This window comes from Lissotriton vulgaris, chromosome 1_1 (genome assembly GCF_964263255.1).
Source record: "Lissotriton vulgaris chromosome 1_1, aLisVul1.2, whole genome shotgun sequence".
Taxonomy (NCBI): Eukaryota; Metazoa; Chordata; class Amphibia; order Caudata; family Salamandridae; genus Lissotriton; species Lissotriton vulgaris.
In genome coordinates, this window is record NC_141685.1 from 1,662,581,087 (window position 1) to 1,662,869,444 (window position 288,358).

At 47.1% G+C, this 288,358-nt stretch overlaps 2 protein-coding genes across 2 annotated transcripts; one reads left to right on the top strand and one right to left on the bottom strand.

Moving 5' to 3' along the window:
* The first annotated feature begins 14,732 nt into the window (after positions 1-14,732).
* Positions 14,733-154,213, top strand: SMO (smoothened, frizzled class receptor). The gene is made up of 12 exons (XM_086918892.1): positions 14,733-16,175; positions 52,883-53,088; positions 67,152-67,361; positions 74,373-74,545; positions 83,290-83,509; positions 84,180-84,303; positions 84,912-85,004; positions 85,280-85,388; positions 91,475-91,660; positions 99,319-99,467; positions 130,681-130,815; positions 150,742-154,213. Exons 1-12 carry the CDS (start codon positions 15,641-15,643, stop codon positions 151,341-151,343), a joined length of 2,742 nt encoding a protein of 913 aa, XP_086775018.1. The 5' UTR covers positions 14,733-15,640; the 3' UTR covers positions 151,344-154,213.
* Positions 154,214-251,181: 96,968 nt separating this feature from the next.
* On the bottom strand, positions 251,182-252,715 carry LOC147751009 (uncharacterized). The gene is made up of 3 exons (XM_086937513.1): positions 251,858-252,715; positions 251,401-251,785; positions 251,182-251,315 (listed from the first exon to the last, which is right to left on the bottom strand). The coding sequence occupies exons 1-3, from the start codon at positions 252,704-252,706 to the stop codon at positions 251,182-251,184; spliced, it is 1,368 nt and encodes a 455-aa protein (XP_086793639.1). The 5' UTR covers positions 252,707-252,715.
* Positions 252,716-288,358: the final 35,643 nt, after the last annotated feature.

Sequence of the window (288,358 nt, forward strand, 5' to 3'; positions counted from 1 at the left end):
AAATCCCGGGACAGAGGTGGCAGAGTCAGCACAAGCAGTGTATGGAGAGCCAGAGGTACCATGAGGACCACAACGCTGAGAAACCGTAAAGTATCACCAACAAGAACACTATGTTCTGATAGTATTTTTACCGTTGTAGTGTGCCTCCCTGACCCACCCTGAGACCGAAGAGGCTAATTGTAGCCAGAACGGAGGTATGTTTTAATGACAAAGAGCAGTTATAAAAACGTGTTCTCGACTGTTAACATCAGTGAGCATGCAGCACAAATGGAGTACGCTGCCGAATGACACAATGTGCTGGCTGTAGAACGAACGCATGTGTGACAACTACGTGAATGAGAATGAATGCGTTTATAATCATCACACGAATGCGTTGAAAAACCGACACTATTTAGTACACGCCACCGGAACCATTACGTGCCATATTTTCCATGTTTGTAAGATCAATGGTATCATTAATAATCACAATGCCCATGACGAGTCCGTCGACCCGACCCTTAGAGTGGGACAGTCAATGCTAAACAGCTTATAATTACTACGCTGAAGAATGAATGTGTGTGTGAATTTTACATAGAAACGGATGAACGCGTTCAAATAAATAATCATAATAAGGCGTCTGTTAACCGATGCCCCACTACTTGCCTCTTAAAATAAACCGCCCATAAAACTTGCAATCTCTATAAGTCCGATGGAATCATCTGTACTACAATGCCAATAACGAGTGAGTTGACCCTATTCCTAGAGTGGGGCAGTCAGTGCTAAGTATTGCCATTTTTTAGTTGCTGCGCAATATTACATTTTATGTGTTCCTGGTGCATTTACCAGTGTGATAGTACTATATGTTTCCCCTTACCCTTACCCTTGTCTTTTATGTCCTTATTTGCAGGTACTTTTAGACCTCATATGGAGCAACAAAATGCTATGTTCCATTGAATCTTATTATTTTTCACTGATAGAGACGTGAGAGGTCTCTATTTCACATCACGGTCCTGAAGAAAGCCCATATGACCCATGAGGCATTATGAAGGGCTGAAACATGTCGACCTTTTTTCACTTAATGTGAACGAGTCATAATAGCTCACGTTCACTTACTCAATTTTTAAATTGTTGCCTCCAAATACAGAATGAATAAATAATTTTTCTGATTAAGAGAGACATTTTTAAGCCATCACTTTTCACATCACAAATCACTAATCACTACTGTTTTAACAATGGGTAATACCTCCTGGATGGAGGTTGCATGACAAAAACAACCCAATGATTATGCACACACGTGCGAGGGACAGCGGATAAAAAGATATACCGCTCTATACCACACCATTTACCAGCACGTGCATGAGGGTTAATATTGGGACTTTTCGGAACAGTTACAGCATACCCAGAGTTATGCAGGACAAGTGATCCTTCCCCCCCCTGATAAGTATATATAATCCTCTGTTTGACAGGCAACCAATGTAGGCTGCATAGATGTGGGGAGATGTGATGGCGGAGTGGTACATTCCTGATGAGCCTGGCGGCCAAATTTTGAATGACTTACAGCTTTCTGATGAAGTAATCTGGGAGACCCAAGTGTAGACTGTTGGTTTAGTCCAGTTGAGTGGTAATTAGTGCGTGCACCACCGTTTTCCTACAGTCCATTTGAGGGAGTTGTAAGAATCTCCTTAGGGTATTCAGCTTCCAGAAGCATGAGGATGAGACTTGGCCTATCTGGGCTTTCCCTGAGAGGGCGGAGTCAAGTTTGAACCCTAAGTTTCTCGCCGACAATATTGGCACAGGAGGAGGATTAAGTTCCGTTGGCCACCAAAGTTCGGCTTTTGGAGGTGATGGCTGGTTAAAAAACAGAACTTGTGTTTTGTCTGTGTTTAATTTGAAACAGTTGTCTGTCATCCAGGATGAAATGTTGATCAAACACTGTTTGAAGTGGGTGGAAGCTGCCTCAGAGTGATTCCTGAAAGAGAACACCAGCTGGGTGTCTTCAGGGTAGGAGACCACCTTGACACCATGTTGCTCGATGAATTAAACGATTAAACGTTCTCTTCTTGCATCTACTAATTGAGTCACAGCACAGATCTATGAGTTTTAAGGTGTAGCTTGACAACGCAGCCTTTGCCAGCAGGGCCAGCTTTAGGGCGCTGCACTGGGAGGAACGCTGTGTTTAAAATAACATGGGTTTAAAAGCACGTCCTGCAGACATCTTGACAGCCCAGCAGTTTTCAGGCAACAATAAAAATGTCAATATATCTATGAGGATTAATGTCCCTGTTGGAGAGAGGTCAACATTTTGTCTGGTGGCCATTTTGATTCATCATAATGTAGCATAGAGGGTTAATGTGCCTTCTGCAAGGAATGTGTACCATGCAGATCACAGAACCGTGTGTAAGTGAACTATGAGTAGCGCTATAAAAAAAATGAAATATATGTCTGGGAGCAGCTATTGAGAGATGAGGGGCACCTTTGGAGTGTGGTAATGAGAGAATCTTTGGAGAAGGTCTTGGGGGGGGAAAAAAGATTGACGCACCATGTGCCACAAATGCCAAAGCTGTACCTGTTTGCGAGTTCCTATTTGCTTACCAGAAAAAGAGGTTAAAAAAGCAACACTGAGAGAGGGGCTTATGTGCTTCCCACATGATGATCATCTGCTCTACAAGGAAGCCTATGAGCTGCATGTTTAGGTTGCCCGTTTTTTTTTTTACTACTTTTATTCTTTTAATGTATATTCCACAACCTTGTAAATTGTGTATGATTGTTTTATTGTGGATGGGTAAGTGATTGAATGCAAGAATGAGTCAGTGATGTGAGGCATATGAATGGTAGGATGCATGCAGGGCCGGACTGGAAACTTACAACAGCCCTGGCAAAAATTAACATTTCAGCCCGCATGGGCAGACATGCTAATGTGCGCTAGAAGTAGAGCAACTCTTTCAAGTTGTGGCCGCGATTGGTAATGAGCACGATCATTCCAGGAGGCTGAAACCGGCCTCCAAGGGTCAATACCGGCCTCCTGGGGCTCCAGCCTCCCGGGGAATTGCCCGCTTGCCCGGCTGGCCAGTCCGGCCTTGCAGGCATGTGTATTGAGATATTGAGTGGCTAGACTCCCCCTATGACTGAAGAAACACATTCAGTAATAAATCAGGCCTGTTGGAAATGGCACTGCCAATGCTTGTTATTGATTGTGTTGATCACCAATGACCTCTTCTAGATTTGGCTTGACAGATGATTTGTGGAGAATTTCTGAACAAGGGAGAGAGCTTGAACGGGGTCTTCCTTCAAACATGGCCAGCTCTGGGTCAGTTAACCAGCCCATATGGCCTCTTTACCCCTCATTCTGGTCTAGGGGTTCATGTTATTGATGTTATGTTTACCAGGAAAGCCTAGTTCCATCACATTGAGTTGAACTTGTTGTAGGAAGGTACCTCCTGACTATGGTTGCCCCCAACTTTTTGCCCTGTGTTTTAGCTGGTTTTGGACATAGTCGACCTGGGACCCTGCCAATCAGGACCCCAGGCCTACTGCTCTCTCTTTAAAATGGATTCCATGTACCCTAGGTGCATTTCCAATTGGTACTGGGCCACCTTATCAGACCCTGTAACTCAGGGCATAGGTGTACCCAGGGCCGCCAGGGGCTGCAGCATGTATTATGCCACCCCTGGCTGGCCTCCTAAATTTGACACAACTGGCTGCATGACAGCTGGGGCGAAGTCGTGTAATCACCCTTTGCTTTAGGTATAGTAGCTCTATATCTAACCAGACGATGGACACCCGAGTTCCTATCAGTCACTCCTATGGCAGGCCTTAACAATCCTGAAGGCAGAGTGCGTGGGCTCGTGTGAGCTAGGTTCAGGCCCGAGCCGAGCCCGGTTGCAGCTTGCGGAATCAAGACCCAATGGCTGTTCCATGATAACGCGCACCACATCGGTAACTCCGGTGTCGCGTTATCCAGGCATGTCGAGTAAGGTGTCATACGAATCGGGGTGCTGCCCTCTCACCAGTTCTGGCGATGAGGTTAGCATCCCACCCTTCTAGAGGGACACGACATGTACGTAACTGTGAACCCCGGTTAAAGTTAACTGAAGCCTCAGCTCCACAAAATGGATGCTGCCACCACAGACACGAGTCTGACCTCCTGCTGCTGGGAGTCCTTCCAGCGAGGAGCACTTGGACAAAGGGTTTCCTGTCGAGGGCGCTGTTCGCACCGTCCCAGACAGGGTTTGTGTATTCTGGGTAGGTAGGGCTTTGGCGAGAAGGTGACTGCGAAGTGGCACCCCGGTGCTCACTACGCATCTGCCGGTTAGAACCAGTTCCAGGGGCGACAGCCCTGGCCTGGGGAAAGTCCGGCAGGGGAGAGAGGCGTAACTACCCCCCTTTCTGGTCCCACCCTTAGGGCAGGACCTAGTCATGTACCCACCCCTTTCTTTAGCATAAAGACCGGAGCGGGGACCCTTCCAAATTAGATCATCTTTGAATCAAGAATACTTTCTACGAAAGGACTTCAAGACTCTTCTCAAGATTTCTCCCTTGTGGCTAAGGAGTAGTCACCCTGCATCAGCGGGCACCATCTAAGAACTCTGCGGTTTGCTGTAAGTCCTTCCTCAAGGAATCCGACGGCCCAGCTCGACGAGAACCGGCTTCCCTGGCACCTCTGACCTCTACCCACGTCATCAGCTCAGCTGTGATCTGTGGGTGCGACGAGACCTCGAGGGACCGACCATCATCAGAACCTGCACGCTCTTAAAAACCAGCACGACCATCGAGGTAACTCTCTGGTGAGTGCTCTGGGGTCCGAGAAGCCCCGACCCTGAGCCGCTCCAGCACCGAAGTGCAGTCTCCCAGCATCTCCACGATCTGCGTGGGGCCCTTCTGCTCGCTGCTCAGCACGTTGTCTGGTCACTAGCCGCTGGCTTGTGTCCTTCTGTGACGACATCCGAGAATCATCACTGCTGGTCTGGTTGCTCCAGACTGGCCCTTGCTTCCATCTTTCCGAGAAGCATCCCGGACCCTCCTGGTCCACTCAAGACGCCATCTTAGGCCCACCACGTGGCCCTGAGATTTGCCAAGGCTTGTTGCCCCATCCTGGGCCCAGCGACGCCGACAGCATCATCCTTCGTGGGACAGCTCGCACCTCCACCGTGGTCGCCGACAACGCCTCCTGGTCCGTGAGACTGCAGAGCCTAGCGTCGCCCACTCACCTAGTCGAGGTGACGGCCAACCGGTGCCTTCCTGGTACCCTCTGACTACTGGCTAGTAGTACGAACTTGGTCCCCTCTGCTTTCAGGTTTCTTCAATCTCCGATCCAGGCTTGGATCCCTACGAACTATTCAGCACTGGTCGCCGGCCAGCAACTCCTTTCTTCCGGCTCCTGGCTCGTCAGCGAAGACCCCGACGCCTGTAAGACTTGTGCAGCCGCAGCCCTCGTGGCTAGGTAACTCGGCATTTCGGTGCCTGCATAGCCTCCTTACTCTAGGGTCCCGAGTCCCTCGCTTCCGACTTGCCTCAACCTTTCCGTGTCCTCGGACACTTGTTTTAATTGTGCACTTGAAGTATTTGCTAAAGAGATTTGGTTTGTGCTTAGTACCCTGTCCTCATAAAGAGTACAGGGCTGTTGTGATTCTTAATAAATATCCTGTTTATTTTCATAACACTTGTGTGGTGTCCTTTCACTGGGTGTTCAAGGGGTACATGTGTGGTAAACAGCTGGCTTAACACGCCCTCTCGAGTCTTTAGCCTTAGACTGCTCGTATCCACGCTACTAGGATAGCTGGTCTATAGGTTGACTTACAACCAAACACCATAAGGGTCGTTGGAACGATACATAGCGGTCGCTAGAATAGCGAACGTTGCATATCGGGCCAACTTCTCACATTGGTGAGCAGCGGTTGGGATTTGAGCTTGCTGTTGTTTTACCACACGTATCCTAAGAATATCTTGTTGAAAGATCGCACAAAGTACTGTTAGTACATATAACTAAAAGCTTAGAATACTCTGAGTTCTACTGAACCAGCTGTTGTAGCTCCTCAAGGCTTAGCACACCTTGGCTACAACTCTTAGCAAGGGTACAGTAGGAAAACACATAGTGTAGGTAGGTGCATCACTTACACCACACTAGAAACAGTATGTCGGGCCAAGGAGGAAACTCTGAGTCTCCCCTTGTGTCAGTTGACCCTCCACAGGTCATCCCTTCAGGATATACTGTGCTGAGCTTCAAGGAGTTAAGACGACTGTGTCACTCCCGGAAGATTCAGCAGGGGTCTAACCCCACAACGTCCTTTCTGATTGGTCTCTTGGAGACTTATGATGCCAGGAGAGCTGAGAAACTTCGTAGCTCTTCTAATCCAGAAGGAGACATGCCTCCCCTCGAGGGAACCCGAGACGATCCTGACCTCATTCACCTCGCAACCGAGAACGAGGATGTGGAGGAGGATGAGGATGAGGATCTCTCAGGGGATGAGGCAGATAAGGGACAGGTAGAAGTCGTCAGACTAAGCAGGTCCAACTTAAGCAAACATGATAGCGGTACTGGGGGACCCCTGGGGCCACTATCCGGTCAGCTTAACATTGGGAATGGACGAGCCCGATCTCTGTCAAGAGGCTCTGGCGGATCCCTTCGAACCAATGGCTCTCACAACTCTTCTCAAAGAGGGATGACATCCCCTCAGAGGAGAGTGTACGAAGCTAAGGAAAGGGCAGCTAATCTGAGGATTGAAAGGGAAGAACTTGCCCTGGCCAAAGAGAGGCTTGCCTTTGCTAGAGAGCAACAGTTAAGTGGGGCAGTCCCCACTGGTGGCAGCATTATACCTAGCAATAGGGAAAGGAGTTTTGATACGAAACACCTTGGTAAGATAGTGCCCCCCTTTAAACAAGGGGACGACATCCACAAATGGATTACTGCTTTGGAGAGGGCCTGCACTGTGCAAGGTGTACCCCAGAGTCAGTGGGCAGCTATCTTGTGGCTCTCCTTTGAAGGAAAAGGAAGAGACAAGCTCCTCACCACAAGGGTAGAGGATGCTAATAATTACCACGTCTTGAAGAATACGCTCGTTGAAGGGTTCGGCCTAACCACTGAGCAGTACAGGGTGCTGTTCAGGGATACCCAGAAAACGCAGTCTCAAGATTGGTCTGATTTTGTCGATTGTGCCACTAAGGCTTTTGAAGGCTGGCTACTGGGTAGTAAAGTTACTGATTTTAAAGGATTGTATAATCTAATTATGAGGGAGCAAATCTTAAATAATTGTCAGAACCAGTTATTACATCAGCACCTGGTAGACTCTGATCTGACCTCTCCACAGGAATTGGGTAAGAGGGCAGACAAATGGGTCAGAACCAGGGTCAGGCCTAAAAACCAGGGTGGTGACCAGAAAAAGGAATCAACCAAGCCTCAAGAGAAGGGTGGGGATAAATCCACAGAGAAGACTTCCCAAGGGCCCCAAAACTCCAACAAGGGTGGTGGGTCCCAGAACACTCCTTCAGAACAGAAGAAACCTTATTGCCATACCTGTAAACAGGTGGGCCATTACAAAAGTGATGCCAAGTGCCCTAAAAATAGCAATAAGGAAAACATACCACCAGGTAATACTCCTAAACCTCCTGTTACCACTAGTGGTAATCCCCCAGGTGGTGGGAGTGCCCCCAAGAATGTGGTGGGCATTACTTTGGGAAATCAGGAGGACTATGGCCTAGCCAGGTTCCCTGACCACACTCTTGTCTGTGAGACTGGCATGGGGTTTGCCAACTTCACTACTGGACCCCACATTTTGGGCAAGTATAGACAATAAGTTTTATTGAATGGTCAGAAAGTTGAGGCATTCAGAGACACAGGGGCCAGCCTCACCATGGTGAGTGACCATCTGGTCCCCTCTGCTCAACTGACCCCTGGTTTTACTTATCAGGTGACGGACAATCATGGAATGAAGAGAAGGCATCCCATGGCAGTAGTCAAGCTCAGCTGGGGTAATGTCACTGGGCCCATGAGAGTGGCAGTGACAGATAACCTACCTGTAGATTGCTTACTGGGGAATGACCTGGAACTCTCAGCATGGGCTGAGGTGGAGCAAGAAACTCATTCCAGAATGATAGGCCTATCCAGACAGGTTAGTGGGGCAGTAATAGCTACAGCCCCAGTCCAAGCACCATACCTCCCTGAAAAGGTTGGAAGGGCAGTGGTAGCCACTGCCCAGGCTCGGACAGACTTTCCAGAGCAGGATAGGAGGGCTGTGACAGTCACAGCCCAAACACAGACTGAGTGCCCTCCTGAAAAGGTTGGCAAGGTTGAAATGGTCTCAGCCTCTACTCAGACAGATACTGAGGTTGTGAAGCCTGAAACAATGGATCACTCCACTCAAACAGAGAGCATTGAGGAGGAAGAAGAGTCTTCCCCCTCCCAGACACTAGGTGAGAGCCAGCCTCCTCAGGGAACTGACTCTACCCCTGTTGAAGGAACTGCCCCAGAGGTAGTCAGGCCTAGCCTGGCAGAGCCCCTGATGGTAGTGGACCCTTCCCAGGTGGGACCCAGTCTGGAGCAGGTAACCTGCACCTCTCTACCCTGCCTCAGTCAGCCCAGGGCTGAAGAGATCAGGGAGGCCAGTGGTGGACCCAAAAGGGCCCCCTGTCCAAAAGAACCCCTTAATCAGAAGATTAGGATCACTGAAGCTGGTAAACCTAGCCAAGTGAAAATAGAACAGACTCCTGAGGGATCCCCCTTAAAAGTAGTTAGGGAACTCCCACAGATGGACACTGTTGGGCACAGCCAAACATGGGGCCTAAAAACCCCAGACCTGACCTGTCCCTCCAGTAAGCCAAACAGAGGGACTCAGCCTCCAGCTTTAGGTAGCCAGAGGCTGACCCTGAGAGCTCAGTGCATCTCAGCTAAAGAAAGAAAGGCACACATGATGAATGGTGATTGGAGGAAGTTGAGCCCAAAGGTAGAGGAGCCTCACTTCAGTACTCCATCCCAGCATCAGCCTTCTTCTTTCCCAAGACACACCAGAGACAGAGATTCCCTATGGTGGAGACCCTCAGATACCCTTAGGGTGAGGGGTTGCCTAGTGGACCATGACACAGGGGGAAACCAAGCCAGAGCTGGTCCTTCCTTATATGGCCACTTAGGTAATAGAGGCTTACCTGGACAAGGATAGCCTTATCTCCTTTCGTTTGGGGGGGGGGTTGTGTAGGAAGGTACCTCCTGACTATGGTTGCCCCCAACTTTTTGCCCTGTGTTTAAGCTGGTTTTGGACATAGTCGACCTGGGACCCTGCCAATCAGGACCCCAGGCCTACTGCTCTCTCTTTAAAATGGATTCCATGTACCCTAGGTGCATTTCCAATTGGTACTGGGCCACCTTATCAGACCCTGTAACTCAGGGCATAGGTGTACCCAGGGCCGCCAGGGGCTGCAGCATGTATTATGCCACCCCTGGCTGGCCTCCTAAATTTGACACAACTGGCTGCATGACAGCTGGGGCGAAGTCGTGTAATCACCCTTTGCTTTAGGTATAGTAGCTCTATATCTAACCAGACGATGGACACCCGAGTTCCTATCAGTCACTCCTATGGCAGGCCTTAACAATCCTGAAGGCAGAGTGCGTGGGCTCGTGTGAGCTAGGTTCAGGCCCGAGCCGAGCCCGGTTGCAGCTTGCGGAATCAAGACCCAATGGCTGTTCCATGATAACGCGCACCATATCGGTAACTCCGGTGTCGCGTTATCCAGGCATGTCGAGTAAGGTGTCATACGAATCGGGGTGCTGCCCTCTCACCAGTTCTGGCGATGAGGTTAGCATCCCACCCTTCTAGAGGGACACGACATGTACGTAACTGTGAACCCCGGTTAAAGTTAACTGAAGCCTCAGCTCCACAAAATGGATGCTGCCACCACAGACACGAGTCTGACCTCCTGCTGCTGGGAGTCCTTCCAGCGAGGAGCACTTGGACAAAGGGTTTCCTGTCGAGGGCGCTGTTCGCACCGTCCCAGACAGGGTTTGTGTATTCTGGGTAGGTAGGGCTTTGGCGAGAAGGTGACTGCGAAGTGGCACCCCGGTGCTCACTACGCATCTGCCGGTTAGAATCAGTTCCAGGGGCGACAGCCCTGGCCTGGGGAAAGTCCGGCAGGGGAGAGGGGCGTAACTACCCCCCTTTCTGGTCCCACCCTTAGGGCAGGACCTAGTCATGTACCCACCCCTTTCTTTAGCATAAAGACCGGAGCGGGGACCCTTCCAAATTAGATCATCTTTGAATCAAGAATACTTTCTACGAAAGGACTTCAAGACTCTTCTCAAGATTTCTCCCTTGTGGCTAAGGAGTAGTCACCCTGCATCAGCGGGCACCATCTAAGAACTCTGCGGTTTGCTGTAAGTCCTTCCTCAAGGAATCCGACGGCCCAGCTCGACGAGAACCGGCTTCCCTGGCACCTCTGACCTCTACCCACGTCATCAGCTCAGCTGTGATCTGTGGGTGCGACGAGACCTCGAGGGACCGACCATCATCAGAACCTGCACGCTCTTAAAAACCAGCACGACCATCGAGGTAACTCTCTGGTGAGTGCTCTGGGGTCCGAGAAGCCCCGACCCTGAGCCGCTCCAGCACCGAAGTGCAGTCTCCCAGCATCTCCACGATCTGCGTGGGGCCCTTCTGCTCGCTGCTCAGCACGTTGTCTGGTCACTAGCCGCTGGCTTGTGTCCTTCTGTGACGACATCCGAGAATCATCACTGCTGGTCTGGTTGCTCCAGACTGGCCCTTGCTTCCATCTTTCCGAGAAGCATCCTGGACCCTCCTGGTCCACTCAAGACGCCATCTTAGGCCCACCACGTGGCCCTGAGATTTGCCAAGGCTTGTTGCCCCATCCTGGGCCCAGCGACGCCGACAGCATCATCCTTCGTGGGACAGCTCGCACCTCCACCGTGGTCGCCGACAACGCCTCCTGGTCCGTGAGACTGCAGAGCCTAGCGTCGCCCACTCACCTAGTCGAGGTGACGGCCAACCGGTGCCTTCCTGGTACCCTCTGACTACTGGCTAGTAGTACGAACTTGGTCCCCTCTGCTTTCAGGTTTCTTCAATCTCCGATCCAGGCTTGGATCCCTACGAACTATTCAGCACTGGTCGCCGGCCAGCAACTCCTTTCTTCCGGCTCCTGGCTCGTCAGCGAAGACCCCGACGCCTGTAAGACTTGTGCAGCCGCAGCCCTCGTGGCTAGGTAACTCGGCATTTCGGTGCCTGCATAGCCTCCTTACTCTAGGGTCCCGAGTCCCTCGCTTCCGACTTGCCTCAACCTTTCCGTGTCCTCGGACACTTGTTTTAATTGTGCACTTGAAGTATTTGCTAAAGAGATTTGGTTTGTGCTTAGTACCCTGTCCTCATAAAGAGTACAGGGCTGTTGTGATTCTTAATAAATATCCTGTTTATTTTCATAACACTTGTGTGGTGTCCTTTCACTGGGTGTTCAAGGGGTACATGTGTGGTAAACAGCTGGCTTAACACGCCCTCTCGAGTCTTTAGCCTTAGACTGCTCGTATCCACGCTACTAGGATAGCTGGTCTATAGGTTGACTTACAACCAAACACCATAAGGGTCGTTGGAACGATACATAGCGGTCGCTAGAATAGCGAACGTTGCATATCGGGCCAACTTCTCACACTTGTGATGAGGCATGGTCAACGGTTTTCAAAACAGATTAGTAGTCCATCAAACCCTGCTCACTGCCATCCACATAAATAGACAGCACCTCCTCTGCAAAATGTATTAATGTATCCACTGCGAGGGTTCATAAGGTTACAATGTAAGTTGCACTCTCTGCTAGAGGAAATGCTGAATTGCTGAAGCATGCTGTGGCATTATCTGTAAAATTCTAAATGTACCATATGTGCCACAAAATCATCACCAGCTGCATAATTCGAAGGTTAAAAAAAAAACGTGTTCCTAGAATCAATCAATCAGAATTTACTTATAAAAATTGTAAATATATACTTGTATAGAACACTACTCACCCGCAAGGGTCTCAAGGCGCTTGTACAAATACCGCTGTGGAACCCATCCTGGCTTTCCCTGTGAGGCGTCCACTCCTGGGCACCCCCAAGGTGGAGGCCAGGCATCCTTAGCGTTGTGGGGGCCGTTGTGGAGATTAAGCAAGCTATTGCCCAGAGTTGCAGAGTGGGACTCCATGATTGGAATAGGCACCGAGGCGAGAATTATCAAGTCCGTGGAATTTTTGAGCCCAAGACCCGCCGAGGCGGGGAATTGAACCCTGGTCCCGGGCTAGACCTCTGCATCAGGGTCTGCCGCCCTAACCATTGAGCCACACTTCTCTAAAAAGCACCACACGCAGTACCAGACCATTTGCAAAGATTGCCCTCACCCACAAGAATGTGGCATGCGTCATCATTGGGCTGCTGAACACACCCCTGCGCACACCAATACCTGGGGTGGAGCAATAGGTTGGGGTAGACAAAACAAACACAAAGAATAGTAGGGATCAAGTGTATAACAAGTGCAGAAAATGTTGTTAAAACTAGCATAGGGATGTCCCAAAGCCTATTTTATTCCTGGACTCCCTGGCCAGGGTTAAGAAGGTCTAACGACCTAGAGGATGGTGGTGAGCACGGTCTGTTATTCACTAATCGCCCCTCCTCTCTGCAGGAAAGTCAACATGTTTCAGACGGCTTTTTGTGTCTTCCACGGCTTTCTTCAGGACTGATAGATCCCTGTCGTCCTGCTCTCCTTCCTACTTTAGAGGGTCTAAGACTACCCCTGTATTTACGTATGGTTCTCGTATTCATACTTTGAATATGATCTGTAAGTGAAAAAATATATAATACAGTGAAAGATATTGTGTGTGTTCGTGATTACATAAATATATTTTTAACCATAAGTAATTATACATTTGTTAAGCAGACCTAATGAATATCTTGAAATCTATATATTTTTAAACCATAATTATTATTCATTTTTGTACAAAGAAATGCACATATCTAAGTGCATAATTATAATCAAATTATACATATTTAAATGCACAGGCATATGCTGTACATGTGTGTTTGAGTGTGGTGGTCATGTAGGAAAGAGCCAGCTCTTGAGTAGTCTTCTGAAGATAAGATAGTTTTCTGTGGCTCTTATGTTTGGGGGTAATTAATTCCATACTTTGGCTGCTTGAACAGAGAAAAATGTACCACCCGTGTTTTTTTTTTCCTTGTATTCTGGGGTTTAGAGGTGAGGGTCGAATCTTGAGCAGAGGTTCTTTTGTTGTATCTTATTCCTGAGGAAAAGTGGTCCTTTTCCATGTATTGCTTTGTTGGTGATACAATGCAGGTTAAATGTGGATCTTCTGGCAACCGGCAACCAATGTTGGGCCCTCAAGGTAGTGGATATGTGGCCTTGTGGCTTTACATGTAGGATTAGTCTGGCAGCAGGGTTCTGAATTTGTTGTTGGTTTTTTCATAGTTGATAACAGTAATGTAGGGTAGAGGCCATTGGCGTTATCACGTTTAGACAGTACAAGAATGATAGTAGCTTGGACCTTGTGTGGAAATCCTAGGTGTGGGAAGATGTGTCACAGAGTTTTTATGGTAATGAAGCTTGATATTGCTAACTTGTCCACTTGGACGTTCATTCATAATTTGGAGTTCATGGTAATTCCGAGGTTTCTTACTTCCTTAGATCGTCAGGCCAGACGCAGAGTGGGTCATAATTTTTCCAGTAGCCACATGTGAGTATTTCAGTTTTTTAAGCATTCGATTTGAGATGGCCCCATTTCATCCACTGATAAACGGCTCTGAGGCAACTTAAGATTTTGGAGTTTCGATGTCTTTGGGTCTTTCCTCCTGCGCAGCCAAGGTGTTAAGAAGTATTTGGGTGTTATCTGCATAGATATAGCATGAGAGCTGAAATTCATTGTTTATTGCCGGTAATGATTTGATGTATTCAGGTGTTAAACTGGTGCTAATGAGTGGTAGCCTTCGCCCAGACAGTCATAATGTGTCTTAAATAGTACAGCACATCCTATGGCCGGATAGCACATCCTATGGCCGGATATACTGCAACAGGATGTTCCACATTATTTGCCTTTTCTTGCTGCATATTTTAGCCAATCCTGCGTACAATTTAGTCCTCCAGGCACTTAATTCCAGTACCCTGACTGAGGAGTCAGGTCCTTATGAAATCTGCGCCATTTACTCCGACGCAAAATAATGGATACAATTAAAAATAATGTTTAGGGGACAGATGTGCACTTTACGTAAAGAAATATGGAACGTACAAATTATTTGTGAAGAAAAAAAAAACATGAAAGCTGAATTTTCATTTGAAAAACGTGGACCTTCAAGAAAGGCTGTGTTCAAAACTAAGAAGTCATAACTTTGGGGCGCTCTGGAGGTGTAAATGCGGGGCATCAGCATTTAAAACTACGTGACGCTACCTACCTATCTGTACTGTACTTACTTAAAACAGGATAGTTGCTCACTTTGGAGACGTCTTTGTGTTCTTCAGAGTTAAAAATCCAAATAAACAAGAGATACCCTTGGGTGTCATCTCTAGCGTATTGCGTTTTTGTTTACTTTTTTTAAAACTTTTTTTTTTTTTAAGTACTTGACGCTGTGAGGCTGACTCCCCTCGTCTCAATGTTTTGCTTTTTTTCCTCTCGTCCCCCTCAATTCCTCCCACTTCTCCTAAAGGGGACGGGGAGGAGCACCGCCAGGGGGAGGGGAAAGGCTGTTTTTTTTGTCTTTCTTTAGTCTGCCTCCAACATGTTGCATTCCTGAGAGAATCTCGCCAAGGAGCGAGGGAGGGAGAGAGGGGAAAAAACACAAGGAGCCACAAAGAGAGCCGCTGAGGAGGACGAAACTTAACTTTCCGAACGTTACGAAGAAACTTCTCTTCAGAAAGTTGGAAATCTCCACTTTTTTTTCCCACCAGAGGCGGAAGATCGGGTGAAATAAAGCCGCGAAGAAGCGGCTGTATCTTGAAGAGAAAGTTGTACGGCGGCGCTGAGGGTTTTTTGGAGGGCTGAGGAGGGAGCGTGGAGAGGCGGACCGCGGGACATTGTCCCCTTCTGTACAAAGGTACACCAGTGGCGGCGTGCAAGATTTTTCTTCTGGATGCTGTGGTTAGGAAGGGGGAAAACGAGTGCTCGTTTCTTGGCTTTTGAAAGCCGTTTCTGGTTCCGTGGAAGCGCCTACGGGCGGACCTGCGAGGATGGCACAGAGGAACCTCTGTCTGGCCCTGAAGTTCCACTGAGCTTGGAAGTGGAGGAGGGGGCGAGCCTACGTGTGACGGGATGGCCGGAGGCCCCCAACCCGCCCTGGAGGGGATATCCTGGCGGGGAGGATTCTCCGAGAGGCCGAGGTTTCCCACGCCGGCCTGTTGAGGATTGTTGCGCCCCCTCGAAGCATCGGATGGCACGAGGATGAGAATCGGCCCGCTGATGGGTAGAGGGATGGAGGCAGCGCAGGCTGTAGACGGCTTTTGGGGTTCCCTTTACACCGTCCTATGGTGAGGGAGGTGGGACGGACTGGGCCCGGTGGGTTGGTAGGATCCCTGGGCTCCAGAGAGAATAGTGACGTTACCAGAAGGCGGAAGGATTTGGAGGGGTCTCCCAGGGACCTCTGACGGGTCGCGAGGAGGTGCGACTGGGGCCAGCTGGACCTGGTGGGTTCATCAAGCCTCCGATGGGAAACGAGGTGGTCCAGCCCCGGAGGCACCTCGGGTCAGGTGGATCCCGGAATCTTCCACAGAAGAACAAGGTGGGACATCATCTGAGGCCCGTATGGAACGAGGGCGCCCAAAAGCTTGTTGGATTTCGGGGTTACTCAGACCATCCAGCAGGAAACAAGGTGGGCTGTTGGGGGTCTGCTGTACTTCTGGTTGAGATGAGCCAGAAACTCTGTACTTTTGCAGTTGTGGACCCCCGGGGTCCTGCCCACGTGAAGAAAAGGACCCCCAAAATATCTAGGGGAGAGCAGGTCCTGGCGAGGGGGTTCTGGCTGCTGTGGGCGTTGATGCTTCTGCTGCCTCGACCAGCGGGTGCCCAAGCTGGCAACGAGACTTTCTACTTTGACCGGTGCAAGAAGACGGCCACCTGCGAAGCCTTGAAGTACAACGCCTGCCTGGGGTCCCACCTGCCCTACGGCCTCACCTCCACCGCCCTGGCCGAGGACTCGAGCTCCCAGGAGGATGCGCACGACAAGCTACTTCTCTGGTCAGGTGAGCCTCCCGCATCAGTGCATGCATGGCATGAGTTGTCAAGAAGGCCACAGCTGCTGAGTGACCTCATACCACGTGTGTCCTTTTAGCCAAAATCAAGAACAGCTTGCATGCTGGGACTTGTAGGCCCTTACTGTGTGCATCCTGAAGGCTGCAGGCCTGAATCGCTCTGCTGGCTCACTAAGGCCATATGTAACAACATATTTCCCCCATAGACACAGAATGGGCAAAACCGTTTGATACATCTGGCCCCTAGTCTCCTATTCTTCAGAGATTGAGAAAAGGATTGCCAATGAGAGTTATACCAGCAGCTTTTTGTTGATGCCCATGGATGCACTTTGTGTAGCGAACAGTGTCAATAAATGTACTCATTATTAGAAGTATGTCGTCTAAAAGGCAACAGAACCAATGTTGTGCGAAACAACAATTGTATCTGTGGGTGCATTGTGCTACAAAACTGTAGTGATTAGTGCCCCTTCACGAGGCTCTCAGATATACCCTAATTTAGCCCAATTCGTCCACTGCATAGCCAGATCCACAGGCCCTCATTTTAACATCACTCACAGGGCTTCCTTCATGTTGCTTGCTCGGGAAGCACCCACATGAAGATGCTTGCACCCCCCCCCCCCGCAAACCTCTAAATTGCCCTGAAAGACTTTGAAATAGCGCCTGACAGTCACAAAGCCTCTATCTGCCCTTCACATAGCTTCCAGAAGCCCCTTAGATGCCAACAGATGCTCGCCTAGTTGCCAGCCTCCCCACAGCTCCCTTGAGACCACCACACATCCCCAAACTTGAGAAAGCCCCGAGTGCATCAGACCACTCGTGATGTCTCACGGCTCCTTACAAGTTGGCTGTTTCTGCTCATCCAGAGGCTCAAAGTTGGCTACTCTTTAAAGAGAGGGATGGCTTAGGATTGACCACTTGCGGTGCCTGTGGGCAGCCTTCAGTTACTTTGCGTCTTTGCTTATTATTCCAAACGTGTGTACGTTAGTCATGACCTCACGTCAAAGACTATAGCCCGCCCTCCAAGGCCATGTTTGTTGGGCCTTGAGGTGCAGCTGAAGTCCCTCTGGCGGTGCTTATCAGGGTATCTGTCACCCAGGATGACTCACTTAGACAAACAACGAGCACTGACAGCACCAACAGCTCTGGCCTAAGCAAACCTGCAGCGTTGTTATTTGTCCCCAACATTTGCCGCCGTTGTCTAAAGGTGGCATGCCTATGCCCAGCCACTGAAATGGGCTACTTTTAAGCAGATGTGCACATGACAAATGCTGTTACACAGTGAAGGGCTCAACACAACTATATGACCTGATGCTTTTTCTTGAACTGGTCTTTTGGATTTCAACGTGTCTTATAGCTCCCTCCCTTTGGTGTGATAGCTGGGCAGTTAGTACATATACTGTCCCTTATCCTGAATCCATGTTCAGTTTAATATTCTGTTCCCTCTTCATACATCCTACTGTCCGGTGCAATGTATAACAGAAAAGCAAACACCCAAAAATGCGCGAAAAGATATGGAGTGCCTCACGGAAGTAACACCATCGGAGTTCATTAGTTGGTTCTCCCCAGTGAGCTCGGGTTCTCGTCATTAGCACTACCATGGATTCATGATAAGGGACAGTATATGTACTAACTGCCCAGCTAGCACACCAAAGGGTGGGAGCTATAAGACACGTTGAAATCCAAAAGACCTGTTCAAGAATAAGCGTCAGGTCATATAGTTGTGTTGAACCAGTGAGTGGGGGCTTGACCTCATTGCTTTAGGACCCCTGTAGCTCCTTGTTGAAGATAATACACAGTAAAGGGCCACAAGCTGAAGTGGGCGGAGCCATCTGCATATGCCCTATGTATGCTGCGGTGCGCTGAGGCACAGTCTGAATGACACTTGAACTGTCGGTGAAGAGGGCTGATGGAAAGCCCTTGTATGTTTGTTTATTTATATGCATGTATCGTATGTGTTAATTGTTTTTTTATTTGTATAACTTTTATTTTTGGGGAAAACAAGAAACTAGTAAGACAGCTAAAGCAGAAAGGTGGTTGAAGGAAAAACTTGAGTTAATTTTTAAAAACTGGTAGCTGTTCTGGGAAGCATTCATTTCCAAGCTGGAATGATCAGTATTTTTGGGAAAATATACTGCTTTGAAGAACCTGCCTTTAAAGAATCCTCAAAACGAAAGTTGTATTTAAATTTGGATGGGGTACAGTAACAAAACGCCTACAGAAATACACGTTATGCAAAAAAATGCATTTCGACAGCCATTACCCATATCTCCCCTCAGTACACCTATCTCTAATACTAAATCTTAACCACTTATAGGAACCCCAAATCTAAATATAGGCAGTAATTCAGCTTCAACCTTGACCTCTACCCTAACCTTTGCCATTCAGTAACCATATTGTTTCCATGCTTACCGCTTCATTTTTGTCTCCTTTTTTTGCTACAGATAATACGAAAAATACATTTCCAATGTTCCTTTTATTTTCGTTATGTTGACCTAAAAGTAAAGGTTCCTGACTACTTTTCTTCATACTATTTTCCTCATAATACTGTGTCTTTATAGTGAGATAATCAAAACATACCCATTTATAACTCACTGTAGTGCCAGAGTGTCTCTCTCATTATTTATGAAGAGTTGTGGTTCTGTAGGCTGCCTCAAAATATGCGATCAGCCAATGAAGTTTGGTTTTACTCGCAGCAACTCGGTTGTTGCTATTGGTTACGAACCACTTCCGGTGCGTGGGAGTTTGAATGGCAAGTTTCACGGAAACCTACTAGGAAATGTGGGATACTTATTCTAGTATTCCCCAACCCTATGCATCCACCTATGGTTCGCACTTCCCATTTCGTGCTTTCTTTCCCTTTATGTTACATAGAAACTCAGAAGTTGACACCGGCTCCGACCCGTCCATTTCCTTTTGACCCGGAAGGATTGCACGAACATTTGCGTGCTCTAACTTTGGTTGTATGTGTGAGGGGTGTTTTTAACTGCATTTTTAAAAGGCCCTGTCAGGCTCGTCCTTTTAAGCCTCCACAGACTTTATACAAATTGCTTAATCACTGAATTCAAATGTAGATACATTTAGGGTGAATTCTAACAAATAGGAACCAATGCTTGACCAACATGTAAACTGTTGGGTTCAGTTGTGTGAAGCCATAAGACCGTAGCAGCAAGGGCTGTGTCCTTTGCTGACATCTTCAGCCTATCTACTAATCACAGCATCCACGTAATTGGAAGGAGAATTTGGTGGATAGAGAGGGTACATTGAAGAGGGTACAAGTGGCACCATAGGGCACTATAATAAGCTGTGGTATAGGCGTAGTAGTAATATCTCATACTAAAGCTTGCCCAGCTAACGACCAACAATATAAGAGGCTGAAGAGGAATTTTGTGACGGTGTGAAGGGATCGTAAGGGGTTGGTTGTTTGTATAGCTGAAAATGTTTGTTGTGCTGAAAGAGATTAGTTGTTTGCGTGGAAGATGCAGCGGCATAACTAGGAGAAATAACTTTTTTGAGTATATCAGTGATTTGATTGTAATATTCTGAAAGATGGTGCAGATTCAGGATCATACAAGATGTTGCCAGATCAGTTTGTCAACAATAAGTGAGGTGAGGAGTGTGTGCAGTTAATTTGGAAATTGATGACTATGTATTATAAAACTGAAGCAGTGATTTTAAAGGGAAACATGGTATTTAATTGCATCCTCTCTGTAGTGTAGTGAGACTGCACTAGGACCCTTGCGGTTCTGGGCTGACTTAACAGACGAATTATGTAACTTGCTGGGATGTGTTAGGTGTGGTTATTAATGGTTATGACATAATCGGAGTGCAGTGAATGACCATATGCTGAGGAATAAAGACTTCTGTTACAGAGCTCCGTGTGTGGCATATTTATTTGCATGCTCTTGGGTAGAGGAGCCTGCTACATCTGCCATCTTGTCTGTGAACCGCTGAATCTTCCTGCCTGTCACAACAGCAGTCATTCTTGCTCATTACCCAGAACACTGATCTGTCCTGCCTGTCAACCTGCTATATTAAATGCTGTTTTAAGTGTAGCACAGTCTTTTTGGTATCTTTGATATGAGTGTTCTGTTCATTGGCTGTTGGGCCTGGTCAGTTGATTATCAAAGTTGTTTTGAGTGTATATCTTTCACTGTCAATTGTTTGTTTGTTCTGTCATATTTGTTTAAGTTTTGTGAGCTTCAGTCTTACTTGAAAATGACAAATACTACCAATCCGCCATTGCATCTCATCAGACACTATCTAAACCCACCATGCCGGTCTCTCTGAAGATAGCAAATCCTACCTGTCACCCTTGCAGCAGCATTGTATTCTTCCTATTATAAGATGCTGTGTGTTACCAAGAACACTGGCTTATACTTCCCTTCAGCTGTCTGTTCCAGCATCAACCAGGCCTGCTGTTACACAGAATATCATCTTGTGCTGCTTGTTACCCTAAGCAACTGTCATTACTGCCTGTTACCCACAGCACCTTTCTTTCTTGCCTGTCACAGCATCAGTTTATACTCCTTGTCACCCAGTCTTGTATGTGTACTGCAGTATTTCCTGCCTGTAACAGCATCAGCCAATTCTGCTTGTCACAGTCCTGCCTGTGACCCAGAGCACGAGTCCGTCTTTTCTTCCACCAATAGCCTTGACCTATCCTGCCTCTCACTTTAGTCTGGGACTTGCATCATGTTCCTACCCTGTGTCTCGTCACATCTATCCTGTGTGGGGTGTTAAGTCCCAAGAGAACACTTGCTATAGGTTTAATATTCTTGACCTGAACATTGACAGACAGAATGATGACCTACACAAGAAGGTTATTATGTGTACAGATGATGGTATAGGAGTATAACCACAACTACCACTAAGTGGTATAGTTTAAGCACTACAAATATGCCTTCAAAGCCTTGCATAAGCTCACCGTAACGCATACCGCGCTGTTGACAGACTCACCACAAAGAAAATAGCGATACTTCATTGGACACAGGGTTGGTGGTGGTGTGTCAGGATTCCCATTCTTAACACATGCTTATAAATGCACATTAGGCAGCACCTTCCACCTTTGTTATGATGCCCTGACATAATTTGTCCATGAACTGCTTAGTGCCAATATACACTTAACAACAATGCATGTCTGTTGGGACAGAAGAGTCCTCTGCATGGTAAGAGAGGTGTACCCCTGCCCAGAGTACCCAACTGTACTGTAGTCTGGATCCTTAATGCAGATTTTTTTTTTTGTTCAAGCTAATACGGATCATGCATGTGCATCGTGATATAGGCCTGTTTCACAGATTGTGGTCTTGTTGGACCAGGAGGGGCGCCCAAAGAACTGTCCTCATAGTGGTGGAAGGCTACCGCCATAACCTGGAGTTAGTGAAAACAAGGAAGGCTTAACCAGGAGTTAGGCAGCTCAAGCGATGCAGTGGCAGCATACCATGTTGTGATCAGTAGTAGTGAACAGGACCTGTTTAGCTGTCTGGTTTGCCAACAACATCTTGGGGACATTCAGAAAGCTTTCCTGGGAATGCATTCTGTCCATTGTTTACCATTGGATTTGTGGTTTGTAACTCAAATTTGCTTGATTTCTATTTGCTGGCTTTTTTTGTTTTAGGCTATCCAGCTTGAGTTAGTCCCTCCCTTAGACCATATCCTATTTACAATATCCTTCCGCTAGAGCTCGATTTCTGTAAATAGGCCTTTAACTCCATTGCCGCGGGGCTAATTCCCCGGCGGCGCGGGGGCGCCACGGTGCCGATGACGAGCTTGGCTCGTCATGCAGCACGGTGGCGCTGTGCTGATGACGAGCTGACCTTGTCATGGCCAGGCCCGCTTAATGGAACACCCAGCACAGCAGGGTAATTATCCCCGCGTGGGCGTTCTGCGGAGGTCATGACGAGCTCAGCTCGTCATCCGCACAGCGCCACCGTGCTGCATGACAAGCTGAGCTCGTCATCAGCACGCAAGAGGTTAAATATTGTTCTTATTGTGTCACATTTGCTGTCCATTCAGAGATAGAGGTCGAATGTCAGACTCTGACTTCCAGGGACCTTAGTGTTTACTTTTCATTTTCTGACTTCAAAGTGAGAGCATTTGTGTGAAAATCATGCTTGCTAGCGAGGATGTGCTAGACAGAGGGCAGTACAGTATTATTTTTTAGGTCTAATCGTAACAGACAGTGTAGCCCCCAGACCCCAGTCCAATCTACCCCAGTCATTCAATTTTACTCCACCTCAATCTCCACTCCACTCTATCGTACATCACTCTACCCCACTCAAGTGTACCTCAGTCTGCCCCACTCCAATCTATCCACCTTCACTCCAATCTACCCTAGTCTATCTCGCTCCACTCCACCCCACTCCACTTCACTCCATTTGAACCCACTCCAATCTACTCCATCCACCCCACTCCAATCTACACCACCCCTTCCTAATCTATCCCACTCCAGTCTACCCTACCCTACTCCAATCTACCCCACTCCATTCCGATCTACCCTACTCTAATCCACCGAGTCTACCCGATTCTATTCTACCCTATTTCACTCTTCCCCCATTTACTCCACCATAATCTGCCCCACTATAGTCTACCACACTCTTAGCCCCAGTCTACACCACTGCAATCTATAAATTCTGCTCCACTCTACCATCCACCACCGCAATCGGACCCACTTAATTCTAACCCAGTCTGCCCCACTCCTCTCTAATCAATCTACCCTATCACTATGTACTCCAATCTACCCCACTCCAATCTACTCCATCGACTCCTCACCCCTAACTTTTAGCCATGCTGAACAGCAGCCACACTGGCGTACAACATGGCTAAAACACATTGCCATAGCTAAGGTCTTGCGTGGGCGAGACCTATTGACTTTGCCAATGCTTAATACCCTGTGTCACTGGAGTGAGGCAGACAGGCTTACTCCCGTTTTTAAAAGGTCCGCTGCTGTGTGCTTAACTCACCCTTGGCATACATCAGGTAAATGTGGAAGGGCGTGCGTGATGGAAATGTGCTGAGTGCTTGTGTGCTCGCAAGAAGTACACCAATCAAGGAGTGAAGTGTGGTACAATGGCACATGGTTAATGTGTGTATGCTGACAGTGTGTGTTTTTAAAATAACACACTTTAGTACAATACAGAAAGGCTCCAGTACTGAACAGTGTGCACAGGATGAATGCTTTTGCTTCTTGTAGTTATGCTTGTGGTGGCATAATACATGAGGATTACATTGCTGTGCAGTAAGTGTGCTGTGGATGTACACTGAGTGCAAGTGTGCCTGCACTGGTACATTACATGGGGGACCTTGGAATCCATTGTTTGAAGCCCAGGTCGTCCGGTGGAAAACATGAGGAGTGGAAGATCCCCCCCCCCCTCCCGATTTGTGTATTGCTGCCTTCCTGTAAGATGGGAGGGACATACACTGGATGATGGGAGAGCCAGGCTCTCTGTGTGCATTACAAAGGGGTCCTGAGTCAATGATAGATCCCAAGAAAGAGGCCTGGACATATCTCTGGAAGAGGGAGATGGGGCTGATAAGGGAATCATAAAGAGAAGGGCTGGGAGCCCAGGATTAACCTTTAGGTGCACATATCACTATGGCTGACATCCAGTCTTGAACTCTGGTCACTCCCATGAATTTTGTTGTGGCTTAACTCCTTCGACGCTCATGACGAGCTCAGCTCGTCATGATGTACACCTCCATACACTCATGACGAGCTGAGCTCGTCATGAACAATGGGAATAAATAATGTTCAGCACAGGAGGAAAATAACACTAGCATCGATGGTGTTAATATGCTTCGGAGTCCTACCTGCTTTGACAGACTTCCTTCAGGAGGAAGAAGAAAGGTGAAAGGTGTTCATTTCAGAGAAGCGGAACCCCAACATAAAACTTCAAACACACAGGTGCTAAATTACATTTTGTGTCTGGAAAAGGACTATGATTAGGGGAGTTTGAGACCCCAAAATTTGTCATCTGCCAAGCAGCCAGACTGGCTGTGCGAGGAGGGGAAGCTCTGCAAGGCTTCTGCCTGTGACCAGAACTGGGGGCCCAGGCCTGCTAGTCTCTCTGCTGGGTTAGATGACACCGCCCAGGGAAACCAAGACCACCTGTTCTCGTGCACCATTGCCTGCCTTTTCACCAAGACTAGTTTGCCCTGTGAGGAAGAGGAGAACATTGGAAAGAATAAGGTCCAGGGGGAGCCCTGTTGTGTGGACCCCCTACGTGAAGTATGAGGAATCAACTCTTGCACCGATCAGGCTATGGCCAGTGTGCTGGATTAATTTGAGCACCCTCTTGTGCCAGGAGGGGCAGTGTGGACTGAGCCAAGGAGCGAGGGTTGGGTGGAGGGCACCAGGCCTGCACGACCTTGTGGTGGGTGGCCTCGTGTGCCAGAGAGGGGGCCACCGTGAACATCAAAGCCAGGTCAGCAGGTCCTTACTCGTGATTGCTGTGATGTTGCCCCCTTATGCCAGGAGGGGCCACTGGAGACGGTTAGGCAAATGATTCAGGCAGTTGGCCAGGAATGAGAAACTGCTGCTGTGACCAAAGTGGGTCTGGCCCGAATACTTCGAACTATGCTGAAGGAAGTCAAAGGATCAAACATCTCCGAACCCTGATGGACCACGGAGATCAGATCCCCTCCTCCGCACCAAGTGTGACTTTTTGAGCAATCACTGGAGCGGGAACAACCCTGATCGCTGGTACCAGCTGGTAGCGTGGCTCAGAAGAGAGAGCCTGCGCCTGTGGGTTGCTTCTGCGAGTGGCCGCGCGCAGCTTGACTTTGCCGGTCCCGAGCAGAACTTTGCTGTGCAGCTGAGGGATTCCATAGCACAGGAGCAGGTAAATCACGAACTGTGCCTATGGGGCCCAGGTGGACATACTGCAATCGGTACTCAACCCCTTAAACTTCTGTGACTGAACTTCCGACAGGAGTCAGAATGGAGAACTCTTGAGTACGCTCTAATAGTTTACATTACCTGAGTGTGGCCATCACTGGATAGGGAATAACATTGAACCCGTTGCACTATCGTTAGTGGGACAAGAAGTGACGTCACACATACAAGAGCCCCAACATGCTTTTGAATGTAGTTTACTTTTGCATGTCTAGAATTAGCATAAAAATACTTCTTTCTATATAAAAACAAGTATTTGACTAGACATCTATTTATTGTTCCTGCCATTTGCATGTTGATATATAAGTTGTGTTCACTCACCTGTATCTGCGCTTCCCTCCCGAAGGAGCCTTGACTACTCATCTGATGCTACCCAACTGAGAGTCGGGTGCAGAAGGTGTGCTTGGCCCAGTTGAGCAGGATCGGTGGTAGGTCAGCCGCCAGGACATCAGGAGTAAAAGGCATCAACCACCGCAGGTGGGCCCAATAACTCTTGCTTGCCCCATGATCCACTGAAGGGGGTTCTGAAAATGTTCTTTAAAAGAAATCAAACCAGAGATGATGTCTGTAGAATGTATGCACTCCACTTCATAAGTCCCCATAATAGCATAAAAGAAATACGTTAATGGATGCAGGAAACCTAGATGTCCAATAAAAGGAAAACGTGTCCCCTAAGTTTTAATTTATATGATCAGGGTACCAATCTTACATTAGTTCTCAAGAATTGTAAGCCTCCAGAAATCTTTAAGTTCAGAAGACAAGATTCCTTTTCAATATAATTTACTTTCTTTTATTCAACACGACTATGAAAGGACTGCTAAGACGGGTCCAAAGGAACAGCCAACACCTATTTTTTGTACAAACTTTTTCAAACCTTTAAGTGTAGGAAAGTTTTATTCATCCCTAAAATACATCACAAATAATGACATCACAAATGAGTGCCAGCCCAGAAACACGAAGGCAAATAGTTTGTGAATAAAACGCAAGCAAAAATGGTATTTTGAGACCTAATAATAATGTGGTTACTGAAAGGTTTGTGAAAGAGGCCATATGCCATAAACCATACGCAAAATACGAAATCATTCAGTCGCGAACTCGAAGAAAAGATTTACATTCGGGGTCAGATTGGCCTATAGGGTAGCCTGGAAGTCTCATATGGGCTGATCTCACAGGTCATTCTGTGGGCGTTCCTTATTTTTTTGTGGGCTTTTGTTATGGGCTGGGGGGTCCGGTTTTGACTGCTGATTTTCCATACATTGCCTGAAGCAAGCACAAACGCATGCAGTCATTCATAACTTGGAAAACACCGATAGAGTACACGTTCAAACCTGCCCTGATTTGCAAATATGGGCCACTTTTTCAGCTATGAGGGCCACTTTTATGCCCCCAGTTTACATACCATGTCACAGTAGTAGTATGACAATATAAACAATACCTATGACTGGGTACCGACAACGGGTTGCATACTTTCAAGTAAAATCAACAACTCAACTCAGTCTTAGACGAAATATTCCCATAGTAGGCCAGAGGTAAAAGAAAAAATCATAGTGTTTGAGAGCTAAAAATAAGGAATATATAAGCATGTTGTGGAAGGGACCAGCTTGAAGACTTAGTTGTTTTCTGCATAAGTTTGGGTCTTTATACCCTAGGTGTCCCATAAGGTGGAGTCCTTATGCCCAGAGTGTTCAGTTTGCACAATCACATGAGATAGACTTGCTAGTTTTTCCACTTCCAAAAGTCCTTTTATGTTGTCAATTAGGTGAGCCCGGGAGTCTCAAATACTACAAAAATAATCATTGGCAAAGTTAACAGTAATTGAGTGGGCATGCAGCTCAGAAACGCCAGTCCAGGAACTACATTGCGATCCTTTTCGGGTGGCTGTGCACGTGAGCAGGCAAAATGCCACCTCTCACAGAGCAAGCCCCCCAGTGAACGAATGAGCGACCCATTGCCTATATGCATACTATGGTGGGTGGAGGCAAAATGTGAATGGCACTTGAACAGACCAATGGACTAAGAGAGCTGACAAAAAGCCACTGTATATGTGAAAAAAATACATCAGTAACTCCTGACAAAAAGTTATATCAATACTAGAGAATCTTATTTCCGGTTATCTATGATGTGGCAATGGTGCCTTACTCTGAGCAAGTGCTGAGAACACCTAAACATGTATGCCATTTTGAGGCTGTTGACGTACAGCCATGGTGTGTTATGCATGCATTACATGCTAGTGTGTGCTGAATATAAGAAGTCTTATACTTGCATAGTGGGCATATTGGGAACGTTATATAATTCCATATTAGTGTGTTCAGGTAGCCTGAACCTAGCGTTGGAAGTTCACGTTCGGGCATTTATATAGCGCACTGCTCACCCAGAGGGTCTCAAGGCGCTTGGGAAGGGGTTCATTATTTGTCGAATAGCCAGGTTTTAAGTTCTTTTCTGAAGGAGGTGTGGTTTTGAGTAAGGCGGAGGCAGGTGGGGAGTGAGTTCCAGGTCTTGGCCGCCAAGAAGGAGAAGGGTCTTCCTCCAATGGTGGATTTTCGGATGCGTGGGACTGCGGCAAGGGCTTGATTGGAAGATCTAAGTTGGCGGGTGGGTTTGTAGAAGGACAGTCGGGTGTTGAGGCATTCGGGACCTAGATTGTAGAGGGCCTTGTGTGCGTGGGTGAGAAGACGGAATGTAATTCTTTTGTTGACGGAAAGCCAGTGGAGGTCTTTTAGGTGTCCGGTGATATGATCTTGGCGAGGGATGACAATATGAGTCTCGCTGATGCGTTTTGGATGCGTTGGAGTCTTTTCTGTAATTTTGCTGTGATTCCGGCGTAAAGTGTGTTGCCATAATCCAGTCGACTCGTGACCAGTGCGTGGGTGACAGTCTTTCTTGTCTTGAGGGAGATCCAGCGGAAGATCTTTTTGAGAATGCGAAGTGCGTTGAAGCAGGAGGATGAGACTGCGTTGACTTGTCTGGACATCGAGAGAGAGGAGTCTAGGATGAAGCCAAGGTTACATGCATGGTCTGTGGGTGTGGGTGCTGTGCCCAGAGCGGAAGGCCACCAAGAGTCGTCCCAGGCAGAGGGGGAAGATCCTAGGATGAGCACCTCCGTTTTGTCTGAGTTGAGTTTTAGGCGGCTGTGTTTCATCCATTCAGCTACTTCTTTCATGCCTTCGTGAAGATTGGTTTTGGCGGTGTTGGGGTCTTTGGTGAGGGAAAGGATTAATTGGGTGTCGTCGGCGTAAGAGATGATGTTGAGGTTATGTTGGCGTGCGATTGATGCGAGTGGGCTCATGTAGACGTTGAAGAGGGTGGGACTGAGTGAAGATCCTTGTGGCACTCCACAGATGACTTCAGTGGCCTCTGAGATGAATGGGGGAAGTCGACTCTCTGAGTTCTCCCAGCTAGGAACAAGGTGATCCAGTCCAAGGCTTTTCCTTGTATGCCGATGTTGCTGAGGCGTTGTATGAGGGTGATGTGGCAGACGGCGGAGAGGTCGAGTAGAATGAGGGCCGCTGTTTCTCCGTTATCCAGTAGTGTTCGGATGTCGTCTGTTGCTGCAATGAGGGCGGTTTCGGTGCTGTGTTTGGCTCGAAATCCGGACTGAGAGGGATCAAGGGAGTTGTTGGATTCAAGGAAGGCGGCGAGCTGGCTGTTGACGGCTTTCTCAAGGACTTTGGAATCCATGCCTACTACCATACAATATTGGTCTGTAACTTGTCATCTAACACTATAAAGAACAAAACAGGCAGCATGTAGCGTTTTAACAAAATAACACCATGAGGGAGCTAGAGGTTTGTCTGCCATACATCCTCTACATATGAAAACAAATCACACAGCTAGTATGGCAAAACCGATATTCTTCTCTGCTCTAATTGCCTGTCTCTTGTTAAAATGAACCTTGTCTTGTGGACTAGCTTATATTGATGCGCCTACCCTGACCTTGAAGGTGACGGCAGGGCTGAATGAATCTGTAGTTTTATATATTTTTTTTACAGCAATGTAAATCGGTGATAGACCGTATCCGACCATGCCTGTGTAAAACCTAAACACCATCTCTTCCTTGCCATTCCTGACCGAATTTCCCTGCACCAAAGGCTGCTGAGAGCTAACCGTTCTTTGGGAAGTAAAGTGCTGTTGTTGTGACGCAACACTAGCAAGGTGTCTGTGACACGGCATGCCATTGGCTCCAATCCTCCAGGCTGATGTGAGATGCTTAATTCTCTCAGCTCACTGGAAAGGCTTTCCTTTGTCTCAGGTCCTGGACTGCTCCTTCAAGTGGTAATATACTAACAGTCTGGATTTGGCAAACCCGACAGTTTGCATTTGTATCACAGGACTGAATTTTAGGGGAACCTGCAGCCTCTGGGTAATCTGCATTACATCTGTGTTAAAATGTATCCATGTAGTCCAGATTATCCAAAGTATGATATGCACACATAAATGAATGATTAGGTTTGCCTTGCAGGATCTATTCTCACTCTTCCCCCTGCACTACATGCATAAATCCTGCAATGCTTTCTGCACCATTTATGGGTCATGACTCTGAACCTCCTGCATCTCAACCAACATCACCCGCATAGGTGACTGCATCTTCTTCGTCATGACTGATGTGGGACGTTTATTCAGTGCAAGCTGCCATCATTCCGATTAATAACCTATTGCTAGCCCCGTCTCCTCTCTCTCTTGCATTAGTCATGTAGACTTTGCATTGTGGAGGGCTTAGCATGCTCTGGCAGGTGTGTGTGAGAGCCGGTGTGCCTCTATCCCACGTGTATACATGGGTCTCTATGCAACCTGCCTTCTCTGAGCCACTCATGCTTGAGTGGGTCTGTCTAGCTCAGTGTGTTCTTCCAGACCGTTGCCTGGAACTAAAGCCTCCCCCTCCTGCATGACCACACATTGATTTGCATGAAACATTATGACCATGCCCTGTTAATACCCATGCTCGGTTCGTCATGAAGCCTCCCTCTCCAGCATGACCACACACTGATTTGCATGAAACATTATGACCATGCCCTGTTAATACCCATGCTCGGTTCGTCATGCATCCAAATAAAAGGAAGCACACTTCAGCAGAGCAAGGAGAAATGTGAAGCTGCCTCTATGTTCCTGCCAGATGGTCCCTTTTAGGTCAAGCCTACATATAGTTTTTAGCTACCTGTTTGCAAAAAGACCTCTTAGCAAAAATGAACAGTGGGCTTAGTGCCTGCCCGTTGGTTACTATAGGACAGTTTATTGGTACTTTCATTTGCTTGCTTGCTTATAGGATGGCTTTCACTCATCTTGATGTGTTTGTCTCTCCCATGGGGTATGGCACTGTGACAACCTTTTAATTGGTTGACCTGTGTTCTTCTTTGTCACATTTGAGAAATCCCCTTTTTCCTTTATTAGGTCTCACCTGTGTGGGCTGCGCACATGCGCAGTCTCGCTGGCGGGATTTTATGTTTTTTAGGAGCTTTCAGTAACAGGCTTTAAGCCCCTCCACTCTTTCCCATTTTCCGGCGTCACCGTTTATGCTGAACGGTGGCCGGCCATTGGGAAAGAGGTTTGTCTGACGTAGACTTTTTTCTTTGTCAGACGGCCCACTTGGACGGGCTCGTCTGCCTTCCTCCCGTCGCAAAAGGTTTGAAACACATGGTCCCATAAAGACAAGAAATCGTTTTGCGACGCGGACCGTGCTTGTTCTTTAGGGCCACCTCGTGAACAGACGTGATACAGAACGATAGAGGACGGAGACGCTTACTGGAAGTCAGCGTTTGAGACCCGTTGTTTCGGAATTGGTTTTGAAAGTGTACAAAACAGGTGTATTGCGGCCATTCAGATTACTGAAGCATGTCTCTGTTTTTCTTAACTAACATATTTTTAATTATATGTAATTTGGTCGTTTCTCATTCCATCATGGCCGTCTTGTCAGGCTTAATTAAACTCGGTCTTTACAGTAGGTGGAATACGAAACTGAAGCTGTCTGCGCAAGTGTGAGAGAGTGCCACCTACTTTAGCACATGCTCTTAGATTGTATCTGTCAGAACCTGTACGCACGGGGAATGTTCCTGATAAGTGGTGCTGCGAGTTGTCCTGTATCCAGCTGACAACAAACGGGGTTACCAGAGGCTCTGTGGGTCTTCTGCGTCAAGGATTACTTTTTAGCAAGTGGTCTCTTTTGTAGCTCCTGAAAGACTGTGATAGAAGAAGCTAACTTCTTTCGTATTAGCTTTTGACACTGGGACGTTAAGAGTTTAAACTTTTTGTCAAGAGAGGAAGTAAAACTCTTTAACTGGGAATAGTCGTTTCCGATAGAGGAACGTGATCTTGGAGATGTCCCTAGATATTCTAAGGTGGACTAATTCATTAGACAAACGCACGTTGGAAAATTTAAGCAAGAAGTTTTTCGGGGGAATTCTGATAACAACTTCTCTGTAGAATGTTTTAGCACATACTCATTTAAAAATAGTTGGGCAGTCTTTCCGCAGCGCCACCAGGACCGGTTAAAAGTAAAAACTCAAATGCGTCAATAAAAGGGACGTTTCTTCAAAATAAACTAAAAATGCGAATATTGTGATACCGTTTATCAGTATCGTAAGACATGCGTTAGTAAGTCTCTGTTATAGCGAATGCAGCGACTCCATTTGAACCACAGTTTCACGGTACTTCAGAAGACTTCAAGTGTCCATCCAAGGAAGGGCAGCACCATGCGCAGCCACATCGGAACCCACAAAGGCAACTTCCACTACGATGAGGGTGGGTCTGGCTTGATTTTTTTGCCTGTAGGGTCTGCATACATCACCAATGAGTTGAAAAGGCAGGGGGTTGGTAGCGGGTATGTGCGGCCACTATGCCATGAACTTACAACCAAGTTTAGACAAATGAAATTAACTGCTTCCGTTTGTCAACAGCTTTTTTTCTCTGCGAAACATTAGAGCAGCTATGAGCATAACGAAGCACAACCAACTGACTGGTAAAAAGAATATTAAAACGTGTAATCCTCTTAATTGACCCCCTAGACAGCGCATTCCCATTGGCTTTTTTTTCTCCAGTGTCATTTGAACATCGGTTTTCCAGATTAAGATTTTTTTTGTATTAATCAGCTGTGTTGGTCCAGTTGTTTCCTTTGAAACAAATCATGACTACAACTCCCAAAAGCACTGATGAATGAATAAAAGTACAGGATGCGAACATCCTGCCTGGTTAGATGAAATTATTTAATCCCCATATGCCTGCCTGACAAACCACTATTATTCAGAAAAGGGGGTGGTGATGGACAGAGTATCTGAATTAAGCAGAACACCCCTACCCAGTCCAAAGATCAGGGCTTGATCCATCACCGTTTTTTAGCTCACTGCACCCAGGGCCGGTCCTAGCCATGGGCGGTATGGGCAGCTGCCCAGGGCCACGCGCTCAGGGGGCCCCCTCTGCCCAGCCACAGAGTGACATGAAAGAGGATAGGGGACACACAGCCCTTTTTGGGGGGCGGGGAGGTTATTTTGAATGTTAACTGCTCCAAGTGTGATGCGAGTGTTTCTTTAAGGAAACTGTCTCTGCTGGGTTTAATGAACTTCTAAAGCTTGGTTAGTTGCTTCTAAGCAGTAACACGGCATCCCCATGTATCTTGACCTTCAAGTCATAAATCAAAGAGATAGAGCAAGGTTACTGGTCTGTCTGTGTAGGGGTTACCAGCGATTGGGAAAATTATACTCCATTGGGAGTAATCAAATGATGAGACAGCCTCAGTATGAAGCGGCCAGGCCACCAGGCAGGTACAAAGCTGCCTCCTGAAGCGAGATGCGGTGTCTGGAGGAGCGCCCTTCATCATGCCAGGCCCAGGAATGTTGACTGTTGATTACGTGAATTTATTCCTCCCTCATGAATGGGGTGAAGCATGTCTGGGCAGAACTACTTTGCGGTCGAGAGGTCAGGCGACATCCCCACCCGGCCTTTGGAAAGTGGGGCAAAGTCATGTTGCAGGGGCTGAAGAAGCAAAGCGTTATTACTGCCTTGGAGATGGGGCAAAACAAACTTGTTGTCTGCAAGGGGGGGCTGCAAAGCTAATGTGATGTCTGGATGGAGCACTTCAAAGCTGGGTTGCAATGCATATGGCCAGGTCCACACGTTGCGCGGCAGTGAAAACATGCCTGGTACTTGTCAATAGTAAATAAAACAGCTGGCTTAGATTTGAGGGGAGCTGCGAAAGCCCACTGGCGTGTGACGAGCCTCGCACTCAGCCCACCTGCATGGGGCCACGCACCGATGTGTGTCCCGTTGTTTCCCTGCCGAAACACCAAAAGAAAGGTGTCTCCTTACAATTAGGGTCCATGGGAGGGGGTCCCCTTCCCTTGCCACTCAGGGATGGTGTCTGGAGGCCTAGGGGAGGGAGGCACCCCACTCTTGTCCCAAATGCAGAGACACTGCGGGAGGCCCATTGTCCAGCATTTTATCGCCCCCACAGTTTAAACTTTTAGCCCACAAGCGATTCTCACATTTATTGGGCTGAAGGTGTGAGAATTGCTCGTGAGCTGAAAGTTAATACTGTGAGGGCACTAAAATGCTGGCCGATGGGCCCCCCACAGTGTCTGAATGGTCTTCTTGCAAGGGGTCATTTGTGTAAATTAGAGGGGACTCGCACATTTCCTTTTGGCCCAGCGCCTCGCAAATCGTAGAACCGGCCCTGACTGCACCATCCCAGCTCAGAACCTGGCTACATGCAAATTAATCTGTTCCTGGCCCAGTGCATCATGGAAACAGGGCAGACCAAACTACCAAGCCAATTCTTTTACTGGAAAGGAAACAAACTTCCGGGGACCGGTTTCTGGCATTACAGCCGTCTTCGGCCCGGCTTGCTTGAATCCTGATGGTGCAGTGAGCAAGGGACTCACATCTGAGCATACCCTTCCACGCTTATGGTGGACAAAACTATTCAGAAATGGGGGTGGTGATGGACAGAGTATCTGAATTAAGCAGAACACTCCTACCCAGTCCAAAGATCAGGGCTTGATCAATCACCGTTTTTTAGCTCACTGCACCATCCCAGCTCAGAACCTGGCTACATGCAAATTAGTCTGTCCCTGGCCCAGTGCATCATGGGAACAGGGCAGACCAAACTACCAAGCCAATTCTTTTACTGGAAAGGAAACAAGCTTCTGGGGACCGGTTTCTGGCATTACAGCCGTCTTCGGCCCGGCTTGCTTGAATCCTGATGGTGCAGTGAGCAAGGGACTCACATCTGAGCATAGCCTTCCACGCTTATGGTAGACAAAACGATTCAAAAAAGGGGGTGGTGATGGACAGAGTATCTGAATTAAGCAAACCACTACTATCAAACGCGTATGCCCCACCCACCCCTCATAATATAAGAACTGAAGCTGGTAGTGCGGTGACTGACGTCTTCAATCAAGCATAAATGTAGATTGTTGCAGTGAATAGATTTTTTTCATATCTAACACTTAAGCGCTGTCACATCATCACTCACGAGGCTTATATACAGCACATAAAAAGCAAAATAATGGCACGCCCACGCAGAACACAATCAGAAGATTTTAGCCGACAACAAGGTAAATAAATACATTTTTTAACACCTTAGCTGCGTCGAACGTTCAGCACCCAGTGCTGAAAGTTCGAACAACGAGCGCTGGCCCGTCTGCCAACGGTCGTGTGCAGCACTGGGGAGGTAGCGCTCGCGACGATCGACCGTTGGCCGACTGCAGCGCTTAAGGGGTTAAACTCGTTTTGGACTTGATTTGTCAACAACTGCAGCTTGTCTCTTTTGCCAGTCACTCAGATGGCACTTGCGGTTTTGGGAGGATTTTCGCACATGCACAGACCAGTATTATTATTATTTTTTATTTTTATTTATTTCATTTGTAAACGCGCTCTATCACCTGACGGCATCCTGGCGCTGAGAAACTCTGGGTACACGGCAGAAGACAGAGAGGTAAGGGCAGCTAATATAGAGCAGTATAGCAGCTAAACTTTAGGAAAAAGCAGAGTTTTTAGGTTCGACTGCAAAAAAGCTGCGCAAGCAGCTTTTGCGCATGAGAAATCTAATGATTACAGTATGTTGCTCGGGAATCCGCCCTCTGTTCCATTGGCTAGCTCCATAAATGGAGGCTAGCCATTGGAACAGAGAGGCGTCCGTCATGGCCTGACCAGATTCGGGGGCGTTCCCGAGAATTTTTGGCTTTTGGCTACGTCAGCCAAAAGCCGGGAACGCCCCCGAATCTGGTCCGGCCGGGCCACAAGCATATCGGCTTTGCCAATGCCTGGTTGCTTAAGATGTGGTTTCCATAACGGAGCCAACTATTATAGTATAAAGGTGGAGGAGTACGAACAGCGCGATGCAAGCCCCCTGTAGAGGATCACACGATGTCAGAGTTAAAGGTGGTGGGCGGAGTTTCGTTTTTTTTTGTAAATGTGTGTGTTTTCGCCATTCTGCGGGGGTGGGGGGAGGAGAGGTTACTTTTGAAGAGTCCCGCATATCTGCATCTGGGGTGTGTGCTCAAACCCAGAATCCACAAGACGAACACACGGAGCCCGATTCTACTCTTTTAAAGATAACTGCCTCCCCGGGTCCTGTATAACCCTGCTGCCTTTTAAGTCAGCAAGATGTTACTCTCTCCTGTGCCGCATATCTGTCTCTGGTGTGTGTGCTCGAACCCCGAAAGTATCCGAATGACGAACGAACGGAGACTTGCTCCTGTCCAGTACCCTCCTGCCACTTCAACCCAACAAGCTGTTACTCCCCACAAGTGCCGCATATCTGCATTTGGGGTGTGTGCTCCAAGCCCGAAACTATCTGAATAACGACCGAACGGAGCCCGAGTCTGCTCTTTTACAAAAAACTCCCTCTTGTCCTGTACCCTCCTGCCCCTTCAACCTAACAAGTTGTTACTCTCTCCTGGTCCGCATAGCTGTCTTTGGTGTGTGTGCTCGAACCCCGAAACTATCCGAATGACGAACGAACGGAGACCGAGCTTGCTCTCTTTTAAAGGTAACGCCCTTGCTCCTCTCCAGTACCCTCCTGCCACTTCAACCCAACACGATGTTACTCCCCACAAGTGCCGCATATCTGCATTTGGGGTGTGTGCTCCAAGCCCGAAACTATCCGAATAACTACCGAACGGAGCCCGAGTCTGGTCTTTTAAAGAAAATTCCCTCTTGTCCTGTACCCTCCTGCCCCTTCAACCTAACAATAGGTTGCTCTCTATGAGTGCCGCATATCTGCATCTGGGGTGTGTGCTCGAACCCCGAAAGTATCCCAATGCCTGAATAACGGAGCCCGAGTCTGCTCTTTTAAAGAAAACTCCCCTCCTCCTGTCGTGTACCCTTCTGCCCCTTCAACCTAACAATAGGTTGCTCTCTATGAGTGCCGCATATCTGCATCTGGGGGGTGTGCTCGAACCCCGAAAGTATCCCAATGACTGAATAACGGAGCCCGAGTCTGCTCTTTTAAAGAAAACTCCCCTCCTCCTGTCCTGTACCCTCCTGCCCCTTCAACCTAACAATAGGTTGCTCTCTAGGAGTGCCGCATATCTGCATCTGGGGTGTGTGCTCGAACCCCGAAAGTATCCCAATGACTGAATAACGGAGCCTGAGTCCGCTCTTTTAAAGAAAACTCCCCTCCTCCTGTCATGTACCCTCCTGCCCCTTCAACCTAGCAATAGGTTGCTCTCTATGAGTGCCGCATATCTGCATCTGGGGTGTGTGCTCGAACGCGAAACCAGGCGAACTCACAAGACGAACTAACGAAGCCAGAGTCTACTCTTTTAAAGATAACCGTCTTCCTTCTTGTTCTGTACCCTCCTGCTCCCCTTTAACTCAGCAAGATTTTACTCTCTGCGAGTGCCGCATATCTGCATCAGGGGTGCGCGATCTAACTCCGAAACTATCCACATGACAAACAAACATCTCGATTCTGCTCTTTTAAAGAAAAGTCCCCCCCCCCCCTCTTGACCAGTGCCCACCTGCCCTTTCAGGCCAGCATACTCTGTACGCGTGCCACATAATTGCATCCGGGGTGTGTGTTTGAACCCAGAAAACACCCGACTCCGAAAAAGGAACGAACGATGTCCGATTCTGCTCTTTTAGAAACAATCGCCCTCCTCTTTTCCTGTACCCTTCTACCCCCTTCAAGCCAGCAAGTTGTTACTCTCCACGAATGCCGCATAATTGTATCTTGGCTGTGTGCTCGAAATCAGAATCCACCCGAATCTCACGACGAACTAACGGAGCCCGATTCTGCTCTTTTAAAGATAACCGCCACCCTTTCCAGTCCAAAACGTGTACCAGTAGTAGCAAATAGTGGACACCGGCACTCATTTTTGGGGAGCGGAACCCCAAATCAGATTTTGACGCAGAACAAGAGGGAATTCAAAGAGGTGGAAAGACAGGCGAAGAGATAGAAGGGAAAACAATGACAAAGGGAGAAAGCGGGGATGAAAAAACATGCAAGAGAACAAAAGGGAGAGAGTGTGGATGAAGGAAGGGCTAGGAAAAGGCGAGACCGGGCTGGGCTAGTATTCAACAATCAGCAGCATCGTAAAACGTTTGCCCCAGCACTTATAATTTTACAAACTGAGCACGAGCACTGTCTTGCCACCCTACCCTGCCCCTTTCCAAGAATTGTATTCTCGAAGAGTGATACATATCTGCATTTGGAGTGTTTGCTCAAACCCCAAACTACTGACAAGACGGTAGAACCAGCATGAGTTCCAGTGGAGGTGGCAGTTACTCCCTCGGCATGCCACGCGCCTGCCTTCTACGGGGGCGTCTGAACCCCGACATTGCCCGAGAGTACAGGGCCTGACCCTGGCTCGCACACTCCACCTGCGACTGTACTGTTCAGCATTACAAGGTCTGTGGGTGCGCTTGAACACCCCCACCCAAACTGCTAGTATGCATGAAGGGCACATTGGCTCTGACCCTTCCAACCACCACTGCCCCTTCCGCCCGCCCATCCGTTTTGTACTGCCCTTTCTTCAGCCCTCAAACAAGGATCCCACAGCCGGAGTATGTCACGCATCAGGAGTACACTATGGCCGCAGTATACGAGTGATCGCGAACCTCCGAAACTGTCCAGATGTGCAGGAGAGGGAGGGGGGTCTTGACGTTGCACCCCACCTCCCCGTTGCACACCCCCGTCCGCCCGTATAGCGCAATGTGACATGTGTGTCGCACACTTAGATTGCGGCATGACCGTTATTTTTCTGCGAGGGTCCCGATTTTCGAAATGATCCGATGTAGCAGGATTTACAAACTTTGTGTCACCCTGACCCACCAGTTCCAACTCCAAGCCCTCAGCACCCACTGTCCTGCAGCGGTCTTCCACGAGTGCCAGGGGAGCTGAAACGGGTTGACGTGGCACGGCGACCCTGGACAGCAAAGAGTGGAGTTCGCAGGATACATGGAGTGGGTTTCACACGTCGTTTCAACGGGGGAGCCGGGCATTCTAGAAGGCACGCCATGGCCACTTTGAACATTGTTACAATATTTGGTCAAAGGAAAAAAACATATCCTTCTTTGAAAACAGGAAGAGTTGGCATTGGTAATCGAGTTCCCCCAGAAACACTCCTAAAATAGCTTACAGTTTAAAGGTGAATAAAACCTGCATAGAACCGGTCCTCGTGCTCCTACTGTGTTTTGTGTGTCACTGCCATCTATGGGCTGTGAGAGCTGTGTGGGCTGTGAGAGCTGTGTGGGCTGTGAGAGCTGTGTGGGCTGTGAGGGCTGTGTGAGCTGTGTGGGCTGTGTGAGCTGTGAGATCTGTGAGGGCTGTGAGAGCTGTGTGGGCTGTGTGAGCTGTGTGGGCTGTGTGGGCTGTGTGGGCTGTGTGGGCTGTGTGGGCTGTGTGAGCTGTGTGGGCTGTGTGGGCTGTGAGGGCTGTGAGAGCTGTGTGGGCTGTGAGAGCTGTGTGGGCTGTGAGAGCTGTGTGGGCTGTGTGGGCTGTGAGCTGTGTGGGCTGTGAGAGCTGTGTGGGCTGTGAGAGCTGCGTGGGCTGTGAGAGCTGCGTGGGCTGTGAGAGCTGCGTGGGCTGCGAGAGCTGCGTGGGCTGTGAGAGCTGTGTGGGCTGTGAGAGCTGTGTGGGCTGTGAGAGCTGTGTGGGCTGTGAGAGCTGTGTGGGCTGTGAGAGCTGTGTGGGCTGTGAGAGCTGTGTGGGCTGTGAGAGCTGTGTGGGCTGTGAGAGCTGTGTGGGCTGTGAGAGCTGTGTGGGCTGTGAGAGCTGTGTGGGCTGCGTGGGCTGTGAGAGCTGTGAGAGCTGTGTGGGCTGTGAGAGCTGTGTGGGCTGTGAGAGCTGTGTGGGCTGTGAGAGCTGTGTGGGCTGTGAGAGCTGTTGGCAATGTAAATAACAATGCCATTTATTTATAAGTAAAAAAAAAAAAGAAATGTCATGAGCAATGCCAATAGGTCTAACTTTTCCAAAGGCGAAACCATTGCATTGTAAATGCTTGTTAACCTTCTAAAAGGCAAAAGATCACTGATCTGTCTTAATTCCAAAGGAAGTCCGTTCCAAAGTCTTGCCGCAGCAACCATAAAAGTTCTGTAGCTTGTAGCTCTCACATAATTATTCAAATGATCTACTTATGCAAACATACTGCCGTCTTGGAGGTGCTCAGTGCTCCGCTCGTCAAAAGTTTTACTCTTTGTCAGAGGGCGACTGAACAGAGGAGAACTTGCACTCTTGGGCCTGCCACTGATCTCGGGCCCGGGCCATAATCGGGTTTTTGCCAACACAAAAAAGTTCTCTGAGATCGTTCCGCTCGGGCAGGAAGCCAGCTTCTTTTTCACCCCTTTTTAATTCCTCTGCTTCACTACTTCTGTGACAGCAACATTACAATACTCTGCCCTCGGGGTTCCTCTCTGGTTTAGATTTGGGTATTTATTAGAACAAGCTTTTGTTTCTTCAGTTCCCTACTGAAGCAGATTCAGCTGGAGGAACTATGAACGGAAATCCCTATCTTTGTTTGAAGTAATGTACCATTAGTATTCTGCTAATGATAAAGCATACCGACCCAAACATACCTATGATGAGTCCAAAACAATTCGAAACGTATCTCTGATTGTTGCATGTTTTTGAGAATCATTAGTCTTTGACAAGGTCATGTTCAAAGTGACGATGCCCTCAAAGTATTACATTTTACTGACATTTTGCTTGGATTCTGGAGTAAAAAAAAGAAAAGTTTTCAAGTGAAAATGTAAATGTTTAAATGTAAATGTACCACAAGTATGGGTTTTATTCAGAATGCATCGATCAGTTATAGAGGGCTCCCTGGCATAAAATGCAAGTAAAGCTTCTAATTTTAGAAAGGGACGCTGCCTTCTGAGGAATGCTGGGATGTCTCCCTTTTATAATAATATGAAGCACTGTGGAATCACCTTGTTTTAGGTCGAGCCTGGGCAGCGCCTGCGCTGCTCTATGAGGCATGCAGTATTATGGTAAGGCATAGAAGCTCCGCCCATTTTCCACCCATCTTTTCAATTGACTCTGATTACTGTCCTTGCAAAATCTTTCATTTGTGAATAGGCTTAGTAGTCCCTCCTTAGCACCACCTTGTCTGCATTTGTAGCCACCCATGACAACTGAACTTTTTACTCGTGTTGTTACACGGTCTGCTTTAAAAGTCAGTGACCACTATTTTCTTAATAAATAATGCGGGACAATGGCGACTGCTTCTTCTAAACATATTAGATCATTTACACACTTACAATCGCATATTCCATGAGTGCATGTCATCGAGATCAAATTAAAAATGGCGGCTGCCAAATTATATGGGTTTATTAGGATTAAAATGATGCTTAAAAAATCTCAGTAATACTCCAAAAACCTGCTTTCTAACCTGGAGACTAAGTTACACGCAAATCTCCTCCTGACAAGCAAGTGGGACCTTTACACTTACCTCAACATTTTAATTGCTGTCAGACAGTGAGACTGGTGACATCAGGGGGCTGTATAGCCTTGCATGTCCAGTCACTCACTAGCTATCTACATTGCGCTCCGATGGTCACCGGCGCTTAGGGTTTATCTACTGTGTGAGGACCTGAGATTCCATTTTGGAAGTGAGACTAATTTATATCACTGGGCGCTGACAAGCAAACCACTTTTATTGCACCTTATTCTGATTGAAATCAAGTTACTTGTTATCCTTATGGGGTCTCGAATCTGATACATCAGCAATGTGGATCAAGCAAGAAAATAAGTGCAACTTTAAACTAAATACCTCCCAGCAGTAGCCCAACACTTAATTCTCTAGCGCATGTGAGCTCTTAACTGCTAGCAGTGTGCCACTGGCATAGGTACGCCTACCAGATCTTTAAGTGCCGCCAGAGCCCAACCTGCTACCCACTAACATGAGCACACAGTGCTAAGGCCTCCCATCAACATGCTCTACTCCATGGCCCAACATAGTACTCCTCTGTGACACCAAAAATTCTAGGATGCAAGGATAATAGATCAAGACTGTGAGACCTGCATTACTATATTGCCAGAAAAAGTATCACTAAGCAAGGCACAGAACTGAAAGTTCAGGGCATCTTTACAATATCAAATCCTGGCCTATGTGGTAGAGGTAAAAGTCTAGTCTGAAAAAGGGCCAAAGCAGAGCCCCCGCTGGTCCTGACCCGCTGATTAAAAACAAAACCGACATTAATTCTATAATGAACACAATCTTAAAACACTGGCTGATGTACTTAAGTTAGCCCTCAGAACTAAAACAATGCAATAGGTCTCGCAGTTGTGACAGTTTGAGCTATTGGCATTGTAAATGGCAATGCCTTTTATTTATGTGTTGGTTTTTAAAATATATATAAAAGGCATTGTCAATTACAATGCCAATAGCGTACACTCTCGCAAATGCGAGACCTATTGCATCGCAAATGCTTGTTTAACTATCCCAAAGCCACTGAGCACAATATTGAAACATCAGGTCTAAGGGGGTAGAGGTTTGAGAGATGAGAAATGGTTCGCTCATGGCGTTGCTGGACTGGTAGTAGATGTGAAGCGAATTCAACTTAATGTAATAGTCATGGGATTTCAAGGGTGTTTTAATTGTGGCAAGGCACCATATTGAAATACCTATGGGTATATATCTATAGGTGCGGTGTAGCTGGCTGGTTGATGAGTGTCTTGAGAGTGACACCAAGGGTCGCGCAAGCACCTATGCAGGTGGACTATGTGCAACACTGTTATTTTCTTGTAGTCTCCCAAGTTAAAAGCTACTATTGTATAGGGGTTTCAGGTCAAGGGATTGTGATGTGCTGTAATGGTGTATTGTTAGTTGAGGTTTGAGAAGCATAGATAGGGTGGGCAAGCGGAAGGGGAAAAGGAATATAGGAGTTGTTTAGCTAGCATGTAACGTGGAACACTGAAAATTGTTTAGAGTCGAGCCAGGTTTAAAAGAGACACGAAAGAGGGTATTACGTCACAAGTTCAATGCCTAACGAGTGGGGTTTTATTGGAAATTCTGGGTAATCAATGGGCTGGTGAAGAAGCTTAGGATGTGGTCTTACATGTGCCGATGAGGTACTCTAGGTCGTGTACTGCAGAAGATACATTTTATTAAAGAGGAGAGTGAGACACTGAATAAATGGAAACGTTAACGTAATTATTCTGCATTTATTTTATCTCCCAGAGGGGTACTAATGTGGGTCAAGGATATTGTACTCTTCAAACTAACCAAACTACACAGACAATGGTAGATATGTGGCGTGTGAGGGACCCGATACAATCTGGATTGGCGGTTAATAAATGTCCAAGGGGGATGAATCCCTAGTCCTCATGTGCACTGGAGAAATTAATTGAAAACACGAATTGCGTCTTCTGGGGTGGGAGTTTGAAGACAGTAGTGGATGTTGAGAAAGACAAACTGAGGAACCCTGCATTCTAGCTTGGATTTTTTTTTTCCAAATTATATTTTATTGGGATTTTACACAATAATGACGAAACAGAGCTCATTGATTCTAAAGGCATGTTGTAAAGGGGACATCTTGCCTTGTTGATGTCAAGAGTTAGATCATACAAGCTGAGTAGGGTGACCAGGCCTCAAGAATCACTAAATGGGGGGGCGTGGCCAAGATGGAGACGTAAGCGGTTGTAGGTCCCGTGAGCTCCCCGATCCCGCTAAGTATGTGTTTCCCCCCCCCACTGAGCTGTACCGGGGGTGGGGAGAGTTGGCGGACGCTGCAGAGTCGCTGAGAGGGGTGCCAACCAGGAGAAGAAGGTGTGGACGAGCGAAACATACAGTTGCTCCTGTCCGCGTAATGGTGCCCGCACACTGAACCCCAGGCGCGACCTGCAAGGAGGCAAGCAGAGTGGCCCTGAAATCCCAGGGCTCGGCGCCGACATCTGGAGAGGCGCAGGCGGCTTCCGTGACCCCACCGGAGGCCACAGAGACACTGAGAGCTGCAGCGGGCGGTCACCGACGGCCTCGCTGCCCGAGAGTGGCGAGCGGACCACGGCGCGGAAAGCGTGGCCAAGATAGCGGCACAGGAGGCTGTCGGTCGAGAGAGCTCTGGGCCCGGGCCCTCCCGTAGGCCGCTCCATATGTGATTTCCCCCCTCCCCCCCCCCCCCCATCCCCCGGAGCTATACCAGGGGTGGGGGGAGTTGGCGGGCACTGCAGGACCGCTGTGAAGAGCGCCAAACTGGAGTGAGATGGAACAGAAGAGCGGCACCTCCACCCGTTCCTGAAAGGAGGCCTGGCGGAGGGGCCCTGAAGGCTCGGGGCTCGGCATTGACGTCGGGGGAGGATGAACAGCTTGCGTGACTTCGCCAGAGGCCGCAGAGACACCAGGAGTCGCGGCGAGAGGAAGCCGCCAGCCCCGCGGCCAGTGAGAGGTGAGCGGGCCGCAGTTGGGAAATCGAGGCCGGGGTCGAGAGGCCTGCAACCAGGTACGAGTCGGGCTTCTCCTGGCATGGCGGACATTCATCATCGAAGAGGCAGATCAGGCCAGGAGCGACGAGATAGAACAGCTCCAGCAAGAAGTCATTTGCCTAAAAGATCAGCAAGTGGACCTGCAGGCACATGCAGAGGACTTAGAAAACAGGCCTTGTTTCGTGACTTTAAAATCAGAATCGATAGGGCGAGGCACGCCCCCCCCCCCCCCCCCCCCCCGACATCCTAGTCTTTCTTCCAGATTTTCCACCTAAAGAAAGAATTTTTAGGGAGGCACGGCGAAAGCAACCCCTTCAATACCAGGGACAGCCCATGGCCTTATATCGGGACCTCTTGGCCATCACGCTCCAGAAAAGGAAAGCATTTAAAGTGGCCACGGACCTCTTGCGGGACGAAGGGATCCCTTACTCATGGGGCTACCCCTTTCGTCTGATTTTCAAGTGGAATGGGGCCTTGCACCAACTACGGTCACTCCAAGACATGTGTGCCATGCTGGGCATCGAGCAGATGGAGGAATGCACGTTACCGAAGACCTCCCACCAATCGCATGGGGAGGATGGCAACGGGGCAGTCGACAGCACTCTCCCGCTGTGACTTTGAAGCCAGACTCTCATACTATCAAGCAGGAAAGGGCCAATGCTATACCGGAAGCTGCTAGAGACACCTCACCAACAGACTGACATTTTATTGTGAGGGGGGATTCTATAGCACCTCTGCATTTTAGGTCAAGGGGGGAGGACGGGGGGCCACGGGGGTCGACACGGCTGCTCGCTGCACAAGGTAACACTACCACAGCCCTGCGGCAAGGGATGGCATGACTGGGACATTGCTTATTTGTTAGGGTATTGAAGTTGGGGTTAGGGAGGAGGGGGGACACGGGGTACGGGAGTTCAGGCGATGGGAGGGTGGTGGTTGGTTGGGGGGGGTTTGGGGGGGCGGGTGGATTCTTGTGTGTCGTGCTACGGGGGCACTGGCAGAGCATGGGGGGGCCGGCGGCTATATTGGCCACATGCACAGCTTGACTCGACTCCACTCATGACTGAGGCTGCCCTGAAGGTTCTCACCTTAAATGTGAAGGGGCTCAACAACCCTATTAAGCGAAGGGCCGTCCTCTCTCTCCTGGAGAACTCGGGGGCTGCAATATGCCTGCTGCAAGGAACACACCTACTCTCCAAGGACTGGCACTGCATGTGCAAATGGACTTTTCCCCAACAATACTTCACCACTGCAGAGAAAAAGGCGGGGGTCGCTCTTCTATTTGCTAAACATTTTAGAGGCCAAGTGGGGGGCAAGATCGCCAAAATCAAGGGCAGGTTCCTGGCGTACAATGTTCACGTGGGGGGGTTGTCCATGGCCATAGGGTCGGTGTATGGTCCTAACACCAAATAGGAACCCTTTCTCACGGGAGCCCAGGCGGATGTCCTCGCATTCCAAACAAAATACACGCTAGTGGGGGGTGATATTAACCTGGTGATGGACCCCGACAAGGATAGGTCAGGCCATCGTTATGGCTCCACAGGGGCAATCTCCCAAGAGGGTAAACAGTGGTTGGCCAGTAGAGGGTTTTTAGATCTGTGGAGGGAGGCCCACCCCAACACCACAGGGTACACATTCTATTCCCATGTACACTGCACATATGCCCGGTTAGATCACTTTTTTGGATCTACCGATTTGGCCCCTTCAGTCACGGACACCGACATAATCCCGGCAGCAATATCGGAACATGACGCAGTCACACTTCACTTGGCGGTCCCGCACAAAATCACACCGAGGCAGGTGGCGCCTTCGGGAGACATTATTACAGCGCCAGGGGGTCACTCAACAATTACACAAACGCATTACCGAATACCTGAGCATTAATGATAACGCAGATGTACCAATGACAGCGGTCTGGGGAGCTCTCAAAACGGTGGTACGTGGGGACCTTATAGCAATAGCAGCAGCTGAAGCCCAGGAGCGCAAGGATAGGCGACAAGCGTTGACGGCGTAGGTTTTAGAATTAGAGCGGGTACACAGTAGAACAGGGACCCCAGAATATGGCGCCAACTGAAAGCAGCTAGGGCTCAGCTTGCGGACCTGGATCTTGACCGCGCAGAGTACGCAGCCTTGCGCCTCCGCCACACATATTATGTGGGCGGTGACAAAACAGGGCACCTGCTGGCTAGTAGGCTCCGAGCTAGGGTCCTCCGCTCCAAAATCTCCGCTATTCAGGGACAAGGGGGGCAAATGCTCATGAAAGTTGAGCAGATAGCAGAAGCGTTTCGGGCATTTTATGCCTCACTCTATGCTGCGGACCCAGCCTTAGACCCAAGGGACTGTGCGAGGGAGAATGGAAGCCCTCTGGGGTGTGGTCACGAGTCACAACCTACAAACAACCCTGCTGTGGTCATGAGCCGTGGTCACAGGTCACCGACGCACACTTCACTGAGGAACAAGGAGCAATGATATGAGGTGACAAAGATCACATTTAAAGTGGCATTTTATTTGTTAAGTCTTAAGTACATCAGAAAATGCATTTATTAATTGATCAGCCTGAGCAATGAAATGTTTGAAAGTCTGACTTTAATCTGTCAGGGTTAAAACTAAACGCAAGTTCACATTCAGAATACATTCAAAGAAACCATAGCGCCTACAAAGGTGCTTTTCTGAAGAGAATTACCCATGCAAGTTTTAACATTCCAAAGAGATCCAAGGTGCAAAAAGGACTGGGATCTTTTAAAAGGCACAATAGAAATTAGTTAGGGAAAGCAGAACACTCTATAAAGTCTAGTGCCTTGAAGCACCTTAACTATGAAGACTATCCCAGCAGGGCCTAGTAGTTTAAGGGAACCTAAAAATGCAAGGAATTGGGTGTGAATGGAAAATACAGAGCAAGGACAGAGATTTAAAAAGACAAAAGTATTATCTGGCTTAGGAAGTCTACCACCTGAGAGAGAGGATTTGAAGTCCCAAGTCAGACAATCGGATAGCCGGAGAGCTTGCATTAAAGGGTCGCATCAGCAGAGCTCTGGCTTCAGATTTGACGTTTGGGCCTGATATACCCAAAATTGAGGAACTAGGGTTCTATGATGACGCTGACCTACGCCCTTTCAGTGCAGGTGGTTTACACCAAAAGGAAATCTTTTCAGTACATTATGTTCTGTATATTTTTAGAACAGAACATCTTGTACCTTTGAAAGAGAACATTTTCAGGACATCTTGTACCTTATAAAGAGAACATTTTCAGGACATCTTGTACCTTAGAAAGAGAACATTTTCAGGACATCTTGTACCTTAGAAAGAGAACATTTTCAGGACATCTTGTACCTTAGAAAGAGAACATTTTCAGGACATCTTGTACCTTAGAAAGAGAACATTTTCGTCACTTATTTCTAAAAAAATGGTTACATGTTGTACATTGCTAAAAAAGGACATTTTTCTGTCACGTACATTTCTACATATCTGAAAGTGTGAACTCCCATGATAGATGCTGTTTATTGCTAGAAATTGCTGCTTATACTTGTGCAAGCTATGTTTCAAAATATAATGTTAGCAAGGGTTTCAGGAAGCTGTACCAACGGGCACCCGTCTGTGTGTGTGTGTGTGCGTTCGTCTTGAAGCTGGCAATGAAACTAACTAATCTTTGAAGGCCTAATTTTACCTTGTTCAGTTCAATGCACAGAAACGTGTGTTTTTAAGCCTTAAGCATAGTGGGCCCTGGGGCCTTTATTTACTAATGAGGAAAGCTAGTTATTTTAGCATGTTTTCAGATTTCTATCACGCAGGGCCATGTAGGGCCTTCAGGCTACCAGGGTCGATAAAAAGGCCCCTCTATCAGGACGGGGACACTTACCTCAGCAGAGCGGCAGTTACGGCCCTTAATGAGGACAGCGCACTTTCTTTAGTTGCCCCGATACGGATGGAGGAGGTGGTATCGGCGATAGCACGACTTAAGCCTCTGAAAGCACCAGGGCCGGAAGGCGGGCTTTTATAAAGCTTTCTGTCCCCTGCTGGCCCCTGTGCTTACCGTTCAACTCCTTCCAGGGACCAGACTCCATCCCTCAGGACATGCTCGCTGCGGATATTATCGTACTGCCCAAACCCAGCAAGGACACCTCCCAATGCACGGCCTTCCGGCCCATTTCCTTGCTAAATCTGGACCTCAAAATCTTTACCAGGATTCTGGCGGCCAGACTAGGTCCTTGCTTGCCGGGCATCATAGAGCCCGACCAAGCGGGTTTCATCCCAAACAGGCAGTGTAGTGATAATACCAAGCGACTCTTGCATGTAATAGACAAAGCCCATTTCAAAGACTGAAACATGGCTCTCCTGTCGGTCGACGCCGAAAAGGCGTCCGACAGGGTGGACTGGAGATTCCTGGACAAAACTTTTACACGTTTCGTCATCGGGGAACGCTTCCGGGCGTGGGTGGCTAGCTGCTACGACGCCCCGCAGGCGACGATTCGAGTCAATGGCATCGGCTCGCAACCCTTTGATATCCGGCGTGGCACCCGGCAGGGGTGCCCACTCTTGCCCCTGCTGTTCGCCCTCTATATTGAGCCATTCGCGCAGAGGATCCGGGAAAATAATGCTTTGAACACATGTATGCTGGCTGTTTATTTTTGATGGGTCGGCCAACTTTGACTGCAAGGGCTAAGATGTTTTGAATCCTGTTTATCCAGCGCTGAGATGCCCAAGGGCCTTCGCTTGCGCTCTATAAATACTATAAATAAATAAATAAATTGCTGGCGTCACATTTGGAGGCGAGCTGCAGACCTTTCGTTTGTACGCAGATGACATACTTGCAGCAGTAGAAAACCCTGCACGCTCTGTGCCGGCTTTCCTACTGGAAATGGAGACCTTTGGGAAAGTTTCGGGCTTTAAGATGAATGTAGGGAAATCCCTGATCCTTCCTCTGGGTTGTAATGCCCGCAGAACCGCTGGCGGTCTGCAGCAGTTTGGGGGACTGTCCTCTCACATGTCTCTGCCTTACTTGGGGATCACCCTGACGCCCCGCCTGACTCAGACGGTTGAGCAGAATTACACAACACTCTTTACACAACTCCAAGGGGACTTGAAGAGGTGGCGGCAGCAACCGCTCTCCTGGCTGGGGCGCGTGGCGGCAATAAAAATGTCCAAGATTCTATACCTGTTCCAAACTATCCCAGTGACCCCTCCGATCGGAATGCTGCAGAAAATGCAGGACGCGATACGGCAGTTCGTCTGGGCGGGTAAACGGCCGAGACTCCGCAGAGACTTGGCCAGGCGAGCTCCCATGGAAGGTGGCTTGGGCATCCCTGACCTTCTCAGATACTTACATGCGACACAGCTTCGCTATCTCCTGGAATGGAACTGCCCTGAGTCGGAAAAACGGTGGTTATTCCAGGACTGGGCTATGGCCCGAATGTCGTTGTGGAAGGTCCCCTTTTTGCAACGTTTGGACAGACCACCATATATCAAGAAATCACCTATTACCCGCACGCTACTCCGAGTGTGGGATACAGTGGCGGTCACCAGAGGCCTTACCACATTCCCCTCGCCAATGACGCCACTGTTTGATAATCCGGCCTTTCTTTCCGGGACGGTCTCAAGGGTATTCCGCCAATGGCGTAGCTCAGAATGTAGGTCTGCCGGGCATCTCTTTGACGCGGAGGGCTTTATGCGACCAGACCCCCTGCAGGAGATGTACACCCTGGAAGCGCCACAGCGTTTTCAATACTTCCAGATACGTCATTTTGTCAAGCATCGTTTACACAGCAGCTCAGGCCTGGGCAAGAATCATTTGTGGCTGTTTGTCCTGACCGAGGCTGCCGTTCAGTCGCCTAGTAGGGGAGAAACTCCTAGGGCATGTGGCCCCCAGAATTAATTTTATGTGACCTCCATTGGCACACTTGCCCCTTACTGGTGGAAGTGTACAGTGAGTCATTAGAGAGGAGAGTTTCCACACACACAAACAGGAAGTGACAGTGGTGGGTTTGTTATATGGTGGGATGACCCGCAGGGCTGGAAATCTTACTGGCTGCTTTCCATGATTGGGGATGATGCTATGAACCTGGTGAAGATTCTTGCTGCCAGATTGAGAGTAATGAAGATATAGGAGAAAAAGAGCCAGGTGTTTTATAACTGAAAATAATGCTTTGAACACATGTATGCCGGCTGTTTATTTTTCATGGGTCGGCCAACTTTGACTGCAAGGGCTAAGATGTTTTGAATCCTGTTTATGAGCAAGCCTTTGGTCCAGTGGACATTTTTTATCCCCTAAAGTAGGTGCTGAGAACATTTGGACTTGGCCCCAGCTTTATGAAAGTCAAAGTTGTCGTATGCAAGCCTGCAGGATAGCTTTAGAACCAAGGAGCCTACCAGGCAGCACAGTTGTCTTGTTTGCTAAATATATCTTGAGGACGTTCAGAAAGCTTCCCTGTGAATGCATTGCCTACCATTGGTTCTGTGGTTTGTAACTCTCTTTTGCTTGGTTTCTATTTGATGGCTTTCTTTTTTTTACGCTGTCCAGCTTGAGTTCAACCCTCCCAGTGCACTCTCTGCCACTACACTATGCCAATCTCTTCTGCTCCCCTAAAGTCTATGCCACTATACCCAACACTCTGCTCTACGCCACTCTAATTTACTCTGTGCTAGTGCTCTCTATGCCACTCTGCTCTACTTCATTCTGTCACTGCACTCCACACCAATGCACTCTATGCCGCTCTATTCTATACCACTGCGTTCTGCAACACTCTACTTACAGCACTGCACTCAATGCCACTGAACTCTACCCCACTCTACTGCACTCTATGCGACTACACTACTACACGGTACGCTACTCTACTCTGCATCACTCCACTTTATGCTACTGTACTCTGGCAGTCCACTCTAATCTGCTCTGTGCCACTGCACTCTACACCACTGCACTCTATGCCACTCTACACCACCGTACTCTACTGTGCGCCACTCCACACCACTGCACTCTACACCACTTTTTGCCACACTGCGCAATTGCACTATATGCCACTGCAATCTATGCTGCCCCACTTCCCTCTGTGCCACTCTAATCTATGCCACTGCACTCTAATCTATGCCACTGCACTCTACTCATAACCTTACACTCTATGCCAATGCACTCTACACTTCTTCATTCAAATTCAATTGACTCTTCACCTTTCTAGTCTGCAGTACGGTACTCTATGCTGCTTCACTCTAGGACACTATACCACTCCACTCTACAACATAACACTCCATGATACTCAACTCTATAACCCTTCACTTCATTAAACTCTACTCTACAACACTGTATTCCACTCTGCGATGCTCTACGTATCTACCTCTATGTCACATCATGCCACTTTATTTTACTCTGTTCTGCAGCACACTACTCCACTCTACTCCTCTACTCTACTCCTTTCTATGCCACTCCATGACACTCTCGGCCACTCCACAACACTCTGCTCCACTTTATGCCATTCCCCTGTACTAGACTACTCCATTCAATGCCACTCCACTCTACAACAGTCTGTTCTGCTGTATGCCACTCCCTCAATGCAGCTCTGTTATTTTACTCCATTCTATGCAACTCCACTCTCCTTTACGCCTCTCCACAGCGCTTGATGCCACTCCAGTCTACAACACTCTACTTCACTCTGTCATTCCCCTTACTACACTTCTCCACTCTATGCCACTCCACACCAATCTACTCCTCTCTACATCACTCAAAGACACTCTACGCAACTGCATTCTGCTTTATGCCTCTCCACCCTTTTGCCTCTTGATGTTACTGTACTCTACGACACTTTGCGCCCTGGCATAGTCCAAAGGACCATGACATAAAGTTCACCTTTCTCTATCCTGACATGATGAGGTTTGTGGACCCGAAGGTTGAAGGAAAAAAATAATCTACAAGCCCCAGTGTGTGAAGAGCGATGGACTTAAATCCAGGACTGGGTGAATTTGTTGCAGATGAAATGGGGCCAGTTGCATCTCTGTGATAACACGCCTGTGCCTGTTGAAAGGCAAGCCATTGGTCGGTGTGGCCTTTGTAGCATCTCTTCTGGGTGGTCTCGCTTGGCCAGAGCTCTAGGTGGTCCTTCAGAAGAAACCCCATCCAGCTCTTGCCATAAATCCCCAGGACCCCCACAGGTTTTTTTTTACTTCCAAGGATGGGTTCACGAGGAGACACACTGGGCGTAGGGTCCATAAATCCCAGGCGACAACAGGTGTGTTCGAAGGACCCCCGGGTGCACAAGCCCTCCACCTGGCGAGATGTGAGGCTGCTCCTGTCACACCCTGACAGCTCGGCCTGCACGGAATTCAGCACAAAACTAAAAGGTCGGTTGCACTATGCATCACTGACCAAATATACATCTCATTAATCAGATGTTAAGAGTGGGAGCGGTGAACTTAAGCTTTACAGCATTTAGGAATTTTGCATGGGAGGTTTGCTGTGCATATTCTTAATCCGTGTGTGGCCTGTGCCGGAGCCCTTGTATGTTTGTGAAGCAGGAGAGAAGTCAACATTTTTTAAATAAGCGGGGAGTTTCCATGATGTTTTCACCAAACTCTTTTAGAATTGGGGCGACTGTGTACTAGGGCAGGTGAAAAAAGTGTGCGAGAGCTTGTTTGAAAGTAGAGGATGGAGTAAAGGAGAGTAGGTAGAGAAAAAAAATCGAAGCGGAGATAAGCATAACAGGAATGAGGATAGGAATAAAAAAAAGATAAATGCTCCCCTCATCAATAGATTTGCAAATCGGATGCCCTGGAACAAAGCTATTATGTTTTGAGGTAGTTTAAGGGGTGCCTTTATTCGCCGGTGGGACCAGGCATCTCTGTCCTTGCTGGGGTGGGCTTAGTCTGTCCAATGCACTCACATCTGAGGTGCCTGTGAGGAACAGGAGCCTAGCTGCCCGCGGTTCTAACAAGGCGCTCTGATGGCCGACATGTAATAACATTGTTTCCGTCTCTGTGCAGGTCTCCGGAACGCCCCCCGTTGCTGGGATGTTATCCAACCCCTCCTGTGTGCTGTGTATATGCCGAAGTGTGAGGGCGGCAAGGTGGAACTGCCCAGCCAGGGCCTGTGCCAGGCCACGCGCGGGCCCTGCGCAATTGTGGAGCGCGAGCGAGGCTGGCCCGACTTCCTGAAGTGCAGCACTCCCCGCTTCCCGGAAGGGTGCACGGTAAGGACGACAAGGAGCCGGGGGGAGAGGGGGCTGGGGTGCTCTGCTGCTTGACTTACAACGCAGAGCAGAGCGACCATGTACACTCACAAAGTGCTCTAAAAGAGCCCATCTAGTTGTTGCAGTTTTAAGAAAACGTTTAAATCATCTGTCCACATCCCTCTGTGCAGGTAAAAGTTAGCTTCAATGCCATGTTGGCTCTTAGACGCTAGTAATCTGTACATATATTTTTGAATTTTGTAAAGTGCTTTATGTATCCTTTTTATGGTTTCTTCTGAGCAATATTTAAAAAAGAAATTTTTAGATGGCAATGAATGGTGCCTGAATAAGGAATGCAATCAAACTCATACGCCCGTATAGTTTACATCAAGGAAGAAAGTAGGGACCTATCGAAAGCTTATCATCTAATGATTATACTATTTGAATTAAAGTAATACAAAATAAGGCGCTGCAAAGAAGAACCAATCGAAATGCAGACTTTCTACACGAACTTTCTCCAAGCAGAAGGTACTAGTGTCGTTACTCAGTCACAAGCCCAGTGCACTAGGTCTAGAGTCTCTAATTGTTCTTTTCATGTTTAAGTGCTTTTTTTATTCAAAAAGACGCCCCAGAGATGTTTGCCTGTTGAATAATAGCTTGTCCTTCCCGAAATAGCAGTTTTATCTGTGTATATTTGCTAATATTTAGGAGAAACTAGAGCCCTTGAAGGTTCAGTGAAAGTTGCAGACTCCAGAAATCCTGGATCATAAACTTTGACAGAAGTACTATTTTAGGGCCATCTGGAGCTGCAAGCTATGAGATGGTTTTGGTTATTTGTCTGGCAATGTATCTGCCCAGGTCAGGGTTGTTTGATTTATGACTGTGACTTCTGCATATGCCAGGATTTGACAGTTACATTTACTCAGGATTGGAGAGGTGTCCTTATTATATCCTAACATTAGTCTAGCAGAAGGACCTACCAGCTCATGTTATGTAAGACATCAACGCACAAAGTAGGTTTTTACACTGTATGAACCGATGTTGCTTCTAATTGCAGCCTACCTCCAAAACTATATCACATATCTTCTGTCTGCTGCAGTTTTAGATGGGGTGCCACCAGAATGGTGGTGCTTGAAGCTGTCCCATTGGAGTACAGAAAATGTACACAACATACAAGGCATACATGGGGCGTGGCCAAGAGGCAGATGGGAGCGGACGCATGAGCACGGAGCTCGGACCCTGAACCTGTAGAGGGGCTGTGTAAGAAGCCCCCCCCCCCCCAATGACCTTAGCGGAGTGGTAAAGGTGCCTGGAAGCTCCGGCGCTGCAATTTCGACGGCCAAGGGACGCCGCAGTGGGGCGAACGGCAAGGGGCTGCCTGGGCCACGGGTCGAACCCAAGATGGCGGCGTGAGGGCTCCGGGCTCCGGCTCCCTGTGGGAGCTGGGCGGCACATGTGGCTCCGCGGGGGACCTGATGCTACGGGATTAGCCTGGCGCTGATAGATATTGTTTCTGGTGGCAGGAGTGAGGAGACGGCGAGACACAGAGGGCTTGGGTCCCGGTGGCTGTAGCGGCCGTCTGCGATTAAAATGGCGGCCGCTCTGACTGGGCTGAAGACTGCAGCGGTGAGGCCCTGAAGCGGCCAACGGGGCTGGAGGACTTGTGTACCGCTGCGGCGCCTGGGCGGCTGACAGGTACCTGAGTCGGAGGAGTGGATCAGGCGGCGAGGGGAGCTCGGCGGCAGGCGGCCCCCCTCCCCCTTCCCTCTACGTTTAAAGAGCAGGAGGGAGGCGCTGTGTGAGCCTGGGGGCGCCGCGGGCATGACCGGGTGTTACCGGTGCATACAAAGGGGCGGGGGTCAGTGCGGGTTGGACCGCAGATCACCCCCAGTACTCTACCTGCATTGCGGAGAGCCCCCTGGAGGTGAAGATAGCAGCGACCATTGAGGGAGCAGCCTGGAGTCGCGCCCGGGCCGGCGGCGCTGCTGAATAGTCACAGGCATTGTGGGGATTTCCTGCTCGTGGTAAGACGGATCGGCCAAGGACAGATGGAGCATGGGAGGCTGATGACCTGAAGCTGAGCACACCTGGTGACATATCTGGGGAGCTAGGGGCCTGTGAAGGTACAGGCCTACGGTTCCAAAGGAGCAATGAGACTGCAGCGAGCAGGCCCTGGATGCGGCCTTGGCACTGGGGCACTAATGTGGCACTGATCCTGAGGAGAGCGCGGGGGGGACTAATATACTGCGTGTGATGTGGACTGCTCGACGGGACTTTATGGGGCAGCTCAGCCACAGCGGGAATATTGCGAGTGCAGTGTCCGGAGAGCGGCGCAAAGCTGGCTGCTGCTGTTGGACTGTGCCCGCGCCCTCCCCGTCTTGGAATCTTGACAGATGGCAACATTGAGCAGAGTGGGAGGATTGAGTGAGGGTGCCTGGTGAGTCGGCGGGGCACTGTGAAAGAGCGCAGCGGAGCCATAGCCTGGAGAAGGCGTGGGGCGGCCGTCAGTGGGAAACCCTGGCAGGGAGTGGAATGAGCGGGGCCACAAAAGAAGACACGGACTGGAGCAGGTAGTGCGAGGAACGACCTGGAGGCTCACACAGTGTCACGACGCAAGGCGGAAGAATCTGACCACCGCTGATACATGAGGCGGAGCACCGCGGGACCCTGCCACGGAAGGGTTGTGGTGGCATTGACGGCAGGCCTCGAGTGAGCTGCACTTCGGGGCGGGGGCCTCGGAGGCCCGGCTGACCACCAACCTGAACAAAGGACGGGATCGGGGGCAATGCCGAGGACCGGCGGAGAGCGGAGTGTAACTTTGATTGGGGTGTGCCTCTGGAAGAGAGGGCTGAGGGACAGGCGGACTGCCGCGCTTGATCAGGCTGAGGAGTGAGATCCAGCTGAAAGATCGTGACTAATAGTGGACCCACCCCTGGGGACGTGTGGGATTAACGACCCGTGAGACCATGGGTAAGCCAAGAGGAAAGCAGGTGGGAGCGCCAACGGAGCAGGACGAGGAGACAATGTCTGAAGAGGCTTCCAAGGGGCTGAAAATACAATCGGAGGGGATGCTCCAGCAGCAGGTTGATCAAATATTGAAGGCCATTGTGGATATCAGGGAAGCTCTGCAGTTGGACATCGCGCATGTAACGCAGGGATTGGGGCTGCTTCTGGCAGACCATGCCAAACTGGCCGATAGAGTGAAACAAACTGAAACGGCTGTGGAAACCTTGGGGCCTGCTCAGAAGTCGATGGAGGCGCAGATGGCGGACTTTCAGGCCCGGCTGCAGACACTGGAGAGGCGGGCAGTGGACGCAGAAGGAAGGAACCGGAGAAACAATATTCGCTTGGTGGGGCTGCCTGAAGGAGCGAAGGGAACCAACATGGTGGACTTCCTAGAGGAGTGGCTGAAGGGAACTAATGCACCGGAGGGTCTATCATCATTCTTTACATTGGAAAGGGCACACAGGGTACCAACCAAGTCCTTATCCCCTTGGAGACCGCCGAGGCCGGTGGTCGCCAGACTGCTCCATTATAAAGACCGGGATCTCCTACTGAATAGAGCGAGGACGGAGGGTCCCTATACAGTGGGCAACAGCAAGGTGACACTGTTCCCGGACTACACGCTTGAAGTTCAGCGCCGAAGGGTGTCGTTTGTAGCAGTTAAGAGAGCGTTGCGGGATGAAGGTATACAATACTCTCTGATGTGCCCGGCACGTTTGAAGATCATGGTGGATGGCAAGATGTCTTTTCACGACAGACCGGAGGGGGTCTGGAACTGGCTGGAGTTGTACAAAGTGGGTATCGGAGGCCCAGGAAGCGGCGTGGGGGCTGTGACGGAGGGACCTCGACCTCGCAGACTTAGACGCAACCGGAGACATCAGCCAGCAGCCCAGAGGCCGACCGAGACACAAACGGAGACGGAGAGGGCAGTGGCGCTGCAGGCTGTCACGGCCATTTCACAGATGGAAGGGGGCACCCCCCCCCCTGGCAAGGTCGGACTCAGGCGGAGGGTCTCTGGAGGAGGAGGATGAGCATTCGGAGGCTGGGAGCATGAAGTTGCCACAAGTGACTGCTGAGACAGCGGATGAGATCGTAGATGGGTAATGTTGACTCTGGCTGGACATGGGAGGGGCTCTGGCTGGGGGGAGTAGGGAGGGGGGCCGGCAGGGGAAGAGGTTGGCACGGACTAGTTTGCTGAGGTCTGTAGCATGTTGGGGGGAAGTGGAAAATGTGCTGTAAAAGACTAGAAGATACGAGGTGCCGGAGCGGACTGGCATATTATGCTGGGGGTTGAGTGCGGGCTGGGCGTCCGGTTCTCTGAAGCTGAGGGCTCACCTCCCTTAAGTTTGGGTGGGAGTAGCTCCCTAAGAGTGTAGGGGGAGTGGTTTGATGGGTAGTTTGGATGGGTTCTAATGTTGTAGCACCTTTTCTGGGGGGGGGGGGGGGTTGGCTAGGTTTGGGGGTAGTTAGAGATACCGGTGTGCTCTTTGATAGAGGGCAGGTGCGGGGGAGGGTCTATCTGACTCATGGGGACATTGCATGACCTGCAATGTATAACTTGGAATGTACGAGGGCTTCACTCCATGCAGAAGCATCATAAGGTGTATTCCTACCTAGTTAGGCGGGGGGTGTTGGTGGCACTCCTCCAAGAGACGCATATCATCCGGTCCGAGGGGGCGGCATTAAGGAAGAGATGTAGAGGGCAGGTATTTTGCATGACTTACTCGGTGTACGCAAGGGGCGCCCTGGTGTGGATAACAGCGGGGATCCTGTTTCAGCCCAAGCAGTAACTGATTGACCCAGAGGGGAGATTTGTGGCAGTGATGGGGAAACTAAACGGAGTGGATGTGACATTGTGCAGTTTGTATACCCCAAATGTTGACCAGTCGTCCTTTTTTGAAAGCTTATCGGGGAGCTTGGCGCCCTGTTTGACCGGGGCAACTATATTGGGGGGGATTTTAACCCTGTAGCGGATATGGGCAAAGACAGGTCCCACCTTCCGCTCTCGTGTGCCCCGATACATCAGAACTCCAAGGAGAGGAGAACGCGGCAAACTAATTGGGGCCTAATCGACACTTGGCGGGCCCAGCACATGGAGGACAGGGATTATTCTTATTATTCTAGCATCCACGACCTGCATGTGCGATTGGACGCCATGTTGTGCACCCCTGATGGCCATGCCAATGGGATAGATAGTGAGTACTAAGGGAGAACAATTTCAGACCAAAATCCACTGTTAGTGCGGATACAATGGAGCGGAGAGAGGTCACTTATACCGACCTGGCGGCTCCGACCGGAGGCGTTGGAAGATCCAGCCTTTAGTGAAGAGTTGGGGGTGGGCATCGCCCAATACTTTGAGGAGAACGAGGGTACGGCGGCGTTGGCGGCAATAGAATGGGATGCCTTTAAGGTCGTGGTCAGGGGCATCTGCATTAGCAAGGTAGCGGGAGTACGGAAAACGTTACTAGCGGACCTGGAAACAGTGGAGGACAAACTGAGGGGAACAGAAAGGGACCGGCCGGGGAGACCTGGGGCAGGCACTGAATTGCTAGAGGCTAAGGAAGTAGTTGCGATGCAGATGGAGAGGTTGCGCTCATTCGATTTACAAGAATTATTGGGCACGGATACATGCAGAGGAGGACAAATCGGGCGCTCTGTTGGCGTGGCTGGCCAATCCGCTACCAAGGTGCGATCCGATCCTAGGCTTGAGGATGGCCACGGGGGAGTTGCTACATACGGAGATAGGGATTAATGGGCTGATCCACGGGTACTATTCAGGTCTATACCACACTCAGCTGGCTGTGGATGCAGAGGACATAGAGGATTACTTGGAAGGGTTTGCAATGCCGCACTTGAGCAAGGAGCAGGGAGATTCACTGGGCGGTGAGATCACGGTGGGCGAGATTAGATTGCGCGATCAAGCACATGGCCCGCAACAAGACACCTGGGGTGGATGGCCTGCCTGTTGAATTTTATTCCAAGTACGTGGACTTGCTGGGTCCATGACTGCAAGTAGTCTATCTGCGTGGGACCACGAAGGAGGCTATTATCATTCCCCTCCTGAAGCCGGGTAGGGAAGCATCGGATGTGAAGGCCTATCGCACAATCTCGATGTTGGCGACCGACTACAAAATCCTGAGTAGGATATTGGCGACACGCCTACTCCCGCACATGACTCAGTTGGTGCACCGGGACCAGTCTGGTTTTATCTCTAAACGCAGCACGGCTATCAATATAAGGCTTTATTGCGAATCTTGGAAGACTGCCAGGAGCCGACATGGGAGGCCCTGATTTTATCGGTGGGTATAGAGAAGGCATTTGGTAGCCTGGAATGGCCGTATCTTTTTCAGGTAATGCGCAGAATGGGATTGGGCGAAACGTTTGTGAAGAGGACCTGTATATTATATGACTCGGCGCGGTTGCGGACAGGTGGGGACGGTATCAGAGCCTTGTTCAGTGGGACGAGGGACGAGAGAGGGCTGCCCGCTGTCTCCACTCCTGTATGAGTTGGCAATCGAACCACTGGCGATGCAAGCCAGGTCGGGGAAGCACTATACTGGGATAGGGGTCCGTGGGGAAATGCATTATGTATCGCTTTACGCGGATGATCTACTGATGTTTCTGGCTGAGTCTGATGAGGTAGCTACGGGGGCGACTGAGCTGTTGCGGATGTTTGGAGAAGTGTCAGGGCTATGTGTGAACTGGGAGAAGACTTGCCTTTTCCCAGCTTGCAGGGCAATGACTCCTCCTGCGGGCCTGGAGAGGTTGAGATGGGAGCCTTGTTGCCTGCAATACTTGGGAACTAACATCTAACATGAACAGGCGGATCTATTGGAGGGCAATGTGAATAGGGCAGTGCGAGGGATCAAAGGGAGTATGTCGTTCTGGGGCACTCTGCCGCTCTCAGTTGCGGATAGAGTGGCGCTACTGAAGATGGTAGCGCTGCCTAGACTTTTATATTACTTTAGAAACTGCTGGTTGGGGTTCCGAGCTCGGTATTCAAGGTGCTGCAGTCCTTGGTTGGGGGGTTTCTGTGGGGAACTGGTAGGCGTCGGGTGGCTCTGACCATGATGATGAGGCCTAGGGGCGCAGAAGGGTGGGCGGTCCTGACTTTGAAGGGTGTAATTTGGCGGCTCAGCTGCAGTGGCTCACGCAGGCAGTAGCTAGAGAATTCAGGGGGCCAGGCGGACCAGAGGATAGGTGGCTGCCGAGGCATATTCTCTCATTTGTGGTACTTGGACAACGATTGCGACTCAACTCCTTAACGAGCGAGGAGAAAACGTTGAGGGCGAGCTGGAACGGGTACAAGTGAAGGATTGGGGTTCCGCGCCCATATGCGCCGGAGATTCCACTGGGCATGTGCACGGCCTTCCTGCATGGGGTGGACTGGTCTGCGCTGGCAGAGTGGGAAGATTTAGGACTGCAGATGATTAGGGACTTATATGAGGAGGGGGTCTTCCTGCCTTTCCAGGCACTGCAGGTCAGATATGGCCAATCTAGAGGTGGCTATTTGCTGCATGCAGCCCTGGTGGCTGCGGTTCAGAAGTACTGGGGGACGAGGCTATTGGAGCCCCAGATGTCGTTGACGTGTCAATATGTTGTAATGGCAGCGGGGACGGTGAAAGCAGTGACATGCCTTTACAGGCGAATGGTGGAGGAGGGACTACAGCCACTGACGCACCTGCGCACAAAAAGGGAAGTGGACTTGGGAAAGGATAGTCCTGAGACGTCGTGGACCAAAATAATGGAGAGGGCATGGAAGGGTACAAGGAATGCCAGGTTTCAGCTCATTCATTTCTATGTTGTACATACGGCCTACTTAACCCCTAAGCGAATAGCTAAATATTTTCATATAGAGACGGCTTGTTGCCCCAGGTGCAGCACGCGAGCGGCAGATTTCGAGCACATGATGTGGAGCTCCCCGTAGCTCGGAACGTATTGGGAGGAAGTGATGGAGGTCCTGGGCGGAGTGACGGACAGACAGGTAGAACCTGCCATGGGGTGTGTATACTGCACTGGTTCCCGCACAGAAAGCGCACCAAGATCACAAGCAAGTTCATGGACTTAGGGTTGTTGCTGGCTAAGCGAGAATTGACAAGGCAGTGGAAATCCAGGCAGGGCCCTAGTATAGAACGATGGAGGGTGGAGTTTGCGAAATGGGGATCCAGTGAGAGTATGGTTAGAATCCAACAGGCCAGGAGAGTAAATAACAAGAAAGTGATGGAAGCGCTCAGGCATGGTATGCATTGGTGGAGCTGCTGACGTGTCCGGAGGCGGATTCAGAAGCAGGCTCACTGGAGGGTTCTCTGGAAACTGTCGGACCACAAAACACGTAGGTAGGTTTGAATGGCCTATGAGTGAGTGGGAGCGGGGGCAGACCCTATGGAACTGGGAGTGTGACTGAAATGAGATCAGGGACCTACATTCCCTAGCACGGAAATACATTTGGTTATTCTTGATTATGTTTTCGGAGCACGGTGGTGGGGAGCAGTTAAGGGGAAGGGGGTGGGCAGGGCAGGAGTTTGTTGGAAGCACTAAGTTGAGGGATCATTGCGCCGTGGGATGACATTGAATGTACATATTCGAGAAGACCTTGATAAGCAGGGTGAACGGGATGCAATATAAGGTGATATGGACTTGAGATACTGATGTCGTCTCAACTATGGATGCTGTATAATCATGCAATGTATTTCAAATTGTACCTTCCATTGAAAATGTGCCATGTAAAGGTGGGTTGTGTGTGTTAAAATGAATACAAATGTATATTTTTTAAAAACATACAAGGCGCACAACTCATAGACCTGTATGGTTCAACCCAATGGTAATCGTACTTAACCAAATAGACAAGTTAAACCATTTCTTGAGATTGTTAATTCATCTCTGTATTAACAATTATGCGTTGACAACTGCATCAACATTTACAATCAAACAATTGTGTGTAATTTGTACAAAAGTACATGTGGTTATCTCTTTGACAATGTTACATCACATTACGAAATGTATAACAGTGGTTTTCCAAAGTAAAAGTATCTTCTTTTTCCCATTGCATTTCGGGTTATCCTAACCCTTCGTCAGGGGTACTGTAAGGAACACATTTCAATAAATGTTCTGATGTGTACCCCTCAAGAACATGAAACGAGCATTTGCAATGCAATAGGTCTCGCATTAATTACGTTTGAGCTATTGGCATTGCAAAATATTGCAACACCGATTGCAACAAAAGTCTATAAATTGTAAGCCAAAACAATTTGTATTTATTTTTGTAGCAATGGTAGCATGCTGCGCTTTAGATGAATATGTTTAAAATTAAAGTGCGCCATATTGTGATTGCTACAATAGTTAATTGTGGATGCGTTAACAACTGATGTGTGCACTGATGGCTGGTGGTGTGTGCCTGTAGAAATTGTGCACTGATGGCTGGTAGTGTGTGTGCCTGGTGGAAGCGTTCACTGACAGCTGGTGGTGTGTGTGCCTGGTGAAAGCGTGTACTGAAGGCTGGTGGAGTGTGCCTGGTGAAAGCGTGCACTGACGGCTGGTGGTTGTGTGTGCCTGGTGAAAGTGTGCACTACCGGCTGGTGGCGTTTGTGCCAGGTGAAAGCGTGCACTGACGGATGGTGGTGTTTGTGCCCGATGAAAGCGCACACTGACAACTTATGGTGTCTGTGCCTGGTGAAAGTGTGCACTGACGGCTGGTGGTGTGTGCCTGGTGAAAGCGTGCACTGGCGGTTGGTGGTGTTTATGCCCGGTGAAAGTGTGCACTGATGACTTGTGGTGTCTGTGCCTGTTGAAAGTGTGCACTGACAGCCGGTGGTGTGTATGCCTGATGAAAGCGTGTACTGATGGCTAGTGGTGTGTGTGGGCCTGTTGAAAGTGTGCACTGACGGCCGGTGATGTGTATGCCTGTTGAAAGTGTGCCGGCTGGTGGCATGTGTGCCTGGCGAAAGTGTGCACTGACGACTGGTTGTGTGTGCCTGGTGAAAGTGTGCACTGACGGTTGGTGGTGTGTGTGTGTGCCTGGTGAAAGCGTGCACTGATGTCTGGTGGTGTGTGTGTTGTGGAAGCGGGCACTGATCGCTGGTGGTGTTTGTGCCCGGTGAAAGTGTGCACTGAACGCTGGTGGTGTGAGTGTCTGGAAGCGTGCACTGAAGGCTGGTGGTGTGTTTGCCTGGTGGAAAAGTGTGCACTGACATTTGTTGGTAGGCGGATATGTAGACACAAACGATAGCCAATTGAGTCTCGAGGTAGCAGGGATAGTAGGGACCCTCCCTGCCGCCTGCACTAGCTAAACGAGAGGTGGAGCGCAGTCCATCGACCTAAGAAGGATCAAGTGCTCAATTAGCCCCTACAGCATTGCAAACCCTGAGCTTTACGTTGCATGCTGAGCTCTGCAGTATGTACATTAACCAATGGTCTGCATTATTGGATTCAGAAGGATTCAAGTCAGAGTGAAACGGTCTTTCAGTCTTTGAGACCGCACCCGTCACGCAAACTCTTTCTCTGATCTCAGCAGCAGGCACTGATAACGGTGATGAAAAATAGTATTTCCCGTTACTTGATTTATCACCGAACTGCCCCCAATACCCCACATTCTCCCTGCAAACAATTTAGTTAATTTATGTTGCCGCTCCCCTTTGACTTCAGAGACAAAAACACCTACTGGCAATGGTCACAATTGTAGAGACAGATGGGCCAGGCTTACGCCACTTTGCAGCAGTGAAAAACAAGCCTCCATTGTGAAGGCACTCGATCTTATGATAGCACAAAACCCAAACACAAGAAAGGCGTGATCTCTATTAATTTCTTCACTTCTTTTGAATGTACAGTTCTGAAGCAGCACTGGTGGCATGAATGCTTGTTTCTCTGATAAGACACTGACTACTTCCACTGCTATTAACTAGTCAAAACTGCTGCAGGGGGCAATGCAAGGCCAGTAGCCTAAGGGATATGATAAACAAACATTTCCAGAAAACGCAGTACTAAGGATGTGCATCTTTCCAAAGTGAGAAAAGGAAACGACTCGTAAAATAAAACATTCGAAACATGAAAAATCCGCTGGTAAACAAGCCCATGTTTTTTCCACAGTAAGAGTTGGGAGGTAAGCATAGCAGGTATGAGTGGGAAAGGTTAAGAGATGGGGAAAACGAGCAAATCAGCCAGTGACTGGTGTATGCTTAATCGCGCAAACGTCTCACTCAGTGGCGGCTGGTGACATTTGAAAGTGGTGTGGCGTACAAGTTGTGGCTGAGTGCACTATGGTGAGGGAGCGTAGCAAGCGTGCCTGACTTGCCCTGCTCTTGGCTGAAGTTATAACAAAATGTGCATCTGACATAAACATGCTAAGATAACTTTGCTCATTTTCCCCATGGGCTTCTTAATGCTGGATAAACTAGAGTCAAAACAAAGGGCTATCTGTGCCGAGGTGATAAATAAAGCAAGATGTGAAGGGACAAGAAGCATCTGTGTGCGTTGTCAGTAGGGATTAAAGGATGTATGTTTGATGGACCTGTCGTGAGAGGAGGGGTCTGCAAGCTTTGCAAGAGGGGAGAGGAGATGTGTACATTTATTTGTATGCTTTGTGAGAAACGAGTTTGTGGCGCCCTGCGGGGCTGTGTGTGTTGGGAAACAAGGAAGGGGCAACAGGGACAATGAGTGATGATTGGGGTTTGTGTGAGTTTGAATGGCGGAAAGCTTGCGCTTCTGTGTGAAGTGTAGGTGTGGTAGCGTTGTTACTGAGGAGGATACATCGTGCGTGCACATTAGGGACCTGCACTTTTCATTAGCAATTTGACGCCGCACTTCTATGCGTTCCAAAAGGCAAGTGAAGCGCAGGGTTGCAAACTCGGCATGCCGACTGACCGTGCCTCGGAGAGAATGATGCAAATAAGGACAGCCCCACGTTACTGCGCAGCCCCGGTTAGGAACACGGAGATTAGAATATGCAATGAGCCAAGGGTACCCCAAGATGCTATCTCAAGAGGGGGCGCGAGCATAAACTGTCCCTGACATCCCGCCTTCCCCCTGCCTGCTGTCACCATGGGAGTGAGGGGGACGGAGACATTCCTTTCTGCTGCGGAAGGCCTTTCTTCATTGTGTCTTTTTTGTGTTTCAGGGATGCCAATTTACCGGCATTCCTGTCGTGGTTTCACAGCATAGACCAGACCAGCCTTTCTGGTGTGTATGGAGATGGGGGAAGCCGCTCTAATGCAATCACCATGGCTATGCCTGTAAAATAATAGAAAGTGCTTCCATGGTTTAATGAAGGTAGTATAAGGAAACAAGCAACCCGGGAAACAACTTCTTGCATGCGTGGGGACGGCGGGCCCTGCTCTACCACACGCACAAAGCGTGAGAACTCTCCTTCGGCTGCCGAGGTCACTTTCCAAGGGGGGTGGGTGTCCTTTTCCAGCTCCCATGAGGCGCAGCTGTCCTGCCAGGTAAGCAAATTCTATCAGCGGTGGCTGGGAGCCTCGAGAACTGCTCGACCGGGCAATCTCTTTCTATAAAACCCGAAGTGAAGTTTGTTCTGTTGCGATAGGACGTGTCAAGCACAACATTTTAACCTGCCAAACAAGCCCCTTTATTGGAAATAAAAATAAAGCCCCCAGAGCATGCATGTGGAAGGCGTTGCTCCGGGGCGTGTGTGCGTAGGGCTGGCTCTGGGCAGCACTGGGAGGCACTGGGGCTCGAGGCATCGTTTTTAAAACTGAAGCCCCCGAAGCATGGATCCCCCCCGGATCTTCATGGCGGCGGCCGTGGTGCATGGAGTTCCTGGATCGCTGGCCGCGAAACTGAAAGCGCGGTGGGAGCGCTTGAGACGCCGTCGCCGTGAGCGTGCACATCGGCTGCTCCGAGTCTGTATTGGAAACTGACTCACTCGCGTGACCAAATCCTATTTACAATCCTGCGCGCGTGGCCATCTCTTATCTCTCCCATTAACAATGCTGCGCGCGTGGGCATCTCTTGTCCCCACTCGTTATCGGCTGAACCGACGACTATAGTTTTTGCAGCGAGAACGTGCTTTGTGCTTTCGCCAGCGAGACCTAAAAAGGCATTTTGTGTAGCTTTGTCTATCTCAAAATTGAAAAATTATCCCCAGTGCACATTTGAATCCAAGATGCGCTAGTGCAACGTGCATGCTGTAAATCATCCCTCCGTGCAATCATTGTGAAAGTGAGCGATACCTTTCCGTTTGAATGACCTATAAAGTGAACGCATAACTGTGTTCACATATGCCCGAACCCTAGTGCAAAATAACTGCAAGCCGCCCTTCTAATCATGCCTCTGTGCAGCTATCTGGAGTTTGTTCTACCATCTCAGTGACTCGTACGGTTAACTGTGTGACAGAATTCACGTGTACCAAACAGTTAGTGCAAGATAACTACAAGCCGACCTTCTCGTGTCCCCATGCAACACACTTACATGTACCTGAGTATTAATGCCACTGATATGATCTCAAAGTAATATCAGCTCGACCAACATTTTTATTGTATTGCCACCTTGAGCCCGCGGAATCTTTTCAAAATTAAGTTCTCTTTGTTGTAAGGGTGATGCCACAGCGACTTTTATAACTTTAAATGGAAGGGGACCCTGTCTCTTCAAAGAAAATAATGCACATTCAACTGTTATTTTTCTGGGACTTGCATTAGGGAAGTGTGGAGTAGAAATAAATAACATACTGTAACTTAAGTATTTGCTTAACTGGCAGTAAGACCTGAGTAGGTAATACTAAAAAGTAAAGGAATCCACACAGTATTGTAGATTAGATGTGGAACTGCCCTTATATCGAATCCAAAATATCAGCTACTTAGCATCTTGATAAATTCATGTGGAGGCAAAAATAGTAATTGATTCTCTACGTATGCTTACCTTGATGACAATTTGGTAGTCATTGTATATGCAGGTTAATTTACTTGACCTTGATATGGTGATATACAATCTGTGAACTATAGCAATGAATATAAAGTAAACTAACCGAGGAAAGGTACACATATGGCTGTAATGGTGGGTGTTCAGATTTTTGCTGTTCTTTGGGTGTCCTATATAAGAATTGTCCCATAACCTTTTACCTTTTTTTCCTTCAGAATGAAGTGCAAAATATCAAGTTTAACAGCTCAGGCCAGTGTGAGTCGCCTCTAGTGCGGACAGACAACCCCAAGAGCTGGTACGAAGACGTTGAGGGCTGTGGAATACAGTGCCAAAACCCCCTCTTCACCGAGCGGGAGCATAGCGAGATGCATGGCTACATCGCTGCGTTCAGCTCCATCACTGTATTTTGTACCTTCTTTACGCTGGTGAGTCCGACCTCGGATCAGGAGTGTTGCTGAGGTCCTCTGTGATAAGAAACCACTATCGTTACTTTTGGATTAATAGCCTCATTTTATTTGACCTTTTTTAGGTCTCGCCTACTAGACCGCTCAAGTTTTCTGTTTGCCAAAAGACTTATTGTCAGCTTTCAGTGGACTTAAAGCCTGCCCATTGCTTGCCATTGGTTACCTTTATTGCCAACCTCATTTGCTTGTTTTTTTTTTTATTTCTTAGTTTACTGTCTTCTTCTTGTGTTTGTTCCTCTCCTGAAGCATGGAGTCAATACTTGTTTTTTAGGTCTCGCCTGTCGATGCGCATGCGCATCGAGCAAGCGAGACTATAGGGGCTCATCGACTCTTTATCTAACTGCAAGGAATCGTGGCGATTCCTTGCAGTGCCCGTGACTTTTAAGGTCAATGCGCATGCGCATTAAGCTTATGCGCATGCGCATTGACCTTAAAAGTCACGGGCGCGTGCACGTCCGTGTTTGTTTACCCTTGCCTACTCTCTCTCTCCCCTCTCCGCCCCCGTTCCGCCCCCTCCCCTTCCCGCCGTGCCTCCCCTACTCTCCTCCCCCCTCCTCCTCTCCTCCCCTGCCTGCAGACAGTCACATTGACCAGGACACCAGAAGATTACGATGTGACTGTGGCAAACATTCAAACAGCAGCACAGGCGGTCCGCCAGCAATCTCCTCGTAGGCTGCACCGCATGGTCCACCGGCGTGTGAGTACTCTGTCAAAGACCGAGGATATGCACCGCAGTAGTTTCCGCGCCTCTCTCACGTGGCCACAGTGTTTGCCACTGTATCAACCGTTTGTGCAATTAGAGGCACGCAGCCCCAGACACTCTCACTCTCTCCGTATGCCGACAGAAGCCAGGCTGCAGCAGTACGCCAATCACCTCTAATGGGCCCTCAGGGCATGCAGCCTCTCGGTACTCTGCCTACCGGTGCCCAGGTAAGCGCTGGTTTTCAGCTCCGGTACCGGCGCCGAGGATATCTGCTCCGCTGTTGAATCCACTATACTCACACGATTTTGGTGCACTCGGCTGGATCGTCCGGCACTCTCCCACGCGGGTCACAGACCCTGACCTGCTCGCTGTCTTGTCTCGCCAGATGAGCACAGGCCGCCGTAACGCTCCACGTTGTTTCGCGCAGCCCAGCAATCTACACGGCTATCAGGGGTGTATAGTGGCTACTCTTTAAGACCGCCAAACCGAGGCCAGCAGCGTCTACCCCGTATGCGCCGTTACAGCTCTCCGCAGCTTTGCCCTGGGTAATCCTCGGCTGCGCAGCAATCTAGCGCGGGGGTGTTAGGCGTTCCTCAGCGAGCAGGAAGAAATCATCTGGCAGCACGGGCGCGGAGCCTTCACCACAGCAGCGATCGCGGAGTCACCACAATTGCCCCGCTTCAATTCTCACTCCAGAGCCCTGCAGCCATGAGTCACCGCCATCATGTCAAAACCCACCCTTAAAAATCGAAGCTTGGTCCAAACCATGTACAAAACTGGCAGCACTAATGGTGACCAATGACACACTCCGCACCTTTTAAAAAAAGCCACTGACGTCATTTTTTTATTAGACCTAACTGCCATGTTAAACATCATCACCGGCCACCAAATTCTTCTGGACACTCTTAAAAACAGGATGCGCAAGTAGGAAAGCATTGTGAAATGGTACCAATCCTACCTCTCAGAACACTCCCAAATAGTGAAAACTGACAATTCCCTTTCTGACCCCACTTTAATTTCCGTCCGCACCCCACACAGTTGGATCCTAGAACAAATCCTTGACAATGTGCAAGTCAAAGAATCACAGAGGGGGGACTACTTAAAGATCTTGGCATCTTATCTCACCAATACACTGAAGACACGCAACTCGATCTCAAAATGGATGGATTTCCTCAAACCTATCTCCAAGAATTAATCTGTCCTGCACAGCAGCCACAAATAGATGGATCAAAAACAAATTAAATATAATGCCTTCAAGACTGATTTTCTTCTCTTCCCCTCCAAATCTGACCCAACAGTCATAGTCTCTAGTTTGAAACTAAGAGATGTTGACTTCAGAATGGTCACTACTGGGCGTCATGCTCGACGAAAATCCGGATCTCAAAGGGCACATCAAAGCTGTAACAGATTCTGCTTCCAAGGTCTCCTCCCCCCTCCTCCTCTCCTAGCACCCCCAGCCCGAGGCAGCTTCCCCTGCACAGACCCGCTCCGCCCCCTCCCCTTCCCGCCGTCTCGCATTTCCCCTGTCGCACTTCTCCTCCCCCCTCCCCTCTCTTCCCTCCAGCTTGTTTTTTGTTTATTTGACCCGCTCCGCCCCCTCCCCTTCCCGCCGTGTCGCATTTCTCCTCCCCCCTCCCCTCTCTTCCCTCCGGCTTTTTTATTTTTTTATTTTACCCGCCGTGTCTCCGATCCTTTCGCTCTCCTCCCCCCTCCCCTCTCTTCCCTCCGGCTGCTCTCCCCCGGCCAGTCCATGGACGAAGAGCCCTCTCACATGCCTCGTCTCTCCACCCCGGGCACGCCAACCATGATAACCTCCTTGTCCACCTTAACTGCTCCATGGCCTTCAGTGAGAGTCCTCTCCTACAGTCACCACCTCCAAATGCCGCTGCTGACCACTTCATAGATTCTCAAACATGCTCAGTCCCCACGCTGTGGTCCCCCATGTCTCCACCCCATGCAGCACTGGTTTCATAAATGCGACTGCTCAGATCCAGCAGCATCGACATACCCCGGTGAGGACTTCCTCTTATGCCGCTAGGGTTCCAACCTCACTCCATTTCAGCAAGAATCCATGTTCCATCCCTGGTCTTGGCTCTTAAAAACTACACGTATCATTTCAAGGCGTGCAGTGCAATTGGTTGAATATCTAAGTAAACCCAGACTACAACTCCCAGAGTGCAATAGGTTTACAGATAAACCACAGAACTGGACATGAAACAAGGTAGTAACTAAATTATCAAATCCCTCCAGCTAGTGCCAACGATCTTGCTCGAATTCTTCGTCCACTTTGTTAGCTCTCAGCAAATTTTCCTTTAAAAATGATGTCCCACCTACTAGCTTAAAACCACACATGTCAAAACCCACCCTTTACTCACCCTCACCCTCACTCACCCTCAACCCCTCACCCTCACTCACCCTCAACCCCTCACCCACACCATCACTCACCCTCACTCGCCCTCACTCGCCCTCACTCACCCTCACTCACCCTCACTCACCCTCACTCACCCTCACTCACCCTCACTCACCCTCACTCACCCTCACTCACCCTCACTCTCACTCACCCTCACTCTCTCACCCTCACCCTCACCCACCCTCACTCACCCTCACTCACCCTCACCCACCCTCACTCACTCTCACCCACCCTCACTCACTCTCACTCACTCTCACTCAACCTCACTCTCACTCACCCTCACCCTCACTCACCCTCACTCACCCTCACTCACCCTCACCCACCCTCACTCACTCTCACTCACTCTCACTCACCCTCACCCACCCTCACTCACCCACCCTCTCACTCACCCTCACTCTCACTCACCCTCACCCTCACCCTCCCTCACCCTCCCTCACCCTCCCTCACTCACCCTCCCTCCCTCACCCTCACCCTCACCCTCCCTCACCCTCCCTCACTCACCCTCACTCACCCTCACTCACCCTCACTCACCCTCACTCACCCTCACTCACCCTCACTCTCTCACCCTCACCCTCACTCACCCTCACTCACCCTCACTCACCCTCACTCACCCTCACTCACCCTCACCCACCCTCACCCTCACTCACCCTCACTCACCCTCACTCACCCTCACTCACCCTCACTCACCCTCACTCTCACTCACCCTCACTCTCACTCACCCTCACTCTCTCACCCTCACTCTCTCACCCTCACTCACCCTCACCCACCCTCACCCACCCTCACCCACCCTCACCCACCCTCACCCACCCTCACCCACCCTCACCCTCACTCACTCTCACTCACCCTCACTCACCCTCACTCTCACTCACCCTCCCTCACCCACCCTCACCCTCACCCACCCTCACCCTCTCACCCTCACTCACCCTCACCCTCACTCACCCTCACCCACCCTCACCCACTCTCACTCACTCTCACTCACTCACCCTCACTCTCACTCACCCTCACCCTCACTCTCACTCACCCTCACCCTCACTCTCACTCACCCTCACTCTCACTCACCCTCACTCTCACTCACCCTCACTCACTCACCCACACCCTCACTCACCTTCACCCTCACTCACCCTCAACCCCTCACCCTCACTCACCCCCACTCACCCTCAACCCCTCACCCTCAACCCCTCACCCCCTCACCCTCCCTCACCCTCACTCACCCTCAACCCCTCACCCTCACTCACCCTCACCCTCAACCCCTCACCCTCAATCCCTCACCCACACTCACCCTCACTCACCCACACTCACCCTCACTCACCCCCACTCACCCTCACTCACTCACCCTCACTCACTCACCCTCACCCTCACTCACCCTCACTCACCCTCACCCTCACCCTCACTCACCCTCACTCACCCTCACCCTCACTCACCCTCAACCCCTCACCCACCCTCAACCCCGCACCCTCACTCACCCTCAACCCCTCACCCTCAACCCCTCACTCACCCTCACTCACCCTCACCCTCAACCCCTCAGCCTCACCCTCACTCACCCTCAACCCCTCACCCTCACTCACCCTCAACCTCATGCTAAAGATTTACAAAAAAACCCTTAAACAATTCTAAAAGCACTAACTCTAATGCTGCGAGACCTATTGCATTTCTAATGCTTGTTTTATTTCTTAGTTTACTGTCTTCTTCTTGTGTTTGTTCCTCTCCTGAAGCATGGAGTCATTACTTGTCCTTTCACTCCTTACTTTTTAAGGTCTCGTTTGTATTTGGTTAAACAGTCCATAGGAGTGCTTGTGTCTTTCAGCTGTCTCCCTCGTGTCTTTCCCCCACCTCCATTGATTTGCTCTCTCACCTATGTTTCTCTACTCCGCCCTCTTCACTGTTGCCCTTGACCTTGTGTGCTTCTTATAAACCCCTTTCCCCCTGCTGGCTTTGCTTTCTCGCCCATGTGTTTTTCCCTCCGCTCCACGTTGTTCGCTCTTTCCCTGTCCCCCGTGCTCCACATTGCTTTCTCTTGCTGTGTCATTTACTGCTCCCTCATCCTCTGTGTTGCTTCCGCACCCTCTGTGTTGCTTCTCCCCACCTACGCCCTCCATGTTGCACCCATGACCTCTGTGATGCTTCCCCCATTTACCTTTGGGGGAAAAAGCCTCTGCGTTACTTCTTTATTTTGTCCCTCCCGTGGAGCCTAGCCTCATTATCTGTGTCCTTCTACTGTTTACCTTCTAAGCACTACTTTTTCTTTTTGGTTGAGCAGTCCATGAGTGCATGTGTTTTCAGCTGTCTCCCTCATGTACTTCTTTCCCCCACTTCCACCGCACTCCATGTTGCTTTCTCACCAGTGTGTTTCTCCATTTCTCTCTGTTGTGCTCGCCCTCGTGTGCTTCTTATGCCCACTGTGGCAAGCGTTGCTTTCTCGCCCATATGCCTTCTACCCCTGTGCTTTACGGTGCTCTCTCATGCACATGTCATGTACCCCCCCCCCGCTACCCCCTCCCACCCTCCTCCCCCACTCGATACCTCTGTAGTACACCCACAACCTCCGAGTTGCTTCCCTGACCTGCGTTTGGGGAAAGAAAAAAGCTTTTATGCTACTTTTTGAAAGTTAGCGATCCAACTCGGATCAGTAAATAAAAAATAAAAAAAATGCGCAGGTGTCATGGCACCTTTTTAGTTTACTTGCCTCCCTTTTCAGCATGTTGCACATCATTGTGGGTGCTGTGCAGCATTGTTAAAATTGTCAGGCTCAACCAATAGCTCTGAAGGCGAGACCTATTGCCTTTGCCATTACTTGTTCTTTTTAGAGTCTTGTGATTTATCCCACTTTCTGTTTGGTAAAAATGTCGTTCTGCAATGTACATAGGTGGAAATAGAAACCTCTTCAATTTGTTAATCCAAATCTCGCATATGAGAGTTTCCTAATGTTCCCAAGAGCGTACTACTCGTGTTCTCGTAGTCACTTTAAAATGCGGGTCTCGTTTGAGTAATATTTTTGTTTTACTCATAGGAAACGCACGATTCAGTTTACTTTTTTCTGTTTTGATGTTAATATAAGTTATTGTTTGTTTTTTGTTTCTGACTGGGATGTTTACATGATTTAGTTTTTGTTTAGTTTGAATTTTGTTGTTTGTTTTACATTCCCTCATTGTTCCCATATAAGGCCAGCTCATTTTATGAGGTTGCTTCTGCCTAAGACCCGGTCCGAATGTGAAGTTCTTACACTGAGGGCAGTCCAGTGTGATGTTACAGCCGCAAGGGTAGGTGGCTGTGTAATACTGCTTAGCAATAACCGCCCAGGTGGAAAGTCCCTGTAGTTAGAGCAGTTTCCAGCATGGTATGACTGTAGAAAGGGCAGTGTATCGGTGCTCTGAAGGATCTCCCAGAATGTCACTGCATTAAGAGCAGCTCTCGCTGCACCGAGGTCAAATAGCAATGTGTTGCACTGCAGTTAGTCAGTATGAGATCACTGCAATATGTCCAGCTTCCTGCTTGACCAGGTTCTGCAGTAAACCCATTTCCCAGTGTGATGGGTGCTACAGTGCGGCAGATTACAGTGGGATTCCCTTCATGTGGGGCAGCTTCCAATGCACAGTAGTGGGGGCAGTTTCCACTCTTGAGGTCTGGACTATGCCACCTGTGTCCTTGTATATTTTGGGGGTAGAAAGTACTGAGAGAAAGAAGTAAACCTGTTCTGACCACAGGTTCTCACAGAGATTACTCAAGTTATACTGCAGAAATCTGTTTACTAACACGTTCTTGGGTCAGATTAGGTGTATTTTTGAGGAATGCCAGGCCCAGCCCTGCCAGTTCGATTGTTGTCCTTCCTCTAATTTCTCGTCTCCCCTTCACCCTCCTGCAGGCCACGTTTGTCTCTGATTGGAAGAACTCTAACCGTTATCCAGCCGTCATCCTCTTCTACGTCAACGCGTGCTTCTTCGTGGGCAGCATAGGCTGGCTGGCACAGTTCATGGACGGGGCGCGTGGGGAGATTGTCTGCAGGGCGGACGGAACCATGAGGCTGGGGGAGCCAACGTAAGTGATGCCCATTTAATTACTTGACTGGTGGGGATGGGGAAGACCCGTGGAATCCCAAGACCAGCCAGAATGTTCTTTTCAGTATGAACCAATGATAATTCGCTTGGTATACTTTAATCTGCAATCTATTAATCGGGCTCAGAAATGTTTTTGGTAAAGTCTGCCTCAGACTGTAGTAAATACTGTGAAAAGAAAGTTTAGTGAGATATTATGTGGCAGAGTTGTTCTAATGGTGTAATGTATTTTCTGTTGTCCATGCTCCCCAAGCTTTAGTTTAAATTCTCGTCCAAAGATATTCTCCCTTCGCTGCCCCTTTATGACTTTTGTCCATGTTCTCCTCCACATTCTCCCAGAATCCTCCCTTTTCCCATCCAGTGACAAACCTACCTTTTCATTTCCTGGCTCACCCAGCACTTCCCAATGCTATAAACCAGTGGCGTTCGGTGGCCTCTGATAGCTGAAGGCTGCTCTGTCCATACAGCAAGCCAGTGTTACCTATGGGCCTTCACGGTTCGTAGAGTAACCAGTGGGCAATTTTGTCTCAGGAATCACTGTGCAACAAAACCACCATCATGTAACATATCTCATTATGCAGAGAGAGTCACAAAAGTAACATCAGTCCACTTCCTTCATCTCTAGTTAGTGTCCTTAATTTGTCATTAATAATATATATTTAGAAGAGCATCACCTTCAAACACACAAGGCTCTAAAAGGCATTATGCTAATTAGTAAGTTATTTTTGTTTTGTGCGGTTCCCATGCAACCTAAGAGGTTGTAGAGAGCTTAGTTTGGGCAGCTGGCACTTAATTACTCTTCACACCGGCGCTTATCATGAGCACTGGCTAAGGACACATTACCTCCTCGTCCTGGTCTCCCCGTCCCATTCCTGATACGTGAGCAGCTAGTCTGCTCTACAGAACCCCTACCTAGCTGAGCTGTTGGCACTTCCCCCTAGGATGATGTCACCATCACGCGACTACAAAAGGGGGAAGTGCCGGAAGAATCATCCTGAAATACCAAATGCAATAGAACGAAACACATACAATCACCCACAGAAAACCCAAACCAGGGAGGGAGGGAAGGGCTCAGGAATGGGACGGAGAGACCAGGAATCGGAATAATGGTTATTACCGGTGAGTAACCGGGCATTCATTTACAGGCAGATTTGGTGATTTGTCACAGTCATAGGATGTTGAGTCAAAACCGAGACATGAACCTCGTTCCCCAGCTCCGAAGTCGGCAGCACGGGCCATAAGGCCACATCCTCGCCCCATTTTCATGGTTGTTAGTTCCATTTTAGGCTGCGTTATAAGGAAAAATAAGCTGGTGCAAACTGTCTCCTAAAGAGCCTAGGCACTTATCCAAAGTAACCACTGATTTTACCTCAAGTTGCCAAAAAACAAAGCTCTCCGTCCCGGGCTTTAGTTTCAGCGGCCTTCTACCGGCCAGCAGTACAGGCCGTAGTTACCGGCTTCTTTCATATGGCTTCTACCAGTGGCATAGCGAAACTTGAGAGGGGGGTCCAGCAGGGTATGTGGAGGGGGGCCCTCTGAACTCCAGGAGCAATCTGGCCAGGGTACTGAGCTGAGGGGGGCCATTGGAGCTCCCCCGCAACACAGGGGTCTATGTTACGTCACTGGCTTGTACCTCAGAATTAAGCAAAACCCAGAGTTCCCCTTTACAGGCAGCTGGACTGCAGCCCTCGCTTGTGTGAAAGCTTAGCTTGTGAAGAGAGCAGCAAGGGGCAGGAGCCCTACACTGATGAAAGTCCAGGAAACACAAGTACACAGAGGTGCGCAAATGGCACCCGAAGTCTCCTTACTCTCAGAACACAGGAGCACACAGGGTCGCAAAGAGAAGAGTAAAGCACACCGAATGCACACAAAGGTGCACCAGAAGGGAGCGGAGGGGAGCTTGGGACACCGAGTTGGAAGGGCGCCAAAAGGTCAAGCCTGTACGTGTTCGCCAGCTGATCAGCTTGGTTGAAACGGGCCAATCAGCCCACAGCAATGAAGGGAAATTAAAAATAAAAGGCACCTGGTCCTCCGTCAACTAGAATCCTTCCCTTCAAAGCAATGGCATTTCCCCCTTGGCCGCATGAAGTATGTACCGCTCCATTGATGCCAGGCTACATCGATACCCTCTTTTAGACTTCTGTTTTTTGCGACAAAGCCCTGGGTGTCAACCTGAGGTCGCCACTCCCCCCACCAGAGAAGAGCCACCAAACCACAGCAGTCAACGGTGCACAATGAAGGAAAAGCAGTGTGTCAGAGTGAAGCCGTTCAGGAGAAGACCAGGGGTCCGGCAATGAAAGGAACCCATGAACCAACGCCGTAGCAGTAAGCAGGGCCAGTGAAGGAACAAGAGTGTGCTGAGAGCGAAGCATCCCAGCAACAACTACAACAAAACATCCCACCAGCAGTGACTGGGTGAAGCTGAAGCCAGCCAGCCAGCCTCAGCTGAAGAGTGTCAGTACTAGACTTGTAGTCAGCCACTTCGCTTTTTGCACACAAACTGAGGAGGGGAAAGTTGTTGGCTCCAGCAACAATATTAAATCAGAGGACAGCCCCTGACCAGGAACCACTTTTCAATAGAGATCCGGGTACCTGGAGCGCAGCGCCATCAGGCAACAGCAGAAGGTACTGGACAGCAGCAACTCCAAATTAGAAGGAAACATCCCTATTCTCGAAAGAGCCTCTTGTAACTGCTCTCTCTCTCCGGAGCAGCAACAGGGTGGTATTTGAGCTGCCTGGTCTAGCAAGGAGCAGATTGTGCGAACGCCATTGAGCCCTGAAGGAGGAGACACCCAAGCAGAAAAATTACTCTTACCAAAGCATAATTTCGAGCCGAAAAAGTAGTTTTTGATCATCGCTTCGGCTCCAGTATGGCTGACGCTCCCTATCACAGCGCTGTGAGCTTCTTTTGTTTTCTTCACTGAATAGCTGATTTTTGCTGAAGAAAGCAATTTGTATTGTGACCCTCTGATCAAGGTAACCTTTTTGGCTTTATCTTCTCTGTGCTGTTTTTCGACCCTCGCGGCAACCGTTCTGGAGATACTGCCAGTAACTGCCTAACTTTAAAATGGTGGCCAAAATTTCCCTTGATCCGCATCCACCTTCTTCTCACCGCAATATTCGTTTCCCGTGTTATTGCGGGCCCCAAAGTTAGACAGCGCTCTCTTCACTGTGTGGCCCCTTAACCCGCTTTAATCTGCTCTCTCACCCATTTTAGTCCGCGAGTGTAACTGCTTTTGAATAAGCTATGATCAAAATGGTTCCCAACACATGTTAATGTACTGGTCTCTACCTGCTTCTGTACCAGCGACCCAACTCTCAATTCCCCCTACTGCAGTGCCGGTCTTTCTCTACCAGCCCGACTGTCCCTAAGATGGCCGCCATCAGTGGGCCCTTCACCAAAGCTCCCCTTCTCCCCTTGTTGAGGAGGGCTCCAGCATTTGTGCTCTGGAGTTTCAGAGTTCCCTCCGAGAGAGACCACAGCGACAAGGGAGTCCCACTCAGCAGAGGATTGGAAATGATCCTACTACCGCTCGGAGCCCAGCTCCGCACACCGTGTCCAGCGCTCACAATGGAACTTTTTGACGATGCCCCCCTAGGCCGAATCTAGACCCTTCTGTATGTACTGCGGTGCCCGAGCAACCTTTTGCCAATGATCGGTGGAACTGTCCTTTTCAGCGCTGGTTGTCTCTGGTTCACCCCTGGGCCGTCACCTACCCAACCGGATGTCGGACACTGTTTTTCCTTGTCTCCCTGGTGTATTTCCTATCCCCTCCCTCCCTCCTGTATTTATGCTATGCTTTTGTAACTCATGTAACTATGCTCCAGCAACTGATGTAACTTTGTAACTATGTACTGAAACTATGTTCTTCCTCATGTAATATAATATAAACATATGGTATCCCAACTGGTATTATTTTAAGGAAGGAAATAAGGAGACTCTTTTGTAGTTATAAATGTGCTCATGGCATCATATTTATCCAAAAACAAGAAATGGACAAGTTACAGTTGTATCAGCACTGTAGTTAAAACAAATAATACAATCCTGATTGTACTTGGTTCTCAAATAGTGCAAGTGATATACACAGTGGCAACGCAAGTGACAATGTGATCAGCATAAACGCCGCAAGGTGACTGGTGCATGAATATATACAGTGAGTCGAAGAAACAATGTGGTTCCGGCTGAATTGAGTTGTTTCGTTCTGCTTTGGACTGGCTGTATTTTTGATGAACCACATTGTGTGTTGCGCCTAGAATTGCGCTGAGTGGTCGACGGCGTTTCGATCCTCCTAAGTTGGGATCTTCATCAGGACTGGGTTGTCAACAGTGCTATATATGGGGGAAAGAAGGGGCGGAAGGTGTTTAAAGGGACGTCTACAATAAATGGTAGGCGCGAGCGGGGCGGGCGCGAGTGGTGGTGGTATTGAGAAGGCATCACAGGTTGAGGGGAGGGCTTGCGAGTTGAGGTGGGGCGTGTAAGTGGTGGGCCCACGTGGTGACAGTAATGTCAACACTTTACTAGTGGCAAGGAACTATCGAATCACATAATCACATAGGCGAGCCCGTCTGCGCCCGTCCGCGACCAAACGGGACCCGGGGCCAGGCATGCTGCCCGTTTGATCCCTTATTCCCGCCATGATCTTTTGACTTACAACAAAGGCCATGGCCACATATCAAGGGATACGTACAGCAAGGCAAAGAGACTAGGGATCTTGGCAGATTGCACTACCCTCTGAGAAATCCCCACCACACCGTGCATTTGCCCCTACAGTCAGGTTGAGTCTGCTTCCCAACCTTGCTCCTTGACCATCTTTTATTTAACCGCATCACTGCTGCGGTGATTTTTGTGCTGTGCTGCTTCCCATCCTTTCCCATTGTTCATGACGAGCTCAGCTCGTCATCAGCACACGCCACCCGTGGCTGATGACGAGCTGAGCTCGTCATCAGCATCGAAGGGGTTAAACACCCGCTCTCTCGTTAAACATCAGCAGGACGTTTTTCTACTGTTGATCACTGAGCACCCTGATATCCTTCTATTAACTGAGACCTGGCTGACCCCAGACTCTGCCCCCGATATAATAGCAGCATTTCCCCCGAATTACTACATTATACACGCGAACCGTGTTTCAGGTAAATCTGGCGGGGGTGGCAGCAATTATTTATTCTACCTTAAAAGTTACCACCCTCACCTGCCTCAATTTGCCGGACACGGATAACTTAGTCTTAAAACTCTAAACCCTAAATACTACCATTTCTTGTGTACTTCTGTACAGACCCCCTAATTCCATGCCATCCTTCCCTTTAATGTTTAGTGAGCAAATTGCTAACTTAGCTATGTAACATGCCAGGATTTTTCTGGTAGGCGACGTTAATTACTGGTTTGATGACCCCTTGGAAGGCCCCCACTCAAGTGAGCTTACTGAGCTTCTTACGAACCTGAACTTCTCACAACAAGTGCTCTCGCCAACCCATTGTAAAGGACATATTTTGGACCAGATTTGGTCCAATTTTTCCGTAACCACAATCCTGGCAACTATTCCTTGCCTTTGGTCGGACCACCTCCTTCTCAAATTTAAGCTTACCTGCTTCCCCATTAAGTCAACTGCTACTCTAGCCGGAAGTAGAGCAAGGAAATGGAACACATTAGACATATCAGAGTTTCTAAATACATTAGCTAACACTGTCCCACTTCCTCACCCTGACATCAATTCATCCGAATCCAACCTTGCTGGTTGGCTTCAAGCAGCAAGCGACATCCATGCACCTTATAAGGAAATCAAGTTGTCTCGGCGCGCAGATTCCCAACGTTGGTTTTCGCAAGAATTAAAAGCAAAGAAACTGTCCTTGCTCCAACTGGAGCGACAGTGGCGTCGCAGCTATTCCCCTGACCTAAAATCCAGATTTATCACGGCCAGGAAAGATGACATGAAGGCCATTCTCGCCACAAAAGCTGCTTATTTTTCCTCCCGCATCCTCAACTCGTCAGATAGACTTAAGGATATTTTTTCAATTCTGAATGAGTTGTCTAGTTTAGACAGAGTCCGTCCTAGTGTGACTCCAACCCAGACCTTCTGTGATGCACTTGATGTTTATTTCATCGACAAAATTGCGGACATCAAAGAGAGTATCCCAAAATCCTTTATTAAAACCTCCTCTGGAACTCATACCACTACCAACACGGTCCTACTTAATAGCTTTCCCACTATTACCTCAGAGCAATTCCAGGAGCTGTTGGTAAGAGTCAAATCTGGTGCCCCCTCGGACAAATGTCCCCCTTACATCCTTAAAGAGTGCCTCTCTGCTCTTCCGACTCCGGCCTACACTCTGCTGAACGACTCCCTTACCTTGGGCCTAGTACCCCTTGCATTTAAGGAAGCAACGATCATACCACTCCTGAAGAAACCCGGGGCCGACCCAACTTGCATGGCAATTATCGCCCAATCTCTCTGCTCCCTTTTTTGCCAAAAGTAATGGAGGCTCACGTCGCGAGATGCCTGTCCAATTTTTTGGAGGGATCAAACTGCCTGGAACCCCATCAGGCAGGATTTCGTCCTGCCCACTCAACAGAGACAGGGGTAGTCACAGTTCTAGATACGCTACGGGACTGCGCTGACAGACGTTCCCCCCAGGCCTTGGTGCTGCTAGATCTGTCGGCCACGTTTGACACGGTCGACCATAACATCTTGATCGACCGTGTCAACCGGGCCGGCATAGGGGGCTTAGCTGCCTGCTGGCTGAAGTCCTTCTTAGAGAACCGATCCCAGGCGGTTCGTCTTGGAAATCTGGCCAGAACTAAACAGACCATCACTTGCGGAGTTCCACAGGGCTCCTCGTTGTCACCCCACCTGTTTAATCTCTATATTCTTCTTCTAATCCAGGCCATAAGAGATAAACAGGTGACAGTGTTTAATTATGCAGACGACCTGCAATTGCTCTTTACCATCGACAACTCTGATTCCTCTATTTCCCATTTTCAGTCTACTATGAGGTTCATCCAAACTTGGATGAACCAAAACCATTTAAAACTAAACCCTGGAAAAACTGAGCTGGTGCTCACAGGAGACAGTGCTAAACACTGGGGCCCACATTATTGGCCATCAGATATGGGTCAAGCTCAATCCCCTCCTCCTCAGCAAAGACACTCTGAGTCATCCTGAATAGTGATCTCTCACTAAAAGCACAAGTGGGTCAGGTGGTCTCCAAGTGCTTTTTCCAGCTCAGGAAAATCCGGAATGTGCGACGCTTCTTCACCCCAGAGTCCATCATCCAGGTGGTGATCGCCACTGTGCTTTCCCACCTGGATAATGCAAACTCCATATACCTAGGCCTACCCCTCTACCTGCTGAGGCGCCTTCAGATGGTGCAGAACTACGCGGCTAGACTGATTCCGGCGCAACCTAGATGGCATTCAGCAACTCCCTTGCTTAGGAACCTCCATTGGCTCCCCATGGCCCAATGTTGCTCCTTCAAAACCGGCTGCATGATTTTCAAGTCTCTCCACTGCAAAAGCCCTAAATTTATTGATAAACTCATCACCAGGCATATTCCTTCCCGTAATCTGCGCTCAGCCCATCTGGCCCTCCTCCAGATACCTGCCTTCAAACGCAAGCGTACTGGAGGCTGCAGATTTGCTGTTCTGGCATCCCGTCTGTGGAATACTTTTCCCCTTGAGATCCGGACCTGTCCGGACCTCATGTCATTTAGGAAAGCATTAAAAACCTGGCTCTTCAGACAAGCTTACCAGTAATCCCAGCATATCCATGACCTCAGGCTTCGTTCTCTGTCTATTATCAGCGCCAGGAAACCAATCGGTGGCAGTGCGCTCAACAAATAATTTTTAACATAACATTTTAACACGTAGTGTTACAGGAGTTGCAGGCACGTGCGGTCCCTGCTGTAATACTGATTAAGCTTGTGCACATGTAGAGCTAGCGCTACCTTGAGAGGTCCTTCTCTCATTTGCATGAGGCGTGGCCATATACAAATGAGGAAGTCACTTTTCCTCTGCGTCCATGCTCTAATATGGATGTGGACATAGAAGCAAACCGGCCCTTAAGAGGTTCACTGACAATGCACCGCAAAGAGGTGGTGTACTGTCAGTGCGCCCCTTGAGGGTAGTGGTCCAGAGGGGGGCCTAGATGTCCCATGGACCACCCCAGGCACCGCCTTGCAAGCAGGTGCAGTCACTCACTGCGTTCGCCTGCAGGGGGATATTTGTCCACTCTTTAAAGTGCAGGCAGCTGCCACCCACACTGTGAAACGCAAGCAGCTTGTAAGTAGCTGTTCCGTCTTCCCCTGAGTGCGCTGGCCCCAGGGCAGCCGCAAGTTTGCAGTTGGCCTGGTGGTAATGCATTCATGATTATAGGGCACACTATCCAGGTCTGCACCAGGTGCACCTTTTGAAAGGTGCACCATGGCTCAATCAAGCATTTGTAAAGCACACACTGTCCCCTCTCCTCCCCCCTCCCTCGGGGTATCTGAGCGCTCAAACTGGCTCAGTGCGCCTATGTGTGTTTGTTGGTATATGCCAAAACCAGTATAGATGATAACACTTGGATCATCAAAATTCTACAAAGTTATTGTCACAACGAGGCTGCAGCTAAATCCAAGTGAAGGAGCACTGATGAATGCGGATGCTTTCGCCTTGTGTGTGAATGGCATATGTGGGTTGTAATGTAGGCATTGGTCACCTCCATGTTCAGTAATGATTTCATTTGTTCCCCACAGATCCAACGAGACACTGTCCTGTGTCATCATCTTTGTTATCGTCTATTACTCCCTAATGTCCGGGGTTATCTGGTTTGTTATGCTGACCTATGCTTGGCATGCCTCATTCAAGGCGCTTGGCACCACCTACCAGCCGCTGTCAGGAAGGACCTCCTACTTCCATCTTGTCACCTGGTCCATTCCTTTTGTCCTCACGGTTGCAATCCTCGCTGTTGCTCAGGTACAGAGTCTCATCATATAAACCATCTTCATGGTTGGGTTGTTCTTCGTTTATTTAAAGATATCTTTATGAAGTAGAAACGATAAGATAAAAACATGAAAGTCCCTATTTTAAGACCAATAGTAAGATGGATAGAAACGAGAATTAGTAGTACTACAGTGACAAATGGGGCCATCGGGTGAATAATGTCACAATGTGTCTGATTTCTCAAGCTGACATGATCAAATAAAGCAACATTGTAAACTTGCTATTGGTGGGTGAATGTTGGTGATGCAAGACTGGGCAAATGTGTTTTTACTGTGCATTGGATGGCCTCGACTCCGGTCTGTCATAAAATGCTCGAGTCCAAGGCCTGAAGGTAAATACATGAATTCTCTGAGCATACCTTGGACAGAATGTGTGCTCTTAAAAATTCTGTAACATAATTTGCACGGGTGTTTGCTGATAATGTTCCCATTTGATAATGTCCTAGTGCTTTGCGTGCATTATAGTATTGAAAATTAGCACCATGCCTGAGCCATTCTCCACCGTTAAACCCGAAGCTCAATGAAGGCAAGGGTTGGGAGGGAGGGTAGGTGACAGGCGATAAAGATATGCATTGATGTTCAACAGGAAAGTGACCCCGGATGCAGTGTATTAGAAAATAACCCTTTGCTTCTGCTTTGTACAGGTCGATGGGGATTCAGTAAGCGGCATCTGCTTCGTGGGATACAAGAACTACCGCTACCGGGCAGGCTTCGTTCTGGCTCCTATCGGCGTAGTGCTGATCGTGGGAGGCTATTTCCTAATTAAAGGTACAGTTACTTTCCTATCACTGACCTTTTACAGATTACGGTGACTGTTATCACCACCAAAATGGCCTCAATGAATAAGTCAATTTTTTCTCTTGTTTGAACCACTGTCTTTATTCAGTAATCACTAAGTACATGTAATGTTTAAATTTTTACGTGGGCAGAGGTTATATTTTGTGGGTGGGTTGTCCCATATGTGCATCATCTCAATTGCTTATTGGTATGATAGAGGGGAAAGCACAGAAGTGGGCATAGGCCTTTTTGAATGAGGGGTGCCTCTATTATCTGTCTTTTAGCAAGTTTTTGTGAAAGTCCACTCTGCATGCGTGCTATATAAGAGGTTTGCGCACAGTGAAATTAACATAATGACATCTGTACTCTGTAAATTCATGTCTGCACATTTTTTGACAAATCAGTCTGAGAGTTGCCATTGTTGTTTGTCCATTGCTGATATTTTCAGTGCTGTAAACTGCACTATCATTTTAACTTGGCACATCAAGAAAGTGAAAATAAATAGACCCCTGTTGTTCAGATTGGAAGCTAGCACATACACAGTATTTGAGTACTTATTTGTTTTCTTATTTATATATTCATTTATTTATCTATTTTAGGTGTAATGACTTTGTTCTCCATAAAAAGTAATCATCCTGGGCTGCTGAGCGAAAAAGCTGCTAGTAAAATTAATGAAACAATGGTACGGTTAGGTAAGTATGTAGCTTGTACACTCCAACTAAAAACAACCTGTAGGACTCATTTGTGATGTATGAAAACGTAGTCTAGGCACATCTGACCTTATAATCTACTGTTGAGTGATGCTGGCTCTGTTCTTTTAAATATGTTGCATATGTGTGGAGAGTTGCTGGTGGTACCACACTATGTGTAATGGTGTCCTTTTGAAAAGTGCCAGTGTTTTTTTCGGTCAAAGTAACCCCTTATTTTGCATTGGTTTCTGCTCACCGGCTGTCCTCCTCTCCTGCAGGTATTTTTGGATTCCTCGCCTTTGGCTTTGTGCTGATCACATTTGGCTGCCACTTCTACGACTTCTTCAACCAGGCTGAGTGGGAGCGCAGCTTCCGGGAATATGTTCTGTAAGTTGGGGTAATTGGAGTATGCACACTACTGCGGATTATTAACCAAACCAATGAATAGGTGGAACAAGAGTTGTTAAAAAGCTTCAGTGAGATTTTGTAGTTTCCACTTGACTAATGGCGATGGCTGTATGTATTTCTCATCGAGCCTGTTACTGAACTGGCCCTGTCTACTTCCTGTGTATGTTCCTTCCTTGAATGCCTGCTCAACATCTCCAATCTGCACATCTACACCTCCTTCTCCTGTCTAAGGTGAAGAAGGTTCAACTTGGGGTTCATACTTTTTTCTTCTTGGTCACTTAACACAGGAATCTGCTCCCCTTTATGAATCAGATGCTCTCCAATCATGTACAGTGACAAAATAGTTGGAAACTTTTTTATTCTCTCTAGGCAATCTATACCTTTATTTTTATTGTGTTGAGTGCTAGAACTCCATAATAAGTAACAGCCACACCTTCGATGACATTGACAAAATTCCATGTGTACATGGTGATTGTGGCATATAGCTCTGGAAAGTCACTGCTTATTGTCACAAGCTTTATATACTCGACTTCTGGCACTCTTTTGGCGAAGTACTAAAGGACTCTCTGTCTTTTGTGATCTCTGATACACTTGACTCTGCTTGTATCTTTTTTGATCTCTGATGCACTTGACTCTCCCTATGTCTTTTCTTATGTCTGATTTTTGATCTCAGGTACACTTGACTCTCCTTCTGTCCTTTCTGATCTCTGGTACACTTTACTCCCCCCTATGTCTTTTCTGATCTCTGATACACTTCACTCTCCCTATGTCTTTTCTGATCTCTGATACACTTGACTCTGCCTGTGTCTTTTTTGATCTCTGGTGCTCTTGACTCTCCCTGTGTCTTTTCTGATCTGTAATATCATTTGAATTTGTGGACTAAAAAGAGAGAGAAGATCCCCTCTAGAAAGAAATCTCTTATCTCAAAGTATAGGCTAGCATGCCTTTTTGAAATCTTGATATTTTTTTAGAAAGGATTTGTTTTTCTAAACTAAAAAATATATATCTTTCCGGACTGTACATCAGAAATTCACGTATTGTCTTGTTGATAACAAATTAGTCACTTCCTAAACTGTAATGCTGAAACAAATTGGTGAAAGGGAAACTTATCTGACAGATTCTCCCCAAGAGCCTATCATTGACTCTTTTTGTAGATTTTTAGAGTGTGCTGTGAATTACATCTTGTTCTTAAATTGCCATAGATTCTGATTTCCTATAGAAACATGACCACAATGTCCTCGTTTATGAACTTCCAATGATGTATTATGTCTCTTTTGGGCACCTGTGTTTTTCTGTCTCCCAGTGTGTACTTTTTAGGGAGCCTTGAATCCGTAAATCTGTACCGCGTATTGTCTCATAAGGCGGTTGAAGTTTATATGACTGAATCAAGTATGCCAGGTGGTACAAGGTTTCTGCTTCAGACTCCTCCTGCAGATGTCTGATACAATGAGCTGAAGTAATAGAAAAAGTCAAGAACATACTTCATGTGTTCCGATTAGTTGCAGTAGACCCCAGAAAAAATGAAATAAGAAGTCATGGCTATAAAGAGTCTATTATCTGAGAGCCACTTTTTTGTCTACCCCTTCATAAAATTTGAGAGCAAGACCTAGCAGGTTAAATCATGGGTCGATTAACTGAGTAGTTTTTAAATACAAAAATGCTTAAATAAAAAAAAAGCTACACATATATTTTTTAAAAACCTATTTTATTGGTATTTTCACAGCATACAACCCACAATTCAAACAGAATCCCCCTCTTCCACATCTTTACAGATAAATCATTGTTCACAAGCATAGAACCTGTACACAATTTAGCACACCAGTTCAGGTCCAGATCTAAAAAAATATATATTTTTAACCTTCAGATACCTTATATCAGATAATTAATATCACATATAACTTAATTTCATCTTATTTAGATTGGTACTTATAGCTTGACTTTGACAACGAAATCCTCCACTTTCCCAAGGAATGACACCTGCCCCGTCGCCATGGCCTCCAGTCGGTGTCTTTTGGCTACCCTCACAGCTATTATTTTAAGAGTCATCAATTTCTGCTCTGGTACACTTCACCACATCTGCTTTCCACAACTTCAATAGAGGAGTCTCAGAAGACTTCCAACACACACCCAATTTTCCCTTGGCGAGTGAGTGTAAGCACCAAATCTACCACCACACTTTTGTGTTTAATTTTACCCCCATGCGGGGCCCTCAGCACACAGGTCTCTGGTGTACTAGCTATTGAGAGTAAATATTTTTATAATTTTAAAACTGTTTTGTGAATAGCAAAGTGGCTATATATTCTTAAAACCAGCAATATCAAAGCCAATAGGTCTGGATTTGGCTGCCAGCCTTTTGGTTTTGTCAGTACTTTGTTTTATCATGTTTTTTGCAAACCCTTATTGTTGACGAAGCTGCCAGGCCCACATCAATATAAAAATAAAACATGGCCTGAAACTACTTTGTGTGTGCATGTGCTCCTTATGAATGGACAGGATGCTGGAACTCATTGAAGTTACCAATTGCTGAAGGGGGCTGACCCATTAGCCAGGACTGTAGACTGTAGTGAACGAAAGATAAATGTGAGCAACAAAAAAACAGCAGTTGCGGCCGGCACAGGTAAGCGCGGTGTGGCTGTGGGGCAGGGCAGGACGCAGCAGGGTGAGAATGGGGGGTAGTCGACGGACTTGGTATTATTTTTTTATTTAATTTTACCTATTCTGTCTGTCAACCTCCCATCCCACCCTGCCCAACCACATTTACCTGTTGCCTGCCGCCGCTGAATAACAGAAAAATGAATGAGGAGGTACCGAGGGGAAATCTGTGAGCCAGTGCCAGATCTTGATGAGGACAGTTCTGATGACGAACTCTGGGATGTATGAGGGAGTGGGGATGTGGAGACGGTCCAATGTTTTAGGTAATGTCGGCCAATTCCATGTGCAAACTATTGTGGAATTATTTACAATGTTATGTGCCGAAATCATATCACATAGCCATGTGTATTATGCGATTCATGCCGATGTTTTGACTGAAATCAATAAAACAGATTTAAAAAAAAAAAAGAATGGATGAGGAGGGGTGGCTGAAAGCCCCATAAGTGAAAATATTATACATAGGATTCTAGTAAACTTAAAAGGTCTTGACTAATGCCAGATATAAACAGGAAATTTGAACATATGAACTGAACTTACACATGAAAGTAGCCTGAAAGTATTCAAACACTCAGGAAAGTTTATAGAAGTGTAACACATATTTAATGCATAAATAGCAAGTAAGCATTAACATTATTTTAACTACACTCTGCACTTTCAACTGACCAGTGCTGATCCGTCTGATCAGATGGAGCACATAACATCTTTACTGTTCTATGCTTCATTTATACATTTTTGTCGATACAATATGCAGAGGAGCAGAACATGTGACAAAATACAAACTTCAGATAAACACTTAACAAGCAGGCGCTCGGCTCTTCTCGTGGGAAGAATGTAAGAAGTCTTGAACAGAGTTAGGACAAGCTTCCATGAAAGGACTTGAATTCACTAAATCTGCAGTTCTTGCTTGGTTTTGCCAATTTCAGAACGATGCTACCATTAGTCAGACAGACAAAATGTGAAGTGTACTGTATGGGATGACAAAATAGTAGTACATTTAAAATTCATACTAATGTCTAAAAGGGTAAGGGCTCTGGTTGTGCTGTATAAAAAATTAATTTTCAAATGTAATTCCAGACAGATCGGTATACAGATGTTATCAAAATTACGCTAGCAACAACATTGAGAATATCTGGCCAGTAATGTCATCTAGCATGGTGCTACATTCAAATAGTACAATAAAAAGAATTGTAAAGCGGGTAGCTAAGCAATATCATTATATTACATTGTCACTTGCTTCTCAGTGTAACATATATCAGGGAGAATCATAAGAAAAAGTTAAGAAAAATTCTCATTAAAGACACAATGCGTATATCACTATGCCTATCTTGTCTAAGCCCCATTGGTGAAGCACACCTTGTGATATCAATGTTTTTTAGTTTTTCTTATAAGCAATTTTATTTAGATATTCAATAAAGTGCAGTGTTACATTGAGTGAAGCACTTATGGTATGGTCTGTATGAGGCACAATTGTTGTGGCTAATAAAATGGCACATATTGTGCGTATATGAGGCTTGATGAACAAAACACAACATTCCTTCTATGGACTTAATATTCTTTGGTGTTTGTCTGGGCATCCCTTCGTTTGGTAAACTATTTTTTAAGTTTGATCACAATAGTCAGTTCTCTTCAGCCATTTTGCAGAGGGAGGGGCTTTGCAAGAATGCCAATATAATTTATTTTATATGATAGGTTTTTTAAAACAGATGTGTTAACCCACTTTGGCTAATTTGGTGCTGAAAACAACAAGACAAAGATAATCCAACTGAAAGAAAAACTGCTGCAAGAAAAGATATGTTCCAAGATTAGATATTCGAGAACAGCCACCTTTTGAGCAGTTAAGAGAACTTCATTAAATTGTCTTCCTTGGGTAGATAGAACAGCAACTGATTCTACAATGTGGCCGCAGCAACTGAGACGACGAAGCAATCCATGGACCTCAAACAGAACTTGGGAATCATGGATTTGTCCTTAGAGCGGAGATCTCTAGTAGGCTGGTGCCACTGAAAGTGCTTGTGGAGAGGAAACTGAGGAAAACTGAATGAATATGTTTTTTAACAGGCAACCACTTGCAAAGAGGCCATGGCTGCAGTATAATGGTACCTTGGGCAGAGACCAAGAGCCAATCTGGCTACATAATTCTGGATTAGTTAAAATTATAGTCAAACAAATCTGGGCAGTCCAGGTAGATTGAAGTGCAGTCATCCGGGAAAGAAGATGCAGATACATTGAGCAGTTGTATCCTAAGAGGCAACAAACAGAATTACATCATGCATTTTAGCAAATAGAAGTTTAAAAAAGTCTGATTTAACAACTGCATTTATTTGAGGGAATAGAGTTAAAGCTGAGTCTATTGACATTGGCACTCGTATTGGTTTCGGACCTAGATGTGAAGGCCAGAAATTTAGTTTCCAAAAAAGAGATCATTTTAATGGCGAAAGGATTTTCGTTTTATCTTTGCTCAGTTTTATAGAGTTATGTTCTATCCAACAGTTAATTTTACAAAGATAATCAAAAAGTTGGTTTCCTGCAGTCTGAGCTAATCAGATGATTTTGATGGTGCATTTGGCTAAAATGTCGAACCATCTGCGAGGCTGCACCGGTGGTAAGCACATCTTTCCCATGGCTTTCTTCAGAAAAGGGTGAGGGGGACAGTTGTGAATTTACTGAATAGCGGGAGGCAAAATCGTTTTTTCTTAAAGACGCTGTCTTGGTTCTCAAGGGGGATTGGAATTTTTAAATATCAATGTCAAATTCCCCACTATCCCTTTAATCAGTTTCGTACCAATAGTAAAAAAAAAGTACAGGGTGCAATTTCTAGATTTAATGACATTTAAATTGTTGATTCAGAATTTATGTATTCATGGAGCATTCACTCATCCACCCTCTTTTTGTTAGCACAGAATTGTGATTTCTATCTTTTTCACTTGATCTGTCTTTTGGCTGCACTCTGTGACAAGTGGGCACTAGAAGTTTTAATTTCCAAGTATAGCTTTTTTTGTTCATCTACCTTAAAATAAATGACATTTCCATTAAAAACCATATTAAACTACTTGTGAGGTTTGGCATCCACGTTATAGTTTGAATTAGTATTAGGGTTATGTCCTTGTGTTTTTGTGCTTTCTAACCTGAAAAAAGTAACTGGATCCGATGTTTACTTTATTCCACCAAAAATAACCATTTTATTTGTAAATTATTTTTTATTACAAAGTAAAAAAAAATGTATTATGTTTTTGTTTAACTGCTAATATGCAAACTTGGAGATGAATCAAATACACCAAAGGATCATGAGGATTAGTTACATAACACAAACACGACGCAGAGAATTTTTTTCTCTTATTTATGTTTTTTATTTCCAGCAACTTAGTAAATGTTTGCCACTTGCCTGTATGTGAAATTGTGTTGTCTTTTCCCAGATGTGAAGCCAACGTAACCATTGCCTCCCAGACCAACAAGCCAATTCCTGATTGTGAGATCAAGAACCGTCCGAGCCTACTGGTGGAAAAAATTAACCTTTTTGCGATGTTTGGCACCGGCATTGTCATGAGTACCTGGGTGTGGACGAAGGCCACTCTTCTTATCTGGAAGCGAACCTGGTGCAGGTAAGCACCCGTTTAGCATCTTTCACCCATGCAGGTCAGTTTGGGCCCATCAGTTCTACTTCAAATGATCCGTAATTGGAGCATCCTACCATGTCTAACTCAGGTATGCTGTTGGAGTGAGTAGCGCATCCAATGGAAGAAGTCAGCTGGGATTTCCACTTCTCTTTAATTGTAATGTACCACTTTGTGACTTTCAACTGGAGATGACTTTCCAGCCCTCTCTAAAGAAAAGCAAATCTCACCAGACATCTGTCCAGTTTAACGTCCTATAATTATTGCCTATTTTACAACCATTGAGCAAAGCTTGTTTTGTATACCTTCTTAATACCTTCATTTATAACGTGTACCTCAGTAGATGTTTGATACATTCCCAATCAATCCTCTACTGACACAGTGGTCAGTTAAAGTTGGGCGAAGAGGAAGTAACTCATTATGAATGGGTTGGGAGGATCTAGTGGTTGTAACAAAAAAGGTTCTGACACAGATACAATGGTGGGCATCCAAGAACATAACACTAGGCAGACCTTTAAAATCACCAACTCCCCCACTGACCATAACAACAGATGCATCCCACAAGTGTTGGGGAGCACATTTAGGATACCTGAGGGTATGGGGTCAATGGAACAATGCAGGCTCCATAAAGCACATCAACTTCCTAGAGATGAAGACGGTGTTCCTGGCATTATGACATTCCCAGCCCACATTGGATGGAAGACAGTATTGATGCAGACGGACAACACCACAACAATGTTTTACCTGAACAAACAGGGAGGAAAAACATTATTTACCATAAGCAAGCTAGGTCAGGAAAAAAAAATGGGTAAACTTAAGGCGAATCAGCCTATAGACAATTCACCTGCCAGGAAAGGACAACACTGAATCTGATCAACTCAGCAGACAGAACAGCACCTCACACGAATGGGAGATAAAGCAAAGGAGCCTGCGACAGTTCTTCAACCTCTGGGGGACACCAGAAATAGACCTATTCGCAACAGTTGTGAATAAAAAATGCCAATTCTTCGCCTCCAGGTTTCAACACCACCTATCAAATGGGAATGTTCTGTCGCTAAACTGGTCAGGGGCATACACTTTTCCTCTGATTCCTCTGCTACAAAAGGTACTGGAAAAAGCCAGACCACCAGGAACAAATCTAATTCTCATAGCCCCTCAATGGGCAAGGCAAACTTGGTACTCAAGCCTACTCAAACTGTCCAGGGGACAGAGTATCAAATTCAAGGCAGAGAAGGACCTCCTCACAATGCAAAGGGGTCAAATGTTTCACCCGGAACCAGTGACCTTCAGCCTAGCAGCCTGGCACCTGAATACGTAGAGTTCAAACATTTAAACTTCCTGCAAAGAACAGTGGAGATACTAAAGGAGGCAAGAAAAACCACAAGACAATGCTACGCAGCTAAATGGAAACGGTACACCATACAGTGTACAGAAAACAATACTCTAAATTCAATTTCCACACAGGAAACCGTGCTCATATAGATTACACACTTGCTTGACAGCAACATCAAGTACTCGAGCCTCAAGTTGCACATGGCAGCAATTGTAGCCTACACCAGGGAAGATTTATGTAAATGTTTCTTCAAAGCACCAGTCATCAAAAGATTCCTAGAAGGGTCCAAAAGGATTGAACCCCCAAGGAAGGCTCCAGCCCCAATGTGGAGCTTAAAACCGTTCTAACACAACTAATGACAGAATCATTCAAGCCCATGCACCAAGCAGAACTCCAATACATCACTATAAAGACTGCCTTCTTAATAGCTAATGCATCTCTACGGAGAGTAAGTGAACTACAGGCATTAACTATTGAGGAATCATACATGCAAATCCACATGGACAAGGTAATCCTAAGCACAAACCCTCAATTCCTACCTAAGGTAGTAAGCAAATTCCACATAAACCAAATCAAACAGCTAGCAGTCTTCTTTGAAAAACCCACAAACACAACTAGAAAGAAGCCATCATACCCTGGGCGTAAAAAGGGCTTTACTATTCTATCTACAGGAGGCAGGACAATTCCGTAATGGGAATCAATTGTTCGTCTTTCACGCCAAGTCATGACACCCATGTCGAAGGGGACAATTATACGTTGGATTGTAGAGGCAATTCAAGTATGCTATGCCTCAGCAGGAAAAACTCTAAACTCATGGTCCAAAGCCCACTCAACAAGGAAAAAAGGAGCAACTCCAGCCTTCATGGCCAATGTGCCTATATGTGCAGCAGCAACATGGGCATCTCCACACACCTTCACCAAACATTACTGCGTGGATTTACAAATGACTCAGGAAGCTCAAGTGGGGCAAAAGGCACTTCAACCCCTGTTCGCAAAATCTTCCTCATCTTACCACAACCACCACAAGGAGCGGGAAACCGCAACATAATCTAATGCACAGCATGTAAGTCCAGAAAAGGATTCATGCTGCAAAACGAAATGGTTAGTTACCAATAGGAGTAATTTTGCAGCTTGAAGAGTTTTCTTGATTCACCTGCGTCCCACCCACCTCCCCTCTGAGGAGGAATGCAAACAGGTAGGGAAAGAAGATCATGTAAATAAAGAACTAACCACTAAAGACAACAAGATTTAAGACATACCCAATTTTACCAAGTTAGGAAAAGGAGTCCAATGAATTTCGGAGATGGCTACCACACACAGGAACTTCCGGGGCACCGTCTAACGTCAAACAAGGGTGGACCTAGCACCAAATGGTGGTCGACGACGCCCCAAAGAGAGAAAAAAACAGAGACAATTCTGGATCCAACCACTAGATGGCAGAATAATGCACAGCATGTGAATTCAGAAAACTCTTCAAGCTGCAAAACTACTCCTACTGGAAAGTAACATTTCGTTCAGACAGTATTAGACTACGAAACAATGAAGTAATGTTCTCATAAAATGTGCCAAATTTGTATATTCTTGCCACACGATTTAGTCGACCCCGCTGCATCATTTGGTTATCCAATGTTGCATAATTCCAGGGCCCCTGATATCGATTTTAGCGCCCTGGTTTAAAAATGTGAATGCAAACCCTAACATTTCTCATGCGCCTACTAAATGGCTCTGAGGGTCATTGATGTACAGCTTGGTATTTTGTAGGCAGAAACCTGCTGGCATATTTACTGGAACAAAGCTTGCATTTCTGTCCTGCTTTTCCCTGGGTCTGCATCTTCTTTCGATTCAGAACAGTAATTTACCCTAATACCCCCAGATCCACTGTTGCTGCATGTGACTCGTCCCAGTGTGCATCACAGCCTTTACAAGGCAAGGATCACACCACGATCAATCTCATCTGTCATTTAATGATGAGTATAATAAAGCCAGCACATGACGGCTAGTGACGCTTGTTCTTTGCTTTTAATTCCAGACCACGGGTAAAGGCTGGAGGGAAGAGCCTTAGGGAAGCTGGGCAGATAAGTGGGCTTTTCTGACATCACATTTGTGGAATTGAAAACTCAAGCCTTGTCAGTCTGCATGTTCATGTTTTATATATCGTAATCTAAATACATATTAGCACTGTGTATTGATCAGTACTATGTATTGATATCCCATTCATGAGACTCGGTCAAAGCCCCCCCACACCCCCCCAAGCTGACACTGCTAAAGAACTCTTAGCACTGCCCCTATTCCCTACCTCATCAAGCATGCACTAATATCTCATTGTTGAGACATTTGCGGACCTTGAGTGAGGCACATCTTTGCTGTAACATTCACTGCTATCCAACCACCAGAAACTGAGACGCCCACAAAGTGCTAAAGTAAGAATTTATTTTTATCCACCACCTTTCCAGTACAGGCTGTTACATCAATACTGGCACATGGCTGAGCTTTTTCTTGCCACCTCTGTTCTCAATTGCAGTGTCCCTTCAGAAATTCCCTTAAGCAAAACATATACCTTTTCTGACAAATGGCGTTGATAATACACAATCTGAAATATTAGTCCAGTATTGGTATCATTTCTCTCTCTCTCTCTGTCTCTCTCCCTCTCTCTCTCTCTCAAAAGATCTGTTGGCCCACAAAACTCTGCAAAGGGCTCCTCACCCCCATTTAAAGCGCTGTCTAAACCTCTGCTTTAGATCTATTTTGAGCGCACATACTATAGATTTATCCTAGGTGTTCTACTATAAACCTATCCATGGTGTATGCACAAAAGACTTATACAGGAAGTACACATGAAAGATGTATTCAGGAGTGACATAGTATAGACCTAACCTGTGTGCACATGCTAAACCATATCCAGGGTGTACCACTGTAGACATACGCAGAGTGTATGCCCAAATTATTCAGAGTGTAAATTAGGTCAGCCTCACCTGTGTGCACATGTATGTAGGTGAGGGTATTTGTATATAATAAACCTAGCTGGATAGTATGAGTTGCTGAGCAGCAGGTGAGAACAGTAGTGTGTGATTCAAGATTGTTTACAGTTAGGCTGCTACATGTTGGGTGTTTTTTTTTTTTTAAGAAATGCGTCTTCAGTTTCTTAATTATTAAAAGGGGAGAACAGGTCTGACCTTGTCCTACATTCTCAGTACATAGATAGAGAAAGTCTGTTGTCTTATTGTTTCCTTCTTGTAGGTGATGAAGCTTGTCTTGGAGATTATGTGGGCCTGCAGGGGCCTTTTGGGATGATGGGATTGAACATAAGTCCCTTGATGAGTCATGTTACATGAAGGGGGGTTGAACCCATGCAGTCGCGGGGACCTGGGCGTTATATGGTATGTGTAGAGAGGGTCCCCGCAAGGGAAAAGTGTTATGTATACCATACACTACAACCAAAGCTTATTTTTACTTTTATCAGCTCTGTAGGCAAAAATCAAAACTACCGAATGAAAGTATTGATATTTATTTTTCAATACCCAGTATCAACCAATTAACAATACATTCATAAATCATTTCAGAAAGCCCCAAAGTCGGGGGAAGAGAGGGGAGGAGAGTGAAGGAGGGGGTGTGCTCAGGGCAGGGTAAAGTTAAAAAGAGTACACGTAATCACAATGAACACAATCAAAATTGATAAACACTTGATGAGTCATGCCACAGTGTGTGGAATGCCTTTCAGGGATGCCAATCTAGTGTAACGAAAACCATTAAGCAAAGCATTGCTGCAGCCAGGTGGCAGAAGATCAGTGTTTTTACTTACATTTTAAAGTCTGTTTCGGGTAGGAAGAGTTTCATTTTTTTACAGGAGGGAAATCTGGTACCATGCTTTCTTGGTTTTCCTTGAAATGTGTTATTTGAGGGAAAGGCTTGCATCCGGGGTGAATTTGAGTGATTTTTATTTGTCTGTGATCTGTGTTTATATTGAACAGCCAAATTTTATTCTGTTTTTCTTGTTGTTAGCGAACAGGAATAATCCAGGTTTTCGTGTGTTGAGCATTTGTTTGGTACATAGCGATCCATTTCTGGATTAAATCAAGGCAGGTTTTGAGTCTCTGAATACCTTGAGTGTTGGAGATTTTGAGATAGAGATGTGTGTTGTGCCATATTGATGTTGCTAGTGGCAATGTATCTAAAGGTCTCTATGTAGAAGTTGAAGATGGTGGGTGAGGGGATGGATCAAGCAAGAGACGTAAAGTATTGCAGGCCTGTGTGACAGAAAACCATGGCTGTTTCCAAAGTGTGAATCAGTATATGGTGGTCAACTGTGTTGAAGGCTGCAAAAGTCGAGCAGTACTAAGTGACAGGTGTCATTTTTGGTGTTTATGAGGAGGGCATTGTCCATTAATTAAAACGTTGCTGTCTATTGTGGCACAGTGAAGCAAGTTGTGTAGTCCCTGTAGCAGGTTGTTATTGGTATCTGCTGCTGCAGTTGGATGGAAAGGAAGGTGGAGGTTGGGGCAGTAGTTGGAGAGATGGCGTGGGTCCAAGGTAGATAACCTTAAGAGGGTAGGATTTGTCATATCTTGTCTTGGAAGCACCTAATAAGGATCTTTGGCTGAGAGTTGAGGTTTATGGCAGCATCTCCTTGGCGGAGTACTTTACTTCTATCCTTCGCTTCCTGGGTGTGTCATCTAGAAGGAGGCTAACTTTTCAGTAACAAGGGATCTGCCTGTCGAGTGGAGTGTTTTGAATAGGGACAGCTTATCAAGGACATTGGTCCATGTTGATTTCATTTATTTTCTGTGAATGCCATGCATGAGTTCTTGACAGTGTTTGGGTGTAGATTATCAAGTTGGCATTAATTCATTGAGTTCTGTGTTTTTCACGGCTGTGTTATATTGATCAAGGAGAGTGTTGATTTGTAGTTTGTGCTCTTAAGGGTTAAATAGGCTGATATCTTCATAAAGGACATCCACAATGAGTTCTTTGGGAGCAGATTATGTGCTTTTCTCTTTTTGGTTGTTCTTGTTGCTTAGGTGTTGTGTGAAAAATGGTGACATGGTCTGTCCAGAACCTGGGTATCAAGCCTTGCAGTGGACTGGGGGTGAGGCTGTCAGGATGTGGTTGAGGGTGTTACCTCTGTAGTGGGTGAGTTTGGTGATATGCTAGTACTAAGAATCATGTAGAGACCTTCTTTCATTGCCTTTGTGCTTAAATCACCAGGGAGGTTTAAGTCTACCGGCATCATTATAGGCTTGGTATATGCCTACTCAACCTTTACAGGTTATAGACCATACCAGGTTGCACTCATTTTAGACCTTTCTTAGCTGTAACCGGTTGTTGCATTGTGCACATTCGGACTAATCATGTACATGTTGTAGTATATAAAACATTGAGAGGTTTAAAGGCTTATCAAGGTTTTACATAGTAGAGATGTATCCAGGCTGCACTCAAGTGAGATCAGGAGTTGTAACTTCATATTAGGTTAATCCTTCACACTCAACACTTCTTGAGTACTTCAACACTACTCAAGTCACTTTCGGACTGGATTGTTTCAATATTAGCCATGAGAGCGGCCCATGAGTTTGGAAGACGCTCGGGTTCTTTCGCTTCCCACACTTTCTCGAAGCCCCCCTCTAAATAACTGATCAAAGCTAGCAAATAACCTACTTAGTAGTTCACTGGACTACCTCAGAATTTTTTTAAATGGCCAAAAACATTGGCTGTCGTGTCCCGCTGTAGTTAGAAAATGAACATTGTTCTGAACAGAAAACAGAGGTTTTCCTTTAATAACAGCATGAGATATAAATTGTGCTTTGTATTTGAGGCAAAAAACACATCAGTAGTTCCTTTTCTGGTACGTGCAATGCTTGCTCGAGTGCCCTTCTATGGCAGTTGTTCGCAGTGCTCCCATTGAAAGATGTTGAGGTAGGAAAGAAAAAACCTTACAGCAGACACTTAGCCTAAGCTCTACAAGACGCCTAGCAATTACTTTGCCTGAGAATGACTAGTTTCTTGCACAACCCTTTGATAGGAACGAGTATGCACCAAATGGGCCCTATCCCCACTCCTTGAAGTGTAGAGACTTGGGAAATACCTCATGTGAACTTCAAACGATGGGAACCTACCATATTCCCTTTACCGAGAGCTCATAATTTAGCAGACATGAAGGACACTGGTTGATCTTATCTTTACTCCTAGGTGTTTTATGTTGGTTTATCTTTTCCAGTTAATGTATAAATTGCAGTTTGTCAGGGTGACTTTTTGTCTGAGGAAATTAAGTTAGAAGTGCCTGCCCTATCAATGGATTAAACCAATTGTAACGTCTCCTCAGGATCATTGGGCGCAGCGACGACGAACCCAAACGCATTAAGAAGAGCAAGATGATTGCCAAGGCATTCTCGAAGAGGAAGGAGCTGCTGAAGGACCCACAGCGTGAATTGTCTTTTAGCATGCACACTGTGTCTCACGAGGGGCCTGTGGGTGAGTTATTGGGGTGCCTCATCTCCCTTCTTACCTTTCTCCTGTCATAACAGTCCTCAATCAGTGTTGCCGGGAACATCTAAATAAATCTCTCTGGTCACCCATCATCCTATTCCAAGTTAGTAGAAGAAAGAAAATTCATACTCTAGTGGTCATCCTGATGTCTGAATGTGTTCCAAAGCACCCTCCCTATGCAAAAATAAAAGCTGTCCCCTGTAATTTATACAGCATACAACAAAAGCATGGGGGAGAAACCGAAAGAGTTACTATCTTTTGTGATGGGCTCATCTGTAAAGGTTTTATGTAGTTCATTGTTATCAATGTATATGTGTTCCTGATGATGACTGACTATTGTAATAATGCATTCATTTACATTACATGAAGCATGTGTAGCCCTTGATGCCCAGTTTATCAGATTGATAGGGGCCATTCTCCAGTTGCTCAGGATTGGTCCAACCTTGACTGCCCCAGGCTCTATCCCAGCCCTGGTGGGACACTTCCAATAACAGACCAGGGGAAAACGCTCTTGAGGGTGCTAACCATTACCGGCCTCACAGGGAGGCTCTCCTCCCAAAGGCTCTCAGCCAACTTCTGACACGTCCACCAAAACATTGAGGTGCACCCCTTCACTCCCATACCCAAGTGTACTCTCACATCATTCCCACTAACGATCAGACGGTGAGGCAGGCTGATTTATTGTCTGTATAATGCGTATGTGATAGGAGTGCCCTGACACCCTATACTCGTAGAGTAGCACTATAAAACAAATTAAATGCATGTGAGAGACGGAGAGATGAGTGGCACTGTTGGAGGGAGGTAGTGAAGGAGTGCGTGGAGAAGGTCATTGGTGGAGCACCAAAAAAGATTGTCGCACTGGGCACCACCAGCGCTAAAGACAGCCCTTCAGATGGTACAGAGTCAAGCTAGGAAGTCTACCTCCTTTTGTTAATCTGAAAGTAACCCTTATCCCGTCTCCTCCTAGGCTGTGTCACAGAGCCTGTCATGGGGCCAGCAAGCGTTTGTACGAGCTACCCATCATTGTTCTGATTAGAATGCTGGACAGCCACTTGATCAGAGCATGCTTTGCAAAGAGAGAATCTTTTACATGTAAAAGCATGATATAAAAAAAAAGGAATTTGCATTTTGAGCATGTTTCCTTGTATTTCACTGTGCTGCAGTAGGTCCACGTGCTGCTGTGGTTGGATCATCAACAAAGGACCCGTTTTTAGGTCGCGCCTGCTGTCGCAAAGCGATCTATTGTAATCATTTCAGTCCTTTTCCCGTTCAAGGACTAGGCAGAGACAACAGACTGTCACGCGCACGCAGCCGGCCGGAATCGGATCAGGTCACGCGCTCCGATCCCGGCCGGCTGTTCACAACACATGCACACATGCACACGCAAGCACAGGCAGGCACACACACAGGCACAGGCAGGCACACACGCAGGCAGGCACACAGGCAGGCACACACGCAGGCACACACAACACACACACAGACTGTAAATGTAAATGTAAATGTATTGGCATTTATATAGCGCGCTACTTACCCGTAGGGTCCCAAGGCGCTTCGACTGCTGCGAAACCCTTCCTGGCTTCCCTGAGAGATGGTCCCTTAATGGGTATCTCCAGGGTGAGACCAGGCATCCCCGGCGGTCTGGTGGGGCCGTTAGTGAAGATGAGGCAAGCTAATGCCCAGAGTTGCCGAGTGTGATCGCTGATCAGAGTGGGCACCGAGGCGAGAGAATTATCGAGTCCGCTGACCCTGGTCCAGAAACCTGCCGCGCCGGGAATCAAACCCTGGTCCCGGGCCGTCCTCTGCTCTCGGGTCTGCCGCCTCTAACCAGTGAGCCACACTACTTCACTCTGACGCACGCACGCACACTCTTCCCCCCTCAAACTCACCAGGCTAAACAGTCACAGAGGACGGACTTAAAAACAAAAATGCTGTCGCACTCGCACCCCTTCTTCTGGGAGCAGTGTAGGCCACTTTTACGTCATTGTAACATCAGAAACCCAAGGCTCGTCAGCTGGGGGACTCCCCGGTTCCTCTTCCATGCCGTGACCACGTCATTCCAGCTCTGACGCAAGGAGCCGCGCCTCTGCTGGCGCCATGCCTGCGGTGGGACTTCAAGGGTTAAGTTGCCAAGTCAAATGAACTCCGCGGCTCCTGCTTAATGCACTCTTATCCGAGCCCGGCTGATCCGGTCAGCGGCAGCTGTTCGCTCAGTTGTGCACTTGGGTGCCGCGTCCTCCGGTCTCATGCAGTGGTCCAAAGAGCCTGTTTCTTTTACTTTGTGTTTTAACATTTCCGTCTGTCTGTTCTGGTTCTCCTTTGATCCGCAGTATTGTCGGAGTCGGCGCAGGGCTAGTGTGAGGAGGCGCAGGTTCTGAGAACCGAAAATCGAGACATTTCTCTCACAGAAATGCACGGCTGTAATTTGGCATCGCCCAGGGGCCCACGGTGGCTTGATTTACAGCGCTCATCGTCAGAGAGCACGCAGACCGTGGGCAATCCATTGCACCTTTTACACACACTGCTAGCGGCTGCTAATTCATTCTGCACTACGGCACGTGGAAAGGGCTCTCGGAAAACTGGGTCTGTACTAAATGTTCTGAAATTTGCTGGAGCCCAGAACAGGTGCTGAAAGGGGAGGACTGCCTTAGCAAATGCGTGGCGCCGTCACCCTAGCTTATTTTGTTTATACACAACACTGTAAATGTACCAAATACAATATCTAATCTTAATTCAAAGCCTGGCTAGTGAAACTTCGGGGAAAATGTAAAAATGTTAAATGGTGGATTTTTTGTTGACATACTAGGTGCAAAATTTAATTTAAAATGATAAACGGCCATAAAATGCACAATTACTCAGACATTCCAAAATAGATTATTATGCGCTGCACAAATTATCAGGCTAAAAAGCGAAGTTCGGGAAGATCGCAATTCAATGGTTATGTACTTGGGGATTCAAAAAGGACACCATTCTTACTGCAACTTGTCCGAGTTGAAGAAGGTGGTTCCAGATGTACAATACTGAGAGCAAAGGGTGGTGTAAAAAGGGCTATCTTTAGTTTTAAAATAAAAATTGCAATAACATGCCGATAAGTATTTAATTAAGGCTTTTCTTCTATGAGGTGGCAGTACTCATTACCAAATCAACATGGTGGTAAAGTAGTGTACCTCAAAAATCAGCATGAAAAAAGTTTCAGAAGCCATATGAACTGCACGAGATTAGATTCGGCACAAAGCGGAGAGGTAGAGCATTCAGGGTTTTACCCGAGGCTAAGGGAAAGACTTTGTCTCTGTGGTTATTGTTTTTTTTTTAAAATAAATACATTCGGTTATGTTTAGTGAAAGCTACAAACCAGAACAAGTATTTGCAATGCAATAAGTCTCGCCTTTGTGAGAGTTTGAGCTATTGTCATTGTAAATGACAATGCCTTTCATTTATGTGTTTTGAAAACCTGCAAGCGGTGCGTAAACACGCACTTTATACTAATAGTCCTTGCTTACGAGAAGCAAGGCTGGCAGTAAAAGAGGCGCAGTTACGGCCAGCCTTGCTTCTCGTAAGCAACGACTAGAAGTACAAAGTGTGCATTTACGCACCGCTTGCAGGTTTTCAAAACACATAAATAAATAAAAAGGCAGTCATTTACAATGCCAATAGCTCAAACTCTCGCAAAGGCGAGACCTATTGCATTGCAAATGCTTGTGTTACCTGAGAACCAAACTGAGGTTTCTGGGTTGCAGTAACAAGACAAAAACAGATCCTTCGTGCTATATCAGAGTTAAAATTCAGGCTCTGTTCCTTGGCCTGTGCTATCCTTCTCTAGGTACAAAATCATCATTTAGCCTAGTTTTCAAACACTGATTTAAGTATTGTTGGATATGGAGACCAGATTAATTCTACAAAACGTGTAGTAATGCCCACAGTATGTAAGGGTTTGAGAAAAGAAGGTGGTTATGGGTTAGGGTTAGAAGATTCACTCTCTTGTAAAAGTGTTAATTATTCGATAATATCTAATCAACAATAATGCATTTCAAATAGCTGAGAAACACAGGCAGATATATAGATGTCAGAGCATGAAATCAGAGGTAGAGTTTTTTTTGTATCTTTATCGATGAATCAACTCGTACAAACTTAGAGTGTTGTGTATACTAATTGTATTCATAAAATGATACCTCCTTTGTATGAAGTGAGTTCTTTTCACATGCATGATGGCTGGTTATGCAATGGGTTTCAAAAGGGTGAAAACCCTCATTATAGTAATTACAATAACATCATCTACTGTTGTATGGTTTATAAGGAAATAGTGTGCACACATTTGTTACTAGGGACACAGTAACTGGTGACACTACACACTGTATACAGTAAATACATTATGCGTATGTGAGAGATTACGATTTGGATGTGTGCTGTACTAGTGCAAAAGCTGAAATAGTAAAACCTGGCTTCAGGCGGTGGGAAGGAGTCTGGGACACAATCTTTGAAGAGGAGCAATGAAAGTAAAGTCAACTTAGAACATGTTGGTGGAAAGTAAGCCTCATGTTATACCTTAAACAAAGTGTGTTGTGTGTTCTTTAAAGATTAAGAAGACTTGGGAAGAGGCAAATGATTGTTAGTGAAGCATATAAAGAGAGTTGGCCAGCGATGCTGATACCTGCGGGGGCTCGAAAGTTGTCCCACAGTGGCTGTTGAATGCAAGTTTGAAGGGATGGGCCTCTGTGGCTGAATCCTGCAGGCTGGTCCCTGAAGAAGGTTCGTACAGGTCTGTAAAATAGTGGACTCCGGGGCGGGCCTATGGCTAAGGCATCACCAGGGTGATCATACGTCCATCCAAACAGTGACTGTTTGCCTTCGATGGCAGCAGCCATTTTGGAGTAGTGCAGGTTTGAGGTGAATGGCGGGCAGGGGCGTCACTAAGCCTCCCACTTCGGCAATTTGAGGGGGGGGCATTTGATAGTTCTGTGTTTTATGAAACATTTAAGCTGTTGTTTATTACTCCTTTCACGTTGATGACAGACTCAGGTCTGCAAGAAGTTCTTAAATACAACCTCTTGCAGTGGAATAAAGGGAGGTAAGATTGTAAACATTAGGGTAGGATGGATGGATAAATGTGGAGATGGATGTAGAGGAGGATGGATGTAGAGAAAGATGGAAAGAGTATGGGTGGCTGGGTAGGAGTATTAAGGGAGGAAAGTAGAGGAGTAAGAATTAAGGATGCATGAAGAGATGGATGGATGGAGAGAAAAGAGTGATGATGGAAGAAAAGAAAGAAGGTAGGATGGATGGAGAGAGAGGGATGGATGGATGGATGAATGGCAAAAAGGATGATAGGTGGATGAAATGGTAAGTCAGGGGGAAAAAGACAAAGAAGAATGGAGAGAAGTAAGGGCTGATGGAAAAGACAGATGGGTGAACAAAATACAGAGAGGGTGGAGAGAAAGACATAAAGCCTGAAAGAAGGATATAGAAAAGGAAGGAATGACATTTCCGAATTCCCTTAGAGGAAGCGATCGCCTAAACAGCTGCCGGGTTCTCGTGCCTCACCTGCTAGCTCAGAGCTATTTTAGACATGGTTCAAAGTGGGGGGTATTCAATTTCTCTGGGTAGTCCCGTTAACGGCTGGACTGAATTGTGTGGGCTTCAGTGGCCATCCTGTGGGACAGAAATAACAGCAGTTTTGGGCTTTCAAGTCTGAGATTTGGTTAAATCATCTTAACGACTATGTGGTTGAAGTCAGTCTACATTCAAATCAATGTAGTAAAGAGAGTAGTATATGTGTCAGTTTTTAAAGAAAGTCTTTATTAGGGTCTACATGAAAACCTAGAGCAGTCTATTTTACGACCATATTGTGGAGAAATGCTGGTGTCCCTAGAATTGATGTGGAAGAAAGGGAAAGGAATCCCCGCAGGGCACAATTATGCAATTATAATATTTACCGAACAGAACATATTGCAGAAAAACAATTTGCATGACAAGGTGGGTTGGCAATAAAAAGAATAAAACAATGAATACTAATTGGAGAGACTTAATTGTACATTGTACTCTTGAGGTAATTTGCAAACAATTCTTAGTTGGATGAGGAGTCCACCACAGAACAAAATTACAATTAAAATGCAAATCAAACAGAATAGATCGAATTCCAGAAAAACATTCTACATGAGAAAGTGGGTGTACAATAAATTTAAAAAATCAATATATGTATAGGAGGAGACTTATTCATTCAATGTACCTATGAAGAAGTATGTAAATAGTTCTCGATTCAGTCTGATTGTTGTAAAGTACTTAAATGGCAATGACATAAGCAAGCATTCTAATTCGTACTACGTGTTTCTGACCAAAGACTTTCATATGGTTAACTTATTAAAGTACATATTATGATATGGATGTATTCAGATGCAAAGGCATCCAAATGATGGAGTCAGGGCAGGTCTGTTAATAGTGCGCTTTATTTAAGGGAGATCACAGTATTACAAGACATGAGGGCCAGGAGAAAGATGTCAAAGAAAGCTGATGACAAATTGTGATTCTAAAGTTAGTAGTGTCATTTTGCCTGTTTCTTGAGGCCATACTCTTTGGAAAGTATAGTGTTGGCACTGCATTCCAATGGCAGTCTTGATAAGCTCGAAACATTTGAGATGATGACTGTGTTAAGGCTGTGATCTCTTACATGCTCTGTGTCTTTGGTTGAGTGTGTTGATCCATTGGCCTACTTCTCAAATAAATCCGAGAGCAGAGTCAGGGCTGAACTTCGACCTCTTCTTGTGTAGTTGAACACGTGTTCGAGGCATATGAGCTGCAGATTGTACACTTTAGCATTAGATCGCCACCTGGTGTTGGACTCAGATGATTGCACGTTGTTGTCGTCTTGGAAGAAGTCTTTTATAGTCACGAGATAGGTGACTCCTCCCTTGGACGATAGTGCGCATGGTCATCGGCTCCATCCTTAGATTGTTTTTTTCCGCCACTGGGTTCGGATGAAACTTTTCCGCTCCAGTTCTAAATCTATTTTTCAAGTACTTCGACGCGTAAAAACTTATTTAAATCTTCACCAAACTACTTTCGATATCGACAAACGTCGTCTCGACTCCATCAGCTCGATTCCGGTCATCGACGCGGGCCATTGGGCCTATCCACGCCGTGAGGCCAACACTCATGGAAAGGACGCCATTCAAAAGATGCCCCAAGTGTGGAGCAAAGTTTCCACACAGTGACCATCACGAGGTCTGTAACCTGTGCTTATCGCCAGAACACGACGAATCCAGCTGTACAGCCTGTGCGTCCTTTCGATCCAAGAAGACCATTCGAGATCAGAGGGCCCGTCGACACGACATGCAGAGATCGGCTCCAGAACCGGTGGATATCTTCGACAAAGAAGTTCCGCTCGTTCCCGAAGAAGATTCAGACGATCTCCAAATCGTATCCGAGGCAGACGATGAGGCAGACTCCGATGACTCCATACCATCGGGTCAGCGCGTGAGTACTACTGCCCCATACCCACCACCCAAATCGAAGGCAAAAGTCAACACTCCGCCTCCGGGGCCCAGTCACGACTGAAAAACACTTCTGAAGATCTGCCATTGAGCCTGGCTCCAAAGAAAATACTCAAGCCTTCCGGTAGCTCCTTACCGAGCAAGCCGCACATGCCGATCCCACCAGCTCCCTCGACACCGAAACCAAAACAAGTCCCGGCTCCAAAACAGTCGACTTCTAAAGACAAAACTATGAAGCCAGCGTCTGACCCCTCGAGGCCGATGAGACCAGCTTCCACGCCGAAGCCAATATCTTCGGTACCAAAACCTACAAGGCCTGATTCCGATGCGCTCAGCCCTCGAAACAACCCACAACTCCGAAAACAATACCTTCGGTGATGAAATCTATGCCAAAGGACACAGTAACAACTCCTAAGGCTAAAGTCAAGCAGCAACCACGCCAGGAACTGAAAATATCGGCGCCAGCAAAGGTTCCGCAAGGAGAAGACCTTTTCCAACCTGATCCTCTACAAAAGAAGATCTACATTGACCCAAAGACAGGTCATGTATCCACTACACCACACAGGAAGAGGAAATCAGACACAGCACCTACACCTGCAGTGCCTGTCAAAAAGGACTCTGCCACATCTCCTATGCACCCTTCTTCTCCTGTACTTCCTTCTCCATCTCCTGTTCCTCAAAATTCTCCTGAAAACTCTCATCCTCATTCTTCACCACATACACTTTCAAATTATGATTAGTATAGCATAGGGGATGGGGTAGACCCAGACAAGCCTTTTCCCTACCATGTTGATGATCCAGATTGGGAGTACCCAAACCCACAAGATGTGCCAGATATTCCTGATGTGCCAGATATTCCTGGCCTGCATTCATATCCATCAAAACCTTCTCCCCAGAAGACAACATTGGTTTTGGGCACTCACTAAATAGGGCTGCCATCTATCATAGGGTCACCATGCATTCAGATGAGGCAGAGGAAGACTTTTTATTAGATACATTTGAACAATCACAAAGGTCTGTTCAAATTCTTCCTATGATTAAAGGGGTCATCAAACATGCTCCAGAAGTATTTAAAGATCCTGTACGTGCTAGGATTCTAAACCCTAGAATTGAGAAAAAGTACAGGCCTGCTCCTGGGGATCCTGCCTACATTAAAGGACAGCTACCCTTAGATTCCTTGGTCGTGTCAAATGCTAGAAAAAGAGCAAACTCACAGACATCAGGTGAAGCACCCTGATAAAGATTTTGAGGTAATAGATGCTTCAGGCAAAAGGATAGCTGCACTAGCTACCAATACATGGCGTATTGCTAACACACAAGCCCTCCCTGCAAGATATGACAGGGCACGCTATGATCAGTTAGAGACATTTCTTCATTAATTTCAAATGCCTCAATCAAGTGTGCACTTGATGTAGCAGACACTGCATCTAGAGCTGTAAATACTAGTGTCCTACTTAGACATCATGCGTGGCTACGCATTTCAGGATTTAAGCAGGAAGTGCAAACTACCATCTTAAATCAGCCATTCAACCAACATCAGTTGTTTGGCCCAGAGGTAGACACAGCACTTGAGAAAATGAAGAAAGATACCGATACAGCCAAATCTATGGGAGCTTTGCAATCCACACAAGCTATAGGATCCTTTCGTCACTCCTTCTATAGAGGAGGCTCCAAACAGACTGGAGCAGACAATACATCTTCCTTCAAATCCAATTCACAGACATCCTCCATTAAAGGATATTTTAGAGGAGGCTATAGAGGCAACAACAATAAAGGAAGAGGTCGAGGTAACAACAATAATCAAACCTCTTCCGCCACAAAACAGCGACTTCCCTCTGCTCCCCCAACAGCACTCCACTCCTGTGGGGGGCAGACTAACACATTTTCTACCTGTCTGGAATTCCATCACAACAGACAAGTGGGTAAGACAAATTATCCAGTACGGCTACTGCCTCAAACTTACAGCTACCCTGCCACACATACCACCCAGGCAGCATCCAATGTCTGCAGAACATCTATTACTGCTCAAACAAGAAGTCCTATCACTTCTTCAAATGGACGCAATAGAAATAGTTCCTTTACAACATCAAGGAACAGGGATTTATTCGCTGTATTTTCTAATACCCAAAAAGGACGGGACACTGAGACCAATTCTCGACCTACGGTCTCTCAATCAATATATACACTCACATAATTTTCATATGATCACTTTATAAGTGCCCCCATTGCTGCAACAAGGCGACTTCCTTACAACACTAGATCTAAAAGACGCCTACTTCCACATTCCCATACATCCTTCTCACAGGAAGTATCTAAGGTTTGTACTGGAAGGACAGCATTATCAATGCAAAGTCCTTCCATTCGGTGTAAAAACTGCACCAAGAGTGTTCACAAAGTGCCTAGCAGTAGTAGCAGCACATCTCAGAAGACAACAGATACATGTCTTCCCATATCTAGACGATTGGCTCATAAAAGCCAAGTCGTTCAATCAGTGTGTCCAACACACACATCAAACAATTCAAACATTGCACAACTTAGGGTTCACAATCAACTACACCAAGTCGCACCAACAGCCCTCTCATTTACATCAATATTTAGGGGCTACAATAAACACGTCTACAGCTCTAGCGTATCCCAATCCAGCAGGGATACAGATCATTCAAGCCTTAGTCACAAAGTTTCAACATCAACACTCTCTCCCAGCCAGAGTGTTCATTAGACTAATAGGCATGATGGCATCTTGCATCTTTATTGTACCATATGCAAGACTGCAAATGCGTCTGTTACAGGAATGTCTAGCACAACAGTGAAATCAGGCTCAAGGACAACTAACAGACCTGGTGTTGGTAGACAGCCGCACACATCGCTCTCTGCAGTGGTGGAACACCAAAAACTTGACAAAAGTGCGGCCGTTACTCGAAACTGTTGCACAAATAATACTTACAGCAGACGCATCTCTCACAGGATGGGGAGCTCATCTCCTACATCATAAAACTCAAGAGCAATGTACCATTCAACAAAGATCATTCCATATCAACCACCTAGAGCTGCTAGCAATATTCTTAGAACTCAAAACATTCCAAGTACAAGTACAAAACAAAGCTGTCTTAATCCGGACGGACAACATGACAGCCATGTATTATATACAAAAACAAGGGGGAACACACTCTCTGCAGCGGTCCCAGCTTGCATAGAACATTTGGAGATGGGCCATTCCACAAAGCATATATCTGTTGCAGAACACCTTCCAGGAGTTCACAATCAGATAGCAGATCTGTTAAGTCGACAGACACAACAAATTCACGAATGGGAACTACATCTGCAAGTTCTTTTACCATTCTTTCACAAGTGGGGTCATCCAGACATAGATCTGTTTGCCACACACGAAAACGCAAAATGCCCAACCTTCGCCGCTAGGTTTCAACACCCGCTGTCCAAAGGCAATGCGATATGGATGAACTGGTCAGGCAGATTTGCGTACACTTTTCCGCCACTACCACTAATACCACTAATAGTGTGCAAGCTACGACAACAGTCGCTCAAACTGATTTTAGTAGCTCCCACATGGGTACGCCAACCGTGGTATACGACACTGCTAGAACTATCCCTACTTCCACACCAAAAACTATGTCTGACACCATCCCTGCTAACGCAGAACCATGGAGACATCGACATCCAGACCCAAGACAACTGAATCTGGCGATCTAGCTCCTGAGGTCTTAGAGTTTGGTTATCTTAACCTACCACCAGACTTTATGAATATCATTAAAGAAGCCAGAAGACCTACTTCTAGAGATTGCTATGCTGCTAAATGGAAAAGATTTGCCATTTACTGCAACAATAGCCAAATTGATCCCCTAGATGCTTCCATCCAAAATATCATTTGCTACCTTCTACATTTACAAATATGTCATTTGGCATATTCATCTATACACCTACATCTGGCAGCAATTGCAGCATATTTACAAAATAGACATCTGTCTTTTTTTAGAGTGCCTGCTATTAAAGCATTTATGGAAGGATTAAAAAGAATCATTCCTCCCAGGTTACCACCCTCTCCAGTGTGGAACCTAAACATTGTTCTTACAAGGTTCATGGGACCCCCTTTTGAACCTCTATACAAATGTGAACTGCAATTTCTCACATGGAAAACAGCTTTTCTAGTAGTTATTACCTCTCTTAGGAGAGTTTGTGAGATTCAAGCTTTCACTATACAAGAACCATTTTTACAATTACACTGTAATAAAGTAGTTCTCAGAACAAATCCTAAATTCCTTCCAAAAGTCATTACTCCGTTTCATTTAAACCAATCTGTAGAGTTACCGGTGTTTTTCCAAAACTCAGATTCTGTAGCAGAAAGAGCTCTAGACACACTAGACGTTAAAAGAGCTCTTCTCTATTATGTAGATAGGACCAAATCCTTTCGCAAAACAAAGCAATTGTTTGTAGCTTTCTCTCCACCACATAAGGGCAACCCTATCTCCAAAGCTGGAATTGCAAGGTGGATTGTAAAATTTATACAAATATGCTATCAAAAAGCAAAACGTACATTAACAGTTCCTCCTAGAGCGCACTCCACACGCAAACTAGGAGCCTCTATGGCTTTCTTAGGGAACATTCCCCTAGAAGACATCTGCAAGGCAGCAACATGGTCTACAAAACACACCTTCACTAAACACTACTGTGTTGATGTGCAAGCCAAGCAGCAAGCTGCTGTAGGCCAAGCTGTTATAAAAACTCTCTTTCAAACTACTGAAACAGATACAGGCGACCACCGCTAGGGGAGACACTGCTGCACAATCTATGCTAAAGTGTGCAATCTGCAGCTCATATGCTTCGAACGGAAAATGCTACTTACCAGTTTGCATCTGTTCTTGGCACGTAGAGCTGCAGAGTTGTACACGCCCTCCCGCCTCCCCGGGACCTGTATCTGTTCAAGTTTCATTTTAATTAGATATACACATGGACATCCTTTCTTTATTTCTACTAACTCCATCATTTACCATCATGGCGAAAAACAATCTAAGGATGGAGCCGATGCCCATGCGCACTATTGTCCAAGGGAGGAGTCGCCTATCTCGTGACTACAAAAGACTTCTTCCAAGACGACGACAACATGCAATCATCCGAGCCCAACACCATGTGGCGATCTAATGCTAAAGTGTACAACTCTGCAGCTCTACATGCCAAGAACAGATGCATACTGGTAAGTAGCATTTTCCTTTTCAAGCTGTAGCTTTATTCGTTCATGGTAGTTGCAGGAGTAACTTTGTAAACATATTAGACCTCTAGTTTTTAGTTCATTTTTAAAAATATTATTTGGACGTTTGTAAGAGATCAGTATATCCTGTGAGCCTTAAGGTTTCTAGCAGGATGGCAAGTAGGGACAGGGAGGGGGCAGTTGAACTAAAATTCTAGCAAATAGTCATGTTTTCAGTTATATCCTAAAAGGTTTGAGTTGTCTTTTAGTTGTTGATGCAGAGAGTGACACCTCGCTTTGCGAATCATCTTCCAGCCAATGTTATAGGATCCAGAGATTGAGGGTGGAGGAATGGGGTGCACCATCAAATTCATTTTGGAGGACAGAGCAGTCTGATTAGGTGGAGCCTAGTGCAGTGCGCATGTGCTGCTCTATGGGGAGGCCTCTTGGAATCACTCCAGACTTTGTCTATGTGGTTTTTTAACTTCCACATATTCTATTGGCCTTTGTGTGTGGCTTTCAAAAATGAAAGCACGCAATTGGCCAAATGCGGGTGCATGTCCCACCTTTTCTCTAAATGTTCACTCTCATAGCGCTTTGGTGTCGGGAGCGAGCAGCGTTGCACATTGTGCCAGCTACATTCCTTGTTTTAATTAGCAGTTTATTATCGCTCCAATCTGTCTCCCTTCACTGGCTCCTTACCTGCCCCCTTCACTCTTCCCCTCTCTCCCTCTCACCCTCTCCTCCCCTCCCTCGAGAACCCCAGGTCGTCATTGCCGTCTTCCTGCTCCATTTAGCGGGGATGCCTCATTTATTTATTTAAGCTGTTTGGGGATGCGCAGCGTCCGCATTATGCAGTTAGTTTCAGAACACGAATTGTGCGCCTCCATCCCGCCATAGTTCCACATTTAGACCTGGGAAATGCAGAGCAAATTGATTTGCACGCCCCTTACAATTTGACAAATAAGGAATAGTGGAATAAAATCTTTCCATGCAATTTCCCTTGCTTGCATGAATGCTCATGGCACCCAAACAACGCCACTGTCCGCCTCAGACCAACCCGGCTCCCCTGCATAAATCACGTGGCATGTAGGGGTGTGCACAATTATCAGAATTTGTTTTACATAATTATGTGAACGTTTGGAATAATCACATGAAATTGCCTGGAATTATGTAAAATGCAAAACTGGCAAATGGTGCTTCATTTGATTGTGAAATGTGTCTTTGCCGCCACTTTTAATTTCGCGTTATTTTAGACAGTCCCTGATACAATCATTCATCAAAACACATAACAGTTTTCAGATCCTTGCGAGCATATCTTATCCGGTCTAGGTCTTTGCTTTGCATGCTGGGAGTTGTAGTTCTGCTTTTAGAATGGAATAAAAAGGAGTAGAGTTCAAAATGCACACTAAAAATTGGTGTATAGGAGTTACTCCCGATTGGAACTGGGAAAATAGAGAGTGCAGAACAAAAGTTGATCTTGAAAGTTGTTTCAAAATGGTTGTTTTGAAAAGACGTACAATCGCGTTAGCCCTTCAGGAAACTTGCACAACTTTCTGAAGCCCCTGCACCATATTGTAGGCGGCCTGTTGTGACCTGTGGTTCCTTTTAAGCTCCTAAACTATTGTATACATTGTATTTCAAATGTCTGTAAATATTATTAGGCTCCCGGCGAACTCCTGTTTGTGCCAAAAAACGGAAGCTAAAAAATAAATAACATTTTCTGAGCAGGCTGGCAGCAACAGGGTACAATGTGCATGGCACTAGAGTGGGTTTGAGGCGCTAGAAAGTGTGCCTTGGGACAGCACAGGGCTGGACAGACAGTGCACAGAATGTACCCCGCAGGCAGCAGCAGAGTACAGTGTGTGCATGGCACAAGAGAAGACTCAAGGCTCGGAGAATTGTGCTCTGAGTGAGGACAGGCCTGGACAGGCAGTGCACAGAATGTATACACTGTCAAGCGCTCAATTGCCCTCATGTCGAGCTAGCGCTATACAACACTACACAATAAACACATAAATAAAAGTGCCCTCGGCCAGGAAAGAGCGAGACAGACAGTGCACAGGCTGTACTCCACAGGCCGCAGAGTATAGTGTGTGCTTGGCGCTAGAGTGGACTCGAGGCGCTGAGAAGAGTGCCCTGAGCAGGGACAGGCGGAGCACAGAATGTATCTACCCTATGACTCTTCTACTGATCCTTGCACTCGCCTGTCTGAGACAAAAAACTATTTTGTATTGAGACCTGGGTTGGGTGGGGGGGGGGGCTCTTTTCCTCCTGGAGGAGCGAGCTGACATGGCAGAAAAGACACCAGGGCCATGCGCCCTAACGCCTTCACTCTCTGAGCCTGCTGCCTGCGGGACCCTCATTCCAAGAAACTGCTTGCTGCCTGCGAAGCCCTCTCAAGCTCACACGTGCTTATGTTGCTCACCTGCCCCAAAGGCGAGACCTATTGGCTATGCCAATGCGTTTTTTTTATTCTCAGAACTACAGTTTCAGCAGTCCAAGGTGCCATTGGCGACTCTAGTGCCTTAAGCTGATGATATTTTTTCAGAGGCTTGTCATGCTCAAGAAATGCAGTGCAGGGAGCCCCAGCTAGCCCTAAAGTCCATCAGTGAGGTGGCGTAAACGAGTACGCAGTATTTGCACTTTGGTTATCAGGAATCTTAGGCGCACTTCTGCACAATTTGCAAGAGTCTCCATCATTTTGCATGAAAGCTCTGGAGCTGTACATGTGGCATTTGGGGGGAAATTGTCAATCAGTTGATTGAAGTCTTATGTACAGTCACTGAATTGAAACCATAAACATTGGGAGGAGTGCTTGAGTCAGTCAATAAAACGGTGCACAATGCTCAGTATTTGTTGAGATTGTTCTACAAAAGCAACAGCAAAACAAACAAGATGATGGATGGAATGTTGCACAATGGCAAAACATTCACCCCCCAGTCACTGATCTGGGTTAAATCCATTGGTATTTTGCTCACCAAGCCACCCCAGTTCAGACATGGCCATATGCAAATCAGTCTTGACCCTGTGCCTCATGGGAACAGTCTAGCTCGAACTGCCAAGCCATGTCTTCCCTGGACCGGAATCAAGCATCCTAGGACGGGTTTCTGGCTATCAGCCATCTTCAGCCAGGATAGCTTGACTCCAGTGGCTTAGTGAGCACGGGACCCACGTCTGGGCATACCCTTTCCACATAGGGTGAACATCAAAAAACACAAGATGATGAATGGAATGATGCACAATGGGCAAACATTTACCCCCAGTCACAGATCTGGGTGTAATCCATCGTTATTTTGCTTACCAAGCCACCCCAGTTCAGACATGGCCATATGCAAATCAGTCTTGACCCTGTGCCTCATGGGAACAGTCCAGCCCGAACTGCCAAGCCATGTCTTCCCTGGACCGGAATCAAGCATCCTAGGACCGGTTTCTGGCTATCAGCCATCTTCAGCCAGGATAGCTTGACTCCAGTGGCTTAGTGAGCACGGGACCCACGTCTGGGAATACCCTTCCGACATAGGGTGAACAGCCAAACAAACAAGATGATGGACGGGATGTTGCACAATGGCAAAATATTCACCCCCAGTCACTGATCTGGGTTAAATCCATTGTTATTTTGCTCACCAAGCCACCCCAGTTCAGACATGGCCATATGCAAATCAGTCTTGACCCTGTGCCTCATGGGAACAGTCCAGCCCGAACTGCCAAGCCATGTCTTCCCTGGACCGGAATCAAGCATCGTAGGACCGGTTTCTGCCTATCGTCTTCAGCCAGGATAGCTTAACTCCAGTGGCGTAGTGAGCAAGGGACCCACATCTGGGCATACCCTTCCCACTTAGGGTGAACAGCAAAACAAACAAGATGATGGACGGAATGTTGCACAATGGCAAAACATTCACCCCCAGTCACTGATCTGGGTTTAATACTCCCTGCATAGTGTGGAGGGGGGAGTCATTTGATGGTGTTGGGAGTGTGGTGCTATGAAGAATAGAAAAGTACTGTGATTGTAGTGTACCACATAAAGGTGGTAATGTAATGCGGTTGGTGGTATGGTAATGTGTGGTGGAGCGGTGCTGGTGGTGATCCAGGGATAGAAATCACGGCAGGATTAGTAATTCAGTCCAGGGACACAATACTGCGCCTATGGGTTGTAGTTTGGTGGCAGAAGTTGTAGAGCAGAAGTGTTAGAGAGACAAAGAAATGTAGCTGTAGTTGTTGGTATGGAAACATCATCATTAGGGTAAAACTAACCTGTCTCATGACGGTGTAAACCCAGCTCACGTTCCCTATTAGTGGGTGAACAAACCAACGCTTGGTGAATTCTGCTTAGGGTAGCAATAGAGGATGACAGTATGGTGCATGAGAGTAGCGTGGTACTAAGGTCACTAACTGTGTGCTGTGGAAATTGTAGTTAAGTGGTGTAAGTTGGTATTGGGATAAAAGTGGTAGAGATGATAGTACAGTGCTTGTGGTCCTGTGAAGTTGAAGTGCAATCATTTTGTGGTGGTTGTGGTGATTGGGCATAATGGTGGGTAGTAGTGAGTGGCTGTGTGATGGTAATGCAGTGGTGGGGGTGGTAATCCAGTGGTTGGGAATGCTGATGTATTACTGGATATGGTAATTCTGCGCTGGAGGGTAGTGCACACTGTGTGTACTATGGGTGGTAGTGAGTGTAATATGGTTAATGGCTGTACTGGGTTTGGTAATTGTGTGGTGGAGGGTGGTGCAGCAGAGTGGTAGTTCAGTATTTGAATTGTGGTAGTGCGGGATGTCATGGCATAATAGTGTACCTGCATTGTCGGTAAGGATTCTCTCCCAGACCCCGGACTATAACAGAAGCCCTGATATAAGCCCTCCTCCCAGCTATTCAACTGCATAAAATAGCACAAGTGCGGCTATGCACTTAGTTATGTGCTCTTTGAGTGGCGCATGTACCTTCTAAAGTGAAGGAAAAATGCAATGCATGCTGTACAAACTTGACTCATTAAGTCAAGGACACATTTTAATAATGTACCTCCGTCAAATATTCCATAATCGAATTCTCTGTCTATATAAAGCACACGGGCCCGAGAGCTTCTACTCCCTTCTATCACCCCTCCCCTTGTCAAGAGACCACTGTGACATCACAGAAAAGCGCCAATTGTAGAGGACCCCGCTGATCTGATGTCATCAGCGATGATGTCATTTCGGAGCGCCAGATTATCTCTTGCTGCTGTGGAAACTGTTTATTTTCAGAGGCCACCCGAATCACCACGACTAGTCGTGGGCCTCTCTCCGTGGTTGCTGCTGAGGCCATATGACGATTTGGTGAGCAGGGAGGGTGAACGAACGGCAGAATGGGGCTTTATTCGGCGGCGTGTAGCGACTAGTCCCTACATGACCTGCCTGAACTCTGAAGGAGTTAAAGGACAGAGCCGGAATCATAAACCAGAGCAGACACATGACTGCCTTTTGGAAAATGTTTTTGAGTTTCTGCAGTTTGTATCATTTTACGGCGATGGGTGGTCCCTAAACCTGGTACAATCCATGTACATGCATTCCTTCCCGAATCTCCCTTTTAGGCCGGTACTTGATTTCATCATCATTAGATTTTGACCCAGAACAATCGAAAGAAAATTGTGGTGCGCAGGTGGTAATGTAGGGCTGGGGGGAGGAGCATGATTTTGGTTCTTTGGGGTGCTAGTTCAGTACTGGAATTGTCGTACTGCGACGGTGTGGGATGTTTTCGCCTGCCTGTACTGTTGTTAGTGAAAGGCGGAAAGTAGGAGGAAAACAAAAACAGGAAACGATGACAAATGGATAAAGCAAAGTACGGATGAAAAAAAAATGCAAGGATGAGAAAAGGACAACGTGTATAGTGAGAATGAGGCAAGAGGTGGAATCAAACCTAGTCCTCCGTATTTAGAAACTCTGCGTTTGGCAGCGCCGACGGCGGGCTCACAAGAAGAACTTTGTGCTCCCGGATTTAGATTTTTTTCCACATTGAGCACAGCATGCACTTACATTGTCGGGTGCACGAGTAGGTAAATTGATGTTGTCATGGAAACGCTGGTCCCGCCTGCTGGGCCCTCACAGCTCCTTCTGCACGATCGCCGTCTCGCGAGTCCCAGAGATAAATCAAGGGCATTTATTGCGCACAAGGCCTTGAACCAGGGGTACTGCCGCGCCCACCCCCTCGCGGTGACAAGGGCAGTGATTGTTGCTTTGTAGAGCGCCCTTTAACGTCATTCGTTTTGCACCTCAGCTAGAGCGGCAGGCTTCACTATCACCTAGTGCACAAAGCCTCCTTGGGTTGCCACCGCATTCTACGCCTACAGTGCTGCTAACTGTCTTGTATAAAATGCGCTCCTTAAATATATGATGCTATTTGCACTTTCTAAAAAACTGAAATTCTGAGTCTCTCTTCCTTTTCATGCGTTTTTGTAATGTTGTGTTCGTACATATATACCTGCCGTTTTACTGAATCCGATTGAGATATTGTTGCCAAATACAATTGTATCTACAGTGGCACAAAAGTCTGTGTACTTTGCTTATAGATCTTTATATCTGTCACAACTTGATTTTTATGGATAGTTATATCTGTAGGTTCCTCACGTTTAGAATATTCTCCAGGCACAGACATGATCCAGAAATTCACAGCAGTGTTTCTGTGCCGCTAAGTGGCGCCATGTGCTCTGCATTGGCCTCATACCACCCTGAAAGTGACAGAACAGAGCCACATTTAAAAACCACCCCTTCTCATGGACGTCAGCTCATTACTTTCCGAGCCTTTGAACACAGATTCAAAATTCTGCTTCTTTTTTCGTCACCTGACACATTCTTTCACATTTGTTTTCCCACTGTGCAAGGGAACAGTTTTCCCATTGAAGACAGCAGGGTTCAGATTGTGCTGCGACTATAGGAACCAGATGTCAGTGACAGACCCGCATGCCATCAGAGACCATGAAGCAAACCTGTATGTTGCAGAATGCAGAAAGAAGCCCGAGACCTAGCGTAAGTACCAGACCTACTCTAAGTCAAGGCTGTGGGCCAGTTTCTGCTCTTCAGGCCGTTCCCATGACAGGTCTTTGCGGTTGAAGTTGTCCAGTAAGTAGAAGTCCAAGCCGAAGAAGAACCATCAGAAGTCCAAGTGGAACTTGACACCATCTCGCCACTCTCTGTCCAAAGAGAAGTCCGAAGGGCATCAAGGTGATAATTGATCTCAGTCTTAACCTGTTTAGTCTCTTCCGAAGGCAACTCCTGAGGATTGGTTTATGGACAATGCCAGGCCCTGCAACCACCACAGAATCCACCCTGTCCTTTTGTGGCTAGGGACTGGGATCAAGCAGACATCGTACAGGTCACAAGGGACACAATTATTCTCTTTCTCCTGCAGCATCAACAACAAAACTGCTTTAGTTTGCCTTTAGTCGCGCACAACCACTCTATGCAAGGCAGGGTCAGACTTTTTATTCCAGCATGGCAGTCCATCACTTCTGACAGATGGCTTCCTCCAGATTGTCCAGCAGGGTTCTGCCCTCCCGTTTCTTTCCAACCTACTGCAGCTGCTTCATCAGAGTAGCTTTCAGAAGATCAGCTATTCATCTTGCTGCAAGACGTGCAGGCTCTACTGGCAAAAAGGGACCATCAAAAGTTGTGACCGCCTCGGAATCAAGGACGGGTTGTTCCTCCTACTATTTTCCTGTACAGAAGAAGGATGGATGCTTTCCTCCTATTTTAGATCTTCACCCTCCGAATGCCTTCCTACAGAAGGACAGTTTAAAAATGTGGACTCTGGAACAGTTCTGTCTGCCCTGGATATGAGTGACTGGATGGTTGCCTTGGACTTTCAGGACATGTAATTCTGTATGCCCATCCTGCAGCCCCATAGATTTTACCTGCGGTTCTAGGTTAGCCAGGAACATTTTCAGTTGCCATTTTCCCATTTGGCTTTCCCAGCACACCTCAGGTGTTCGCCAAATTGATGACATTGGTCACTGCCTATCTTCAGAAGTTGAGGATACCAGTTTTCCCCTACATCGATGATTAGCTGTTGAAGACCGGCTTGCCCGAGTCATTCATAGACCACCTATGGACAGCAGTGAATCTCCTGACATCATAGGCCTTTTCGTTTAACAAGCCAAAGTCACCCCTGACTCTTTCTCAGAGGCTTCCTTTTACAGAAGCTGCTTTAGACACAGTGCAGTTCGGGCCTTTTCTCTGTCACAGCAAGTCAAAGACATTCAGAGCGTCATTTAGCGTTTCAGCCTCAGTCCTGTATCTTGGTGAGAGCCACTGTGAGACTTCTTGTCCTGCTGGTCTCATGCATTCTGCTTGCCCTTTTAGCCAACTGGCATACGCAGGCTCAGCAGTGGGACTTGAAGTCTCAGTGAGCCCAGCACTAAGGAAACCTGTTAGATGTCATCCAGATTTCGGAGGAGACTGCACAAGATCTGCAGTGATGGCCACTGCAACCTGACCGGCGCAAGACCCCTCTCCCTTTCCCAACCAGGTGCATCAATGCTAGGCTGGCGAGGTTATCTGGGAGAGGTGATCAGAGCATTCTGGTCTTTGGAAGAGAACTAGCTCCACATAAATCTATTGGAGCTGCAAGTCATCTGCCTGGCATTGAAGACCTTCCTGCTGACCATGTTGTCATGAACAACACTACCTCCACGAGGTACTACAACAGGTGGGGCATATTGGGGTCCTGTTCCAAAAGGCACGGTGGCTCTGGAGTTGGCTGGAGCGTCATGCCATCTCTCTGATCGTAAACCACCTAGAAGGATTGTTGAACGCAATGGCAGATGAGCTCAGCTGGTGACATCTGGTAGATCAGCAGTGCAGTTGCATCGAAGGGGGGCGCTAGGTTTCTTCCTACAATGGAGAAAGGCTTGGTTGTGGTTTTTTTCGCCACATTTGAAAATACGCAGTGCCGAAACTTCTGCACATTTGAGTTTCCCAGAATGGTTTTCCAACGAGATGTATTCAGGCTTGAGCAGAGCACTGGAGTCCTGTAGGCCTTTCTGCCCCTGCCTTTCCTGCGCTGAGTTCTGAAGTAGATCAGGAACAACCAGGTCCAAGTCATCCTATTGGTTCAGTATTGAGCCAAGAGTGTGGCATCCAAACTTCTGGACATGAACATATGTCCTCCAATCAGTGCTTAATTTGAGCCGGTGGTTTCCGGTGCCGGAATTAATTGGTACCAGCAATTAATTGGTCTCTGCTGCTCGGCACCAGCACTTAATTGTCATCACCACACTTTTGACACTCTGCCACATGTTGGCGCTGCACATCTAATTTAGAGATGAGCAGAACAACAGTTGTTTATGGATACAATATACATTAAAAAATATTAATACCTGTCTCCCCAGCCATTCCTTTAGCTTTGAGGGCCTGTAATAATCTGTACTGTCGCACTTGCAGGTGAGAGAGATGATTAGTAGGTGTTTTGATACTGTCATTGGCAGTGATGATGGGGCAATGGGTGGTGCAAGCTGCAGTGGCCTTCTGATCCGGGTCCTAGCACGTATTATTTAAAAAATTAAGTATTGCCTCCAATCAGGCTACTGCTTGGGGATTTTCTATCACAGAAGCAGGGCAGCAATCTGCACCCAAACCTGCACAATCTACAACTCTTTGTGTGGAGAATGAGCAACAGCAGCTGACTTTGTTCATTCTACCACCTGTGATTGGGGATCCCATCCTCGCTGGCTGGTGTTCCTCCTCAAAGTCCATTAAAGCTGGGTGCTGAGGCTGAGACAGATTTGAGACATGGCATGGAGTCCACAACACAGCCCCCTTACAAACCAAACTTGTTTTGTATTTGGTCCAGCAAGGTCTTACAGTGGGCACTGTTAAAGGGTATTTGTCCTCCTTCTATGCCTTTTTGCATTTGCTGAACCAGCCTTCCTTATTTAAGTCACCTGTTGTGATGTGTTTTATTAAAAGCTTCACACCGATGTTTCCTCCTAAACAGTTAGTAATGCCACCGTGGAATCTTACTGTGGCCCTGACATTACTCATGTGCACTCCCTTCAAGACCATGCACAACCCATGGTCACTGCACCTTCTGGCTCTCAAAAATGTCTTTCTCATAGCGATCACTTCAGCTTGTCTCATGAGTGGGCTCCAGGCTCTGTCCTCCTTACACCTCGTTTTTCCCAGACAAGCTGTTGATGAAGACACATGTTTTTTTTTACTGAAATTCAGGACTCCTTTTCCATTGGGCAAGTCATCACCCCCTCAACATTCTTTGCTCCACCTCATTCCTCAAAAGAGGTGGAGTGGCTCCAAGGGTTGGACCCTAAAAGATCCTTAAGCATTTACATCGATCACACTGAAGACCATCAAGTGGAAGATAAGCTTATTGTTAATTCTCCGAAGCAAAATAATTTAAGGTGGTGCAGAAAAGTACTTTGTCAAGGTGGATAGTCCTCTGCCTTAAGACCTGCTGTGCTACGGCCAAAAAGCAGCCTCCGGAAGGGTTGAGCGCTCATTTCACTCGGGCCATGGCTACTACCTCTATGCTGATTCACAGAGTGCCTATTCTTGACATTTGTCAGGCCGCAACGTGGGCATCAGTGCATACGTCCACAAAGCACTACTGCCTTGACAGTCAAGTCAGACGGTAAGGATATTTTGCACATTCCCTCTTGCAGGGCTGTTTGGTCTGATTCAGCTCTACAGACCTTTCCGCCTTGGTAGTACTGTTTTGCTGTCTATTCTAAAATTGAGGAATCTGCAGTTAGCCATCAGAAGATCAAGTTACTTATCTTCAGTAATGCTTGTTCTGGTGGACAATCTTTTTAACAGCAGACTCCTCACTGCCCTCCCACTTCCCTGCTGCTTTGCGTGACTTCTTTTTAGCATTTGAAAGGGCCCCAAATTAGAGATTTGCAACTTGAACCTCCAATTGTTTTGTGCTCTTAATCCAAGGGCATGGAAACAGGCAAGCAAGACATTTACATCGATTCATTGGGATGACACTTATATAAGGCTCTGCTCTATAACCTTTGAGGCAGAACAAGGCCAACTCTGAGTCACATGGTGCCACCTAGCATTGCATGGGATTAAAGCTGTGAAAATGGGGAGGGCCAGGTAGACGTGTCTCACCTCGTCTCCCGGTCCGTGGCGCAAATCCCGCATTATACTCCACCATCCACCGCCTTTAACCTGGTTCGCGGGACTGCTTCATGGTGGGGGACGACAGCGGAACTCACTGAAGGTGAAACGGAGTTCTCCTGAGGCGCAGTGTCGCTGCATGCTAACTGGAGGCAGCAGGCGGGAGTCCTGCGCAATGGCGGCCACATCGCGGACACAGCGGACCTAAGCCGGCGGGGGAGCACAATCCCAGAGAAGATGCCGAACTGTCTCTCTAGGCTCCCTGAAGGCTATTTCACCAGCGGACCCGAACAGTGTGGGGAAGCTCTGCGGACATGCGACCTCCGCAAAATGACGGGCGGCGCCTTGCTCGAATCGACGTCCGCCCGCTGATGGATCCCCACAATCTCCCCACGGCCCCTCATTGGTACACTGATTCCGAGTGAAGAGCGGGCTTAAGGTGTGATGGCAGCCCAGAAACCATACCCATTCTAAGACTGGCACAGAGAGGCTGCACAGCACAGAGTTCGTGCCCCTCTCTCCCCTCACCCCCCCCCCTCCCCCCCCCTCCCCACTACAGGTAAGCAATTCCAGGAGGCCGATGGGGGGCAGCTGCTGGCGTGAATGAGTCAATGGAGCTGGGGAGCCACAGTGATACCCGTGCATCCTTTCCCACCAGAAGACCATTTGGGAATGCCTGACTTTAATATGGCCGCCGGGGCCTATGCCTGATCCTTTGAATGTGGCACTACTCCTGGGGCTGCTCTCCCTTTACAGCTCTGAGTAGTGAGAAGCGGTGAAAGCGGAGGTGGGGACATTAGCCCTTGCTCCCCGTATGGCGGTTCTACCCTCTGAGGCGTCTGGGCTGAGGCTCACATGAGGTTCCCCGAGAATAGCTCCGCTTTCCATTGGTGCCAGGGGAAAACAAATTTAAGCCGTGTCGCTGCTCCTGGCATGCCAAGCTTGACACTCTTATAGTGGCCCGCAGTCGCTTTTGGGCGCTCTCTGATACCTCCACAAGAAGACAAGTGGATGGTGCATCAATGCCGCCAAAGAAGACACTGCCTAAGGTTTCCAATTTCTTTCTGCCAGCAGAGAAACGACAATTACCAACGCAGGGCGACCCACCTGATATCATGGCGCTCACGTGGGAGGATCTCTGGCTTTGCTGAGGGACTTTAAGGCTGAACTGAGGGCAGAGCTAAACCACGATATCCAGGCCTCTAAGGAATAGCTCAAATCGGACCTGCTGACACTTCAACAGGATGTGAACTCAGTCAGCATGAGGGTGCTGGACCTGGAGGCCCATACTCGAGACCTGGATAAACGCTCAACTGATTCTCAGGAGCAATTGCTTGACCTCCGGAAACAACTACTTCTAGAAAATCTGAAGTCAGTGGAACTGGAGAACAGGGCCCGAAGAGAGAATATAAGGGTTCGGGACCGGGAAGAAGGAGCTGAAGGACATGATCTTGAGACCTTTCTGGAGGGACTTTTTGCAGAAATCCTCAGCCCAAGACAGCTCAAGAATAAACTGGAGAGGGCGCACCGGGTAGGAGCCCCATCCTCGGCGGATCGCCGAAGACCACGAGATGTCCTGGCGAAGTTTCACTCCTTTAAAGTGATGGAAGCCGTATTGCAGGAAGCCCGAAAGAAAAACGATGTCCCCTTCCAAGGGTTACGCTGTGCCGTTTATCAGGACCTAGCCCCGGCTACGTTGGCGAGGAGACAATAATTTCACCCCATTACTGCAAAGCTGCGCGAGGAACGCATCCGATACGGATGTACCTACCCCTTTTGGCTGATCTTCGAGTTCAAGAACAAGGTGCAACACATTACGGAGCTTGAGGAGGGTATGGCGATACTGGGTCTCGAACAGGAAGCGGCTGGGACAGCCATGGACAAATCGGGGGACCCTGATCGGGCCAGTCAGAGACACCGCCAATGGAACACGAGTCTGAATGGTGGGCACAAATAACTGGGGCACTGAGAAAAGCTGGCCTACGGAATGCTGCTGATCAAAGATATTATACAGCTGGGACGGCTAGAGACCACCTCTGTGACTCTGTGCCTTGTGGGTCCATGGGATAATAATCAGCTGTACCGGGGGGGGGGGGGGGATTTGCATCCTACAAAACTCTGACAGAGCCCCACCCAGGGGTTCGAGGCTAATGCATATGACGAATGAGCTCCACAGGCCTGCAAACTAGTATTGGCTAAGAGACAGAGGAAGCCTCACAGCCGCTACATGCACGCTCCTTTAAAGATGGCGTGCCCTACAGGTTTAGCAACCGGGAGGGGCGCAGGCGGGAACTCTGGCTGTGTCCCGTACCAACCTGTCCGGAAACGGAGAATCACGCACTGGCGACAGACTACCTTCTGTCTATCATAAATGGTTATTGGTAGTGTTGGGGGTTGTTAGTTTTGGGTTTTTACGGGGGTGGGAGGAGGGGGGGAACTGTGGTGACTTGAGGAACGCACTAGAGACCGGGGGCAGCTGCATGTCTGGGGAGACAGAGCTGGGGGTGGGCGACTTCTTCACACGTATGGGGGACTTGGAGGTAGGACCGCAAGAGGAGAGGGGTAAATCCCTTTTGATAAGATTGTAATTACGATTGCCTCGTGGAACGTCAGGGGCCTCAACTCGCCGCAAAAAAGACAGAAAACATGAAAGTATCTTCTAGACCACCATTTGGACATAGTGGCCCTCCACGAGACACATCTTCAGCGGGCCAACAAGAGAGGCTCAAACACAAACAATACCCCCTTATCTATAGATTGTTCGCTCCTACAAAACACAGGGGGGTGGCCATCCTCTTCTACAGTTCAATGAAGTTTCAACCTTTAGATATTCACTAAGACAAAGAGGGCAGGATGATTCTGGTAAAGGGCTCCCTCCGAGGCACACTGTGTACTTTCATTTCTACCTATTTCCCTAACACGGCCCAAGTTCACTTTATTACACACCTCCTTGACACAATAGATCACTTTGCTGAAGGCCAGCTCAGTCTAATGGGTGATTGTAACCGTACATGGCAACCAGACATCGACAGCACCCACCCGCATAGGGCACAAACTGGTTCCTTCACTGCGAATTTACAACAACGACTGAAGGACTTGGGGTTCCAGGATGCATGGCAAACGCATCACCCACACTCCAGAGACTACACATTTTATTTGCATGTGCACCACACCTATTCTTGTTTGGACTATACTTTTCTTAGCCAGAGATTTTTGGGTACCCTACAGGATGCTCAGATTTTTCCCATTGCCCTTTCAGATCACTGCCTATTGGGGATTTGCTTACACTGGGGTTGGTTAGCCAACACATCCCATAACTTAGGGTGGCGATCACAGCATTTTTTAATACTAACAAACCGGAGGACACCTCCCCAAGTGCTAACTGGGATGCCTTCAAGGCTGTCCTACGGGGGAAAATGTATTGAACTTAATTTCACTCTTAACAAACAGCGGACACTGGAGAAGGAGGCCCTAGAACAGGTGCTGGAAAAGGCAGAATTGGCACATAAACACACCCCCTCCAGACGTACCTTGCAACCACAGGTGGCCCTTCGTGGTAAACTTAAAACGATCTATACGAATAGGGTAGAGTATACTCTCTTAAAACTGCGCCACACCTCTTTTGCGCTGGGGAATAAAGTAGGTAGGCGCTTAGCACGGCAGCTTGGAGAAAAGCGAGAGGGGGAGTACATAGGAAGTCTACGGCGGAAAAGTGCGAACAGATTTATGGGGACAAAGAAAAGGCGGACCTCTTTGGCTCTTTCTACGAGTCCCTATACACTGCGGAACCCAAAGATTCCACCCTACAGGATAATTATTTACGTACCCTTCGATTCCCCTGTATATCCCAAGCCGTCAATGACCAACTTACGGCCCCAATAACACAAGAGGAGGTGGGTGACGCTATCAAGGCTCTCAAAATGCAATAAGCCCCGGGGCCAGACGGCTCACATCTACAAGACTTTTGCCCCTGATCTCATACCCCACCTCACGAGCCTCTTTAATCAAGTGGCGGATTCAGGAGAGGTGACCCCTTCCATGGCTGATGCAGTCATTACAGTGATCCATAAACCTGGTAAGAATGCGCAGTTATGCTCCTCATACCGCCCCACAGCGCGATTCTTAACTTAGAAGCTAAACTGTACTCCGCCATTTTGTCATATCGCATTCAAGACTTCATGCCCAAATTAATCCATCCCAACCAATCTGGTTTTATTCACGGCAGGCAAACCCATGACAACATTAGACGCATGATACACCTCATAGAGAAACCCACTAAAAGGAATATACCAGCGGTCCTAGTCTGCCTCAACGCCAAAAAGGGCTTTGATCATGTAGAATGGTCATTTCTCTTTCGGGTGCTTCAATGTTTTGGCTTTGCGCACAAATTCATCCACATGATTCGGGCCAACTATGCTCACCTACGCTCCCGGGCACAGGTAAATGGTGTTCTATTGACGCCGTTCTCCCTTTCAAGAGGCACACGGCAGGGGTGCCCCTTGTCAGCCCTGCTAGTCGCGTTCAGTATTGAGCCCCTTGCGAAGTCCATTAGAAATAACCTGGACCTACAGGGACTCCCCTTTGGGGGAGAAGACCACAAAATTTCATTATTTGAGGATGATGTTCTCCTCTTGCTCACTGAACCGGCTCGATCTCTCCCAGCTCTGGAATTGGAACTAGCCAAATTTGAGGTGGTGGCTGGATTTAAAATCAACCAGGATAAGTCCTACATCCTTAATCTTACTTTGCCACCCACGGAGGCGCAGGTCTTGCAGACTCAAACCCCCTTACAGTGGACTGATAGCTCCCTCCAATATTTAGGAATTCATCTAACTCCCCGGGTAGAAGGTCTGTATAGAGGCAACTTCTTAGCAACGCTTCGCCAAATTGAAAAAGACCTCCAAAGGTGGAAGCCCCTGTTTATATCATGGCTCGGTCGCATACACACCGTAATGATGACGTTACTGCCCAAATTATTACATTTATTTCAAGCTTTGCCTATTGAGCTAGATCCAACCTTTCTCCCTAAGATTAAATCACTACTCACACAGTTCATATGGCAACGTGGACGGGCACGCTTATCCTTTAACATTCTGCGACGCCCTAAAGCTAAAGGTGGGGTGGGATTACCAGACATTGGGCTATATTATAAGGCAACCCAATTACGGATAGTGACCGAATGGTTAAAAAAGGAATCCAGTAAACATTGGCTCCATATGGATAGGGGAGTGGCGGAAAGTACCATATGGGACCTGATCTGGAAGGCCAAGCGAGACCGCCCTCTGAACGCATACATTAGCACTCCCACGCGCACGGTGTTGAGAGTATGGGACTCTGTATCAGGAGATAAGGGGTGGACCACGTTTCCCTCTCCATACACTCCGATCCATTTCAATCGGCTTTCCCTCCGGATCTCCACAAGGGCCCATTTGATGCTTGGAAAGAAGACGGCTGCCTCATGCTCGATCACTTATTTCACAATTACGACATCCTTACATTTGATAGCTGCAAACGGGATTTCCACCTACAACCTGAAGAACACTTCCACTACCTTTAACTTCCCCTTTGGGCACACTCACCCCCCAAGTACAGGTTCAAGCTACCTGGGAGAAAACTGGATTCGAGAAATGCGTTTGAACAGTGGGCTCCATGAAGGGGGTGATATCCTTTCTTTATAACTACTTGCTTTCCACCACACACTCTGTCCAACCCCATTACATGTCCATGTGGGAAGGGCTATTACAACGTGATATTCCAGAAAGAGAATGGACAGCGCTATGGTCGGATGTATCCAAGTTCCATCACTCTATGGAACTTCGGGAGGCTCACTACAAAACGATGATGGATTGGTACCAAGTCCCCGCCAAACTCCGGAAAATCTTTCTGAATACAACTGATAGATGTTGGAGAGGATGTGGGCTCCTTGGGGATTTCCAACTCATTTGGTGGGATTGCCCCACCATCCGTCTGTTCTGGGAGGAAATTCTAGCCCAAATCAAAACCATGTTAGGTTACCCCATCCCGACCAATGTGGCGAGGGTCCTTCTGGGTCTTTGGGATCCTTCCCTTGAACACCAGACTAGGGCCGATAAAGCCATTATGTGGTCCTGCATCGGTGCGGCAAAGATTGCCATCGCAGTGGCTGGAAGAAAAAATCTGTTCCATCCCTTTCCATATGGCACTTGAGGTTGTGGAAAATGTGCTTAGAGAAGATGGCGGATATCTTCCAAGACGACTATAAGGGGTTTGAGTATAAGTGGGTTCCCCTAGTCGCCTTCCTCACAAAAGGGCCTGCCTTCAGCGATATGCCCTCCCTCGATCAGGGACATGCATCTATTTCAATTCTAGCGACAATGTTCATCAGCCCAGGCTGTAACCTTAGTCACCACCAGTCACTCAGGGAGGAGAGAGAAGGATTTATTGGGTGTTCAGTTGGGGAAGTAGATATGTTTTTTTTTTTTTAACCGGCACCTTCCCGGTTGGAAGGTCTGAAGGAAGAAGGATCACAACGCAGCTGATCTCTCACACGCCACGTCAGACGACCGATACGCGCTATCTATGACACTTTGCGGAACTGTATGCTTCTCTAGAACCTTACTGTTGGCAACCAGATACGTCCCCAGCCGGCTCCGCTGTCTAGCGGGCGATTTGAGATGTTATGGCCTATGTTGTGTAATGCTGAGGAGTCCGATAATGTGATTGTGCTGTTAATTGCATACCTCTTTCCTTGTGTTTTTCCTTTGTTTCATTTTGCAAAATGCCAATAAAGAAAGATTTAAAAACAAAACTCATTAAAAAAAAAAAAAAACGCTGTGAAAATACACAGATTCAATCTGGCGCCTGGGGAATAATCTAAAGGTGAGTAATCCACAGTTAGAGTATCCACCAGAAAGAGTATTACTGAATGTAAGTAACCCGCTCTTTTATTGCTCCTGGGAAAATATAACTGAACATGAAGTATATTATTTCATTGTTTGACTTCAAAGCTGCTTCTAAGCCCAATGTTTTTTAGCCACTGTATATCAAAAATTATGCTGTGATGTGCAATGTTTGAGATTATTATTTACAAACCTTTGGGGCTTGGATCCCTCCCACCTTCCAAACCCAATTAGGAGTGTATCTGGCTCACTTGCTATTCTTGTAAGATGGTTTGCGCGGCTGGTTATATTTTCCAGCTGGGTCCTTCTTGCTGTAACCACAAAGACTCATTTAGAGAAAACCAACAAGTGAGGTAGCCAGACAATGAATATTTGTTGATTTGGAGGATGTCGATTTTGATTTGCTCTGTCCACCCACCCAACTGTCTGGAAGTCTTCCAGTTTGCCTGATACGTCAGTGGACAACAGATTGGATATTGTTTCCTGATGTGTGAATGTATGTTTTTAATTATTAATCTGTTTTTTTGTTCCAGCCGGTCTGAACATCGATCTGAATGAGCCATCGGCTGATGTATCCTCTGCGTGGGCCCAGCATGTGACGAAGATGGTGGCTCGGAGAGGTGCTATTCTACCTCAGGACCTGTCACTCACACCTGTGGCCACTCCAGGTAAACCTGTGACCAGAGACAGTAAAGCAGAGCCCACAGCAAAGTGGGCATACAATAACTGAAAAAATATGGACATTTGCTCAAGTTGAATACTAACATTATGACATGGGAAAAGGACCTTACAAATTCCCTTTAAAATTAAGTGGAGCAAATGATATGTTTATGACCCAAGACCTGGAAATCAGTGACATAGGCCAATTATGATTGGCTATATAGCCCTAAGTCTCTCCCTCGTGCCCCTGTTATGACCTTACACATGACATCGTTGATAACATCATATATGATGCACCAACGGCTTGAGTGCTTTATAAGGCAAATACTCATGGCAAGATCATGTGTATAAAACCAAAAAGAGCCATGGAGACGTCAGACATCCAGATCCCAAACAACTGAACCACGCGATCTGGCTCCTGAAATCTTAGAGTTTGGTTACTTAAACCTTCCACCTGAATGTATGAATATCATTAAGGAAGCTAGAAGACCTATTACAAGGGCCTGCTATGCATCTAAGTGGAAAAGATTTGTTATCTACTGGGGTAACAATCACATCAACCCTCTTGATGATTCCATACAAAACATCATATGCTATTTGTATACATTGCGCCATATCTCCAAAATAGAAAGCAGTTGTTGTTATTTAGAGTATCTGTGATCAAAGCTTTCATGGAAGGACTAAAAGGAGTCATACCACCAAAACTTCCACCAGCTCCAATGTGGAATCTTAATGTAGCCCTTACAAGGTGAATGGGCCCACCTTTTGAGCCCATGCACAAATGCGAACTACAATTCTGTAGTAGGGGATCTCTGTGTATAGTCATAATCTAGTGAATAGTCCCGCCCATGTGCGTAGACCCCGGAGAAATCAAAAATAATCTCTTAAGTTGTCAAAAATTGCAGAACTGCAAAGACACTTAAGAGAGAATTTAAAGACAGATAATGCAGCCTATATCCACAGGCTACACTGTCCAGTACTTAAACTAGAAATTCCACCAAAAATCCACACAAACAGCACAGCCTGCCCAGTTTCCTCCACAGAGAAACTTGCCTCTACCAGCAAAAGCCTCTGGAATGATAGAGAGGAAGGAATGGACAGACAAGCCCCACAGGATGCCATTATGTGGCTCAAACAGGATACTGTGCCTTTAAGAGAACTCTCCAGAACTTCTCCCAGTATCCTAGAATGCACAGCAGGTCCCTTTTACTTTCAGTTCTTTTTTCCGGCTCCTGTAAGCAGGACCCTGGAGCATTGAGCTCTCCCTTTCAAGGGTTTATTTGATGATTTTTTCACTTTTTCTTGTGTGTAGTGCATTTTAGGTCTCTGACCTAAAGGCTGCGCTTGCGCAGTCGGGTCGGAGAATTAATTTTCTTTAGTAGCGCTTTGGAACCCGCCTCCCTGCCCTGTCTCTCCTCCATTGGCTGGCTTCCTAAACGGAGGCCAGCCATTGGAGGAGAGAGCTGTCCCTCCAAAGAATCTCTGTCTTTTTCGGATTCGGGGGCGTAAGTTTTGCTGTTCTTTAGACAGTGACGTCGTCCGTCACTCAGGACAGCAAAACCACGCCCCGAATCCGAAATTCTTCAGCGCTTTGCGGCCGCCATTTTTTCTTGTCTTGACTGCAGCATGGATGAGGAGTGCTCGCCGCGGTTGACTTTTGCAGCCGGTTGTTTTCTGCCGGGGATTAGTGTGACTGCCCGATGCTGCGAGACTTTCTGACCCGTGCAGGAAGCCGCCCAGGTCGTTTCGGTGCCCTGAGCTCCAGTGGTCGCCTCTACCTCTGCTGCATCCCGCTTCTATCTGCCCCCCCGCTCCAGCAGCTTCAAGTGACGCAGGCGCAGTGTCCGCCCGCCTTCAGCCCGGGCACCGGCGCAGCCTGCGAGCGGAGCTGTGCATGGCAGCGGGCAGAGCCCGGCATTATGCAGAGCAACGGGGCAGAGCGCCACCCGCGTCCGATGCTTCGCTGCTAACCTGGATCCCGAGCCAGCCTGGTGTGGAATTCGTGCAAAATTGCGAGGAAGGAGAGACCATGCCTGCGATGGATGGGGTTGGTTGGCGGTGACTGTTCTCTTACACTGTGGTCTGCACCCCTACCCCCGCCCCTAACGCGTGGCACTACCTGCCGCTGCATTGTGTGACGAACATTGAAAGCAGCAGCGCGGATCCGCGGACATGTAACTAACGTCACCACTTGTTTTTGAAATAATGACTCACTTTTAGTTTTCCGAGAGTCAAGGTGAGAGCCTCGGATCACCCATTTTCCCGCAAAAAGAAACGCAAAGCCGATTAATAAAATTTGCGCACAAATGACTGATAGATAAAGTGTTTTTCACATTTCAAAGAGTGGAAACTGCGGCTTTCCTCCCTCGGATGTCTGTGGGGCTCGGGAATTGCCGCCATACTGCTTCCTGGCACTCAGTAACACCTCAGCAGTGCTGCGTGAGAAGGCCACTTGCAGCTCGCTGTGAGCATTTGTAAGGTGCCTAACGAAGCGTTGAGGGCAGCTGCGGTTGCCACGGCCTCTCATGCAATGTTTAATTTGTGATAATAATACTGCACGTAGCGTCTCAGCGCTATCCCTATGAGCCTGTCCCAGGTGCTACGAACCTCCAGGCTCACGTCTCCTACTTCCTTTTCCGCACCGTTATACAGTTCTTGGCTCTAGCAGGTTATTTTCCATCCATGCCGCCTTCTTTTACTCTTCTGTTTTTGATTCTTTCTCCTCTACATATGCCTCGTTCTCACTTGCTCTGCGTCAAAGACTGATGATGAAAAATACGCCTCTGTTCCCTAAAATGAGTGCCGGTGCCCACCATATGAAAGCACCGGCATAAATTAAGCACTATCTCATGTTGAACGGTTGTGTTCTCCAGTTAGGTATGAAAACTCTGTGCCCCTCCCCCCACGTGTTATCAAAGCTGTGCTGCGAAGCTCTCTAGATGGGAGGGAGCCATTCATGATGTAATGTCGAGGTGTTGCTGCACAAGCTTCTAGAAACTCTATCCACCTTCAATACACTTTACTCTGAATGTATCTCACAATGCCGATCTTTTACCTACTCAATAGAAGGCGTAAGTATAAATGATTCAAGCAGATTTTCTGATCTCTGTCAGAAAACACTATCAAGTGTCCTCCTTACATGAATCAGTTACATTTGTTCAGACTTACTTTTGCATATTGAGATCTGGTTCATTTTGCTCCATTTTAATCTAGTAAATTAGCTTTGTCCCTCGTGGCCTTTTTCATGATAGGCGACCATGACTCCCTGTGCCAGTTGTTCACATAACCAAATCATCAGCGACCACTGGAGTATAATGTTGTGCAGTCATGTCTGTGCAGCGCCCGCAGCAGACACTGCGGCTGTCGTTAGCTCTGAATTGAGGGTTTGCTGCCGGTGTTCTATACTGTCTTTGTCTCAAGTTTTCACTGTCTGTGTCCCAAAGGCCCATCTTCTTGTATCAGAAATTTGACAACTATCCGTCCGTACTGACGCGGGGGCCATTTTGGTAGCAGGTACCTGTAACCGTGTAACTTAAAGAGACATTGTATTGTAATGCATGGGCAATATAGATCATTGTGCACGCCGTGTCCATAATAGTCCAACAGCCCAGTCCTCACCATGTTGGTATTTTGCGGCAAAGCATTACCAGAACGGGTCCTTCCGGGCTCCCACAATAAAACAGAGGTGTCGGTAAGATCAACTTTATAGCTACATAAGAGACAAGATAACTGCGAAAACGCAACAATACTTTCCCATTTTTTCCGCATTGATTCATGTAATTGATAGAGTGAAAATGTAGTTTGAGGGCCACCAGGACCAGTTGCACCTTGCGCATCGAAAAGCCTGTTGCATATTGGCGAGTTTGAAATTATGCCAAAAGGGCAAAAGCGGGTGAAAGCAGCTATTGTGTAACTCCTGTGACGAGTTATGTTGCCACTCACCTCGTACCTTCTGTTCCTTCGCCATGCCCTCGCCGCCGTCCCCCGCATACGAAGAGCTACCACAGGGGGAAGGTCCTTCTCCTACCTCGCCGCCAAGACCTGGAACTCCCTCCCGACCCACCTCCGCCTGACCCAGGACCACCTCGCCTTCAGGAAGCAGCTCAAGACCTGGCTGTTCGAGCAGTAGCGGACCCCCCTCCCCAAGCGCCTTGAGACCCTCCGGGTGAGTAGCGCGCTATATAAATGCTCTGATTGATTGATTGATTAGAGAAGGAATAATATCAACGTAAAAAGCGTCTATCTCACTTCGTAAGCCCCTTATAGAATCGCCTCACCGACGTGATGCACTTTTAGTTACCAAGCGCTTTATAAATGAATACATATAACAATAATTAACAATAAATATACCACAACAAATAAACTTATGTCCCCAGGGAAGTGGACGAAAGTCTGGGGTGGGTGAGAAGGCTACAGGAGACATACTGGAGAATCTAATCTATCCTCAACATGATGCGTGGACTGCTTTTGGGCCCTCTCTGATAGACCACTGGTTGCAATATTTGGCATCAGCGGTCCTTTACAATTCCACGGGTAGGGAGACAACAGCACTTTCAGCACTTGTCACTCCAACCTCGTTGATCTTCTTGTGTCTAGTTTAATCAGTGCGCGCACACAAATATAACATTTTCTTTGCCGTTAATAGCTCCTTGTTCAGAGAGGAATAGATCATTAACCACGACTCCTGACACTTTTTCTCTACTACATCCTAATTTTAATTTGTCTCTAATCCTCTCCTTGAGTGCCGGTCCAAACTTGCATTTTGAAACTAAATATGGTCACATGTTCTTCATCCATCTCCCCATCTCTGTTTGCGGACTTTAAAGAGGTACCTTTTAAGTATAGTGAATGGTTGTGGAAAACTATTAGAAACTCAATGTCCCAGAATCCCTACCAGCTGTTCTTTTCATATCAGTCCCAGATTTGCTCAGAGTAACTGTTGCCAGGCGAGCACTTCAGAAACTTTCAATGCTTTGTAAATACAGGGCAGATATTAGGTAGCAACCCGCCTCTTATAGAGCACAGCGGATACTTTGTTTATGTATCGTTTAAAGGAAGAATCCACCAGCAAAATGGGGGTGAAGCCAGCTGCCCGGTCAAATACGGGGAACATCCCCGCAGAGGCAGCCTAGGAGAGCAGGGCTCGTTCTATCCCAGCTCCGGCTGTGATGGCTGATTCGTGCTTGAGCGATGTGGTGCTGCGGGTGTCCGTGGAGTCGCTGCAGGTGGCTCCCGGGTTGATGGCGGCCGTCGTGGGAGTGGTGGTCGGAGTCGTCGCGGGGACCCTGCTCTGCTTCTTCGTGTTCCTGCCCCGCTTGAAAAAGAAGGTAGCGTGCTCCACAGCCGGGATTGACTTTACAGCTTAATAATCTCCACATTCTTACCCCTCTCAGAATCGCTTGCATTTGACAGATTGTATTCCAGTGGAAACCACATTGTAGATGGTGTCATTAATGTTTATGCGCTCTTGTATCTTATTTTATTCCTCTCTATGCTAGTTGGAGCCACTCTTCTAGATTGCTTTATTGAAGTGCATATTTATAGATTTGCTAATCTGTGCACATAATTGTTGTTGATTTTAATTTAGCAATACAAAGATTGACAAAACATTCAGGGGAAACAAATCAAACTTTGTCAACAGATGAAAATTCGGGAGTGCAGGACAGCGCTCCTTGAATCAATCAATCAATCAATGACACTTATAAAGCGCGCTACATACCCGTAGGGTCTCAAGGCGCTGGGGGGGGGGGGGGGTTGGGGGAGGTGCCGCTACTGCTCGAACAGCCAGGTCTTCAGCTTCTTCCTGAAGGAGAGGTGGTCTTGGGTCAGGCGCAGGTCGGGAGGGAGGGAGTTCCAGGTCTTGGCGGCCAGGTAGGAGAAGGACCTTCCTCCTGTAGTCGCTCTTCGGATGCGGGGGACGGCGGCGAGGGCGTGGTTGGCTGATCGGAGGTGGCGTTTGGGAGCGTAGAAGTTGACCCGGCTGTTGAGGTAGCTCGGGCCTTGGTCGTGTAGGGCTTTGTGTGCGTGGGTGAGGAGGCGGAAGGTGATTCTTTTGTTGACGGGGAGCCAGTGAAGGTCTCTCAGATGTCCGGAGATGTGGCTGGTTCGTGGGATGTCGAGGATGAGTCTGGCTGAGGCGTTCTGGATCCGCTGGAGTCTCTTCTGCAGCTTGGCGGTGGTACCGGCGTAGAGGGCGTTGCCGTAGTCCAGTCGGCTGGTGACGAGGGCCTGGGTGACGGTCTTCCTGGTCTCGGTGGGGATCCACCAGAAGATCTTCCGTAGCATGCGTAGGATGTTGAAGCACGCCGAGGAGACGTTGTTGACTTGCCTGGTCATGGAGAGGGAGGAGTCCAGGATGAAGCCCAGGTTGCGTGCATGGTCTGTCGGTTTGGGTGCGGTGCCCAGGGCGGGAGGCCACCAGGAGTCGTCCCAGGCGGAGGGTGAGGGGCCCAGGATGAGGACCTCCGTCTTGTCCGAGTTCAGTTTCAGGCGGCTGGTCGTCATCCACTCGGCTACCTCTTTCATCCCTTCGTGCAGGTTGGCTCTGGCGGCGGTGGGGTCGTTGGTCAGGGAGAGGATCAGCTGGGTGTCGTCGGCGTAGGAGATTATGCTGAGGTTGTGTTTGCGTACGATGGCCGCGAGGGGGCTCATGTAGACGTTGAAGAGGGTGGGGCTCAGAGATGATCCTTGAGGGACGCCGCAGATGACTTCGGAGGCCTCTGACTTGAACGGTGGTAGGCGGACTCTCTGTGTTCTTCCGTCGAGGAAGGAGATGATCCATTCCAGCGCCTTGTCCTGGATTCCGATGTTGCTGAGGCGCCGTACTAGGGTGCGGTGGCAGACCGTGTCGAATGCCGCGGAGAGGTCTAGGAGGATGAGGGCCGCTGTTTCTCCATTGTCCATCAGGGCTCGGATGTCATCGGTGGCGGCGATGAGGGCGGTCTCGGTGCTGTGATTGGCACGGAAGCCGGACTGTGAGGGGTCGAGGGATCCGTTCGTCTCGAGGAAGGCGGCCATCTGCTTGTTGACGGTCTTCTCGATGACTTTGGCTGGAAACGGGAGGAGCGAGATGGGGCGGTAGTTCTTGAGGTCGGTGGGGTCCGCTGTTGGTTTCTTGAGTAGAGCGCTGAGTTCGGCGTGTTTCCAGCTCTCAGGGAAGATGGTGGTGTCGAAGGATGTGTTGATTATGTCTCGCAGGTGGGGTGCGATGACAGCGTCGGCCTTGTTGAAGACGTGGTGAGGGCAGGGGTCGGTCGGTGATCCGGAGTGGATGGAGTTCATCGTGCGGATGGTGTCTTCGGTGCTGATCGGGGTCCAGGCGTGGAGGGTGGTGGTGGGGGGTGGTTGGTCGGTCATGGTGTTCGTTGGTTGGTTGTAGAAGCTGTTGTGTATGTCCGCGATCTTGTTGTGGAAGTATGAAGCGAGGGAGTTGCAGAGGTCTTGCGATGGGGTGATGTCGTTGTTTCCTGCGCTGGGGTTGGAGAGCTCTTTCACGATGTTGAAGAGTTCCTTGCAGTTGTGTGCGTTGTTGTCCAACCGGTCCTTGAATGCTGTTTTCTTGGCGGCGCGGATCAGCTGGTGGTGTTTCCGGGTGGCAAGTTTGAAGGAGGTCCTGTTGTCCGGTGTTGGTTCCTTTCTCCAGACTTTCTCGAGGGCTCGGCAGTTCTTCTTGGAGCTCTTGAGTTCGTCGGTGAAACATGGCGCCTTCTTGCTACCGGGTCTGCTAGGCGGGGTCCTCAGTGGGGCGAGTTCGTCCGCGCAGTTGCTGATCCACTTCGTGAGGTTGTCGGCGGCCTGGCTGGGGTTCGCTGAGCTGGCAGGAGGGTGCTGGCTCAGGGAGGTGGCGAGCTGGTCTGCTGTGATCTTGTTCCAGCTTCTGTGGGCGGCCTGTTGCTGGTGTTGGTGGGTCGTCGTTCTCTTGAAGGTGAAGTGGACGCAGCTGTGGTCCGTCCATTGAAGCTCTGTATTGCAGCATTTCATAGACTTTGAAACAGCTGTGAGTAGGAATAACAGTAAAATAGCTCCCACCTTGAACCATATCTTAAATAACACCAAGGGACACAGCCCATACTCCCTAGAACAGTTTCCTATACCCTTTCGTCGTCCTTCCTTTCACGTATCCATCCACACATCCATCCATCGGTTCTCAGGTTCACCCTTTATTCATCCACATTTGCATGTTTCCTTCATTGCCCATCCACTTGTCAGTATATGCATGCATCCATTTATCTTTTTAGCCATTGATCCAGTCACTAGCCCATCACCTATCCTTCCACCAATCCTCAATTCACTCTGCTAATCATCGTTCCATTGCTCCATCCATCACTTCAATTGGTTCATTCTAAAGTCCATCCATCCTTCACCATTTCTTCCTTCTTTGTTTCGAAGTTTCCTTCCTTTCACAATTCCTTTCCCCTTCCATTCTTGTCTTTCTTTCTGCCCATCTTAATTTTTCCTTCTGTGTAGATAGCTTTTTTTGTAGGAGGCTCTATGTGTGGGTGGCTCTGTGTAGGTGGCTCTTTGTGTGTGAGTGGCTCTATATGAATGACTCTGTGTGGGTGGCTCTGTATGTGTGTGTGTGTATGGCTCTGTGTGGGTGGCTCTGTATGTGTGTGTGTGTATGGCTCTGTGTGGGTGTAAATGCAATAGGTCATGCATATGCGAGCGATTAAGATATTGGCATTGTAAATGACAATGCCATTTATTTATGATTAAACAAAAAAAGGCATAAGCAATGACAATAGCTCTACCTTTAATAATGCCGAGACCATTGCATTGTAAATGCTTGTTATTAAGTACTAAGCCTTTTTCTTCCCTGTGGGTGCCCTGTATTGTCAAAATGCCAGGCTTATTTGACAATTGCCCAGAGTGTGATAGGAAGAAGGCCAAATCCGACCCACATGGAGTGTGCATCGTCTGCCTTCCCTCCTCTCATGTCCCAGAGGAATGTGACATCTGCCAAACCTTCTCAGCCAGGACCCTGAGAGAGAGGATGAAGATCAGGCTCCAAGGCCGCGAGGACAGACGTCAGAAGGCACAAGGTGGGTCAGGGCATGCTTCATCTGCCCATGCTGAGGCCTCTGGGGGGCTCCCCAGGGGCAGGAAGTCCAGCAAGCGTCCCCAAACTCCGCCAGCGTTGATTGCATCAACTACGGCATCGAGGGGGATGACAGCATTCTGTTCCCCATCTCCCCGGGGCTCTGGGGAGAAGCGGCGCCGACGCTCGACGTCAAGGGAGCTGAACAGACCATCGTCGACGGCATCGTCGTCAACATCGTCTACGTCCTCGTCGAGTCATCGACGTCAAGAAAAGGCCCAGCGTCTGCGCTCGCCGTCGAGGCGACTTCGCCGTCGGCGAGGAGGAGAAGATCAGCGTCGAGGGGATCCTCGCCGCCGAGGAGGCATTCACCGTCGAGGAGGCGCCACCGGTCAGCGTCGAGAAGGCGTTCCTCGACGTCTAGGCGGTGTTCTTTGACGCCAAGGAAGCGCAGGAGGAGTCCTGACGCTAGGAGGTCGCCGATTGGTCCGCCATCGTCGCCAAGGAAGAAGACAAAGTCACCGGGGTCGGTGTACTAAACCTCGGTCGCCTACCCCTCCTCCTTTGCCAAAGTGTCCGCCTCCGCGGAACCCCACTCCGCTTCCAACTCCACCACCAGCCTCATGGGCTGGCTTCTCGTCAGTCACCGCCACCTCAACTTCCGCCACCGCCTCTTCCTTCCGTTCCTCCACCTGTGGCTCCACCCCAGACGGCCTCGTTGCCACGATATCCAACGCCGCCTAAGGGGACCCCCTCAGCCGAGGCTCCCGGCCAGGCCGCCGTCGCCTGCTCCTGCGAGGCCGAGAAGATCGCGCTCCGGCCGGAGAGGGAAATCGCGGAGCCGGGCCGGTCGTCATCTCGATCCAGATCCCGCACGGGTTCGTCCACCAGGGAATATTCACCGACGCTGTCGGAGTCTCCAGGGACGAGGGTGTCGCCCGTTGATGACATCGTCTCTTTCCAGGAAGTGCTGTTGAGGGGTGCGGCTAAGCTAGGGATCACGGTGACGGTGCCAACACCTACGACGTCCGTGATCTTCGAGACGCTCCACCAGAAGCATCTGTCTCGACCGCTGCTGCCGTTGGTACCCAGATTGGTACAGCCCGCCACGGAGTTGTTTCTCACTCCGGCGGTGACGAAGGCAGCTCCCTCCAGGCTCCTCAAGAAATACCGGGCTCCGGAATCTGACCCGCTTTTCTTCGAATGGACCTGACACCAGACTCCGTCATTGTGGCAGCGGCTAAGAAGCATCATGCCACCACTCCTTCTTCGACAGTACCGCCTGATAAGGACAACCTTTGGCTGGACTCGGCGGGCAGAAACATCTGTGGCACAGCAGCTACCACCATGAAGGCTGCAAGTGCTGGGGCTCTGCTGGGGCGATACGATCGTGCCCTATGGGAGACCCTCCAGCTGTACGCTGAGCTCCTTCCTCGTGACAAGAAAGAGGACTTTCTGGAGATATTAAATGAGGGGATGCTGGTGTCGAACCAGATCATAAGCGCGGCTGCTGATGTATCTCTCCTGGCGGCGCATGGATACTGCTATGGCATCAACCAACGGCGTCACGCTTGGCTTCGCCTCGCCTCACTCAAGCCGGAGGCACAACAGCAGGTGGCCAACCTGCCTTTCTCGGGGGAAACTCTGTTCGGCAAGCATGCGGACAATGAAACGGCCCGTATGAAAGCAGAAGCCGAAACCTTGACGGCTGTCGGGTTAGAGAAGCCTGAGAAGAAAAAGAACCACCGCCTGTTCCAGAGACGGTTCGGAGCTTCAGGCAGAGGGCGAGGGCAGACTTCGGGACAGCAGCAACAACAACAGCAGCCGTTCCGGAAGCCCTTCCAGAAGGGCAGAGGAGGACAACAGTCCGCAGCAGCGACCAAAGGCCCGGCTGGGTCTAGGCCCTGAGCGATTACTTCCCCTACATCCGTTACCCACTCCGGTGGGGGGAAGCGTTCAAATTTTTCTGGCAGAGTGGAGAAAAATTACTCTGGACAAGTGGGTGCTGAATATTGTTTGCAATGGATACAGTCTTCGGTTCACCAGCCCGCCTCCAGCTATTCCGCCGGTGAGCTCGCAGTTTCAGCTGCGAGAGCTCCAGGCAGAGGCCGACATCCTATTAAGGAAAAGGGCTATAAAAGACGTACCTCGGCCTCAAAGGGGAAGAGGTCTGTACTCACGGTTCTTTCTGGTTTGCAAGAAGGACAAGAACGAGTTTGGGCCCATTCTGGACTTGCGGCAAGCAAACAAGTGGATTCGCAGAGGGAGATTTCGCATGTGGCGTTGCAGCAGATTTACCCTCAGCTGCAACAGGGATACTGGCTTTGTGCTATAGACCTACAGGATGTGTACTTTCATGTGCCCATTGCACAGAAACACAGGAAGTTCCTGCGGTTCCAAGTCGGCGCCATTCATGATCAATACACAGTGCTGCGATTCGGGCTGAAGTCTGCGCCCAGGACGTTCTCGAAGCGCATTGCAGTAGTAGCCGCACACCTGCGGAAGAACAAGGTGTTTGTCTACCCGTACCTGGACGACTGGTTGATCAAGGCCTCCTCCTTCCCGGAAGCTCAAGCACACTTCCAGAAGACGTGCGTTCTATTGAACAAGCTGGGGTTGCACATCAACATGTCTAAGTCTGTCCCGACTCCGGTCCAATGCATACAGTACTTGGGAGCCTCCATCAATACGCTGTCAGCAAGCGTGTCTCCTTCGGAGGAGCGGCAGTTATCACTCCTTCGGAAGGCTCACGCTCTTATGACCGCTCCATCTACAACAGTGAGGACGGTGTCTTCTCTACTGGGGTCAATGGCCTCTTGTATCTTCCTCACGCCTCACACACGGCTGCACATGAGACCCTTGCAGGAGTGCTTGGAGGATCAGTGGGATCAGAGGACTGGTTCTTGGGACGACACGATACGACTGTCTCTGCATGCTCTTCAGTCTCTGAAGTGGTGGTGTTCAGCGGAGAATCTCCTCAGAGGGGTTCCCTTCCACAAGGACATTCCCACACAGACGATCTAACGGATGCGTCTCTCCACGACTGGGGAGCGCACTCCGGAGACTTACAGATTCAAGGGACGTGGTCTCCGACTGAGTCCACGTACCACATCAATTTCCTGGAACTCAGAGCTGTTCAGTTGGCGCTGAAGGCCTTTCATCCGTCCTTTCAGACCAACTCTCTGCTTGTACAGACGGACAATACGACCACAATGTATTACCTCAACAAGCAGGGGGGCTCGAGATCGCGCACTCTGTCGCAGGAGGCGCAGGCGATCTGGCACTGGCTTGTGGCCAGAGGACTGACGATAACGGCTACCCATCTGCCAGGTGTGCAGATTGTTCAGGCGGACGCACTGAGCAGACTGATTCAGTAAAACCACGAATGGGTCATAAACGACGAAGTGCTAGGAGAAGTCTTCGCAAGGTGGGGGACTCCAGACGTAGATCTGTTCGCCACCGCCAAAAACAGCAAATGCTGAGACTTTGCATCCAGGTACTACCAACAGGGGACGTTGGGGAATGCCCTATGGATCGACTGGTCGAACAGCTTTTTGTACGCTTTTCCACCCATTCCCCTGATTCCGGCTGTGCTCATCAAGCTGTCCCGGTCCAGGGCGTGGAAGATATTGATTGCCCCGGAATGGCCCAGACAGTGGTGGTTCACGGACCTGCTTCACCGGTCTCTCCTTCCTCACATACAGCTGCCGTGCAGGCCGGACCTTCTCACGAAGTTCGCGGGGCAAACGGTGCACCCGAACCTCTCGTCTTTGAGTTTGGCGGCATGGCTCCTGAGATAGTGCAATATGGCCATTTGAATTTACCAGAAGATTGTATGGACATACTGAAGAAGGCTAAGCGACCTTCCACTAGGACTTCCTATGCTTACAAGTGGGAGAGATTCTGCATCTTGTGCAAGTCCAAGAACTATGACCCTACGACGTGTAAGGAGGATGTCATCCTTCCTTATCTTCTACATTTGGCGCAGTCTAGCCTTAATTTCCATTTCATTAAGGTTCATCTCGCTGCACTGACTGCCTACAGGAAATTCCCTTCACAGACTTCCTTCTTCCAGATCCCTGTGATCAAAGATTTTTTGGAAGGCTTGAAGAAAGTATTCCCTCCTGTCCGACTTCCTTTGCCTTCATGGGAATTGAATGTGGTGCTGTCCAGATTGATGAAGGGGCCTTTTGAACCTATTCATAAGGCTTCTTTGCAGCACCTGTCCTGGAAAGCGGCGTTCCTCGTGGCCATCACATCGGCCCGCAGGGTGAGTGAAATTCAGGCGTTGTGTTGTCAAGAACCTTATACTGTATTTCATGCTGCTACGGTTGTTATGCGCACTCACCCTAAATGTCTTCCCAAAGTTATTTCTGATTTTCATGTCATCCAGACCATACCTTTGTCTACGTTTTTTCAGAATCCTTCATCTCCAGCGGAAAGGCCTCTACATTCCCTAGATGTTAGGAGGGTGTTGAAATTTTATCTGGATAAAACCAAAGATATTCGTAGGTCAGACCAATTGTTTATCAATTATGGATCAGTCAGGACCGGTCTTGCTATCTCCAAAAAGTCCCTTTCTAGGTGGATTGTGTCCTGTATACAATTGTGTTATCAAAAAAGGCTAATAAGACCTTAGTTGGTAAACCTAAGGCTAATTCCACCAGGGGCAAAGCTGCCACCACTGCTTTGCTACGTAATGTTCCAATTGCAGAAATCTGCAAGGCGGCCACTTGGAAGTCGGTCCATACCTCTGCTAAGCATTACTGTCTGGACACTAATGCCAGGACAGACGCTCAGGTTGGGTAGGCTTCACTGCAAAATCTGTTCGCACAGTTGTGGGGTTATTTCTTTATTCTCCACCGCCGCTTTGGTGTGGGGATGGGCTTGCCATTCTATTCACTAGATTATGACTATACACAGAGATCCCCTACTACAGAAGGAGTAGTTTCTGTCCTGTAACTCCAGTTCTGTAGTAGGGGTATCTCTGTTATAGTCAAAAGCGCCCGCATTCCTCCCCGGTGGAGAAAAATATTCATGTAAGGAATGGTACAGGTCTGGCGTGTTATGCCTTCAAAAAGAACTGAAAGTAAAAGGGACCTGCTGTGCATTCTGGGATACTGGGAGAAGTTCTGGAGAGTTCTCTTAAAGGCACAGTATCCTGTTTGAGCCACATAATGGCAGCCTATGGGGCTTGTCTGTCCATTCCTTCCTCTCTATCCTTCCAGAGGCTTTTGCTGGTAGAGGCAAGTTTCTCTGTGGAGGAAACTGGGCAGGCTGTGCTGTTTGTGTGGATTTTTGGTGGAATTTCTAGTTGAAGTACTGGACAGTTTAGCCTGTGGATATAGGCTGCATTATCTGTCTTTAAATTCTCTTTTAAGTGTCTTTGCAGTTCTGCAATTTTTGAAAATTTAAGAGATTATTTTTGATTGCTCCGGGGTCCACGCACATGAGCGGGACTATTCACTAGATTATGACTATAACAGAGATACCCCTACTACAGAACTGGAGTTACAGGACAGAAACTACTCCTTCCTCTCTTGGAAAACAGCTTTCCTCATTGCAATCACATGATTAAGGAGAATGAGTAAATTAAAGGCATTAACCATACAAGAACCATTTTTCCAACTACACAAAGACAAAGTGGTTCTTCGTACTAATCCTAATTTTTTTACCTAAGGTCATATCTGTATTTCACATAAATCAGTCGGTAGAATTACCCGTAGTCTTTCCTCAACCTAATTCAGTTACAGAAAGAGCTCTACACACCTTAGATTTTAGAACAGCACTCTTGTATTACACTGAAAGGACAAAATCTTTTCATAAAACAAAACAACTCTTTTTTGCTTTTGCGCCACCACACAAAGGCAATACTACCTCAAAATCAGGTATTGCAAGATGGATTGTTAAATGCATTAAAACCTGCAATGCAAAAGCAAAAAGAACGCTAACTGTACCCCCTGGGGCACATTCCACTCATAAGGTAGGGGCCATTATGCCTTTTTTAGGAAACATTCCTATTGTTGACAGTTGCAAAGCTGCAACATGGTCTACACCGCACACATTCACTAAACATAATTGTGTGGATGTGTCAGCAAGACAGCAAGCCAATATGGATCAAGCAGTACTTAAAACACTATTTCAGACGGCTCCAACAGCTACAGGTTAGCCACCGCTTTGGGAGAATACTGCTATGTAATCTATGCACAGCATGTGATCTATAGCTCGCATGCCTCGAACGGATAATGTTACTTACCCAGTAAGCATCTGTTCTTGGCATGTAGAGCCACATGCGCCCACCCGCCTCCCCGGATACCTGTAGCTGCTGCAGCTCTCTATTTCATTTCTATACATACGCATGGACCTTCTTATTCTTTACTACTACTCCATTCTCACCCTCTGGGGCAAACAATCTAACAATGGAGTCAATGACCATGCACACTATCATCGAAAGGAGGAGTTGCCTTCCTCGTCACTGGAAAGACTTCTTCGAAGAAAAACAAGTGCAAATATCCGGACCCAACACTAGATGGCGAGCTATGCACAGCATGTGGCTGTACAGCTCTACATGCCAAGAACAGATGCTTACTGGGTCAGTAACATTGTCCCTGTCATAGGTGTTGATTATCTTATAATTTATAACTCTTTCTTTTCCAGTTAAAGACCACTAGTTTTCTTCTTTATGTCTTATTTGCACTGTACAATATTTGTGTGCAAAATAGAGTGACTCTGCGAGTTTAAGACCTCTAACTGGCCATGCAGAGATATGTATTTTAAGCAAACATAATCCGACTAGCATGCACTCAAACTAGAGCACATAAAAGTCAACCAGAATTCTGATGCTAGCCCTTTTTTCAGTTATGAGGTGAAATGGATACTAAACAGAGGGGTTGAAGCTGGAAACCATGAACGAACTAATCACAGGGGTCGTAATTAAAAAACAGTTATAGGTAGAGACTGTGTGTTGTTTTTTTGCCCTCCGTCTGAATTAGCCAGTAAAACGAACTAGGGTTCAAACAGAGTTTTGGATTCGAGCCAGCATTACAATTCACACTCAAATTTGCACTCACCTTGAAATGTTTCCCACAGAAATTTCAGCTGCCTGGAAAAATCAGCATGGGGTAGAAATGAAAATTCCACGTTTTGCAGCCCCAGACAGGGGAAATGCATGGTATTTCCATGTTATCTAACTCAGACCTGCAGAACTTGAAGTATTAAAGCACAAGGGAAATAAAGCAGCGGTGGTATCAGTGTTTCCCCCGATATTATTATTGCAATCAAACACCAGGCCACTTGGAATGAGAACCTGTGTGTATTATTCTGTACATTGTGTCTTTGTTGATTTACAAAATATATCTACTTAAGAAAGTAAATATCGCTAACTAGCAGAGATCTTTACTTTATTATAGATATTTTAATTCACACCACAATTAACATACACTAAAAAGTAAGACTCCAAGAACCATAGTAAATTCCCAGAAAACTTTATGTATAAGCCGGTTCCAGCCAGCAGGGGCATATGGTGCCCAAATACACAGTAACCACAAGCCATGCCTTATTTTGCCAGTACTGCATACAAGCTCCAGTATTCAGTTATCTCTTTCATTCAATGCACATAGCCTGCATACGCAGATGGAATGGCCAGAGTCCATTCCCTGTGTTCACTGAGCAGAGAGAGTGCTCCTAAGTGATGCCATGTGTCCTTTGATCTTGCTGGGCATGGTCTGTAGCCATGCACAGCGAACAATAGGAAGAGGGCAAATCCTTCAACCACACCAGCCCACTGTATTGGTTTGGTACAACTTGCCCACAGGGCACTGGGCTTCACCTTTGTTCCCTGTTGGTACGCCTACCCTCAGTTCTCTTTGCACTCAGGTCTGCTACCTGCAGTGCCCAAAGAGCAGAATGACATACCTTTGCAAGCCACGCAAGGGCTTTAGTTCTTACGCTAATGAATAGTGCTGTTATACTTGCATTTGTGAACCACATATCAGTCATTGGTAAGTGCTATGGGCTTTTGGGTTTTCCCATTTATGCATAGGTGTGGAATTTCTCGCAGTCTGCTTTGTAGAGGTGTCTGTTCTGAATAGTGTCACTAAGCTTTCCGAAAAGTGTAGCTGAAGAGTGCTCCATTGACTGCTTGTGCAATTATTGTGTGCATGGTGCACATGTCTGCTGTGTGAATGTCCCCGAGGATGACAAGAAGCACCAGAGGGCCTGTTTGTATAGAAGAACAAGAGGGCATGTTTGTATAGTTGCACGATTTTTGGAGGGAGAAAATGACTCAATCCCCATTATTCTAGATTAGGTGCAGCCTTTCTCTGCTAGTGTATGGTAAGCAGTTACGCAGAGTTCTGAGTACATTGGTATATGGTGTCACGTTGTGTTAGATGAGGTGATGCATTTTCTAAAGTCATCTGACTAGACCGTTGACGTGATAGTTATGTGATATTGTGAACAGACATGAGATTTATCTGTATTAATACCCGCCTAATAAGATTATGAATTACCTTCCTTGCAGATAATTAACAGCTATTATTGCCCTGCAGGTAATTGCAATAATGCTATTAACACCCCTTGGAACAAAAATAAATAGGGAAATTATGGGAGCAGGAGCTACCGCTTACCTTGAAAAATAAGATGAAAAAAAAAACATTCTCCCACAGTGCTACTTCACACAGTTCTGAAGCAACCAGTTGAGACTCGCTGTCCAGGCTCCTCCCTTGCTGTTGCTGGGATGGAAGTAAAATATGCATTCCAATAGATCTCGCATTTGTTGGAGTTGGAGCAATTGGCATTATAAATACCTGTTTTTTTAGTTTTTTTTACCTATGCAGCAGATGTGACCTCCCCACCTTAATAAAATAAAGAATTCAGTTGTGTTTTTTTATGTAGTACACTGCAATGGTGCCGTAGCGCTTGGAGTGAAAATGGCAGTTCTGATCCACCATAAAAACAAACAGTGTTGTGATGGTGCAGTACCACAGGCTGTCACTAAGTGTGCCTTGGGACCGCTTTTGGCCACATATGGTACTGCACCCTTCAACATGACTAGGCAAAGGCAATGGCGCAGCTTGAGAGCTGCCAACTGGGGATCCCGGTTCAAGTCTGCTGTTGGGCTCAACGTCCTGTGATATTGTTTAATTTCTCACGCTATTTAAATAAAAGCATTTGTAAAGTACAAAACAGTAGTGCCCTCGGAGGGGTGGTGGAGGCCTGGTGCAGTGTTGTGGGAGGGGGAGGCACAGGGAGATTAAGGGATATGAAGCAGCCAAAGAAGTGTTGTGGGAGGTGTGAGGGCGTGGCACAGGATATAAAGCAAGGGCAAGCAAATGATGCGACAGAAGTTTCTCTGCACTAGTAAACAGAGCAGTTGACAAGCAAAGAGGCAGTCCCACAAAAAAAAATTTCTCCCTAAGTATAAATAACATGAACAGTAAGAACATGCGTATGAGGGGCAGCCCTAATGGGAGGATACAAAATTCCAAATGGAGGGACTCCTACGTGTATTCACCAATGAAAAGCCAGCATTTCTAAAGGACAGCAACGGTAACCATTGAAAATGATGGGTGTTTTTCCAGCCCATATACCAGGTACAGCATATACAATCATCCTAGCTTTCAGGTAAGAGGCAGCACCTGTAGCATTTCCAAGGTCATTAGGATACCCTAGCACACGTGATAATCAAGATACAATCTTTTCAGAAATTGATAAGAATACACAACACAATTGATGGATTAAATCAATTCTTTTCTTCTCTTTAATCAATCTTCCCGAAGTTCGGGTTTTCACGTTTTGCCAAGCCAAACCAACACGTGTTTCGTCGCCTCTTGTGCAATTTAGAACATGCGACTTTTTCACGGCTGTACGTGTAGTCATTAATAACTTCTCTCATATGGCAATAATTCCAGGCCACATGGTCCCGTGGCGCGAGTTTTAAAATTTCAAAGTCTCCAAAAGGTGCAGGTAATATTATTATTCAATGGCCAATAGCCAGGTTTCCAGAATCTTCATTCTACGATGACAGGCGCCTGTCTTGCTTCCTCTGTCCTCACGCCGGGTGCTCGAGAATGACTACAGGTACAGCCGTGAACAAGTCTCATGTTCTAAATTGTACAAGAAGCGACGAAACACGCGTTGGATTGGAAAAACGTGAAAACCCGAACTTCGGGAAGACTGATTAAAGAGAAGAAAAGAATTGATATAATCCATCAATTGTACCAATTTCTGAAAAGATTGTATCTTGATTATCACGTGTGCTAGGGTATCCTAATTGCATTGTTCTGTTGGTCTACCACAGAGTCATAGGGAGGCAGTTGGTTCTCCCCATCCCTGTAGCACCGTCACAAATAGTACTATTTTCACAAATAATCCAGAGTGAATATCCCTCCAGCGCCTACACACCTATCATCCATACCACCATCCGTTTTCTGAAAACAGCATTTCCAAGGTCCACAGCATAGCGGCAGTAGGTTGAGAGCTGGTGGCACAGAATGCTCCCTTTGTGGGCCTGTAAGAATAGCTATAGTACCTATAGATTTAAGCAGGCTTTAAATATGTGTCTGGGGCCAAGGGTGAGGTGCATAATAGGAACTATATGCATAAGGGAATGATAATGAGGCTAAAGACCACAAAGAGGAAGTGAGTTGTTAACACTTTCTGAATTTTTTCTGGTCCTTTAGGTAATAGTATGCACAGCTGGTGCCTACAGTTAAAACCAGAATCTTTCGTGGCAGTGAAGTGTGTACTTGGTGATTGCCTGTAAGATTAAAGAGTTGACTGAGCATTTCATTTTTTTACTGATTGAATGGTATTCGTTTCTTTGTTAAGAGCTCAATGTTGAGTGCGAGATCTGGGTTTTGACATTCTCTAATATTGCTTTTTTCTGTTTGTTCAGTGCCTCCAGAGGAAAGGGCTAAAATGTGGCTTGTAGACTCCAGCATCCCCCCAGAGCTACAATATCAAGGATTCAAGAAGAAAAAGAAAAGGCGACGTAAGAAGGAAGTCCGTCCCCTTGGAGCGATGGATGAGGGGGGAGACAAGAGCTACAATCCAGCATGGCCTTCTACAGCTGTTCCTCGGCTCCCAAAATTACCGAAGCAGAAGTGCTTGGTGTCGAAGAACAGTGATCCCCAGCGGATGGAGGAGGTCCTGCCAGGCTCCTACTCTGAGCACAGAGGCCTGTATATGCCATCCGCTATAGACGGAGATCCAGGCTACAAGAGATACACAACATTAAATCTGATTGGAAACTCATGTGCCCCAGATAGGGTGCCACAGGAGGAGGAGCACCGGAGCAATGTTAGATTCCTCCCCCGCCAGAGTCATTACAATGGTTCGTACCGAAACTCCGGCATGGATCTGGTGCCAAGCTCCCTGCCATCAGGGAGCTTCCACTACGGAGAAAGAACTCCGGTTCGACGGGCGGGCATGGCCCCTATTCACTCCAGAGCAAACCTCGTGGACACTGAGCTGATGGACGCGGACTCAGACTTTTAGTGATCAAGAGGTGGGTACGGTAATTGATGTGTTACAGTGAGACAATCAACTGGCCAGAGAATTGCCACAGACCTTTGCAACATGCTGTTGTGCGGGTCACACGGTTCTCTGGGCTTAGGCACACAGCTTGAAAGTGCTGGAAGACTTCATCATAAATTCCTTAGCTGAGCGACTCCTCTCCTGGGAGCTGGAAAATGTTGTTGAACTTGGCACCATTTTGTGGAGTATTCACACTCCTGATGGGTTTTTGACTCTTGTTTTTGTTTCTTTTTACTCAACTCTTACAGAATACAGGAAGTTACATCAGTTTCATCTCTGGCATAAAGTCCAGCAGCTTAACCTGTACCGCGCTGAGATCAGACATCTCACAACTACAACAAAGCTTTTGCTTGATAAAGTGTTTTGTAGGCATGCCATTTTTTTAAATAGTAAATTCATGGACCGATATTTATTTATTGCCCAATAAGCTTAAACTGATTTAGAAATTATTGTTTGGTACGTAGAGAGAAGGTACTCCCAACAAATATAACGGCAGCAAAACCAATGTGGAATTTGTACTGCGGTTGTTACGTAACAGTCAGAGGTTTCTGAAAATTACAGAGCGGTTTCTTATTAGATTGATTCAATTTCTCAAAGGCCTAAAAAGTAAGAAAAGTCCTTGAAACTTTAGCAAGCCCTGCCCATTGGGTATTAATCACCTTTACTGGGAGAAGCTTCGAGTCTGCGAGGACCTGCAAGAGCGAAGTCTGGCCCAGGAAGCAGGTAGTGAGTAGAATATTCTACCATTGCCAAGCTGTTTCCTATTTCACCTAGGTTTGTCCATGTAGGGCTGTTGCACTCGTTTGTAGATCTAAACCTTGTGATACCCCCACCTTTTACAGATACACAAAACAAAGCATGCCTGTCCCGTGCAGAACCGTTCAAGAAATGTGTGTTTTCCCTACAGGATCACAGCAGGTGATGATGCCAAATCAAGATTCCCAGATTTTTGTGAAAGTCTATAGTCTGGTCCTATGAAGTGGTCAAAAGCACCAGATACTTCCTGACGGAGTAGTCCTTGTCTAGTTTGCGACATTTGTTTTACTGCAGTTCCACTTTTAAATCTGTTTTCACATGACCTAAAACATGGCTAGGATTGAGTTTTTCGGCCATCGCATTAGCAGATGAACACTTGTGTGACCTGCTTTATATAAGATATCTAAGGAGTGAAAATGTCTGTACTGCTAGACACGCTTTTGAGTGCTGGTGACATTCCTGGATTGAACCCCCAAGCCACCACGGTAATAGGTGCTTGGTGTGCATTTGTCATGGAGCCACCGCCTGCACTGCCCCTCCTGTATTTGTGGGGAGAAGAGATCGGAAAGAGTGATCTATGATGAGAACAGAGTCGTGCTGCTCATTTCCCAGCGAGGTGCTGTAATGTGTAGTCTGGGATGATTTGTGCTCCGTTGTTTATAGAGGGGTGTCTTTAGTGCCTTCTTCTGCTCCAAGATTATACTAGAAAATACTCTGCCCCATAAAAGGCTTGGGGTTAGCTGCGCATGGTTGACTTGTCTTGGTAGCCCGCGTCATGAACGAACTTCCAGAATTACAAGAGGGTCATGTGTCACGCCTCACTTCAAAAAGTGTTGTTCTCACTCTTGACACCTGATTGTATTTCAACGCTTTTTGAGACGTGACGGAGGGTATTTGTCCATGTAATATTTAATAGTTGGATATCTTGGAAGCGGCTCGCTTGTGTAGAGGATCCTAGCATGACTTTCGGATTAACCTACGCATGTTTTAGGGTGACAGATTAATGCTGCCCTCGGTCCCATTTACCTCCTTAAGTTGTTGACCTTGTTTGGATAAACTCTGAAGTTTGAGGCATATGAGCTGTAGATCATATGCTTTAGCATAGATCGCGAGCTGCTGTTCTTCACTTATTTATCTTTCTATAGATGCCCTCTAAGCTATGATAGACGCCACTTGATTTTACTTCGAAAAAATATTGTCTAGCATCCATCCCTTAAGAGGACAGCAGTATCCAAGATCAGAAGAAGCCCGTCCTGTGGAGCCCCCAGCTTCATTCATCCAAGTCGTGGCTAATGTCATCTTTGCACTTGGAAAAGGCTGGGCCTGAGGCTTGACACTTTGGCTTAAAGTGGAATATTTCAAAATCTACATTTTTAATCCTGAAGCATGCTCTACTGTGATCTTTAAATAGCAGTGGGATTAGAGAAATGTCCAGTGAACGCTGGAGCTTTATTTTGATATGGTGTGTTATAAACTGGTCCATACCTGCCAGGATATCACAGCTTCTCTTTCCTTGGAATTCATATGTGTGCACAATGCTCAAGCATGTAAAATATTTAAGCTTCTTACAATGTACTTTTTCAGAGTCGCAGGGAGGGTTATGTTGTTGCCACCTGACTCAAAGAGATGTGTAGAAAACATATCTTTTGAGTCAAATGTGTACTGGTGGTAGAGCAGCATGACATGGGCTGAGGAGCAAACGACAAGTTCAGGCTTGCTAGTAGCAGCGAGAATGCTTAATCTAACTTGGCAGCTGGGTAGGTAGGTGTTCCCTCAGAAACAATTGTAGAAGTGCATTTTGTACCTCTTGAAGCTCCACACCCAACTTTCCTTATTGGCTTACAAAAGGGCTTGATGCAACTGAGGGTCTTGGAACTTTTTTGTTTTTCATTTCTGAATTATTTGTTCCATTTCTATATGTCATTGTTCAGGTGTGCTATGTTGAAGTTGGTTCATCACGCACAAGAATAACAAGGTGATACTGTTTTTGGAGGGAAACGTAAAAAGCTGTTACCAAATTCTTGTATTTTTATACTTGGTAAAAAAAATCAATAAAAAGGTCACTGATATCTTGCTATAGCTTTCCAGGTGTTATATAATTGATGGCTTCACAGACTTTACTAAAGTTTTGGTACAAAACCCTGAGCTGCTTTCTGCTCTCGGGAATCGATGGAGTCTCATTTCTTCTGCAGAGGAATGATGGTATGAGGCTAAGGGATACTGGATATAAACAGTAGCACAATGATAGGCTATGTAAATGTGGTTTGTACCCCACAGCATCATCTTTCTGCTGGGTGGACCTATTGACCCTTTTACGTTTGATTAGTTGATATCTCCTGGGTTGCAGCTTCACCACACAATTGGGGTCCTTTGTCTTTCCATTGTCATAACGCCTCTGCTTCTCGGCCCTAGAGGCCCTGGTACAAATAATATAGTGCTGACTTCTCTAGGATCTCTAGATCTCCTATGGCTGCTGCATTACTGCTCTTGAGAGCACCCACTGAGGAATGTTGTTTCTTGATCCGCCTCAGTCATAGCATTCTGTTCCTGGCTGACTCCATAATGAATGTAATCTGCTGATGTCTTAGGGTTTGCATTTTGCACGTGGATGGACCTCATATACCCATGTGTGAACGGCTTCTCTTGTTTTTCCTGGGTCATAGCCTCTCCGCTCCTGGGTGAACCCCACAGATGTAGCTTCTCCGCTCCTGGGTGAACCCCACAGATGTATCCATTAATGGAGGCTTGCTCTATTGCGTTACACCCTTCCTTCTACTGTAGTACAAATACACACCTCCCCAAGCATAATTAAAGGGATAGCTCCTCCTACGGTGAGCATAACAAATGATGATGTTCAGCATGGTGAGGTAAGTGGACAGTAAGTTTGTGCAAATGTTATTGTGTCTCTCACAGGTTTCTGTTTCAGACCATGCTAGCCACATGTCCGAACCTCGTGCATCCTACTTGGGCAACACTGGGAAGCACAGAAGCTACGAACCATGCATAGCAAACTGAGCAGCTGCTTGTTGACTAACCAGAAAGCCTTTGAGGGACCTTGTTAGAGACCGGCAACCACTATTCAAATGCTATAATCCAATAAAAGCACAGGGCCCAGGCTTAAAGTGTAAGGTCGGGTGTCATTGTGGGTAGCAGAAGGATATAAGGCATAAGGAGACCCTAGGAGAGTGTATACTTGCAATAGGCGAAGGATATATTGGTCAATGGACTGACACTGGTAAAGGGGGTAAGGGTTGTTGGTTTGGTGATGGTGGGAGCATGAGTGGCTGGTACAGGGATAAGAAGGTGCTCACTGCGGGTATCCTTGCCTCTGAATAGTTTGTCAACTCTTTGTTGCTTCTATGCGCGCTTCTGGAGTTAAGTGGAAAACTTCAATAAAATACGCAAAAGAGAAAGGTCTAGACTATTCAGATATATTCTGACAAATATTTCACTTAGTTTGTTCAGCCTGCATTCATTAGTGATGCCATGTACGTAGAAACGTAGTGCCAGCAGTAAATTAAATGTATACAGGCAAGTTAGATCAGAAATAGCCTTGAATCGTTGGGAAAGAGGTAGTTGACTCTAAAGTCATGTTTTGATATAATTTATAGAAATTAACTCTTTATACGGACGAGTGTGCTCCCAGCAGAGCGCCATTGAGTACATAGCCAAACAAGCATTAGTAAAGCCAGTAGGTCTCACTTATGCGAGAGCTACTATCTTTGGCAATGTGTTTTAGCCATCTTGCACACCAATTTGGCGTCTATTCAGCATGGCTAGGATGGGGTGTGGTACATTGAGGTTGATTGGATACATTGTGCAGTAAGGTAGATTGAAGGGGATAGCAGTGGGTTAGATTGGAGTGTGGTCGATTGGGATAGATTTGAATGGGGTAAATAAGAGTGGGGTAAATTGGAATAGGTTGGAGTGGGGTACATTGGAGTGGGGTATATTGGAGTGGTAATTAGGGTAGACTGAGGTAGATGGGGTGAAATAGATTTGAATGAGGTAGATTTGAGTGGGGTGGATTGGAATGAGGTAGAGTGGGGTCGAGTGGGGTAGCTTAGAGTGAGGTAGGTTAGGTAGGTTGTTGTGGGGGAGAGAGGAGTGGGCTAGATTGGGGCGGAGTGGCGTAGCTTGGGCTAGATTGGAGTGACATGGGGTAGATTGGATGGATTGGAAGAAACCAGACATAAATTTAAAGTAGCCCACATGTGTTGGGAAAAGGAAACACCGAGCTGTAAAACAAAGTCACAAACTGCTTCAGAGGGGTGGAATAGGGTAAATTGCTGTGGGGTAGATTTGAGTGATATTGATTGGGGTAGGAAGGAGTAAAAAAGAATAGAGTGGAATGGGGGTAAATTGAGGTGGCGGGTAGATTGGAGTGGGGTAGAATGGGGTAGGGTAGGTTGGGGTTGGATAGATTGGAATGGAGTAGGGTAAATTGGGGTCTATAGAAATGGGGTAAATTGGGGTAGATTGGAGTTGGCTACATTGGAGTGGGGTAGATTATAGGAATTTGAAAGGAACAGTACATAAATTCGAAAGCCACTCAAAGGTGTTGATAAAATGAAGCGACAAACTGTAAAACAAAGTTGCCAACTGTTTCAAAAGTCTGTGGCATTTGCTTGTTCCTGTTGAAGGATTTGCCAAATTCCCGGAAACAAAAGCTATACAAAAAAAACTTGTCGGTCAGAAAAAAATGTGAAAAAAGTACCCTGAATCCCAGTGCTAGAAGTAGAAGGACATTAATCAAATGAGATCCATTAGTACTTGGCCCATGCACCGGAAAAATAATAGGAAGTGGAGTGAGGCATATAGGGCCAATTGGGAAGCAGCTAAAATGAGTGACAATTAAGCCAGAAAATGGTATGTAATGGGTGGGCGACAATCACTTTCCTAGATACAATACCCTTGCATCGGTCTCGCCTGCACGCTGTTAGGCAAGACCTAAAAATGAACATTCTCAGGTTTCAGCATAGCCTCCACTGCACTTTTATCTTAACTCTCTTCTCTGTTGCCTAGAAGTCTACTCACAGATTCTTTGTTTGGACACATAGTGTGCTCTGGGCTCAGTTATCTTGTCATTAAAGAAGATACAAGCACTGTAGCGCTGCTGTCGAATCCACAGCAGAGGGCGGTAAATTGAGCTCAGTGGAGTTTGTTAGTTCAGTGTTGCAGCCTGTCGTCATGATTGATTGGACTCTGTGGAGAACGTGTTATTCCAGTGTATGTTGCTTCGAAGGAGTGAGAGATTTTATTCTGGAGCATTGAGTGTTAATGTGTGAGGGAAATGTCACACAATAAGAGATTTCGGGGTGGTGTTACCTTGTGAGACGTTCATGTTCGAGGCATTGGAGAGGTGCTATTGTGAGAAACATTGAGAAGGTTATGTTATGGTATAGGGGGTGCTTCTATAGCGCCCAGCTACTCCGAGGAGTGTCCCAGCGCTGTCGGAGCCTCACAGGTCCAGAGTGGAAAAAGACGGGACAAATGAAGGGGGCATTGCACAGCAGGGCGGTATTATTGCAGGAAAAGCAAGCTCTTCAGGTCTTTCCTGAAAGCCAACAGATATGGGCTGGATCTGAGAGAGAGAGGAAGATCGTTCCACAGCCGAGGGGCGAGATGTTTGAAAGAGCGCCCCCCACAGCGGGCACGACGGATCATGGGAATGACTGCCTTGGCCTGGGTAGAAGAGCGCAGGGATCTAGATGGTGAGTAAAAGCTGATCCATTTCTGAAGATAAGTGAAAATAGAGGGGTCCCAGTAGCAATGGAACTTGTAAACACTTGAATGAAAAATAATCAAAGAAACATGACTTGAGTCCACACTGTTTACTTCACAATGGGAATGCGCATTTAAATATGCTGTATTAGTATACACAATAATAAATCGGTAATTTACATGGTGCCCCAAGGACAGGAAGGGGTAGGAGGTGGTGGTGGTTGTGGGGAAATAGTGAAGGAAAGAGTGAAAATTCGAAAGTGACAGTAAAATCAACAGTTGTCAATCATTTAGCAATGTTACAGACTCTGTACAATGAAATGAGACCAAAATGTTCATTAGATTATTCAAAGAACGCCATACTCCAAGTAGTTCAATTAATGAGAATAATAGGGAGTAGAGTTGGCGATGGAAAGTAGACGTATGTCGACGTTTCGACCCTTTTAATATGCAGACATCAGTGGTTATCTTGCTGTAGGGTCTTCATCAGGACTGGAGGGGCACACACCCTATTTGGTATATAAAAAATATTTTGTGAGTACGGGAAACTAGTCCCTGTAAATAGTTGTACATAGGCAAGAAAAACACATCACCCCATAATGGGTAGAAATCAAGGCACTGGTTAAAGTCCCATAGAGTATATTGGGACAGTGATATCTGTAAGAATACATTGAATTAGAAAAGGGTCAAATAAATTGAAGGTTGACTGGTTGTTGGCGCGTGGAGATAGGCCACAGCGAACAAGGTAGGCAGGTACACGCGACTGCTCAATATTGAGACCGCGTTAGTGGGAGGCCCAGGCAGCATTGGGGCTGAGGATTATAAAGCGCCTGCACACAACAAAATTTGAGAATCGTCGTATGACTTACCACAGATGTGGTAGAGACAGGGCCGAGTTTGGTAAGTACAAAGTGTCCCGGATGAATCTGTGGAGTGAGAGTATTCACAAAATGAAGCACTAAATGGCTGCCGAATACTAGGTGATCGGGGATACTGGTAACGGCAAAACTCACCGTCGTAGGCAACACTAGTTGTAAGTACGTTGCTGGTGAGGATCCGGGTTACAGTTACCCTGGAAAGTCGACTCTACAAAATGGAATAGAGATGCATAATAGTAAGCTGGATAGAGTGAGAGTTGCAGAAGCAAAACGGATGGACATGAACTCACCCGGTTGCCGTCGTGAGTAAACGTCCGGCTGGGAAATTGGTCCGTGTCGGTGTGGATCAGGGTAAAAAATACCCGCAATTGTAGAATCTGGAAAATTAAGGCGGCGCAAAATGAATTAAACTAGAGGGACTAGTGGGTACATACTACGGCATGCATGCAGGGTGGACGGAAACTTACCCGAATACCGTCGTGTGAAAGCGTACGGCTCGGAAATGGGTCCGTGTAGATCAGGCAAACTTTGCTCGTTCAGGGATCTGAGGAGCGTAGAGTCATGAAATTACTCGTGAGCAAGAAAACCAAGTGGATAGATTACAAGTGTAGGGATTAGAGGAACGCCGAAAAGCGGCTTACCGGTCTCGGACTGAATCCGTGTTTGATCGCGGCAGGCTGTCAAAGTGAAGGCGCCCGGTTCCGGGTATGATAATATCGCCGTGGTAACCGAGTCATGTGACAGAATGGGCGGGGATACGAAAAGGCAGGAGGTCGCTTAGCAACAAGGAAGCCATAGACATAGTCAACATACTGCAAGGGGGTAGGATAGCTGCTATCACATTAGAGGCGCCCGGTTCCGCATGTGAACATATCGCTATGGTGACCACGTCACGTGGCAGTGTAAGGACGGGGGGTCGCTTATCAACATGGAGGCCATGAAATGGTCCGCATCCTGCGTTAGAGATAGCTGCAGGCATATGGAGAATAGAATGGTTCGGTAAATGGAAGGGATCAGCATATACAATGAGAGACCGACCAAGGGGAATCGTCTGCATTACTTATTCAAAGAAGGGCAGAATCTGAAATTTTGGTATTTGTTATGAGACTACATCAAAGTCTATTAAAGCAACAATATAGTTGTAACTAAATCAAGTTTGGACCATGTGGATAAAAGGGACCAGAACAGGGTTCACGTTCAAAACATCCATGTAGATGGAACATTATGCTGTACATTAAGGAAGTTAAAGCCACAAACATAGTAAACTGATGACCAATATAAAACCACAATAAGTGAAATGTTGACCAATATATAACAACATTAGAGGGCGTACCTCACTCAGGCGGGTAAAGGCCCTTTACAATTGCAATGAGATATGTTTGAGCGATATTGGCGTACCTCGCACATGCGGGTAAAAGCCACTGAACATTAAATTGAGATACTAATTAAGTCAAAGTGGCTAATTGTGAAAAAGAACTGTCCTGCTCGTTGAGCCCTGATTCAATTGAGTCGAGAGTGAACATCCATTTGAGTTCACGAGTATTGAGGATGCTGGAGATACTACCCCCCCGAGGTCCCAAGGAGGCTTTCTCAATGATAACCCACTTTAAACTTTCTGGTGAGTGGCTTGCGGTGGAGAAATGGGCAACCAAAGGTGCGGTTTGTACTTGGCAACGGATTCTGCTCATATGTTGAAGTATCCTGGTTTTGGCCTTTTGCTGAGTCTGTCCTATATAGATCAAATTGCATGGACAGAGGATGGCATAAATGACGTTGACCGTGTTGCAGTTGGTATGACTCTTCAGTTGGATTTTGTGATGGCGATAAGTGAACTCTTTCGTCTGTATTGTGCTGTCACAGGCTTTGCAACCCCCACATCGGAAGTGTCCCAGAATGGGGGGTAGGTTCCACATAGTGTTGATGGTAGGGGCCTCCGGTGTCTTAAAGAGGGAGCGGACCACATGGTCTTTGACACTCCTTGCTTTCTTGAAAGCATGTAGTGGCGGGTCTTTTTGTTGGATATCATCCGATATCAGTTCCCAATGGTTATTTATGATCCGTTTTATTTTGTTACTTTTTGTATTGAAGGTTGTGACGCATACCATTCTCTGTTCCGTTTCGTCATTGTCCGTCTTAGGAATGAGCAGCTCCTCACGTGGGTAGAACCAGGCTCTCTTCCTTGCTCGCTTAACCAGTTGTTTGGGGTAGCCTCGACTAAGAAGTCTCTGTTTGAGTTCTTCAGATTCAATGAAATAATGGTCCTTGATGGAACAATTACGGCGTAGGCGTAGAAATTGCCCAAAGGGCAAATTATCCCGCAATGCTCGAGGATGATGACTGCCGTAATGCAGCAAGGAATTTCTTTCAGCTGGTTTTCTATATAATTTAGTCAACAAGTGGCCTTCGTTCTCATAGATAGTAAGATCCAAGAAGTTGATTTCATGCTTGTCAGATTGGATTGTGAATTTTAGAAACTGGGATTGGACGTTCAACCAGTCAAAAAACAACCTCAATTCTTCCAAATTGCCCTGCCATATCAATAGGATGTCGTCTATGTATCTCATCCAGAGACCAAGATGGTCTCTGAATGGATTGATAGGGTTTAGTACCGTGTCTTGTTCGAAGGCCGCCATGTATAAAATGGCTACATCTGGGGCGAAAGGAGCTCCCATGGCCACTCCAGATGTTTGCATATAGAATTTGTCCTTGAAAACAAAGAAATTCTTGGTCATTGCGACGCGGAGCAGATCCACTATAAATTCAGTTGGTACTTGGACCGGGGTAGGTCGTTGGTTCAGGCAACGCGTGATAACCATTAAGGCTTCCTGTTGGGGAATGCATGTGTACAATGACACGACGTCGCACGTAGCCAAAAGTTGGTAGTTGGCATCAAAAGGTAGCTGTTCCACGATATTTATAGTGTGCCTGTGACAGCACAATACAGACGAAAGAGTTCACTTATCGCCATCACAAAATCCAACTGAAGAGTCATACCAACTGCAACACGGTCAACGTCATTTATGCCATCCTCTGTCCATGCAATTTGATCTATATAGGACAGACTCAGCAAAAGGCCAAAACCAGGATACTTCAACATATGAGCAGAATCCGTTGCCAAGTACAAACCGCACCTTTGGTTGCCCATTTCTCCACCGCAAGCCACTCACCAGAAAGTTTAAAGTGGGTTATCATTGAGAAAGCCTCCTTGGGACCTCGGGGGGGTAGTATCTCCAGCATCCTCAATACTCGTGAACTCAAATGGATGTTCACTCTCGACTCAATTGAATCAGGGCTCAACGAGCAGGACAGTTCTTTTTCACAATTAGCCACTTTGACTTAATTAGTATCTCAATTTAATGTTCAGTGGCTTTTACCCGCATGTGCGAGGTACGCCAATATCGCTCAAACATATCTCATTGCAATTGTAAAGGGCCTTTACCCGCCTGAGTGAGGTACGCCCTCTAATGTTGTTATATATTGGTCAACATTTCACTTATTGTGGTTTTATATTGGTCATCAGTTTACTATGTTTGTGGCTTTAACTTCCTTAATGTACAGCATAATGTTCCATCTACATGGATGTTTTGAACGTGAACCCTGTTCTGGTCCCTTTTATCCACATGGTCCAAACTTGATTTAGTTACAACTATATTGTTGCTTTAATAGACTTTGATGTAGTCTCATAACAAATACCAAAATTTCAGATTCTGCCCTTCTTTGAATAAGTAATGCAGACGATTCCCCTTGGTCGGTCTCTCATTGTATATGCTGATCCCTTCCATTTACCGAACCATTCTATTCTCCATATGCCTGCAGCTATCTCTAACGCAGGATGCGGACCATTTCATGGCCTCCATGTTGATAAGCGACCCCCCGTCCTTACACTGCCACGTGACGTGGTCACCATAGCGATATGTTCACATGCGGAACCGGGCGCCTCTAATGTGATAGCAGCTATCCTACCCCCTTGCAGTATGTTGACTATGTCTATGGCTTCCTTGTTGCTAAGCGACCTCCTGCCTTTTCGTATCCCCGCCCATTCTGTCACATGACTCGGTTACCACGGCGATATTATCATACCCGGAACCGGGCGCCTTCACTTTGACAGCCTGCCGCGATCAAACACGGATTCAGTCCGAGACCGGTAAGCCGCTTTTCGGCGTTCCTCTAATCCCTACACTTGTAATCTATCCACTTGGTTTTCTTGCTCACGAGTAATTTCATGACTCTACGCTCCTCAGATCCCTGAACGAGCAAAGTTTGCCTGATCTACACGGACCCATTTCCGAGCCGTACGCTTTCACACGACGGTATTCGGGTAAGTTTCCGTCCACCCTGCATGCATGCCGTAGTATGTACCCACTAGTCCCTCTAGTTAAATTCATTTTGCGCCGCCTTAATTTTCCAGATTCTACAATTGCGGGTATTTTTTACCCTGATCCACACCGACACGGACCAATTTCCCAGCCGGACGTTTACTCACGACGGCAACCGGGTTAGTTCATGTCCATCCGTTTTGCTTCTGCAACTCTCACTCTATCCAGCTTACTATTATGCATCTCTATTCCATTTTGTAGAGTCGACTTTCCAGGGTAACTGTAACCCGGATCCTCACCAGCAACGTACTTACAACTAGTGTTGCCTACGACGGTGAGTTTTGCCGTTACCAGTATCCCCGATCACCTAGTATTCGGCAGCCATTTAGTGCTTCATTTTGTGAATACTCTCACTCCACAGATTCATCCGGGACACTTTGTACTTACCAAACTCGGCCCTGTCTCTACCACATCTGTGGTAAGTCATACGACGATTCTCAAATTTTGTTGTGTGTAGGCGCTTTATAATCCTCAGCCCCAATGCTGCCTGGGCCTCCCACTAACGCGGTCTCAATATTGAGCAGTCGCGTGTACCTGCCTACCTTGTTCGCTGTGGCCTATCTCCACGCGCCAACAACCAGTCAACCTTCAATTTATTTGACCCTTTTCTAATTCAATGTATTCTTACAGATATCCCTGTCCCAATATACTCTATGGGACTTTAACCAGTGCCTTGATTTCTACCCATTATGGGGTGATGTGTTTTTCTTGCCTATGTACAACTATTTACAGGGACTAGTTTCCCGTACTCACAAAATATTTTTTATATACCAAATAGGGTGTGTGCCCCTCCAGTCCTGATGAAGACCCTACAGCAAGATAACCACTGATGTCTGCATATTAAAAGGGTCGAAACGTCGACATACGTCTACTTTCCATCGCCAACTCTACTCCCTATTATTCTCATTAATTGAACTACTTGGAGTATGGCGTTCTTTGAATAATCTAATGAACATTTTGGTCTCATTTCATTGTACAGAGTCTGTAACATTGCTAAATGATTGACAACTGTTGATTTTACTGTCACTTTCGAATTTTCACTCTTTCCTTCACTATTTCCCCACAACCACCACCACCTCCTACCCCTTCCTGTCCTTGAGGCACCATGTAAATTACCGATTTATTATTGTGTATACTAATACAGCATATTTAAATGCGCATTCCCATTGTGAAGTAAACAGTGTGGACTCAAGTCATGTTTCTTTGATTATTTTTCATTCAAGTGTTTACAAGTTCCATTGCTACTGGGACCCCTCTATTTTCACTTACGTAACTAACCCAGGTCCCCGTAACCTTAACTGGGTCAACCCCCCTACTAATAAATTCCATTTCTGAAGATAGCGGGCACCTGTGCCATGAAGAACTTTAAACGCGATGGTCAGGGCCTTAAAAGTGATCCGCTTCTTCATGGGCAGCCAGTGAAGGGTTCTGAGAAGCTCACTGGCCCTGGCTCTCCTGGGGAGGCCGAAGATGGCACGGGCCGCCGAGTTCTGCACCACCTGGAGACGTGATAGGAGGTAGTCTGGCAGTCCAAGGTAAAGGATGTTAGAGTAGTCCAGCCTTGATCCAATCAGGGCCTGGACAGTGGTCTTTCTGTGCTCCAAGGATAGGAGAGGCAGGAACTTTCTCAGCATCTTCAGGATGGCAAAACATTTGCCGGCTAGGCCCGACACCTGAGCCCTAAAGGAGAGACAGTTATCGACCTGAATACCCAGGTTTTTAGCAGCCCCTGAGTCACCAGTGGGAGGGAACATGGCTGCAGGCCACTACTCTTTCCATTTGGGGTCAGCGGGGCAGCCGAAGAAGAGCACCTCGGATTTGTCGGAGTTACACTTGAGGCTGTGCTGACTGAACCAGTCGAACACAGCCCCAAGGCAGCCCCGAATGGATGCCCCGTCGAAGTTATGGCCCCTGTCACAGGTGAACAGGAGTTGAGTATCGTCGGCGTACGACACGATCTGGGCCTTAAAGTCCTCCGCAAGTGCCGCCAGAGGGGTCATATAAATGTTGAAGAGTGAAGGGCTCAAAATCGAGCCCTGCGGCACTCCGACCTCCAGAGGTGGCATTGCGGCAGAGAAAGGTGGAGCCCAGATCGTTTGATGGCAGCCGGTGAGGAATGACCTGAACCATCTAAACACCGTCCCCCTTAGACCAACCTCCCAGAGTCTAGATAGGAGGCGATCATGGGGGACGGTATCGAAGGCTGCGGAGAGGTCAAGCATCACCAGCATAGCTTTTCCTCCCCTGTCCAAGGTTTCCTTGATCACTTCGGTGACCTCAAGCAGAGCTGTTTCGGCGCTCAAATTAGAGCGGAAACCAGATTAGGATTTATGTAAAATGTCATTTGATTCTTGAAAGTGGGACAAAGTGGTGTGGACATGTTTTTCAACCACTTTCGCCAGAGCTGGCAGGAGGGAAATGGGTCTGTAGTTGACATGTGATTCAGGGTTCAGGTTGGCTTTCTTCAGAAGAGGCAAAATGAGGGCCTGCTTCCAAGATTGCGGTACTTCACCTGTGTTGAGCGAGAGGTTGAGTATGGGATTAATGAGATGGTTACGGGTAGGGGGCATTTGTGCAAGAAATTTAGCAGGACAAGTGTCGAGAGGAGAGCCTGATTTTAATTTTGAAAGGAGGTCTAGGGAGGACTGGAGAGACAATGGACGAAAGTTCCAGAGGGAGTGGGTGGTCAAGTTCTGGAGGGGATCGAGGGATCCTGTGAAGAGAGGGGGACTCAAATTGGCGGTCCCGAAAGAGGTCTGGATAGTCCTGATTTTGCTGGTAAAAAAGTCTGCTAGTTCGGAGATCCAGGACTCCGAATGAGTCAATTTGGGGGTGGACCGGGGGGGGGGGGGGGGGGGGGGGGGAGATGAAATCTTTGACTATCCTGAAGATTTCTTTACAGGAGTTGGAGGCGTCATCAATTCTGCTAGCCAAATAGGATTTTTTGCTAGCAGCGATGTCATGATGGTAGTCTCTGGTCATTGCCCTGTAGGTTTTCTTAGCACTGGCGTCATAAAGTTTGCGCCAAGTCCATTCGGCTTCTTTGCATTGTCGTCGTTTGGCGGCAAGTGCCGGGGAAAACCAAGGGGCAGAGGTCCTGACCGAATGCGTCTTCGGTGGAATGGGGGGGGCAAGGACAGCAAGTTGTTGCGTCAGCCAGCCCAGAAAAAGATCAAGGTCCGTATCAAGTGAGCCTGTTGGCAGGCAAGGGTGGGTCTCTAGGTGATGCTGAAGTAGGGGCGTAGGTTCCATTGGTGCAGTGGGTACAGTGGCACAGGGGACTAGAGTTCTTGGGGTCCTACACTGAATATTGCTGTGTCTTATACTTTACACAGTCGCCTGGTGGAGGCATTTCTTTCGTTTCACTGGGGCGCGTGACGCACTGGCTACGTCTCTTCTTTGAGGAGATACCGACATTATCTGGGAAGTGTTATTAGAAAGGAGGCCGCAGCACCACACGGCCTTTTTTGCTTTGGAAAACAATTGTACGTGCACGATTTAGATCACCGTCCCCCTTTCTCTCATGCACCTAAATTTGAAATATTAATTAAGGAAGAGTTGTATTTCAAAAACATGATATATTCCTATTTATGATGTTTAAATGTATGTATTTTCGTTGCTCGAATTTCGTTGCTGCTTATTACCTGCCATGCGCCAGGACGCCCCTTAGCTGGGGCAGCTGTGCGCAGTACAAAAGCTTGTAACAATACAAAAGCTTGTAACAATTGGAGAGCGTGTTTTTAAAGGCTGCCGTATTCACTTCTTACCACTAGATGGCGCCGAAGTATTTCATAGCTGTATAGTCTCTACTCTGGAAACTGCTTATCAAATAGGTGTCATTAAAGCTTTCACGGTCCCCCTTTCCATCTCTCCTTCTCTTCTTTTATGTTAAGCCCTATCACTAAGCCAATTTGTATAATAAATTGTCGACAACCGACGCATTAACAAAACAATCCAACGAAATAAATTAACACTAGGTCAGGTGTTCCTTCGGTCTGCCCACTCCTGGAGAAGGCCGGAGCCTTTGATCCTGCCTTTTGGCCCACAATGGTGGATAACGCCCGCTTTGCAATTCATTGATAAGGGTATCAGAATGTTTTCAATTTAATGACGAATGCCTGTACACGAAGATTTTGAGACTTTACGCTCACAAGCTTTGACAAAGTCAATCGGCCCAACCTTTTTTATTGCACTTTTCTTACCATCGTAGCACTTTAAAAACATTTGTATTACTTTCAGCCATGTTGCACAGTAGCCGCGTTGCACCATGGCTAAAAAAATATTGACAAAACCAATCGATCTTGCTTAGGCAAGACATATTCACTTTGCCAATGCTTGTTTGAATCAGGCCCATATCAAGATATTAACATATCCTTTGGGTAAATGCACAATACACATAGGTTTAAGAGCAAGTAATAAGTTATCAATCCTGGTACGTTTTGTACTCGGCTCTTGTATCCTACCAGAGTCTACAAAATGACACACTTCATTGACATCAGCAGTTATACCTGTCTGTTCTCAATGAACGGGGATTACTCCTATTCAGTGCTGTGTAAAAGTTCGTTCAACTTTATCACTAAAATTTTACCCTGCACAGATGAATGCTGGGGGGGGGGGGGGGGGGGGGGGGTGAATGGAATTGTGCATAATTAATAAAAAAGTAAAATTAACTTACCTTCATGCCGGGTCTTGCGTAAGCACAGCCAGGCCCCACCAACCAATCACAATGCTGCAATGCAGTGTTGTGATTGGTTGTGAGCGTCCTGATTGGACACTTAACCAGGAAATGGGAACCTGGGCTTGTTCTCCATGCAGGCTGTAATGCAGCCTGCATGGAGAAGGTGAAAGTGCGCATGACTGGTTTGGGCAGCCCAAGAGGACCGACCAAACAGTCACAACGGAAGAGCCACCACTGACGTTAACGGGTGTAAGATCTGAGGTCCGTTAGAGACATGGACACACAGTAGTGAAATCCATACGCTGCTGCACCTGTTAGAGAACCCATCTCAGAGATCATCTGTAAAGGACCCCTGATAAGAGAGCGCCTGTAAGAGAACTCAGCTCAGAGAGTGCCTATTAATCCCTTCGATGCTCATGACGGAACAGTTACGTCATGAGCATCGGTTGGGCTGTGCTCATAACTGAACCGTTCCGTCATGACCACACCCAGCACCGGGGGTAAATCTGCACCGCAGGGAAGGTGTTAAAAACTTTGTTCAGGGCAAGCAAAAATGTGGGAGGGGTGGAGGAGGAAGACCACGTAAAAAAAAAACAAGCAACAAACACGGGGAAAGCAAGAACGGAAGAACAAGCAACAACAATGGCAAAACAAGCAACAACGACTGGAGAATCAATGGCCGGGAAAGCAACAATAATAAACAAGCATTGGCATAGCCAATAGGTCTTGCCTTTGGGTCCTTATAAGTGTTTAGCCATGCAACAGTTGATGTTGCTGCACCAAGGATATTGCTCTGGATAACTAAACACTTCTAAGGTCCCAAAGGCTAGACCCAGTTGTTTTTATACGGATCTAGTCTAGTTGGTATTGTGCTACATCCAAAAACAAACAGACTTTTAAAGCCATACGACGAGTTCATTCTACCTGCCTAGGTTGATGCTGAACATTATTTCTGACTTCATGACCTTTACCTTATACGCCTCAGTAGTTCCCAGTATTGTGCAACTATTTTTTATGGGAAATTCTTCGAACTCCATATATGGGTTTGTTTTCTAGCTAAACACTATGTAAATAAATAAATAGGTAATCTGCTGTTTGTGATGCATGTATAGCACACTGTGTACTTGAGTGCTGTGAAGCCTTCTAAGACCCCATCACCCTCAGCCCCATTGATTGGATACAACAGGTTAGACCATAAATAAAGAAAACTTAGCTATAGGGTAGAGTAAAACACACAGTGTCTGTCAGCGCTACTACTACCACCATTCTTACCCTCAGTGTCACACCTCTACAATGTATTTCACTCTCATTGTAGCACAAAACCTAGGCACAACTATGCCAAGTGCACTACCATCCTCTCCTTGCATACAGACATAGGCTCAGCGGATGTACCTCAAGGCTGCAGCAACACTTTATATCACAGTGCTTGAACCTTTTAATGGCTCTGCCAGTATTCAGTGACACCGCTTGACTTCCCCGTATTTGGAGTCACACACACATCGTGCCCAATATATCTCAGTCCTGCACACGTGCTTGCCATCACAATGCTTAGACTCGAGCATAGCTCAGCCAATTCCCCCCCAATCCTGCAGCAGCATCTGCAATTTTAGTGTAAAGGCCTATGCACTGCTAGCTAGTTGGCTGCACCTCACACAAACTGCCACAATACATGCAACAGCAGAATAAATAATATTCTCTGAAATGTACCTGCTGCCTGTCAAAGAACATCTTCATACCTATCTAGCGCAGTGACACTCCAAATAACATCTAGTTGCTTGCTGCTGGTCATGCTGTCAACAGAAAACAAAAAAAACTTTTCTGCTGCCTTACTAACTGCTCATTTTTTATTTTATTTATCTGGAATCCCGAAACAGAAAGTAACACACATTTCTACAGGTTATTTATCTGCTAGTTCAACTTGAGATGTTTAAGACAATGCTGTACTATGCTGTGTAGACAGTCCCCATCCATTTTCCTGTATGCTTCCGCCTTAAAATCTCAGTAAAACTGATCACTGCATGCAACAGGCGCCTTGAACATGCTCTTGGTAGTAATGTGCACCTTTGAATCAGAGCTTTCAGGAACCATTATAACAGCATCTAGGACCAATTGAAGCTACTATGTCAATGACACAAAAAGGTTTCACAATTCATAATTTTAAATTAGTTTCAAAGCGATTTTTGGTATTATGCACACATTTCTAAGTCTCAAGTGTGGGGGAGCCAGCTCAGGTGCCGCCAGTCCTGTGGCCTGTCTGCGGCTCGTTTACGGTTCTCGGAACGACAGTGTACATCTGCTGGTGGGAAGCGATCTCCTGCGGACGGGAAGGGCGCATGACAGGCGTGCCGAGGGAGCGGGGAGAAGTGTGTGAGACGTTCAGCTGATAATTCTGTTTTTATGGGCTCGATCTTTCGCTCCCCGCAAACCTGTTGGTCGCGGATAGAAAGAGCAGAGCTGTCAGGAGACATCCACGCATGGTGAGCTGATGAACATCCTCGCTGCCGCAGTGAGGAGAGGGGTCAGTGGGAAGGGAGGGGAGCCCCGAGTGACCAGGAAGAAGAGAGAGCGCAGCCTTCATAGAGTGGAAGGGTGGAGGTGTACAAGCAGATTGAAGAAGTTGGGCGGCTGCACAGATCTGTCAGGGTATTGTGAAAAGGTTAAGTAGCAGGTTGCATCAGCACATTTTGTTCAAAGAAGCTTAATATTTGTACGCAGAGGGCTGGGCATGCGTGGGTTCAGAAAAGCGCTAAACCGAATATGACAAAAAAGGAAATAATTGGATTGGAATTGAGATGTACAGCGTTTACCTTGTGGGAGCGAGCAGCGGCAGGCGCAATAATTGCAAACCGATGGCGCCGCTGCTCGCTCCCGCAAGGTAAAGGCCATACATGCACGAGGGCTAATTGGAAACAGGACAGAACATGCACGAGTTTCCACAAAAGCCTGGAGTGATTCCAAGAGGTCACTCCAATGCAGTGCTTGTGCACTGCGTAGGCGAGACCTACAAAAAAATACTTTAATCCAAGCACAAGCAGTGGAAGGACACACACTGGTCACAGAAGCACTACGAGAGCCATGCTTCTGGGGAGGGACACACACCTGAAAAGGAATTGAAGCCTGCACACGCTGACCAATGAGAAACAAAGAAATGGGAGTGATGATGAAGCCAATCAATGGTAAATAACAGGTGGGCTTTAAGCTCCCTGCAAGCTTACAGTGTCTCCCAAGTGACAGCGCATGTACTGTCTAGGGCAAGACCTAAAATGAGTTCAGGTGACCCATGTGGTCCTAAGGATTAATGGGGTACTGTCACTTTTTTCCTGGGGTATTGGCTTCCATCTCCATTTGGTCTCTTTCTTGTAAATGCTTTTGCACTGACACCCTTTGTACTGCCTGTAACTGTGCTTTGAAGTGCTCAGAAAACCATACACAAAAACATCGCAACATATATCATTTGTATTGCATTGCATAACATTGAAAAACAGATTTGATAAAGGATAGCTGTATAGTCGAGTTTGCAAAGAATCCACTAAAAGAGAAAAGCCTTGGTAGGTATCACAGGTTCTGAAATATTTTGGAGTTTTCCCCACTTCTGGACTCCATTGATAATGAAAATGAGCTCCTAAGCATGGTGAAGCCATGCCAGGCTAGCTCCCCAGTGTTCAGGCTCCATCTACCCTAAGGCATAAAGGAACTCTGTTGCTTTTAATTGGGGCCTGGCTGTAACAGGTTCCGGGGTATGGACTTCAAGTCCCTATTGGGCTATTAAGGTGTTTTCTGAATCAAAATATTTTGGATCACCCTATAACTCTATCAATTTTAATGTGGTGGCAACAACTGGTACTGGGGAACTTACAATTACCTTTGCAGTTTTACAGCCTTCTTTAATTTTCAACCTGCCAACTCCAGGGACACTAGTAAATTGAACAGGAATATGTCAGGGCCCCTGTCTGATAGTTGAACCCCCATCATCAGCAAAATGCCATTCTGTATGCAAGTTTATCAGGCTGAGGCTTATGAAACAAAAACGCTTGCTAAATGTTATTATGTGCGTGGTAAGGTTCACTCACATGCTCAACAGCTCACCAGCCAACTGTGACCTGACCGCATGCAAAAGCTTACAAAGCGTGATGTCTGACCATATTATCTCAACACCACTTCAACTTGCTGATTTCAACCAGTGTCTCCATTGTCACAAATAACTAGCCACTTCCTACAGAGGTGAAGTCCTTGCCCCATGAGTAGATAATCAAAATATGAGGCTGCCAGGGGTCTTTATATAGGCTTTGCTGCATTAAGTTAATGCTACCCCAGCTAATGCTAACCCAAGATATTGCCAGTGGTTCCCATGAGGAGCGAGGACAAGACTGATTTGCATATAGTGGAATCCAAACTGAGGTGGCATGGTGAGCAAAATAACTGTGGGTTGGGGTGCTACCCGGAGCTGTTGCCAGTGGTTAGAGTTATTGCACGCAGCCTCCCATCACCTTTTATGTGCTTCATGTTCAGCCCTAAGTGGCATGGGTATGCCCAGCAATGGGGCTCGTGCTCCCTGTATTACTGGAACCAAGCTGTACCTGGCTGATGAGCACATAACAAGGGCGAAATCGGTCCTGGGTTGTTTGTGTTCTCGTTCACGGAGGACCTGGCCTGGCAGTTTGGGCTGGACTTTTCTCATGAATAGCAGCGTAAAGACTGATGTGTATATGGCTGAGTCCAAACTGAAATGGCATGGTGAGCAAAGGAACGTTAGTTGCCTTCCATCACCTTTTTTGTGTTTCAATGTCCACCACATGCCTCGAAAACCCAACCGAAACAAAGAAGTATTCATGAGACCACAATTCCACTTTCTTGACTTTGTCCGCAGAGCTATCATTGCAATGAAGGAATAGCGATAACCCATGCTATGGGAACTAGTAAGAAATAGAGCATGGGGATAAATATGTAAAATTATTAAATAATAGCTAACCTGTCATTTGGAAATACTCAGTCACTCCACAAAATGTTTAAATTAGGTGCTTTCAACAATGCAAACTAACTTTTCTAGACAATTAACCTTCACCAAGTAATATACCAGCAAACTGTAACTAACCTATTTACATAGCTAATCATTAAGAACTACTCCCGGCCGGTGGCAATTACCACAACTCACGTTCTGACACGTACATGTCTTTTGTCTATTGTAGTCCCATCTACCTATCCTTTTGATTATTTCAGACGATGAGATAAAACTTTTTTAAAAAAAAATCTTTTTATTAGTTTCAAAACAAAGAAAGTAATAGACATATCAGGTGCCATACATTCAGACATAATAATAAGGCGAACAGATGTAGATACAGGATAGATACTAAGCAGTGAAGAAATGGCTGAGACGCCTACGCCAATGTATGAGAGACAGGATGTGCCACAGTACAATATACGATTCATATTAAGCACAAGCTCTCAGAGTCTGCCCACCCATAAAATCAGGATAATAGAAGAAGCATGAGCACCAGATACTGGAATAGCAACAAAGTCAGGATGTTCCACCAACTATACTTATAAAAGGAAAGTGAAAGAGAGCGTGAAGAAGAAAAAAAACATAAAAACAAACAAGCATTGGAAATGCAATAGGGCTCGCTTTAGGAAAGTTTGAGCTATTGGTCTTATAAATGATTTTTTTTTATTTATGTGTTATTTTTTAAAATAGCTAAATTAATAGCTTTGTCATTTACAATGCCAATAGTTATAACTTTCGCAAATGTGACACCTATAGCATTTGTAATGCAACATGTTTTGTATTTACGTGACTTAGATGTATTGATATTACAAATAACAATGGCTTTTAATTTTTTTAAATAATTAAAATTTATTTAATTTGTAATGGCAATAGCTTAAACTTTTGTAAATAACTTTTGTGAAGATTATGTTCAGTGTTTTTTATTGTGACGAAAACCCAAGAACAGAAGTGAAATATTAACATCTTTTTGTGATTTGTAATAAAGCGTGAAAGCTTGAAAACAGCTTGAAACATTGAAAGAACATATTAGAACCAGTGATGCTGTGGTTGCGCTGAGTGATGCTGAGTGATGCTGTGGTTGCGCTGAGTGATGCTGTGGTTGCGCTGAGTGGTGTGTGCACCGGTGGAGCTTAGTGGGTGCATTGGTGGAGCTGTTTGGTGGGTGCATTGGTGGAGCTTAGTTGGAGCATCGGTGGAGCTGTGTGGTGGGTGCATCGGTGGAGCTGTGTGGTGGGTGCCTCGGCGGAGCTGTGTGGTGGGTGCATCGGCGGAGCTGTGTGGTGGGTGCATCGGCGGAGCTGTGTGGTGGGTGCATTGGTGGAGCTCTGTGGTGGGTGCTTCGGTGGAGCTGTGTGGTGGGTGCATCTGTGGAGCTGTGTGGTGGGTGCATCGGTGGAGCTGTGTGCTGAGTGCATCGGTGGAGCTTTGTGGTGGGTGCCTTGGTGGTAAGCATGAGCGGATTTTGCGGATTGGCAATCCGCGAATTTTGCGGATTTGCGGATTCGCAATCCGCAAAATCCGCGAATTCCCGCGAATTAGCGGATTTTTTTTTTTTTTGTGTTCGCCCGTGTTTCTGCCAGTTCGCGAGGGTTTTTACAATTTCGCAATTTGCGAACTTACCTGTCGGGTCGCAAGTTTTGCGAACTTGTTGTTTCTACGTGTCCAGCCTGTTTGGGACACTCTTCTTCATCACTGCCACTCTCTGTCACCACTGCCACTCTCTGACTACTCATGCCACCCTCTGGCCCACCCATGCCACCCTCTGTTTCATCACTACACCCTCTGGTTGTCCAGTGTACATTATTTTCGGCAAAGCAAAGCACACCTTCCCTGCCTCAAGTGACCTGAATTAATTTGGGGCTGATTAATGTGTCACAGAATATTTTTTTAGCTGGCACCTGCTTCCTTAGTGCGCCCTGATTAGTGATCTTTTGCACTTGCTAAGTGCTTTCATTGTTGCAAAATTAGTTACAACACCTGCCCTGCCCCAACTGACAATAATGAATTAGGGGCTGATTAATGGATTTTAACTTCCAGCCTGGCTCCTGCTTGTCTCCCTTAGCTGTAATTCAGGACCTTTGTGGCATATGTGTAACTATTCTGAGGTTCAGAGCAGGGTCACATAATAGTTTCAACTGGCAACTGAACTCTGGAGGGGCCCCTCAGGAAGCCCTACAGGAAATGGCTACTAATGATGTGCCTGAACTTTTGAACCTGGTAAGTAGTTACTTTCAGTTTTGCCAAGATCGTATTTCTGCAATTTCGCACTTATTCGCGGGGCGCGAACTCACGCTAACAGTGCGAGCAGTGCGAGCAAAATCCGCTGCTCGCGGATTTGCGGATTTTGCGGGAAATTCGCAAATCTCGCGGATTGCGGATTTCCCGAAAATCCGCAAAATCCGCGAGCGGAACGGATTTTCCGCCCACGCCTACTTGGTGGAGCTGTATGGTGGGTGCCTCGGTGGAGCTGTGTGGTGGGTGCATCGGTGGAGCTGTGTGGTGGGTGCATCGGTGGAGCTGTGTGGTGGGTGCCTCAGTGGAGCTGTGTGGTAGGTGCTTCGGTGGAGCTGTGTGGTGGGTGCATCGGTGGAGCTGTGTAGGTGGAGCTGTGTGGTGGGTGCATCGGTGCAGCTGTGTGGTTGGTGCAGTGGTGGAGCTGTGTGGTGCGTGCATCGGTGGAGCTGTGTGGTAGGTGCCTCGGTGGAGCTTTGTGGTGGGTGCATCGGTGAAGCTGTGTGGTGGGTGCATCGGTGGAGCTTAGTGGGTGCATTGGTGGAGCTGTGTGGTGGGTGCATTGGTCGAGCTTAGTTGGAGCATCGGTGGAGCTGTGTGGTGGGTGCATCAGTGGAGCTGTGTGGTGGGTGCATCGGTGGAGCTGTGTCGGTGGAGCTGTGTGGTGGGTGCATCGGTGGAGCTGGTGGTCGGTGCATCGGTGGAGCTGTGTAGGTGGAGCTGTGTGGTGGGTGCATCAGTGGAGCTGTGAGGTGGGTGCATCGGTGGAGCTGTGTGGTGGGTGCATCGGTGGAGCTTAGTGGGTGCATCGGTGGAGCTGTGTGGTTGGGTGCATCGGTGGAGCTTAGTTGGTGCATCAGTGGAGCTGTGTGGTGGGTGCATCGGTGGAACTGGGTGGTGGGTGCCTCGGCGGAGCTGTGTAATGGGTGCATCGGTGGAGCTGTGCCGGTGGAGCTGTGTGGTGGGTGCATAGGTGGAGCTCTGTGGTGGGTGCATCAGTGGAGCTGGGTGGTGGGTGCATCAGTGGAGCTGTGTGGTGGGTGCATCGGTGGAGCTGTGTGGTGGGTGCATCAGTGGAGCTTAGTGGGTGCATTGGTGGAGCTGTGTGGTGGGTGCATCGGTGGAGCTTAGTGGGTGCATCACTGGAGCTGTGTGGTGGGTGCATCAGTGGAGCTGTGTGGTGGGTGCATCGGTGGAGCTGTGTTGTGGGTGCATCAGTGGAGCTGTGTGGTGGGTGCATCGGTGGAGCTGTGTGGTGGGTGCCTCGGTGGAGCTGGGTGGTGGGTGCCTCGGTGGAGCTGTGTGGTGGGTGCCTCAGTGGAGCTGTGTGGTGGGTGCCTCAGTGGAGCTGTGTGGTTGGTGCATCGGTGGAGCTGTGTGGTGGGTGCATCGGTGGAGCTGTGTGGTGGGTGCATCTGTGGAGCTGTGTGGTGGGTGCATCGGTGGAGCTGTGTGGTGGGTGCATCGGTGGAGCTGTATGGTGGGTGCCTCGGTGGAGCTGTGTGGTGGGTGCCTCGGTGGAGCTGTGTGGTGGGTGCATCGGTGGAGCTGTGTGGTGGGTGCATCGGTGGAGCTGTGTGGTGGGTGCATTGGTGGAGCTGTGTCGGTGGAACTGTGTGGTGGCTGCATCGCTGGAGCTGTGTGGTGGGTGCCTCGGTGGAGCTGTGTGGTGGGTGCATTGGTGGAGCTGTGTCGGTGGAGCTGTGTGGTGGTTGCATCAGTGGAGCTGTGTGGTGGGTGCATCTGTGGAGCTGTGTGGTGGGTGTCTCGGTGGAGCTGTGTGGTGGGTGCCTCGGTGGAGCTGTGTGGTGGGTGCATCGGTGGAACTGTGTGGTGGGTGCATCGGTGGAGCTGTGTGGTGGGTGCATCGGTAGAGCTGTGTAGGTGGAGCTGTGTGGTGGGTGGCACTTTTTATAAATCATTAGTCAAAGAGATCAATGAAATTCAACTAAAACCCATATATAGCAACAGAGGAGAAAGCTCTAGTAACGGGATTCAGGATGAATGTATTCCTTTGAAGCAAATCGCCAGCATGTGAAAGGTGTAAAATAGCAATTGACATAAAACGAAAATGCCAGCAAAAGCCTTTATAAAATTCTGTGTGGCCCTGATAAAATAATTAGAGCGTTTCATTATATCATGACCAACAACGGTTATCGTTTCAAGAGCAGCGTGTGAGATGGTTAGGCGGCAATATCAACAAGCCCTCGGCATTGCTGTGGTGGGAAGGGGGGGCGGGAGAGGCAAGAAGGGAAGAATAGGGGCCGGGAGCAGCAGCCTTTGATGTGCCGGCCGGCCGTGCGTGCAGTGAATAATTAGGGGAGGAGAAATGCCGGCTGGGGGAAGCTTGAGATGCCTGAGGAGGCTGGTGGCTTTGATGTGCACACGCTCTCGGGCACTGCAACAAATCGCAGAGATGATTAAACTCTGTTTAAGCCATAATATAGCTCGCCAGCTATGGGCAAGCGCATAAGCAGGCGAGCCCTAAAAAGGAGACAAAACAATAAACCCATCTCCCCACCCTGCACCCCTGCATATGGCTATCGCCTAACCCCAACTAGCAGTGTGCCTGTCGCCCCAGCTAACTAAATACTAAAAGTAGAAAATGGAGGAGGGCATCTTCATACATGCCCCCGGTCTCCGCTCCCCCCGCCAAAGCCAAGAATCCCCAGACTAAGGACTCGACATCTATTAAGCTGCAAATACGTAGTGCAACAGGGGAAACTCCAAACACCGCCCAACCTCCCGAACGCATCATGGTTGCAAACCCCGTGTCCAGTAATACCCGACGGTAAACTCAATCACACAGTCTCATCCTTGACCCTTCCGATCAAACATGTGAGCCCCTTCTGGAAAAACTGTTGCTTCTGCAGGATAGTCAATGCACGAAAAAGCTGTAGCAAAGTGCAAACCGAGACGAAGCAGAGAGAAGAAAGTGTTGAGAACTCCGCTAAGTCCAAAGACTCCCCACACCGTCATGGATTCCCAAGGTTGCTTCGTCCACCATCTTAGCGGTGCCGATGTATAGGGGAGTTACGCAGTTTCAAACCAACAACAGTTCCCATCAAAAGTCTCTGGAAAGGGAGCATCAAGTAGTCCTTCCATAATCGACAACGATCGTAGGCCTGACAATCCAATTGCGGTATCAAGTTTGCTCTCAGCACCCAAAACACTGGTCAGAGGCTCCAACGCCTCCCATAGTACGGGGTCTGCTTCCTCCATCGAAGTGGCCATCTTGGGTATCTCGAGTCATTTTGTTTCTTGTAGTGGACAAGGGTCCGGTCCCATCCGCCCAGTTCTAGACAAAAACACTATCATTTTATGGATGTGGGCTTTAACGCAAACATAAAGTGACCCTATGGCTGCCAACACAGTTCGTAGTGACGGGTCACTCTCAGTCCGCTCCACAACATCTCGCTCAGTTTCGGTCATATTCGCGTCCCCAGAGAGCCCGGTCTCCCCAGGGAGAATAGGTGGATGCGGAACGGACGACTTCAGAGGGGGACTTATCGTTGGGGACAATAACAATCCGAACTCAGCCACCGCAGGCGGAGATCCCAACCTAGCGAACACCGGCAGGACCCCAACCGGGCCACTGGGCCAGGGACCCTCGTCCACCGCTCCAATTGCGCGTCGTCGCCCCTCCTTCGATATTCACCAATTCAGCCATCCATCAGCAACTTCTGTCCAAGAAAATTTTTCTCACCTTGGTAGACCGGACCCTGTCACACAACTACAGCCGATGTTGTTCAACTGAAACCCGGCTGGGCCAGTACACGAGACCCCGGCTTCCAGGCTGGTCTAGGCCGCAAACTGCCACACGACGTATCTTTGTCTACCAAACCGTTAAGCTCCAGTCCGGTTCATACACCGTTAAGCTCCAGTCCAGTTCATACACACGGAGGCAGGGTGCAAAAACAGGATAAATAACAGGATCTTCTGGCAGGAGTCGGAGGTCGGCGGAGCCGGAACCTTACGTGGCCATCTTGTTTGCTGGCGTAGCTCCTCCTCCGAGATAAAACTTTTTAAGCTGTGGTCGCTGGTTCAATCTGAAATGAATGGAGGGGGTATTACCTGTCTGTGTGCCTCAAATACCGCAAGCAGGACCATTATCTGTACAAACTGATGGTGGGTGAGTTTACTTTGAACACTTTCAGCCTGAGGGGTTTCATATTAGCACAAAATGAACTATACAGTTGCAAAATAATTGAAAATATGAATACAAAAACAAATGCCTGTAACGGGGAAAATGTAGACTTTATATCTGTCACTCAGAAATTTGCGTTCGCATTATGCAACTAGAAATTATGTGGCATCCAGATTCAACAAGGCTCAAAACTTTTTCATAATAGCTCAATTTGGTTTGATTTTTGGATATTTAACTGCTCAACAATCACTATTGCCTACTTTGTATTGGCAGTAAGCCCCTGCATAATTGTTATTTTTTTTTTTTTACTTTTCAATGTGCCACTCTGACCTGCATTGCCAGTTTCCTCTCTGGGTTTTGGACTGGGTTGGTGCTGACGTGATGCATAGAACTGTTTTGAGAAGGGGCGGACTGTGACCAGGCTGTTTTTTGTTGCTACTGCAGCTCACCTCCCTCATCTTTTGACTTTGTGTGTTTTTTATATACTTGGGTTCCTATGTACCCCTTTTTAGGTCTCGCTGAGCCAGTGCATGTGCTGCTCTGCAAGACATTTAGTATAGTAAGTGGGTTTTCAAAGTTCTACCCCACGGTTTGGCTGGCCTAGCGCTTGTGTTCATGCGAGTGTGCTAGCTCGCAGCCGCCATCTGTCTTTCATGGGTCATTAAGCATGTGGGTGCTGCAGCTGCTTTCACTTTTGCAGCCGCGTGCCCACTCGCTCCGCCCTGTCCATGTTGAAGACCACTTGTACCTGTCAAAACAAGTACTGCAAATTACTACTTTCACAAAACTCAATACTGTTGCACAGACCTTTTGCTTGCTCAAAACTCTACATGTATCTGCATATGAACTGTTATTTCCCTTTGCCTTGGGAGTAAAGTTTTTTCTAGAGCCAGCATTATACAACTCACAAGTGGCGGTGGCCACCTTAGGTGTAGCAAAATCCGTCACCGTCCAATAGAAAACAAACGTCACTTTACTCCTTCTCCAATTGGCCGATTCCCTACACTGATAGCCATTAGCCAATAAACCTCACCTCTGATTTAAGCCTGTCATCCGCGTACTAGCTCCGAAAACAGAAACATCGGGTTCATGTGATTTTGTTTTGGTAGCCACCATGCATTCTCATAATTACCCGAATAGCCTCACCTCCGCAGTGACCGCGTTTTTCACTAAGTTTGCCCCCCCACTCGTGCCAGATCCACGGCGCTCATTTATCGGTTCTCTGCCATCAGTCTGGTTAGCTCTTTTTGTTCACAGCAATGCTGTTGATGCGGGAGATAATAGTGCAAGCTTCACCTTCCTTATAACTATGTATGTTTCTTTGACCAATTCGGCTGCAGTACTGGTATACTCAGGTTTTTTGTCCGGAATAATTCCGTAATGGGCATTGCCCTGTTGTGTAAGTAAAACACCCTGCTGTTGCATAAATATCCAGGAAGTGGCAGAGTGCTTTGAAGGGGGTGGAGGTTGCTTTGGCGCAGAGCAGCAGAACGCCCTCTTTAATCGTTAATACAAAACAGGTTTAAAACAGATAGGAGATATTTCGGACATACTCGCGATTTGTTTGATTACCCTTTTTGACTTGTGAACCACAACAACTTACATGGAATCTGTGAGCAAGCGGCGCTTTGCGCAAGGCCATGCATTTAGCGTCAATCGTAATGCAGCTCCATGTCGCTCTGAGGGTCTCTCTTCCAACCTAGAAAAGAACTAGAACGTGTTTTTGGTAAAATACACACAACAGACGATCAGAGATATTTTGAGGGAATCCTCCATTTGTGTTATTGGATATTATTTTAGAGTTGCTGAGGTAATTCCTCTCTTAATGACTGCAAACAGCACCCTCCTTTCGCACCCCCCACGAACGTCACATACACACACACAAATACACACACACACACACTCTCACACACTCTCTCACACACACACACACACACTCTCTCACACACACACACACCCACTCTCACACACACACACACACACACACCCTCACACACACACACACACACACACACACACCCTCACACACACACTCACACACACACTCACACACACACTCACACACACTCTCACACACACTCTCACACACACTCTCACACACACTCACACACACACACACAACCACACATGCAGCCACACACACAACCACAACCACACAGACAAACAACCACACACACAACCACAACCACACACACAACCACAACCACACACACAACCACACGGTCAGTGCACACTTTCACCAGGCACAGACACCATCAGTCGTCAGTGCACGCTTTCACCGGGGCCAAACACCACCAGCCGTCAGTGCATGGTTCCACCAGGCACACACCACTAGCCATCAGTGCATGCTTTCACCACGCACACACACACCACCAGCCGGCAGTGCACGCTTTCACCTGGCACACACACACCACCAGCCGTCAGTGCATGCTTTCTCACAACAATTTTATTGATAAAGATGAGCATATGAATTAAAGTGGCATCCCACAATCAGGACGATACCACCAGGCATTGTAGTTACAATCGCAAAATAAATCTGAGCGTCAAAGCAATGAACCAGCAGAATCAATGGTACACGAAAACATTAACCCCATCTTCATCTTTTCAAGAATCTACCTACCCAACTCCCCGAACCCTCCCTCAACCCTCCCTAACCCCATGCATGTGTGTGGGAACCATATGGATGGAAACTCTTGGCGCATCAAGTGTGTGTGTGGGAGGGGGTTTCGCAGGAGCATACAGGGCTATAGGTCCTCCTCCGGTTCCGCCGGGGGATCCAGCGTCAAACCTCTGTAGTCCGCCCACCTCTTCCATATCTTGAAATGTTTACGAGGGCATCCTCGTGCCTCAAAGATTGGCCTCTCCAGACCCATACAAAAATCTAAGCCTGCCTTCCATGCAGTCAGGGGGGGGGGGGCCTCACCTCCTTCCATGCACGGGCCATGTCTCTTTTGGCTACCATCAGCCCCAGGAGGAGCAGGTGACGCTTATAGATATTACCACCAACCCCTTCCAGGATGTGTAGTAGGCCCAGGCGGTGGGTACGGGGAAGGGTCCAGCCCAGCACCTCCGACAGACAGCCCCATACACCCCTCCAAAAGCCAACTAGTTTGGAGCACGACCACACTGTGTGGAGCAACGTACCCACCTCCGCCCCACATCTCAGACACTCCGGGGACTCAATCAGGCCCGCTCGCCACAGACGCTCTCGAGTATAATAAGCCCTGTGTAAAATCTTGAACTGTATGAGGCGAAACCGTATTGCTATAGCCGCCCCCCTCGGGGATTCTAATGCCTCCCGCCAATCATCTTCATCTAGCGGTCCTATATCGGCCTCCCAGTTCGCCTTCAGCCGAAGAAGAGTGGAAGAGCAATGCGTGACCATGGTCTGGTAAATGCGCAATACTTTTTTGTCTCCAAGGTCGCCCATGAACACCTTCGCCTCGATCGGGCTGAACTCTGGGAGCGAGTCAAGATTAGTTATACTGGGCGTCAATGCATGTCGAAATTGTAGATAGCGATAAAATTGAGATTGGTGCATATCAAATTCAGCACTAAGAGCCTGAAAGGACTTGAGAGTCGTCCCGGACATCACATGGCCGAGCTGCGAAATGCCTATTGAGTCCCAGCCATCAAAGCCTGATAACTTAGAAAGTTCTGGTAGTAAACCGTTGCGCCATAGCGGCGTTTCCGCGGTCAGTCTACCCCACCAGCCCATGCGACGCAGGGCCTGCCACCATATCGCAAATACAAGTTTAGTGACTCTCGGCAGTGGCCGACGCAGCCGGGGTGAGTATAGGATGGTGTGGAGCGAGTTATCCTCCATTAATGCACGTTCCAGGGCGTAGGCCGGATCTCCACCGTCACCATACCACCATTCATTTAGAACAAGGAGATGAGCGGCTTGGTAGTACGACCGTATATCTGAGGTGGCTAGACCCCCACAGTACGTGGACAGAAAGCAGGTGCGCAGCGCTACCCTGGCAGCACCGCCAGCCCAAAGGAAACGGCCCAGTACCGAGTCAACCTGCCGAAACCATTGGGGTGGGATAGGATACGGATGGTTCTGTAGTTGGTAGAGTAGGCGCGGCAGTGCAACCATCTTAAAGATAGCCGACCTGCCAAAGATTGATAGGGGCATTCTGGACCAAGTTTTGATATCCGTCTGGACCCGCTCCCAGACGGGCAGTAGATTACGTTCCCAGGCCGTGTCCACCGAGTTTGAGAGGAACACCCCGAGGTATTTCAGACCAACTGTGGCCACTTGCAGTTCCGAAGCCCAGGGATCCGTCACTATGTCCCCATGTAGTACCCATAGGGTGGATTTACGTACGTTGAGGTAGAGACCCGACACCTCCCCAAATAGTTGCATGACCTCCAGGACACGTGGGCCGGAGTGCTGTAAATCGGTGAGGAAGAAGAGGACATCGTCCGCGTATAATGCAATTTTATCCGATAGTGTGGTATTCCATTCAAAGCCCCGTATCAACGCATCTCTGCGAACTCTGGCAGCTAGGGGTTCCATTGCTAAGGCAAAAAGATAGGGGGAAAGAGGGCACCCCTGCCTAGTCCCCCGGCCAATGCGGAACGTCTCTGACACCGCCCCGGCGACTCGCACTGATGCCGTGATGTCCGTATAAAGTAGTTTGATATAGGACCGAAAAACCGGGCCCAGGTTGAGCCACGATAGCAGTGTGAATAGGTACGACCAGCTGACCGAGTCAAAAGCCTTGTTGATATCGGCCAATAGCATTGCCGCCTGGTCCCCCAAGGCTCCAACAGCGTCTAGAGCCGCCTGTGCCCGTCTAATATTGTGTTGTGTTGCCCTGTGGGGCATGAAGCCTGCCTGATCCGAGTGGATTAGATCTGTAATATACGGAGCCAGGCGGTTCGCTAGGGCCTTGGCCAATATTTTGGCCTCTATGTTGATGAGGGAAATAGGTCTGTACGAGTCGTGGCTGCCCGGAGGTCTACCAGGCTTCTGAAATACTACTATTTCGGCATGGCGCCAATCGGGGGGCAACGCGCCCCGCGTCCTCGCCACCTCAAGAACTCGGCGATAGTGTGGTCCTAGCTGTACGTGAAATTTCTTAAAAAATTCACACGGGTAGCCATTAGGGCCAGGAGCCTTACCCGCATTGAGCTGCCCCAGAGCGTCTCCCAGCTCTTCCGCCGTGAGGGGTGTGTCCAAGATCCCCTTGGTCTCGTCTGATACCGTATGGGCGGTAAGTCCGCGAAAAACCGGTCTAAGTCGCCCTCAGGCAATCGGTCACATGAGGCGTATTGGGCTTCGAAGTATGTGGCGAAGCTCGCTGCCAACTCGTTAGGGTCAGTCAGGACCTCCCCATTACCGTCTATAATGCCCGGCAGCACGAGGGGTTGAAAGTTGTGTTGGCACAAGCGATGGAGCATGGAGCACGACTTGTCCCCCCACTGATACACCCTACTTCTTGTGGCCAGCCACGCCAGTCTGGCTTCATCCATCAAGAGGGACGCGTACGATTGCTGTGCTTGTAAAAGCAGCCTTAGCCCGATCTCATCTCCACCCTCGCGGCGTTCCTGTTCTAGGGTCGCCACTCGCTCAGCCGCCACCGCAGTTTGTTCCCGGCGCCGCCTACGGGCCTCCGAGCACCACGCGATATCCACTCCACGCACGGTAGGTTTCATCGCCTCCCATACCACCTCCACGTCCGCCCCCTCTATCAGGTTCTCCCGCCAGTAGTGATCTATGGTTTCTCGCAAATGTTTAGTATAGGCTGGCTGTAGCAGATGCCACGAGGACATCCTCCACCTGAATGGCTGCCGTTTCCGCAGGAGGTCTACGTTAACTGAAACTGGGGAATGGTCGGATAGGCCTCTCGGCAAGATATCCGCGCTCCTCACCCTACTCAGGCATTCACGAGGTAAAAACACATAATCTATGCGCGAGAATGATCCATGTACCGCCGATAAATAGGTATATTCACGGGTCGCAGGGTGCATATGTCGCCAAGCATCCACCCAGCCCAGCCCCTCACTCATTGCATGCAGTCTAGTGGGTGGAAGGGAAGGGGAAGGAGTTTCAGTCGTCTCCAGGCGCCTCCGGCGATCCATACACACATCCATTACGTCATTCCAATCACCCCCAATTACTGCCACCGACTCGGATATATCGTCCCACACAGAGAACAATCTCTCAGCCAGGGCCCATTGCGGGGGGGGGGCGTACACACTCCCAAACACTATAGGTTCCGTGCCCACCTTGCCTTTCACAAACAAGTAGAGACCCTGTGGATCTATCCATTGTTTCTCATGGACATATGCTATTCTACGGTGTATTAATATGGCCACTCCCCTGGATCCCCGAGTAAACCCGGCATGGAAAACCTGTTGATAACCAAACCTCTGCAGGCCCAGTGCCTTTGTGCCCATCATATGAGTTTCTTGGAGCAATAACACATCTGCCGCTGCTCTCTTGCCCCATCGCAACACTGCCCCACGCTTGATTTTGTCTAGTAACCCCCTGACATTCCACGTAACCACTCGCATAGAGTCCTCTGGAGTCCGATGAGTCGAATCAGCCATAGTCCTTCGGAGTCCACCACACAAGCCCCCCACTCCAGCGCCACCCACCACGCGCCACACGAATCATTATTATGACACACACATGCACTGTACTATCTACCCCAGAGAACATCACCAACCCCCTGGCCCCACAGTCCCCAACAGTCCCAAACCCCAACTCAGCAGCCACAACCCTGACCGCCCGTCTCCCGCCTCCCCCCACCCTATACCTCAATGAACTATGAAGTATCTGTCGCGGTATGAGTAGTCCCGAGACCGAAACAGCGGGCTCAGGCCCACTCACATCAATGGATCCCAACATCCCAAAGAAGAACAGTGAACTCACCCCCTCCCCTCAGTGTCCCTCTCACAACGGGAGAGTGGCAGCCACCATTATGCAGTCCCCGAACCCCCCCCCCACAGCCTCATCTACACTCAGCAGACATTAGCAGTACTGTTACAAGGCCGCGATACAGCCAGCAATCCAGCGGGTCTCAGGCGACCAGGTGTGTCCATCTGGGATTCGCAGCATTAGTAGCAGAATAGGGAGCCGAGGCCCCGGAGACTTCAATGATCTGTGCTAGATTGTTCGGAGTCCTCGGTTCTAGCAGTGTGTTGCGTGCCATCGGCCGAGGCCGCTCGCTTGCGTGATTTGGAACGTTTGGTTCGTCCATGTCTAGACGACCGGTCTCGCTGTGGCCGAGGCGAGCCCTCAGGGGAGCCCGGATTGAGCCCTGGTTGCGAATTCGGTCTGACCTGTACCGTTTCATCGGTCCATCTGAACAGGTCTTCCGGCGTATCAAAGAATAGTGTCCGTGATTGGAAGATCACTCTCAAGCGCGCCGGATACAGCAGGGAATACTGTAGCTTAAGGCCCCTCAGCTTCGCCTTGGCTGCCATGAAGGAGTGGCGCTGCTGTTGGACGAGTTTGGTGTAGTCAGGGAAGATCAAGATCTTCTGATTTTCACATAAGAGGGTTTCTTTATTTCTAGCTTCCCTCAAGATGGCGTCCCTGTCGTGGTAGTTCAACAGCCGTGCGATCACCGCCCTAGGTCGCTCACCCTCGGGTGGTTTCTGTGTCAGGGCACGGTGCGCCCTTTCAATAATGAAGCATGCAGACAGCGTCCCCGGGGGCATCCATGATTCTAGCCACTGTGTAAGGAACTGTTCCATGCCACCCTTCCCACAGCTCTCTGGAAATCCAAGGAAGCGGAGGTTGTTGCGGCGCGCCCGCCCTTCTGCATCCTCCACACGGAGCGCCGTAATCCGCTGCGCAGTTTCCATCGCCGCCATCCTCTTTTTAAGGTTACTCACGTCGTCCTCCACCACTGACACCCTGGATTCTGCCTCTGTGATCCGCGCCACTGCGTTCCTCAGGTCCTGGCGCAATAAGGTCACATCTGCGCCAACGGCCCCTATCTTGGCGTCCAGCATGTCTCGTGACTGGGTTATGGCCGCCATAAGGGCCGGTCAGTGCATGCTTTCAACAGGTACACACACACCACCAGCCGTCAGTGCACGCTTTCACCAGGCACACACTACCAGCCTTCAGTGCACGCTTCCACCAGGCACACACACCACCAGCTGGCAGTGCACACTTCCACCAGGCACCCACCACCAGCCGGCAGTGCACGCTTCCACCAGGTACATGCACACCACCAGCGATCAGTGCATGCTTTCACCAGGTACACACACACCACCAGCCGTCAGTGCACACTTTCACCAGGCACTCACTACCAGCCGTCAGTGCATGCTTCCACCAGGCACACACACCACCAGCTGGCAGTGCACACTTCCACCAGCTGGCAGTGCACACTTCCACCAGGCACACAAACCACGAGCCGGCAGTGCACACTTCCACCAGGCACACACCACCAGCCTGCAGTGCACACTTCCACCAGGCACACACACACCACCAGCCGTCAGTGCACGCTTTCACCAGGCACACACACTCCACCAGCCGTCAGTGCGTGCTTTCACCAGGCACACACCCCCAGCCATCAGTGCACGCTTCCACCAGGCACACACACCACCAGCCGGCAGTGCACACTTCTACCAGGCACACACACCACCAGCCATCAGTGCACACATCAATTGTTAACGCATCCACAATTAACTATTGTAGCAATTGCAGTATGGCGCACTTTACTTTTAAACGTATTCATCTAAAGCGCAGCATGCCACAAAAATTAATACACATTTTTTTGGCCTACAATTAATAGACTTTTTTTGCAATTGGTGTTGCAATATTTAGCAATGCCAATAGCTCAAACTTAATTAATGCGAGACCTATTGCATTGTAAATGCTTGTTAAATGCAGATGGCGGCTTCGGCTGAGTCCCCTTGATCTCTGGGGAGTCAACTGCCTTAAAGCTGGCTTTTAAACGAAGCAATTAAAACAAATAGTAAGAGAAAAGAGCAGCAATTTAAGAAAAATACGGACATTCCCGCCTTTGGAAGGTGAAGGGTTGGAAAGGAGAAGGGATTATTCCATTCGAGGAGAAGGGAGAAATGAAAGGTCATTCATATTAAAATAGTTTGGACAAAAGGAGATGGTACCAGTAAAAAGGAATGGTTGGCATATATGTCTGGTACAGCAGTTAAACATTCCAGTGCATTCATCCTGCGTTAACTACATTTCGTAAACAAGGAATTAACATTCCGTGCCCGTGAATTCTGCTTCCACCCCATTGGTTTCGCCAACTAATCGCCATTGGTTTCTACTCGATGTAAGGAAGTGTCTTCATGACACTGGGGGCATCTGATAATTTACTGATTCCCTCCACCCCCAGGACTAGGACAGCCGCGCTCAGGGGCCATTTCACGAGTCCTTCATATGCAGATGTTGGCACCTGGAGTGCCTGCGGGTGGGGTCCTTTCAGACCACCTGCCAGGGGACTAGCATTGAGAGGGCGGTGGAGGAGGGGGCCTGGTCTTACCGAGTCTCCTCTCTTCCTTCTGTATAGGGAGGTGCTCCCTCACCCCCAGGAGACCTGCTCCAGAAGCTACAGCAATCACTACCACGTGCACCTGTGCACACCTATCATCAACTGTACAGCGCTTAGAAGCAGACCAGGATGGACAGCTCAGCTCAGAAGCTTGCACTGTGCAGAAATAGCGACCAGGCACCGTGTGGACGGCTCAGTCCATAGTGCCATATGTCATCCATACACCTATCATCAACTGTACAGCGCTTAGAAGCAGACCAGGACGCATAGCTCAGCTCTGAAGCCTGCACTGTGCAGAAAGAGCGACCAGGCACCGGGTGGACGGCTCAGTCCACAGTGCAATGTGTCATCCGTACACCTATCATCAACTGTACTGCGCTTAGAAGCAGACCAGGACGCACAGCTCAGCTCTGAAGCCTGCACTGTGCACAGTGCACCAGTGTACACCTATCGACTGTACAGCGCTTAGAAGCAGACCAGAACGCACAGCTCAGCTCTGAAGCCTGCACTGTGCAGAAAGAGCGACCAGGCACTGTGTGGACGGCTCAGTCCACAGTGCAATGTGTCATCCGTACACCTATCATCAACTGTACAGCGCTTAGAAGCAGACCAGGACGCACAGCTCAGCTCTGAAGCCTGCACTGTGCAGAAAGAGCGACCAGGCACTGTGTGGACGGCTCAGTCCACAGTGCAATGTGCCATCCGTACACCTATCATCAACTGTATAGCGCTTAGAAGCAGACCAGGACGCACAGCTCAGCTCTGAAGCCTGCACTGTGCACAGTGCACCAGTGTACACCTATCATCGACTGTACAGCGCTTAGAAGCAGACCAGGACGGGCAGCTCAGCTTTGAACAGCCGCGTAGCTAGGGGCGGCGGCGGCGGGCGGTCCGCCCCAGGCGGCACCTTTTCTGAGGCCGCTGCGTGGGCAGGACGGCACTGACTGTCACTGACTGAAGGCCGAGGCCTGTTGCGGCCGCGGTGGCGTGTGACAGTGACTGTAGGGGGGCGGCGCTTTACACATAATAAAACAATCATGCACTGGCAACGCTCAGGTGATGAACACAACATTTTTCAACATTTCGAGTTCATTTACTGCTACATTGCAAAAGTCACCATCCACAAGGTGGCTTAAATACTAAACAAGTGCGGGGCTATAGGTGGAGGCCATTACGTAATATAAAACTGATTTGTGCTTGAAAGGAGGTCAAGAAGGGGGATCAGCAACAGGAAGGAAGGCAAGAAAATAAACAAAGGTGACAGGGAAGTAAACTATAACAAAGAGAGAGGGAATCCACCAGGTAAGTGCAGCCTTCTTCTACTGTTCCGCTTACTGTGATCCGGATGAGGAACCTTGCTGCTGTCTTGGATAGGTGTGGCCCTTTTTCTCTACACAGTGAACCCCAAAAATGTTAGAGTGATTGGGGCATCAGTTCTTGATGCAAAGTTCCTCAACACCCATCTCCCAGGCTGCCATAGACGTCGTGTTACCTTCCCAGTCATCACTTTGATAAACCCGTCGGCTCCCATCTGAAGTTAACACTAACTAGCACAGACAATGAGGGACTGCATGGCAATGGCATATCTAAATACATCGATGCATGCTGCAATTGAATACATCGGGTTGAAATCGATCAAATCAATCATCACCTCCCAGCCGCGCTCACACTAGTCCTCCAGGGCCGTCAATCAGTGGTAGCTGCGCGAGGCGCACGAGCGTAACCAATGACGGCCCTGGAAGGACATTTTGGGACAGCCCTCGCCGTGCCGCACAGTAGCCAGCCAGTGTGATGCGTTACGTGCCGCGCGCTCACCGCCCCGCCTCTCCCGTCGTGTCGAGGAGTCGGAGACTAGTGCGCGGAGACCATTCTTCTTGCCTCGTCCCGTCCTGCTGCAGACTGTGGCTTTACTGTCTGTGGCTGCGGGCGGCACGCGACTATAAAACAATTCAAGGTGAGAGAGAGAGAGAGGATGGAAGAATAAAGAACCGTCGAGCCTTCCACCTGATTACAATGATTTCACCGTGCACAACCGTCTGAAATATTTTCTAGGTTATATTTCAAAGTTGTAATTTGTCAATGTAATGGGATTTCGACTGTTTAGGGGGAAACAGCCTTCTTGTTTCCCTCACGGGTCTGTCTCGTCCTTCCTGCATCCTCCTGAGACCTCGCGGATACATGGCAAGTCTCTGCCTCTCACACCTCTCAGCTCTGCAAAGTGCAAAGCCTGCAAAGTGCCCCCACACATTGCCCCGATGGAGACAACAACAGACACCGCCCCCCTACCTTCCCAACACCTTTCGGTTCTTTGATGTGCCTGGTTTTATTTACATTGAGACATCAACGCCACGTGTACAATTGCGCAAATCTAACACCAGATTGCACTATTTATACCTATTGGCAAATGGACGCTGCTGCCAGCGCACCTATAGTTATGTATGGGCTTTTTTATAACCGGTGTTGAAGGGGACGCTTAGCTGCGCAATGCAGTTCAACATGCTACTTTACTATATTACAGATCCCGTGCAAACCATGTCAGGTTTAATATACAACATTTACAAGCCAAAAGTTGCCTTTTATACCAGTTGCACAAAATGTATACTGCGTTGCACAAAGCCAGTATTTATACAAAACCCTACGTTTTGGCTTATTCAATCAGCCAACATCTGAGTTAAAGGTAGAGCCTCATAACATAATATTTGTTATTTACAGTAACACATGTATTTTTTACAAAGGTACAGAAAGAACACCATTGGATGCCTTACACACCTGTTACACCGGACAATCGTGACAGGAGTGCCATAGGACATTTGTAACATTGTGTAAGTACTTTTCCTACATATTTCACATAGTCATGTCCCTTGTTTACTTTATTCACCTTAGAATGGCATTGCATGTTGCCTTATTTTTTTCTCACTTCAAAAAATACTTAACTATGAAGAAAAATAAGCAAACGTCGGTCATTAACACAACCTGAAGGATCCTATTCTCACTGCTGTCTGCGCCTCTACAGGGCTTCGGGCCCTTTATTTTCAAGGGTCTGAGAGTGAACGCGCTTTAGCTGAAGGATTTTCAACCTGCATATTTACTGCAATGTATACCTTGCGGAGGGATACAGGGCCTTATTTATGAAGGCCTTGCGCCGCCGGTGCGTCACTTTTAACATGGGAAAGTGACGCTCCGGCGGCGCACGGCCTTCATAAATGAGTCCCGCTGTAATTACGATGCTTCGTTTCTAAGGTTATACTTTTCACGATAACAAATGTTAACACAGATTTACAAATGTTTTCCACAAACCCTGTTTGCATCGGAACACCAGGGTGTTTGCTCTCAGGCCTCAGTTTATTCTCTTCTGCCCCAGCCTCGATATACACGCCAAGAGTCGCACCCTTCAGCTCTGCAAAAGAATAATGCTGGCAAAATGCAACCCCCCCAAACCCACTTCCACTCTGCCATGGAGCCCCCCCAAACCCACCTCCACTCTGACATGGATCCAGCACCAGACACCGCCCCCCACCCCCCCAAACAAACCTCCCACCCTGCCATGGAGCCAGCGACAGACACCGCCCCGCAAACCCCCCTCCACTCTGTCATTGAGCCAGCAACAGACACCGCCCCCCACCCCTCCAAACCCACTTCCCATTCTGCCATGGAGCCCCTCCAAACCCACCTCCCACTCTGCCATGGAGCCAGCGGCAGACACCGCCCCCACCCCCCAAACTCACCTCCCACCCTGCCATGGAGCCAGCACCAGACACCGCCCCCCACCCCCCCCCCACCCCCCCAACACACCTCCCACCTGCCATGGAGCCAGCGACAGACACCGCCCCGCCCCAACCCACCTCCACTCTGCCATGGAGCCAGCAACAGACACCGTCCCACCCCACCCCCCCCCCAAACCCACCTCCACTCTGCCATAGAGCAAGCGACAGACACCGCCCCCCGAACCCTCTCCCACTCTGCTATGGAGCCTCCCAAACCCACCTCCCACTCTGCCATGGAGCCAGCGACAGACACCACCCCCACCTCCCACACCCACCTCCCACTCTGCCATGGAGACCCCCAAACCCACCTCCCACTCTGCCATGGAGCCAGCGACAGACACCGCCCCCACCCCCCAAACTCACCTCCACTCTGCCATGGAGCCAGCACCAGACACCGCCCCCAGCCCCCCAAACCCACCTCCACTCTGCCATGGAGCCAGCACCAGACACCGCCCCCCAGCCCCCCAAACCCACCTCCACTCTGCCATGGAGCCAGCAACAGACACCGCCCCTACCTCCCCAAACCCACCTCCAATCTGCCATGGAGCCCCCCCAAACCCACCTCCACTCTGCCATGGAACCAGCAACAGACCCCGCCCCCACCCCCCAACCCACCTCCCACCCTGCCATGGATCCAGTAACAGACACCGCCCCCACCCCCAAAACCCACCTCCCATCCTGCAATGGATCCAGTAACAGACACCGCCCCCACCCCCCAAACCTACCTCCCACTCTGCCATGGAGCCATCGACAGATACCCCCAACCCACCTCCCACTCTGCCATGGAGCCCCCCCAAACACACCTCCACTCTGCCATGGAGCCCCCCCAAACCCACCTCCACTCTGCCATCTAGCCAGCACCAGACACCGCCCCCCACTCGCCAAGCACACCTCCGCTCTGCCATGGAGCCCCCCAAACCCACCTCCACTCTGCCATGGAGCCAGCACCCGACACCTCCCCCACCCCCCCAAACCCATCTCCACTCTGCCATGGTGCCAGCACCAGACCCCTCCCCCCACCCCCCAAATTCACCTCCACTCTGCCATGGAGCCAGCGACAGACACCGCCCCCCACCCCCCTAAACCCACCTCCACTCTGCCATGGAGCCCCCCTAAACCCACCTCCCACTCTGCCATGGAGCCAGCGACAGACACCGCCCCCTTCCATCCGAGCTACAAAAACAGACCCGAGTCCTCCTCCGACCTCTACAAACGCGTTCAATGTAGGGATTACACGCACTCCGCCCCTTTTATTTAACGCAGTAAATCACAGAAATGCGCAGACATGAAAAGGCATTTTTAATACTGCAGCTGCCCGCTTTATTTCCACTTTAAAAGCAGTTTTTTATGTGCACAAAAAGAGACTTTTCAAGATGGTGCTGCAGATGCATTTCACATGTATTTCAAATATGAGCGAAAAAAGACAGAACAGTGGAATACACTATTTATAACCCCCGGCAGCCACGTCCTAAGATATTACCACATCAGCTTTGCCTAATAATGTACAACTATTCAGACGGACTGTTTACAAAATGTAGCTTTTAATCTACTTTATGTCACATATTTTACTTTATTAACACTGGACTGCCATTGCATGTTGCATTTTTTTATTCTCATTTAAGGAAATACTTACCTACTAAGGGAAACAACATTTTTTTAGGTCTCGCCTGTCGATGCGCATGCGCATCGAGCAAGGCGAGAGTATTGCGAGTTATCCACTCTTTGGCAACACTGCAAGGAATCGTGGCGATTCCTTGCAGTGCCCGTGACTTTTAAGGTCAATGCGCATGCGCATTAAGCTTATGCGCATGCGCATTGACCTTAAAAGTCACGGGCGCGTGCACGTCCGTCTTTGTTTACCCGCTCCGCCCCCTCCCCTTCCCGCCGTCTCGCATTTCTCCTCCCCCCTCCCCTCTCTTCCCTCCGGCTTGTTTGTTTATTTGACCCGCTCCGCCCCCTCCCCTTCCCGCCGTGTCGCATTTCTCCTCCCCCCTCCCCTCTCTTCCCTCCGTCTTTCTCTTCTCACTCATTCCTTTTTCCAATCCCACCCTCTCTCTGTTTAGTTTGCTCTCCCTTGTATACTTTTACTCTGTCATTTTTTCTCTATTTCTCCCTCTCCCTTTTTGCCCCTTCCTGTAATTTCTTTCCGTCCCCCTCCCGCCGCCCGCCCATGTGCCTCTGCCTCCTACAACCCATCCCTCGCTTAACAATCTCAAACGCTCCGTCCTCGGCTGCCATCTCGCAGTTTGCTATTAATTAGCCCCTCTCAGTCTGGAAGACCAGCTCAGCCGGGGAATTATTATAATATGCATGAAATTAAAAATGAGCCGTCATTAACTCCCAATTCACCCCAGAGAGTGAGATATGGACAAAGCCGGAGATACGACACCGAATCTCTCTTCATCCTTTGCAGGCGCGAACAAGCCTATCACAGCGGCTGATAATGCATTCACCACGTAACAGTCACGGTTTAGTGGCTTACAAAAAGCTTCAATGGGATGTGCGTCTTCGCTTTCATTTACTTGCGCGCCCGGCTCCGGCCGCCATTCCGCACGTATCGATATCAGCTGCGATAATCACACGGCTCCTTTACACTGCGGTGCTAATCACGGGGTGACGAAGGGAGGGGGTGCAGCGCATCCCCCCACACCCGCAGCTCCCCCGCTTCTTGCAACTGGTCTTTCCCATGTAAGGAGTTCGGCTGGTCCTGCCAGCATGTATATATCAGGTAAGTGGCAACTGTGTGACAGTGAGAGTGTGTCGGCTGTGTGTCAGATAGGTGAGGGGCGGCCGGGCAGTGCTCACCTGTGTATTGAGCTCCGCATCTGCTTCGCTGGGGCTTCTGGGCCTTGGCATTCCGCATCCAGGGGTAATACTATAAAGTTATCTGCTGTTGGCGTCTGCTGTCTGGATGTGCAGGACCTCCATCATGAAGGACTTCCAGTTTTACCTCTCTCAATCCACTACTACATACACTAAATTATTGCAGGAACTTTGCACAAGCATCTTCACAAGATTGAGTTCAAAGCGTGAAGATGTCTATAGGCCACGCACTTAAAATCCATTTAAAAAAAGATTGTTTATCTAGGGAGCTGCTCATCATTATTCACACCATTCACTCTGACAAGCCCTTAAGAAGGCCAAACACACCCCTTACAGTTTAAAGTCTCGAGGCGACATAGCCTTCTCATGTACTTTCAGGAACACCAAAAGATTTTACTCAGGATATTAGCAGGAGTGTCTCCTGCCTTAGATGCCAACATAGAACAGTGGGGTGTGATACCTGGCGGAGGCAGGGTTACTGAAACCAGTCTGTGACGGGGAATGGACATATCAATTGGTTAACCTCACTAATGCATGCCCAGCATGCATGCAAGTGGTGAACGTTTGCGCCTGTGCCAAGGACAGCACATTGCTTGTTTTAAACCACAAGCCTTTCGGTTACGCCATGTATGTTCTTGTTATTTGTTAAGGAGACAAATATAAACCACCACTGAACTTAAGCACTCAAATCACGGCAGCTGTAATGTTACTATGCCACTTAAATACTTTATAACAAACTTCAAGGAGTGCAACCAAAATACGCAACCGGCATTGTAAGTTAATATACAAAATAAAAACAATTGGAAAAACACCCTCAACCCCTCACCCTCACTCACTCACCCTCAACCCCTCACCCTCAACCCCTCACTCACCCTCACTCAACCACCCTCAACCTCACTCACCCTCAACCCCTCACCCTCACTCACCCTCACCCACCCTCACCCACCCTCACCCTCACTCACCCTCACTCACCCTCACCCTCACTCACCCTCACTCACCCTCACTCACCCTCAACCCCTCACCCTCAACCCCTCACCCTCAACCCCTCACCCTCAACCCCTCACCCTCAACCCCTCACTCACTCACCCTCACTCACTCACCCTCAACCCCTCACCCTCACTCACCCTCACTCACTCACCCTCAACACCTCACCCTCACTCACCCTCACTCACCCTCACTCACCCTCAACCCCTCACCCTCACTCACCCTCAACCCCTCACCCTCACTCACCCTCAATCCCTCACCCTCACTCACCCTCAATCCCTCACCCTCACTCACCCTCAACCCCTCACCCTCACTCACCCTCAATCCCTCACCCTCACTCACCCTCAACCCCTCACCCTCACCCACCCTCACCCTCACTCACCCTCACCCACCCTCACCCACCCTCAACCCCTCACCCTCACTCTCACTCACCCTCACTCACCCTCAACCCCTCACTCTCACTCACCCTCAACCCCTCACCCTCCCTCACCCTCAACCCCTCACCCTCACTCACCCTCAACGCCTCACCCTCACTCACCCTCAACCCCTCACCCTCACTCACCCTCAACCCCTCACCCTCACTCACCCTCAACCCCTCACCCACCCTCACCCACCCTCACCCACCCTCACCCTCACTCACCCTCACTCACCCTCAACCCCTCACCCTCACACAGTGCAATAGGTCTCGGAGCATTTGAGTTAGAGCTTTTAGAAATGTTTATGGCTTTTTTTTTTAATTCTTTAGCATTGGCTACAGGAAACAAAAATGCTAAAGATTTACAAAAAAACCCATAAACAATTCTAAAAGCACTAACTCTAATGCTGCGAGACCTATTGCATTTCCAATGCTTGTTTAATTAAACTCTTTAGGAGCTATGCTAATTGCCACTGCTGACTGCACCACTATAGTTATTATGGGGCTTTTTTTAAGGGTCTGTAACTGAACGCGCTTTAGCTAAATGCTTTTAAACATGTATATTTCATTCAATTTATAACATGCGTGAAGATACACTATTTACTATCTTTAATACACCACTATCTATCTAAACATATCCTACCCCTCTAATAAACACCAAATAACCTTGTTCACCTTTGGTATCCCGCTACTAACCCTGAACTAACCTTCTTCTACGACTCTAATACTACTATACCCCTCTGGTAACAGTCTACCACTCTACACCAGTACCCCTCTACTGGCCCTCTACTACCCCTTTCCTACACCTCTATACCTCATCTACCCTTCTATCCCCCTAACCCTTGCATCCTTCTACACCTATTTTACACCTTCACTAGCCCTCTACCAATCTTCTTTCCCTCTTCTACACCTCTACACCTCTACCACTCTTAAACCTCTCTAACCATCTTCTATCTATCTACCCCTCTTATAGCCTACTAACCTGTATTTCCGGTATACTACCCTTCTACACTTATACCCCTCCTAAACCTCTACTACCCCTGTACACATCTTCTACTCCATCTCTAATCATATACCCCTCTGATAACACTCTACTCCAGTACCCCTCTAGTGCCCCTCTGCTACCCCTCTACTACACCTCTACTACACCTCTACACATCTTCTACCCTTCTATCCATCTACTGCCCCTCTAACACTCTACACCTATTGTACACCTCTAATACCCCTCTACTATACCTAGCCCTCTAATGCCCCTCTTCTACCACTTTACTACCTCTCTTCAAATCAGCTACCCTTCTATACTTATATCCAACCACTGACCTTCAAACCCTATACCCTTCTACACCTATTCTACCCCTCTACTGCCCCTCTACCACTCTTCTTTCCTTCTTCTACACCTCTACCACTCTTATACCTCTCTAACCATCTTCTATCCCTCTACACCTATTATAGCCTACTACCCCTGTTCTAGATGTCTACTACCCTTCTACACTCATACCCACCTACTACCACTCTAACCCTCTAATACTCCTCTACTACCCCTTTTCTAAACCTAACTCCATCTTGCCCTCTTTCACACCTTTAGCCCTATACTAACCCTCTACTATCTACTATACCTCTATGACAACTGCAACCCGCTTCTACCCCTATAACACCATGCCCTTCTATCCATTGATGTCGCTACAGCTCTAAGCCTCTAACATCCCCCTCAAAAATTTTACAACACTACTCAGTTAATACCGCTCTTCTTCCCTTCTAACACTCTAATAACTATCTAACCTTGTACTACACCTCTAAACCACAAATAACACTCTTATTACCCTTAACCACTCCACCACTCTTCTACACTTATACACATTTACCCCTCTACAACTCTACTACCCCTCTAGCTCTTTAGTACACCTCTAATACCCATCTAACCCTTTTCTAGCCCTATACACCTCTAGCATTCTAGCCATCTAACCTGTACCCCTCTACCACCCTTCTAATATCCCTATCCTACACCTATTATCCCCTTCTACCCCTATAACTTTCTACCTATTTAGCCATCTACACCTCTACCCTTGTAGCACCTCTCTAATATCCCTCTACCACCCCTCTACTACCCATATTCTTTCATTCTTCTACCCCTGTAACACCATTTAACCTCTCTACCCCTATTCTATCCCTCTACTCTTCTACACCACTACCACTCTTCTATCCATGTAATAGCCTTCTACCCTTCTATTGCAAAAGCCCTCTACTACCCCTCTACTAACCCTCTATCCTTCTACCCAACGTCTAACCCTCTAATACACCACTATCTTTCAAAACATATCCTAACCCTCTAATAAACATCAAATAACCTTGTACACCTTTGCTATCCCTCTACTAACCCAGTACTAACCTTCTTCTACTACTTTAATACTACTATACCCCTCTGACAACAGTCTACCACTCTACAACACTACCTCTCAACTGCCCCTCTTCTACCCTTTACTACACATCTACACCTCACCTACCCTTATATCCTTCCATACATCTACTACCCCTCAAACCCTCTACCCCTGTAACCTTCTACACCTATGTTAGACCTTCACTAGCCCTCTACCCCTCTTCTTTCCCTCTTCTACACCTCTACCACTCTTAAACCTCTGTAACTAACTTCTATCTATCTACATCTCTTATGCCCTACTACCTGTAATAACAGTATACTACCCTTCTACACTTAAACCCCTCTACCTCTCTTAACCCGCTAATACCCCTGTACTAATCTTCTTCTACTCCACTTCTAATCCTATACCCCTCTGCTAACACTATACTCCAGTACCCCTCTAGTGCCCCTCTGCTAGCCCTCTAGTACACCTCTACACATCTTCTACCCTTCTATCCATCTACTGCCCCTCTAACACTCTACACCTATTGTACACCTCTAATACCCCTCTACTATACCTAGCCCAGTAATCCCTCTGTTCTACCCTTTACTACCTCTCTACAAATCATCTAACCGTCTATACTTATATCCATCTAATGACCCCGAACCCTCTAACCCTATACCTTTCTACACCTATTCTACCCCTCTACTACCTCTCTGCCCCTCTTCTTTCCATCTTCTACACCTATACCACTCTTATACCTCTCTAGCCATCTTCTATCCCTCTACACCTCTTATAGCTTACTACCCCTGTTCTAGCCATCTACTAGCCCTCTACACTTATAACCCTCTACTACCACTCTAACCCTCTAATACTCCTCTACTATCCCTTTTCTAAACATAAGTCCATCTTGCCCTCTTTCACCATTTTAGCCCTATACTAACCCTCTACTATCCCTCTATTAACACTACAACCCTCTTCGACCCCTATAACCCTCTGCCCTTCTATCCAGCTACACCTCTAACTCTCTAACATCCCTCTAATACCCCACTAAACTTTTACAACACTACTCAATTACTACCCTTCTTCTTCCCTGCTAACACTCTAATAACCAACTAACCTTGTACTACACCTCTAAATCTCTAATAACACTCTTATTACTCTTAACCCCTCTTCTACTCTTCTACTTTTTACAACTCTACTAACCCCTCTAGCCCTTTACTACAGCTCTAATACCCATCTAACCCTTTTCTAACACTATACGCCTCTAGCATTCTACACATCTAACCTTGTACCCCTCTACCAGCCCTCTAATATCCCTATCCTACACCTCTTATCCTATTCTACCCTATATCCGTCTACATTTTTAGCCATCTACACATCTACCATTTTTGCAACCCTCTAATATACCTCTACCCATCTTCTTTACATCTTCTACCACTCTACCACTCTTCTACCTCTATACCTCTATACCCCTATTGTATCCCTCTACACTTTTTCTACAACACTACCGCTCTTGTACCCATCTACTATCCTTCTATAATTTTATCCCAATACCCCTCTACTAGCCCTCTACACAGTTAATACCCCTACATCCTTCAATCCCACGACTAAAAATCTATCATTTTACCCTTCTCATAACACTCTACTACCCATCAAATACGCTTCCTCACCTTTAATATCACTCTAATAACTCTCAACTACCCCAGTGCTAACTTTATTATACCCATTTTATAATACTATACCACTCTGCTAAGTTTTAAGCTTCACCCTAGTACCCTTATAGTGCCACTCTTCTTCACCTGTATTACCTCTCAACAGCGCATATACCTTTATAAACTTCTATTCATCTACTACCCCTCTACTACCCCTGTACACATGTACCCCCTCAACACATATACTACCCCTCTATCATTCTAACCCTCTACTACACCTACATCCTTATACCTCTCTACTACCCCTCAACTACCCATCAAAAACATTCTATCCTTCTATTAACCCTCTACTACCCCTGTACTAACGTTTTTATACTACTATCCTACTCCTTTATCCCTCTGCTCTCACTCTAGCCCTCTACCCTAGTGCCCCTCTAGTGCCCCTCTTCTACATCTTTACTACTCCACGACATCTCATCTACTGTTGAAGCCTTCTATCCATGTACTACCCCTTTACACATATACTACCTCTATAGCCTGTACTATTCTACACCTATTACACCCCTCTACTAGCTCTCTAATAATCCTCTACACCTCTTCTTGCACTATTCTACCCCTCTGCCATTCTTCGACCTCTGTTCCCTTCTTCTATCCCTCTACACCTCTTATAGCCTACTAGCCCTATTCTACCCATCTACTACCCTTCTACACTTCTACACCAATACCCCTCTACTACACCTATACAACTCTACTACCCTCTATCCTTCTACACTTCTTCTACCCCTCGACTACACGTCTATTCTTCTACCCATCTACTTCCCCTCGGCTACACCACAACTACCCAGCTAAACATTTACTATCCCTCTACTAACCCTCTACTACCCCTGTATTAACCTTCTTCTACTCCACTTCTAACACGCTACTCCAGTACCTCTCTAGTGCCCCTCTGCTACCCCTGTACTACCCCTCTACACCTCTTCTACTTTTCTATACATGTACTGTTCCTCTAACACTCTACTTTACTAGGTCTAATCTACACCTCTACTAACCCTCTACTATACCTACCCTTCTAATGCCCCCATTCTACTCCTTTACTATCTTTCTACACCTCATCTACACTTTTATCCTTATATCCATCAAGTACCCCTCTGCCCATCTACCCCTGTACCCTTCTACGCCTATTATAACCCTCTACCCCTCTTCTTTTCCTTTTCTGTACATGTAACACTCTATACCTCTCTACCCATCTTCTATCCCTCTACACCTCTTATAGGTTACTACCCCTGTTCTACCCGTCTACTACCCTTCTACACTTATACCCCTCTACCTCTCTACTACACCACTACTACCACTCTACCCCTCTAACACTCCTCTCCTAACCCTTTTCTAAACCCAAATCCATCTATCCCTCTTTTACCCCTTTAACCCTATACTAACACTATACTATCCCTCTACTAACACTATAACCCTCTTCTATCCATATAACCCTCTACCCTTCTATCCATCTACCTAGCTACACATCTACACCGCGAACATCCCTCTGCTACCCCTCTAACCTTTTCCAACACTACCCCTTTACTACCCCTTTTCTTGTAGCCTACCTCTGTAATACCCATCTTCCCTTGTACTACAACTATAAACCTCTACTAACTCTTTTCTTCCCCTCAACCCCTCTAAAACTCTTTTACTCACCACTCTACCCCTCTAATACTCCTCTACTAACCCTTTTCTAAACCTACATCCATCTAGCTTACTTGTACCCCTTTAGCTCTATACTAACACTGTACTATCCCTCTACTACCACTATAACCCTCTTCTACATCTCTAACCCTCTACCCTTCTATCCATCTACCTAGTTACACATCTACACCTCAAACATCCCTCTACTACCCCTAAAACCTTTTCCAACCCTACCCCTTTTACTACGCCTCTTCTTGTAGCCTACCAATGTAATACCCATATTCCCTTAAACTACACCTCTAAACATCTACTAACACTCTTCTTTCCCTCAACCCCCTCTAAACCTCTTCTACTCGTATACACATTTACCCCTCTAACCCTTTACTACCCCTCAAATACTACTCCAACCTTCTTCTAGCCCTATACGCCTTTATCCTTATACCCAACTAACATTCTAACACTATACCACTGTAATACCCCTCTACTACCCCTGTAATACTTTTCTACCCCTATAGCCCTCTACCTTTTTGCATATCTACACATCAACACCTGTAGCACCGCTCTACTACCCCTCTTCTTTACCTCGTCTACCCCTCTAACACTCTTCTACCTCTCTACCCATCTTTTATCCCTCGAAACCTCTTGTACACCACTAACTCTCTTCAACCCCTCTACTACCCTTATATACTTCTATCCCAATACCCCTCTACATCTTTACTACCCCTCTATCCATCAACACCTCTTCAAACCCTCTTCTATACCTATTTTCTTCAACACATCTCCCACCACTCTACTAGCACTCAAATAACCTTCAACACCTTTAATAGCCCTCTAATAACCCTGTACTACCTTTCTTCTACGTCTTTTCTAATACTATACCCCTCTGCTACAACTTTCAACCTCTTCCACAATAGCCCTATAATGGTCCTCTTCTACCCCTTGACTACACCACATATACTCTTCTATCCATCTACTACCCTTCTACCCCTCTAATACCCCTCTACACCTGTACCACTCTACACATCTACTATACCTCGATCCTTATAACCCTCTTCTAACCCTCTACTACACCTCTATCCTTATACCCATCTCCTACCTCTCTACTATACCCTCAACTAGCATTTTACATCTTTTCTATCCCTATATTAACCCTCTACTTCCCCTGTACTAACATTTGTATACTCTCCTACTCTATAACCCCTCTGTTCTCACTCTACACCTCTACCCCTCTGTTCTCACTCTACACCTCAACCCCAAGTACCCCTCTTCTACTACTTTACTGCCCCTCTACACTTCATCTAGCCTTCTAGCCGTGTACTACCCCTCTTCCCCTGTACCATTGTACACCTATTATACCCCTCTAATAACGTTCTACCCCTTTTTCTACGATTCCACCTCTCTACCACTCTCCTACCTCTACACCCCTCTTATATACCAACTACCATTGTACACCTTTTCTATACCTCTATTAACCCTCTATTACCCCTGTACTAACATATTTATGCTCTCCTACTCCTTTACCCCTCTGCTCTCACTCTACACCTCTACCCTAGTACCCCTCTACTACCACTTTACTACCCCTCTGCACCTCATCTAGCCTTCTATCATCTACTACCCCTCTACCCATGTACTACCCCTCTACCCCTATGTAGGAGGGTGGATACCTGACTATGGTTACCCCCAACTTTTTGCCTGGCGTTTTGCTGGTTTTCCGACTTAGTTGACCTGGGACCCTGCTATTCAGGGCCCCAGGCCTACTGCCCTCTCTGTAAAGTGGATTCCATGTACCTTAGGTACATATCTAATTGGATACTGAGTCACCTTATCAGTCCCTGTACAGTGTACCTTAGGTACCCAGGGCATAGGTGTACCCAGGGCCTACCAGGGGCTGCAGCATGTATTATGCCACCCCTGGCTGGCCATCCAAATCTGACACAACTGGCTGCACGACAGCTGGGGCAAGGTGGTGTAATCACCCTTTGCTTTAGATATAGTATCCCTATATCTAACCCTAAAATGGACACATGTATTCCTATCAGTCACTCCTATGGCAGGCCTTAACAATCCTGAAGGCAGAGTGCTTGGAATTATGTGAGATGGTGCTCTGGCAAGAGCTGAGCCCGTCTGCAGCTTGCGGAACCAAGCCCTAATAGCTGTTCTATGATAACGCGTACCATATACTCTTAAGTGCATTATAATCCTCGCGGTTATTTGCTATCTTTGGTATCGCTTTATCAAAACATGTCGAGTAAGGTGTCATACGAATTGGAATACTAACCCCTCGCCAATTCTGGCGACGGGGTTAGCATTCCACCCTTCTAGAGGGACACAAAATGTATGTAACTGTGAACCCCGGTTAAAGTGAACTCGAGCCTCAGCATCACAAAATGGATGCTGCCACCACACACAAGTCTGACCTCCTGCTGCTGGGAGTCCTTCCAGCGAGGAGAGCTTGGACAAAGGGTCTCCTGTCAGGGGCTGTGCTAACACCATCCCAGACCGGGTTTTGTGTATCCTAGGTAGGCAGGGCTGAATAGGAAGGTGACTGCAAGTGGCACCCCGGTGCTCACTATGCATCTGCTGGCTTGAACCAGTTCCAGGGGCACACCAGCCCCTGAGCTGGGGAAAGTCCGGACAGGGGAGAGGGGTGTAACCACCCCCCTTCCTGGTCCCACCCATGGGCAGGACCTAGTCGCGTGCCAGCCCCTTTCTTTAGAATAAAGGTAGGAGCGGGGACCCTTCCAAATTAGATCATCTTTGAATCCTGAAACTACTTTCCACGAAAGGAACTCAAGACTTCTTCTCAAGATTTCTCCCTTGTGACTAAGGAGTAGTCACCCTGCACCAGCAGGCACGAACTAAGTATCTTGCGGTTTGCTGCACGTCCTTCCTCCGGAACCAGACCGACCAGCACAACGAGACCCGGACTCCCTGCCCTCTCTGACCTCTACCTGCCTCTACAGCACAGCTGAGAACCGTGGGTGCGACGAGACCAGAGGACCCGGCGACCATCAGAACCAGCACGACACTGACCCAGCACAACGGCCGAGAGACCCTCGAGTGGGTGCATTGGGGTAAGAGAAGCCCCAACCCCAAGCAGCACGAGCACCGAAGTCCAGCCCCCCAGCATCCACCAGATCTGCGTGGGGCCCTTTTGTTTGCTTCTGTGTCGCTTGCCACGTTGTCCGGTCACTTGCCCGTTGGCTAGTGGCCCTCCAGACGACGTCCTACGTTTGTTTCACCGCTGATCTAGCTCGTCTAGACTGGCCCTAGTCTCCTCCTGAAGGGGACCTTCCTCGGACCCTCCTGGTCCACTCAAGACGCCATTTTGTGTCGCCACGTGGGCTTACCTTAGCCAAGGCTTGTTGCCTCCTTCAACGGATCCAGCATCGCCAGCAGCAGACATCCGACGTGGGACAGCTCGCAGACCTCCAGCCTGGTCGACATCAGCGCCCTGGTCCGTGCAGCAGCAGAATCCAGTGTCACCTCTTCACCTGGCTGAGTGACCTTGTCCGGTGCCATCCTGGTGCCCACCTAATCAGTGGCTAGTGATTCAGAACTCGGTCCCCTCTGCTTACAGGTACTCTTCTTCACTGATCCAGTCCTTGGATCAGCCCGGAACATCTTCACTGGTCGCCTGCCAGCAACTTCCACTTCAGGCTCCTGGTTCGTCAACGAGGATTCCCGACGACACTTGCACCCTATGCAGCCGCAGCCCCTGGGCTAGGTAAACAGAGTACCACGGTGCTCCAGCGTAGAACCACTCTCTAAGTGTCTAGATCCACTTTCGCTTTTGACCTACCTAGTCTGGTTCGCCCGAGAACACTAACTTTGCATTTGCTAGCATCCATAGACTTTGTCCCGCATTGCGCGTGAGAGTTTCCACTCTGCACACGGTGCCCATAGGCCTCCTGCTTCTAATCTAAGGGTTCAGCATTGTAGGCCTAGCGATTCTAAAGTCTCTGAGAACTGTTACTTACCTGCTAGTGATTCGCATTCCACTTCCATAGTATATGGTTTTTCGTGCCCCTCGGGCATTTGTGTAAATTGTGCGACTTTCAGTATTTCTTTAAGAGCTTTGTATTGTGCTTAGCACCCTGTCCTCATAAAGAGTCCAGGGTTGTTGTGTTATAAATAAATATCCTTTTATTTTCATAACAACTTGTGTGGTGTCCTTTCACTTGGTGTTCAAGGGGTATATGTGATGGTATAACAGCTGGCTTAACACGCCCTCTAGAGTTTAGCCTAAAGACTGCTCTTGTCCATGCTACTAGGATAGCTGGTCTATAAGGTTGACTTACAACCGGGGGCGCGCTAGAGGGCGCACGAGCTGAATGGCCGCACCTTAGTGAGGCTCCGGCTGCCTGGCATTCTCATCCTGCTGTAATCCTTTCAAATCTGCGCCCACCCGCCCGAAAAGCCCCTGAGAGAGGGGTATAGTGCTGCTGCCCACTCTGTCCGAGTTTGGGGACCCTACGACCTGCGGTTGCTGAGATAGAGCGAGCTGAAGCCGCAGCGGAGGCGCGCTCTGGTTGGGACCTCACAGGCGGCGGCTTTAGAATTCACGCGACGCCCCGGATCGCCACGTGGCGCGTAGGCCGATTGCTGGCAGACGCGCCGGAACTGGAAGCACCGGCGATCACTGGCAGGTATCGGGGGGCCACCGGCGAGCCACACTGTGCGAAAACGGGTTGATGCCCTGTGGCGACTCTTGAACTCCGGCAGTACCGGACTTGTTGGCGAGGCACCGGAGTACCACTGCCTCCTTGTAACATCTGCACGCCCGGGCCTCCCTGTGCTGCTCAGCTACACGGCGCACACCAAGAGCCACATTTACACCGATCTATCACTGCCGTGCCGGCATGGGGAAGCCGGATAACCGGCAGCCCAAGCTGCAATTTGAGCCTGCGACACAGAAGAAGGCGACCAGGCAAACGGGGGATGTCGTTCAGCCTAGAAGTCCGGCGGCGGAGGTATCTCACACGGGCCCAGATATCGCCACGATGCTGCAGGAGATGCGACAGGGCTTTGCCACGGTGGTGGACAAGGTGGACAGGCTGTCCGCCAGAATGGACGGCATCGTCCAGAAAATGGACATTCATGAGGAGCGCTTGACAGAGGCGGAACGTCGAATCTCTGAAAATGAGGATGCCACGACATCGCAGGCTTCACGGCTTTCCCGCATGGACAATGTACTTAGGGTGATAGCCGCCAAAAATGAGGAGTTAGAAGCGAGGAGCAGGCGGAACAACATACGGGTCACGGGCATTCCGGAGTCGACCAACACGGGAAGAATGGAGCTCTACATCGAAAAACTTCTCACAGCAACGGTTGGCGCGGAAGCCCTCTCGAAACAATTCATTGTGGAACGGGCCCATCGTTCACTTGGGCCCCAACCCCAGCCTGGCGCCCCGCCGAGGCCCATCATTGCGCGCCTGCTCAACTATCGAGACCGGGATGCGGCGCTGCGAGCGGCCAGGGCGAACCAAAACCTTGCCTATGAAGGAGTGTCTTTCTCTATCTACCCTGATTTTACCCCGGTGGTCCAAGAGCAACGACGGAAATTTCTGGCTGTAAAGAGGAAGCTAAGAGGCCTGAATATTGGCGCTTTTGTACCCAGCCAAACTGCGGGTGACTCACAAGGGTACGCAACAATTTTTTTTGAACCCACAGCAAGTCGAGGACTACCTTAAAACTTTGCCTAAACGAGACCGGAGATCTGCGAATGCGGAAGGCGGACACGAATCTGGGTCGGAATGAATGATATTTGCTTTGATACACCCTTCTCTGATCTGAGACGATTGATGACTTGATGTGGGACGATTGCAGCTAGCCCCTGTGGGGCTCGGGTCGGGTGGATCTGCAGGTGGCAACGTATGCCAGGCCCCCACCCCCATACTCCCTCTCCCGCCTGGACAGAGACGGTAAGAGTGGACGAGAACGGAGTGGGGAGGACTGGGGGTGGAAGACGGTGCACCTCTGATGACCCCAAATGGGTGTACCCCACAGACCTTGCATATTACACTTTTGGTGTTTTACTGTTGTGGGCTTTCTAGGGGAGGGGGGAGGGAGAGGGATGCTGGCAAGTTGGGGGTGCTTCAGTGGGAGGTGGGTGGGAAGCGATGGATCCGGAATGCGGGAGCTGCATCTGAGGCGGGCTGGAGTACAGCAGCGGCACTGCGCGATTGGGGTCTATGTCCTAGGTTGTTTGCTATGTTTGGGACTATTATTTGCCTAGTCCTACTGTTGTGGTGTGATGGGGGGGGGGGGGGGGGGGGGGTATTTGTCGGATGTCCTGCTAATGTTTGGGGCATGTCGGATGAGCTGTGTACTAGACGATTGTATCTCCGCCTCGGTGGATGGGAGACCTGGGCTTGTTCTGACTTAACAGTTTGGTTGTGTTTCTTAGCATGTGCACTACTACCTATTAGATCACCTACCTGCTTAGAGGTGAGGTGGAGCATTGGCGTTAATACAGAGGGTGGGACTGTTGGCCGCAGGGAATGGTCTGAATGGCTGACACACGACGTGCACGCTGACGGAAGCATGGATCGTCCTTTCATCTTGTGGAGGGTCTTGATTTTTCATTTCTACAGTAGACTGCAGGTATGGGAGACACTTGCCTGAATGTACTCACATGGAACGTGAGGGGATTGGGGGACCATAGAAAGAGGAGGCACATCCTGGGGTATCTGGACCGCCACAAAATACACATAGCCTTTTTACAGGAAACGCACTTTGCACCTAACAGACCACATGCGTTTGGAAGCAGGTGGGCCTCATGCGCTGCGTTCTCTTCATATTCCTCATATGCACGGGGCACGGTGATTCTGGTTAAGAGATCTACGCCCTTTTATATGGCTGGCTCGAAAACGGATGCACAGGGGAGATACTGTTTGGTATGGGGCAGATTGGGGCGCATGACGGTGACCCTTGCCTGCTGCTATGGGCCTAACGTGGATGACCCTCATTACTTTGAAACTCTGTGGGCTGCTATAGTGGAGACGGGGTCGCAACACATTATGTGGGGCGGAGATTTTAATGTGGCCATTAACCCGACTCTGGACCCGGGAAGGCTTTAGCTACTACAGTTAGGCTTATGAAAACGCCCTCTGTCATCCTAGAATTGGGAACTGCTGAGGGGCTGCTGCTCAGAGATACCACGCAGATACTGAATTAATTTGTTCACCATTATAGCACACTGTACACCTCAGTTAGGGCAGAGAGACTATCCTTAGACGACTACCTAACTGATGTGACACTGGGGTGGTTGAGTGACTCTCAGAGAGCCTTCTTGAGCGCCCCGTTTGAGCTAGATGAGGTCCGGGAAGCCATCATGAGCATGCAGTCAGGTAAAGCTACGGGGCTCGATGGCATCCCCATTGAATTTTACAAAACATACATAGACTTCATGGCCCCGGTACTGCGGGAGGTGTACGAGGATGCCTTGGAAGTGGGTCACCTCCCCGCATCCATGAGAACTGCGCTCATTATCTCCCTGCTTAAGCCCGGGGAACCTGCTTCGCACTGCGATTCTTCTAGGCCCCTCTCGTTATTGACCTGTGATGTGAAGATTCTTGCCAAGCTCATTGCCACGCGCATAAGTCTTCTGTTGCCGAACCTTATCCTTCCCGACCAAGCTGGCTTTGTCCCGGGCAGGGCGACATCCCATAACCTTCGCACCTTCTTCTCAGTGTATGATTCGGTCCACGAGGATTTGCCCATGGCAGCCATATTCCTAGACGCCACTAAAGCGTTTGACTCGCTGGAGTGGGATTATGTCTTCGGAGTGCTGGGACGCATGGGTTTTCCGGCGATTTTCATCTCATGGATAAGGCTGTTGTATACGCGCCCTACGGCCAGGGTCCTTGTTAACGGGCAGCTTTCCCCAGAATTCACTATCTCCAGGGGGACTAGGCAGGGGTGCCCCCTATCCCCCCTCCTCTTTGCCATAGCCACAGAGCCTCTCGCTGCTAAGCTGCGACAACACCATAGGGATAGTGCACTGCGCTGCTTTCAGAGGCAGATCCTCATCTCCATGTACGCAGATGACATCATGCTATACGTTCGGCACCCGGGCGATAATTTACACCCGTTACTTAGGGAATTTATTAGGTTTGGGGCCCTCTCAGGAGTACAAATCAATTGGTCCAAGTCTTGTATTTTCCCCCTCACTGCTTCCACCCGCGCATTCCCACTTGACTATCCACTTACATGGTGTGGAGGGGACTTCAAGTACCTGGGTACCCACATTGAGAAAGACAGGGAGGCGCTCATGCGGGCTAATTATGGTACGGCAATAGATAAGGTCAGTGATCATGTCTCCAGGTGGATAACACTTCCCCTCTCTATGGCAGGGAGGGCCTCCCTTGTTAAGATGGTTGTGCTCCCTAAACTGCTTTATTTATTCCTCAACATACCCTTCTATCCTGGTGCATATTTTTTTAATGCTCAAATTGGTGTGGGGGGGAAGACACCCAGACTCCGATGGGAGGTGCTGACCAGGCCTTATGCTCAGGGCGGGTTTGGAGTGCCTGATTTTGAACTGTATTTTCGAGCGGCCCAGGCACACTTCGCTTATTTCTGGGTGAGACAACCTAGGTACATGCCTCAGCTGGCAGCTGAACATTGGTTAGCACACCCCACGCCAAAAGAGGGAGCAATTTACTCCATAGTGGAGGGGAGAGATAAGACCCCCAACACGCTGTTTAGCACAGTCACGGCTTGGTTGCGTATTAGCGAGATGTTGGGCCTTCAGTTAATTTACGCCCCCCTCCTTCCCCTGGCATATCACCCACAACTGCCGCTACTGCAGGAAACTGGCTTTCAGAAATTGCGGACGAAAATTCATGTACGCACGTGGGGGGATCTATATAGCAATGGCACATTTCGCACCAAAGACCACCTCTATGAGGGAATACAACCAACACCACTAGAGGTCTTTTACTACATGTGCTTGAGACATGGACTGCAGGCGATTACGCCGGATTTCCCACACGAGCCCCCTGTACTGCTCCCATTGCAGCACATACTACAATTTGAGAACCCCTGCAAACTTGTGTATACACTGTATAGGTCGATCCGTGCCAATGTAGAGTACACTGAGCTTGCTGCAAGGGAGAAATGGGATAGGGAACTGACTGTACCCCTTACTGATAGACAATGGTCGTTTTGCTTGCAGCAGACGGAACGCATTTCCTCCAGCAGCAGATACAGGATCATTCATTACAAATTTGTACATAGGTTGTATTATACGCCGGCTCGCTTACACAAATTCAGGCTGCGGGATAATGATACCTGTGACAGGTGTGGGACTCCTGGGGCTGATTTTCTACACCTTGCTTGGGGTTGTGCACGGGTATATCAATACTGGGACCAGGTGTTTCGGGCGCTTTCCGCAATGATAAACATGACGGTAACACCCTCCCCTGTAATGGCTCTGTTAGGGTATGTCGAGCCTCTGCAGGCGGCCCACCGCAAGTATGTGGCGATGGCTCTGTTGCTGGCCAAGCGCAGAGTGGCTTGTAGATGGGGAAGGGGAATGGCACCCAAGTTTAAGGAGTGGATGGGTGAACTGGTGTATTGCCAGGAACAACTACATACATATGCTGACCTGCTGCCTCCCTCCTCCAGGCCCACGGATATCTGGGCCCCGTTACAATGCTATTTGATAACAGACTCTCCACTTGTTGATGATGCATGAGATAGCGTTGCTGTGCCGATGTATTGTTGGAGCAGCCCTGGGAGGATGTAGATATGTTCCGGAGACTTAAGTGAAGCCCGTGACCCGATATAGCACTTTATTTCTTCTGTATTTGTTGTCCATGCTCCGCTGCCCTTGCTGTCCCCATCCTACTGTGAATTGTGTCTGTCCACCGGCCGCTCGGCTGCCACGTGGGATCCACCCTTCTGTGAATGATGTATTGCACATGCTTAGGTTGTCTGTTCTGTTTGTTCATCAACAAAATGACAAAAGTGAGACGAATTGATGTGCTTCAATATCTATGTACTGTTAATGATTTGAAGCGCCGTTCTACAGCACTGCATATGGGGACTCTTGATTGACTACTCTGCTTTCTTTGTTGATTTGCACCATAGCAGCCGGCCTCCGGGTTGTGGCAGAATGCTGTGTACACTTAACGGTACTTAATAAACGTCTTGCACCAAAAAAAAAAAAAAAAGAGGTTGACTTACAACCAATCATCAATAAGGGTCGTTTGGACTGATACATAGTGTTCACTAGAATAGTGAGCACTGCATATCAGGCCAACCTCTCACACCCTGTACCCTAGTACACCTATTATACCCCTCGAATAACCCTATGCCCCTTTTCTTTCACTATTCTACCCCTCCAACACGCTTCTACCTCTATACCCCTCTTTTATCCCTCTACATATTTTATAGCCTACTAGCCCTCTTCTACCCCTTTACTACCCCACTACCCCTCAACTACCATTCGGCATCTTTTCTATCCCTCTATTAACCCTCTACTACCCCTGTATTAACGCTTTTATAGCCCTCCCCTGCTACCACTATACCCCTCTACCCTAGTACCCCTCTAGTGCCCCTCTTCTACCCCTCTACTACCCCTCTACACCTCATCTAATCTTATATCCTTCAATCCATCTAATATTCCTCTAACCATCTACTACCCCTCTATCTCCGTAACATTATAATCCAATTATACCCCTCTACTTACCCCTTTACTAACCCTCTACCCCTCTTTTTTCACTATTCTACCCCTCTACCACTCTTCCACCTCTATCCCCCTATTCTATCCCTCTACACCTTATAGCCTAATAGCCCTCTTCTACCACCATTCTACCACAATACCCCTCAACTACACCTCTACTATTTCTCTATCCTTCATCCCCTCTTATACTCCTGTACTACACCTCTATCCTTCTACACATATCCTACCCCTGTACTACACCTCAAATTTCCCTTCTACACATTTACTATCCCTCTACTAACACTCTACTACCCCTCTACTAACCTTCTTCTACTCCACTTACAATCCTATACCCCTCTATTACCTCTCGAACACTCTGCCTTTGTCCACCTATTCTATACCTCTACTACCCTTCTACTACATCTCTCCTACCCCTCTAACTCTCTCCTACCCCTCTAACTCTCTCCTACCCCTCTACCCTTCTACTACCCCTCTACACCACTACTACCCCTCTACCCTTCTACTATCCCACTAACCCCCTTCTACACCTTGACTAACCCTCTAACATTCTACCCCACTACACCTCTACTACACCTCTACCCCACTGCTATCCCTCTTCTACTCAAACTAACCCTCTTCTACCCGTATACTACCCTTCTACCCCACTACCCCTCTATCCTTCTACCCCTCTCCCTATTTGTTTTATTTTTACTCAGTTTATATGTATGTTTGTACATTTTCACAGGTATCGCATTACAGGTGACAATAAAAACATACTTAACGATGAACCCAGTGCTTGAGTTATAACCATGTCAACATGCATAAGCCCATATTTGTTGCTCCCTTCTCCCTTAAGCATTTGAATAAAGTTCTCCATGTGAATGATAAAAGTTAGACTTCTTGGCTTTATCACTGTTTGTTTGTTAGGCTCAGAGCGGAAATAATAATCATTTACATTTTATTTGAACAGAGAAAGTTCCTAGGTAAGGCATTTATCCACCTTTGACACACAGCTTGCCAAACACTGTACCTGAAGGAGTGGGTTTCAAATAATTCTATACATTGAATATATGCTGGGGTTTCCTCTAATCGATAGGGACGGCTCCCCTTGACAGTCTATGAAGGACTCTCACCAAAGGTTTTAGGTAATTTTATTGCAAAACGAATGCAAACAATGTGTTTGCAGTGTATGATTTTGCTGGCTGTAATCATAATCTTAAACAATCCTATGTAAGTCCCAGTCTCCCACATATAAACTTTGATCCCTGGTTTTCAAGTTGCCTTTATTGAGGACTGAAGGCTCCAGATTGGAATGGCTCTAAATTGAATGACAATGTTTTCTGTATTAAAAATAGGAATGACTCAAAATTCTGATGTTTTCGGACAGAAGTTCGTTTGAGGACAATTTTGTTTTCTTTGTGTAAATTGATACAAGAAAGCGCATCATCTGAGCGTAGTATTTTGGCAAATTAACTAGAAATGCTCAATCCATTTTGAAGTTGCAGCCACTGAACTTCAGCAGTGCATTCCTTGCATTCTGTACTATAATATTAAAGACATAAAGATGGATATTTGTTATCACAAGACCGACTTTGTAGCTTTTGTCAGGCTCTGTGATCTGGCTCCGGCGGGAGCATCGACAAAGCAAGCAGTTGATCGCTGGATGGTGCTTGCTTGTGCAGGGTGGTCACTCCTTGACCACAAGGGAGATTCTTCAGTCTTCTATATTCAAGTAGAACGTCGAAGGTCCAGAGTTTCGTTTCAAGTTTCAGTCAGGATTAATCTAAAGTCTTGGGACTCAGCTCCTACCTATATACAAAATCTAGGGGCTGGATTACCTGCTAGGTCCCTCCTAAGGGTGGGACCAGGGAAGGGGGTGGTTACACCCCTTTCCCTTTGTCCAGTTTCGCGCCAGAGCTGGGGCTGGAGTGCCACAGCACCGGTTTGAACTGGACTATGCATGGGACACCTTGTGTGCCCCAGGCAGTGTCTCATTTCTTTCAGCCCTCCCTGCCCCAATACACTATCGCCTGACTGGGGTGGTGCTAGCACCTCCCAAGACAGGAAACCTATTGTCCAAGCCTCCCTCGCTGGAAGGACTCCCAGCAGCAGGAGGTCAGCCTTGTGTCTGTGGCAGCAGCATCCATTTTGTGATGCTGGGGCTCTGGTTAACTTTAACCGGGATTAGTAGGAACAACATGTCTTCTCCCTCTAGAAGGGTGGAATGCTACACCCGTCGCCAGAATTGGCGAGGGGGTAGTAAAATAAAGCGTATGACAGCTTACACAACATGTTTTGATAAAGCCAAACCAGAGTTAGCATTTAACCGCGAGGTTCATAATGCACTTAAGAGTATATGGTATGGCTATATCCTAGAACAGCTATAAGGACATAGTTCCCGAAAGCTGCAGACAGGCTCAGCTCATGCTAGAGCCTCATCTCTCATAAAACCAAGCACTCTGCCACCAGGATTGTTAAGGCCTCCCATAGGAGTGACTTATAGGTGTATATGTCTCTAGATATAAGGTTAGATATAGGAATACTATATCTAAGCAAGGGGTGATTACACAACCATGCCCCAGCTGAGTGATCAGCCAGTTGTGTCAGTTTGGATGGCCAGCAGGGGTGGCAAAAGATATGGTGCAGCCCCTGGTAGGCCTTGGATGCACCTATGCCCTGGGTACCAATAGTACACTGTACAGGGGCTGATAAGGTGACCCAATATCCAATTGGAGATGTACCTAAAGTACATGGAGTCCATTTTACAGAGAGAGCAGATAGCCTGGGGCCCTGATTAGCAGGATCCCAGGCAACTAAGTCGAAAACCAGCTAAACACTAGGCAAAAAATCTGGGGTAACCATAGTCAGGTATCCACCTTCCTACACACATGAGCGCTTGTTCTTGGAGGGCGAAGCAGAAAGTGACACACGCGTGCCTGCCCCTTTCCTGTCCTACCTCTGTGCCATTGTGATGTGCACCGCACTTCACCATTGCGAGCAATTACTCAGTTACTCAGTTTCCTCGGACACTGAGTAACTGAGCCTCAAATTGCTGAACGGCCCTCAAAGCGCTGCGGTGAGGAGGCCATAAGACTGACATACTCAGACAAGCGCTACCTTTACCAATGTAAATGCGCTGCCCTTCTGGGCCTCCAATCGCTTCAAAAGAGGCCTAGCCCCCCAGAGACGGCCACCTCATAGATGCCTGGGTGGTGACAAGGCCACACAACAGACATTAACGACACACGCTACACTTAAAGAATAAATTTGCTATCCTTACGGGCCTCACAGTGCAGCGAGAAAGAGGCCCAGCCCCCCAGCGAGGGCCGTGACCTATCCGCATGGGTTTCCGCTGTAGTGACGAGGCCGTACATAGTCATCTAAAACAAGCGCTACCCTAAAGCAATTGAAAAGCGCTCCTTTTACAGGCCTCTAAGTGCTGTAGCAAGTGCCTAACCCATTGGCGAGAGCCGCGACATAGGTGCTTAGGTGTATTGACCTTATTTGAACAGCGCTATTCTAATATTTTGTAAATCGTATGCCTACTGCTTTCAAAGCGCTGTAGACTTACCTGACCCCTCAAAGAGTTCCGCGACATAAGGATAATTACGCACTTATATAGCGCACGACTACCCATAGGCATCTCTGCGCTTGTACGAATACCGCCGAGGAACCCTTCCTGGCCTTTCCCTGTGAGGAGCCCACTCCTGGGCACTCCCAAGGTGAAGTCAGGCATCCTCAGCGTTGTTGGGGCCGTTGTAGAGATTAAGTAAGCTATTGCCCTGAGGTGCAGAGTGGGGCTCATGATCAGAATAGGCACCGAGGCGAGCATTATCAGGTCCGAGGAAATTGAGCCCGAGACCCGCCGAGGCGGGAATTGAACCCTGGTCCCGGTCAAACTACTGCATCAGGGTCTGCCGCTCTAACCATTGACATGTCGCGTGCGGAGGTGCTGCGGTCGAAAGCCGCGTGACGGATGCCCCAGGAGCCTAGGCCGGGAGAGCGCATCCGCCCCAGACGATTGGGAGCTGGTCCTGAGGCCTGCTACTAGCTGTTGAGCTTGCTCAAATATACCGCATCCGGTCCTGCGCTAATGCCCCCGTAGGCCCTTGACTGTCTCACCCGCTATAGAGGGTGGTGTTTGTCTCTGTTTACTTGACCCCTCGAGACCCGCTTGCACCCCCAAGGGTGTAAGGGCCTGCTGTACGCCGAGACGCAGGGGGAGGATGCCTAGCCCGCAGAAAGCGCCGCAGCAAGGTCACCTGGTTTGAAGTAGGCGCTTTAACATCGGGCCCTACCCAGAAGGCGACGCAGTGACTTTGTCTAGAGAATCATGTTGTCATGTTCAATCTAGATGAGCGACAGCCCTTCCAACCCCAACCTCCGTCTCGCTCCCCTACCCCCGAACACCCACGGCCTTCAATACTTGCTATATTGCGCAAGGCTGGGGCAGGAGCTGGGACGGGCCCCCCATGGGGAATACCCGCACTAAGAGACCCCTACTTAGGTCGGGGAGCGGGGGGATCAAACAAGGCCCGCTTTGACTAACCTCGTGGTCAAGTGACCTCGACGCAGCAGCAGCAAACGGCATCAGGGTGAGGGGACAAGAGGCCGCCAGGTGGGCGGGGGAGGAATTTATACCTACTCCTGAGGCACAGCCGGGAGCGCTTTTTAAAACTTGAAACTCTGTTGATTTTAAAAACTTTGTGTGTTGTATACTGTGTCACTGCCACTCCCCTTCCTCACCTGATCGATCCTCTGTTGGGCTTACGATCGCTTCTCTTTTCCCCACGCAGCAGAGCTAATCGCTGCAGCGGGAACGCCCAGATCATCGCCGCCAGCAGCGAGTGAGCCGGTCCTGTGGCCACGCCCACTCGCTCGAGGTCACGCCCCCTTCGCCTTCTTAAGCAGAGCTGATCACGAGCTCTGGTCAGATCACTACTCCTGAGGCACAGCCGGGAGCGCTTTTTAAAACTTGAAACTCTGTTGATTTTAAAAACTTTGTGTGTTGTATACTGTGTCACTGCCACTCCCCTTCCTCACCTGATCGATCCTCTGTTGGGCTTACGATCGCTTCTCTTTTCCCCACGCAGCAGAGCTAATTGCTGCAGCGGGAACGCCCAGATCATCGCCGCCAGCAGCGAGTGATCCGGTCCTGTGGCCACGCCCACTCGCTCGAGGCCACGCCCCCTTCGCCTTCTTAAACATGTGTATCTCACGTACGCGCAGCGGGCGCGCCGTTGGCGCGCCTAAGGCAAGCCCGTCTGGGCCCGTCCGGGCCCGGGCGGACCCAGGCCCAGGGACTCTGCCGGATCCACCTCCCAATCGTCTGATGTACCCAGCAGACATGCTCCTGGATCTCCGACCTGAAAAAAACCAAGGATGTCGTTACATTCACGACGAAGGTAAACCCTTCTCACATTGCACGCGCTGCAACCCAGTCACTCAGACCCCAGCTAATTCTGGAGTACAGCTGGGTCTCCTCAACTGTCGCTCCCTCCCCAAACATGCACTTGAAATCAATCTGATGATCCAAGATCAAGGCATAGACGCATTATTTCTCACGGAAACCTGGCTTTCCGACAGTTCTGATTCAGACATTGTCACCGCCCTTCCCCCAGGTTACCTCATCCAAACCCTGCACAGACCCAGAGGAAGAGGAGGCGGGTTGGCCATAATCTACAGAGAACACCTTATCTGTAGAACCAACGACGCCAACATTGAAAACTCTGAAAGTTGCCATTTTTCCCTTCAAACCTCCCCGGCGCACTCCCTTTCGGGACTACTAATCCACCGCCCTCCGGGTACTCCTGGGAAATTCCTCAATGCTGTCACCGAAACAGTTTCACAACTAGCCTCCTCCGCTTCCAACGTTCCCATCGTAGGCGATCTTAACCTTCACTTCACAGATCCCACTGACCGGACCGCTTCCGACCTGCTTTTAGACCTTTTGTCACTTAACATCCGGCTGGTTAATAACGAACCCGCACACGACAAGGGACACCTTCTAGATCCCGTCCTCACCAATATTGCCAATATTACCACCAGTCCTCCCCTGCCTCTGCCATGGACCAATCACTTTCTAATCCCCATCACCTGGGAGTCTCCTACTGTTACCCCCCAATCCGTGAAAATCAAGGTCACTGACAGACGTTGGCACAAACTCGTACCATCCGAATGGGCCACCATTCTCTCAAATTCCATTCCAACGCTTTCCACCGATCCAGTTATGGCCGATAAACAGTTTAGCTCCTGGATCACATCCTCCCTGGACACACTCCTCCCCAAAACCTCCACTCTCAAACATACCAAACGAATACCTTCTGCCCCGTGGTATACTCCAGAGCTCAAGTCTCTACGACAGGACTGTAAAAGAGCTGAACGTTCCTGGAGGAAGGAGAAATCCAATGCTAACAAGTATGCCTATCTCACCTCCCTACTAATCTACAAAACATCCATTGGCGAGACAAAAAGTCTATTCTTTCAGGAAAGAATTGAAAAAGCTGCCTGCTCTAGCAAAGAAACTTTTACCATCCTGAAAGAACTCCTCAAGGTCCCTGACCCCGGCCTGAGAAACCCCCCAGACCCCAAAGCAGACCAGGAAAAATGCCATCAGCTAGCCAGCTTTTTCCAAGAAAAGATCCAAAAAATCCTCGACTCGATCCCTCCTACATCCGAGCGAGAATGACGATCCCCCCCCCGACACCCCGATCGCCCCCTGCCTATCCTCCTGGGGGCAAATAACCACCGAAGAAGTCGAGAATACGCTAAAAACCATCAAAAGCAGTTCGCCTAGGGACCCCGCCCCGCTACGGACCCTCAAGGAAGTAGCTCCCATCATCATCCCTCCCCTCACCCATCTGATCAACGCGTCTCTCCAACAGGGAGTCGTCCCCCCTAGTTGGAAAGCGGCAGTTGTCAAAGCGCTACTAAAGAAACCCTCCTTGGACCCCGTGGAATTGGCCAACTACAGACCAATCTCCCTTCTCCCCGGGACCAGCAAGATTGCTGAGAAACTGGTGAACAAGAAACTATCACAGTTTCTGGAATCCAATAACCGGCTAAAAAACTCAGACAGGTTTTCGTCCAGGGCAGGGCACTGACATCGCCCTCCTGGCGGCGGTGGAGGAGGCCAGAGCACTCTTAGACGAAGGAGGATCAGTGGCAGTGATCCTCCTCGACCTGAGCGCGGCCTTCGACACCGTCAACCACCAACTCCTGATCAAACGGCTCAAGAGGGTAGGTGTGGAAGGTACCGCTCTATCCTGGCTTGCTTCCTTTCTGGCCCAACGTTCTTTCCAGATCTGGGAGAATAACACACGCTCCTCCGAAACACCCCTCCAATGTGGGGTGCCTCAGGGCTCCTCCCTGAGCCACACATTGTTTAATATCTACATGTCCCCGTTGGAGGAGGTCGTCACCCCGTTCGGAGTGAGCATAGTCAGTTATGCGGATGACACACAACTAGTTGTCTCCCTATCCGACCCTAGTCAACAACCTGCGGACTTATTCAACTGCTTGACGCAGATACAAGGGTGGATGAACAGTTCAGCCTTAAAACTGAATGGTTCAAAGACGGACATTCTCCTTCTTGGTCAGAAAGGACTCACCTTCCCCCAGAACATCTGGCCTCCCTGTCTGGGCCCCCCCCCCCCAGACCCAAAACAGGAAGTAAAAAGCCTGGGTGTATGGATCGAAACCGACCTGTCATTCACCACTCAAGCAAAAAAAGTAGCCGGTACTTGCTTCGGTCTACTGAAATCAATGAGAAAGATCCTGCCCCTACTTCGCAAAGACTACTAATCCAAGGCCTTATACTTTCCAGGCTTGACTATAGCAACTCAATCTACTTAGGTGCACCCGAAGCAACTCTGAACAAATTACAGAGAATCCAAAATGTTGCTGCCCGGATCCTCACTAACACCCCTGCCAGAGCTTCAGCTAAACCAGCACTGAAGCTCCTTCACTGGCTCCCAGTGAGGGAACGAGTGATATTCAAAGCCTTATGCCTGGCGCATAAACTACTGCATAATCAAGGCCCCCCTATTCTGAGAAAATTTATTAGACCATACAAAGCCCCAAGATCCCTCCGATCGGACAAGGAGTCTCTTATCATCCTCCCCAGATTTAAGAAAGCGCGCACGGGTGGAAGACGCTTCTCGGTCCACACCGCACGCCTCTGGAATGCTCTCCCCCGAGACCTGAGAACAGAACCTAACTACTTACGTTTCAGGAAACGGCTGAAAACCCACCTGTTCCCTTAACCTATCTATCTCCCCCTTGAACCTGTCTTCCCCCCTCCCCACCCCTCCTTGCCCCCGGACCCGCAGACGTAGGGATCTTCAGCGCTGGGATACCTCAGGGTGACTACGCGCAATATAAACATTTTTTATAATAATAATACCTCTCCCCGTCCCCCGGCCGGAAGTGATGAGCGGGACGCTTAAGCGGTCTCGGAACACTAGGCTGCTCAGTGTGCCATTGCATGGCACTAAAGAGGCTGCCCTCTTATGAGGGTCCCCTGCTGTGACTTATTGGTCAGCCCACAGTATATTCCACCTTGATCAACAATGTAATAACTTTGTGCTTCTTCTGAAATTCTCCAGTTTAATCGTTTTTTTTATTTGTTAAGTTTGGCTTAATCGGACGAGCTGTTTGCTTGCTGTGTTGACAGACACTTTTGCAACAGCCTCATGGAAACACAGCCCTGGCTTACAGGCTCATGTCAAATTCTTTGTTTCTTCTGCCGGGTGACCAGGCCTTTCACTTCCTCCAGACCCCACCAATCCCCCGTTCCTTCCAGAATTGTATTTCAAAAACACTACGGGGCAGATTTACAAGCTCCTTGCTCCACTTTTGCGTCATTTTTAACATGGGAAAAGTGACGCAAAAGTGGCGCAAGGGGCTTGTAAATCTGCCCCTACAAGTCTTTCTAAAGCAAGTCCTGTCTAGTGCTCGCTTCTCCTTCCTTTTGTGCTACTGAAGGCCAGGTGCTGGATGGGAGTTTTCTTTGTACATTTGCATACATGTTTTCAATTGGCTCCTGACTCCTGAAACCATGCTTTAGAGCTTCAAATGCCTGTATGCCTTTGTCTGTGTGTTCAGCTGACTGTGTAGATGTTTCAGTTGACTCTACTCAGGGGTTACTTCAGCCTGATCCAGAGTGAAATCTGGAATTGTGGACACCTCAACTTCTGAGATCAAAATCCCAGTTACTTACAGTTACGACTTTTTCCTGGTTATTAGTGTCTTGTTTGTTTATGTTGGTTTTCCCCAGCAAAATTTCACCAGTTGGCATTAAACAAGCATTTGCACTGCACTAAGTCTCGCATTCTTGAAGGTTGATGTAGTCTGGTGTCTTTTACGTTTAATGTTTTCGCATCCAGGCAAGTGTTCTGATATTTTAGTTTTTTTTCTTCTGTGCTTCTTTCAAACATAGAATATGTTGAAGTGCAGCTTCTCCTAATTGACCTTTGTTGAGGCAACCGGTCCTTTTGTATATTACAAGTGCTGCCTAGAATTACTGTATGAGCCATAAAGTGTGCAGTGGAGGTAGCAAAGCACACGCAAGTATTCAGGGGTAAGATAAATAAGTTTTGCACAATAAATTAAGAACCAGGCAAATATTGGTAGTTCCTATTTTCTTAATAACGTGCTAAATTGTATCTAAAGAGACTGCATTTATAATCTTAGTTAAATGTTATCAAGAGACCAATATAGAAATATTCTCCAGCAGGTTGTATTGTGCCGCCCACACGTTGTGCAGAATAGGGTGGAATATTTATCACACATAGTAAATAATATTGCCCAGGGGTGAGGGATTTACCAGGTATGGTAACTGCCTCCTGTTCCGAGATTTCAAACTGGAAATGGGGCAAAGCATAAAGAATCAGTTTTGTTTGTTCCCACACCTCCCCATAAATCTTGTTTAGGAGGGTTGTTCAGTTGTACATATTGTTTTATTGGTTATATATAAGATAACAAAAATGCTTATAGCACTTTTTTAGCATAACTTCTCATCATGCTGCATAGCAGCCACGCTGCTCTACAACAGAGCTGAAAATAAATTGGCAAAGCCAATAGCTCTGGCTAAACACTTATAAGGTGGCAAAGCCAATAGCTCTGGCTAAACAGTTATACGGTGGCAAAGCCAATAGCTCTGGCTATACACTTATAAGGTGGCAAAGCCAATAGCTCTGGCTAAACAGTTATACGGTGGCAAAGCCAATAGCTCTGGCTATACACTTATAAGGTGGCAAAGCCAATAGCTCTGGCTAAACAGTTATACGGTGGCAAAGCCAATAGCTCTGGCTAAACACTTATAAGGTGGCAAAGCCAATAGCTCTGGCTAAACAGTTATACGGTGGCAAAGCCAATAGCTCTGGCTATACACTTATAAGGTGGCAAAGCCAATAGCTCTGACTAAACACTTATATGGTCCCAAGGCTAGACCTATTGGCTATGCCAATGCTGCTGCTTGTTGAGTATTGTTTTGAGGTTGGAGGAAAAGAAAATAGCTTAGGCCGAGGGTCCCTGGCTTCCAATAATGACTGGATTGCATTAATGATTCAGTGGAGTGCTTCAGAATTTAAACTGTGAAGAACAGTCGCTCTAATGTATTGTGTCTTTAACATTTCAATCTTAAAATGGTCTATTTAGGGAAATAAAAGAACCAGACTGGGAGAGCCAGTGACCTGCATGTACTTCAACAAATCCAGCAAGTATAGCCCTACCGTCTTTTTCAAACAGTATTACATCTCCTACGAGAGCCTAAAAAAAGGTTCTAAAATATTTTTGGGTGTACATTTTATTTTATTTACATTCTTCAAGGCCCAATTTTCAGAGAAAATGTAATATATAGCGTTCTGAAAGTACATATATTTAATTAGAATAATCTTCAATCACAAAAATACAAAAACATATATTACCTAATTTATGCAACACAGCAATATTGTTTACATGATTATTGGGTTATCATAAACAATATCTTCAATCCAAAAAAAGACAGACAAACAGTTATCATATGTTTCGCCTTGCTTCACATAAGACCGTATCTTCAAGACCATAATACATACACAAACAACACATTTTATAATTAAAACGTCAATTAACACTCAAAAAAGAGAACATGAAAACTATTCAAGATATCAAAACAATTGTAAATAAGAATAATATCGCAAATATATAGTATAAATTCACAATAAATGTCCATACGATTATATTGATCGCTTAAATGATATTCTTTTAAACCTTTGCGCATTTTAATTTAATTATTTTCTTAGTAAAATATGACACTAAATGTTTTGTCACAGGATTTGTCTCTGTTTTGATATATAGCCATTCATATTTAATATTTCTCCATAAAGCAATTGACATAAACAATAATATATTTTGCCCAATCCTTAAATATCCACTAACTCTTTAGAGTAGTGATACAAGTTCTATTAAATGGAACAGTTTCATTTTGTTAATTTATCTCATTAAAAAAAAGGTCTTTGAATCTTAAAAATGAATTTCTACTCCTAACTTCTAGGGAAAAAATGTAAACTCTGCTAAAAGAGAAATCCTATACCTGTTTCTTATAGTTGAATTTAATTGACAATACTTGTGCTGAATCAATGTAAGAGTCTCAAACTTATATTGTGTATCATTAATCATTGTATTATGTCTCAGCGTACGATTAGAGTATACCATTATTTAATGTATGCATTTATTGTCAGGATAACGTCCTCAGTCTTCCGACAAACACAGAATTATTATCAAGTCTTTATTTCTGATCAACAAGGACAGCATTATGACTATAAATCACAGTAGTGGAGGAGTAATGCTGTCTTTATTAAGATTGAGGCTTTCAGTGTCTGAAAAAACTCTTAGTAGGGTGTTATGTATACCAAGTCTGTATCCTACATTGTAGGAAAATAGAGAATCAGCATGACAGGAAGGAGGCCTGGAGGCAGCTGTAGTACTTAAGGTGCTGAAAAGGGCATCCGAGTTTGAGAGAGTGGACTGATAGCAAAGGAACCATTGGACCAGTGGTGGGAACGCCCCGAAGCAAAGTGTTTCTTAGTAGGCATGTATTTCCTGTGCTTGACACCTTAGCCTGGCTATCGCCCCTAAGGGTGGGCAGTCTCTAGGGACTGTGCTTTCCGTGGCTCTGCTCTCCTATGGTAAAAGGCCAAAGTAGTAACAACCCAGTCAGTACGTGTCCATGCAAGAGTACGGAATTAATCAATCAATCAATCAATCAATCAAGACATTTGTATAGCGCGCTACTCACCCGGAGGTTCTCAAGGCGCTTTCAGAGGAGACAGGAGAGCACAGGATCGGAGCTATGACTGATCACCCCAAAAGCCCTGTTCGGCCTGGTCTGGAGAGCACCCCATTCTGCCAAGCTTTAATTTTCAACAAAAAGCCATGCGCACTGTCAACAGACTGCCTGCTAAAGGAACTATAAGTCCCAGGAGACCTGTCTGTCTGCTGATGGAGGAGGAGGGGCCACATGCTATATAGTGCCGGACTCTCAAATGCAGCGCTGGATGCCACACCACTGCAGCTGTCTGGTAAAGAAATTACAAATATCAGGAGACCTGTTGTCTGCTGGGGAGTAGGAGGGACCGCATCTTCTACACGCTATATTGCCCTGGACTATGTCCCACAGCGCGGGACTTCAAACCCCTGTAGCTGCATGGTAAAAAGACTAGAAATCCCATGAGACCTGTTGTCTGCTGAGGCAGGAAGAGGGACCACATCTTCAACGTGCTACGATGCCCGTACTGGCTCCTGGAGCACTGGACGCCAAACGCACGTCTTCATTAAGCCCATAACTATTAGTTTAGCTGAGAAAGCTGCTCTGCATTTCCCTGTATGCAGGCAGCTGCACAAATTAACTTCAAAGCTGGGAGCTCCTAAAGTAATTGTGAAAGTGGCACAGCTCAGAGCTCTGCAGTTACTGACTGTCTGCACAACAATTTGAAATCAGTTCAGTTTCATAAAGCTGGCTCAGGCCCACTCACCGCAGGGGCCTCTCACGAGTGCCCCTACTTATATTTCAGGCTCTTTGCAGCAGTAAGGTCAGTTAAAATAATGAAATGAACAGATTGTGAAAAAACAGATTGCAATACTTTGTGAGCTTTTGAAAATATATTGAGTCCGTCAAATAAACGTAAGTTAGTCAAAGAAACCATATATCAGTTTTTGAAAAACACTTTTATAACGCAACACTGTTGTCTCGAAAGTATGCAAACATCAACCGATTTCCCAAAAAACGAAACCAAATAGTACAGTTAAGAAAAAAGCGCTATGACGTGGCAAGCACTGGCTCCATCATAGCTCTTTATTTTCTTATGGCAGGTTGGTAGTACAGGTGTTGGGGTAAGATGTAGCATTATTAGACTAGTTAGCTGTGTAAGTAGATCTATGTGAAAGTAAAAATCAGTTGCAATTCAAGTCTGTAAAAATATATAATATGGAAATTTGTTTTAAATGGTTGAAAGAAATGTATGCATCCGGGATCTACATCTGTCAATGACATACATTCACAGGGAAAGTTTAAAGTGTACGTGGTATTGAAATTAAGAAATAAACAAAAAATGTTGAGCAAATTATTTAAAGTATGCAGTCTGGATGTGCATCTGCTAAGGGCATAGTTACAAGGCAAGTTTGAAATATATACGTGAATATCACTAAAACAAAACTATTGAATGAAGTATTTAAAAGAGAAAAAAAGTGTCTGGTAACGAAATACATTCACACAGAGTATGCCTGTGCGGCTAAAAGTGTTCTGCCGTCCTCAACCCGCCCCAATCCGTATTCCGAAGCAACCACAGCAGAGACTGCTTTACTCACCCCCCACAGATGACATCCGTACCCTCATGGACCAAGGCCACTCAGCACCCCTCATCCTACTCGACCTATCAGCGGCCTTCAACACCCTCTCCCACAGCACACTAGTCGCCAGACTACACAACGCCAGCATACAAGGAAAAGCCCTGGACTGGATATATCATTCCACACCAGGAGAAGCCAAAGGATCAGATTCCCACCCTTCCTCTCCGACCCCACGAAAATCACCTGCGGAGTCCCACGGGGTTCATCACTAATCCCCACCCTCTTCAACATCTACATGGCCCCCCTCGCAGCCATCGTCCGACAACACGGCCTCAACCTCATATCTCACGCCGATGATACCCAGCTCATCCTCTCTCTCAACAAAGACCCCACTACTGCCAAAATCAACTTCCAGAAAGGAATGCAAGCCGTTGCATTCTGGATGTCCAACAGCTGCCTGAAGCTCAATGCCGATAAGACAGAAGTCCTTGTCCTCGATACCACCCCTTCTGCATGGGACAGCACCTGGTAGCCTACCTCTTTGGAAGCCCACCTACCACCTCAGACCACGCCAATATGTTTGGCATCGTACTCGACTAATCACTCATCCAAATGGATCCCCCCTAAGTCAAGGAAGACAGTCACCCATGCACTCATCACCAGCAGACTGGACTATGGAAATGCACTCTATGCCGACATCAACAAGTCCGTAATCCGCAAACTCCAGACAATACAGAACACTGCCGCCAGACTCGTCCTTGGCTACCCCCGACACAAACACATCAGCCAACACCTACGAAGTCTCCACTGGCTCCCTGTGGAGAAAAGAGTCACTTTCAAAATCCTTAGTCACGCCTACAAATGCCTACACAACAACGGACCCAAAATCCTCAACGACAGAATCAACTTCCACGTACCCAAAAGAAACCTCCGATCTTCCACCTTGCACTGGCCGAAACCTCGCACATCCACAGAGCCAGAGCAGGTGGAAGATCCTTCTCTCACATTGCAGCCAAGACCTGGAATGAGCTACTGGCAGACATCAGACATGCGCCCTCCCTGAGCACCTTCAGGGAGACCCTCAAGACCTGGCTCTTAGGCTAAACAGATCTGCAGGCTCCCAACCCCCCCCCCCCCCCCCCCTCCCGCCCCCCTCAGCACCTTGAGACCCTCACGGGTGAGTAGCGCACTTACAATTCCCTGATTGATTGATTGATTTGTAAACCGACGTCAAGGGAGCAGGGAAAAGTAGATCCCACAACCCAAACAGTGGAAGGACACACAAGTACCATGGCATGCTTCAAGGAAGGTCGAAATTAACGGAAGACGACATGGTAGAATGCGCTGACCAACGAACAGAAACATAAATATCGACAGACCTGATTCTGGTGGGATACTCAAGATTTTTGAAGCAAAAAATGCCTTTATTTTTTGGGTCACAAATACCCTACTAAAAGCCCACCAGTAAGCCCACCTGTAGGTTGGTCACTGGATGTAATTCTGTGACCGAATTATACCAGGTGTTTCAAATGTAGAACATGGAAGGAAACATAGAGCAAACAATTCACTGAGGAAAAAAGGGACAAGCTACGGGGCTACTCACAACTGGCCTCAAGAAATGCCACGCCCAAATGCTTTTTTTATCTATCTGCATCATGCCGGTGACGTCAGGCGACTCTGGTCAGTGGTGACGGAGATAGTGTCACTCATAGTCATTGAAATGTCACTCACAATTACACTGAAATATGAAAATGTCATGCATAGCAACCTGAAACCTTTGTAGCTATGTATGGATAGTCTTTTAAAAGCAAATCACAGATATGGCACAGGTTTAAATGAAGACAGAAGAATGCTGGCTTGCTCTCAGGTACTTACTTCTACAACTGAACACTGGCGCTGCTGCAAAAGGCGGACCCCCTGTATGGCCAGCCTGCAACAACTCTTTGTGGACTCCTGTGCCTGTTGTGCAACCAACACCACCCTTCTTGATTCATGGTCATGTGCCACTGTACACACATTGATGGTGACAGTACTGATTTTAACACAAGCTGAAGGGGGAGACGTGACATCCCTACTCTGACCTCCCCAATTTATGACTTCAACACACACAAAGGAGTAGGAAAGTGGATAATAAAAGGTGGTACCTGCTCAGTGAGAATAAACTGCCCTCACTCATAAAATTGTGACATGCTTCATCATTGGGCTTGCTTACTAACACCCCTGCGCAGACCAACGCCTGGGGTAGAGCAAAGGGGAGGGGAAAACAATACAAACAATGACAATTTGGGATCACCGAAGAAAAGTGCAGCTAGTGAAAGTTAAAACTAGCTCCGATGTGTACCCACTCAAAACTTTATTCCTGGATCATCTGGCTAGTTTTTAAAATGTGAAGGATGGTGGTGACCGGAGAAGATTAAGATGCCTTCACCCCTCCTTACTGCCATGGTGTTGACATGTTTCTGCCTTTTAACTCCCACAGTGTCGGGTCACTTCGGCATTCATCAGGACACTCCGGATCACAAAACATAGTACCCTCTGATCCTGGCTTAGGTATCTATGGAATGCATTCCTTCCAACATGGGGTTCCCTATTTCACGTACACTTCATAATCTGTGGGAAAATCACACAGAGGGTAGAGAATTATTACTAGATTACCATTTGACCCTCCACAAAGTATCAGGGAGTGGAAAATCGAAACCCCTGGGTGCCTCTTCCCTCTTTGCACCACATCCACGGACCACCTCAAAGCTCACAGTACCTTATAGGTATAATATTTTGAGATTGCATCCAAATCGGACTAAACACTCATCGTGGAACAGTGTCCACGCCACGTAACACTCAGGAAAATGCTTTAACCATCACTGAAATCCATTTCAATCAAATGCTCCCACTAATCCTGTGCAAGAAAATATCACTCGCCGAGTTTCACCAAGCGAATCGATAGAATTAGCGAGGTGTTGGGAGGGACCCTCTGAGGTCAAACTCTATAAGGAGATAAAGCACATACCTAATGGTTTTATAAATAGGCATGATTATATGATCTGTATAAATGGGGAAATCAATAAATCTGGATGCAACTCATAGTGCCACTTCTTACAGTTGTAAGGGTCATAATCGCTGAAAGAATGCCTGAATTACAGTGGAAATGCTCCAGTTCACGATATACTTGTGTGTACCACCACACATGGTCATAATTAAAGTAAGCGATCACATATTTACTTTCTCGGTGTAACTGCACCCCCAGTACCGTAATCTATGTCCACATCTTGTAGATGTTCCGTCCCAGACCCCACCACTAGCTCCTTACTTCAAGGTGGGTACATTTTCTGAACATTCTCCAACTCTCACCATATAGGTGCGAGTTGCGGTCCTCCTCCTACCCTAAGACAGGAGAAGTTCAGGTCACGCGGGGGACATAGGAGTCACATGATCTCGACGTCTACGGCGTCATGTGTCCGATCTTCAGATCTATACTGTGGTTTCTTTTACAGGTTATTGGAAAGATAACTTTATTGGATGCTTGTCTATTCCTCAAGTTACCAAGGGAGCCACTAATCAAAACTGGAGTCTATATAGTGGTCAACTTTATATATTCAGGGTGTTCCAAGGAATATCATCAGTCAATCCCAACACATGGCTTTTTATTCTGTACCCCCACTTCTGTTCCCTCATCATGAGTAATCTCTTTTTATCTCCTGTAGGTGGTCTGATTCTGGGTTAGTCCAGGCCCATCCAGGATTGGTCATTTACTATGTGGTGTTCCTAGGTAGTGTGTAGTAAACCTTGTATTGGATTTCTGCCATCTAATGGTACTTCTGTGTTCTTACTCTTAAGGTTTGCATTAACTCTTATCTCTCCTACGTTTTCCTTCAAGTTTTTTCTACAGCCACATAAATTATTTAGTTTTATTCACAGATAGATGCTCGTGGGGCAAGAGGGCATTATGGAACACAAGGTTGTAAGAAAGCAAGCCCAATGATGAAGCATGTCACAATTTTGTGAGTAAGGGCAGTTTTTTCTCACTGAACATGTGCCAACTTTTATTATCCACTTTCCTACTCTTTTTGTTTGTTGCGGTGACAGTACCTATTCTGGCAGGGGGGCAGGCTGCTGACTCGGACTGGCATTAGCTCTATTGCCAGCGCTGGTGGGCTCAGCCTGTGTGTGACATGGTAACTTATGGAATCCATACCGCTGGGCTGGTGAGCATATTGCAATTCTGTGTAGTCATTGGGTAGTGACTCCACAGTGATGCCGCGTTGTATCGGCCTGTGGTGTGTCCAGTCCCAATACATTATAACAAAGTAGAAAGCTGCGAGGAGCAGATCATGAGCACGCCCCTGAAACCTAACTGGAACAGCGCGCATCACGCATTGCCACTCAGTCATTGTGCATTATAGCAGCTGAGGAGGCGCTATAATGTGTGACTTCGCATTTCAGTGCGGTGATGCGGACCACCACAATGAAATAGTCTAACCCCTGATGCGTGGTACATGGCAGGGCTTACCATACTGATGCAACTAAACTGAGGTCATGGGCACGTGGCGTGCCGGTTCACGTGGCAGTCAGAATCTCAGCTATAATGAGTAATGTTTATTTTGCTACTGTGACTTGTCAGTGAGTGTGTTTTGAAATACAGCAGCCTGCCAGGCTGTAACCTAGACTATGTTCGCTGACTATAATTATGAAGGGGGAGGCAGACGAAATCTGTGTCTGGCCTCTCACATCCTACAAGACTGGACCCGGGAGAGAGCCGCCTGGCCAGTGATTTTCCTCCTTTGCCTTGATTGATTGTCAGCAAAAAAGCCTAGGGCCCAGTGGGTGTACTAAGGCTGCTGAAAGCTGGAATGACTAATTGCTTTTCTGCGGGTGTAACGTTGTTTTGAGCTCCCAGTCTTTTTGTGCCCATAGAACACCGTTCCGTCCTCCAGCAGGTATCTGAAGCTGTGGCAGCATGTCCCTAGTTCAATTTCCTACCTTCCCGTGCCCCTAGAACTGTTGCTGTCGCCTGGCAACACTAGTACTTTGAAGCTGGTGACATTCACCAGTTCAGAGAGTTCCTCTCATGTCCAGCATGCCTCCTGATTCGAGACAGAAATGACAGCAGTTCATATAGATCCTTATGAATTACAGCATTTGTTCTGCACGTGTAATACAGAAATAGACAAACTGATTTAGCTCCATCAGTCGATATCACAGAAACAGCTTTACATCATGGCATGCATGGCGAAAATTAATGGGGAAACCATAGGTGACACAGCTATTGCTTAGTAATTGTTTTAGTAGTGTTTTAGATATTTTAATGCCCTTCCATTTCTGGTGCTTTGCAGCACTTAACTTTTTACTTTCTTGTTGATCAGATGGGTGTAATTTCTGATATTTATATGCTTTCCTCTGCTTCTTCGCTTAATTATGCTGGCCAGAAAGTGTCACTCAGTCATTGAAATGTCACTCATAGCAATCTGAAACCTTGGCAGCTTTGATAAGGAATAACCCAAAAACACAGGAAGATTAGAAAAAATCTGTTCATTTAATTTTCGCTTTGACATATGACTTATGCCATACTGTATTTGGTCTGGTGTATTAAGTTGCACGGTATTTTTCTCTATTTATTTTGCTATGTACCATGATGTGCATCTGAAAAACCCAATACATAAAGCGTTAAAAAAAATCAAATGAAAAATTAATAAGCTGTCCAGTTTAATTGCACCACTAACATATATTCTCATATATTTAATTAAATATAAACTGTCACTTCCCGTTAACAACTTTCTGTAAATACTCTTTAGTCCTCTGCATCAGTGTTTTGAAGATGCTCATGTGAAGTGAAGCTGTAAATACTTTTCTACAGCAGCAACGGCGAGTGAGACCCTGTAACTTGGACTGTGTATGTCTTAAAAACATCCATATCTGTGGCATCTAAAAACCCAGGTCTTTCCTGCCACAAAATGTTTGTTCTTGTGAAATGTATTCACTCCTTGAGACTGGAAATGGAGGTTCTGTTAATGGCCAACAGAGGGCGCTCTTCGGGATGAAATCTACAGAGCACATTGTATGAAAGGGGAAGGGTTTCCTGTTCCAGGTCAGCGGTGGCAGAGACAGTACAAGCAGCAGATGTTGACATCATTTCCAGCCTCTCCCTTTGTGTCCAGCCTGCTGCAGAGGAGGAAGGACGCCTTGTCTGTCTGTGCAGTTATCTTCATCTTCCCCACCACCTCTCCCAGACCCCAAATCTGCACTTGCCCCACCCCAGCCATAGGAGGACGAGAGAGCCTACCATATTATATTATATTATGTTAATATGGTATTACAGCACTATAAGGTTTCTGTGTCACTACAATGCATCTTACTGTAGTGAGGAATTTGTGCCACTGCACTGCATCTTACTGCACTGTGAAAAATGTGTTCACATTACACTGCATCTTAGCGCTCTATGAGAAATCTGTGCACACACTTTGCTCGGCTCTCACTGTTAGTTTGTTGACTTGCCCACCTCTACACCTGTGTCAAAAGCATGTCCACCAGGCAGCTGAACGTTAATGCTCCCCTGCTGCCCCGTGCCCCTTTGCCCCTGTTTTAATATCTCAGTCGAGGTAAATCCTCGGTCATTGCAATTATTTCCAGCGGCATAGGTTGTCTTATAGCATTATCTGCTGCAGAGGTTGTGTGTCTGCTGCCGGGATTGTGTGTGTGTGTGTACTGACCTTGGGTCTGCCAGGTAGGAGGCCTTTCAAGCAGTGGAACGTACATATGTGTTTTTAATGTACCTCTGCACGTTGGATGTGTGTGCATCTGAACAGGGTAGAGTTGTTTTTGTAGGCTGTGTGTGTGTGGGTGTGTGTGTATGGGTTTGTGTTACTATCCTTGTGGGGACTTGGGAGTGATAACACACTCACGCTGTGGGGACTGGATTGCACTGTGGGGACCTGAAACCAGGTCCCCACAAGGCAATGTCTTCTAAATGATATAAAATTACTTCAGGAATGTCTGTGTCAATTTTTACAACTTTTTAAAAATTGCCTTGTGGGGACCTGTGTTTCATCAAGTGTGTTTACATTTTCGCTCGCTCTGCCCCTGGAGACAGGAGGTGGTACTGCAGCCTTAAACACACTTTGCATTTAAACACACATTGCTTATCAGAAACACATGCTAGCATCAGAAAGGAGTGACATTTCGAAGGGAAAGCTTCATAATCCAGTATTTATCCAAATATTTTTCATGCAAATTAACCTTTTCTCGATTTATTCAAATAAATCTGTATTTGCATGATTCTATTATTAAACTTTTTGTGTTTAAAAATTGTTAGTTGTTTTGTAAATATTGCTAAAAGGAATTAGGGTTACTTTTGAATCCTAGAATATGTCACTATTGCTGTTTGATAGTGGCAAACGACAATAATAAAGAATTAAAGAATGATGGTGCACTGCACTGTGATAAAATATAAACTAATCTGATAGTTTTTTCCAAATATCCTATAGGCATCACTGCACATTGTTACATTTTAATGCTTGTACCATGATTCAGAGTGTTTGTGTTGTTTTGCCTTTGTTCTCATAATAATATGCAGTATTGGATATGTTCTTTTAGATGAAGGCACCACCTTAGGGTCGTCAGATTGGTGTTTTGCTTTTGAGTTTTCTATGAAACATTGTAAATGTTAACCCCTTGGGTGCTCTTGACGGCTCCACACCGTCATGAGTCACGGTAGGCGTGTGCTCATGCCGCTGCCGCTCCGCCCACGCGGCACTAATTCCCCGCCTGTGTGGGCAAATTAATGAGTGGGTGGGGTCATAACGGCACCACGCCTTCATGAGCACACGCCGCCCATGGCTCATGCTGGCGTGCAGTCGTCATTAGCACCAAAGCGCCACGCCCAACCCCTAGACCCCTCGCGCTGCTGCAGAATTCCTGGTGCAAGGAAGGGGTTAATGTACAGTTGCTCTACCAGGCCACCATCTCTATACATCAGGGAAATAGTACTGAATGTTGTGCTCAGTCATTAACACACGTCATATTACCACATATTAAGCAGAAATCATTTTGTTTTCTAGTGCCAAGTTCTCTTATCAATCAATTTGGCTGCATATAGAAATAGCCAGTGCACCTTTTAAGTAACATATTTACTGTGCTGTAATTTTACAGCTTCTTCTGCAACCCTCTCTCTGTTGGGTTTTTCCTCCCCCAGAATAGTCCTCTTTGCCAAATATATCTGTGCATCCATGTTCTAAAAGAAATCCTTCTCTCTGCACTTATGCCAAAGATATTGGCTTTGTCAATGCTTTTTTACTTTTAGCAATAGTCCATATAATGGTCATTTTACATCATGGATCTAATGAGTGATAAAATTCCAGTGGGGCAACCGAGCACCTTGTTCGGCTCTTTTGATGATTTGCAACAGGTTGAAAGTAATTCAGTTTGCGTGGATGTGAATTTATTCATGGTGCAGATAAATAAATGAGAAACGGCCACCAATTTTTCTGCAAATTGTAGTAACATCAACAATATTGGCAGGGAAAAAAATGGATTCTGCAGCTTGCATAGATGGACATGATTCTTTAAATACGAAAAGCAAAGAAGTTAAACCATGCTAGGGCAAAGCAGAAGTATTAAACATCAAAGTTGCACTCCATCATTTAATACATTATCTTCTGCCCATTTGAAAGGAAATACAAACAATATATAAGGAAATCAAATTTTACTTGAAAACCCAACCTATCCTTTAGCACTACTGACAGAAAGGAAACCCGAGCATAGTCCAAAGCAGGGCCTCTGTATGGCCACTCGCAGATGCACAATCATGCATCACAAAAAGTCAATTAGCATAAAAAGAGACGTGGAGCATAAAAACTCCTAGAATAGAGAGCGAGAAGGGCTGCAAAAGAATGCACCTTGAAATGTAGCTTACAGAGCAGCAGCACTGGATGCGACTGACTTTATATCCTGATAGCATCTGCAACTGAGGCACACCAAACAGAGACTCTGGTAATCACAGCCTCGAGATCAGTGCAATGCCATGATCAAAAAAATAAAATTGAAATATTGAATTTAGAGTCCCCTTCAAATTCCATGTGTATATGCATATCACATTTCTGTTCAATATTTAATTGGAAATAAACAATCTATCTAGGATACAGGTGTTTCAGAATTTGCGAACTGTGAATAGAAGATATGAAACCCTTTGACATACTCAGTGGTGGAAGGTGTTTACTTTCTCTTTTTATGATTTAAAAGGTAATTCTCCAGATTAATGCAGATTAGAACTGCGGGGAAACAATTGCATTACTACAGACGGTACTTTTGGGAAAATGTGCCAACAAAAGTGTGGAGGGAGAAAAAGCTGTGACATACTAAAACAAACAGGTAGGAGGAGAGTAAACGAACGCAACAAAAAGAGAATCATAGAAACCCTCCCTTACTAAACCGTGGCATTATGCATCAGTGGATTCTGCCTCTGCTTCATCAGATTTCTTGATTCACGAGGAATCCTTTTGAAGCTCTTTGGTGAGGTTTTTTAATCCTAGAAGCCAATTTCCACTTATAATAGACAACATCTGTTTCTTTCCTTACAACGCTAGTATTTCTTCCTTTTTTCCCCAGGTGGTGAAAGAAGATCTAAGGAATCCTAAGCTGAAAACATGTAGGGGTTAGCAAATACTCTACTGTTTTTGTTTACCTCACTCTCAAATGACTGAAAGTGCTAAAACGATTGTTTTATAACTCTCCTAAGTGTCAACAACAAGTTTTTGCTCTTCTTCGTGCCCTCACAGGTCATGACTCATGAACAACCATAAGAAAATGTCCCAATATTCATTTTTCCCTAGCCACCAGGGTTCTCAAAATCTCTTGAGGTACAGCCTACCTGATATGATGTACATCAGAGGTAATCATCCCTTCTACTCTTGCTGTTTAAAAGAGCCCTAACTGTGTCTTAGTGTGTGGTGCTAGTTTCTATTCACACACCACACCGCTTTTAGATGGGTTGAGCCTCACTTCTCCTAGGACACTGATTTCTATCCTGATCCAGTTCTGCTGTTTGCCCACATTAGGTGGTTTGTGAATAATTTTTGAGAAGTGAGAGCTATAATCTTATGTTATGTTACATTGATTTGTACAGCGCAATAATCACTTGCGAGGCATCCAGGCCTTGAGCATGCATGTGGTCCCCGCAGCGTTATTTGAAGAGTGAGGGCTTCAGCTTCTTGCAGAACTCATGCAGTGAGGAGTGAGGGGAGGCTCTGATGTTTTGTAGGAAGTTGTTCCATGCTTTGGGTGCAATGTAGGGGAACAAGCAACCTGCTTTTGTGGACACAGGGGTGGTGTATAAGTGAGAGTGAGTCTGAATGTAGGTGTCTGGTAGGGTGATGACATTGTATGCAGTGTTGAGGTATGCTGGTCCGGTGTTGTGCAGAACTTTGTGAGTGTGCATGAGGAGTTTGAGTTGGCTTTGTTTGTGAATGGGTAATTAGTGGAGCTCGGTGAGGTAAGATGTGAGTGTGGTGAGGGAGGTTGAGTATGCATTTTGCGGCAGAGTTCTGTATGGTCTGAAGTCTGTGTGGGAGTTGCTTTCCGATTTAGGCATAGAGTTCATTGCTATACTAGAGCCTTCTTGTGATGAGTGCTTGCATGAAGAATACTTTGGGGCATGTGAAGATTATTTGTAGCATATGTTGAATGTTAAAGCAGGTAGTACTCAATGAGTTGGCTTTTGCCATGAAATTGGGTTTGTCACCCAGGATGATCCCCAGACTTCTGGCATGGTTCTTGGGTGTTAGTATTGGCTCTGCCAGCCACCAAGTGTGGTCCTATGGGGAGGTCTTCTTTCCAAACACCAGTACTTCTGTCTTATCTGCGCTGATCTTTAGACATTTGGTTCTCATCCATTCCTCTACCAAGGTTGTGCAGTTGGTGAAGGTGGCCCTGGTGGAGGTGGTTATGTCCTTCAGGGAAAGGATGGGTTGGGTGTCATTGGCATAGGAGAGGATGGTGATGCCTTGGGCTCAGATGATGTTGGTAAGTGATGTCATGTAGATATTGAACAGGGTTGGGCTGAGAGCTGAATCCTTGGGGACTCCACAGATCAGGTTCCTGGTTTCCGAAGGGAAGGGAGTCTAACTTTTTGGGTTCTTTCGTTGATGAAGGAGAAGGTCCGACTGAGTGTGGGTCGTTGGATTCTGATCTCTTGTTGTCTTCTGATGAGTGTGTTGTGGGAGACTGTGCCAGAAGCCACAATGCTGCAGAGAGGTCACGAAGAGTGAGAGCTGTTGTTTCTCCTTGGCCCATACAGATCCAGATGAAATCTGTGGCTGTGATGAGGGCTGTTTTGATGCTGTGTTTATTTCTGAAACCTGATTGAGTGTTGCCCAGTAGGTTTTATAGTTTGAGGTGGATTGTGAGTTGCATTTTGATGGTCTTCTGTATCCCTTTGGTTGGGTAGGGGAGCAGGGAGATTGGCGGAAAGTTGCTCAGTTGGTTTTGTTCCGTTGATGGCTTCTTGAAAAGGGCATTGACTGCTGCATGCTTTCAGTCTTGTGGTGGATGTGATGCAGGTGTTGATGAGTGAGGGCAGTGCTGATTGGCAGTACTCCAAGCTTGTAGATGCAGTGGAGACATGGATTTGTTGGGGCCCGAGTGGATGGTCAGCACGATTGTTGCTGTATCTTCTCTGGTGAGAGTTTTCCATTCGTTCAGGTGGCCATTTTGGAAAGTGATGGGCTGGCTGCGAATTAGATCGCTGGAGTATGGTTTGTGTGTGAAGTTGTTGTAGGTGTTTCCGATTTTTCAATGGAATAGGTTTGACAGTTCGTCGAGAGTTATTGAGAGGAGTGATGCGGTTGGCAGAGGCAGAGAGTGTGGTGAATTCCTTGATGATCGAGAAGATCTCCTTGCAGCTGTTAAAGCTCCCTGCATTGCATACAGCAATTGTTTGTTTCTTGGTGTCTCATTTGCTGGTAGTAGTGTCTGAGTGTGGCTTTCCAGGTGGCTCTAGCGGTGACTTTGTGGCTGGCTTTCCATTTTCTTTTCAGCTGGGAGATTGGGTGGAAGTTGCTCAGTTGTTTCCGGTCAGTTGATGGCTTCTTGAGAAAGGTTTTGACTTCTGAATTCTTCCTGTCATGTGGTGCATGTGATGATCTGAGTGAGGGCAGTGTTGATTGGCAGTGCTCTAAGTTTGTAGATGCAGTGGAGCCATGGATTTGTTGGGGCCCAGAGTGAATGGTCTGCATGTTCATATCAGTATCTTCTCTGGTGAGAGTTTTCAATTTGTTCTGGTGGCTGCTTAGTGTGTGAAGTTGCTGTAAGTGTTTGCGAGGCATTATTTCTGTATTACAGGGTGTTATAAAAAGCTTAGCAGCACAGGAGGTGGGGTATTGAAGCAAGTGTGACCATTAGATCGGCTAATATTCAAATGATGGGGACACAGGAGGATTGGGTAGAGGCAGTAGGCCTGCTGTTTACATAATAAAATGTCAACATTATTTTTGGATTTAAACTATATTGTGTACCTCCACATTTACCCTCACTAAAGTTCTGTGTATTGTTAATTTGGTTGTTCGTCCCTTCTGTAGCCTATGTTTTACTAATGATTAATTCATGGTAATTGTGACCTCTTCTGATAGTAGCGTATGATTCATGAAAATTCCTTTAATGCCATGTGGGACTCTCACTCTGTCCCACCAACAGAAATGCTAATCTGCCTTACAGTCTTCATGTGATTGTGACTTGTTGAGCTTCATCTTTATTAATAAGTCACCACTCAACCCTAGTTCTTTCAAAAGCCATGTAGTATTTTGTGTGGAATGATGTGTTTGAAAGAGTAGTCTGATCGCGCGACTGGTGAGCTTTTAAATAATATTTACTGTTGGTGCAGAGATTATCCTATTGAAGAGACCTGTATTTTGACAATTAACCTCCAACAAAGGAAAGGACAGTTGTAAAAGGCATAAACTGTAAATGTGTGGCACAAAGCTTAGGCATTTGTGCTGGCAGTGACACAGGCTTCTCCAATAAGTACAGTGACTGTCATGCATGTGGCACAAGTCCTTCAAGGAGGTTAAGAAATACGTCTTTTTTTATCCCCTTTGAGCTTCCTTCCTAGTGCCATCCTTCAAGGACCCACTGTGGCCCATGGATAAATTTCTACTAGCCTCTAAAATGTCATTTTGTGTGTTATGCAAAGGTTGTCTTTGTGTGTGCCTTTTTTTAGATCTAGCTTGACCATGCAGCTCTCTGTAAGCCCTATTTGTTACCAATTATTCCAACTATACATATTGTGGGCTTTGGCTCTACCCAGAGGAGTGTCAATCTCCCACCTCATACTATTGGCTACTTGTTAAAGTATTCCACCTTCCAGTAAATGCTTCCATTATAATAAACCAGGGACTATTTTAAATTTGAAAAGTACTGAAGCATTACACTGTCACATTCAGTTCTTTATCGGCTGTGTGTGCACTGCGCAGAAAGTAATCCATTTTTCTATTGTTTCCATGCAGTGGCAAACCCAGTAGGGTAGGTTTTACTGTAGTAAACAGCATTTGTGCATGCAACGCTTGTATAAAACATGTGGCAATGCCTGTGTTTACATGTAGTGACCAAAACTTAAAGGTATGTGGAAGGTGTAAATCAACCATAATGTTTTCACCTTTAGTTTTATCGTTGTGCCTGCTTCAGTAGTAGTTTGTGTTATGCTGGATTCTGTAGCCTACTGTGCATTGTTGAGCACACTTTCAAAAGACCAATGGAATAGGTATAGTTGGAAATTTGCCACAGGAACAGTAGGTGGACTCCAGCTGTGATACCTCTTAAAATATTAACATCAACAGCTAGTATCAAAGATGTGTAGTAATTTTTGAATGTTGTCCTAAGGTTGTCTGTTAATATTGCCCATTGAAAGTTTGCCCACATGAATTTTTGTGCTGTTATTGCTAACGTTAATAACAAAAATCTAAACTTGTTCAGAGACTGGACCGAGTTTATGTAGCCATTTTTATTTAAAAAGCTATTTTTACATTAGGCTGTATGTTAAAAGGGTCAGGGTGTTGTGTGGGGCATGAAGGTTTGAATGTGATTTATTCTCACATATCTTATCTCTCCAAAACCTCTGCAGATTGACTGATATTTCAGTGCTCCCTGACTTGAGACATTTTAGAGTAAAGAATTATTGATGATTTATTACCATTTGTTATGTTTTTTATTGCAATGTGCACTTCGTTACAGAAGCAATCAGTGTATTAAAGACACACTGAAAGTTGGTGAGAGAGACAGCTCAGCGAGTTAAGTAGTCACTTCTGCCACCCTATTGGAACTCACCTTCTGCCTTTGTTGCAACCTTTGGCAGGGCAGTGTGGGCTTTCTTCCTTTTCGGGGTGGATTAAATAAGGTACTTTGAGATGAGCAGCCATGCAGCGCTATAAAACGGCAAAATCTAGCAGCACACTGTACATAAAAACGGTGGGCTTTTTAAACATCAATAAATAATTAATTTTACTATCTGTACTGATGAGGGGCTTAAGTTATCATTTCTGTCAAACACAATGCATCTTCGCATTTCTTAAAAGAATATTTTCGAAATGCCAGGAAATGCTCTAGGAAGGTGGTTAATGAAAGGTGAATAGTTGAAGCTTGATGCACCATAGTATACGCATACATATTTCCCAGCTAATGGGTATGTCTAAAACTACAACTTTTCCTGTTGTCAAGTGCCGAGTCTTATTTTATATGTGCTGACATTCTAAATGACGTGGTTCACTCGATTCTTGTTAAAAAGATCTCAGAGTCTCTGGCCAGTGTTCCTGTGCAAAGAGAAGGAAAGGGCGTCAGGGAATTTCCTTGGTCAGCCAAAGATGTGCAAATGCACACATCTGCATAACAAAGGGCTTAGTAGCCAACGTTACTGAAAGCACCTCCAGGCCGTGAGTGTCAGACATTGGGGGATGGGACCTCCTGCAACATAATACACACACCTTGCTACTTTAGCAAACAGAGCTCGAGGCCGGGAGCAAGCAGAAGTAGCTGCGATTCGCTTGAAAGGCTGAAATCGGGACAAGGCTTTTTTTGTGACTGTACTCACTGCAAAAACTTATAGAAGTATATCGTTTTCAGGTTCAGTAAATGCCGAGCATCTTTATTCCTATAAAGGCTAGAGCAGCCGACATTGGATCTTGGAAATTGGGTTCATGTCCAGGGGTTTGCTCATCCTCCTGTGATTATGAACAAATTACTTCATCTGTCTGTGCCTTGCAAAAGAAACAGACACGCGCTGCAAAGTCCTTGGATCAATCAAGGTCATGCAACATTAACAAAATCGTCAATAGCTAAGGTACCCTCACGATTTAATAAGAGTTAAGCACCCAGTACAAGTGCATTTGTTGAGCAGAACAGCGGCTTCACCTGCAGGAAGCAGAAGGTTTAACACCAATGCTTCTTTCGTTTTCACAAGAAAAACCTCTTTAAATTCATGTTGTGGCTTCTATGCCTTATTTTTCCTTGAACATTTCGAAATCATCACCACCTTCTCTTTTGTGTATTTTTGAGGACGGATGCGTTTCTGAAATTAATCAACATCCTATTTGCAAAAAGCCTCTACTATTTCAAGCCTCTGCTATTTTAAACAAGCTTTGGTAAATGCATTAGTTTTTGCTCATGTGATTATTAATACATTTTTGGGGGGTTTTATATTTTAGCTTGGTGAGCAGCTGTGCCATATAAGTTACTGAAACTTTGTAAAAGTTGAGACTTCTTTATTGAGAAAGGCAATATTTGCAGCAGTAAAAGCATTTTCCACACAATTATGGATTCGCCGCATTTGCCACATAATCCATGATCAGATGCATAATCTGCAGATTAAAAGAAAAAATATAGTTTCCAGCCCAAACAGTTCAAAAGTTCTGCTGCTGTGCCATCTTGTTTGCTGTGGGCTGCTGAGTCAGGTGGTCCTAGCTGGTCCCTGCACCCCCTCAGCGGCGCCTTGTATTCCCTGTAGTACCACGGTCTTTTCCACAGCTGGAGTTACTGCTGGACCTGGTGCCACTGCCAAAAAGTCACTGGAGTCATTAGACTCCAGTGGCTTCTATAATAATATAATTTGCTGGTAATGCCCTCAAAGTGCTTTCGCTCAGGGCACATAATTGTCTCTTTAGGATCACCCACAGGATAACCAGGGTCCACATTAGAGCCAGCTACTCGCTCCTCTGATCACTCTAGTCCTCTCAAGTTACTAAAAACCATGAAGAGAAGGAAACCCCAGAGTCACTTGTTACATCTGAAATCCTATCCCGCTGTGCAAGGGGCACAGTGGTAAATGATAAGGTCCCAGGACTGGGATTGGCCTCCAGGGTAGTTTGTGTGGACGAGGTGGGTGTCTGCCCCAGTCTTTCAGAGCGGACTGTTCCACATTTCCCTAAGTTTTTTATTAAATATATTGGGAGAGTAACTACAATACCTTCATTAACAGAGGCCATTGATGAGTGCTCTCTACCATATGTGGCCGAAGATACGGAAAATGTTGAGATACAACCTGAAATAAAATCTGCAGAAAAACCGCTGGTATTCACTGTCGATAAATGTAGTCCTTCGAGCAACGCTGTGCAATCTCCTGGTCATCTTTCCCTTAAAATGCCCCCCACATGCCACATACTGTAGACTGCAGCCTTGACCTGGTGACTTGGAGGATTATACAATGCTGGACATTGCCATATTGATGGAGGCCAACTTGAAAATGCCAGTCGCTAGGGAGTTGGTACAGAGACTGTCATCAGATACTCACGCTAGTTGCTCCTGTATGCCAACTCTGTACAGTAACACCTCCTCCAGGGTGTCCCATGTGTATTGACCAGATTTGACAAATCTGAAGGTATCAGAGGTGTCGCCAGATAAAGGGGTACATGATTTTCTGAAAATAATAAACGTAGCAAATAATAGGTGTTCTTGATGTATTTTATGTTTTAGAGAGGATTCTCTTGTCTAGTTTATCCTTGTTGGAAAAATCCACTAATAATTCTGATCATATACTGGATGTCCTTTCACCAGTTTTAATGCGGGTTCAGAAGCTGAATTCTGTCAATCCCAGTATAAGTAGGCTAGAAAAGGGCATTGAAGTAAAATCCCATGCATGCCAGACATGTATAGGGGTGTCTAAGCTTCGAATCCAGGTTGAGGTTTCCGGATGATAAGGGGGTTTCTTCCACCTCACCATTTAGAGGTAGTTCCATGGTAAGCTCTGCCTTTAAAAAACAATGGACTGGGGATATTTCGAACATCAGTACCGGGGGCAACACAAATGTAACTGTGCCTACGAATCCATTACAGAAGTACCTTATTTTTAAAAAAGGGAGCCCTAACCTGTCCTGCCTGACTGAATTATTAACCGACCCCCTGTATGTCAAACGGCCCATGGATAGTTTAGATGTGGTTCTCCTTGGAGAGGGTGCCCCTTCGAAAGTAAGTAATGGATTAAAAGGTTGGAGGGAGAGGAAGAACAGGATCCGGGATATTCCAAGGCATAAGCCACAAAAATTTAGGTTTCCTATGGTAATTGAGGAGTCAAATATTTCAAATCTGCCTCAAAGTAGCAATGATTCCAGACCTACAATCTCGGACGACGGCAAACATTTGGGGTGTTCGGAGATAAATCTCCCCCTACGACTTTGGCAGTTGATCCTTTATGGAAAGAATTAGGGGAGTGGGAAGGGCAGGAAGATAGAGGAATACTCAAATTAAATGAGGGGGGAGTGGGAAACACATGGGAGTGTTTTACAGAACAAATCAACCTGGATGTAGTGCCCCGAGGAATCAGGAAAGACCAAGATTTAGTGAATTTAACAGTACAAACGTATGTCACTACGCCAGGTTTAGGACGGGCCATGGCTAATGTCCCCTCCATCCTTTCTGGCCAGAGTCCTCTTCCAGTATGGATTGATCCCGGCCAAGGGAGGTTCTTGTAAGGGGGTCCCGACCTTGCTTCCCATACAGGGCAGATGTCCGTGTTTGGGTCTGACCTAAGGTTAGGCAATAATATATGTGCAGGAAATAATTCTGGGCGAGCAACAAAAATTCTGATCTTTGCTCCCTGGTTTGATACAGAAACAGCTCTTATCAACAGAAGCTCTCTGCTGCAGTAGCTACTGCAGTTGCTATCAGATATAAAGGACTTAAACTTAGTAATAAGTAAAGATATTGAGCTGATTTTAGTAGTAGTGGTCCCCAAAATCCTAGTGTCACATTTTGTTTAGGGATAATTGCAATGCTAGTGTTGGCTAACGTTGATTATTTTAGGAAAAGAGGGATAGATGTATTTCCATATGTGGACTATTTCGTGGCTCCTCCCAAATCCCACTGGAAAGATTGCCAGGAGGTAGGTAGTACACTTTCCAATATAAGGGGTTTTCATAAATCCGAAAGATATCAAAATTTCAGTGGGTAGCTCCTCAGAAAAAAGAGAGATTAATATTATAGGACCTGAGATTCAAAGAGCCCGAAACACATAGGAGATGAAGTAATGGCCCAGTGGATTTTTGCCTACTCCGCGTTCCATGGAGAACGCGGAGTGTAGGCAAAACTCCTACTCTGCAGTGGAGAGGAGTTCTGAGCCCTAGGCCCCACCTTTAGCTCCTGGCCTCCACCCCCCCCCCCATATAAATATTTTAAAAGTTGAAAGTTATTTTTTTTTAAATAAGATTTTTTTAAAATACACCTACCTTTACATGTGGCATCTCCGGGCTGCCCTCCTCCTCCTTGCCGTGGTATCTGCAAACCCCTACGCCATACGTACATCAAGCGCAGTCCTACCACGTTGTACGTATGACGTAGGGGTTTGCAGAAACCATAGCGAGGAGGAGGAGGGCAGCCTGGAAATGCCACGTATAAAGGTAAGTGTATTTTTTAAAAAACGTATTTAAAAAAAAAAACTTTAATTAGGGGGGCTGGAGGCACGGAGCGGGGTTCCACTGAGTTTTTGCCCGACTCCATTGAACTCAGAATAGAGCTACTATACCAGCTCTGCCCGGGCTTAGTCAGAATGCATCCCCTTTTTTGGTAAATTTATACATTCCGCCTGGGAGGGCAACTGACAACCTGGTTGAATCTATTTTTTTCTTTTTTGCAAAAGACAAGTATCTCCAAAGAGTGCACTATGATATTGATGGTGGGTGATTTTAATGCTAAAGTTTCTAACTGCTTCTCTATGGCCTTTTCTAACCCTGAGTTGGAGGATGCATGGTCCATTCCATAATCTGTATTGCCTGGCCTTATTACATTTTGCATAATCCAAGAAAATGTGATTTTGTGATATTGAAAGGCAGATTCCCAGATGATTCTCCTGCCTCCTTTACTTTTCAAGGTCCACATGGGCACTCATTGATTGACTATATTATGGTTCCCTATCAACTCTTTGGTACATGTACGAAATTTAAGGTACTGCCAACAAACATGAGCGATGATAGAATTCTATCAGTGGATGTCAACAAGGAACCTTGGAATCGAGGGGATGATAGCATTTTATATAACAGAACTAATGGGTCTACATTTTGGTCTAATAAATATCTCCCATGTCTTAGGAGGATAGTTGAAAGTGTGTATCCTGGCTCCAGTCAGGAAAATCACATCTCTAGGTTTGAGAAAATACTGGCCCTAATTAGATCGTGTGGAAGCGAAAAGCAAGTTGGCAGCTCCAATCTTGTAGTGGCTTAATTATGGGAGGTTAAAAAACTAAATAGCTAGATCAATGCCCCAATAAGTGTACAACCTAAGCAGTCTTCAATGTCCAGACATAGGGAAATTAATAGGCAAGAAAAAGAAAATTGGCATTGGAGCGTGGAAGGGTGGAAGATGAGAGAAGATAACTTCACTAAATTATATTGTCTGTACTATGAATAATCAAACTTCAAAAATGCCCAGTTGCACTAAATGTTTTCTTGCTTTAAGCCTGGTGCGCAACAGATAACAGCCACTTTACCTACAGCACAAATTGACTTCAACGCAACATGTGAGTCATTCTCTCTTCTGCTTGTGCAGCAAAGTGCAAACTGACATAGCTTGAAGACAAGCCCAAAGAAAGGTGCTGCCTAAAAAGGGGCCCAGGCGGAAGAGAAAAAAACCACATTGCCTGTGCCACCACTGGCGTGACGACAAACACCTTTTTAGGAAACGTGGTGTGGCACTCCTACATCAATGCCACCTCCGGAACCTAAGCCCAAGGCCAGGTCTCCCAGCGAGGCAGCCACTGTCATCATGGCGACAAGCAGTGTGTCTGAATTGGATCCGTCTCTGCTGTAAACTAGTACCCAGTCGTCGCAGGAAACTGAGCACAGTGAACAACAGGAGAGGCAGCCAGCTAGACATCTTTCTGAAGTACGAGGAGAACAGGAGGTTGAGCTTCCTGATGAGCATGATGTACCTCTTCTTGAACCATTAGATTTCTGATCTCCAGCCAAAAAGAAAAGAAAAGTTACTCCATCATCTTCTCCAAATTCCAAACCCCCGTCTGATGATCGGGTCTGATTGGACCCTGGCTGTGTCCAAGACCCGCCATGAGAGACAAGGGAAAAATAAAGTTCTTGAAAGCCTTAGAATAATGGATGGGGATGAGGAGTAAGAGCCCGTCATAGTCATGGAAGCTGGCTCGGAAGACACCTACATTACTTGTCCAATGCAACCTGTTCCGAGGGATGTGGCACTTGTTCCAATACCACGGCCAGCTTCCATATTTGTAAGGAGACTGCTGAGACCTGCATCCACCACTACCTTAAAGTAATTGCTGTAGAGGAGCAATCAACTTTTGTAGAATTCATAATCAAATATTGAAAAAGGTTCACTATTTTCAGTTTTGCTTCTTCATTCGTACATCCTTTATTAATTGTATTATCATTTAATTTTGTAAAAACATTTGCAGACTCCTTGAGTAGGCCTCGCAGAGCCCCAGGGGTCCTTGGACCACAGGTTAAAGACCACTGCATCAGAGAACAAATTAGGGAGGGACTATACATATTAAACAGAATAAAACTGCTATCCACAAAATTAGTCAACTAAGTGCATTTAATTAAATTAGGACTTTCCATCATAGACACTGGGAACACCTGGATTTTCTTGTAAAACTGGAGACTACCATCATGCGATTTTAAAACTGCTTAATGGAACAAGCATGAACAATTGGTTTGTAATGGAAAGTTTTGAAAGTGGAAGCCAAAACCAATTTGCTGCTCTCACAATGTTTTTTTATTGGAAAGGTTTAGGAAGTCATGGCAGGCCTAGAGGAATGACCTCATGAAACAGGTTCTATCAATTCTAGATTGTTTCATGGACCACGTAATCCATCTGGAAAGAGTAGCAGAGGATAGAGGACAATGAAGTTTCCTTAAGTAAATACTGAGTTAAGAAACAAGCACTCAGAGACCCGATGTTCCAGCTTACTACTCTTTAAGACGTCTAGCTACACAGAGATTTGTTTGCACAGGAAAGGCAGGATAATCCACTGGTGTTAAAAAACGTTTTGTACAGCTGGAAATTGCGAACAGAATTCCAGGAGAACACTGCCTAGCCAAAACATCCAAAGGATTGCTGTCTGAAACACAAACTCATGGTCAGTTTTGCTGACAGACCCATCGGCGAGAGATCAGGATTCTCAAACCAGGGATTTAACTCAAGAAAGACTATGTTACCACATCATAACATTTGATATTTTGGTAAAGGAGGCCTACTTAACCGTATTCATTTTTTAATAGTCAAATTACTGTATGCGTCCCCACAGGTTTCTCATCATTAAAGTGTGGGTTATATAACGGTTGATCTATGTGTGTTCACCATTCTGTAAGACTTACATGGAGGCGCTAGGTATTTAAGATATTTGCCACAATAGTGACAGGGCCACAGCGTTTATTTGAGTGTGTCAGTTTGACTGAATTGTAACTTGTCATTGTGATCTGTAACATTTTAGTAACAATACATTATTAGTGAATCCTTATGCCCTTCTTTCTGCAGCTTCTGCGTCTCATAATGATTGCGACAAATAGATAGAATCCCAGGTATAAGGTGGAAACTATGATGCCGCAGTTGGCAGCAAGTGTTTTACTTAAGTCTTTATGCAGAGGAAGAAGGCTACACACTGCTTTTACACAGCATTTGATGCAACAGCACAACCTTGGAGAACGTCACAATGGTTTGAGATAACGCCCTACAAGATTTCGCAAAATTCCAACCAAGGTCTCTAAGGAAGAATCTCCACTTTCAACAGTTTTACAAATTTGGAAAAACTGTTCGAATAAGGCTCTTTAATGAAACAACAGAAATCCTTGAAGGATAAATTGGTGGAAAAGGTTATCCCAGAAGGACTAAAGCAGGCGAAGAAGAGGCCAAGAATCATAGAGGCAACCTCCTGATCCCTAATGCATGAGTAATAGATGAAAGCACGGCCGTGGTTCTCATGTATAATCCATCAGCAAATTGTATTAAACGGATTATAAAAATAAATTGGAGAATTTTGGAGGTTGGTGAGAAGAAGCCATCACTGTACTGCTCTGTTTGAGCAGAGGTCAGAACCTCAGGAACCCTCACTACAATGACTGACATACCTGGGGCAGTTGGTGTAAGTACATCAGACCGTCCGCCCTACTTATGGTAGGCATTTTGACCTACTTGTTTCTCTTCAGGAACACTATGAAAAGACTAGTTGTCTCAAACAGAAAAAATCTATGAAAAATTAACTAGACTCCCTTGTAGAAATCTCTCAGTGTATCAAGTACATTATTTATTGGTTTTACAAAAAGCAAACTCTCACTTTAGGAGTAAAACCAAAAAGTCTGTTGTGCAACGGTGTGAAAAATGGCAGACACTCACCAAACTTTAGGTGCTTTTAGAGGAGCTCCTGTTGCTCCTCTGAAGACACAGGGATGGCCAGGTTGGTGGGGATCGCTAAATATGGTGCATGGTAGTCCAACCTGGTAGTGGAAGTTGTTACGCCTGTTCCTCTGGCAGACCGTGGACCCCTGTTAAACTATAAATGAGTAGGAAAGTCTTCAAATGTAACTCAAAATAGAAAAATCACTAAAGAAAGGAGGGTTGGATTCAGGGCACTCTATCAAAAAATGCAACAAAGCATTATACCAGCCAAACCAACGACCCACCCACCAGCCATGTTTAGAGTTGGACAGATTGTCAGCCTTTCATCGGAAATCCCATTGAGTCTGTCGATGGAAAACTTCTTCAGATGAAGAAAAGGCTCGAAGAAAACCCATCAGACATTATTAGATAAAGCAGTGCTATATAACAACCTTAAAAAAAAAAGAAAATTTTGTATTTGACAAATTCATGTTTAAATCCCTGAGGTATTTTTTATATGGATTATTAACAAGAGGACTGCCAAGATACAGACATATTTTAGCTTTCCTAAATAAATCAGGTATTGATTGGGTAAAAAAGACTGAATTTAGTTCCCAAAACAGCTGTGAATCCCAGATCTCAGTATTACTGGCAGCACTTCTCTCTTCATTAATACAAAAGGAGTGGTAGTACCATCTCAAGCAAAGAACCGCTTCTCGCTCTGAGAGAAGGCACACTGGTGAGAATAGACCCCTCTCATATCATCTGCACCAGACTCCCAGCTGAATGCAGTCATGCTATCGAGATTTGACCCCTCTATTACCAAATAAACGAGGCTTCTTGCTGACATCACAAATTATCTTTAAAGTTTAGGGAATAAATCACATCTAAAATCGCCTTACATACCCTCAGCAGTCAAATACCATGAATTCAAATAAATTTGTTTTTTTATTACAGGTCTAAAAACATAAATTTCTTATTAACATGTAACATCTAGTCATCATTGTGTACATTTCATAGCATCATGATTGATCTTGCTGTATCACAATTAAGTACATGTTAATGTTAACGTAAATCCTGGTATACACCTCTGTAGTGAGGTTTTTAAAGGCTCTCGGATGTCCATACATGGGTGTTGTTTTCGGGTGTTTTGTTATGTATCATTAATACAGATCTATAAAGTACTGGGTTTCAAATGTATTATGCCACTAATGGAAGTATAAACCCCTTGTTCCTAAATATAGATATAAATATAGATTCTCCAGTTTAGAACTTGTTGCGGTTAACGTGAAAGTAAAGTAAGTTTGACCCTGGAGCAAACCCCTGTAGTGTGTTATGTATAAGGATGGGTGTGCTGAAGAACAGTCTTGTTGCTGTTCCTCACTGGCTGGGTGTGAGGGTTTTTCCCCCGTGTGTGTTCTCTGATGGCTCCAGAAGGTTGTCAACCCACTGAAGCTCTTCACACATTCAGTGCAATGGTATGGTTTTTCCCGTGTGTGTTCGCTGGTGGTTCCGTAGGGTTGATAACTGACTGAATTTCTTCATACATTCACTGCACTGGAATGGTTTTTCCCCGTGTGTGTTCGCTGATGACTCCTGAGAGTTGAGGAATGACTAAAACTACTTCCACATTCATTGCAATGGTATGGTTTTCCCCCAGTATGTGTTCGCTGATGTGATTGGAGAGTTGAAAACTGACTAAAGCTTTTCATACATTCCATGCACTGGTATATTTTTTTCCCCAGTGTGTGTTCGATTATGTTTTTGTAGGTCTGATGACCTACTAAAGCTTTTTACACATTCATTGCACTGGAATGGTTTTTCTCCTGTGTGTGTTCGCTGATGTCTCCTGAGAGTTGAGGAATGACTAAAACTACTTCCACATTCATTGCAATGGTATGGTTTTTCCCCAGTGTGTGTTCGCTGATGTGATTGGAGATGTGATAACAGACTGAAGCTCTTTACACATTCACTGCACTGGAATGGCTTTTCCCCGGTGTGTGTTCGCTGATGTCTCCGGAGAGCTGAGGAATCACTAAAACTACTTCCACATTCATTGCAATGGTATGGTTTTTCCCCCGTATGTGTTCGCTGATGTGATTGGAGATGTGATAACAGACTGAATCTCTTTACACATTCACAGCACTGGAATGGTTTTATCTCAGTGTGTGTTCGATTATGTTTTTGTAGCTCTGATGACCAACTAAAGATCTTTACACATTCACTGCACTGGAATGGCTTTTCCCCTGTGTGTGTTCGCTGATGTCTCCTGAGAGCTGAGGAATGACTAAAACTACTTTCACATTCATTGCAATGGTATGGTTTTTCCCCAGTATGTGTACGCTGATGTGATTGGAGATGTGATAACCGACTGAAGCTCTTTACACATTCACTGCACTGGAATGGCTTTTCCCCTGTGTGTGTTCGCTTATGACTCCCGAGTGTTGAGGAATGACTAAAACTACTTCCACATTCATTGCAATGGTATGGTTTTTCCCCAGTATGTGTTCGCTGATGTGATTGGAGATGTGATAACAGACTGAAGCTCTTTACACATTCACTGCACTGGAATGGCTTTTCCCTTGTGTGTGTTCGCTGATGAATCTTGAGTTTTGAGGAATCACTAAAACTACTTCCACATTCACTGCACTTGAATGTTTTTTCCCCTGTGTGTGTTTGTTTATGTACTTGGAGGTCTAATAACTGACTGAATTTCTTCACACATTCAGTGCAATGGTACGGTTTTTCCCCAGTGTGTGTTTGCTGATGTCTTTGGAGTTGTGATAACTGACTGAAGTTCTTCACACAATCATTGCAATGGTATGATTTTTTCCCTGTGTGTGTTCGCTGTTTATCTTTTAGGAGTGTTAACTGACTAAAGTTCTTCATACATTCATTGCAATTACACATTGCTTCTCCTGTGTGTGTTTGCTTATGGTTCTTTAGTAGCAATGACAAACTAAAGCTCTTGCTGCATGTGTATGATTTTTCTTTCTTGGTTAGTGTCTCTGGGTCGGGTTTATAATTGTCTGCATCCCATGAGTGCGTTTCCTGAGGAGCTAACATGGTTGATAAAGCACTTGTGTTATTCTCACATTCCCGGTGTGTGCGTGTGGTATTTTGGGATAGTTGATTTCAGATTTCACAATGAAATACAAGACTCGCCAGCTACATATATTATTATTTTGACAAGTAAAGCTTCTTTGTAGGTGGGTATGTCTTGAGATTGCATAATAGTTTTGTGTGTTATGGGTAAAGATTAGTCTTCCTTCTGGTCGATGCAAATTAGCACAGTCTGTTGTAGATCAAAGACCCTCTCTTTCTATTACCCTTCAGTTGTCTGGCTCCACTCCCTTGTGTTTTTCTCGTTCTCATGTGGTTTGGCCAGAAAGAGTTTATAATACACCTACCACGCTGAATGGTGGTCTGCCATCATTACAGGAAGCAGAGCAATCCTGTTATCCACCTCATACCGAACACATGATCAAAGCTGGTGGTGCAGGCCTGTTTATACAGGAGGTGGTTTGTCAGTGTTGTGTCCTTAATTTTCTAGAGGTCATTTCTTAGCCCGGTTGCGTGGAGGTGCACAGCTCAGACTCTTGCATCCACTGATATGCTCTTGACTGCTTCTTCCAGGATCTATCAGTTTATGTTCAGGGTCCTCAGTCTCGGACTTTGCAGATCTTTTCCTGAATATTGGAGCTCATTTTTTCTAACCACTTTTTTCAGAATTGCACGATTACTGTCATTATTCACGATCATTTGGGCATTCAAGGCTGGTTTCCTATTGAATAGGAAGAGATTTAAAATCACTAAATGGATGTAAGAGAAAAATAATACACAATATTTAACTAGTTGTAAAAGATATCTCTTCTTTACCATTTATGACAGTTACCAAGAGATATTTCACCATACACAGATATTTAACTAAATCTTTCATTGAACATGTCACTCTTACTTACTTCAGAAAAGGAGGCGATTTTCCAGTGTTCACAGAGTAACTTAGTACAGAAAGAGCACACACGGAGCGCCCTCTTGCTAGATGTACAGCTTTAGGAAGATGCAACATGGGCAAGATTTTATTTAAACAAGAAGGGATTGTGGAATCAGGATGTGCTGCTGTCAAATCAGTTTCAGGAAGTGTATAACCACGGTAACCCTTTCAAAAACCATATCACAAACAAAACTCTTCAGGAAGTATATAATAAAGGTAACGCTCCAGGAAGTATATAAGAAATGAAGCTCCATTCACACTTTCATGTTCACACTGGAGCAGCTTAAGTTCCAACTCCTGTCTTTTCTTTTCTGTTTGTTTAGTTATCTTTGCCACTTTAATGGGGTTGGTTCAAGCATTTGTGGTTTAGATTGTAGCATTGATTATAGAGATTCCATCACAACCTGTAATATCTCTGCTGCCAATACGTCTGCTTTTTGTCTTTTTCTACCTTACCATGGCATCTGACTTAATGTTTTCCGTTTGGTGCCAGCATGCTACTCTGTGGGTGGATGGAGCGTTGGCAGAGTGGGACAAGATGTCGGTTGCAGGTGCGTGCAGCATTTACAGCTTTGGGCATTTCTTGAAATCAGCTTCACCTTACTCCCTGTTCATCGTCTTCCATACTCCCTTATGTCTGTGTACTCGCTCCACAGGGTTCACTCACAGCTAAAGCAGAGGAGTGACTCGATGCACACAGCAGACATCAGGTAATGATCTGATAGACAAACGGCCATGCTTGGCAGTACCAGAATCACAAGCGTCATTAAAGAGGCTCGCCCGGGACATACAAACGGAGGAAGTGCACAGGTAGCTACTAATGAGGTACAAACAGAGGAGGGTAACATGTAGGTACATTCTCCTTTTTCTCCTGTTTCAGACCTTTACTGGGCTGGGTATTGGTGGGCACTGTATCTTATTCCTGTGGCTGATAGAGGCACTTGCTGCAGGGGTGTTACCACTTTGATCCTTTACAAGAGGAGAGCAGAGCCTTAGATAGCACAACACCTGGAGACTGCCTGCCTTGAGGGGAAGGTGAGGGTCAAGGTGTCAGACAATATCAGCAAGGGACATAAATGGATCCTATGAAACACAGCGGCAGAGAGGTGAAATAGTCAGCCTAGATGGAGAAGAGTCGGGTCTTCCACTGTTTCCGGATCAGTAAGTGATATTGACTCTTTCTAAGGTTAGGAGGCATTGAATTCCATCGGGTCGGAGCAAGACATGGAAGGAGCAACCTCCTGATCTGGCTCTGCTGTGACGAGGGATGTGGGCCTTGTTTAGATTGGCGGAGCATAGTGTTCTGGAGGGCATGTAAAATTGCATTCAGGCAGCTAGGCTTGATTCTCCTTGCTTGCATAGGATTTTGTGGGAGGTGGATAGAGCTTTGAAGCTTTCCAATAGTTCAAAAGTTGAGAAGCAGAGCTAAATCGGTTCAGAACAGATTTCTTTGAGCCCAAATAGAGATATTTGCAATAGCCCAGGAGCGAAATGACAAGGGATTGTACAATCAATTGGCGTGATTGCCAGGAAAAGTGTCCTAATATTGGTTTGAGGTTCCTTACGATGCCAAAACAGTGACCTGCTAGAATCTGGACACCGGTTTCAAAGGATGAAGAGCTATCAATCCATACCCCAAGGTTTTCTACCACCACTTTATGTTCGACAGGTACATAGTATTTCTGGCCATCATTGATCACTCCAAAGATGGGTATGCCTGCCCAGCAGGAGTTAGGTTTTAAACAGTTGTTGTGCATTCATGCCGCCACCGCTGTTAGACAGTTTTTAAATTTGATACAACCGCTGGTCAACTCTGCTGACAGGGAAATAATTAGCTGAGTGTCGTCGGCATACAACACTGGTGAGATTTCAAGGGAATTAACTACCTTTACCAGAGGTCTGATGTGAATATTAAAAAGGGTAGGACTGAGCTCCAAACCATGGGAGATGCCAGGAGCCAGTCCTCTGTGTGATGAGACGAAAGGGGGGGTATAACTGGAAAGGACCACTCCTTTAAAAAGGATGTAAACCAGGCCAGACCTTTGCCCTGTACCCTCAGGTCAGTGAGGCGAGTTAATATTATTGCATGTGCGACAGTGTCGAAGGCCGCACTTAAATCTAGGAGTATTAGAGCCCGGGATTTGCCAGCATATGCAGTACTGCAAAGGGATTCAGTAACTGTTAAAAGAGCAGTTTCGGTGCTGTATGATCTAAATCCATTTTGGGAGCAATTTAATATTTTATATTGTTCTTATATTCTGGTTAGGGGATTTTTTACATGTTTCTCCACAACCTCGGACAGAAATGACAGAAGAGAAATGGGTCAATGGTTCTCTGGCTGAGTGCCATTTAGCAAAGGCTTTTTTAGAAGACGGATAACCTTGGCATGTTTCCATGATATTGAAACTTCTTCTGTGCTCAGCAAGAGTTTGGCTAATTCTAGAAATATGGGTTTGACACTCTCTTCAAATTTCTAAATATAATCAGGTTTAAATGGGTCATCTGGAGATCGAGATTTGACTTGACGCATTAAGGTGGAAATAGAATCTGCGTCACATGGAGCCAATTGGTCCAAGGGAGCCCATTGCGAGTGGTAGGCCCCTGTGTCAAGAGAGACCGGTTTGACTGTTTCCTCACCCCTGTCAAAGTAAAGATAAAGATCATTGACCAAGCTTGCTGCAGTGGCGGTTAGAAGCTTCCGCTTATCCAGGAGTGGAGGTGGGTTTAATCAAGGTGTTCACAATAGAGCAGATTTCCATGCTTTGGTGGAAGTCTCCGCTCGTTCTACATTGAAGTCTAATAGAGGCACACTCCTTTCGATAAACCTTGAAAAGGTTTTCTGTAAAACCACACAACAAACATGCCCTTCTCAAGCCATTTAATATAGTTGCTTTTCTACACACACACGCACGGCATCATATGACTGCCCATACAATATAAATTGGGCGGTCGCTTTATTCTTTCAGAAACTTGTTGTGTTTTACATATAATGCTAAGGTGGCATAATTTGTCTTTCAGTTTCCACCACGTCTAACTAAATGGCTCCTTCATCTGAAGTGATTATTGTTTTGTGTTTGTGATTCTGCACCAGCAGCTGTGATTAAACGTCTGTCCCAACCAAGCTCACTCTAATGTGCACAAGTCAATAAATCAGTATTATATTCTGATTTCTTCTGGTGCATATTATTTTGCTAAATTGTAATATCGGTTACTTGGTTTTTGCAGGAAGTGTTATGCTGTATCCCGGGGCCGCCTTGCATCACTCAAGTTTCTGTTGGCTCTCTGCTCACGAAGCGATTGTAAACACTAAAAACTGTATGGTGTGGTTAAGCATTAAAATGGACCATTCGGTGAATTATGTTACACTGGATATCCACACCCCAACTGATTTCATCGAACAAAGGAACATTTATGAAGGTTTATTGATAAAGATGCAGAATTGGGCAAAGTGAACTTTTTTTTTATCTCTACACTGGATGGCCTCTTTAAATACATTTAGAGTGAAGGCTCGTAGCTGGGTTCGAGTCTCAGCAGGGATGATCAACATCCTTTGATTCTGGGCAAATCACGTAATCTCCCCATACATAACAAAACAAGCACTGGCATAGCCAATAGGTCCCGCCTTTGGGACATTGTAAGTGTTTAGCCATGAAACAGTTGATGTAGCACCAAGGATATTGTGCTGCGTAATTAAATACTTACAAGGTCCCAAAGGCGAGACCTATTGGGTATGCCAATGCTTGTTTTTATTGCTGTTGCAGGCTTTTTAGATGTTTTAGTCGGTACTCAAAAGGCAAACCAAACCTATTGGCTTTGCCGGTGCTTACTGCTTCTACCTTGCAAGTAATTCTAAAACAAACTCCCAGTCTACCTCGCTTGTTTGCCTGAACATGACACTAACAGGTACTTTGCTGCCTTTTGATCTTTTTTGAGACAGGCTTTATGAACTTCCAGCTGCAAGATGCATGCATTACATGGAATCAGAAAGTTGCTTGGGGCCACGTTTTGAGAGGCGTATTCCAGAAGTTGCAGGGGCTGATTTCTGGGGACTCAGATCTGCTGCTCACATTACACTTCGTACTAATGCTCGGGTTTAAAAAACAAACTTAAATAAAAAAACAGAAACGCAAGTTGCTGTCAAAAAAGTGCCCCTTCATCGTGACCTCACTGATTGGGTAAACGCAGTCATCTAAAGGTGCTGCTTCAATCAAAACGACGATTATCTGCAGGTAAGCCAAGTGTCATATCTGCATTATGAAAACAAACACCAAACGCCACACCTATCTTCTCATCCTGCACTGTTTGGTGTTCCAACACAGTCACGCCTGAGGATCTCCCCCGAAAGTGAAGGGCTCATCATCAATGAAGGGGTCTCGACGGCGGCACAGAGGGCTACCACGTTCGAGTAATACTCTAAGTGAACTTGAAAAGTACAGGGCTAATGGCGGGAGCGCCTATCGGAGCAGCTGTCTCCGCTGCCATTTATCAGCTCTTATCAGCGCGGTTTGTTTAGCAAGATTAGCGCCCCTGCGGCACGCAGGTATTCATTCCCAGCTGAAGTGCTCCAAGCACACTGGGCTGGTCAACTCTGAATTCCAGGGGTGGTGCTGACCAGAGCACCGCCGATAAACCCCTCTACGAAGACAAGCCTCTGGGGGTTCATGGTGGTCAATCAACATGAGGAAGGAAGGTGGAAAGACAAAGGAGAGCAGAAGAGGGGCTGAGAGAAAGGGTGATAGGAGGGTGTCTGAGATAATGGAGGACGAAGGAGGATTAAAAGGCGGACAGGGTAAAAACGAGTGGGTTGAAGGAGTGGGACTGCACCTATGCGCTCTCTAAGAGTGCATTAAAAAAAGTAAAACAAGCATTACCTGCCCAAATTAAAAAGAACAAGTAAATATTTTGTAATTTTTCTGTAATATCTGATCACATTAGAAAACATGGCCTGTGGCACCATCTAGTGGTGAAGCGGCATAAGGCGCCTCATGCGAACGGGAGTTGTAAGGGAAAGTGAAAGAGATTGTGCGTGCTTGGGTGCGTGAGAGTAAGCTGGTCGCTGCTTTAGAAGCACTACCAAAAGCCAGTTTACTAAATGTCTCGCTTACAACGCATGCGCGCTGGATCAGCGAGACCTAAAAATTAAAAATGAATGTGTCCGTCTGTACACAACTGGTGCTCATGTAAAGGGCTCTGATACCTTCAGGTCTAGTTTGAGCTATATTAAACTCCCCCAAAAAAGCCATCAGGCATATTTTTGAGAACCTGCAACTACCTGTTCTAGAAATTCGATGTTTTAGGTGGGCTACAGACTTGCAAAACGAACTTTCTTCTTGAAAAATTAGCACCTAATAAGCAAACATTCTTAATCCTTTTCAATCTTGGTGGTGTGTTATATAAAACTGAAAATAATATAATTCCAAGTTCGTACATCCAACTCTGGGTCCTATGTCTGAGTATCATAATCGGACATTATGTCTGACACACATTTTGTCCTAAATATAGTTTACAAAAATATTGTCCCATAGGGGTAGATTTCATGTCATTACTGCAGTGTATTAAATCACAACAGGGTCTCTAACGGAGGAATTATCACCATCCACGGTATCCTCCCTCTTGCTCCTTTTCTCTTATTCGTTAGCAACCATCCGGTTACCTTTTGTGTGAATTGTATTACTCTAGTGTAGCAATTATTTTGAATCAACAGGGCACAATGTTTACGTCTGACAATATTACAACCACAGTTTTCTGGCACCAAACTCACTCTGTAAGGATAAAGGAATTCACAGATAGGGTTTTTTGTTAATTTAATTTTTTGAGAGTTTGTTAGCCCAGCAGCCAGCTTTGAATTGGAGACAGGTGGATAGGAATACAGAGCCATGAGTACAGACATTCCCACTTTCCAAAGAGGTATTTCAACCGTCATAATGTCGAATTCACTCACACCACCGGAGTAGGTTCGCCATTACAAACTCATTGATATCAAACACTATACAGACACTCTTCTGCATGCAGGAAATCCAGCTCAACAGCCTTTCCACAGATCCCTCAGGCCAATCCAATACGAGGAGCAGGTCCTACTGTACCAAACACACTACTCTGTGCCATTCACCACCAGTGTATGTAGCGGACACACGCACATGCCCTACCTCATACCAACACAGCACCCTGACCCCAGGGAGTACTCAGCTATAGCAAAAGACATGCAGCACCTTGGCAAGTGTCTTCTTAAATGCCAAGCCTAGTAACAGTTACCTACACACACAGGCCCCGTCATGGCAAATCTGTGGCACATTTGAAGAACTACCTCAGTGGGTGGCACAACCAGTTCTGCAGGCCCACTGAGAAGGTGTTGAGCTACATGCCCTAGGTATATGTCTTACCTCTAGACAATGGACTGACAGCAAACTCAATTTAGCCAATCATGTATACACTAATCACCAGTATGTATATGACAAGCACATCCCCTTAGCACTGAATGGCAGTGTAAAAAGTGATCAAAGTCTTTAGGCTATTACATAGATCAGCGGAAAACCAGGAGGGACAAAAGCAAAATAAAAGTTGAGGGAAAGCACCCTAGAAAAGGCCACCTCCAACAGAATTTATTAGGATTGGTATGTTTGATACAAAGGTAACACAGATCTGTGCAGTATGTGCATACACACATTTATAAAGGAGAACGGTTGGAACCTGGGACCTCTTAACATTCTCACTAGAGCTGAAATTGGTAACCCGAAAATACAGAGATCCCTCCCTTTGGTTCATTTATACCGTTTGGTGATTGGGATTTAATCCCAGATCTAAAGCTATCAAGTTGGTTCAAGTATTGGTACCACTAAACAGCACATTACACCTATAACACTTGAACACTCACATTCATGTCACACTTAAATCACATTTTTAGATCCTAAAATATAATTCAAGGTTTGGCAATTTATAAATAATGTTCATTAGATTTTTTTCCCTGGCCATCTTTTAGAACTCTTGTTCCCTCCCGTACAAATTTCTTTCTTTCACATTTTGGCCGATATCTATTAATGACTTTTCTCCACCCTTCGTACGTTTTCACTCTGGGCCCGATTCACAGAACTAACTTAAGACAAAATCATAAACTTACCACCATTTTGGTATTCACAGAAGGCACTTACTCATTTCGGTATTCCCAGAAGGTAGGAGTCTTAACTTTAGGGCTCCTAAATGCCTTCTGTGAATACCGAAAGTCTTAAACTTAGGATTTTTCTCTGATTAGGAGTCCTAAAGTTAGGAGTCCTAACGTTAGTACTCCTAAACTGAGAAAAATCCTAACTTTAAGACTTTCGGTATTCACAGAAGGCATTTAGGAGCCCTAAAGTTAAGACTCCTGACTTCTGTGAGTACCAAAATGAGTAAGTGCCTTCTATGAATACCAAAATGAGTAAGTGCCTTCTATGAATACCAAAATGAGTAAGTGCCTTCTGTGAATACCAAAATAGAAGTAAGTTTAGGATTTTGTCTTAAGTTAGTCCTGTGAATCAGGCCCTCTGTATCCCTCTTATTTCTCTTTTCTGGCCTCTTCTTGCTTTTTCTGCTCGCTCATCTTGTTCTCCCCTTCCTGCTGAAGTGACAAGCAGAGCAGAACGACTTCAAGAGTCTCCTGAAATCCTTCATGTAGGCTTCATATCGTAGCAAAATCCTCATCAACACACCGTTGATGAGAGAGTGCAGCAATCTCTTGTAGCACTGTCATACAAGTAGCCCTGGGTGCTTGTGGCAGTCACACATTTGAAAGTTGTGCTGAAGTCTCACTCAAAGCTGCCTAATTCTTCCAAACTATGGGGAAGAACTAGAACTTCACATGTGACTTTGCTGAGACGTCTGCAGTGTGCCGAGTAGTACCTGACTATTCTGCACAGAGCAGACCCTCTTACAGCAAGTGATCCTAAAGGTTTCGGTACAGAGAGGAGAGGCCAAGAAGAGTGACTGCCAGCCCCGCCAACATCTGCTAAGACAGACACACTTGAAATAGACACACAGTAGACGAGTCTCATTCATATACACACACACACACACACACACACACACACCCACACCCACACACTCTCACACACACACACACTCTCTCACACACACACACTCTCTCACACACACACTCTCACACACACACACACACTCACACACACACACTCACACACACACACACACACTCACACACTCTCACACTTTTATTTCACTTTTTCGAAATTACTTTCAAGTGAGGTAGCCTGCCTGAAAATGGTACATTTAGGTTTCTTTATGCACTGTTGCTGCTAGAGGTAGTGTTCACTGTAAGGTGCTTGGAGCCCACCCATTGCTTACCAATCGTTGGCTTCATTTTCACTCCTATTTGCTGTCTCCTAATTGGCCAGTGCTTGCCGATGTCACGTCCTGTTTTGTTTGGCGCATGTGCCAAGTAATGATTTATTTACTTTGATTAGGCTCCTTCCTTCCACTGTCAATCCACTGCTCATCCGTGTTAATTCCCCCCCCCCACCTCCACCATGCCGTTGCTTCTTCCCTCCAACCATCCCCCGCCATAAGTAAAAAAAAAGTTGCTTTGATAGAGCCAGCACTGGTCATGTAATAGCACTTTTTTATACCATCTTGTTGCATCCCACCCTCCCTGTTTCTCAAACCCACCCGCCGTAAGAAACAAGCATTGGCATAGCCAATAGGTCTCGCCTTTGGGGCCTTATAAGTGTTTAGCCATGCAACACTTGATGTTGTTACACCAAGGATATTGTGCTGGATAACTAAACACTTATAAGGTCCCAATGAGGAGACCTATTGGCTATGCCAATGCTTGTTTTATTTTCTTTATGAAGGGAGGGTTCTCCTCCTTACTACTGCTGGTTGAGATTTCCAGCTTCATCCTGCAGGCATTTCCCCATCTGCCATGGCTGGGCTGTACTTTGCCCTGGTGGTGTGCAGGTGGTGAAATGCCCTGCACTGAATGATATGCAGCAGGAAGGCCGCATACCTCTCTATTTTACACTCTGGGCCCTCTCCCGAGTAAGTCTCCCTGGATTTGATTGAGTAATGTGATAATAAGTCAGTAAGTGATATATCAATGTCATCTGTGTTAGGCTTATCTGAACAACCAAGGGGCAGATTTATAAGCCCCTTGCGACACTTTTGTGCTGCCGTTACGTCACTTTGGTGATGCAGCGGCGGCGTAAACAACACAGCCAACTTACAACGTGACGCATATGGGGAGATGCGTCATGATGTAAAGCCATGCGTCACATTATACCTGCATCAGGTATAATGTATGCAGGGTGGGTGTTCCCACTCAGGAAAGCCTCGTAAAAGTGACACCGTGAAATCTACAAGAATTTACTTCGTCACTTCTAGGACGCCACTGCATCAAAACCAATGCCTGCTTGAATCAGGCGTAAGGAGTGACGCAGTGTAATGGGAATAGACCTCTCACATATTGCTGGAGTTGCTTCGTGCTTGCGACACGATTTTTTGCCCCAACAGATTTGTCAGAATTTCTGACGCATCTGTCAATCCTTGTGCCATGGTGCACCATATTGAAAATATGGCGCATCCATGATGGCGCAAGGGTTTCTCAGGGTGGCGCTGGGAAAGTGAGGCATCTCTACAGATGCATAACTTTCTTGTAAATATGCCCCCAAGTATTTTACGTTTTTCCTGAAAGGTCTGAATTCTGAAGAGAGGTATAAATGCTCTGGGAGGTCGTTCTACTGTATGGGTGCCTGCACAGAGGAACTGCACCCTCCCAGAATTTGTTTGAAATATGTTGGTATGGTAGAGTGTATTGCTTTATCCTCTTTGCCACAGTACGAGAAGCCATTCCCGGCGGTACCTTAAAAGTTAAGCAGCAATTTTTAAATTGAATTCTTTGTTTCACAGGCAACCAGTGAAACTGTTTTAATGGTGAGTTCACTTGGATGCTCCTAAGAAGTTTATATATGACATGCAGTCTCAGTTTTGTCAGGGAGATCCAAGGAGACAGTATTTGAATAACCCAACCTCGTGGTAATTAAGGCCATAATTACAGTTTTAAGGGCTTCCAAAAAAAGAATGGGGACTAGCTTCCTAATAATTTTCAGCAGATATATGCATTCAGAGACCACTGCCCTGACCTCAGATTTCATGGTAAGGCTGCTATCCACAATCACTACAAGAACTTTTGCGAATGCACTTGGTGTTGGAGAACCACCCGTCTCTGGGAGCCAATATAAATGGTTCCATAGGCCCTCTCTGTTATTTGGAATAACTATCTCACTTTGTCTGAATTTAGTTTCAGATGGTTATAGCCCATCCAGTCCCAGATGAAACGCATGGTGTTCTGGAAATGTTCCTGTGTGGCAGTTTTACTATCTAGGTGGAGCAGTAATTGAGTCATTTGCATAGTTGTACAATCTGCAACCTCTTGTAGCTAACTCCTTTATCAGGGTTCTAACACATATGTTAAAAAGATGGGGTGTGAAAGAGAACTCCTGAGGTACTCCACAGTTTACAGATATTGCTGTTGCAGGTGGTAAGGGAGCCACTCATAGATCACCTTTCAAAAAGGATTTCACCCAGTTCAGCGGGGGTCCCTGGAGCCCTACTGCTACCACACGGCAAACTAAAATATTATAGTCAACCATGTGAAAGGCGGTGGATAGTCCAATAGCACTTGCACTGAGGACACCTTTGTCGCCCTGAGTCTTAGGTCTTCGATTGCTGAAAGTAGTACAGATTCTGTGCTGGATGGAATTTCGCCTGTAAAGAGTCGAGATACGTCTGAATATGGTTTTTTTTTTTAAAACACTTTATTAAAGCAAATGATGCAAACCACAGTAATAAATCAGACAGGGTCTGTCCACAGCGTCCAAGCTTGCAGACGCAAAGCAGTTCAGGTAACATAAAGGTGACGCTAGCAAAATAAACAGTTTGGTTGCACCATGAAGCATAACAAATGTCACAATAGTAAAATTTTCTGATAAGCAACTGAAAAGCAAAGCAAACATAATCAATAGTCCAAAAAATCAAAGAAAAGGTAAGAGAAACAATAGCCATAAGAAGCATATTGCGAGACCAGCACAGTGGATCATTCCGTAGCACTTTAGGAGGCATCGCAGACAATGACCACATTTCTATAACAGCAAGTATCGAATCATCCCACCCAGGGAGGAGCAGGAGTAAAAACAGAAGATCACACAGTACAAAAATGCATGGGGGACCGAGAGAAGCTAAATTAGCGAGTAAAGGAACATCCCCGCCCTTCGCCAAAGGGGAGCAGCATGTTGTGGCAGAAGCCATAATAGATGGAGTGCAGAGTGGGGGTCCTGAGGCCTAGCCCACCCCAGTTGGTAAGTTGGGGTGTAGGGATTGAGAGGGAGCTTCCGACGCCTTTCCCGCAATGTATTGGCGGTATGGACCCCAAATGTCTGTGGAGCGGGAGGATGCAGGGAGTTGGTCAGAATATTCCACACTATTGACATTGCAATACGCCACACTTCGTAGCCAAGCGGCAACTGTGGGAGCACGTCTCGAGCACCAGTGCAGTGCCACCTCTCTCTTGACCCGAAGGAAGCAGATCGATGCCAATTTGCGAGTTTTGCAGGGAAAGTTGGACATATAGCCCATCAGGGCAATCTCTGGTAGGACGGACAGTGGCAGGCCTAAAATCGCACCCAGTGTGTCATGTATATCATCCCAAAAGGCGTGGAGCTTCGGGCATTTCCAGGAAAGATGGGCAAAGTCCGCCTGAGGGGCGTTGCACTTGGGACAGGTGTGGGGACGTGCAGGGTCGATTTTGTTGGACATCGCTGGGGTGTGGTATAGCCGACGAAGGAATTTAAAGTGTATAAGTTTGTGTCTGTTATTCATTGAAACATCTCTGGTCGTGGCACAGCATGCATCCCATTGATCGTCAGAGATCTGGGTGCCCAGATCCTTTTCCCACGCGGCATGAACCGCCTCATCTGACGATGGAAGTGAGGACAGGCAGAGTTTGTAAAGTTTGGACACCACGTGGGCCCCCGAAGTGTTCTGGATAATGGAAGTGAGTGCCAGAGTGTCATCCGGTGGCAATGGGAAGGTATGGAACGTGGCTCGCATCAATGCCTTTAGTCTAGCAAACACAAAGGTGTCCATGAAAGTGCGCTCTGAGAAGCGGGGGTCTTCGGAAACGGAAAGAGCGTGGCCATCGGGGAACAAGTCACCGATTGTAGTCAGTTGGTATTTAGCTAGTGTGCGACTGATCAATGTTTCGCCTGTTATGGGGAGCCAGTGGGGATTGGGGAGTGGAAGGGCCTGTGAGTACAGAGTGTCAACACGCAGTAAGCGCCTGAGTTTGTCCCAGGCCCAAGTCGTAGTGGTGAGAGGAAGTATGTCATGTGGATCACGGGGAAGGCCCTTTAAGAGCACATTGTCCATAGACACAGGTAGTGCGGCGTCCGCCTCAGGTTTCAAGTGCTGAATCCTGGCGTCCGGGTGGTACCAGGAGTGGGCATACGAGCACTGGGCAACCAGGTAATAAAGGTAGAAGTCTGGGACTCCAAAGCCGCCCCTCTCGTATGGCAGTGTCAACGCGCTCCAGGCCAGGCGAGGGCGCTTCCTACCCCAAACCAGCCTCAGTAGGGCAGTGCGCAGTTGGGTAAAAAAAACCTGTGTGAGAGGGATGGGGATGTTGAATAGATATAAGAACCGGGGCAGTACCACCATTTTCACTATAGCAATGCGCCCAGCCATCGACAGGGGAAGGCGGAGCCACCTATCAGTGTTATCTTCCAAAAAATCGAGGGCGCGTCCATAGTTCATACGAATAATAGACACGGTATCCAAGTGGATGTGAATCCCTAGGTATTTAACGGAGTCCTCGCACCATTCCAGTGGGAGGGAGCAAGGCCATCTCGAGGTGGTAAGGGGGAACAGCTGTGATTTGTGCCAATTAACCCTGAGGCCCGAATAGTCATCAAAACGCACAATCTCCGACAGCAGAGGCTGCAGGTTGGTTTCTGGGGTGCGGACGTAAAGAACCATGTCGTCGGCGTAGAGCGATACAAGCAGAGGCCCTGTGCGGAACTGGAGCCCCGTGTGCAAGTGTTTCTCCTGAAAGTGCCGGACCAGAGGATCCATAGCCAAAATAAAAAGTAAGGGGGATAGGGGGCATCCTTGTCGGGTACCTCTAGAAAGAGTGAACCTGTCGGTGATGGTACCATTGAGGCGAAGACGCGCCGTGGGTGCCGTGTACAGCAATTCGACGGTCGCCACAAACATAGCGGGCATGCCCATCCTACGCATCACGTCCAGAAAAAAGGGCCACTCCAGGGTGTCAAAAGCCTTCTCTGTGTCCAGAAAGACCGCAGCTGCCGGAACGGTTGGGTCAATTCTATGCAGGACCGATAAGACCGTGCGAAGGTTCAGGGATGTCGACCGTTGAGGCACGAAGCCAGATTGAACCGCTGAAATGATAGAGTTCACCAGCAGTGCAAGCCGCATAGCGAGCACCTTGGCAAGGATTTTATAGTCCAGGTTCAAGAGTGACAGTGGGCGGTAGGAGCTGCAGACCTTTGGGTCGCGGCCAGGTTTGGGAAGCAAGACAATAACCGCCTCACGGAGCGTAGGGGGGAGAATACCGGACTCCAGGGCCTCAGCGTAGACCTCGACCAGGATAGGAACCAACTCCTCTTTGTATGTTTGATAAAAATCAGCTGTGAAGCCGTCCAGGCCCGGCGCCGAGGAACCTCTCAGCGAGTCTATCGCCTCTGCGATCAGCTCTGGTGTGATGGGGTGCGCCAAATAGTCTTGCATGTACTTTTCCAAGAATACCATAGCTATTTCGTTGATGTAGGGACCGGGGTCGCGGTTTTCCTCTGTTAGGGCAGATTTATAAAGGTGCTTATAATAAGACAAGAAAGTGTTGCAAATGTCTGGAGTGTTGAAGTGAGGTGTGCCATCTGCAGCCACAATCTGTGTTATGTACGCCGCCTGCCGGGGGGGGCGCAATAATTGAGCCAATAACCGTCCCGGTCTGTCCCTCTGGCCGTATTGGCGTGCCGAATGGTACTTGCCCAAATATTTCAGTTCCCTATCCGCCGTGTCTCTGAACTCTAAAAGGAGCTCGATGCGTTTGGCGTCGTTGACAGGGGAGGGGTCAGTCAGGATCTGGGATTCAATGGCCGACAGGTCGGCCTCAAGGCGGGACAGGGTGGACCGTATTTTGCGCAGCGCTCCGACATGTTTAGTGATGCAGACCCCCCTGATGGTTGCTTTGAATCCCTCCCATAGTGTGGCCCATGCAGTCACAGAGCCAGTGTTGTGGTCGAAATAGTCCTCTATCGCCGAGCAGATCTCCTCCGTGAAAACTGGGTCCGCTAGAGCCCGCCCAGGAAATCTCCATTGCCTCTCATACCCACCCAACCTGGGGACCGCAAGCGCCAGAACCACCGGAGAGTGGTCAGATATGGTGCGCGGTAGCGTGCGCAAATCAGTAACCCAACCCGCCAAGCCAGGGGACAAGAGCCAGTAATCGATCCTGGTGCTCGTGTTGTGGTAGCCAGAGTGGTGCGTGAAGGATGGGGAGGCAGTGTGACGAGTAGCCTCAATGTCCTGCAGTGAAAAGTGGGAACAAATATCCGCCATCGCTGCGCGGGATAGTGGTTTGCGGTCATGGGAGGGGGATGTGCTGTCTCTGCCAAGGTTCATCAGTAAGTTAAAGTCGCCCCCCCATCGCCAGCAGGTCAATATCTGCGTGTATTAGAGACAGGTGTAGGTCCTCAAGGCAGGCCGGGGAGTCAACATTAGGACCATAAACCCCTACAATGGAAATCTTGTAACCAAACAGCAGCCCATGAAGAATCGCATATCGTCCCTCCCCATCCACCTTGCTACCAGTCAGGACAAAGGGTAAGCGTTTGTGGATCAAAACCGCCACCCCCGAGCATATCTACTGAAGCTAGAAAACACTCTGTGGGAGCCCCAACTCCGTGCAAAGGAAGGTGTGTCTGAATGAACCATGTGCGTCTCCTGAAGAATTAGAATATCAACTTTATGTCTTGCTGCATATTGTAAAACCTGCTTCCGTTTCCGGGTGGAATTCAAGCCCCGGACATTCCAAGTCCTCAACGTTAGACTAGAAGGGCCAGTCTGCAAACCTACCCGGGCCATAAAGTTAAATCCAAAATCGTGGGCAAGAAGTGATCACCTAACAAACCAGTGCCATGTGTCTTGCGATCAGAATAAAAAGGAAGAAAATAACACAAAGAATACAAACATCCCCGCCCCCACCCACCACCCAGCCTCCCAACACCCCGTGAGAGGCAGAACCCCCCCATTTGCAAATCTGAAAAGCATAACAGCAAGTGCAATGTAGGAAAAGCATACAAAAATGGTTGCACAACACAATCTAGGAAACCCCAGAAGAAGCGACGAAACATAACAGCCCATGCTTGGGGGGGAGGCAACGCTAACCCCCGAGCGGGCAGTCCAACGGAACATTGAGAATGTCATAAACGGATAAGTATGAAAGGAACGTTAGCCACTCCTGCAAGAAAGGAAGGAACCAAGACTAGAGAGGAGTGTACATTCAGCCCTGTCCAGCGTCTGTAAACAAGTCAGCGCTGGCCTGCGTGTCCGGCTGCGGGGGAGAAGTGGGTCTAGAGCCGGGGGCCGATCCAGGCCCTGTCTTATACGTGTAACAGAAGTCCTGAACCTCAGCTGGAGAGTCAAAAATGCGATACCGGCCATTAATGTCCACTTTCAGCCGAGCTGGGTAGAGCATACTGTATTTTAGGCCCAGGTTTCGGAGAGCCGCCTTGACGCTGGTGTATTTCCTCCGAGCCTCTTGCACCATGACCGTATAGTTCGGAAAGAAGGACAGCCTGCTCCCCTGCCATCGCACCTCACCCATTTCTCGCGCCGCCCAAAGCGCGGCGTCACGGTCTCTAAAGTTCATAATCCTGGCAATGATTGGCTGGGGTAACTGTCCCGAGCGTGGCTTAGGCCCCAATGACCTATGAGCTCTCTCCACAACAAAACCAGCCGTAAACGTGTCCTTACCAAACAGTTCGATGAGGAGATTTTCCACAAAGGTGTCAAACCGGCCAGTGGCAGTAGTCTCCGCCACGCAAAGGATTCTGATGTTATTTCGCCGGCCACGCGCCTCCAAATCCTCGTTTTTAATGGCGACCTCCTTTAGAATTTTCTCCACCCTCTCGAGTCTCTTTCGGGTTTTGGAGGAGTCGTCTTCAAGGTCGGATATTCTAGACTCCGCCAAGTCCAGATGCCGATCGTGAGCTTGTTCGGTTGAGTTGATGGCAGACAGCTTTTGTTCCAGACTGTCGAACCTAGTATCAAGGGCTTTGAAACCTGCACGCATCTCCCCCATCATAGTGGCCATCATGGACGCCGCATCGCCAGCATCCTGTGTCACTGGGGCTCCAGCAGCAGTACCCGGAGGGGGGTCGGCGGCAGGAAGAGTCTTGTCGAAGTTGAGAGTCCTTTGGGCCGGATCCTTTTTCCCCATCGTGGAGGACGTGTGGCGGGGCCGCAGTCTCTGCGACAGTGGTGGTGAGCAGGGATCAATGGTAAAAGCAGGCCGACCTCCAGTGACCGGCCACGTGGACAGGACAGCAGGCGAATGTTCAGGCCGCAGTCAGAGTAGCAGGGATGGTGGTGGCCGGGAAGCTCAAAATGGCGCCGCGAGGTGCAGGAGTAGGCCACCCAGCCGTGGCGTAGTCAGCAGAAGCCTCGTGGCGGCGATGGAAGGTGGCGCGTTGTTCGGGCGCATGGCGGGGCCGCTGTACGTTACCAGGGAGCGCCCCCGGACCGACTAGCAAGCCCGCACCCCGCTCCTCCCCCGACCCCGAGCGCGCCCGCAGCACTCCCCACCAACTCCGTGCGAGTCCGAAATCCAGTCCCCGGCTCTCCCTCCCGAGCAGGCCAATACCGCAGCCAGACCCGAGAGTTCGGAAATCAGGGAAAAGACGGGCCGAGCGGTTAGGGGGGACCAGCGCGCAAGAGCGCCAGAGGCAGGAGCCTAAAGGAGCGGCGGCGCGGCCGCAGTCCGCCGAGTCGCACTCACCCGGCTCTCCAGCGCCGCAGGGAAGATGGCGCCGAGGTCCGGAGGCCTCAGATCCCCTCCGCCGTGGCCATCGCGGTCAGCCGCACCCGCGGCTCAGGAACGTCTCTCCGGCTGCCCCGGACCATCAGGAGACTGGACACTGCAGTTAGGGATGGCAGGGACGCAGTTCACATTCCTTTTTCGTCCAAAGTGGGCGCCCGCCCGGAGGAGCTTCACAGCGGAGCAGCCATTACGGTTGCCGCTGCGGCCACGCCCCCTACATCTGAATATGGTTAGAGATTTCCTGGGCAACATGGGCTTCTTAAGTTTTTGCTGGATAAGGAGGAAGGATATTGCACAATAGTTTTTTAAAACTAGGATCATCACTTCACTTTTTAGGTCTCGCTGAGCCAGCGTATGCGCTGCTCTGGAAGACATTTAGTAAGCAGCTTTTGAAAGTGCCACCATGGCTTTTGGTGGCCTCAGGCGTGCGTGCACGCGCGCACCCACCATGCGATCGCGATCACTTTCACAGCCATGCAGCCGTGTCACTTTCACGGCCAATGCTTGTTGGTAGATGTTCTGTGTATAGCCAACCCCAAAGTCAACGCAATAAGTCATTAGCCATTACATTGGAGAAAAGGGAAGCAGCTGGATGTCACTTGGCTGCTCTTTTGCGCTTAATAAAAACTATTCTCATAACAAGACACAAAAATGATATTAGCGTCCATATTTACATACATGCTCCACCACATATTTAAATGCTCCACCACAGGCATGTTTAGGCACTTCACCAATCTTCCCTGCCTCCAAACCTCATATATTGCACCTAAAAGTTCAGAGGGGCAAACCTACTACACCCTTTCAACCATTGGTAAACAGGAGCATTCTGGGACTTATTCAGAGTTTTAAAACGATTTCGAAATTAAATATTTGGTGTTATCACTTACTCAACTATCAAAAAAGAGTTTTGACTTTACAAGTAGAGAACGCCCTATATAATAAATATCACTGTCTGCTATACTACAATCAACTAAGGGGAAAAAACTATATAACTATCCCCCCCCAAAAAACTATATAAATATCCGTCAGTCCCATCCCTTTGTTTTGCCCTCTTATTCCCCTCTCCCCAACACTGCCTTTCATCCTGCTGCCCCCATTTCTCTCCACTGGTCCTTTCCACTCCGTCCACCAGCACCAGCATCTCTCTGGAAGCGATTAACTTTTAATTTCAAACAGGAAGTCTTAAAAGCATTAAAGGCGCGGTAGGGTTTTTTTGCACTTCTGATGTGGCTCTGGGATGCGTTAGGTCAGCACATGTGCGTTTTATTATGGACGACGTGCCCAGTTTATCCAAGATCCAATACCCCCTCCTCTGCTGTGCTCGAGACGGGAGATGTGAGGAACGAACGGGGCGCTGTTGTTTGCGTCGCATCCGGTCACATATTGGACGCTCAACCTCAGCTCGTTCAAGCCGCCAGGTTGTGCTATTCCAAACAGGGTCATGGGTATAGAATGAACTTGCTTCTTATTGTTATTGCTAAGACTGGCGCAGGTGAAACACTTTAAATGACTCTGTGGCCTGACCTGGGACAGGTTTCCCATTTTAACATTAACTAATTCAGAACTTGGATCCAACACACCCCTCTGCCAATTCACATTTATCCAGACTGGAGGAGACGGACGCCAGGTTATGAGGTCTTGTCGGGCATAGTACTGGCTGGAAGCAGAAGGCTCATGTATTGCTAGACACTGACTTTCTGCAAAGACAGTGTATGAAAGAGTGGTCAGCTTTTTTAAAGGCACAGTGATGGGATGTCAGGGACACCCACAAGACTGCAAATCAAGGCCATCTAAAGCCAGATGCACCATAACATATACACAGACATTGGCATAGCCAATATGTCTCGCCTTTGGGACCTTATAAGTATTTAGCCATGCAGCAGTTGATGTTGTTGCACCAAGGATATTGTGCTGCATAACTAAACACTAATACGGTCCCAAAGACGAGACCTATTGGCTATGCCAATGCTTGTTTATTAGTGAAATCACAATGGCATTAATGTTGGTTTAAGAGTATGCCCTGTGTCAGTGATGTATTCAATAAGGTCAACAGCGGGACCTTTATTGCTGATGGAGTTTCATTGTTTTCATGATTGCTGGAGGGCAGGGTTCTAATGGGGAACTTGATTAAACTTTTATCATTTTTTGTAAGCAACTACCCGTCTATCAAGTGAAAGGCAGATAGACAAGAAGGATTCATATCAGGGTTTGGATTATTAGGAATGCTGTCTGATTAATTTTATTGTATTCAAAAAGAAATCATGCAGTTTTCCCCAAAATTGTTCCAAAGGAGTCAATCTTTGGACATCTGTTCCTTTATGATTTTAAAAATCTATTTTAGCACAGTGAGGCAAGCAGGTGATTTCGAGTTGATGGTGTGGACCACTGCGCTGTATCTAACCACAAGAGGGTCCTAATATCAGATAATGTATGGGGACAGAGATGAAAGGCAAGGACTATGGCGAGCAGCCTCAACTTTGATGTTCACAGTGAGGTTCTTTGAAGGCTGTGTTTGGCCGCTTGCAAGCACACCATTTCTTCCTCAGTATAACTGCATAATCTACCCTGTCTGGTGCATCAGTGATGTCCACGGTGATATCCTCATGATGGGTCAGTTGGAAAGTTACAGGAACATTGTCCACGTGTGTTAGTCCTCCTTCAACCTGTTGATCAGCATCACTAAATGATGTTTCATGGTGACCTTGAAGGTTAACATTACAAGCCTTCTGGCATAACTCTGCTTGCAGGGATGATTCAAAATGTAGCTTACCCGGAAGGCTTTGGACGTTTGTCAATGCTGAGTTGTCCTTAGCAAGTGCTCCCTCAATGTCTGAAATAAAAACCTCCACCTTTTCGCATGGAACCCTAGACAGACCCTTAATCTAATACTAGCCCGAGAGAGTCAACATGTGACCCGTACCGTCTGTTTTACCAGGGGCCAGAGGATCTGAAGTCACTAGCCATGTTCTTAAAAGCCTGTAGGGGTGTGTCACATCCTGATTGCCTGCACTGCCTATGAAGATGTTCAAGCAACGGTTCCCCCACCTCAACGGGTGTGCTCTGAATAATGCTCACTTCAGGAAGGTGCTTAAGGTCTCCAAATTAGCACACGATGGGCCACAGGCATTTGTCGAAGTAGAACGTACTAACCCATTGGAAACTCAGGAAGTGAAAACTAGCAAGATGGACAAGTAGCGAGTGAAATGCTGACTTAATGTCTGACTAGACGAGCAGGGAACCCTTGCGTACCTGCCGCCCATGCCCACCACCTTATGAAAAGTGCTGTAACTGAACAGCCATCATGGAGCTAATCATTAAACCTTAAAGGCGCATGCCAACTACCCCAACTACAGCTCCAGGGCTAATCTCCTGTCAGCAACTTCTGGCAGCTCCATAACAGGTGTTGAGTTCTTTGAGCTCCTGTCAACCAGCGGGCCAGATAATGGAATGGAAAGCAGTCTGAGGTGTCCTTGGACAGAAGTGCTGCTGCTTCTTCCCATTTTAGAATGGGGACATTTCTGAGCAAGCAGAGGAATGCATGCAAGTCATGGACCCATGGAAAGGGTGATTGCTGGGGTGGAATTTCGTGATTTGTGAAAGTGCTGCAATTTGGCAGTTGCATAATTGTGTGTTAATTTTGTGTATGGGAGACAAGTTCAAGGAATATCTTGAGGGAGACGTTTTCCGTCCAAAACAGTCGCCTGCCAGAATGATACATACATTTTTAAAACAAGACATGTCTCATGTTTCCTGAAAATTACAAATTTCACACAAAAATTCCTAATTTTGCTATTCCTTATAAACAATGCTGAGTTGTGAAATGTGGCCACTGTGAAGCATGATGGCTACTCGATCTCTGAATGTATTTGGGCAAACCTAACATATTTCAGTAGCGTAGGAAATCTGAATCCAAACAGAGAGAATAGGCATCCCTTCATCTTCTATATGGGCCTCTTCATCTTCTATTCTGAGGTGAAATCAATCTGTCATCTGTTTGTTTTCCCACCCCGAATGTGTGATTTGTGCAGCACATTGCAATGGTGGGTTATTTTCTGTTTTTGCTGCACGATTCCTAAAACGTTCCTGTCACAGTGCCAAATACAGTGGTGTTTACAGCAAATGTTGTTTGCCTTAGAGATTAGGGTGTACTCTGCTTTCTAGCTCACCTCAACAACAGTGGATGGATTTGTACCAATCCTGTAGTGTCCTTCTCAGCCAATGGTATTTCAGGTGGGGATAGAGGCTTTCTTCCTTGCGACGCCATTTAATCTCTTAGTATATTCATTATTAATTCCTGGAAACTCTGCTCAGTTAATTGTTTCATGAATTCTTTATCCCCTAGAAACACCACCCTGTAATCAATGGCTGTTTATGTGGACAACAGGGCAGATAAGGAGGTGTTACTAAAGCTGTGAAGCTTAGTAGGCAGGTGACCTCAGTGCTCATAGCTTATGGGCTTACTTAGGTAACAAAAGTCGTCATTTGTTTTTATGTCAACATTGGGATGGGTGCAGACTCTTCAGAGAATGTTTTTTTTTCTCGATTCATTGTCTCTGGCAGCGCCAATGCTGAAAACCCCAGGAGTTCTTCATGACAACCCAATGCTAATGTCTTCAAATTTTTTAAGGCAGCACCACTTACTCTTGTAAAATATTTCATCCAGACACCTAAACAAATTTCTCACAATTATTCTGATAAATGTTAAGTGCTGCAAACAAGTTCAAGGCTATTATTGGGCCCTGAGGATGCACCATCTAACAAATGCACACAAAGCTCATTTACAGTAGTGCTTTTCAACTTATCACACTAAATAATATGTCACGTAAAACATTACAGGCTAGCAAAACAATTCAATCTGTGATGGCGAGGTAAAGTGGTATATCAAAAGAATTGCCCAACATAATGTTCTAACTTACTTTTTTCTTGACATAAATACACATGTGGGTTAAAAAATATATTGTAAGCAAAGGATCCAAAATGTAAAAGAAACTTCAAGAGGGTGTCACAGAAATTTTGATAATTTCAGCTGTTGCATGTTATTTTGCCACACTATCGTATCTAGTTGCCAGTTGGATCCATAGCTGTGTTGCGTGTTCAGTCTCTCCTAGCATGTTAGCTACAAGCACTTTGCATGCTGGAATGTTTGAGCCCATCCTTCCAGTGTTAAAGGCGAAACTATAAGTTTCAAAAAGCACTGTGCTGTTGGCTCAAAAAACAAGCATTGGCATAGCCAATAGGTCTCGCCTTTGGGTCCTTCTAAGTGATCAGCCAGAGCTAGCAGCTTAATAGTCCTCGAATTTCAACCCTAAATTTTAAAAGTCGATAAACCACCAAGTAAGATTCATTATTAATCTTGATAAAATTACATTTTTGTGGCCGATAAAGGCAAGTCTATTCCTTTCACATTCATTAATAAAATGTTTGTAATGTAATTCGGAGTACGTATTCTATATGTTGTATGTAGTGATACCTTAAATTTGAATAGCAAAGTGATTCTTTTGAGAGTCTTCAGTAGATAAATACAAAAATCGTGACTCTTCTATTTTACTGACACAATGGAAAGAAAAATAACTACATCGGGGATTGGAATAAAGCTACACTGAGACAGGCAATACACTGACAATGGGAACGACATCCATGCACACAGAAACACCACTATTCCCATAGAGGCAAAACTGGTACAGAAAAACTCAGCAAGATGCCACACACGTTCAGACCAAGCCAGAAAATACACTTAGCAGGGGTCAGGAGAAACTCATGTAGTAACATTTACAACGGAGCAGTGAATACATGGAGTCGGAGACTGGTGCTCAGGAAGAGAACACCCTAATACAGGCAAATACTCTAATGCTATGACAACGCTACAATTTCATTGCAATGGGGAGCAAGACAGACATTTGAGCCCCTGGCAATGGCAACTGGGGAAGTGATGCCAATCTGGTGTTGCCCGGATATGCTTGGGAGCAGTGAATACACTCACAAAATGATTGAAGTAGGCCGGTAGTACTAATGGTAGTACACTTAACAAGTAAGGCACTGGGAAAGGGAGCCCGTTGGCATAAAAACCTGCAGAAAGAGAAACACATAGGTCATGAACCCTACGCTAGTACCAAGAACACATTGGCACTGGGAACAGTCTGACACAGGGAGTATTGTGAATAGGTACGCACACTGATGGCACACACTCACTATGCCAGGGACTATACTGACATTGGGAAAGGTAGACATCTGTACTGAGACAGCGGGTACCCCTACGCAGGGAATACATTGCCATTAGCAGAGGGTGAACTTCTAAAGAAATACTGATATGAGGCAGAGTTAAACTTACTATAGGGCAAAAAAACACATTTAAGCTGAACCATACAATAGACTGATTTCTGTGTATGTGGGGAGGGGCTGGAAAACCAAGGAGGACAGTAATTGAGGTGAATGTGGCACAACCAAATCTTGCACTGAAGTGCGACACCATACAGCATTACGCCTTTGTGACCAGCACAATGCTGACAGTACTTCTGTCATAATAAACTCGGACACAGGAGCATGTGTTGTGGCAGGGAGCACATAACTGGCATGCCGCACACGAACCCACTGAGAGAAACACACACTTTGCCACTTAGTAGTGACCGCACTCTCGGACCAGACCACACCCACTGGAACCTCCTCTGGGAAAACTTAAAATACCAGAAGGTAAAACCTGCATACAGAAGGCGTTTATTAACACACTGCAGCTGAACTAAACACAGGGTCTCCAACTATCTTGCATTTTCAGAAACAGTTCTAGTATTTTGATGTCTGTCCTGACACTTTGCCCCAAATGAAATGAATCTCCCGGTTGTGAGAGTGGGATTAGGGCACATGCACAGGAAAATGAATGTGCACGACAGTACAATGAAAGGCGCAGGGGAGTGAGAGTAAAGCGTACACGGCCATGTTAATTGGAAGAAGATGGCCCCTGTGTGCCGCTGCTCGCTCCCGCAAGGTGGATACCGCACATGCACAAGTGTGTGGAAAAGAGCAGACCAATTTCTAAAGGTCACCTCCTAATGGAGCGCATGCGCGCTGCGCTAGGCTCGACTTAAAAAGGCCTGGCTGAGGTGCTCCATAAGACTCGGGCCACTTAGCAGCTCTCTTCATACTTAACAAATAGCACATTGCTGTTATGTTCAGTTATTGATGTCTTTTAAAAGCACACTCAACTACAGAAGTGTCACTATTGGCTGACTGTCACCTCACATGTGTCCCTAGTACGATCCTGCGGTGGGAGGTGATGTGTTACAGAGTGGTTCAAAACCACGGTTTTCTTTCATTAAAATCAAAGCATTGTTTTCAGCATGATGTTTGCACCTGTAATCCCCGAGGGTCGTACTAAATGTACCTTTTATCCAAATCCTGCCACCCCGCACATCTGATCACGGCCCAGCCCACGGCCGACCCCACATTTTGAAGAGCTCTGCCTGAAAGCATCACACGCTTCTACTCTTCTCAGAAAAATTCTCCTCCCATCATTGGATTAATCTCTCTTGCAGCTGCTCAGCTTTCTCCTGGTAGTAGTGTAATCTCACAAAATCATAGGGGTTTGCAGAATCTCCTTTGGCCACTGATGCCAACACATAAAAATGACGCGCAATAACCTTTACCTTCACTAAGGACAACTGTATCTTTTCTATAAATAATCACCATGGATAACTTACAGCTTCTGCACGCTGGTAAACAATAGTCAGTCATTGGATTTTGTTGAGCGCACATATCACCCGAGGGTCGCAAAGCACTAGCCTAAACCCAGAACGTGAAAAAAAGAGAAACTGAGGGAGCCGGCAGGGAAAAGGAGAGATCAGAACAGCCAGGTTTTAAGAATCTTACGAAATTTTCTGTGGTTGGTTTCCATACATAGTTGCAAAGGGAGTGAGTTCCACAGAGTAGGGGCAAGGTATGAAAAAGATCTTCCTGCATTCCTGGCGCTACGGATCTTAAAAGGGATGAGAAGATATTTGTTCGAAGACCTGAGGATTCTGGTAGGTTTATACCAGATAAGTTGTTTTGTAAGATATCGTGGTCAGTTCCCATAGATGGTTTTGTGGACCAGGCAGTTGATCTTCCAATGTATATGTTTCCTGATGGGAAGCCAGTGGAGAGCTCTCAAACTTGGTGCCCGGCGGAGACTGAACAGGTAAATTTAATTCAAGTCTGGTGGCTGTGTTTTGTAACCCCTGCAGTTTGGTAAGAAGCTCTGCATTGATGGAGGCCATCAGGGCATTTCCATAATCAAGCCAACTGATGATTATGCCTTGGACCAACGGCATCCTAGATGCCACTGGGACCCATTGGAAGATCTTGCGAAGACTGCGTATTAGTCCATAGCAAATGCCCCTCACATGATTAACATGGACTGTCATGGAGAGGTTGTTATCAGTCATCACCCTAAGGTTACGGACCACCAATTTGGGAGATAGACGGGAGCCAAGATTGGGAGTGCACCAAGCGCTCAACCACAGGGTTTGAGCTTTCCCAAAAAGGATTATATCTGTCTTGCTTGCGTTAAGTTGCAAATGATTAGTTTGCATCCAGATGTTTATGTCAGTCATGCACTTCATAAATCGAAGTTTAGTGTCAGTTGGATCTGGGCCTAGAGAAATCAGTAATTGTGTGTCAAACAATGCGATCTGATCACTCTAGCTAGGGGTGCCACATATAGATTGAAGAGCGTGGGGCTTAGAATGGAACCCTGGGGTTCACACTTGTCTATCACTTCACTACAAGAGACAAAGGTACTGATGTGTGCTTTCGAAGATCGATCAGTTAGATGGAAAGAACACAAGCAGCTAGGGCTCTTAAAAACATACAGGGAGCTGGGAGTGATCTTTCGGGGGCCGATGCCACCAACCTGCTGGGAAATAGAAACATGCTTTTTGACAACGATTACGGTCGTGCCGGCCTATCCGGCTTATGCATTTTCTGCCTGTTGGACTGAAACAAAATCCCACTTTACAAGGCCCCACTGTTATGTGCCTATCCCCAATGCTGTGAAGCCTGAACATCAAAACCTTAATATATATGGGACAGAATATCAACGCCGATATATCAACAGGCAAGTATAGATTTTCTATACCTAACTCAACATATATGTAGCTTGGCTGTACACACACACCCACACACACACACATATGTGTGTGTGTGTATATATATATATATATATATATATATATATATATATATATTACCTACTGGCGGTCGCCAGTAGGTGTATATATAGTTAGGACCTAGTTACCATAGGAAATTCTGAATATTCTATTGGGAATAACTTTGGCGCCGATTGAGGGATCTGCCTGTAATTTTCCTTAAATTTGCCTCGCTGCACTCCACTCCTTCCCTGAAAGTTTCGGGGGGATTCGTCAAGCGGGGGCCGAGAAAAAAGGGGGGTCCCAAAACGTGTTTTCCCCATGTTAATTTCCATAGGGACATTCTGACAAGGCTACAGCTCGAACGGCTGAATGGAATTACACCGTATTTGGCAAAATGGTAGGGACTGGTATGCAGCAGTGCCCTTTGTATGTTTGGTGTAAATCCCTCCAGTAGTTCTTGAGAAAAATTAATTTGAAATTTTTCAAATGGCATTTTCTATGGGACCTTTAGACACAGCTACAGCCCGAACGGCTGAACGGAATTACACCAAACTTGGCAAAATGGTAGGGACAGGTATGCAGTAGTGCCGTGCCTATATTTGGTGAAAATCCCTCCAGTAGTTGTTGAGAAAATTGATTTGAGCAAATTATATATCTATATGCGCTCAACATTCTATTGGGAATAACTTTGGCGCTGATTGAGGAATCTGTGTTTAATTTTCCAGAATTTTGGCCAGCTCCGCTCCGCTCCTTCCCTGAAAGTTTCGGGGGGATTCGTTAAGCGGGGGCCGAAAGGGGGTCCCAAAACGTGTTTTCCCCATGTTAATTTCCATAGGGACCTTTAGACACAGCTATAGCCCGAACGGCTGAATGGAATTACACCAAACTTGGCAAAATGATAGGGCCTGGTATGCAGATGTGCCTTTGCTATGTTTGGTGAAAATCCCTCCAGTAGTTCTTGAGAAAATGGAATTTGAAATTTTTCAAATGGCATTTTCTATGGGACCTTTAGACACGGCTACAGTCCGAACGGCTGAACGGAATTACACCAAACTTGGCAAAATGGTAGGGACAGGTATGCAGTAGTGCCTTTTCTATATTTGGTGAAAATCCCTCAAGTAGTTGTTGAGAAATTTTAATTTGAGCAAATTATATATCTATATGCGCTCACCGTACGTGCACTGTACGCGTACCGTACGCGTACGTGCGCGAGTGAGTTTCTGATTGGCTGGCAGTCGACTGTCAACATTCCAAACTGTCCAAACCAGGAAGTGTTGGCCACCATCTTGTTTTTCAAGAGAACTGAGGCACAAGAGAACCCAAAACAAGAGCGGAAAACACAAAAAGGGGGCAGGGTAGAGACCCCCCAACCCTCTAGCCCTTCTCAGGGGGTCCCAAAAGGACCCCCAAGGGCAAAAAAAAATAAATCGCGAGGTACGCGCACCGTGCGCGTAACCCGCGATTTAAAAAAAAAAAGACATTTTTTTTTGCACTTGGTGGTGCTTCTGGGACCCCCTGAGAAGGGCTTGGGGGTCAGGGGTTCTCAACCCTGCCCCCTTTTCGCATTTTCCACTCTTGTTTTGTGCTCTCTTGTGCCTCACTTCTCCTGAGAAACAAGATGGCTGCTTAGGTGGTCGCAGAAGGATAATAACATATATAAACGTTATCCGCTAATAGAATTAGCATTTACAAAACCAGTGATGTCACTGACCATGTCATGAATGATGTAATATGTGACATCATCAGCAGTGGATTGCGGGTGCGCGAAATATAGTTAGTACAACTAACTATATAGGAGCAATTTCAATGGTTTTTAAATGCTAATTCCTAACTATATAAGGCCTGAAACCTATGGTTTTTTAAGTGAATATATATATATATATATATATATATTGTGTGGAGTTAGGACTAGTAAATCTATACTTCCCAACAGTGGCGGTTTCTCATACAGGGCGTCAGGGCTCCGCCCCCTTTACTTTTGCCCCATCACCATCTCCACAATTAAAATAAAGGTGGCTATTTATGTTTTTAAAAATGCAGGCGGCACTCACCTAAAATCGGTAAATATTATTCATCCTTGTTTTCTGAGTTGGGGGCAATAAGCAATGCTCAATGCCAGCCTGAGTCACTAACGCTGAGTGACGGTGGGGAAACTATTTGCCGGGCTGAAGAGCTCACCGACCTGAGGTCTGTGAGGTCATCAGCTCAGCAAATACATAGCACAAAGGATCATTCTCCACCCCCTGATAACGTGAGGGTAAAGTTAGCCCTGGGCGCTTCAGGCTAAAGCCCTGTAGTGCCTGATTTAACACAGGCGCACAACTCAACTGATGCAGTCGTTGTACTGCCCTATGTAATAGTATGCCAATGGTAATACTCAATAGGTTTGGAGTGACCAGCCACAGTGTGCCCGGAGAGATGGACGATGTTTGTATGTCTCACAGACTTGGGACAATGTGTGCGTGTGTGCCTGCATGCGTGTTGGTGGTGTAGTTTTAAGTCTTTTATCTACGATGTTTGTTGTTGTTTAAAAACAGAAAAAATGGCTTAACACCGTAATCCTTTGGACTTTTTCTATCCAATTGTACTGCCGTATTTTTGTGTCCTGTTCTGAGTGTTTTTTTTTGTTGCAACACTTTATATTTGAATTGTGGTGTTATGTTGCTTTGTGTGTGTGTTATGCTTAGTAGTTTATTTTAGAACTGTCAGCACTCGTTGCAATATTTCTAGCCGAAAGCAGCACATACATTCAAAGTTACAGTGACAAGCAGCCAATACTTCTTTACCAGGGGCGGGTGGTGACATTTGAAATTGGTGGGGCGCAAAATGATAATCATACTGCACTGTAGAGCGCGAGCGAGCCCGAACCCCTTAAGGAGGGTTCGGGGGGAAATTTCCCCCGAGAAAATTTTGAAAAAAGCGTGGACAAATGGTGCATTTTCAAGCAAATTTGAGAAAGCAGGAAGGTTAATAAAGCAATTGTGAAAGTGCAGTTATTACATTAATAGATGTCATAACATAGGTAGCTGCTTATTCAGTATAACCACAGAGCTTCATACTATTACGCTGCTGAATTCAGACCTCCATATATAGGCCAACACTCATCCCTGGGACATAAAGCACACAGTGTTGCATAGGAAGACCTGCAGAAACTTTTCTGAAGAATGTACCCACACCAAGGACTTATTTCAACAAATATTTCTTTAAACTACTAAACAGATTTACCATGCCGTGCCGTGCCTGTTCTTCTTTGCTGTCTCAAGGTGACCATGCCTGCTTTGACCCTTCTCCTGTGATGCCCATAGGTCAGCAGTAGTTGTCTAGTATCGAGCAGGGGTGTGGCTACCAATGTTGCAACAGGTGTAGTGGACTGGTCCCACTGCACAGAGTGGCCCATTGAATCGAATCCAGAAAATTGCTATATTTTACTACCACGTCCGTGGCGCAGCGTGCGCTTGCGGCGGCTTGCATTACACTAACTAAAAGCAGCAGAGGTGAGGGCGAGGCTGAGGCTCAGGCTGCCGCTGCCATATTTGAAGTGTAGCCATCTGCTGAGAAGTGCAAGTCTTGTCTCATTTAAAAGAGATGCCATTGCATTGTCAGCGTTGCTAAAAAGTACTGATCCTGTCCCATTTAAGGAAGACCACCCTTCTAGAATTTCCCACACTGTCCGAATCTGATCGTGTCGACCTTTCTAAGGAGTGCCCAAGAAGTGCTGGTTCTGTCCCATCCAACGTTTAGAAACGTCACAGTGAAGTGCACATTCGAGCCCTGCTTAGAAGTGCTGGCACTGTCTGATAAAAGAGACAGAAGCGATGCTGGAAAGTAATGGTCTTGTCCAAGTCATAGCAGTGCGCACACAGTCACATCATGACGTGGTGGCCATCTTCAGAAGAGGAGGCAGCTTATCTACCTTACCAGTGCCCACAATTTGTCTTCCCCTAGAATGAAACTACAAGTGCCAGTACCTCTTCACATACACAGACTTACAATACTTCACGTACACAGTCTTTCAATACTTGGGATACTCAGCTCATCAAAGACTTTTATTCAAAAACAGACCCATTCCCATAGTAGTGCTTCTCAAGGGGTGGGCCACCTGCTTGCATTATGATAATCTAAGAAATAGTGTGCACTGGAAAAAAACAAGAATACTGAACAATTTGTGCACAGTCCAAGACCAAGATGGAAACCAGCCCTGGCAAAAATGTTAAATCCAGACCCCCGTTAACCTGTGTGAGCGAGCATAATAATGGACTCCACCCCTCTCTATGAGGTTGATGCGGAGCTGACGGGTTCGAAATAGGGGGAAGGTTCTCCGCCGAAAGGAAATGTTTTTGTTTTAAATGGGCTCCATGTGCATTCTGTGGCCCTATTTTTCAAATATTTTGGTTAAAGAGCCTTTTGAAAGAATGGATGGCGCACTAATAAAACATTACATTGTGCCTGAATATTCAGGATCAATATTACTCCAAAGCAGAAAGTCATGTATGTGCATATATATTCTGTGCATTGCACAAAACAATAGACGTCCAATGTCTATCTAATGAAGTGTGCACCTGTGAGTAAATATCCTATGCAGAAAGAAAGAACTTCAGGTTTAAATTCGATCTCAAGACTCCTGTGCCAGTTAACAGTCAAGCAGCACTTCTGGTGTGGTTGCCAGCCTGCCAGAGGTACCCCCGGGTATGCCACAGCACTTCTCAAAATACCAGCGGATCAAGGATGAGCAAGGATGCAACAAGGTCAGTATTGTTCCTTGTGAAAAAAGATCGCTCCCAGTGTCAGGCTAATGTTTACATGTCACCAACGGCCCAGTGGGGTCCTGAGTGGCCTTTCTGGAGGCAGATGGGTATACATTATCTCCCTTTTATCAACAGGCAGAGGTGTCACTCCCTTTCTCTCGCTGGGCTGACCAATGAATGTGTGCATACTAAGTGGGGACAGGGGCCTGAGCAGAAGTGGCCTCGCTTGTTTTCAGGTGTTTATAAAACATCGCCGAAGCAGTGTTTTGTGGAAAGGCAATATGCAAATGTGGGCCACTTTTTATTAACGTGCCTGGGCTGATTTCTAATCCCAATCCAACCCTGGCTGGGCCCTGAGGGGTTGGGGCACTCCTGCACCTGGTCTGGCTGCTTCAGGTCCTTGCACTGCTGGCTGCAAAGATGCAAATTCCCCCCGTCTAACTTCCCGGCCACTGGTGCAGTATCCCTGGTGGCAAACTACATCAACTACCAACAGGGGGCACTGCATCACGTTTACCAGCCATACTGGGTATCAGAAGCCAGCAGAGAGGTTAGTGGGGAACAGTACGGCAGAGAGAGTCAGTGGCAGCTGCAGGCTCCTAATGATTGGAGTGGTGGAGGCAGGGAGAAGGTGATCCCGAGGAGGGCAGGGTGTGTTTAGAGTGCTGTGTATATCCTCAGACCTGTGGTGAAGTTGGCGCAGCAAACCACGAGGCAGGCACACCAATTGCTGGTATTGTAATAACTGTTGTGTGCTGGAACCCCAGCAGCTTAATGCGTCATACCCAGGACCAATCAAACCCTCCCCAATCCAGAGGTGAGGAGAATCTTAAACCTGCCCACGCATAGCTACCAAGTTTTCCACCGGCCCATATGTGACATTTCCATATTTTTCAGTGTGCTTATACGTGACATTGGATGATGTTTGAGTGACAGTTTATCGCAAACTGAGCAAAGTATTTATGCCCTGAACCCTTCTCTTGCCCTCCATGTGTGTTGTGAGAGTTGTGAGAGGGCTTCAGTGCCAGGTGTCCATTCCAGGTGAGTGGAGCAAGCAGCCTTTCAAGGACATTGACGGTTCTTTGCAGCAGTTTTAAGATCTTCTTCATTCAAAGTCATCGAAATGACACTCATAATCACATTGGAGTTATGAACATTTCACACTTAGCAATCTGAAACCTTGGCAGTTGTGCAACCTTTACCCAGAGACGCCTGAACCCTGAATATCCCACCCCTTCATCTGTGGTGGACTGGACTCAAGAAAACACAATGCAACTCAATTTCCCACCTCTTTAATGCTTGTTTGATAGTCTTGTGCTCTGAAGTGACCACAGGTGACATTTAGTGCTCAACATAACACGAACAGTAAATAAATAAATTATGAAAATGTTGTGAATGCTTAAGCAATAGCGAGAGCGATAGTATACTTATGGGGTGTTGGGTTTGAAGGGTAAGAAGGTGCAAAAGTTATGATGGGAATATGTAAAAAGCCCTTCTGTGGCTGCAAACTTGAAATTCACACAATCACAGGGTTTACGACTGCAGTGTACAAGTGCCTTATTAAGGTGGCTTTTTTTTGACAATTGAGGGCTTTTTCAACCCTATATAATATGCAAATAGAATGAGTACGAAAGGTGGCTCACCCTCCTTTTTGCGATTCAGCCAATTATGTATTGATGTCACCTCAACTGCAGCCGCAAATATTTATATTTATAAAGTGCTTAAAGCAATAGATATCGGGGCACCGAGTTTTCCTTCAGCAATCCTTGTTATTGCGTTTAACCTCAATTTCTTTAGAGCACTGTGCTACATTTTACGATCATGTGGTACCCTACCTCACTGAGAGGCTGTGAGTGAGAGCCACGGATAGAATGTGCTAGGCAGGGAGCGACTGTAAAACCATGGAATGGAGTGCATTATTCAGGCCTGTCAACTTGAAGATTTACCTGCTCAGTTGAAAGAGAGGCTTGGAATTGTACGAGTACCATTCATATTGTACCTTCTGCATAATGTCCGTGCTGACGTCACATTGCACTGACATAGCTCAAGGTAAATAAAGCTCCAATTTCCCTTGAAGTCATCTGTACTAAATCAGTGTGCTTAACGAGGCGGGTGGGAAAACGGACTAACAACTGACTGAACATAGCGTTTTATGCAGATATTCCATCGGGTGTTAGGAATGTGGATGAGTGTGCAAGTCAGGTGCAGTTTGCGTATTATAGAAGCGCAGGCATCAGACGTAGACTTACCCACTGAATTCCTGGTTCTACTAATCATATCAGTAACTGCATTGCCCCTGAATGCAAATCCATACACTGCCATGGCAGTAACTACATTACCTCAGTATCTAGAACACCACAGTAGCACCGGAATCCACAATAGGTAAGTATGAGCAGCAAAATTACATAGGGCTTTAGCTTGGATTTGTTTTTCAGTAATGAGCCAGTGTAGGTCACGTAGGACAGGCGAAGTCACCACAAATATCAAGAAAGAAATAGCTTCTTTTTTTTCTGGCAGGGTGGGAATGTGTTTTTCAACTCTGGTCACGGCCGGAAACAGCATTCTTTGGAATATGACATTTATTTTTTACACCAGGGCAGTCATTTCTACATGAATAATCTGAGGCTGATTGAAAGTCCGAGGCACGTCGAGAAAATGGAAGATGAAATATATACAAGAATTTCGATCACCACCGGCCCGCACCCCCTAGTGACGCCACTGGGGCAGAGGCGCCATAGATCTCCCACATGACTGAATTGATTAACTTACACAATTGACTTGAACACAACAGCGGCGCTGCGGCAGCCAGCACAAGCGCAGCATATGTATTAAAATTCATACATTCTGCAATTTGCACACATCAGAGTCAACTTAGAGAAGAGCAGCACTGCACCTACTTTATTCTTAAATAATCTTCAAAGCTGAAGTTCTCAATCTCTGGGATTTCTGCTGACTCAGTATCTCGACGACGACTCGAGTGAAGAAGAATGAGTATCGGACGTCTGCTGTGCATGTGGCGACTAGCGACGACTAGAGCCCCCGCCCCCCTACACTAGAAACTCAACTAATGAATGAATGAATGAATGAATGAAATTATTTGTAGAGCGCACGATGGCCAAAACGGCTTCCTGGCGCTGAGAGCTCTAAGGAACAGAACAGACAGGGCCAGGAGGTTTAGCGGGGGTAGGCCAGGGCAAACAGAAAAGTTTTGAGCGCTTTACGGAAGTGTGAAAAAATAGGGATAGAGCGCATGGAGAGAGGAAGGAAGTTCCAGAACCGGGGTGCAAGAACAGAGAATCTAGTTCCACCAGTGCGAGTTTTGTGGAAACGGGGAACAGTGAGGAGGGCAGAGGAAGATACTAACTAACTAACTAGTGAAAAAAACGTTACGACACGGGCGTCCCGAATCATGGCCAATCACTGCATGGCTTCACATGCTGAAGTCACACAGTGATTGGCCATGATATGCAGTGCTCAGCCAGTGTGCCACCACCCACGCGCGGTATCAATAATGGATTGCCTGCCCTTCTGCGTGGTGGGCCAGCCAATCCTAGCGCTGCATGCAGCGCTAGGATTGGCTAGGGGGGCACACAGACTACTCGCCCTGGCGCGCCTTTGAAACCCCGGGCCCGGTTACAGCAGCACCCCCCTGCCCTTCGGTCCGTCTCTAAAGGGGAACTTGACTGTCAGGTTAGTAACGCGCATGCTCGGCCAAGTTACTGGCCAAAAATCGTCATGTGCATACTACTGCTGCTGGTACTG

Excerpts from the sequence above, each read along its gene's own strand:
- SMO (XM_086918892.1), top strand. The coding sequence starts at position 15,641 with ATGGGAAACGAGGTGGTCCAGCCCCGGAGGCACCTCGGGTCAGGTGGA. Across the intron at positions 16,176-52,882 it reads CAAGCTACTTCTCTGGTCAG|GTCTCCGGAACGCCCCCCGT; the intron begins GTGAGCCTCCCG and ends GTCTCTGTGCAG. Across the intron at positions 53,089-67,151 it reads GCTTCCCGGAAGGGTGCACG|AATGAAGTGCAAAATATCAA; the intron begins GTAAGGACGACA and ends TTTTTCCTTCAG.
- LOC147751009 (XM_086937513.1), bottom strand. The coding sequence starts at position 252,706 with ATGTTAGCTCCTCAGGAAACGCACTCATGGGATGCAGACAATTATAAA. Across the intron at positions 251,786-251,857 it reads CATTCCAGTGCAGTGAATGT|TGCTGTGAATGTGTAAAGAG; the intron begins GTAAAGATCTTT and ends AAACCATTCCAG. Across the intron at positions 251,316-251,400 it reads GTCATCAGACCTACAAAAAC|ATCAGCGAACACATACTGGG; the intron begins ATAATCGAACAC and ends CTCTCCAATCAC.